Here is a 288,358-nt window from a genome sequence, read left to right as displayed (position 1 = left end):
CGGGATATAGGGTGGGGGGAGGATCTACTTGAAGTAGGCCTCCTCTATCCTCTCAGCCCACTCCAGGATGGCCTACTGAAGGTCGGGCCTCAAGCTGTGCAGGGAAGCCTGCCACTGCTCCTCACTAGATATCAATTGCTTGAGGAATGGGGCAAAGGGGTGCTTAGGGCACCTCCACGTTTGGTGGTTTAAGTCTGCTTTGGTAGAGGCGCAGAATTCACAAGAGGGATAAAGGTAAAGGGAGCGATGAATGCGGTGGAGGAGGTAAGGAGACGATGGAGTCACCTCGGTCATGTTAAAATTTTTTATGATGAGTCGCAAGACGATCTACTAAACATAATAAACTATTCTGTTGTCAGAGGAGCGTGGATTCCACTAGAATGGAAGATTGCAAAGATTATGCCACTACCAAAACTGGGAGAAGGTTACACCCTAGAAAACGTTAGACCAATCGAACTTGCATCAAATTTTGTAAAGATTATAGAAAGAGACTTGCATGTTCGCGTTATGAACATTATCAATAGAAGAAAGCTTCTTAGTGCATGTCAAATTGAATTCAGGGCGCTGTACTCCATATGGCAGGCGCATATTGATCTTGAAAGGGATACATAACTTGAAATCGAGGGTTCGACGGAAGCCCGTCTGGTCGGGATGAAGCATTGAAGAAATAAAACGAAGGACACCGACCAACAGAAGTGCTAAAATATGAATGAATCTAAAATACGTTTCGGCTTCGCTACGGAAGCCTTGTTCACAATGGGATGACGGAAGGTTCATGGAAGCTTATGTATGCTACAGAACGTGACGTAAGCAGCGCGTGTATGACGGTCCATTTTTTAGCACTTCTGTTGGTCGGTGTCCTTCGTTTTATTTCTTCAATGATACATAACTAGCACGGCGCCAAGGTCAGTATGCGGCATTGGTAACACTTGATATCACCAAAACATACGATGGCGTCGAACACGAGATATTGGTAAGCCGTCTGCGAGATATTAAGCTCCCCGAATGCTGGCTAACATGGATTACGCAATCTTTAAGCGGAAGAAAATTTTATTGCTTCCAGAGAGGCTTTTCATCGAGTACGCATAGACAGGCAAAAGAAGTTCCACAGGGGCTCAGTGCTATCTCCGGTGTTATTCAATATTTTACTGAGCTCATCGGCAAATGATATTCAAACACTTTACGAAAATCTACAACGCTATTTATCAGTTCTAGAAGCTTGGCTAAATTCCATTCTTCTGGCTCTAAACGTGAACAAGTGCTCATTGCTCGTACTTCCTCTGAAGGACCCATCACGTATATGTCTGTCGTACCAGCTCGATCTCATTCCACAAGTAGATGCTGTTAGGTATCTTGGTGTTACATACGATAGCATTCATTCATGGCATGCGCACATGGATTATATTGCAGCTAAGGGCGTTCGAGCGGTGGGTCTGTTACGTAGACTGAGCAATTGTCGATCAGGGATGCCCAGGGCCACTTTGTTATTAATCTACCCTGCGTTTGTACGCCCTGTACTGGAATTCGGCTATGTAATACACCATGGGGCGCCTGCATATATATAAGCTTCGCCCCTTTGCTCTTATAGAAAAGCAGTCATTAAGGCTACGTTTAGGGCTGCCTAAATTTGTAGCAAATACTGTTTTGTATCTAGATGCAATAATTCTTTCTCTTCTAACTCTGTTTCGTGTGCTCTCGGTACAAGCATTTTTAAGGGCATACCGATCAGCAATAAGACGCTGTAAAACAGTGTTGATTTCTCAGCCTACTATGTTTTTCGATGCACAATGGTTTGATTCCACATTCCTCAAGTTAATTTTGTGCAAGCTCCGTTCGATCCGTTGAACGTTAGGATCAGAGAGGCAAAGCCGATTTGTCACGGGGAGAATTCTCTTAACATACGATTTGACGATGTTTTTCCAAGTGATACAAAACACCTACGTTTCCGAATGTCAAGTGCTATTTTACAGGATTATTTGTTAACATCACAAACAAATGAAGTTATGGCGACAGATGCCACGCAGAACCAAGAAAAATGTGGTATTGGTATATTCAGCCCTACTCTCGAATGGTCATCTTCCCTGCTGCTTCCACATTTTGTGCCAATTTTTCTTGCAGAATTTTTAGCAGTAGTACTGGCCCTTCGTAAATTAAGCCGAACAATAGATTATGCACTTATTGTTACTCATTCTTTGTCCTTGTGTACTTCACTCACAGCACCTAATGAATCCTGGGTTCTGCGAGTCTTTAAATCCTTAGTACCTCCACATTTAAGTAATATCCATTTAGTCTAGGTACCTGGGACTACAGGCTTAGTTCTAAATGAAACGGATGATTCATTGGCGAAAGCGTTGCTAGCTGACCCAGCCATTCAAATTCTCCCTACATCAGCCTTGATCGCAGCTGCAAGATTTTGGAGTCAAATGATGATGCAAGAATTCTCTGGGCCATCTGGAACAAATCCCTCGGATTTTAAACGCTTTTGAACCACTGCAATAACATTTTCGCTAATCTAGAGAAATTGAACTAACTGTTATTAGGCATCGCTGTCGCATACCACCCTTAAATTTTTACTTATACAGGGTTGGTCTGGCGCCCTCACTGATTTGTCACGTGTGTAGGGAAGATGACAACATATAACATCCTTTAACTTCTTGTCGACAATTTATTAGCTTAGAAAGACCACTCCGCCTTCTTGGAATAGATGCAACTGTTCGAAATGTGCCTTCTTTGGGTGCCTCTACACTTGGGCATAGCGACGGGAAGGTTGGCGCTGCCATTCAAGATTTTCTTTTAGGCTCAATGATATCTAAACTCACAATACAAAATTTGTTAGCCTCTTTTTCTGTCACCAAAATTTAACTTGAAATTTTTTTACTCAGTGATCGCGGTAGAATTCTCAGTTTCATAAAACATGCAGGCTGTACAACCTCTATCTTTCGATCGTACCTTACCTATCATATAATTTTTACTTATTTTACACTTTGCTGTAACCTTCCCGATTCTTGGCCCATCCGTCAGAGTGTGGTTACGTGCCAGTAGATCTGATGTGTCTGATGTGTCAGTAAGCGAACAGGGTATATTCCACATGCTTTTAAAGCTTTATGAAAGGAAAAGTTCAGGCCCAGACGATATACCCAACACTTTCCCAAAAGGTATGCTGAATGGGTTTCGAAATACTTGTACATTGTGTATTCACGTTCCTTAGAAGATGGTCAACTCCCGAATGACTGGAGAACAGCCCGAGTAATACCACTTCATAAACACGGTGCCAAACAGTGTATAAAGAATTACCGTCCGGTCTCTTTAACCTCTAACACTTCCAAATTATTAGAGCACATAGTACATAAACATATCGTGGATTTCTTAGATACACATAGCATCTGAACAGAATGCCAGCATGGATTTCGGAAAGCGTACTCAACTTGTACACAGGTAGCTGCTAGCATCCATCATTTTGCCGTATCTGTAAATAACGTAAAACAAATTGAAGAATTTTTATGGACTTTTAGAAAGCTTTCGACAAGGTGTCACACAGTAAATTGTTAAGTTACATAGTCTGCTTAGAAACTCTCAACTTGTTAATTGGATTTCAGCCTACTTTAACAATCACCACCAGTTTGTTGCAATTGAAGGCCATCAATCTAACCAATTACCAGTGAAATCAGGTGTCCCGCAGGCCTCGGTCCTAGGGACAGTCCTTTTTCTCATGTATATAAACGACACGATAAAAGGCATCTCTGCCAAAATAAAATTGTACGTGGACGACTGTGTTTTATAAACGGATGTTATTGATCAATCGAATCAGGCATTGTTAAACAATGATTTTGGGCGTGTTGTTTCATGGTGTAACTGGTGTCAGATGTGTATAAACTTCAACAATTCTGTTTTTATGAGGATCACTCGAAAGAAGAGGCCCTTAACGTTTCCATGCAATTGTAACAATGTGCTTCTGTCTGAGATGTCTGAAAACTAATATCTTAAGCTATAAATTTCAAACAATCTTAGGTGGAATAAGCATATTCATTACGTTACAGTTAACTCTGGCTACACCTGCTGTACGAAGATTAGCATAGCAATTCATTGTCCTCCCAGTCTTAGACTATGCTGCTATAATATGGGACTCCTATACAAAAGGCAGTATTCTGAAACTAGAGAATGTCCAAAAATGAGCCGTACAGTTCATTTATAACAAGTTTCGGTACAGCTCAGTGACTGAACTACAAGCTCGCGCTAACCTAACCCCGTTATCTGATAGAAACCGCTCATCACGTCTAAAATTTTTATATCAGTTAGTTGAGAGGCACTATAACGTCGACGTTAGCGAATGGATTATATTTTCTTCCGGTTATTCAACACGCCAAAGACATGAACTAACAATAACACCTTTTCGTTCTCATAATGACTATTTGAAGTATTAATTTTTTCCATGAACTGAGACTGGAATAACCTCAGTAGCTGCATCGTTCAAGCAGACTCTTTGTCAGCTTACGCATCCATTCGTGAAGCTGAAACATAATTGGTTATTTTTGAAGTGACTGTCTATATGATATCTGCGTTGATTGCTCCTTTAATTGTTTCATTGGCACATTTGACAAATTCATGGTTTAATTTTTTTTGTTCTTTCTTCACTGTGACCTATGCATGTACATACATTTTGTTTGCCATTATGTTGTATTTTCTTTCATGTTTGATTCCGCCTGGTTACATAGCTAGTATTAATTAAATTAATTAAATAATCAACTTCTGAAATATTATATTAGATCAAAAGTGACAATGAGAAAATTGTAGATCAACATAAAAAACTCCCGATAAAGGTTTCTCTTATTCAATACTTGCTACATACATTACAAGCGCGTGCGTATCCTAACCTTGAGGTTCTTCATGCAATATACCCTGAGAGGTATCCCAGTGCGGACTGTGGACTAACAGCAACATTGGATCATGTGTTGTGGGAGTGTGAAGCCGTCGGCTCCTCCTTCAGCGCGGATAGGTGGGCTGCGCTTTTGGGCAGCCCCGAACTCAACGACCAAACCCTGGCCGTCCAGAATGCCCGCGATCGGACCTTGAAGCTCGGCTTGGCGGTCCCTACGTGGGGCTAACCGGGTGGCGCGGGGTCTCCCCTGCGTCTTCTCTGGACCTATTAAAGTTATTTCACTCACTCACTCCGAGCGTAAAAGAAGGCCGCGAATACACGCAAAGTGCCTCGAGCGGTCAGTCGAGCGGCAATTTTGCGTATATTCGCGGGCTTCTTTCCGGCTCGTAAAAACAGTTTTATGTAGCACCTATTGTGGTTGTGAGATGTGGCACTGGCTGACACTCCCAGGTTTAGTTGTAGAAGTTAAACATAAATACCCCAGAAGGTTGAGAAGGTTGATGGAAAAACGGCGCCACCGTAGCTCAACTAGAAAAAGCATCGCACGCGTGACGCGAAGACGTGAGTTTGTGCCCCACCTGCGGCCAGTCGTTTTTTTATTCACTTTCATTTCAATTACTTGATCATTTCTTTAAGTCAATAGAAAGTATACATTTAATTTCCCCTATGCTGTCCTTGGTGTCTTGTTTATTTGCTTCTTATGACATGACCAATAAAAATCGGGCCCTCGGTTTCTTTTCTTCTCGTACTGGTGTCTGTGTGTGTGTTATTATTTGGCGTATCTATGTTAGTGCGTGCGTGTTTGTGTGCGTATGTGTGATGTATGCGAGTGCGTCTCACTACACTCGTATCTTCACTCCTGCGCCGAAGCCCAGTGCCTATGGCGTTGCTCTGCTACGCACCAGGTCGCGGGTTCGAATCCAACCGCGGCGGCTGCGTTTCCACAGGAGGTCAAATGACAAAAGATGTGCCGTTTTTTTTTTTATTTAGGTACACGGTAAGTAACCCCGGGTAGTCAAAATAATCTGGAGCCCCGGACTACGGCGTGCCTCATTGTCATATCTTGCAATGGGCACTCAGGACGCCAGATCTTTCTTTTAAAAAAACCACGGAAGTCACTTCCACCGTCAACACTTGTTTATCGGCACAAACACGGAGGGTCACGAAAATAAACAGAGAAACACTTTGGTAGAAATATTTATTTATTTATTTTACACTCAGGGTTTGCACATTACACAGGGGAGGGGCATATTACAGACCAAAATTGGAAGAACAGTTGATGCAATAACAATAGGCTGTTTTAGCAGAACGTTTTTGACGGTCCGCTCCGCTCAGCGGGCTAGCGGAAGCGCAAGTGCGCATGCGCGACCCGTTCAGCCGTGAGCGGACGAGCGGACGGGAGCCCCCTCTCCGCTAGAAAGCTTTCTCAGCGGAGCGCGGCGAGCGGGTTAAGCGGGTCTAGCGAAGCAAAATGGCTGCCCCCAGTTCTGCTGGCCCGTCAACGAGGTCGTTTGAATCGGGATTTGTGAAGCGCAAACCTAGAGTACACTTTAGGAGACACGAAGATCTACTTCGGGAGGTTGTGGCCATGAACCCGTTCCAGAGCCCTGCCATGTGCGCACGTTTGTTTATGCGGACCACGTTTTAGGTGTACTGAAATAGCAATAAGCCTTGCCTTGGCTACAACACAGCATAACGGCTTTGTTGATGTAAGGATTATATATATATATATATATATATATATATATATATATATATATATATATATATATATATATATATATATAAGAAATAAAAATGCAATGTATTGCATGAAATGCCTTCAGACATTTGAGTAATTCCAGATATATTATTTTATTGCGGCAATTCTTGCAACTTGAGTATTATGTTCATAGCGGTTTTACCTTCTGCGGCAAGGTGGCGCGTCAGGCGAGCACATGTCTTTCGGACGCAGCCGGGCGCTCAGCTAAAACTGATTCTTCGTTCGCCGCTCCGCTAGCTGTGAGCGGGTACGCGAGAGCGGAGCGGACCGTCAAAAACGTTCTGCTAAAACACTCTAATAAGAAGCACGAACAATAACCAGATTAATACAAAAATGAAATAAAACAGCCGCAACTAAGATAAAGCAACTTGAACGTCTCAAACTAAAACAACAACAAGCTAAAAACAGAAGAACAAATTCAATACAAATAATTGCGCAATGTTAAGCATGTTATTCAAGAAAACCATAAAGCGGGATGTGTCCGTGATAGCTGTAGCTGCTTCTGGCAGCTGATTCCATTCGGAGGTGGTTCTAGGTAAAAATGCATGCGAATAGGTCACAGTTCTACAAAGAGGAACATCAACATTTGTGGAGGTGGTCAATTCTAGATGAAATGAAAGGAGGACATTTAATGAACTAATTGCGGAGATGATGGGATAGTAAATTTTATGAAAAAAGACCAAGCCGGGCTATTTTACGCTGAATTGTTTAAGTAGTGAGTTGATCATGGGAACACTGGTTGTGCGGTCATAATTAGATAAGATGACGCGAACGAAACCATTCTGCACTCTTTCAAGTTCGCTTATCGGTGTAGTACCACCGGGATCCCAGATAGATGATGCGTATTCAAGTGACGGACGAAAGTAAGTCGTGCAGAGAAGCTTTTTAAGTGACGGGGGCGCCATATAGAAGTATCTTCGAAAGTACCCGAGTGATCGGTTAGTTTTGGTGATGATGTACCTAATGGGATGGTTCCATGATAGGTTACTACAAATGTTAACACCGAGATATTTGTAAGATGAAACAGACTCAAGAGACGTATTATCAAGATGATAGTGTGGCGATGCTAATAAGGTGCGAGATACGCGCATTTATTTGCATTTCGAAATGTTCAGTTCCATGTTCCACGTTTGACAACAGGAATGTATGGTATTTAAGTCGGTCTGAAGTAACGTAACATCGTCTTGCTTAGTCATTTTCTGATAAATTACACAGTCATCCGCAAATAGGCAAACCTTTGAAGGAATGTTATCGGGTAGGTCATTCATGAAAGTTAAAGAAAGTAAGGGTCCCAATACAGCCCCTGGAGAACACCCGATAGCTCTGGTTGGACTGGGTAATCAACAGTATTTGCGGAAACAAACTCAGTACGGTTAAAAAGGAAAGCTCGAATCCAGTTAAGAACATTCGGATCTAGATTTAACTGGCCGAGCTTAAGAAGTAGTATATGATGACTAACCTTGTCGAATGCTTGAGAGTAATCTAAAAAAAAAAGACAGTCTATTGTGATTCCAGAATCAAGTATATAATTCAGGTCGTTAGTAAAGACCAGAAGCTGTGTTTCGCAAGAAAAATTCTTGCGGAAGCCATGTTGTGAGGGTGTAAAAAACTGGTTCGACTCAAGAAAATTAACAAGTCGCGTGAAAATAATATGTTCAAAAACTTTACGTGGAACAGATGTGAGTGAAATTGGACGGAAATTTGATGGATTGTGTGTTACTCCAGACTCGCGAACTGGCACAACGTTACCTCTCAGCCACTCTTCCGGATGTTACGTACTCCAGGGTAGCCTATCGTACTGCTCCCGAGTTGTAGCGACGCCTGCCTATTGAAGCTGGACCGACGTTACTTATTGGGTAGCGTGGCGTTGTCGGCGGGCTGCAGGCATCCGGTAGATCACGGCGACCAAGCAAGGGCGAGAGGATTTCTAGTGCGAAACTTACACGGTTTATTCAAAGGTAGACGAAAGAAAATGAGAAGAGCATGAAGGGATCAAAAGTACATTTCGGAGTCCCTTAAATAGGCTCTCTACAATCGTGGGCGGGATCTTGCTTCCGTCGGCGTCACGTGACCAGCACAGAAAAAGAGCCCCTCCTCCTCTGGTTATAGCGAGCCTGCTGAAAGAAAGAGGTCGTCCCGCCTCCTGAATTTGTAGACGCCTGTCCGCCTCTTCTGAGCGTTGCGGGTTCGTGGAAGTTCTACATTAGGTCCAATTCGAGAAAAGGGTCGCTCTAAACTCGCACACCCACACACACATACACACACAAAAGAGGCCTGTACACTGCGGGGCTTCCGGCAGACACTCGAAATAGTCATGGCGAATTAGAAGGTCACGCTTCATTTCGACGGGGCCTGGTGGAAGAAGGTAGGGTGAGAGAAAGTTCTTTCTGCACGTGGGGCAGGACGCCAACAATAGCAGGCGAAGTCGCGCCTCATGTCGACGAGGCAGGGTGAGATGGTCGGTTGAAATTCCTTTCAGCACGTGGTGCCAGACGCCAACCCTAACACGGAAGGCTAAACAAGTGCAGGGACTGTGAAAAAATGCATGCCAGAATGATAGAAGAGTATTCAATAGTATTTTTCAAGAATTTCGTACTGATCCTGTCGACGCCACATGATCATGAGTTTTTCAGTTTTTTAATGACTGCACGAATCATGTCGCTTCCGCCGTCAACATTTGTTTCTCGGCACAAACAAGCAGGGTCACGATAATAATAAACGGAGAAACACTTCGGTAGCAATAAGGTTTGAAAAAATGAAAGGTGGGCGGGGGAAGGAGGTAGTGAGGGGGATTCAGTTCCTCTTAAGTGATTTGTACAAATGCTTAATATCTGGTGTGCGTACGCTTGAGAAGTGAGGCACACAATCCTAGCAAAAGAAACATCGGGGTTATAGTTCACTGGCAGGAGAAACATTGGGCTAGAAGCCCAAACTACGAAGAGAAAGCAAAGCGGCAAGATGAGCGAATAAAGAAGGGAAATAGATGAAAAGAATGTGTGCCATGTGTGTGTGTGTGCGTGTGCGTGTGCGTGTGCGTGTGTGTGTGTGTCTGTGCGTGTGTGTGTGTGTGTGTGTGTGTGTGTGTGTGTGTGTGTGCGTGTGTGTGTGTGTGTGTGTGTGTGTGTGTGTGTGTGTGTGTGTGTGTGTGTGTGTGTGTGTGTGTGTGTGTGTGTGTGTGTGTGTGTGTGTGTGTGTGTGTGCGTGTGCGTGTGTGTGTGTGTGTTGTGAAGCAGAGAGAGAGCACAAGATGGACAGATGCAAAGAGAGTGGCTACAGCCACTGCTGCCTGCCCTCAGCCCGACTGAGTGCCTCTCCAGGGACGCGCGCGGGAGAAAGCGCCGCCACTGCAGCCGTAGCAGCAGCAGCACCGATGCTCGAGCAATAGCGGCAGTCAGTCAAGCTAACTCTAACTCAATTTCGCCTCTAACTCAATTTGGAGGACGGGCAAACCTTCCCCTCCTTCCCTTAGCGCTGACGCCTTTCTTTCCCCGCAAGTGTTTTCTTTCTACTTTGTTTTCCCTCGTTCCCTCTTGCTGTTCCCTCACTCCTCCATTTCACTTCCCCATCGTCGTCTCGCGGCTGCCTTCCCTTCCATCACTCCTGCCCTCCCTGCCTTTCCGCTTTTCAATCTCCATCGCTCGTTGTCTTCTGCGCCTCGCTCGCTCCTCTTTCCCCTTACGCGCGGCGTACGCGCTCTTCGTTTCTTTCCCCATTTTCCCGACACTATCTTCCAGCATTTTTTTATTCTCCTCCTTGCCAACGAAAGTTGTCCGTCGACGCTGTCATTGCTCTCCCCCAGTGCAGGTATTTCTTTCACTAGTTTCCCTTTACCATAATGCAGCGGCCCGTCCCATCTCTTATTCCATCGTTCCTCTCATCTTTTCCTTGCGCTTCGTATTCCTCCCTCTTGGCATTTTTTTTGAGGAGGGTGGGGAGGGGGGCTCGCGCTTATCTCTTACGCCCGATGGCGGCCCGTGACGTATGCGCGCCCGGACGCACAGGCGCGCTCACCTGAGCTGCCCGGCGCTTTGTCCAAGGCCACGCGCAGCGCTTTTCTCGCCTTTAGCTCAATATCTGCGAGCTGCAGCGTGCTTCAGTTTTCTTTTTTTCCCTCTCTTTCGCGTCCGCAATCCATCTTTGTTGCTGTGGCGCCCTACACGAACGAATGATAGCATTGTTAAAAAAAGAACGGCGAATGTTTTCTGAAGTTAATCGTCTTCAATTTAACAGTCGAGTATCCGGAAAACTGATCTCTGAACGAACCTAGTTTATTTGGCTGAGCCATCGCTTTCGAGTATAAGCTGAGAGAAGGAACGAAATGGAATTATTATAAATAATATGTCTTCCATGCCAAGACACAACGAACATGTCCGCGACCCAATGATATGACCATCGGATAGGCTTAAGTAGAGGCGTGGTTTTGACTAGCACATACAATGCAAAATAAAATAAAATCCGGTGTTCTCCCTCAGTTCTGAAACCACAATCTTGTGTCGAGGCACAATGTAGCGTAGGACACCGGATTAGTTCTGATCACCTGGGCTTTTTTAACGTGCACCAAAATCTAAATACACGAACCTTTTTTTTTTTTGCATTTCGCCCCTATCGGAGTGTTACGGTAATCGCACCAGCTACCTACGGCTCTGCAACGCAGCGCCATAGCCCATTGACTACCGCGCAGGGCACAGCGATTCCTCTAGCACAAAATGTTATAACTGACGAATGCAAATAACATAAGCAGCCTGAAATCGGTAGACTTGAAAGCGTTATTTTAGGAGATGTGAGAGTGTTTGTATCCAACAGTGTGAGGAAGCAGGTCGCGATCAATATACGTTCTTTACAAGGGCAGTTACAAACAAGGGCAAGAAAACAAACAAAAAAAAACAAGGTACTACAAAAGTTAGGTGTGACAAGAAAAAGGTAAATACCAGGTGCACAAAAGAGGGTCGTAATTCGTATAGGCGCTCCCACGGGTCACGTTCTGGTTCGATGGAATGCGAGCGCAGAGCCGCAAAGATCGTGCACAGAAAGTTCTGCGTGTATGTGGCTGCAGCGAAGGCGTTCACGTCGCCTGGCAATCTGTGGTCCTCACATAAGCGCTGGGGCTTTCAGTCTTGCGTGCCGGTTAAGATGTCTCGACAGGCATTTCCGATGGTGCACACGGTCCTCTTGGCTCCTTTCTTCTTCCGTGTTTTCTGCGCGAATGAGAGAAATTGACATTAGCGGGTATAACCTTCCTACAAGCCAGTTGATGTTGACGTTACTCAGTACCGTGGCGTGCAGAGCTGGTTTGCGACGATTCCATTCAATGGGGAGAACTTTACTTTTCAATTAGGCCCGTGCTTCAGTACTCAGTAGAATATTGATTTCCGACATCTCTTATTCCTGCACCTGTGTTTTTTTTTTTTTAGTCTGTATACACCAGGACCTCAAGCCTCCTGTTTTCTACCGAAGCAACTCCTGGAAGGAGGAAGAACAGGACGAGGGACAAACTTTAGGCACTCACTGCGGTGGGAGCGCCCGTCATAATAGTCTACAGGCTATTTTGGCGGGTCGCCTTATCCTATACTAAAGAAATTGAGTGGTCCATCTTATATTCCAACGCATGTCATGTGCCCAGAGTTTTGCAAGTTGGTGAATGGGAGTGGGGAGGAGGTGATAAGTCTCACTGGAGCGCACGTTAGCAATCTAACAACGGTTCATTCATTATTCATTGGTCTGCGGCGGCTAAAGCGGCACCTACCTGAGGCCCCCACCACCTGGGCTACGCAATGGGTCGCGTCGCGTCCCTTGGAATGAGCCCTCCGGTTCAGGCGGCAATGCAGTAAGCTAAAAAAAAAGAAAATTAGGAGGACGCTCAAGCTTCACATTTATGAATAGAACGCGATAGCATTCAAAGATTCCTGCGTGTTTCTCACGCTTCCCGGCAACTGCAGCTTATGTAACCGTAATGTTTACGGGGGAGCGCTGGCGCTGAAAGCTATGCGCGAAGGTGAGCTTTGTGTGTGTGTGTGTTTTTTTTTTTATTTGATGGTGTGTAAGGAACCGAGGTGGGCCGCGCCGCTCCTGCTAAGACCTCAAACGACAGCTGGAAAACGCTATCGCGTTAAAAGGGGCTTATGTTTGAGCTTCCGCGAAGCAGAATTATGTTCTCTGGCATATTCAAATTACAATCCGACGCTATCATGTCTGTAGGTTGTGTGCAAGTCATACTTTACGATTTTTCTGCGTATCTCACCTTGAGAAATCATTTAGTTCAGTAATTTCCTTGCGTCACAAGGAAGGGCTGTGTCGTTGGCTACGCGTGGTTTGCAGTTCTTTTTCTTTCGGCGACAGGGGGCCCTTAACCGCATCGCATTAAAAATTCCAGAACGCGATTTCGAACTCGGGAACCCGACGCTTTTTCGTGGTGCCGCGAAACCATACGGGAATAGTCGCCACTACACAGGTTCTGCATCGGCCGCTGTTATACTCGTTAATAGAGTTATGACTATAGTGAAAGGCCCCTCACTATAGTCATTTCCTAAACTTTATTCAAAGAGCAGGTGAAGATGGTCGTCCCCTGGTTGAAAAAAATGTGTTTGTCGTGTGTTGTTCTACTGGCGGATTGCGTGGGCATGGAGCAAGAAAACAGACGGACACTTGGCCCAGTTCATGTGTAGGCTTAAAAACTTGTGTTAGCAATGAGATGTCGAAGACCTGAGCACAACAAAAGGTAATTATCAAAATCTGTTGTAAGGCCGGAGCGCCCGAACGTAAAACACGTACAACCACATTCTCAAGCGATGTGGCATATAAATCTCGTAAAAGTTTTTTTTTGTTTTGTTTTAGAGCTAACACGATTTTTTAGTGACCTGTGGCAGAATTCTACTCGTTAGCTGGACTACTTTAAGACGTGAACGTTATTTGCACAAACAGTCGATATGCATATTCGATTAATTACCAAAGTTTTTGCTAAACACCAACTAAGCCAATCTCAAGTTCCTCTGAACTTTTAATCATAAGAAGCCAACAAACACTGACACCAAGGACAACAAAGGGGAAATTACTTGTGCTTAATACATAACGAGGGTCTCGAATCCGGCAACATTGATGCCTTCAGGTAGCATATGTGGGTTTATTGAACAGTTTCCTTCGCCCAAAAAGATCACGTTCTCGTGACATTTGCGGCAAAAAGGACGTTCCGCGTCCGCCGCCAAGGTCTGTGAGTGGTGGCGCTGGCTAACACTCCCAATTAAGCACAAGTCATTTCCCCTATGTTGTCCTTGGTGTCAGTGTTTGTGGGCTTCTTATGATATGATTAATAAAAATCGGGCCCCTCAGTTAACCCCCTTTCTTCTCGTTCTGAACTTTTAAGTTATTTACGTTAGGGCCCATATTGCAATATGGGAATTAAAGCCAGCGAGTTCGCAAGGCGTATTCACATTAAACGTATTCTCGTGATGACACCAGTTTCGAGAATATACGATAAAGCACATTGGCGTTCCAGTGATTTTCGAGCTGGCATGAATAAAAAGGTGTTTTCTGAAGAAAATCAGTGGAACGCAAATACGTTTTACCAAATATTTGAACGCACATATCTCCACACTGGTGCTAGTTTCAACATTTGTTGCAAGGGGATGTGTCTCTAAAACTCACGGGCTTCAACCCGTAAATTCCGATATGCCTCTCTAAGCACCAAGATGTCCGCCTCATCGAGTAGTCAAACTCAATACGTATATTTGTACTACGTGCCAAAAGTAATGTTTGAAGATCTCCGAGGACATCTAACCAGTTCTTATGAATTGTAAATACGAAAAACAATATTGTCCGTTCGGACACCGCCGAGCGGTCCTTCGATGTAACAAGTCCTCGCGGTCAAACGAGCGCGCTGAGGTGCTTGGCACGTTTTGACGCGGCCTTACCGAGGCGCAGTTGGAACGCTGGCGAGAGCTAGCGCGGGCAATCAATGTGCGGATAACACTGTCTTCCGAGAGCGAGAGCGACGTTTCACGTGGCGTTGCAACGATGCCCTCTCGCGTCACGCAACACCCGGCGCGATATCGCAGCAGCTGGTGTTCCCAATAGCCTGCTCTGCTGCATCGAGTCGCAGCTCGTGACGTGGCGTCGCAGCCAATGGTAATGCGAGTTGATGTGTCGTTTCGCTGCTACAGAAGACAGATGCCGGCTTTTTTTTCTACAGTTTCAGTTTCGGATTGTTTCGACCGCTAGCGCCACGTCGCTCGCAACATTGTAAGTGCGCTGCCCCGTGTTCCCTTCCCCCTCTGCCGAATAAACTCAGTCTTTGTTTGATCCTCGTTAAAGAAAGTCCTCATTCTTCTGCGGCACTCCGCGACCCGGACATTATGCCCGCTACGTGGGCATCAGCCGACATCGGTCTTACGCAACTTCACTACATGAATACAAACAGTATATAGACGAATAATCCACAAATATCATAAAATATGATCGTCCTTCCATACCCCAAATGAAATGCTGCAGAGTATACGTAGCATTTGAGCCGTTCGAATTCCTGTTTAGCTTTATAATCGATGGGCTCCAGCCAGCTAAAAGAGCTAATACAAGTTGCGCTTACATACTTCATTGTGGCTGCTTGCGGCATTCTTTAAAGACGGTACGAAATAGGTACATTTATGACTTCACTTAAACTTTTTAAGTACTCGTAGATAGTCTGCAACCATTGACAAAAACGAAAGAGAGAGAGAGAGAGACAGAAGAAATTGGAAATACAGGCGGTTTAACCAGAAAAGGAAATACGATTTGCTGCCCTACAATGAGGAGAGAGGGGAAGGGGCGCAACAAGATAGGAAAGCAAAGAGAGGGAGAGGGGGAGCACACAGACACACCCTGATAGCCGGTTAATATCCTTGCAGCAACCCAATAGCACTTGCAGCAACACAAATTCAGGCTACAAGCACTTCTACATTTCTGTTGACCTTAAAAACTGCAAATGTGCCCTCGTCGCCCTGAGCTGCGAGGTCCTGTGTGGTCGGCTTTCTAAAACGATTTCCTCCGATAACGATCTTAAGCAAGCAATCGGAGTTGCAAATGATCGTCTCAGTAAATTGTAGCCAAGACTGCCACACAGAACGTGTTCAAGAGTATCATCGCTATCACAGTCATCACTGGAGGCAAAAGTGAGTGAATGCATATTGGCAAAAGCGAAAAGCGCTATGTCGTCAGCGTATACACACGTGCGCGTGCGTCATGATGGCAGGATAGGAACGTGTGCAAGATATGAAATATTAAAGTAAAGAAAAATCTTCTTGAGAAACACCGTGTCTCTGTCCTTGTATATATAGTAAAGAAACAACGCACCGTATATAATAGTAAAAATTAATCTTGACCATATACAAGTTAGTACAAAACTAACCAGCAGAAAGAAAGTAACTGGGTAGAGTAGAAATTGTTCTATTTCAGAAAATCCTCGAATGGAAGACTAATTATGGTAAGAAAGTAAGCAATTGCAAGTTACCTTGGAGTTATTCACGAGTGACATATTTCCGGAGGACAATATATAATAAAGTGCAGCATTACCAAAATGGCATGCTTTCCCTCAAAAGTGTTGCTTATCGCAATTCGAGAAGCGTAGCTTCTTTTGTTCCTCATGGTTAAACTGTCACGGGTTAAAGAAAAAAACAAGGGCAATCGAAGTGGATAGTGCGTTTCTCGATGTGCATAATCAAGGCCTAAAAGTTATCGCTGTGGTTTCGCAGATGCCATAAGGGCTTTTAATGTAACCATTCAATAATTCGCTGCAGCAAGTGTGGTACCTATTAGAAATAGTTGGGCTGTCAAATCTGGCGGTCTCCGGCACACCACCGCCACACGTTTTGCATTTCATAAAGCATTACTTAATCGTCTCGAATAATAACTACCGTACATAAAGCATACCGATTACTTCTCTGATGGTGCAGCAGCACAATTAAAGATGGTAATTTTGTGAAGCTCCATCACAAAGCGAGATACGACAACATACCAGCTGTGCGGAGATTTTTATTTTATTTTTTTTTTTGCGTAAAGCTCTGCAAATGTTGTTGTAATTTTGTAGGCGGTACGCCGAAAATACTGGGAGCTAGGGCAAGTCTACAGAGGCCCTGTAATATCCAGATATTGATATCATATTATTATTCAGATTGAAATTGTCGATTACAATCAACTTGGGTGCCGGAAGTCATCCTTACACAAGGTGAAGCACAGCTGGGACCTTATAGATTCCAGACAGCATAGCGAATCCACTAGTCGATGTCACGTCATTTTTTAGGGCCATCATGGTTCAACGAACTCAAAGCTGGAATCGCATTACTCTCAAAAGTGATGCGTGTCTCCGTTGATAGGCCACCTGCAACTGGCAGCAACACTTGTTTAAGCGCTGTACAGAACCTTTGCGAACAAGGAACTTCTGTGTGTAGTTGATGTGTTTCGCAGAGCTGAACTTCCCAAATACGAGTAGAAGTAATATTCCTACGAATAAAAGTTAATTCCATGTTGTAACTTATATAATACGTTGCACTTGTGTTGAAGTAAGGAACAGCTTTTTCTGCTCATTTATGGCTCGACCATCAAGGTCCATTTTTAGTCATTAGAACTTGAGCTTTCGCAAACGCTGACATATTTATTATTTGTTTCGCTAGCTTTGTTGTATATGTTTTGGCTTAAATCGATTTAATATATATGTACCTTATATAGACGGACTTCAGCTCCTTTAAACTTTATGTCTCATAGCCTTACCAATGCATCAGAGAAAAATTCCACACCCTCTCATTTTGACTGCACTTTGCCTTGCCAGTATTACTTACAATATTCGCGACTATTACAGTGTTACTAGTATAACTATAGTAGTTTTTGATGTAGAAAGGATTTTTCTAAACTGGTGCGTTGTTTCCGCCGTGCTTTTTACGTCATTAATGTTATTTTTCTTTTATTACGAAGGGTTACGTTAACTCTACTTGAATTTTTGCTAATGTTTGTTATATTGGAGTGAAAATATTAGTTGCAATATAGAAACGTTTTTTTTTCCTTTTTCCGTGGGACTTGCGCATTGTTTGCACTGTTTGAATGACGATCATTTATTTTTATTGTATGCCTTTCAGCTCAACGTCGTCCGAGCAAATTACATTACTGCATATTAATTACCGATTGACCTTGGGATTGTACAGGCATGCATTGTTCTTTTCTTTCTGTCATTGTTGCTGTTGTTTCCTTCCCAATGTGTGCGTTCACGTCTGATTGCCCCCAGCTGCCTTGTAGAGGTGCATGGGCCAAGTCAAGCGGGACTGTTGAATTAGCTTGTAGCCCACATTCCTTTCCAAGATGTTTTGTGGAAGAAAAGTCAGTTGAACTGAATTGAATTTAAATCGTGAAATAAATTTTATTTTCACCATCAAGTCAACTCGCTTACTTGCTGAAGCCAACGTTGTAGCCAGTGAACCATCTGAAACGCTTCTAAAATAATATGTCTCCGGATACACCTCAGACCGATCTATAATGAATATGTAAGCATAGCAATTTAACGAGGGATCTTTTTTAAGGATGAAATAAAGTGCAAGACACAGTTTCGCGTAGGTGCCAGCACATCATATTTGTTTTTGTTTTCCAGTTAAGTCCATGATCGTCGCAAAAAGTAAAGTTAGTTGTTTCGGCATGGATTAACACAGCTACCAGGTTGCTGTTTCATCTTTGCCGTAGCAGTTGTCTTGCTTGCTGTGTCGCGCGAAGGTGTCGGCCCGACCTATTATTGGGACAGCGACCGAAAAGCGTCGGCCCAGCGTTAAGCCTTGTTGTTGCTTGTAAAGCCTCGCCGTTCGAGTGAAACGGTCCAATCCCTTTAATCGCTTCAATTTCTTTGACAACGATGTTGTTAGCACACTCGAAAGCGTTAGCATATGCATGTTTCCGCGGTGTCCTGCGGCAATACAGTGTTCACCTAGCTCATATTTGGAGGGAATGTGCGGTGTGTTACGGGTGATGGGCAGAGAAATTTTGAAGTGGGCAGGGCATTTAGGTCTAATTATGAGCTTCGCAAATAATTACTGACTGCTCATTTCTTCCCAGGCACCTCACCGAAAAAAACCACTGGAGTTGTCTTTTAATATATTTATATATTTCAATAATTAAACGTCTTGCTCTCTTTTCCTCTCTCATATCCTCCCCATTTTTATGCTGCATATACGAGTGTATACGCTTTACGGGCACCTCGTATAACGGATTTTCCGCATGTCCAAAATGTATTAAATACGTTCTTTTATATATCAGTGCGTGAAGTGGACACGTTGCAGGTAATTCACGGTTATAGCTTAAGCTGTGTAGATTACTTGCAGCATTTGTGGAAAATTACTTTCACAACCGTTGTAAAGCATCAAAAGAACATCGTACGAATCGCGCAGGGTGGTTGGCCAATGATCGGGATGAACTCAACCTGCCACGAAATTGAAATTTCCAAAATATAGGGGACCATCTCATGAGTGATGTGCGGGCAAAGTTTCAGTAGCGATCTTTAATCATGGGCTGTCTAAAAATTATCCGAGAAAGGGCTGGAAGGCGTTATAGGACAAAGATCACCACGTTATGAAGAATTTCAGGTTAAAGGCTAGTGCAGCAAATCTTTACTTTCGTCAAAATCGTTATAAGTGAGCAGAACATAACATATAAGGCGATCTTAGCAAAACGCATTTCGTGGTTAGCTGATATTACATAAATTCCGAGCACGTTGCCTCCGAGATGTTTTTCAGATCATTGAGGACAGCCACCGTCATCTCCTTATCTCGGAGGTCGTGCCAAGGAACCGCGGTGGTTTCTCAACGTTCGAGGGTATTGAGTTGCTTCCGGTGAGCGTAAATGGCTGCGTTTTTTTCCAGTTTCCGAGGTTCTCGGGACGGATTCACTAGCACTAGTAACGTTAAATTTTGCACAAAGGCCTTGCTATACTACTAGACGATCTAACACGGTTTTCCTTCTTTTTTTTTTTTAGGCGGTACGAAATTTTGTTGCTGCTCGCGCCTAAGGTGCGGCGAAAGTTTGATGTTCCTGGTATAATTATGCGCTTCGGGAAACGAACCGCTGAATGCTCGCTCTATTTTCAGGTGTTGTACGAAGTACGTAGATCGTCCGAGGTCCTCGATGAACTGAGAGTTTAACCGTGTACATAATAGGGAGTGGGGGGAGGGACACGTCAAGGTCTGACTTTCCGCAAGCGTTACACACGCACACGTTTACCCGATATCATGCAAGAACGAAGCGTGACACCAAGTTTAAATTTGCACGAAATGGAGCACGCTTTATCAGTCCTATGTGGGCAGCGTTTGAAAGTGCGGGGTGAATACAACCGGTAACAAGAAACAGCTTTGCTCAAAATTTAGCTGTGATTTTGCGAGATCACCCATGCCCGTTGCTTTTCTTTCTTCTTATTTCCCCCTCTACCCGACCCCTCCCATTTTTTACTTTTGTCCTCAACATTATTTCTTTCTTCTTTCCTTCATTTCCCCCATTTCTTTCTTTTCCTTTCTTCTTTTGAACTCTGCTCGATCGCTGGTTAGGAAAGAGACATTATTGCCAGGCCTCACGACGAGGCGCACAGTGTCGGCATGCGTGCAGCACGGTTATATACAGCCATCGGAGACCAGTCCCTCGCCGTCACCCCCCCCCCCCCCCCTGAGTTTACTTACGCTGCCCCAAACGCGGCCGCAACGCGATGGCACGCCCGCGGTGACCGCCGGTGTGCGGTACGGTGTCCCAATAGCAAGCTTTGCCCCGAAAAGAAAGAGCGCCGACGCATGGCACCACGGCATGCCAGCTCGCGTGCCATTCGCCCGCCCGACGACAAGGGGCACGCGTCGCAGCGGAAATCGGTAGCTCACGCTGCGTGCGATTCCGACCCTGCGGGCACCGTGCAACGCACACGTTTCGCGCACGCGACTGCGGCCGGTTACTGTGACAAGGATGAGTTGACCGAGGCCTGAAATGTTAGCATACATAGGTTGCGCACGGTGGAGTTGCTAGATCTGGCAGTCGCTATAAGTACGCTTACGTGATTTCAATGCGAAAGGGTTACGTGTTCTCCAATTAATTGGTTACGTCCACGGTGCGTGACGTCATACATTGTCCCATGTCCTTCACAAGTTTACCTTAATACACCTTGCTTTTATTTGTACCAACCTTAATCCTCTTCGATACACCTTAATCCACCTTGCTCTAATTTGCACCAACCTTAATACACCCTAATTCACTTTAATCCCCTCGGGTCCACTTCAGTTCTCCTTCATTCACTTCACTCCAACTTAAGTCACCTTACTCTAACTTCTTCTAACTTTAATTCTGTGTTACTACTGACGTCATACAAGACGCTGCCAACGTCGTCGATGACGAGGATTTTTGTTGCCAGTGTTAGACACCGGACTTGATTGAGTAAAATGAAGCGTCCAGGTTATGAGTGAGAGGGCTATGGTAACGCGCGTGAGTATCAGTTAACCTTCTTCTTTTAATAAGTGTTTTCGAATTTTTTAAGGTTAAGCGCGTAGGTTTGCAGAGGGCATAATTTGCACTGAGAAGCGTTCTTATTTCTATTAGCGCGTGTCCTGTGCGGACAGAAAGAAGCAGAATGTTTATGACTGGGTCGCTAGTGTGTGTTGAGGACGGCCGCGTTCTGACTTCTCTAATTAGCGTGCTTGGAACTAGTTATTAGAAGACGGATACTTTTAAGTGTTCTGCGCAGTGCGTAAGTCTAGTTGCCGTTTAAGTTACGTGTCCTGTATGGATAAGAGGAAGAAACGTGAGTAAGCGCAATGAAACGTTTGCCTACGACGCAAATCAGCGTTCTGAATAGTGACCACAAAGCTAGAGCGCTTGTGATTACGTACCTGTGGAGTTGGCCAGACTGTTCAGTGGCAACAGTACGTGAGATAAGTACGCCACTGCCCTAGGGTGAGAACAGGCTGTTCGCCAAATTAGGCCACTTAAGTTATGTTCGGCTGTTTTCATTATTTGTTTGCAACGACAACGGCCCTTTGTTTTGCAACGACAATATCACTCTGGCCTTGTCGGCATTCGAGGAGAAATGGATAACACTTTAGAAAGGGGGTTGGAACTGCTTTATCGAAATTGGGAAAAGAAAAGATCAGGGTTCATTCTGACTTAGTAATAGCCTGACAAGTCAGTGGTGAAGAGCCTGCGCGTGCACGTGGTGCAGCGCTATGTTGTTTTGTTTGACGTACGTTCTCCAGGGCCCAGGATCCCGAAGTTCGTCACACGAGGCTCGTCACCAGTACCCTACATGTTCTTTCAGCGTTCCTCATGGCCAGCGAATTGATTTCACCGGCCATTCCGAACTTCCGGGGCGAGGAGGAGCTGTTAGATACGGGATCTTCGCCTGAGCCTCCTTCGAGTTCACCACACCACATCGAATCGTGTCACACCTAATTAAGGAGCGCAGAAGCACATCTACCACGTACCCGAGGAGCAGCACGTCCAAACAAGTTGGCGTCCCCCACCTCGTGCGCCTTTATGTGGAGCTATTGTACCAGTGCTTGACTCTTCCTGAACATGTAGCGAGAGCCTGGCACGGTTCTAGGTAACCTGAGTCCCCAGGATAGCTGCTTTGCAGCTCTGAAAGGGCGCTCGAAGACAACCCGTCTCCCCCCATCCGCCTGTTGCGACGGCGCTTGCAAGCCGCGAGGCAACGACGGCCGTAATGCACCGTGAATCCCTGGGAGCAATCGCCCCGTCCGCCATTGTGACGGCAGTTGCAGACCAGGAAGGCAATACCGCAGACAAGTGATCCCTCGGACAATTGGAGCCCAAGGAGCGACCCTCTGCGCCGGGTGTGACTTACATTGGCACGGGCGCCTACCATTGGCCGAAAATGACACCACCTGAGTGGCCGAAAATGACGCCACCTGAGCGGGCTCGCCGAATGGCCGAACGTGACGCGACTTCGAGACACCGAAAGGGTTAAAAGCCAGAGACCGGAAGCAGCAAGGGAGGATTCCTTCATTCATCTCTTTCGAGCTTCTTGCCACGGGCCGCAGCGTCCGAGTTGCTGCCGGCCCGTAATGACTTTATGACTGTTAATTTCTTTGTGCTCTCACTGTAAATAATGCAAAAAAAACCTCCAGTTTTCATATCAAAGTCCTCCTCAACCTCGGCCAACTCCCGCACCCAATGGCAAGGTCCAAAATCTGGGGGACAGCAATTGCGATTGTCCTCCAGATCCAACACCAGCCGTTGCGGACAACGCCGGCTTTTCTGCGTCACGTGACATGTAATGCACGCGGATACGGGCGCACTCGAGTGCGCGATTCAGTAAATATGAAGGAGCGCAACGTGGAACACGGACGAAGAAAGAGTACGGCACGAGCTCTGTACAGTCAACAAAGTTTATATGGGGATGGACGCCTATATACGTGCGTCTTTACTCATGGGCAAAGGCACCCACTGAAGTCGACACGTGCTTAAAGGCAAGAATTTCACTCCCGCGTAGAACCACCGATGTGTCATTGATGTGCATTTCTCCCACTACTTTTTTTTTCTGGATATAACTTGGCCGACAACTTAGTACATACTTACCTCCCCCTCGCTAAAGACGCGGGTCGCCCGGTAGGGTGTGTGAACTACATGGGATTCTCGGCACCTGACCTAGACGAACCTTTCACAGTATCAGAGATCAGACACATTCTCTTCAATCTAAACGGCAGGTCAGCCCCGGGACCTGATGGAATCACGAACAAACTCCTCAGGAACCTAGATGATAGGGCAATCGAGATAGTCACGGCCAAAATAAATGTGGTATGGAAAAGTGGACAGGTCCCGATAGAATGGCGTACAGCAAAAGTGGTACTCATACCCAAACCAGGAAAACCCCCACATATAAATAATCTGCGACCTATTTACCTTACATCATGCATCGCCAAGGTTGCGGAGCACTCGATACATAACAGGATAACTGAACATATTGAAAACAAGGAGCTCTTTAGACACAACCTAATCGGCTTTAGACAGGCGCTGTCCACACAGGACGCTATGCTTTTGCTTAAGAAAGCAATCTTTGATAACCCTACTCGCGACGTGAGGGGGATCCTCGCACTGGACCTCTCCAAGGCCTTCGACAGGGTCGCACATAAACACATACTGACCGAGATTTTGTTTCTCAACCTGGGCCAGTGGTTTCATGATTACACCAGATCTTTCCTCGTGGATCGCAAGGCACACCTCCGATTAGGCATGGTCACAGGAGGACCCTACGAACTAGGCACCTGCGGCACCCCGCAGGGCTCGGTCCTCTCCCCACTCTTATTTAATATACCCATGCACAATCTCTCCACTCGCCTCGCAGCAATCTCAAACATTGGTCACGCCATTTATGCGGATGATATCCCGATCTGGGCGCCGGGCGGATCGCTTGCCATGCTCGAACACTCGTTACAAAGCGCGTTGCAGGCTACTGAAGACTTTCTTTCAAACACGGGCCTTGAACTCCCCCGCTAAATGTAAGCTACTGTTATACCGCCAGTCTAGACAGTTGGTCATAAACCTTGCGCCTCTGGAAACTCTTCCGATAAAAATACGAGCTAAAAATGGGCATTCCATACCGAGGATGGACTCGGTCAAGATTCTAGGTCTCCTCACTGATGCCAAGGGCTGTAACTCGACGGCCCTCAACAAGCTCACTGGACAGGCTAGTAATGTCCTAAGACTTGTAGCCCGCGTCTCAAATCGGAGAGGCGGTCTCAAAGAGGACAATTTGCTGAGAGCTTATCAAGCATTCTTCCTGAGTCATGTAATCTACATCGCGCCGCACCTTATTTGGGGTAAAGCGGAAAAGGCCAAGTTCGACTCCCTAATAAGAACCGGCCTCAAGCGCGTGCTACGCCTTCCGCAGTCCACAAGCACTGAGAAGCTGCTGGAGCTAGGACTCCATAACACCGTCGATGAGCTAATGGAAGCTCACACAGCGGGTCAAATAATGAGACTTTCATCCACTAAGCCAGAGATCAAGAGTTTAGAAGCGGGAATCCAGCCCAGACATGAACCGGCGACCAAAGTTAGCTTGACCCGGGAAACCAGAACTCGCATCATGGTTGACCCCATTCCGCGAAACATCCACCCAGTGCATAACGAGGGTAGGAGATTCGCGAGAGCCAAGTCTATCCTTAAAAAGATAAATCAGCAAAAACTAGATGCCCTCTTTGTCGATGCTTCCAGATATGACAGTGGGAATAAGTTCGCTGTCTCGGTGGTAGACGCGGCAGGCAACCTGGTGAATGCAGCCTCTCTTTATACGAAGTTTGCCCATGTGGCGGAGGAAGCGGCGATCCCTCTGGCTTTTCACAGCTTAAAGGTTCCCGCTATCGTCTTCTCGGACTCGCGCACGGCGGTTAGATCCTTCTCGTCCGCTCTCTTATCTGAACAGGTGAACAGTATTTTGACTAAAGCCCTTCAAAGGACTAGGGAGAGCAGCGAAGGAGGATGCCACATCTCGTGGTTCCCAGCCCATCTGGATAGCTCAATTAACCCGCTTGGATGTAATCCGAACGAGTAGGCCCACCGGAGAGCGCGCGATTTCACGTACCGCGCTGTCGCGGGTAGCCAGGCTTGTAACGAGATCAACATCCACAAACATCCATTGTGTACTTTCCATGAAATTGTTTCCCGTTATCGACTGGGCAGGAGGACATTTCCACCCCCTCACCCCAAATTGAACAAACCTCAGGCTAGCACACTCAGACTTCTGCAAACCCGTTCGTATCCCACTCCTCGGTCTCTTAACAAAAGAGATCCTGCCCACTCACAGTCGTGCCCCAAATCTGGTCATGACTCATGCTCTTTTGAACACATGCTCTGGCGGTGCCCAGCCCTTAACGCCTCTCCACCCATAACGAAAGAACAATGGCAGGAATCTCTCAAGAGCAGCAATCTCCACATTCAACTCCAGGCTGTCCAGAGGGCCCACGACATTGCGGCGGAACTCCATCTCCCGGTCCCATCGTGGGATGCGCCACCGACTTGATCTTCGGGAGCCTTCGGTTTTAGCTCCCCAAGATCACAGTCCCTCAGGACTCAAATAAAGTTCTTGTCATGTCACGTCATAAATTGCTTCTACCAGTTGTCGAGCTGTTTCATCGACTCTTCGGTAGCACTTTGCATTCGTTCAATCTTGGCTCGAGTGTAAGAGTAGGAGAATGAGGCGCGCATGCCGATATCAAAGATGTGAAGAAGTCAATGTTTCTGTTATAAAGCATACTTTGTTATTAAAAATAGGTTTTCTATAGTTATGTAAATGGAGGTGGACGTTACAGGACGAATGGGACGTTGTAATTATCGCGATTATTAATTACTATCGCATAGCTCTGGGCACATGTAGCCGAAACTCGGAGGAACGAGAGCAGGAGAGGCCACGCCTTTGAGCAAACATCAGTGAGACCCTGTCAAACCGTTGTCAGAGGTCCGCCACCACTGACGTTATAGATGGATAGAATAAACTTTATTGTCCAACGGATAAGGTGATCTACCCACCCCCCGACACGCAGGTCAGGGGGCGGGTACCACCGCCTCAGATGCAGACTGGGGGGTCTTGGCTCCCAGCAGCCTCTTCAGCCAGTTGGACGAGCCGGAGCTGTAGCTCAGAGTCCGACTTGTGCAGCAAGGTGTCCCAGCTGTCCCTATCACCTATGTTGTGCGTCCCCCCCCCCGGGAGAGTACAGGCATTCCCATATTATGTGGTCGAGGGTCCCTCTCGCCCCACACAGATTGCACTTATCGCTCCTGGCCTCGGGGAACATGTGGTTCGCCATAACCGGGTGCGGATACGTATAAGCTTTCAGTCGTCTCCATGCGACTGCTTGTCTGTTGCTTAATTTCGGGTCTGGCGGGAATAACAGTCTACGAGCCAACCATAACTTCGAATAAAGAATCTGTGCGCTATGGGGATCGTGTTATAAAAATACACAGCGTCAGTTTTACTGGTCATGAGAGACGCCACCGCAGACAAAGCAAGTAACGTGACCTCCTCTCTTTCATCCAAGAAATACCCTCTGGCTCAAGTTCGTGTGACCGGGAGGTCAGTGAGGAAAAGAAAAAAAAACGAAGAAAGAAACATCACACTTCTTTTTTTTGCGTGTGTGAGTGGTTTTAAAGGGGAAAAGGAAGATATAAGTACAGCGCTGTTGCTGCCTCTCGTGCGAGGGCAGCTCCATGGCGCTGTACGGGTGAGGGAAAAGGATATAAAGAGTAGCGAAGAAAATAGGGTATAGAAGGGAGAAAAGCCTACGTTTAAAGCGTTCTTTGGCTCGCTCGTTCGTTTTCGTGATGTGGTTGTCAGGCCCACCACCGTTATGAAAATGCGCCAATGCAAAGAGCACCCGCTTTCGCGTGAGAGCTTCAGGGCCTCTGAAGGTTTAGATGGCTGTGGTGGAGCGCTCGGGCAGAAGAGCCCCCCTCTCATCTCGCCCCCCTCTACCACTTTGATGGCTGCGGGAGAGGAGGACGGCAATAGCCTTCCACGTCGTCGCAGAGTCACCAAAGGCAAACCATGCATTACGAATCGGCTTCTACGCCAACACTAGAGGTTGCTGGTTGCGTGGTGTCCTTTACAGAATTACGCAGTGAAACAAGAATTGGTTAACTAAATATTCGCACAACAAATATACGCTACAAGCGCACAATTCGCTTTTTTTTTAATTGAGTAGATTTCTAGAAATGTTCAGTTATTCATTCACATTGACAATCATCGTTGACGGTTTCGGCACTGTTCATTCTTTTTCTGCCATTGTTTTCTCAGCCGTAAGAAAAGAAAATTTCTAGAAATATAGTTTCAACATCTTGGATCCAGTTTTCGAGTTCCTGACCTTCCTTCTCTGGGGGCCTTTTCTTTTGAACAATGGCTTAGGAACGCTTGCTCAACCATGAACCGTTGAAGAATTTCTAACTGTGTCGAGAAACTTTTCTTGGTAATTTTTTAGAGCGTAGTTATTTTCAATCTTTGACTACTCTGAAAGTGTTTTTGTTGTTTTTAGATCGGAACTAAATATTCTATAATTCTGCCTGAATCTTTACCAATGCCCTCATAGTGCGTATTAGTCAGTAGAAAAGAAAAACCAAAACAAACTAATTGGCACCAACGTAACCACATGAGTTCTGCATGCAAAGTAGATGTTAATGTAGTAATAAAAAGTTTGCGTGGAATGCAATCTGTGATGAAATTGGCAGAGTAAAAACATCAGATTTACTGTAACTTGAGGTTCACAGTCGCGAAATTTATCCAAGACCAGGAACGAAGCCACGAACAGTCAGTCACTCTGATCGGAACACTTCCTTTACCAACTGCGCTGGGAAGCTAGCTAGCATTTGGCAGATCACAGCTTTCTGGCGCGTTCATTTCGACAGGATTAGTGGTCCTGGGTTCAAACTGTTACTAGGACGAATTTTTCTTCCAATGCGAAGCGGTTTCGCCCCTATGATTTCGTATATACGCTAGATACCAAAGTTAACTTCTAAACGGAATGGACGGACATGCGACAGCAGCGGCAACCCGTGGAGCGGGTCGCAAACACAACACAGAGTGTATGGTGTGAATGCGAGTAGGCATACTTGACCACATTACTATATTCGCGATCTTCGCTGCAAGGCGAAAGGTTTTGTTGTGCGGAAAGGAAATTTTCATTCTTCCGGGGGGGGGGAGGTGCTTTCCGACCCCCCACAGGCGCGCGCGTATATATATATATATATATATATATATAGCTCTATTACCAGTTGCACTTCTTCGAGTGACCTCAAAGACTTGTTCACTGAAGTGGCCGCCTCATATGAGTATCTACAAGACCTCATAGTAGGAGAAAGTTCAGTTTCACAGCCTGAGTCTTCTCGCACCACCAAGCATCTGGCGTCTCTCGGTGACGTAATCTTCATTCGTGGAATTGTCGTATACTTAGCAATCACAAATACTGCTTCGCCTTTCCGGAGAAACTACAATCTCTCTCTCTCTCTCTCTCACTCTATCTGCTGTTGTTTTAATGTGAGTCCGAGTATAAGCCCTGCTGCGCATGACTGCTGTTGATTATGATTTAGAGTAAATTCGGCTTGGCCTCATTTCGGTTCTTGAGCGAATTGTACAGGGTTTCCCAAATGTAATGCACTGTGTCTTTCAAAAAGAGCAATGGCATTACTCGAAGAAAACTATTGCATATGGTTTCCGGTACAGTGGAGTAGCCGCCAGTAATTTTTTCGTTAATGAGATTTAATTAGGTATTGTAATTAATTACCTAACTCGAGAACTACTGTCCTAATCATGATAGTGTCACTGAGACATTTGCAGGCACAGCCAAGGGGCATATAACTGCGGTGTTTTCAGCGACGTACTAATTGCGTACCAATTTTTTCTACTGATAAACTACACGAAATATGGAAAATACCACGTGACTGCGCTGCCACCTACATCATAAAGCAGCGCTCTCAAATAAGCTGATTGAAAGCAACTCCCTTGCCTGTCCCAAACCCGAAGAAACAGACAGCGCATCACCTTCATAATCATACGGAAGGAACACCAACAGCAGGTTTCGCGTCTTCACAGTTACTCCTTCCTCTCATTTCTACGTCACACTTATTGTCAGTCTCTCAAAGCCGTCTGATCACATTGATAACAAAACGCCCTTGATAATGCGACCGAAACGCCGCTCTGACCCCGCCCAAAACGCAAGAAGCAATGGAATAGGCACAGACTGTTTCGAAATCCTGGCTCTGCTCGTACCGCATCGAAAGAGTGCGCGCGCAGTTTTATTTCGAGCCAGAAACTTGCTTCGGAGCAAAGCCAAATTAAAGTGACAGTTTTCTTTTTCATGAGAGTGTATACCTGCTGCAAAAACAAGCTCGTGACAAAAAATCAAAGCCAAATAAAGAGACAGGGAAGAGACCGACGTGTAGAGAAATAGTAAAACCGATGGGTTCATGTAATTAAACGTACCATTTCTACGTGAGCCGAATTGGGAATCGGTACATCTGCACAAAAAACAACAGAAAAAGAAAACCGTCACATTTCAGTGGCTCTTACAATATTTGAATTTGTAAGCGCCGTTGACAACCAGCTGCTGCCTAGAGGGCGTGTTCGAATAGATGTCCTTCTGCAGCTACGTTTTACTGAGTCCGCTTTATCAAACGTTCACTGGTGTTCTTGATGACCCACGCTGGAATTCCACGGCAGGTATCCGTTATACTTGCCTTGAGCTCATCTCACGTCGCTGTCTAGACAATGCAAACACGATCTTTCACATAATCCCACAGAAAAAAATCGAGTGGAGAGAGGTGAGGTGACCTAGCCGGCCAATATATAGGTCGGTGCCTTCCATCCGCGCATGAGCAGTCGCATCCAGCCGGTTTCGGGCTCGGCTGGTGCTGTGTCCTGGTGCCCCATCTTGCTGATACCACAGAAGTGGAAGACATGACCGCTGGACTTCGCTGAGAAGCTCATCTACCACTTCTTCATGGATTCCGTCCACCTAACGCTTTCCAGTTCAGTGTGTGATCGAGGAAGATGGGACCGAATATAGCACCGGTGTAACTTTCGCACCACACATTGAACGTGCGCTTTACCCAGTGTGGATTGGAGTCCCCAATAGTGTGCATTATGCAAATTTACCTGGGCGTTCTTCCAAAGATTGGCTTCATCTTTGCACATTAGGTTGCTCAAAGAGTCCGGTGGCTCATCGGCTTTTGTGAGGACCCAGTTCGAGAAATCTAGACGATTCTGCAGGTCCCTATCTTCTAAGCATTGGTGCTGGTTAGGGTGGTACGAGTGAAAGGCCGAGTGATTTAGAATCCTCCAAACTGATGACTTGGAAATTGGTACCTGGGCGGCCACGTTCCACGCGTTAGCATGAGGGTTTGCTGTCGTAAATGCTGGAACATCCGTGCCTAGGCTATGACTCAAAGATGAAGTCCTGAGCCACTGTTTCTTGAAGCTGCCGGTTTGTCTCAGGTTGCCATAATTTCTGATGATAATCGATGCCTTTGGTATACCGCCGCTCGCCCATGTCAGATATATATATATATATATATATATATATATATATATATATATATATATATATATATATATATATATATATATGCATTTGCGGCTACTTCACTGTACTGGAAACAGTATGCACTAGGTTTTCCTCGAGTAATGCAATGGCACTTTTTTTAAATCTTGGTACATCATAACTATTTGGGACGCCCTGTATATATTCATGACCTCTGCGTGAAAGTGACGATGCTTCCATCCCTAATAATTGTAACTTCTTGGAAGAGTTTCTCCTCTTCTTTCTTTTTCATGTGTCATTAGCATTGCTTACTGGAAAGAGAAGCGATACTGAAACACATAAAATTCACGTGCATTTCACACGTCGTTGATAAAAGACTCTGCCGAAGGGGTCGCTGAAGTCTCCAGGTTTTTTTTCAGGGCCAAGAAAGCAGGCAAAGCAATTTGAAACGAGGTGAACATACAGCAACACATTTATTCTGATGGCGTAGACTATCCATGCCTTTAGAAATAATTTTTATTGGCTAACTTGTTCTCTTTCAAAAATATAACAAACTTGGTCCTGTGTATATATTTAAATATATTGTATATGAGCATGGGTGTTCACAGTGAAGATTTCAAAAAAATATTGAAGTGACAAAATACGGATGAGGCAGCCACCGCTGGAACTTCCAATGCGCCTGCTGTCCTATTGTCAGAATTTGTTCAAATAAAGCAAAGTCTGAATTAAAATCTATGCACGTCCGCGTCAACAATGATGCAGTAGGCTATTAGCCACAATAAAATTTTATGTGAAAAGGTCGAGGCAAGCGAAAAGAAACCTCAGGTCAGTGGTTAAATTAATTTTTGTTTGTTCGTTTATCATATTACTGTCTAGTTCATGGTCTATCGGCCATAGTGGGCTTATGCCATTGCTCAAGAAAGCACCGTGAACATGTGCCGTTTTAATGCGTAGTATTATTTCGCTAGGTGCCCTGGGCCATTTTCTGCTTCGTTTGGTTCGTCTATTCTAGAGTGTCTAGTACACTCTAGTCTATTCTGTTACGTGCCCCCCTCCCCTCCCCCAAGAAAAAAAGAAACCGTAGCTTCATCTAGGCTTGAATAGGTGAATTTCGGTCAATAACTTCTGTATACAGCCAGCCTCAGGGAAAAGCACACCAGAACCCTAAGTACAGCGTCGTACGACAACTGGGTCGTGCCGCAAGCACTCGCCACCACAAGAATTAACGCTCTGCTGTTCTTCGCTAAGGAGGCAGGCATCCTTCCTTTCACCTCACCTCTTACCCCCATTTTAGGCCACAGGTCATCCTTTCGAATAAAGCAGGACCAGGAAACAACGTAATTAAACATAGGAGAAGGGGAAACGGGACGCCAGACCGGGGAGGGAGCTAGGTTGGGACCCATGGGATCGCTACCTTTGCCACCCATTCCGCCAGCCTGACTTGTTCTAAAAAGTTTCAAATCAAACTGTGCTTCCCGCCACCTACTAGTCGACGGACAAACCTGTGACGCGCTGTCTTCTCAGGAAGTCGCCAGGTGCCGACACAGGTCTGCCCAGGGCCGCACGCAGAGCCCAAGCTATTAGAATCTTCTCGACACGCGACCGGTGCACACGACATCGGGGAGCGAGAAGCAGCCCTTACGCTGGCGCACTTAGAACGCAAGCAAGAGTGTGCGGGGCAGGGTACGCGCCGAAAACGCAGGCAGCGAGAGAATTGCGGCTGCAACAAGTTGCGCTGGAACGCAGGCGAGCACATTGGCGGGCCAAAAAGAAAGAAAAAGGAACCACTACAAAGCGAGATAGAAAAAGAAAAACACTACAACGATAGCTAGGGACCCCTTTACGAAAGAGGGGAAATTGTCATAGTGTGTGTAATATTCTTAGGAGTTGAATATCTCTTAAAATACGGCTGTCCTATTGTTTCAAGCGTACGTACATGTAGAATATTATATTCGTAAGTGATTCCAAACAATCGGAAGGTTTTCATTCTCCTGGGGAGGGGCGCTTGTGCCCGAGCAGCTTTCCTAACGCCATATATATATATATCAGTGGAGCATAGACTCACAGGATCCAGGACGGAAATAGTTCAAGTAAAAGAATAGAAGCACCTGGAAAAATAACATGACTTTATAGACGTTTCGGGCGAGGTCCGGCCTTCATGAATATATATGTATATAACCTTTGCCATAGCACTTGAAGAAACTTGATGTGATCTCGAAGAATTGTTCACTGAAATGACGGCTTTATATGATTATTTACAGGGCCTCATAGTGGGAGACACAACCTGATTCCTCTCGCACCACCAAGAACCTGGCGTCTCTCGGTAGCATAATCTTCGTTCGTGTAATTGTCTTATACTTCGCTATCACTACTCATTCGCAGCTCTGGCGAAACTGCAGCCTCTTTTTTTTTTAATCTCTGCTTTTTTTTTACCGTATGTCCGAGTGTAAGGGCAGCTGTGCATTACTGCTATTCATTCTGATTTCGAGTGAATCTGGTTTGGCCTGATTTCGGTTACTGAGTGAATTATATATGTGACCTCCGCATGCAACTGGCGATGTTTCAATCCTATTATCAAGAGTCTTTCTTTTCGTGAGTCGTTAGCATTACTTACTGAAAAGCGAAGCAAGGAATTGGAGGATGCCTAATGCCCCAACCGCTGGTACGCGTTGGAAAGCTTCGGCACGCGCCGAAGCGTCAAAAGTGTCGGTCGGGAACACGGCAAAGCGTGACCACGCGCAGTGGTTATGTCTACCGCCGATGCTAGAAGTTTGCCTGCCGACGCGAGGCGAAGCTGCGCGGGCGTGCACCAATGATAGGCTGCGACGCGTCGTAGGCGTCAACCAATCGGAGGCTGCGAAGCCTCCGGCGGCTATGCCTAAAATGGCCGCCCATGCGAAGGCGCCGGCAGCAACGATCGTCCGAGTTCTTTGGACGCACGACGCACGCGACAGTGTTCCTGAAAGACAGTGTTGTAATAGTAGGCCGACAACGACACGACCGACCCACCGACCGAAAACCGTGGGTTGTGGCAGTGCGACGTGGATCCGGAGCGACTTCGAACGACGCCGACTAATCCAACCTGCTCACTGGGTTCCGCCGGGCTCAGTGCGATCGTCTGCTAAAACAGCCAACTGAATCACGATTGCCGCAACGTCTGTGCTTGTTGTATGTGTATTTTGTTGTGTTCAAACCGAATGGAAACATGTTTACGAGCTCCGAAGTCTGGATAATCAGCACTCGCCTGTCGCCGATGTTAACGTTACGCCTAGGCCAGCCCGTCCATCGAGTTCGTAACTGGCGAGTGAACGAACCCAGCTGAGAAACTCTGTCGAAGGAAATAAATTTTCAGGCCCGTTTAGTGCTGCAGTGATTTAAAATATGGCACTCCTGACTTCGTGTCATGTGTGATGTGGTGAATGAACCATGTGGAACTTGCGGTGGTCAACCGCGGCGTCTTTCGTGTGATGTCGGGTGACTCAAGTTTAACGGGCAAGCTCTGCGCTGTTTCCAGTGGCAAAGATAACTTCCGAAAGCGAAAGACACTAGTAGCCGAACTATGGGAAGTACTTACATAATCAGCCGTGCCACCCGGATAGCAGGACCTGCATCATGCAAGACCTATGTATGTAGCAGCGTATACCAGGATTGTTTCGATGCCTGCTTCAGAAGCAGCAAGTACTGAGTCAATGAAACTGTAATTGATTTTTTATCTCACTTTTTGTTTATGGAAAGTGTAGATGGTGTGAGTGCATTGTGGGGAAGGTGAAAAGGTGTCATCAGTGTTTTGTGCAGTTGGTATGTTTCAACTGCTGGAATCCCTCCAGCTTCTACTAAAATGTTTCTTGCTGCGATACTATAAATTGTAGTTAGGAGAAAGATATACTCAAACCTAAGTTACTAATTCATCTGCGCAAAATGAGTTTGATTAACAAGTTAACACTTCCAAAACAACAATATGCCGATGCACATGTGCTTGCGATAAATACATTCCGTAAAGGCGAATGACTGGGCCTACAATAACAAACTTTGTAGTAGCACTGCGAAAAGTACTGCCATGCGTATCAGCCACAACAAAACTGCTGCACGTCCAACCTACTTCCCTGGAGGCACCTCCATAAAGACGGTTCGGGCCCTTCCCATTCTCGGTGTAACATTTAGCTCTTATCTCAACTTTTCCGCATATGTCATCAGCACAGTATCTAAGCATCGGCCCATTCTTGGGTTTATGTCCCGTGTGTCCCTTCCCTGATGACGTAAGATTTTCCGAGTACTCTACGCTTCTATCATCCTGTCACGACTTGGGTACTGCTCATCAGTATAGTTCCCGTACCAAACTCGCGACGCTAACAAACTTAAGCTTGTTCAGCGCCGGACAACACGCACCCTCTACTCCCGTCTTTTCGGTTGTCGCAAGCTCATGCCAGCCTACGAGGATTGTCTCAAACCCCTCAAGTAGCACACCCAGCAATACCAGCGCAACATTGCACTATTCTATACTGCAGGGTGCTTGACGCCTCTCTGAACAGCACTAATCTTTCTTCAGTTCGTCTGAACAAGTGGCCAGCACAGCCTGAGCCCTCATTGCGCCTAGCTCTATGGGCCGACACCACAACTCCATGATTATATCTGGCATACAGAGCTTTCTCTCCACCCCCCTTGGCCATTTGGATTCTCCTTCCTTGGTACCAGACTGAATTGGCCCTCCTGTTGTTGTGCACCCGTCGAATCTGTGCGGGCGTGCCGGGCTGTGTTACTGAGCAAGTGTGTGTGTGTGCACGTGGAGGGGAAGGAGGTGTCTTCTGCATCCTGCAAATTCCTTTTCTAGATGGCTGGTTATCAGACGCTCTAACATACAGGCATCAGCCTTTTCTTTAGTCTAGAGTGCCAAGTTACTACTGAGATTATTATTATTATTATTATTATTATTATTATTATTATTACGACCACATTGATTGTTTTGAAGCCAGCGTGACACATAATTCAAAATATTTTTGGAGCTTTGTGCGCTCTGACTCTTCTAAAAAGAGTGCCAAAGATGTACGTCGTCTTCATGGAAATATTGGTGTTGTCTCGAACACTGATGATGCCTCTGCAGAACATTTCCGTTTGCTATACGGTGTGAAATATGCTTCAAGTAACCTTCCTTCTCAGTATGGCACAGTGCGAACGCTATCAGTCAATGAAAACCTTGTTTTCAAGTGTATGAAGTGGCTTAAATCTTCCCTTTCTTGTGGTGTTGATGGTACTTCTTCCGCAGAGCTTAACCCTTTGAGACGCTGTCTACACAATTGTGCACAGCAGGAGAGTGCATCAATAGCAAAAGCACTGTTGAAAGTAATGATATTTAAACTGTATTTCATACATCTTGAAACACTTATTATTGGAACTGTGCTGCAATCTTGAATAACGTGCAGAATGTTTTAGCAAAATGAGTGGGAAGGTAGACAGCTGGGTGTTTCTACTCTGTGTCAGTATGTTGTATGTAGCGGGTTCACTTCTTTCATTGTTTTTTACAATGTCATGCACCAGGCAAAATTTCAAGTGGGTGGATAAGTGCTTTTCAAGCTTTTCAAAACACGATATAGTACATGTTCTCATATTTTGTGTTCCTGTAGCGAGTTTTCGCATGGAGCCGAAATTTTGTAAACTGGACAAAACTAGCTAAACAATCGAAAATTCTTAATATCTTTTGCAGCTGTACACTTTCTACGATTGTGAAGATGCAAGAGATGTGGTGAAAGCAACTTTTCAATCAATGGGATAAAGACAAGCTACGAATAACATTAATTTTAGCTATTCTAGATTTTTTTTTGTGAGTGCTACAGGTGTTTCAATTCCTTTTTGCTGATTTTCTGAAAACCCATTTTTTTCACGTTTCTTTCATGCACGAACAAATATAATTATATTAACACGGATGCTTTATCTGTATCCGGTTACCGTAATTCACCGGCTAAAAAAAACGTTAAACGTTATCGCTCGGTGCAGGATGCGTTTGAACGTATCGGAAGTTTCGCGAATGCTATCGATGGTTCTGTTTGTTGTCGACGGACCTTGTTAATCTGATTGCATACGCGACACGAATTGTGTAGTAGTTTCTGGAAGGCGCGCGGGCACAAGCGAATAGGCTGTAGCTTTCGACGACTGATGTATGCAAACCCGACGCGCTTGAGGTTTTCGACGATTGCCGACATTGCTCGCCGCTATCGTTGCGATTGAGTCGGCACTATTTATTTACCGTCACTACTACGTGACAATATTTCCAACACAGATTTTTTCAGTGATACTTTGCACGCCTAATTCTTACTTAGTTTGCTGTGCAATGAGCTACCAAAAATGAAATAGTACAACAGTTTTGATGTGATACGGCATCGTCGTGCAAATGTTTGCAAAGCGATCTTGCAGACAGCCGACGCGCGAGCGCAGATGTCGATATTTTGTGCACTATTGTTACTTCAAAAATAAAAACAAACTGTTGCGGCAGGCGTATATTCATTATTCAAACGTGTTTTTTATATCTAAAAGCGCATACAGATTACCAAATTATTGTTTCAAGCTTAGTTTAGAGCAGGCTGTTTAAGCCGAACTTTGACGGATGAAGACAAAATAGTCCAGCAATAGTGCGCCGCAGCCGAGGAGCGAGCTTCGGAGCGCATCAGAGCTTCTGTCCAGTGGTTGCGTGCCCTCATCCTCCGACCAACGCGAAGCGAAGCGTTCGCTTGTCGGCGCGCGCCGAAGCTTGCCGACGCGTGCCAGTGGTAGGGGCAGGGGGGGGACACTCCCCGGTTCCGGTGGCACAGGAAATTGGCGCCATCTCTGTAATGGGCGACGCAAAAATCCGTTTCCCTTGCACGGCCTCGTAGATCGTCGCGCGCACGCGCGCCGATCCAGGTGGCCAAGCCCTTCCCCCCGCTCAACTCCTCTCTCTACGCCCTCTCTCGTAATCCCTCTCAACTCCCTCTCCTTCGACTGTCTACGCGTCCGCGCCGCCGTGCCATCCCCGCCGGCCCGGCTGCTGCTTAGTCCGCTACGTAAAGCTTTATTTTTGTTATCTACTGTCATCGAGATGCGTGCGCTGCTGTGCGTTGACCGACGTGGCTAGTTTCGTCAGTTCTGTGGTCCTCGGTAGCTGTGTGCTTGTGCTCCGCGATGTTTCACCCGTTTCACGACTCGTACCGCTCGTGCATCGTGCAGTGGTGCACAAATACCTCAACAACAAGTCCTGCAAGGTTGTTCCGGGTGCCTAAAGACAACAGGTGAGCGCTCAGACCCAAGGACATCAGAAGGCACATGTACACGAATACAGCCCTGTCCATTTCTGTACTCCATGAGGCTCCGGACGTCGTTGCGCCTTGATTGTGCTACACTTGCCTCTTTCCGGTAGAGAAAGCTGACAAATAGATGTTCCTCCTCATTTTCACCTGGTCTGTGACTTGCGTTTTTCTGTGCCAAGTCTCATTCTGCAACTTCAGTAACTTGCCCAGCCTTCCATACCGCCCTCAATGCTTTTTCTGTGTATCACGTTCTACAAACCGACTAACAGCTGAAAAATTACTGTTAGTGTTTGTGTACTATCTCAGTAACCCCCGATGGGAAAACCGCGCGAACAACCTTCATGTGTAGGCATGATACGCTCTTTTTTCCTCTGGAAAGCATGAGCATTGCAAGTGTCCTGCATGCAGATTTTTGCAGTGCGTGTTTATTATACAAGGGAGAGCCCAGTAGGTACGACTTAGTGCCTTAAGTGACGTAATTTTATTGCTAAGCATTGCATTCGGGTAGAAAGAAAAGTCGTGTTGGCCTGTTTTACCTTGTCTTTGATTGAGGAATAAGCCTTTCTGCGAATGTGTTCTATGTGCTGCTGCAAAAGCCGACTACCTTCTGTTCCCTTGCCACCGTTACTCAAGTTGTGGCCAAGTGCAAAATAATGTGATAATGTGTGTTTCAGTTTTTAGTACAATGTTATTTTTTTCTGCCATGTTTTTTTTTTCAATTTGTTCAGCAGTAATGAACATGTCAAGCATTTCATATACTTCCGTGCAGATTTATAAGTAAGCTTTCTTTTGGTATGGCTCTCAATCAAACAATGTTAGCATTTTATTCTATCTTTCAGGTATTTTGCGTGTCATTGTTTTTGTCATTACTAGTGAGTTTTCCCTTTTTATAGTTGTCATGACTATGTCATACACGTCGTCCAATTTTCTGCAATATCTTAGTGCACATATCAGGAGCTCGTCTACATTTAGGTCTTGAGGACGTTATATAAAAATCTTGTTTTATATGTGTTTACATGAAATGGGCTTCGCGTTTTCTAGCACTTTCTTTTGTTATTTCACCATCTGTGAACTCTTGTCTTTAGTACTCTTGTATATGTCATGCACCTCTCACATTTGCTCATTTTTTGAGCGTGTATCACACCACGTTGTAAGAAAAATCTCTTTTCGGAAACGAAGTCAATAAAGCGAGACTAAACATCTGTTGTGTTGAAAGTGGAATTTTTTTTATGTCCCGGCACATGCTGGTATAATATAAGTATGGGCAAGACTGCGTGCGTGCCAACGCATAGCCCACGGCGCACCACGCGCCAGCTCGCAAGCAATGCCAATGCGCGGCGTAGCGCGCGCATTGCTTGCGAGCTTGCGCGTGGCGCGCGGTAAGAAGCGCGCGATAAAAAAGAAAGAACGCGCCGCTTGCGGGTAAAAACAAAAAAAAGTGAGCGGCGCGCGCGGCATGGGGGAAAGGGGGAAAGGGAGTGGAGCGGGTCGGCATAATAAAAACGAAAAGGAAAGAAAAACGTTTGGGAGAGGAGGTGCCGCGCGGCTGCTGTTGCTGTTGCCATGACAACGTAAACAATCATGTGCGCCGCCATTTTGCTTAATGCGTCGCCCATTGGTTAGGGCCGTAACTGAAGGGGACCTTGGCGCTAGCGTCGAAAGAGCGTCTGCTCGAAAACGACCAATGGTATGTATACGGAGTGTCCGCCCCCTGGTAGGGGCATAAGTTTCGCCTTTAAGACTGAAAGGCGATAGCAGAAAATAAGGATGATGATAAGTTGCTGGTGCCTTCAATGCAATTGTCCTCCTATTGTCAGGATTTGCAGAAATACAGCGAAGGTATGAATTAAAAGCTGTGCTTGTCCGTGCAATAATGATGCAGTAAGCTTTTAGCCACAATCACACCTTCAGTGATTGGTAGAGGCAACTCGAAAGAAACCTCAAATGATGGGGATGACAGAACTCTGGTAAAGACACTTTAGGGAGGGGGGAAGGCTCTTTAGAGGCTCTGCCCCCCTCCCCCCCCCCCACATTGGAAGACTGGATGAAGGCTCGCGCCACCCTCTCCCCTCCTTTTCCTAGTCGGCGTCTATGACGCACTACACGACAATTCCCCAGCGGGGAATTTCTGCCCCACTTTATTGGGATGATGTGGGCACGATTGGTAATTTCTGTTAATTCTGTCGATGTTCCTTTCTTTCTATCTTTGAAGCATACTATTTTTGAAGTGCAGTTTCACGGACTTCGATTATTTGTTTCCATGCCTGGCATCCTGCAAGAAATTACGCTATGTTTCATATCGGTTTCTTTGCTTTATTGTTAGCACATTATGTTAATGTCAATTACGTTAAACTTCAAAATTCCCGAAGAACGTTTTACTTGCCTTCTGGGAAGGAATAAATGCCGTTCTCTTTCATTACAATTTAACCCGATTCTTGGCTAATCCCCTGTAGTGGGCACGCCGCTATTTCTATAGGCGAAGCCAAGCCTAACCAATGATGAAGAGCCCGAAGCGCAAGGACTCGTTTCCCCCGCGGTCTACGTTCTCTGCGCCTGCTTTGGGCTCAAACGCCGCGCCGCTGCTTCCGCCGTGGGTGTCGCTCACGCACGTGCCCGACAACCCGTCGAGCCAGCACTACTCCGTGACTGCTTCGCCGACCACGTCGCTGCTGTTCGACCCGTGCTCGACGTGCATCGCTGATAGCTCCACCTATTCGCCGACCCAGACGGAACGAGGCTGCCGCGACCAGCTGACAGCCGGGACCGAGCCTCTGCGACGACTTCCCGCCTCCGCGGACGCCGGCACCGCCCACAACGCAGCGGCGCTGCTATCGGCGCTGCTCATCGCCGCCTGCCTCGTTGGAGTCCTGGTCACCTTCGGAAGGCTCTTCGCGTGGACCAAGGATGCCGAAAACGAAGGCGTCAAGCCGACGGCGAAGTTTATCGCCCAGCACGAGACAGCGACGGTCAATGCCCGAGAGACTGACGCGGAGACTGCCATCGACGGCGAACTCGACTCCATCGGCGGTGATATCGAGGCATCGGAAAGAGGCTGGGAACGAATGGCCGACGAAGACAGCCGTCCCAGCACTCCGAGAGACAGCTCGCACTCATTGAGCGCTCGACCAGGTGGTAGCAAGGAAAACCTTGTTGAGCGCGTGACGGCACGTGAACCGCGGGTCCGTGCTGATCCTGGAGGCAGTGTTCGCGGCCCGGTCATTAATAACACGGACGAAAACGCTGCTAGCGCTATTAGCCCTTGAAGGAGATAGAACTGAGAAGCACGCTCGGAAAATTGTGTGCATTGCGTGCGTAGTAAAGATGGATATGTGATTTTTCTTATTGTACACGTCGTTTGATGCTTTGAGAATGGCTGTTCGACGTCACCTGCGATGTATGATTGAAGCGAGATGAAAAATAAAGCACGGAAAAAGAAATGCTGCTATTGTTCCAAGTTTATTCCTGTCACGCTGGACGTTTTAATGTCATTCGAATAGAATGACATTCGCATCTAATGACATTATTCACCTACTACGCAACGATATTTAATGCCATTAGAATTGAATGACTTCGAAACTCATTCGCCTTCGCACTCGAACCGAATGTATACTCTCTACCCCAGAGACACTGTAAAATGTGACATTGAGCATGCGTAATTTGAGATCCGTTCGTGTGAAAACGTAAATAATTTTTGCGTGCTTTAACGTATCTATTATTTTAACGCGAGAACACTTGTACGCAGGCTCTCACAAAATGTTTTTACTCTCCACCTCAGTGGTGTCTGGCCGCCGTCGCTTTACCGGCTTTACTATTCGGCCGTATTATCAACAATCAGGCGCTTGTGTACACGTGTGTCCGTAATTGCAACAGTAGCACGTTCACGTTGGACCCAGACGGAGACATTTGTTCTCATTAGGTTATGGGAGGACAATCAACACGACTTGCGGAAAGCCAAGCGGAATGCCAAGGTGTATGCTGTGATTGTAGAAGCTCTGCGTAAGCTCGGTATAGGCCTCGGTTCTTAAGGAGTGTGTTACGTCTCGCATACGACGCGCGGTTTAGCCGGCGCGGCTGCAACAAAGCGGCAGACATTTTGGCCCGTTCGGCGTCGCCGCTACGCCTCCCCGCCAAGCGCGTCCAGGCATGTTCCGATGCCACGTGTCTTCATGTGCGTGTGTGAGTGTATGTGCATATTGGTGCCCACGCTTGTCGAAGCGCGGCAGCCGGGGAGAGGAGCTCCCAACATCTGTGAAGCGAGGGGGTCTGACAGGCGGCGACACGACAGTGTGAGCCACCTTCTCCTCCCCATTGTGCCCGACCGGCGGCGACACGACAGTGTGAGTCACCTTCTCCTCCCCATTGTGCCCGACCGGCGGCGACACGACAGTGTGAGTCACCTTCTTCTCCCCATTGTGCCCGACCGGCGGCGACACGACAGTATGCGTCACCTTATCCCATTGTGCCCGAGCGGCACAGTCACGTGCTCATCTATAGAGGGGTTCCTTCTTGCCCTCAACTGCGAGAGTATAAAAGCAGCTGCCCCCGGACGCCAAAGGAGGGCTCCGATTTCTTCTGTTGAGTAAAGTGCTCTCCCGTCTCTCTACTTCGGTCAACCTGACCGCCAACTCTTTGCGATGTTAGAATAAACAAGTTGTTTTGTTGTTACCAGTCGACTCATGCTTTGCCGGGACCTTCGGATGCTTCCAGTTGTACCCCAGGCCGCCAGGCCAACGCTACCCTTGGGGCTTGCGACCCAGGTGCAACAACGGGCGTCAGCGCCGAGTTCCCAACAACTCGTACCAGCAGTCCGACCACAACAACTGTCTGCCAGCGGTGAGATCGCGACAACGGAGGCCAGCAGCGAAGAGATGCAGTTGACTGTATGCTGAGCAGCTCAACGACGATCCGGGAGCAGTGCAACGAGCCCTGTGTGATGACTGGTTGCCTGCAGCGGAACGACTGCGCTGAACTCTTGGCTGCGAGGTTTGGTGAGTGCGGGACTTTCTTCTTCTGAGCTTTGCCAGGCTTTTGTTAGTGTCAGAAACAGAGCTGGTAATTGTGGTTGTCGTTGCTGCCGGGTTAGTTTGCGGCAAGACAATAGTAAGCAGTAGAGAAAGCAGCATTCAGAGCAGCCATGGATTTGAAGTCGTTGAGCAAACCGAAATTGCTGGAGCTTGCAAGAGAGTTGGGTCTGGATGTCTCAGACAAACTCAGAAAACCTGAACTGCTAAAGGCTATTCTTGAGTTAGAAGCTGAGGATGACGAGCTGTCGGAATGCCTTGAGACCATTGAGGAGAGGGAGACTGCAAAAAGACAGGAGCGCGAACTTAAAGAGCAAAAAGAAAAAGATGAGCGTGAACGAAAAGAACAGAAAGAAAAAGAAGAGCGTGAACGTAAAGAACAGAAAGAGCGAGAGCAACAAGAGCGCGACCGTCAACACGCTTTGGAAATGAAGCGTCTTGAGGTAGAGATGGAACGCGCTCGTAATGGAAGTCAGGCACACGGTGCAGGAGAACGCGTATTGTTCAAAATGACTGACCTGATGCGGCCGTTTAAGCTTGGAGAGGACATTGGTTTGTTCCTGGTTAACTTTGAGCGAACGTGCGAGAAGCAGGGGTTCTCTCGGGAAACGTGGCCACAGCGCTTGCTCACTTTGTTACCCGGCGAGGCGGCCGACGTAGTCGCTCGCTTGGATAGAGAGGAGGCAGAGGATTTCGACAAAGTGAAATCGAGTCTGCTAAAAAAGTACAGGCTGTCAGCGGAGGCGTTCCGTCGGAAGTTTCGGGAAAGTGAGAAAGGCAAGAATGAGTCATATACAGAGTTTGCCTACAAGCTTATGTCAAACATGCAAGAGTGGCTCAAAGAAGAGAAAGCGTTCGGTGACCACGATAAAGTTCTGCAGTGTTTTGGGCTAGAACAGTTTTATAGTCGGTTACCTGAGAACGTGCGGTACTGGGTCTTGGATAGGCCAGACGTTTGTACGGTGGCTAGAGCCGCTGAGCTAGCCGAGGAGTTTGTGACGCGTCGGGCTCGCGGAGCTAAGGACGGTCAAAAGGGTGAATTTGGCTCGAAGTTTGAGAGGCCGAAGTTCACACCCATGAGAGCAAAGGGGAACACACGTAGTGCGGATGCGAGTGAAAGCAGTGCGACCGAACCTAAGGAGACGGCGGCAGCCGAAGCCGAACGCAGAAAGCGGTTCGAGATGAGGCAAGCGCGCGTTTGTTATACGTGCCAGAAGCCGGGTCACTTTTCGGCGCAGTGTCCGGAAACAACACCAAAAGTTGTGTTTTTTTCATTATGCAGCACTGACGAGAACATGAAGCTTCTCGAGCCTTACATGCGAGACCTCCTCGTGAACGGGAAAGAGTGCCGAGTGCTTCGCGATTCCGCAGCTACAATGGATGTAGTTCACCCGTCTTACGTAGAACCCCATATGTTCACGGGCGAGTGCGCATGGATCAAGCAAGCCGTGGAAGCTCATAGCGTGTGTCTGCCAGTAGCAAGGGTGCTTATTGAAGGACCTTTCGGAGCGCTTGAGACGGAGGCGGCAGTGTCATCTATGCTGCCCCCCCAGTACCCGTACCTATTTTCAAACAGGTCCGATCACCTCCTGCGCGAGAAGGGGCTTTTGTTTGGTGAGGCTAGCGTTCAGGCCTTAACCAGGTCGAAGGTTCGGGAGCTCGCTGCAAAGGCGGTAGTTGCGGGGCCGACGTTATCGAACAATGAGAAAGGGTCAGAGGCGCAGCAAGCTGATATTCAGAGCACGCCCGAACTGAATAAAATTGAGTCTGTAGCGTTGAAGGCGCCAGATACTGGAGAGGAAATGCCCGACACGGGAAAGTTAGAAGAGCTATCTACTGATTTGCTCATCGCGCCTACGTCAGACGGACTTAATAGGTTGCTAAAAGTCAGCCGGTCGGCTTTGATAGCCGAGCAAAAGAAGGAGGGCAGCCTAGAAAACGTGCGCTGCAATGTCAAGGAAGGTATCGCCAGGAAAAATGCGCGTTTTGTGGAAAGAGGTGGAGTCCTGTACCGGAAGTATCTAGACCGCAGAGGAGTGGAGTTCGATCAGCTGATCGTGCCTCAATGCTATCGTCAGGATCTGTTGCGCTTGTCGCACGGGGGTTCGTGGTCCGGACACCTAGGAGTTAAGAAAACTAAGGACCGTCTCTTGCAAGAGTACTATTGGCTAGGGTGTTTTCGGGACGCAGACCATTTCGTGAGGACATGTGACACCTGTCAGCGGGTGGGCAAACCAGGGGACAAATCGAGGGCGCCGTTGAAGTTGGTACCTATCATTACGGAGCCTTTTAGACGGCTCGTTATTGATACAGTGGGACCTCTGCCGGTAACAGCCACGGGGTACAGACATATTTTGACTGTGATCTGCCCAGCGACAAAGTTCCCTGAAGCAGTGCCGCTTAAAGAACTCAGCTCAGTTGAGATAGTCAATGCACTACTGTCCATATTTGCGCGAGTTGGTTTTCCTGCGGAAATCCAATCAGATCAGGGCACAGTGTTTACTAGCGCTTTGACGACAACTTTTCTCGAAAGGTGTGGGGTAAAGCTGTTACACAGCTCAGTGTACCACCCACAGTCGAATTCCGTTGAGAAGCTCCACTCCGTCATGAAGCGCGTGTTGAGAGCGTTGTGTTTTGAACATCAAACTGACTGGGAGCTGTGTCTGCCTGGGGTGATGTTTGCATTAAGGACCGCGCCGCATGCGGCTACGGGGTTTTCGCCAGCTGAGCTGGTGTACGGTCGCTCGCTTCGGTCTCCGCTTCGCATGCTTCGAGAATCGTGGGAAGGCAGGGGCGACGACCCAGTCGTGGTGGAGTACGTGCTTAAGGTCCTCGAACGCTTAAGAAGGGCACAGGAGTTGTCAGGTGAAGCAATGACAAAGGCCCAGCAGAGGGCCAAGGTTTATTATGATCGGACCGCCAGGGCCCGTCGTTTTGAGGTGGGCGATGAGGTCATGATATTGCGCACATCGCTAAACAACAAACTAGACGTGCAGTGGGAGGGCCCAGCACGAATTGTTCAGAAACTGTCGGACGTTAACTACGTGGTGAGTCTGCCAGGAAAGCGGAAAGCACAGCAAGTTTACCACTGTAATCTGCTCAAACCCTATAAACAACGGGAAGCAGTAGTGTGCATGATGGTAAACGTTCCTGAAGAGCTTCCGGTCGAGCTTCCGGGACTAAACTCAGTGACGAACAGGGAAGACACCGGTCAAGTCATTAGTGACCTTATCAGTAAAGCACCGCTGTCGCCTGAGCAGAAAACCGAACTACACTGTTCTCTGAGAGGCCTGGTAGGACTTCTGTACTTACTCATGATATAGAACTTACCTCCCCAGAGCCAGTACGATCCAAGGCGTATCGGGTGTCACCCCGCCAGAGCGATATTATGGAGGCTGAGGTAAAGAAAATGCTACAGCTCGGTGTTATTGAGGCAGGTGAGAGTGATTATACCTCCCCTTTGATTTTAGTTGAGGTACCGGGCAAGGAACCTCGTCCTTGCGTCGACTACCGCAGGCTTAATTCCATCACTAAGGATCAAATTTATCCGATCCCTAACATCGAGGAGCGCCTTGAGAAAGTTAGCAGCGCTCAGTTTATTTCCACCCTAGATCTTGTCAGGGGTTATTGGCAGGTTCCACTTACGGAAGAGGCTAGTAGGTATGCGGCGTTCATTTCACCAATGGGAACATTCCGTCCTAAAGTGTTGAGTTTTGGTTTGAAGAACGCGCCATACTGTTTTTCAAGCCTCATGGATAAAGTGTTGCGGGGACAGCAAGAATTCGCTTTACCGTATCTAGACGACGTAGCGATATTCTCCGCATCCTGGTCTGAGCATATGGCACACTTGCGGGCAGTGCTAACCCGCCTGCGCGAAGCGGGCTTGACAGTAAAGGCTCCTAAGTGCCAGTTAGCACAGGCCGAGGTTGTCTACCTCGGTCACGTGATTGGTCAGGGTCGTCGCCGCCCCTCTGAAATAAAGGTGGCCGCTGTGCGAGACTTCCCGCAACCGCGCACGAAGACCGATATTCGGTCGTTCTTAGGTGTCGCCGGCTACTATCAGAGGTACATCCCCAGGTACTCTGATATCGCGGCTCCCCTGACGGATGCTCTAAGAAAGACAGAGCCTCAAACAGTCGTCTGGGACGAGACAAAGGAAAGAGCTTTTAGCGCCCTAAAGAGTGCGCCCTTTGCACTAATTTGCTATCACAATTGACGCTTCGCCTTTCGAGTGAAACTGCGACATTTTAAATACGAAGCATTTGTTGGCGAACATTTGCCACTTTGACAGTATCTATATATCCTACCACCTACATTTTGGTGCTATCATGGTCGTTTCGTTAACTTGGTATGTACCAAAATTGGCATAGTATGTCAAGAGTGGATGATGAAAAAAAATAGGTCATGAGATAAATATCATGACATGGGTGCTACGTAGGTGATGAAACAGCCGCCTACGTTTTGATGCTCTCATGGTCGTTTGGTTAACTTGGTACATACCACGATTGGCATAGTATGACACGAGTGTATGGCGAACATAAATGCTAGGTCATGATATGCGTGTCGTTTTGGTCATGAAACAGCTGCCTGCGTCTTGGTGCTCTCATGGTAGTTTCATTAACTTGGTATGCTCCCTGCACACACTGCTTCGCATAACACCGATTCCCACTTGGCGTGGGATTTTCTTGGTTCATGTTGGGAATTGACAACCATCATTCCGCAGAAAAGCTGCCCCCTTGCAACAAATGCTTCGAATAAAACCCACAACGGCGGCTTCCCCGCTTTCCGTACGACATGATCCTCGCTGTGGGGGGCAGGAGCACGGGGCGTTCCGTAGGTGCAATGCAAGCCTTCGATGCCCGGGCCAATTGCTGGGTCTACCACGAGAACGAGCCTGCCTTAAAGCCAGGTAATCGCGGTGCGCTTAGCGAATGCTGCCTTTCCAGTGAAGGCCACACTGAACCAGAACTACAAGAATAGTAAATCGCTGGGCGACAGATTGGGGCGACATATTGGGTAAAGGTGAGAGCTAAAGCAGCGCACAAGGCAGCTAGAGAAGTTCTTTGCACGGCGGTTCCTACCACACGCGTGTTTCCAGTCAACTGCTCTACTGCCTTCCCGTACTACGTTAGCGCTGCCCATACTCGAAACTTTAAGGCTGAGCCGATAAAAGCAGCCGTGCAATTTTAGAAGAAACGAGATTTTACTTTGTTGTTTTCTTCGTAGCATAAATGCTCAAGTTTCCTTTGTTGAGTAGATATATGTTTACTTTTGATGCGAAATGGTCCATTGAACGAAAAAGCCGGATTCTGAAGCAGCGAAACGGCTCCTAAACTCCCATTGGCTGCGACGCCACGGATGGTTGTCCGCGAGGCAGTAGCGTGATGCGCGCGCGCGGTTGCTCTGTTTCGCTCTCGGAAGCCAGAGCATGGTCCATATCTCTCTCCCTCACCCCTACTGGGCTTAGCTGCTTCGTGCGCCTGCTGGCTATGATGGTCGCTGCTGCTTCCTGGGTCTCTAGCCGCGCAGCACGCCGGTGGCATATGGCGTCCTCGATTTCTCTGTAGTATAATCCAAATGATCCCGGTATACAGTCAGCATGCTAACGTAAGAAGAGTACAAGAAAAGTTAAACCGCACCAATTTCATCGTAAAACAGGATAACATACTCCGCAGGAAAATTCGTAAACCTTACTCGCAGCGCCAATGTTGAAGGACTGTTCGGGGACGTTCCATTGGACATGAATGCTTTAGCATTCACAACTAGTAGGAAGTGCATAGGTGTTCTCGAATTTTTTGTTTCTAATACAGAAAAAAAAATTACCATTTTCTGTGGCAAAATATTTATTAGTGTTATAGTTGATATTTGATCTGCAATGAAATCCAACTATCTGGCGAGAAGCTTTGTGTTGTGCACATATTTTTCTCTTGGTATACGTAACGCTTCTTGTCGAGTGAGTGAGATAGTGAGAAAACATCATTTCGAAACAGAACGATTCGCGTCCGGCGAGTTAGTGGGCTGGGGCACCCGCCGAGGTTACGGCCAAGAGTTCGTGCCTCTCGGCGGCTTCCTTGGCCCGCTGGACTGCCCAGAGTTGGTCTTCCCGGCTCGAGCTGAGCAGCGAGGATTGCCATCGCGCGCGGAGGCTGTCGATGGAGGCTGCGCTCGCATCGTCCTGTTCCTGGCATTCCCATAGCATGTGTTATAGCGTGGCTCCGGTGCCACACACTTAGCACTTATCTGTTGCGTATTGTCTGGATAAATAGCATGCATTATTATCAGGCTCTTGTATGATTTCGTTTGTAATTGTCGCCACTGGACAGCTTGCGATCTAGTGAGTTGAGGATGGGGTGGTGGATAAGTGCATCTTTACGTCTTGTAATGGTTGGTGATGTCGTTGAACGTGCTCATTCTGTCTTCCCATTCCCACACGTCGGAGAGCCCTGTCAAGGGGTCTACATTCGTCGTAGCTCAGAAAGCCAGTCCTCGAGCTACGTTGTGTGCCGCCACGTTGGGGTTATCCTCTCCCGTTGAGTCGGTGGTGTGGGCTAGTATGCGTAGGATTTGGATGCATTTGTCCTCCCTTGTTGGTTTGCCTTTTCTGATTATGTTTAGCGCCTCAGCTGAGATCTGGCCGTTCGCAAAGTTGCGTACTGCCGTATGGGAATCACTGATTGTATAGTATGCGTTGGTTTGTGCTATGGCTAACGCTATAGCCTCTTCCTCCACCGTTTCGATGCGTGTCGTGTTTATAGTCAAACTTGTGCAGCATTCTCTGTTGTGGCTAAGTACTGCTGCGACAAAGCTGCGTTTGTGTTTGTAACGTGCAGCGTCTACAAAGATCACGTCCTTGTTCCTTCCGTAGTTCTTCGACATGTTCTTTGCCCTGCTTTTTCTACTGCCCCCGTGGTGCACAGGATGCATATTCTTGGGTAAGGGGGCGGGGGGGGGGGGGTACCGTGAGTTTGGCCCTTATTTCCTTGGGTAAGTCCCGTTTGTCTCCGTGTTGTGTGTGGTAGCGGATCCCTAATTTATCTAGGATGTGTCTGGCCGCCGTCGTCTTGGAGAGGCGTTCGTATTGCACTATATGTTGCGCTTCTATTAGCTCCTCTAGCGTGATGGCAGTCCCAGCTCTAGGAGTTTCGCCGTGCTCGTGCTTAGCATGAGTCCAATTGCTTGTTTATATATCTTCCTAATCAGGCCGTCTAGCTTCTTTTCTGCGGCGCCCCATCTGTGGTATGCCGCCACATATGTGATCTGACTTATGAAGGACGCCTGGATGATTCTCATGACGCTTGCTTGTTTCATTCCATCGTGCCTGTTGGTGATTATCTTGATCAATCGCATCGTCTGAGAAAATTTGGCTTTGATTTTGCGAATAGTTTCTCCGTTGGTGCCCTTGGCTTCTATGATCATTCCCAACATCCTTATCTTCTCGACTTTGGGTATGGGTTGTCCATCTTGGGTCATGAGTCCTTGTGGCTTTGTGTGATGTAGTTCTTGGGAGGTTTCCCCTTTAGCGTTGGTCTGTACAGCAATAGCTCAGATTTTTCGGCCGAGCATGTTAGACCGGTGCCTTCTAGGTATTTCTCGACTGTTTCAACAGTTTCTTGTAGTCTTTGTTCAATCGATCCATCACTGCCATCATTTATCCATAGCGTGATGTCGTCTGCATAGATTGTGTGGTTAAGTCCTTCGATTCTTTGTAATTTCCTAGGAATACCAATCAGAGCCATGTTAAAGAGCATAGGCGACATAACCGATCCCTGCGGTGTGTCTGCACTGCCATTAGGCGCTTTCTTGGGCGTCAGATCTCCTACCGTGATTTTTGCTTCTCTATCCGTTAAGAAGTTTCGTATGTAGTTGTACGTCCACTCGCCCAAGCCAAGGTTCCTGATTTGGTGCAGTATGGTTTGGTGTGCCACATTGTCGAATGCCTTCTTGAGATCTAGCCCGAGGATGGCTCGAGTCGATCTCCCAGGTTCGTCTATTACTTGGTGCTTCAGTTGCAGCATCGCGTCTTCTGTAGACAGGTTTCTTCGGAATCCTATCATTGTGTTTGGGAGTAAGTCATTGTCTTCTATGTAGTTGGGGAGCCTCGCGAGGAAGGCATGCTCCATTAGTTTGCCCACACAGGAAATTAACGATATGGGTCTTAGATTCCCAAGTTGTAGTTGTTTGCCAGGCTTTGGCATTAGGATGACTTGTGCCGTCTTTCACTGCTGCGGTCTCTTTCCTTGTTTCCAGCACTCGTTGATATATTCTGTTAGTTTGCCAATGGACGTATCGTCCAGGTTTCTGAGTGTCTTGTTTGTAACGGCGTCTGGGCACGGTACCGATTTGGTGTTGAGTTTGTGCAGGACTGCTGCTATTTCTGCTTCGGTAAGCTCTTCGAGGTCGGAGTTCTGTTCACCCTCGTATTCGGAATGGATGCACGGCGATACCTGTGATATGTACCTGAGTTCGACCTCTTTCAAAAATTCTTGCTCTGTTCCTTTATACGTGCATAGAATTTTGTGCATGTGCTGCCTGTGCACCGTTTTTGTTTCCTCTGCGTTAAGGAGATATATGAGTAACCTCCGCGTCTTGCTCGTGCTAAGTTGCTGGTCCATCTCCGGGCATAGTTCCTCCCATTGTCGTCCTTGGAGCTGTTGTGCATATTGTTCTATTTCTTTGTTTAGCAAGGCTATCTTCTTTTTTAATCTCTTGTTAAGTTTCTGCGCTTTCCATCGTTTGTGCAGCCATTGTTTGACCTCCCACATGTGCGAGAGCCTGCTGTCTATCGCTTCTAGCTGAGCCTCTTGTGGGATCACCTTCGTCGATTTCGAGATGCCTTCCTTTAGGTTGACTGTCCACTGGTCAAGGTCTGTAATGGTTTCTATGTTTCTCTCTTCCCTTGTTTTTTCTGAATTTCACCCAATCAACTAATTGGAGTTGATTACCCGTGCGTTTGTCGGGGCCTCCATTGAGCTGAATTTCGATTATGGAGTGGTCACTCCCCAGGCCTTCCTGTGTATTTAGCCATCTTATGGATCGTATATTATTAGCGAAGGTGAGGTCTGGTGTGGAGTCGTCACAGACGCTGTTGCTTTGCCTTGTGGGCATTGCTGGGTCCGTGACAAGTGTTAGACCATCCTGTTGGGAGTCCAGCCATAGATTTTTGCCTTTGGTGTGGATGTACTTGTACCCCCACGTGGTGTGGGCGGCGTTAAAGCCTCCACCTATTAACACCTTCCGGTCACCTGCTATGTTGAGTGTGCGTTTGAATAGTGTTAAGAATTTGTGCCACCTGAATTTTGGACTGCTGTATACGTTTAGAATGAATATACTATTATTTGTCTTCCTTGATGGTATAATTTCAATTAGTACGTTGTCTATGTCTGTGACTCGTGTATCATGTTGTACAACCGTATGGTCTCTTCTGACTAGGGTGGTAAGGACCTTGGTTTCTCCTACGGCATTGCCTATAGATTGGTACCCTGACAGTCTGGCGAGACCATTCGTTTCTCGTAGAATTATTACGTCTGGCTTGGCTTTCGTTTTTAGGTATTAATACAGATTCGATTTTTTATTTCGGTAACTTCTGCAATTCCATTGCCATATGGTATATCTGCTTTTTCTTTGCCTGGCCATGATTGTGCTGTAATATTAGAGGCTGTCGGGTCTAGTATCGACGGCCTGAGCAGTAAGGAAGACTTGGGAGTTGCCTGGACTGTTTCTATTTCCTTTGGAGGAGCTACAGCGTTCATTCTTTCTTCTTGTCGACGCTGCCAAAATTAACGTGCAGACAATTAATCTTTTAAGGAACAGTTAATTAATGTGAGGGCTTCCTTTGTTGCTATACTTCATGAAAGTGCACATGAGCAAAGGTATTCGTCTTCTTTTAATGAAACTAAGTTACGAGAGTGCAAGGTGGAGGTTTGGCTGGTCCATTATTTTAGTGACGTTGCCGTGCTGTTAAACACCGCCTATGGCGGTGCCTCGAGATCATTAGTAGACCACTGCACTTGACACGCATGACTCAGCTGCGTACGGCGGCCTCCTCAAAACGCAGAGAAGCCCGATGGCCAAAGGGACGCTCCAGACGCCATGTCCCCATTCTCAATACAAGAAGTGACGCGATGTCTACTTACGGCGAAACCTCGTCATAGTGTAGACAGTTGTCGGATTGTCGGTCAGAGAGTCGTGCGCAAGTTATAGTTGTCGAAATGTGCCTCCAGATCTATGACATCTTTCGGGAGCGGTACGAAACTTTACAATTCCGAAAAGCTGCGCTTGCAGATTCGAGAGTCCTCACATAGATTCCGGACTAGCGTTGTTCTTCATCTTACGGGCCAGTGTTACTTAAAAGCAATTGTGAACCAAAGCTCGCACCCGTTCTATGATTGAGACCACATGAACGGCGCGTCAGTAAGTGCGGCGATGTTAAATGCATGGACAGTTAAGGAATGCGGCAGCACTAAAGTTGTCAGTATAAAACAGGTCACTAGACCTGCCGCGCGCATTGAGTGCCTGGGAAGGCAGTGAACACCGCTGATGTGTAAGACTTCCATTTTCTCTTTAATCACTGAGGCCGACGCTTGCGTAGGTAGAGCAGTAGTGACTATCGCACGGTAACATACCTGTCAGCGCAAGGTGAGCGGCGCGGGGCCTGCGAAGCTATCTGGGTTAGCGAACGCTGCATTATGTTGCCAACGCACCGGCTACTATGATTGATGAATGTAGTCATAATTCTGCAACATAAATCCTGTATCTTATTCGTAACGGCTCGCTTAAGCACTGCAATAGTTTTTCAGGAGATGTTTGGCTTGATATGGACACCACCGCGCATGCGCTCTTCATGAATCAATAACCATGGATTATATGTCGCAACGGCGATATTATCAGACAGTACCCAACAAGATAGCGCATACTCTGTGGATAGACAGCTATTGTTCAGTCACACACTCCAAGTTACCTTTCCGGGTATCATATGAGTGGATTACAGTGAAGAGTATGTACAGAAGTTATGAGACAAGCAACGCTGATAAAGCAAGCAGGCATACAAATTAACTTACGCGCGTACAAATCCTGAGCTAGTAAACAAGGATACCACATGAGTTGGAGCATGGTTGTGAAATAATCTTAGAGACTACTCAACCAGTGTGCAAATGTGCCATGACATTATGGAGACGACATCATGTGGCAGATTATTGCAATGACAGGTGGCAAAAAGTAGGGGTGAGTGATTGAGAGGGCTAAGCCGCGCGAATGTAGCTTGAACTTTAAAAAGGTGAGAAAGAAAGAACGGCATCACGTGTGCTCATATAGAACGTCGTGAGTTATGTGAACCAAACTTTGGAAAGTTAGACAACAGAGACAACACTTTTTCGCCTCATAAGTGACGGAAGGTTAAGCGATTTTTTGATATCAGTGTTGATGGAATGGCGTAACTAATGTCTTGTTATAAATCGGGCAGGCTTTATTCTGAATGTACTCTTGTTTAATATTTAGGCACACTTTATGTGGGTTCCACATGAGGGACGCACACTTTATTTTAAAGCGAACCTGAGGGGTGCATGCGAAAACTTTACAGTTTCAGTTAGCCTGACATAAGTGACGTCTGGTGAATCCGAGTTGGATACTTTAGTATTTATTGTGCCAGTGTGGGTTCTCTATGTTATATATGCAGATAGGTGCCGCCAAAGTATTTTATGAAGAACCGCACTCAATGGGCGTAGTGTCGATCATGCAAAAATTGTGTGGCGGGTTAGCAGGCTTGAATGTGACTGTGAAAATTCAGGTTTAGAAGCTATAATTCACATTTGCCTTTGATCACAGCAAGCGGCAATATTGTCAACGTCTCTTTGTAAAGCGGGGCAAGCTGTCGTCGCTGTTAGTAGTTTGTCTATAAATATCAAAGTCGTCAGCAACGAGAAACAATATCAGTTCAAGGAATGAGCTTTGTGGTACCTAGAGCTGAAATTGTGTTACTAAAATTTTAATTTTCCATCAGTGGTATGGAAAGGTGAATTTCCCCAGCCCGGTGCACAAATCGCTGAACCCTTTGTTGATCTTATAATGTATCATGACCAAACGCAATTAGTAAAAGAACAACAACCGCATACATAATGACTCAGAATCTATCTTTGATCTTTTTTTAGCTAGCAGAAGTATGCTTCCTCAGGTTTCGGGAATTAGCGTCGTCAACGGCATATCAGATCACAGAATGGTATGTCTTTCGATGTGTTTGGACCATGTCGCCAGGGTTGAGCATGAAGAGCGTTCAGTGCTTGTTTTCTCACTAGCAGATGATGTGCATATATTAGACGCTCTGGACTTACCTTTTTCCAACTTTGTTTCTCTATCCCAGTCTGCTTTATGCTCAGTAGAGGATCTCTGGCAATAGCTTAAAAATCTTATGTGGCAATGCGTGAATAACTCTGTACCGACCAAAGTAATCATATTCCGCAAAACCCGCCCATGGATAACAAAAGAAATTGTATGCTTGGAACGAAAGCCGAAGAAGACTAGAAAAGAACATCAGAAGCACCCCTCTCAAAGTAACATGCGCAAACTTTCAGCGCTGCGCACTCATTTAAGCCAAAGCATTAAAAAAAAGCAAACGACTACTACCACATTGTCACTATGAAGCAATTTCTCCTTTTGTCCCCTACAAAATTCTGGCGGCATTTTTCTTCAAGATCAACAACCGTACCCAGCCTCTGCATTAATGTTGAAACAGTATCGGCGAAATTACTAGTTGCAGGATCCTTCAACAACTTTTTCTGTTCCCTGTTTACAGTTGACAACGGTGAAAAGCCCATATTTTCGACATTGCAAAGCGTTCCACCTATTAGTGATGTTATAATAACGGAAGAAGGTGCTCTAAAGCTTTTACTTAACATTGATACGAAAGAATCTTCTCGCTTCGATGCGATACCCAACACATTCCTTTTCCGGTATGCCGAGTGGTGCTCTAAATTCTTATGTGTGATTTTTAATAAGTCGTTATATCTATCCGAGTTGCCTCATGACTGGAAGTTTGGAAAGATTGTTCCCGTACCAAAAGGAGCAGACTCATCATTGCTCTTTTCCTATCGACCCATTCCTAAACTTTGCACATGTTCCAAACTTCTTGAGCACATTATCTTTAAACATCTAACAGTTTTTCCTGAGCTTCATGGTTTTCTCGACCACAGGCGGCATGGATGTCGTAGAGGGGTTTCAAGCACTACTCAGCTTTTAGAAACCATTCATGATTTCTCAGCTATTCTGGATGAGCAAGGGCAAATTGATATTTTTCTTAGATTTCGAGAATGCATTTGACCGGGTATCACACACCAAAATCATTGTAAGATTGAAACCTATACTGAAAAATGACTTCCTTCTAACTTGGATGCAAGCATACCTTACTTCGATACGGCAAACTGCAGGCATAGACGGAACACATTCACGTTCAAGACCTGTGCTATCCGGAATCCCACAGGGATCAGTGCTTGGGCCCTGCACAGGAACAGGAATTGCCAGTTAAGATAAAATTGTTTGCTGACGGTTGCCTTTTATATAAAGAAATCTGTAGTCCCGCTGACCAATCCATATGAAATACCTCGCTGTCTACAGTGCAATCATGGTGTAGCGCATGGCAAATGAAAATCTATGCGAAAAAAAAAATGTAGCGATGACCGTGACGCGGAAATGACACCCTTTAAACAATCAGTATTCGATCAATGGGCAAATTTAGACCACGTGACAAGCTCTAAATATTTGGGCGTAGTTATCAGCTCGGACTTAAAGTGGAATGAGCACGTGTCGTACATTGAAAAGAAAGCCACGCAGAAGCTTGGTTACTTGAGGCGCTGCTTAAAAAATTCACCCCCTGAGATAAAGCTACTAGCTTACAAAACTTTCATCCACCCGATTCTTGAGTATGGGGTTGTCGTCTGTAATCCACATAGCGATATCAACATAAAAAAAGGTGGAAAAAATTCAGAGAAAGGCGATAAGATTTGTATTCAATTCTTTTAGTCGGTATGCATCACCAAGTGCGATGCTCGAAACAGCAGAATTAGTTACCCTACAAAAACCGCAATATAAAGAACGATTAAAGTACATGTATCTGCTCTATCATGGAAAATTAGGCATAGACAAGGACACGTATATCGAGCTTCTCGCTCGTCGATCAACTCGGTCTAGCCGCGCTAAGCAGCTTAAGGATTACTACTGCAAAACAGAAGCGTTTACAAATTCATATTTTCCACGAACCATTAGGGTATGGAATGTACTTCCTACTGCGGTGATTGCCTGCAACCCCATTGAATCATTCTTAAAACTGCTTAAAGAAATTGTATATATGAGCGGAGTACATCGACTGCCTTCCTTTATTTTTGTGCCTGCTCTTCCACGTATTTGAATGCACGTGTTTTCTGATGGGTCTGCCACTGCTACATATTTTTACACACACTATTTTATTATGTTTGTCTGATAGGATGTGTGTTCTGAAATTGTTTGCCACGCTTTGTATGCATATATTCTTCTAGTTTTCTGTTTTTCTGTCTCTTAAGTGTTCGTCAACTCAGCACTAAGAGCAGTTTGCATTTTGTTTTCTGGAATGGTTTCACATTGTTCGCGCTAATAGCTACGTTTTCGCAAATGGCGCGCTGTTCATATTTCCGCTATTTCAGTTTGCTCACGCTTCGTGCCTTGTTTTCAATGTATTGTTCGTCATGTATGTAACCACTCCTGCTTAAGGCTTCTAATCAGAGGCTGGCAGTGCTAATGAAATAAATATCCATTTACAAAGAAAACGTGATAGCGGTTACACAAGAAACTAGTTATATAAGTGGTAATGGCTTCGATTCATGTTGACCCGGTCTTATTTCATTTCATTTCTCATTTCATTGTCATGAGTGTCCGGTGTTTTATCATATGCTTGAGTAAAGTCGATAAAGATGGCATAATTTCTACGGACGCATGAAGAATATGATGGATGTCAGTTATTAATTCTAATAATTGTCTAACATGGAACAGCTTCTCTTGAAACCGTAATAGTTGACAAGAAAAAAGTTGTGCTAAATAAGTACTTCAGTACTGTACATTGCATCCTGTGTTCTAGTAATATGCGAGGTTTACTGCTTAAAAAAATGGGCCTGTATTGAAATAGCAATCGGAGGTACCATCGGATTTCAACGGAGTCACGCAAGCATTTTTCCAACACTCGTAAACAAGTTTACACCCTGTGGGGCTTATATTGTCCCACAACGATAATCGTCATCTGTTTTGCTTGCGTTTCCTTTCATGAAAACTCAGCGCTCGGTATACTTTCCTGGCGAGAAAATGCCCTGTCACGCTGATAACGCGCAAGGCGTTAGTAGTGGCTTGGAAGGATCAATCAATCAATCAATCAAAAAGTGAGCTTTATTTATACAAGTCAAGTAATGTGTACAAAACAGTTGGACCAATAGCCTATGTGGCTAGTAGCTGGTCCAATACACAAAAGTACATGTACAGGTCAACCAAATACATATCAGCTCAATGAGTAAGAACATTTTTTTACATGAACAAGTACTTTTTTTTTAGGAAGAGCTATTACATTTGGCTAGACAAGAAGAAGTGTTTACATACAAGATAAAAATTTCTGGTTACTTCTATTTCCACAGGCACAGTGTTCCAAGTTATAGCGCCAGAGTACTCTATTAATCGTTCACCGTATACATTGCTGCAATAAGGAAGGTTTAAGTTAAAGTTAGTTGCTTGCCTGGTGTTTGCACCTGGGAAGTTAAATATGGTTTTGGGTAAGGGAAAGTTGGTGTTGAGTATTTTGTGAACTAAACAAGTGACCTTATAATTTCTTAACGCCGTGAAAGAAAGAATACGAAGGTCAGTAAACGGAACGCTACTTGGGTGATGAACAGAGGAAAATGTTATTATTCTTAGGGCGCGTTTTTGCAACTGCACTACAGGTGTTAAGTAAGTTTTATATGTTTGGCCCCATATTTCACAACCATAGCTCATGTGGGTATGAAACAAAGAAAAGTATATGCAACGAAGCAAAGCACGAGGAAAATATTGCCGGGCACGGGCCAGTGTGTAACAGCTGAAAGCGAGTTTTCTACAGACAACGCTAATTTGTTCTCTCCAGTGCAAGTGACTGTCTAAAGTAACACCTAAATATTTAAATGAATCAACACAATCCAGAGTTCGGTTCGCTAGAGTCAAAGTGAACTCACTGTAGTCTAGTATTTTCCTGTTAGAGTGAAATATGATATATTTAGTTTTATCAGTATTTAGGGCTAGTCTATTTTCTGAAAACCATTTAGCTACTTTTAGCAGTTCACCAGATATAGTGTCTTGTAATGACGAGAGGGAGTCCCCTGAGTAAACTAAGGCGGTATCATCAGCGTACATCAAAACTTTTGACAGGTACTTATAAGTGCGCCCGGTAAATCATTTATATATAACGAAAACAGAATAGGGCATGAAACCGAGCCTTGCGGTACACCGCATACGATATCTGTGAAAGCAGAATGATGTTTGTTAATTACCACTTGTTGCCTTCGTGCCTTAAAGTAGCTGTTAATGAATTGAAGCGCGTTTCCAACGATACCATAAGATTCCAGTTTTACTAACAGTATGGAGTGACAGATCGTATCGAACGCCTTTCTTATATCAAGAAAGATTGACACAGCAATGTTATTCTTGTTAGGAGCAGAGTTAAGCGATTGCGAAAGTGTTAAGACTGCGGTTGATGTAGATCTACCTGCAACAAAGCCATGCTGCTGCGGACAGATAACGTTATTGCTTACAAGAAATGCATTTAACTGCAGCACAATGAGCTTTTCAAATAGTGTGTTAACTACACTAAGAATTGAAATAGGTCTATAACTACTCGGATGGTTTGGATCACCAGTTTTGTATACAGGGATAACCTTTGACACTTTCAGTGTATTTGGGTAAACATTACTACTTATCACATGGTTAAATACGTGACAAAGGGGCACACATAAGACATCAATATTGTTTTTCAATATCTTAACTTGAATGCCGTCAAGTCCGGATGCCTTATTAACCGGTAATTTGCCTACGATACTTTTTATTTCCTCAACAGTTATTTCATCGAACGAAAAATCACTGTCGACGGTTCTCTGGAGCCTGGTTGTGGGAATTGAAAGTACAGAGTGCTTAGATATATTATCACCAATTTTTGAGAAATAATCATTGAAGTCATTAGCAATCTGAGGGGACGGATTTTCGGGAGTAATATACTGTTTATCCTGTAATCCCACTACATCTCTTACTGTTTTCCATATTTGCCTTCCATTGCCATTTAGTCGTTTAATCAAGTTCGTATAATAGACCTTCTTTGATTTGCGAATTAGCATAACTGATTTGTTCCGAAAAAATTTAAACTGGCTTTTGTAGTAGTTGTTAGTTTTGTTATGTTTTAATTTATTATAATAGTAGTCTTTCCTTTTCAGTAGGCTCGCAGCGTTAAAGAAAGGAAATGCAGGCAAGACAGATGAAGATTATTGTTTGGGGGCAAGATACAACCCAAAGGGTGTAAAACTGTTAAGAGAGAAGGGTCTGTAACGCACCCTGCGCCAATAAATTGGTACAAGGTAGCCACCAAGATGCGTGATGTGAGCGGTTTCCTTATTTTATGTAATGTAGGGCGTACACCGTCTGCACTAGGTGATTAGTTATTTCTGAAGTAGCCGACAGCTAATTCAATTCGTTCATAAGTGATCGCAACGTCGTTCGTCGTGGCGCTAAAAGGCTGGAATTTTAAGTCAGCTGGGATAGGCTTCTGGTCAGAGAAAACGGAACTAAATAGCCAGTTTTGCTGCCTCTGACGGCAACATAATCTTGGTGTTCTCATTTAAAGGGATAATATTTCTAGAAGAAGCCCTAGGGTTAATCGTGTTCCAAAAAACATTTTCCATAATTGGTTAACAGCGCAGGTAAATCTTCATCAAATGTCGTCTTTAGCTGTTTATTTTTCTCCATTGGAAATACTTATTTGTTTTCGGTACTGACCGCAGACATCACAAGAGTCCGACATCTCCACTTTTGAATACACACGTTTCTGCTTGTTAACGCGTCGTTTGCGGGGCATAGTAAACCGCGTGTTATCGGTTCATCAGTTCATCTTGATTTTTGGAATGTCCTTATTCTTTTGTTGTATAAGCTTCCCGTGAACCACGCGCTAGCATCTTTTTAGTGTTACGATAACCGGAGCTGAGAGAAGGACAGAAGTCGGAAAAAAGCTGCTCAATGTGGCGCATTATTTGGCTTTTCTGGCCTTTAGCGTAACTTGGCAGTGCAAGCGGTTGTAACCGCCAATACATACCAGCTTATAAACGCACCTATCTTCAGATCCGATACTAAAAACCAGATGTAGAATATAACTTCCATTTGTTCAGAGAGAACTCATTTGAGTGGCGAATCCTATGACAGGGTTTTACGCAAATGAAGTGCTTGTTTACCGCCCACCTGTATGTTTTTGGCCTGTCTATTTCTTGAGAATTACAATGACCGGCTAATACAATTCGCAATGTTGTGTGCTCGTATTGTTAGACGACTTCGTGATCCGTTGAAATCGTCGATAAATGCAGCAGATGCATCTAGCGGACGACAATACACCCCGACGGTACAAGTATCAGCTGGTTACAATGGCAATACAATCCACACATTTCTTAGTGCGTACTTGGTGTCTAAGATCTGAGCTTGAAAATAAATTCTTACGTTAATCATGGCACCGCTGCCGCAATAAATAATTCGGTCCTTTACAAAATGCCCCACGTGCGTATCAGGATAAATTCTGGATTATCGAGATCTTCCTGTGCCGTTCAGCATGCTCATCACAGAAAGTGCGGTTTATATTCGTCACACCTCACAATTGTTCGTGGTCGCTTAATACATGCACACCTCTAACGAATTATTCAGACGTCGCAGAGCCCCCTAAATAACGCAAGGCATTGCTGCGGTGCCAAGACGGTGAAGAAGTAGAAACACCACAAAAAATTGTAAACACAGTATATATCTTTTTCATATATAGCGGACTAGTGTACAAAAAGCAAAAGAGTGCCTAAAGAACAACAACAGTGGTGAGCACGGTCGGTGCGGTCGGATGTGATTTCACTGGACAAGCCCGTCGGCTATTGTACATGGATCATGGCACAACCGGAGCAGTCGCTTGTGCTTGCATAGGTTCGGCGGTGTACAGCGACCGCCATCGCGAGTGCACGACAACGCGAATACAGTACAATTTGGCATGTCTCGCTAGCGAATTGGAGGGAATGTTAACAAAATGCATAATATCTAAAAATAAAACAGATCGCCGATGAAAGCTGTGTGGAAACAAGGGCTGGGCGGTTGCTCATTGATGAGATTATGTTGCTCTCCTGCATGCATAAATAAGCCTGCATTCAGCTTACTTATCGAATAAGGCTTTTCGGGCGGCAGGCAAACCATCTATCTCCTTCGAACTTAGATCAGTGCTCTATTTTTTATTTTGGTAAGATGAATTTACTTCTCAACCTGACGAAATGTGCAATCGTCAATTTCAGCACTCGCGAAATTTCAGCCACAGTAAGCACGTCGTTCATCGATCGATAACGCGATAGTAACGGTGACTTGTATAATGCGGTCAGCAACTTTATTTTAAACGACGCATGCGTGGCAATATTTAATATCGACATGCCACTATACATATTATATATATATATATATATTGTGCGGCCGATAATCGCCAGAACTTTGCGCTCACGACAGTGGCGTGGCCAACTATTATCTCAGTGATAATGAAAACACGGGACAGAAGACGACACGCGGTGCAAGCATGTTGCCACGAAGGAGGCGTAAAGCATGGGCAGCCTTTCTTTTTTCTCCTTTTTTTTGTAGCCATAATGCTCAAATGCGCGTTTCTCTTGATTGTTTTGTATGCTACCACGTTAATCGCAAGCTTTCGAATCGGTTCTTATCTCTTATATGATGTTACAATCAGACATGCCCATTGATAGTTCTTGTCAATCGGACCTGTGTCTGAAGCACCATGATTTCTAAAAGTACTTCGCCAGTGTAATGTTAACAAAAGGCATGGCAGAACTTTCCCTGCAGGGCACTACTGCACCTATGTTTGAAAATAGAGCTCTAGCGGGACTGCGTGAGTGTTGTTGTTAGATTATGTATCGACATCGGTTCGGGAACAGCAGGATGGACGGATGGATGGATGGATTCTTGGAGTGTCCCCTTTGAAACGAAGCGGGGGGTTGCACCACGAAGATGTTGAAGCTTGCCTAGCAATATCAGATCTAGTAGTGACATCTTGCGGCAGTTTCCTCTATTACAAAGCGCAATAAACTGCTTCGTTTTTTTTTCATGCTCTTATCGCAATAAATTAAGTGTCACTACACATTCATGAAATACAGTGGCGCTGGCTTTACATTCTCAACTGCATGAATAGCACTTAGCCCGTAATTGCAGTAGTTACGTATGTTCCGCATGATGTTGCTGCGGCTTCCTTCTCGGGCCACACCATCAGCAATAGAGCAGAGCCACTTGGGAGCGTGTGGCCTAAAAGCGGCTACGTTCGATGCGATGTGGAAATAAGCACAGCTCTCCGTGTCTATTGCCTCATATAATATGTTCGGTGCTTTAAATTCGCCGCCCGAGTTTCTTCAAATGCATAGACAAACGTTGGCGCCACCAGCGCGAATGTTGACGTCTGCTGCTCCGGTATGCCGGTTTTCGGTAAACGATATATACACGGAGCAGCTGAAACTACCGAAGAATAAGTTAGCATTTTTGCATTGACGTGAATATGCATCAAGCAATAAATGATCTTGACCGCAAGCAATGGCCTTCTTGGTTGTTTTGAATTCCATTATTCGTGTGCATCGAAAGCATTTTGACAGGTTCCGTAGTCGTAGTCCCATCACACGAATGCGAACAATACGTTTTCCCGCACCTGCGCACTTTCTCCAATCGAAGCGTACGGTTATGGTCTAAATACAGTCCGGTGCAGGGCCTACCACGCAGTGGCCGTTTACAACAGGCGCAATTTCCGTGGTGCGCGGTATGCAAGACCGGAACTACTTGCGCCCCGCCATGAGCTATGCCATGGACAAATGTGAATGAAAGCAGGAGGCTTCCATGAACATTCAACGCACCTACGTGGCAGCTAGCTGTTTCCCTGTTCGAGTATATCTACGCAATATGAGGACACACTGGTAAGCAACATAGAAATCTAGACTGTAAAGAAATTGTGAGCATATGAAGCAAGGGGTAAAGAAATAAGACACACTTTGGTGCTATGTAACAACTGATTGACTTAGAACATGCAGTCTTCCATCACAGAGTTAGTCCTGTGAAGTTAGGACGCTTGCGGTTATATGCTCGGAAAGTGGAAATAATAATATTTGGGGTTTTACGTGCCAAAACCACTTTCTGATTATGAGGCACAAAGTGGAAATGACGCTGAAGTTCTTACTTAGATATATCGGTTAAAACAATTTGTTGCTCAGTGAGTTAGTGCTGTGTACTATGCATTCTTTGTAACGGCAGGAAAAGTGGACCACAAAGAGAAACGACACGCACAAGCGCCAACGCGAACTGTTTACTTACCGGTAGGCCTCAGAAGAGCCAATATTATTTCACGCATGTGCAATGCACGGATAGTACAAACATTGTGAGGTGTTTTTCTTTGCTATGCTTATCAGGCGTACATCTGGCGCACGCTTGAAGAGCACTGCAAAGAAGAAAGTATTGCAGTTCCGCCCTTTGGTAGTGATACAAAATGATTAAACTACATGATGTAATATTCGTAATTTGTTGGAAATAGAAATGGCAATAGACATTCGTTTACTAATTAAATTAGCTAGCACAGTGGACGTGCGCACAGGAAAATATGATTAGACCTCACTCGATGACCGTCAGCATGCGCTGTCACAATGCTGGTGCGATGAAGAACGGTGGCAGCCGATTGTGAAAGCTTCGTGATGCCGCTCGCTTCACCGCGCTTCCAAAACGAGATTATGCGACCTCAAACACTACTTTAGCGGGAAGGCAGGGCACATAGCTCCACCACTCATTTCGGCTCACCCTTAGCCTTTGCGCCTGCTGCAAAATACCTCCAAGATACGGTGCGCCGGCCGCCTATGCGCTCACTCAGGCGTACACCCACGCACAGCCACGGCCGGGCCAGATGAGGAGACGCGCACTATCCTCCACTATGATGGCTATGGGGAACCAGCGCTGGAGTTTTCACGGCGCCTGCAGCGCCGCCCTGGCGGTCAGAACGTGCACAATGCAGCCTCCCCCGCGGACGAAAATTGCGTTGCGTGCCCTTAAAGTCGAAGGAAAACAAAAGGGCGCCGACGATACTATTGCGTATACAAGTGCCACAACTAAGTCGGGATGAGGGAGGATGTATCCTTCTGCGTCTTTCCATCTAAACCCTACGAACAAGAACGGAGGCGGCGTTGGATCCAAGCAGTCAGGCGAGCGGAGTAAGCTCCCGTCTTGTCGCCCTGTCAAGCGGTGTCGGGCTGGTTTCTAAATCAAATTTTGCGTGTATCCTTGGTTTATTCGATAGTGAAGACGGTCAGCCATGGCAGACAGTACCAAACAGCAGAATCTGCTGTCGGTATTTCGTCGGAAACAAAATGAGCAATAGCATGCACCATCCGGCATATGTACCATTTTTCCTTCGCAATGCCACCGCCAAGCCCCTTCCAACGCCACCGCACCAAGTGAACGATACGAAAGGTAAAAATTATCCATTCATTGCCAAGAATTATGTAGGAGGGAAGCTGCCTTGTAATACGATTTGTATGCGCATAGTGCCGGCGCACGCGCGACTAAGCCACCTATGTGTTTATAAATATGCGCATGCGGATGAGGACTCGGCGCTGAGATGCATCCGGCAAATTAATGTAATTAGTGCTAAATGTAGCCAGAATTCTTACGGATCAAGCAGCCGAGCACTCAAACCTTTGCTTGCGCGAGTCAGCTGATGCGATAAAGCTTTCTTCTCCATTGACTGCTGTGGCGAAGTAACATCAGAATTTTTTATGTCTAGCCAGAGAAATATGGAATATCTTCAGGCCAACAAATACTTCCGAAACCATAGCGCAGCACGACCGGAGCCATAACTGCTAGATTTGCGAGGCAGGCAGCCACGCAAGCATGGCATCGATACACGACGCAACCGTTAAAGAAACACACGTGCTCGCCGCGACGCACTGTGAAAAATGTATAAAGCTTAAAAAGCTTCTTTCGTCATTTCTTCACTTGATGGCGCTAGCTTCTTTACAAAAACTCCACTTGAAGCGGCGCGAAAACGGAAACATACGAACTATAATACGGCTGCGTATGCGTGTGTCGTCTGGTTGTGTGGCTGGAATATGCCGCGTTTCGCCGCCAGGGCGGCGTGCAACGCACTCTTTTCGACGCGCCGCCTATCCAGCGCTGGTTCCCCATAGAGGGCGAGGTGTCGGCCTCGACTGGGCTTCGCCGCGTACGACGGCGCACCACATTTATTTAACTAACAATTATAGAGGCACTCCAGGCGGATTTCCACCATCGTCGTCGGCGTCACCATGTGGTTCCATATAGAGTGTAAGCGGGATAAGTCCGCGTGCCCACCCGTGCTAGGCTGTAGGCGCGAGGGGAAGCATGCGAGGGTGAGCCGTGAAAGATGGCGGCTAGATGGGGCGTCGTCTCCTCTCACGCGCACAAGGGAGGTAGGCGGGGAGGGTGCGCGCCCACTTTCGGGCGCACTAAAGGAAAGCGGAGAGATAGGCGCACGCTTAGAGGGGGGAAGTATTTATGGAAATAAAAATGTTGTATTGTGACAATGTGTTGCGCCCTTGAGAGTAATGCTACAAGTGTCGTCTGCTACGATGACCGTGAGCATGCGCTGTCACAATGCTGGTGCGATGAAGAACGGTGGCAGCCGTTTGTGAAAGCTTCATGATGCCGCTCGCTTCACCGCGTTTCCAAAACGAGATCATGCGACCTCAAACACTACTTTAGCGGGTAAGGGAGTGTTATTTTCGTGCCGGACCGTACCCACATCCGCAACAGGTCTCCAAGGTGAACAGCCACTAGTTGATAGACCAATGTAGGTAAGGGAAGTCGGCAAAACGGATCCGTAACCTTGGGAAAAGGATTGGCTCTGAAGGCTGAGCCGGTCGGGCTGGGGTCCAGAAGCAGGAACGGCACTGCACCGGGACTGGTTGAGGCTCGCCGCCGTAAAAAGCGGTGCGGCCGAGCGCGGACCAGCGTCGGGACCTTCCTGTGGAAAGCCACAGATGTGCATTTTCCGTGGGCTTCGCGCCTGAGGTTCTTGCTTCGGCCGGCAGAAAACAGCCAACTCAGAACTGGCACGTACCGGGGTAATTCGTCTGTCTAATTAAAAACAAAGCATTGCGTTCACTCGCTGCAAACGCAAGACTTTTCTCGTAGACGACAGCCACTTGCGAACTTTCTCGCTCTTTCGAAAGGCTGCGTCAGCTGTCACGATTGCTGAACATCTTCAAGTACTTTTAAGCAGATCTGCTGCAGTGCTAGCTAAGACGCTTCTGGCCTCCTACGAGTGTGCTTCATCATATTTTATATTGACGTACCGCTTCCGAAGCGTTATGGCGTGGCTTTGCACTTGCACATTTTGCGACACTAGACTACAGCCAGGAAGCAGCAACCTTTCCTACCACAAGTAAGTTTGTGTTCTCAAAGTCCTAAAACACACATTTCAATGAGCACATAAACGCGATGCATTTTAAAGCCCTCAATAAAATTTGATTGTCGAGCTACTAGAAGTACAACTGTCTATGTCTTGTATCAGTAGTGCCTTCTTTTTCCTATTCTGAAGTTTCATGAAGCACGTAACGCTACAGCACCAACCTAACGCACTTAGCAAACCAAGGTCCAAACGGTCAAAACATGTTCTTTCAACGTTTACGATGCCGTCGCTTTCTTGTCAGGGCTTCGACACCACACCGCGACACAAATATCGTCCCAGCCGCTGGCCCAGCGCGCTATCGCCACTTCGAGCAACATAACAAAGGCAGAGAGCTTTGCGTTGCACTGTCCCACTGCAAGTTATAGCAAATGCGCTTGGAGCGAAACCAAAACTGCCAAAAAATACTTCTAGACTAGTTCGCCAGTCAATAGAATTTCACTCCGAAGCCTGTACTTCCCATCATTCCCATGATGGTTGAACGATCGCAGCGCCAGATTTCCCTCTAGTTATACTAATATGAAACTCTATGGGCGTTTCGTTCGCGTTGAAACGAGAGGTGCATGAAGGTGAATTCGCTTGTTGCTACCGCAATTCCTCACTCCAGAATTTATACAGCGAGTTTCCGCACTCATCGAGCGAGATGTGTTCATGTTTACATGTGCGTGCGTGAGACCGCGGGCTGGTTAATTTAGTTAAAACACGTTGACAGGGCAGTTGGTTTGAATTCATGGTAGCATGTGGAAGCGCGACTAAACAAGGACGTAGAAAGAAGCAGACACACAAAGAGAGCACTGTGTCTGTGTGTATGTTTCTTTCTACTTCCTCATTGAGTCACGATTACACATTCCATAATTGGTAATTTATTCAGGAAGCGGATGTTTATAAGCTTATAGGCCGATAAAACTACTATCCTTACTTCATACAGCTATCTACTAATTTGCTACCGTAATCGGTGCTTCGCCTTTCGGGCGGAACTGCGAATTTTTTTAAAGTATAGAACTACGTGCCAGATAGTGCGCTAACAATATATTTATGCCAGATGCTTCCTGGCTGAAGGACAAATTAATGGACAGTAGCACCCAGTCTGCGTTGTTATTATTTTTATCTTACCAGCGCTAATAAGTTTACATATGCAAAAGCAAATAACCAGACGTGCTGCTAGTATCTATACAGTTACATGTTTGCTGATGCTGCTCAGCACTAACTTTCACATTACAGTAAAGCAGTAAAGGTACGGCGTTTGCTGAACGACTGTTACATTGAGATATCTTTTGTACCACTAGTTTGAGCCTACGGTTCATCATCTAAATTTCTTGCACAGTCTTGTGAATATACAGGTATCAAGTTGCTTTTTTTACTTTTTCAGCAGGAACAACGTGCACACGCGTGTCCCCAGAAAGATTAGGTCCAGCTCGATAGACCATTCCTATTTTTTACGGCGCGAAGGAAAATCGAGGACAAGGCAGGAAACACACAACGCATGCGCAGACTCGAAACTATTTCATAGGGAAAGTTGCTACAAAGAAATAGTTGGCCAAGTTACATGCGTCATCATATCTAATGCGGAAGGAACGGGCAAACAAAAATTTACTGTACGTCACAAAACTGCATTTTCCATGTATCGTCATACAACATACCCTGCTATATACAGAGACAAGAAAACTCCTGATCCTACGAGGGCTATTGATAGTTGGCCTATGCATCATCGTCAGTCCTTTAAAACACTTCCGATATCTGGCGGTTCAGTTATTCTCTTATCCTATTGAGGGCCTATGCTCTCGAAAACATTGGCTATCATGCGCACTTTTGGTAAATTTACAGCCAGGTGGGACAGAGATGCGTTTTTCAAGGGCAGTTGAGGTACTCGGAGGCGTTTGTTGACGCGCGTAATAATTTTGGCTCGACTAGGTTATCCGGTAAACTATGCCTGCATTACAAGGAACATAGGAACAAGTGTATGCAATTCCAAGATGAAAGAGACACTCTCCTGAAAAATCTGCAAAACAAGGACCTTCCGCATGCGCGCCTGCAAGACCTTATATTTCCCGAGGGATCAGTTCTAGCCCGCAAAGAAACTTCACGTCTCCTCATCGATTTCTTAAGAGAGACCGGTTTGATGGACATATGGTGAAATCCTTCAGCGGTATTGTGCGAGACGCTCGGGCGGAGCAATTGCCGGCCTTGTTCGCCAGGCTAAACCCGCCTGTTGCTACACTTCACCCCCACCACCACCACCTACTTGGCATACACCTTGACGTCCAGAAGAGGCAGTTTCGCTCGTTTTCACACCTGTGTGCAGGCTTTTGAAAGTTTTTCCGGGGCCAAGGATACAGTTTGCACTCCGTACCGCAAGGCTATATGCTTTAGCCCGTGTTTCGATAGGTGCACGTGCGCAATGACATCGAGATTTTTCTTGTGTCTTTCGGTGGTTTGTGTAACTTATTGCCCTTAATTGACGGTTGCTCTTAGTCTGTTAGATGCGCTGATAACGGCATGGCTATAGGGGACGTTCTTTGAGCAGATTATCAGGCTGTGGAAAAGCAACTTTCCAGATGGGCAACCATTATCGCACGGGCTAAAGAATGTAGGCTAGCGGTACGGAGTGCAAACTGCCATTCTCGTCCCCGAAAAGCTTTCAAAAGCCTTCACCCAGGTAGGAAAATGGAGTGAAACTACCTCTTCCGCACGTCAAAGAGTATGCCAAGTGAAGCGCACTTATCCCTACGTTTCCTGTAATGCAGATACCCTGGCCGCTATCGTTACCGTATCTGCTATCGTTTACTCGGTACCCTTGTACCGAAAATCTTACATAGGGTGATCTGTAGGGTCCGTCAAGACATGCCTTCGATAACATGAACCGCTCCTGAAAAGCGCAGCTCTGTCACACCTGGCTGGACATTAGAGAGAGTGCGGATGCACCCCAAACTTTTCCAGCGCACGGACCCTCGCAAGGGTAAGGGAACAGGTGAAGCGTGAGATAGTGGGAACAGTTCGCATTAGAATACTAAAAGAACAGTGCAGAAGCAAACTGTCGATAGCACTCGCAGATCAGCTCTTGTATCTCTGTAGGACGATACATTGATTGCCAACGTATGTGAAATATTTTGTGACACAGTAATCTTTTTGTCGGCGCGTTCGTTGTGCCTTACATAATTGTAATAATGCATGTACCTCAGTCAAATACTTATTTTTAGAACCCAGAATAAAGCCGTTGTGAGTCTGTGCATGTGTTGTGTACTTCGATCCTTCCTTGTACCTGTTGATATTCTTCGCTCAGTAATAACATGAATTCGTACCAATTCGCCCGACTTTTAGTCCTTCTAATCCACTTGACCATGTTTTAGGACTGTGCTACAGTGACTGCAATGATTGCAAGATTAGTGTTACGGCCGCTGTGTCTCATTCTGTAGCTTTCCACGAAATTTGTTTTCGTGTTACGATGACCGCAGGTCTCTGTTAGATGTTGTACAACTGTCTACATTGTTGTGAATATTATTTACTAAACTACACACATTTACCTGCAACTGTGGTGTTGCTAGTTGTTATATGAGGCGGTAAGAAATTAATTCTAAAGACTTTTGTGTGCTCAATCTTTTCTGATTCAGAGAAATCATATGTAACTAGAAATTTACTTCCAGATGAGAAACCGAGGGGCCAAATTTTCGGTAATCAAAAGCATATCAAGGAAATTAAAGAATGTTTCGCACGTACATACCTTCAGGTTTGAAGGATGAATTATACAAGTTCAGTGTTGTTAGTGCTGCTCGCAGAGGCAATCTTTTATTACAAGTGGGGAGTCGGTTTTTCTAGCCGTCAGTTGCTTTCAACTAGTCATGTATTCTGTGCTCGGTTGCTGGTTTTCTTCTGGTGCTGCAGTTTTTCTCTATTTACCTTATTTTCGTGCATCAGTAACAGGCAACGACGTTTGTGCTGAACCCTGAAGTCTTTTACTCTGCTGGGAGATCTTCCCCGCGGAGCTTGCCATGGAAGATATGGTCTTGGACACGTCCGGCGGTCAGCATAGACCGCCCGCGGCACGGAAGCGGCTCAGTTCGGCAGTAGGATCCGACGCTACTGATTCCGAGCTTTCTGACTCAAGATCTGAAGATTCGGATGCTTTCATACCTGTCAAGCACCGCCGCCCACGACGGACGTCACCGGCATCGTCCTCAAGTGAAGGGACTGTCATATACAACACCATCAAGACTACAACAGTAGCTTTCATTCCCGTCGACGCGATGGTAAGCCTGAATGCTATCTCTCGACAGAAACTTAATGATTTCTTCTTCAAACTTGCCCCTGGACTAATCCAAGAGGTTCGCGTGAACCCCTGGAAAAATGTCATTGCTGTTGACACTACCGATGACAAGATGGTGCAAACTCTACTTGGTTTGTCTGAAATCTGTGGGGTCCGCACGCGTCCCTACGTACCACAGGGTACAAATATAGCAGCTGGTGTCGTATCTGATGTGGACTTGGATCTCAAAGACGACGTTTTTAAGAACATGATCGTTTGCACGCCACCATGCAAAATAATTAGCGTTCGAAGGCTAGGCTCGTCAAAGTGTATGAAGATACTTTTCGCCTCTGGAAAGCTGCCTAGTCATATAAAGGCTGGACTTGTGCGCTATCCTGTTCGACCTTTCGTACCACGGCCTTTGCAATGCCATAAATGTTTTAAGATTGGTCATGTTCAGGGCTTTTGCACCAGAGATTTCGTCTGTGCCAAATGCGGTGGGAATCACCATGTAGATTCCTGTGAAAGTCAGGCATATCGGTGCCCTAACTGTAATGGTGAACATTTGGCAACAGATAAAGGATGTCCTTCATTGAAGAATGAACAAAAGGCACTAAAAGAGAAAGCCAAAAAGAAGGCAGCAGGAGATGAAAGCGCCCGTCACCGTAGTGCTGCCCCAGCGACTGGAAAGGCAGCGCGTTCAAAGAGTGACAAAGACACAACGCATCGGAAAGTAGGGGGGCGGAACTTCTGCCTCTCAGACACATCGTGGCCAGCGCTTCCATCGAAACCGTCGGAACAAGTATCTACAAAGACTTCGACCACGGTGGAAAGCACCGCAAACACATTACCTAAACCGGTATCAGCCAACGACGATGTGCAACTTGTCAATCTTCTAAAGATGCTTGTCAACGTCATCAGATCTCTAATCGCCGGTCGCCAGACACCAGCAGCGTCAGCAGCAGAGCAACTTTTGGAGGCACTCGTTCCTGTCCTCGACGGCCTTCGCTAGACGTTTTACCGGAAACAATTCCAACAGTTGTCAGCAGCCTCGCCCCTTTGTGCTGCAATGGAATGTCAGGTCGATGCGACCGCGGCACGCGGATTTAGTCCTTCGACTCATCGCTATGAAGACTCCACCAGACGTTATAGCGCTTCAGGAAACTAACGTAAGGAAAGACGAATATCGATTGCCAGGCTTCGTGGGTGTCCACAGTAACACTCGATGCGCGGAACCAGCTTGTGGCTCTTTCCAGTGCGTGGAGGAGGCGCATACGCGCAATGCTTCAAAAGCATCAGTGTACGTTCGTGCTGACTTGGACTTCGCGGTTATTGACACAGACGGCATCTGTGACGATGAGTTTGAGTGTGTAGCTGTTACTGTGAGCCTCAGAGGTGTGTGTACGACGGTGGCTAGCATATACAACAGGCCTACACGTTCTTCCGATACCTCGCTACTTGAGAGCTTATTGTCTCGGTGTGGGGCATCGTTTGTGTTATGCGGAGATTTTAATGCCCACCATCCACGATGGTGTAGCCGTCCCCAAGACAATCGTGGGACAGAGATTAACGAGATCATTATCAAGAATGATCTCCAATTACTGAATGACGGTTCACCTACATTTATAGGTAGAGGAAAGGAGCATTCCACTATAGACCTTGCGATATCAACGAGAGATGTGTGCTTAGCCTGGTCATGTGAACCCGACCCGTGGGGCTCAGATCACCTACCCATTTGGTTAACACCAACACATACTGTGGGTCGCCAGGATGTCGTTTATACAGTGACTAACTGGGACAAGTTCCGACAGCTGATCTCAGAGGCACCATCTCAAGACAGCCTATTTAAACTTATGAGTGAGTGCTTACGAAAAGCTACAGTACAACGACGACGGCGTATCGGCAAACCAAATCCCGATCTAAAGCTTTTGCGGCTGCGCGCATGTCGACGGCGCGCTTATAGACGGGCACAGCGCTCTAAACGACGCACCGACTGGACTATATACAATCGCATTGATGCAGCCATACGGCGGCATACAAAACAGCTTCGTCGAAAGAGCTGGGAAGCTTCGTGTAGTTCGTTGCACACTGGAAGTGGTTTTGGAAATGTATGGCGCATACTGAAGGCTCTCCGCACTCCTCAAATCTGCAAGAATCCTACGGCTGCATTGAGCATAGCGACTGACCAGTCACCAAAGTAATAGCGGAGGCATTCGCAGACATTTTCGTCTCTTCTGCATCCAGTGACACCACAATTAGCGACCTTCGTTCTTTGACAAGTCACAGCACCATAACCGCTTTATGGTCCAGCCTGCCAGATGGATGAGGCAGATTTCACTCTTGAGGAGCTGCGACACGCGCTGAGCCTCTCCAAACGCCGCACTGCTCCAGGCGAAGATGGTGTGACGTACCAAGCATTGCGGAACGTTGATAAGAGTTTCCATGACCGTATATTGGACGAGTATAATGAAGTATGGAGAGCCGGTGTAATCCCTGCTGAATGGAAATCGTCCGTGGTAATACCAATTTTAAAGCCCGGGCGTCCTGCAAGGCACCTAAAGTCCTACCGACCAATATCCCTAACTTCAAATGTCATCAAGTTAATGGAGCGAATGGTCTTGTTTCGTTTAGATGTCAGGCTAGAGGAGCTGAATTTTTTCCCTGATGTCATGAGTGGCTTTCGGCGCCGCCGTTCGGCTCTGGACAGCATATCAGACCTTGTCTCAGCACTCGAATTTGCTAAAGAAAACAAGCACTCTGCCTACATGCTCTTCCTAGACATACAGCAAGCTTTCGATTCAGTTCCGCATAAGGCGATTATTTTCGCTCTTGCAACCGCGGGAATTTCGGGTCGTCTGCTACAATTTGTGCATAATTTTCTATCGGAGCGCCGTATGAAAGTGCGTGTCGGAGGAGTAACTAGTGAATACCGAAATGTGAAGTGCGGTGTGCCACAGGGCAGCGTATTATCGCCGCTTTTGTTTAACACCGTACTCGCCGCACTTCCAAGTCGTTTGCCTCGGGACACTGCTTTCCCTGTGAACATAGCTGTCTACGCAGATGACATTGCTCTGTGGATAAGCGGCCCTTCGCACCTTGGTCCGCGGCTTCGTGCAAGCTTGCAAAGAGCTCTCAACGCTACTTCGGAGTATTTGGGTGAAGTTGGACTGCTCATATCACCTGCTAAGTCGGCTGCAATAGCATATCACCCTAAACAACGCGCTCGTCGAACGATGAGCCGACTGTATCTTGACGAAACGCCTATAAACTGGGTGCGACAACACCGTTATTTGGGGTTAATTGTGGATGATCGCATCTCTTGGCGTCCTGCCGTTAAATCTGTACGACGCAAATCGCACTCCCTCCTTAAGTATGTGGCCGCCTTGACTGCTCGAGGTGCTGGCTGCGACCAAACAACGGCTCTTCAGGTGTACCAGTCATCTGTACTGTCAGGCATGCTGTACGCATTACCAATTTTGAACATACCACATAGTTTGATGTCCCAACTGGAGCGAGATCATCGCGTTGCCCTTCGACTAATGCTTGGATTACCTCGTGAGGCGCAATCTATTGCATTACTCACTGAAGCGCATCAGTTACCCCTGAGGCTGCAAGCAGATCAGAGAGCTCTGTATCATATTGCGCGTCTGCACCGCGCATCGAATGGTCAATCGCTCCTTGATCGTCTCATTAACCGCCCGTTATCTCGAATGGGAAAAATGGCGGCTTTATTTATGAATATCACTACCTTTTCTGAACATGCTGCTTCAGATACGTCTCCGCCTCCAAAAGGTATCACGAAACACGTACTTCCCATTTACCTCACAATCCCTGACATGCAGAAAAAGTCTGATATGGCTGTTTCGGCAATATTCCAATTGGCTCAGTCTCACATGTTCGAAAAGTTTCCAGATTATCTTCAAGTTTTCACAGATGCATCTGTACACAACGACGGTCAAGGCGCCTCTGCAGCTTTTTTCTGCCCTTCAACTAAAGTACGACGTATATTTCAAATACCTCATCCAGCTTCGTCAACAACTGCAGAACTAGCAGCGATTAATGTTGCATTGAAATACGTGCAAGAGGAGTTAACTACATCGAAAGTTGTCATCTTTACGGACTCCCGTGCTGCCCTTAGCAGGTTACAACGCAGTGAGCTTGATTGCCCACTTGTGCGCAGCATTACTGACTCTGCGAGCAAAATTACATCACGTGAGGTATCTGTCGTCGCTCAATGGATACCTTCACACGTAGGAATCGCCGGAAATGAAGAAGCTGATCGGCTCGCTTCAAGTTGCGCTCATAACAACTGTGACTGTCCAGAAATTCTGTGCAAGCTTGATGACGCTCGTCTCCTGATACGTCGCCACCTACTTAAGCAGCATCCAGATCAGCGTGTCGCAAATGGAACGTTCCCGCCCCGTGTTCGTGGTCGAGGCTTGCCTCGTCGCGCTAGAGCACAACTGCTCAAGCTGAGGGTTGGTTGCGTGAACGTGCACGAACGTTTGTACAGACAAGGGCGTGTGGCAAGTCCATTCTGTGCGTCTTGTGGCTGCTACGAGACACTTCAGCACCTTATATTTGAGTGTCCCGCTTTCAGTGCGCAGCGCATGTCGCTAGTGAGAAACTATCACCTCCTTGGCCTGCGGTGTGCGACACTCGAGGAATGCTTATACCCCAGTGGTTGTGCATCTAAACGTGATCAGGCCCATCGCGCCCTACTAACCTTTCTAGAGCTAACTAACTTAAGTTCACGTTTGTAGCGTGAACGTTCAACATTCTGTAGTAGCGTGACCTTCAGTGACCGGCCCTACTGTGTGTGATCTGTACTGTGTCCTAACGCTTCTTCCTTCGAAGATGGGAAGTGGCGGGTTCAAACACCTTGTAGTGTATATTGTGAACCGACTACCAGTGAAACGGTGATTGCGTGCAGCTATACTTGGCGTCTCATCGTGGAGCGCACAATTAGCCGCGTAGCAAACTAGCCATGGATGTGATAGATAATTGTGGAGGCTGTTCGATGCGGCGTCACTTTAATTCCGGCTGCAGAGTCGAAACTCGGCGGAACAACGTGCTAGTGTACTGTGTTCTACTTTAGTCTTTAGATTTGTCCTGTTGCTCTTCCTTTTCTCTTTCCTCCCTTCCTTCCTATCTTCCATTTCTGTGTTGCTGTCACCTCCCTTCAGAAGAGTAGGCAGGCGTTGTGCCCCTTCCGGTGGCAGTTGCCAGCCTGCTCCTCGCCTTCCCTTTCCTGTTAACTGTATATATGTGTATATGTGTTCAAAACAAATAATAATAATAATAATAATTCATGTATGTATGTTATTCATTTTTGGAAAATCTATACTTCTAAGTAACCTCTGTTTTGCGACTGATGACAGGTTGCTACGCGTTATGTACTAGTAGTGATAAATTCGATTGGAAAGCTGAAGGTCTCTGTTAATGACAAACCTTTCAGGTGTTCCGTGAAAACACGAAGGATTTTTTCCTTTGCTTGGTTGCAGTTTACCACACCATATTACTGTAAGTTTCTGCTATTATGGTTATCTTGGAGCCTTTTTACTTTGGTTCTACATTTCCTATCTGCTGTGTTAGAGAACGACGGTATTCATTTTTACGGTGTCGGCGGTGTAATATTTATTAAACTAGTGTGCTGTAACTGTTGGGAATTTAAAAATAACGTCATACTGCATCACTACCGGTTTCGGGATCTACTTATTACGGTGCAAGAACTTGTTTTCGCAAGTGCTGTAGCAAAGGTTAGCAAAGTGACCATATACTTTAGCAGCGAAATTACTATAAGTGACGCTGTTGTGCAGGCGTATGCAGATAGCGAGAGTGCTGGGCTCTATCTCAGGTTTGTTATGTGGCGAAGTCAGATTTTATCGACAAAGGCGGCCTCGCGGTTACGGATTGGTATCACAGTCTGCTTAGCTTTGGTTCGTACGTTGACCCGCCATCAAACTAAATAGTTACTTCGAAACCGCAATAGATCGAACTACCTTCGAGCGTGAAGAGTGGGAACGGCTGGGTACTCTTGCTGCCTAGTCACCTTGCGTAATTTCGCCTCTCCAATCGCCAATAACCCGTGCTATCTTTTTCCGTTGCCACTGTACAAAATAAAAGTAAAGCTAAGCTGCAAAACAAGAGCAATACACTGAACCGAATTCTTCACGACGGTTTCGAAACGTCTTAAGACAGATTTTGATAACGGTTTCGGTGAGGTTCTTTAGGTAATGCCAAACCCCTTTTCTAGACGGAGTTCTTGCGATGTTTATAAAACGATGTTTAGAAAGTCTATAAAATGGATTCAAGTTGGACATTAGCTATACGACGTTTTCTAGACTATGAGCTTCTATTCTGCGTCTTCTTTGGACGTTTTCATTGTCTTGGATAAACGGTGAAAAAAAAAAGTGTAATGTATCCCTTTTGTGCTACATGGATCACGTGCTCATTCGCTTGGTTACGAGATACGACACCGACACTCGCCGCAGGTACGGGCGCCCAAGAGCTGCGCTCTAAAAACGTAACGTATCCCTTTCGTGCTACCTGGGTATAGCGACACAACGTATTGCCACCATCGAAACGAGTTATGCGTGAGGCGTGTCCTGCAGCGAGACTCTATCCTCTTTAGCGCTTCCCTAAGAACCCTCGGCGCCATCTGGCGACCCCGCAGCGAAGCCTGGGGTGGCATCCGAAAAGCAAGGCGCAACGGTACGTGCGAAAGCTGGGAAACGCGTCATGCGGCCACCGGCCTCCTCTCTTGCGCATGACTAGAAGGGGGCAGTGTGATGGGCGGCGTATCTGCGCCGGGCAACAGAAAGGTGCGATGAGTGATGAAATATCCCGGCGCTACTGGGGCGCTGAAGCGCGCTGGTGTGCGCGCAAGACTCGATGCGCGCAGGACTCTATGGGAACTAAAGGTCAGTGGGATGCCTCGCATTGGGCGCTCACGGGAAGTCTACAAATGAAGCTGTGCAGGTGAAGCTGTGGGCAAACAACTTGCCGCAGGTGGGAACCGAACCCACAACCTTCGCATGTCGCGTGCGATGCTCTACCAATTGAGCTACCGCTCCCACAACTACCGGTTGTGGGTTCGGTTGCCACCTGCGGCAAGTTGTTTTTTCATCCACTTTAATTTCCATTAATTTATCGTTTCTTCATTACATTTATTAAGCACAAGTAATTTCCCTTATGTTGTCCTTGGTGTCAGTGTTTGTTGGCTTCTCATGATATGACTAATAATAATCGGGCCCCTCCGTTAACCCCCTTTCTTCTCGTTTCTGGCATCTATAGGTTACAAATACGTACTAACGTCTCGGCTAAGTCAGGACAAGTTCGAAAATTTGTTCGGTATTATCCGACAGTACTCAGGGACAAATTACCACCCAAGCCCAGCACAGTTTCTCGCAACTATCAATTGCCTCAGCCTCTATAACCTTGCCCGTCCGCCCAAGTCGGGAGACAGTCCATCCCAACTTGTTAATGCCCTGCTTAGCTGTCCAACAGCTGAAAATAACTATACTTTCAGCATGCAGGACATAATTGAAGACATGCTAAACGTTGGTAGCATTGATGATGCTAGCTCTGTCATTCAGCAACGCCTCAGTTCAGACCACAACAGTTATGTGGTTGAGACAAGCGATAGGCGGCTTCTCTTTTACATGGCAAGATATGTGGCCAGAAAGTTTAGCGGCAAAATTTCTTGCCAACATTGGGCTTTTGGCCTGACAGTCACCAGAGAAGCAACTGAATGCAATGCAGACAGCGTGTTTACATTTGACAGAGGAAGCCTATTGTACACTGGAGTTAAATTAGCCACGCTCATTAAAGTGCTAGAGGATGCATTCACGTTTCTTTTTTCAACAGAGAAGCTTCATGCTTTCAATGTGCATGCTTTTATGCAGTTCATGAGCACTTTAACACTCTGTTAAGTGGGATGTGAGCTACATCGCAAAGAGCTTACTGCAAAAATTATCCATCTGGTGGGGTTAACTAGGCTACACTTTTTCACAATATCTTTGAACAAGGACAAGGCTCTTCAACGGGAGCGCCAGAAACATTTGAAGTTAAGGACAGTGATGTAGAGCCTACTGCTTAGCTCGGCCTGATGGGTGCATGTGGATTTCTGTATGTAATGAAGTGTTTCCTCTCGTCTTGCAGACCTGCACAACAAAAGTAGTGATGGAAAATATTTAGAGCACCCGGCGCGGTTGCTTAGTGGCTATGATATTGGACTGCTAAGCACGAGGTGGCGGGATGGAATCCCGGCCACGGCGGCCGCATTTCGACGGGGGCCAAATGCGATAAAACCCGTCTACTTAGTTTAGGTGCATGCTAAAGAACCTCGGGCGGTCAAAAGTTCCGGAGTTCCCCACTACGGTGTGCCTCATGATCAGATCGTGTTTTTGGCGCGCAAAACCCCATAATTTAATTTAACGTATTTACTGCATGTTGAGGTTCGCGAACGCGCCCACATATGTGCATAATTTTTGCTTTACAAAGCTAAAGCTTTTTAAAGGGCACGTTGTTGGCGCCTGTGGACGCAGAGGGTGAACTGAATGACACGGTGATGTTATTCCCCGGTTTATTGCACGCAGCCCCAGCGTTGTCTGTCTGCGTGTGCGATTTTCTCTCCACCCAAGGGCTACATTTGCGGCACATGAACTTATGAGAAAAGTTTAAAGTCGCCGTTTCAGGTTGTTTGTTTTCAGGATCAACGTTCGCTCGCACTAACACCAAGCCATTTAGTGAAAATCAATTCGTCCAGAGCGGCCTTCCAATGTGATCTTACTCATCTTTAAATCGTGTGGCTAAACATCTGATGCGTGTGCCGGTGTTGCAAACAACACATATTTCCATTCTCTGCTCTCCGAAAAAGTGTCACCCTTCTTAACAATGCATCTCTGAGCTGCAAAAGCTTCGTGATGTTTGCACCGCGCATTACATTAAAGATTCAAATGCGACGCAAGGTGAATGCGATGCGCATGCTAGCTGCCGTGCGCAGCCCCTTTAAAGAGCAGCGAAAGCTGTACGCCAACTGCAGGTAGCGCCATCTACAACTTTCATTGCTTCTCTGTGCACTCCACCGGCTCCCGCCCATTACACTACCCCTTCTAGCCACCATACCACGGGATTGATGCGAAGTACGTGGATTGGTCTAATCTTCATGCTTGCGGATGCAGACGTTATCGTGTCTTTGTTTATTACGCTTTATATGTCCTCACTGCCATGAATTTCAGAGCAATCTATACTTTTCAATGTGCAGAAAACGCTACGAACACGCACAATCGCTACTAAAGCCGGCCCATTCATGCATGCACTAGGCGCATCTTGGCGCTGAGGGCCTTAGTAGCCTGAGTCCACGTCAGCCGGTGGTCTATGGTGAGGCCAAGGTAGGTCACCATCCGCTTCCAAGGAAGGGGATCGGTGCCGATTCTCAGCTGGCGGACACTGAGGCTGGACGCGGCCTTTGGGTGTATCAGCAGGGCTTCCGTCTTCGCAGGATAGACGGTTAGGCCGATGCTCTCGAGCAATGTGGTCACCGCGTCCAGCGCCCCCTGCAGTGATGCCCGAACAGCTGGAAGGCATCGTCTTGGTCCCCGGACCCAGAGTGCCCCACCATCAGCGTGGATGAAGCACTGTGTGTGGTACCGGGAGTCTGCCTGTAGTGCGACTGGCAGACGAGCCAGGGCTGCATTGAACAGGAACGGGCTCAGCACCGATCCCTGCGGTACGCCGGTGGCGATGGCTCGAGGGGCGCTGAGCATCTGACCCACTCGTACCCGGAACGTTCTTCCCCCAGGAAGGCGGAGACAAGGCGCCTAAGGATGCCAGTGATCCCGAGGATATCGAAGGAGGCTTCGATGACCACGTGGGACAATCTGTCAAAGGCGCTCTGCACGTCAAGGAGCACGAGAAGGGCCATGTCGCCGCTGTTCTTTGCATCCTCCAGTGTGGCCACGACGTCCGTGATGGGGTCGGCAGTGCAGTGGTGGCGCCGGAAGCCAGACCGCTGCTCCGGAAAGTAGTGCACCTGCGCGGGGATCCATTCCATCCGTGCAAGTACAATCCTCTCCATTACCTTACAGGCGGCAGAGCTGAGAGACACAGGTCTGTACGAGGAGGATGCCGCTGCAGGTTTCCTTGGCTTAAGGATTGGCGCCACCACCGCGGCGAGCCAGCTGTCCGGGAGAGCCCCAGTCCTCCAGATGCTGTTGAAGTACTCCAGGAGAAGATCTTGCTCTGCATCTTGCAAGTTCCGAGGCACCTAAAAGGTGACGCAATCGGCTCCTGTAGCACTCCATCGCTTGCTTTGCCTTAGGGCGGCCTTCATTTCATGCACCCGGATGGGCTCGCGCCAAAGAGCATCAATCTGCCCGAGCAACCATTTCGGATGGTGACAAATACGGGGGAGGCGCCGAGGCCCAGTAGCTGGCGGAGGCAGTACCTGCTGTACCAGGGGCTGGGCGGTAAACCGGTCGGCTAGTAACCCCGCCAGAGTAGATGCGGAGATGCAGCTATAGGAAGTAAGGATAGTAGCTTTATCGGTCGTATGAGCTTATAAACATTATCATATTAACTAAATTAACAAGTATTGTCTCGCGCACGCACAAACAAACAAGAGCAAAGCTCACTCGAAGACCGTGTACACTCGCCGTCTAAACACTGGAGTGAGGAAGCGCGGCAGCAGCAGTGAGCGAATTCACATTCGTGCTGCGTCTGGAATCAACGTGAACCAAGCCGCGAAAACACAGCGCGTGCCGGGATCTGTCGCCGTCGCAGAGGGCTTCCAAGATATAGCGGCTTGGATTAGAATACGACACCCTCCCTACCCTTCCCTCGGGCCTTGCGTGCGATGGAAGACAACGCACTTCCTCCCTGCTTTCCTCCATTTCGTGCGATTTCGTGCCTGAGATTGAGCCACGATGGCCGGCTCACCTTCGTACGCTTTCACCTGCACATACAGCATACGGCGCGCGGTGACGATTTTATCGTCCTTGGAGTTTATGCGGAACCTCACGGCCACGTCGACGCCGACGGTATAAATGCGCTTGAAGTGTCCATATCATTGCTATCGCAATAAAATTTTAACAATTCCCGTGAGAAAACTATATAAAGACCACGAAACGATTGAGTTAGGAGTAGCCTGGAAAATCTGGAGGACGCTTAAGCTTCGAAAGGAACGCGATAGCGTTCAAAGACCAGTTACAGCTTTTGATGCTTCCCGGCAACTGCGGCTTATGTGACCGTAACGTTTACCGGGAAACGCCGGCTACGAACGCTATGCACGAAGGCGAGCTTTCTGACAGAAACGCAGGCTTTTGCGGGGCGTCGATCTCATGTTATTGTTTCGCACTTTTAATATTTCTGTCTGAGAAGAGCTAACACAAAGGACATGCACAGTCGGTGTTTTTTATTTCATTACATTTGTTTGTGGGCTGCCGTTCTCGCAATTTCGAATAATAACATTGTAAAGAGGAAAGACAAGATGTGAGCAACTTTGGTGGTAGAGAAGTGGTTGGGTATGCGTGGTTCGGAATTTCGTTCGAAATGCTGTTTGCCGATAAGACGTCCAACGCTCAGACATTCCCAGCGAAAGCTAGACATATCAGATATGCCTTGAGCAATTCAGCAATGTGCAAGAGCTGTTTAGCTGTCTATAGCCACAAGCAACAGATTCACTGCTGAATGCAACGATTTTTACCAGCACATCACCATTATTAATGAAAAAAAGAATGGATCCCATGCTTTATAAAAAGTTATGTTTGGTAACACCAACATGTTTCCACCTTGCAAAGAATATTAACATAGTATAACTACGACGCCGGATTTCCTGCGACACGGGCTGCTTAACGCTCTCGCGTTAAAATAGCCAGAGACAATACGCAGGCTGCGAACACGCCTTCAATAATAATCCTGGACAGCCTGCTGCCTCACGACCATGCCCCAGCTGCTTATTAGCAATGAAATGTTAAAATGTAGTCAAGCAATAAACAAACGCAAGACAGAAATGAAGAAGCTGCGTCAGGCACCGTAGGATCCAACAAAAAAAAAAAAGAAGGAAAAAAAGTTCTATCGACGACCCCCGCGCGTACTCATTGTTGGCAACGAAGGCACCGATGCGTTAGACACTGTGAAATACAAAATAAAATAAAGCTTTAAAAACCAGGTCCGGCTTGGATGGTAACACGGCAAAGATACAGAGGCGCTCGCCGGACGACAGGAGAGCAAGCGACAACGCGCCTTCGTCTGACAGCGGCAAGCGCTCGAAGAAAAGCTGACTCGGACAGCAGTCCAGTGTCCAAATTGAGGCAGGGTTTGGCGAGAGGGAGGAAGAGAGCGGGAGGGGCGGCCTTTGAGCAAAGTTTACCGCCTCGAAGGCTACGGCGGCTTTTGTCGCGTCACCTTTGATCACGAACAGCGACTGTCGCGTTCGGTACTCGTCCTTCGACCGCCACGATGTTGACAGCAGCGTCGAGTGCACGCTTGGAGAGAGCCGCGGCCACGTAGTGATGAGGCGCCGCTGACTTCGGCGATTCCATTTTTGCGCGTTCTGTACATCCAGCCGGTGTTGTATCTCGGCGCACCTGCCGCCGCTTGTTCGTACGGTCGTCTATTCGACCAGATTCGCTGCTTGGATTGCGACTGTCGCGTTCACTCAGCGAATGTGAATATGGGCCCGCCCGCTTGGCGGAGCCATCGGCGTCGTGCCTGATCACGCCTTGGCTGCCGGATACATTCCGGATGCGATGTAATGACCATTGAAGGCATTGCGAAGCCTGTTGTTGTTGTTGTTGTTGTTGTTGTTGTTGTTGTTGTTGTTGTTGTTGTTGTTGTTGTTGTTGTTGTTGTTGTTGTTGTTGTTGTTAATTTTTTATTGGATATTTTCTTTTCTATACTCGTGGACAACTTTCTGTGGCAATGAAGGTAAAGCTACGGGCGCGTGCCTGCGACACATGCGTTACCGCGCCAAATAGTCGGGCAGCGTTTGACAGTGCTTTTGGTTGCTCGCAACGGACGCTGAATCGACGCAGCTTCCACGTGTGACGGTTTCGCGTTTCCCGAGGCGCGGAAGGGAAAAGCCGCAAAATAAGTAAACCGAGTAACTGAGTAAACACTCAGTGGTGTGTTCTGCCTTATTTAACTGCTCCTAGTAAGGTGCTCATGTTTTGCCTTCCCCAGCCTAGACGAACGTGGATTAAAACGCGGGACTCTTTTCCGAAGCGCTGTCTCTTGCACGCGCTTTGTCTTCGTAGCTTTCCCTTCATCTGCCGCAGAAAGTTGTCCGCGAGTACAGTTCTTATAGCGGGAATTCGTTTCGAAAGTTCCATCTGCGATTTCGCGTCGTGCTTGTCCCTCTAGACTTGCAATATATATTTTGTTTCTCATCGAGTTTGCCGACACATGAGAAGAAAGCGCAATAGGCAACGACATGTCGTGCTTTGGTGCCTCCACATGGTCATCAGTTTGTCGTCTGGAAGGCAAAAAATAGTTGCGAAAATCGAGTTTAATTAAAGCAAGCTGTCGACAGCACAAACTTTCATTTCGGTGCGTTGAGAAACCAGAACATGCCTTAGGAAAATACCATGGATTACATATAGCTAAACAAGCTCTGCATATATATATATATATATATATATATATTGAGCGGCCTCCGTGCAGACTTTTCGCGTGAAATACAGGGCGCTGCGTCACTGAAAGCTCTATGGAGTCTTCACAACCGAAAATAAAAGAAAAAATTATAATTGTCATAATTATAATTGCTGGGTGAAAGTGACTCATGACCCAGAACGTTAACCAGAATCTTGAGAACTAGTGCGCCTCCTCAATATGACCTCGACTAGGCGACACGTGCGGGTAGCCGCAGCGTGCTGGAAGATGCCGTCGACAACGTGCTCGGATGTACGTCACATCCGGTAGCCACCTGTTGCACGCGTCGTCAGCTTCAGTTCTACGTCACTAATTAAAGAAAAGACAAGTACCGGCTTTAAGGCTTTTGGTAAGGTTTCTTGAACATTGTATACTATCCATTCATAATTAATTTAGCCTAAATAAAATTTATTTACAGTTCGTTTTTATTGAAACTGCCTATACTGTAAAGTTGGCTCTCTTGCGCTATCACCGTGAGCGCAGTAAAACCAGATATGCAGGGGTGAAACCGAAAACTGTGATCGAGACGTGGCTGGTTACGAAAAGAGAGGGACTTGATATTCTGAGCAGCCCCAAGAAGATACATAAACGTGATAAAAACTGCGATTACTCTGTAATAAGTGCAGCTGTGAGCTCAATGTCAATCAATTTTCTTGGAGAGGGTACTTTTATTACCAAGGCCCTCATTCTCCTTGTCATATTGCTTTAAAGGTGCCCTGGACCACTTTTTTATCGAACAGGAGAAAGGCATTTCACGTGAACATAGGCTATTTCAGAAATACTTTGCCGCAAGAAGTACTTCAGTGCGTTCAGCAGAAGCTGAGTTATTGGCAATCAAACACGGCCTCCGCTGTGCTCCCGTTCCTTCTTCAATGCCTTGCACTGCGGAGGCTACGGTGCAGTGGGACGTGCACACAACGCTCCGCCTTCTACATGTCACCGTGACGCCCAGTTAAGATTTAATTTTGAATGTTAACGTATACGCCGCGACTACAGCCTTTGGTCCCTACGACACGCTAAACATAAGCCAAACGCGATTGTCCTCAGTGAGCCGCAGTGCGCTTAGCCAGTGGACTCGTGGCGGCACCCCGCGGCGGCCGCGGTACCTACGCCATGTAGTCTAGAGAAGCTTCATGTCAGCTACCGGCCAATAGCAGCCGTCTAAGGGAATGATGAAATAGTGCGTCCGATGAGGAAATATTGCGTCTAGAAGAGAGTGAGGGCAGCGCCTTCTGTTGAAAAGAGAGCGTTTGAGAGAAAGGTAACCGCGTGATCTGTTTGCGAGGTCCACGCACCGCGTACGACAGCAAAACTTGGCTGAGATGTTCACAGCAGTATTGGCCTCGAGCTCCACCACTGGAAAAGCTGGCGCCACCGTCGGCGTGACGTGCTAGGAGGGATCACGTGGACATAGCGGCCGCGTCGGCTGCATCGGGCGCGCCAAAGGGAGCTGAAAACGAGTTTAAATTCCCTCGAACGCTGCGGTCCTCATTTAGTGGCGAAATTTTCCCGCTTCGAGTGTCTCCTTTACAACGCTTGCAAGCATCACAATAGGTAGTGGCTGCCTTTGAAGGCGCGCAACATGGTAGGCTACTGCTCGGTGCCGCAGGGCCGGACGCACGTAACGGAGGCCGGTGTCAGCCTTATTCACACGTAGCCGCAGGACAAGAAGCTGCGTGAAGCTTGGCTCGGGAAACATAAAACCAGCAAACAGTCATCGGCTGCAACTCGGGTATGCAGCAAGCACAGACGCGAGGAAGATTTCTGCTACGGCGCCCGGTCTGCGATGTTCTGAAAACGCGCACTGAGACGCTCGCCCGAGTCCGCTGCCCGACTAATGTCATGACGGTTTGGTGTATGAACTTGTCGATGCTATAGATACTGGCAAGTTCAGTGGATTCGAAAGGCAGCGGTAAGAAGCACATTTAAAAAAAGCATGGCATATGGTCATGTTTGTGTTATGAATTAATGCACTGGATTACAAAAAAGGAGCAGAGGGAAATTGCACGCTGAGAGCACCGATAAACATGCAGTGCGACGCAACTCGAGAAATAGTATTGAAAGGTCAAAGAATTTAGAAGAAAAAAAAGATTGAATCGTCGCGACGGCACATCACAGTCCCCGTAGGCGTCGAAGTCTCTACAATGAAATTATTTTTGAACAGCTCTGATAGCGCCCACGCAACAATGGTTGCTTGTATACTGTCAAATGCTCCTATTCTGCGGCCTAAAGCTCATGGCACGGTGCGAAAACGCGCGCGCGGAGAAAGCGAGACAGTGCGCGGACAAGCATGCAGACGCGCACTCGGTCGCTGCGAATCTGCGCGATCGCTGCATTGAGGCTCCGTTCTATTACACTCCATTTAGTTATACAAACACTATAAGAACATATTTCGCATAGTTTTCTCTCAGCGTTTACCTACCTTTCACGCAAGAAGCCGGTTCGGGAGACTCCATCGCGGCGACCGCGCGCAGTGGCGTTCACTGTACGTATTCGGTAAAGAGATAGCGTCTGTAAACGATTGTGTGCTTTCAGTTTGCCCAAGATTATTATTTAGACAGTAAGAAACTTCTCTCGTTTCGAAAGTACTTACAGAAATGTCCGGGAGAGCTCGCGCGTGGTGTTTTCAGTGAGCGCTGACAGCAAAACCTATGAGGAGCGCGCCACGTGATCCCTCATACTACGCCAGCGAGGCGCTTCCGATAGATGGCGACTCCGTAACTCCTCGCCGCCAATATGCTACCTGCGGACTATGTTATTTCACCAAGACCAAGCGCTGGTTCAAGGCCCTTTGAAACGCGTCGAAGGAGACTATCGCGTAGTGACACAAGAGCGCCCTATGTCTGCTGCAATGCCTACATGCATTATTAAATTTACTGTCGCGGCGCAGAAGCTTGCTATTTCGTTTCTTTTTTTTTTGTTTGTTTTGGGTAACTGTGTTTTGCCTCGCCACTGTTGCCGGAGCTCCCAAGAAGACGTATGGCCGCGTTGTAACCACGCATTACCACGTACTGACCACGTATAACGAAGTATTGAATCTTATAGAAACCGAATCAATTCAAAATCATTGTTCTTGCACATGTTCTTCAACATTCCCAGTTTTAATTTAGTTAAGCTTCTTATAGCAAGTTTACAGGTGGATACGAAAGTCATAGAATGTTACAGGACCTGAAAAGTGCATTGCGAGCGATTTTACATGCCAGTTGGAATTGTGATATCTGTGTCCGATAAGTGTATACTGTGCCTCACAAACCTGTATGTCTGCAATACTTGCACAAAAGGTACCCTTTGCGCTATTCAACTAAATAAAATACGGAATTTCTCCAGAATACTAAAAACAAGAGCTCCACCGCGTGACTTTTGTTCGGACGCTGCCGAAAACGGTGAGGTTTGCTGGAAACTGTAGGACGTGAGCGAGACTTCAAAAGAACATCGAAGATGTTAGTACTGGATAATGAACACTCATTGAACAGCAAAAAAACTGAATACCTGTTCTTTTTTTTTTGCATTTAATCACATAATCGCTGCCATTATGCTGCCGTTATGCCCACGTTCGACTACCAATGCATTACGCCTGGCGTCTTCAGCAATGAGGTGAGGGCACTTAGCGACGCCATAAGGAGACTACCATGATGACTAATACAATGCAACACATACGGGATGCCTCGGCGCTGAATTTAACGCTCTGGCCTTAATGGCCATTGAAAAGTTCTGCAGCAGATAAGTATGGGGAAGCCTAACTGTGTTTACTGGTCATAAGGTTAAAGAAAAAGGGAGGTGGTGGTAAATCAGGGAAGAAAGGAAGCCTGTATTCTTAAATGTACCTAAAGAAACGAAGATTTTAATATCTTTCATTTACAAGAGAGAGAAAGAAAGAGAACAACTTTATGTATAAGAGAAATCAACATGTGTATTGTAGATTATATTGCCGGTGCAAAGAATCGTAACCATAACTGCATATGACTCAAGATATATAGATACGGGAAACCTAGCTAATGCATAAGTTGTATGACGCAACATGGTTGGCGCAATAAGAACTTAGCTATACCACAAAGACCCATTAACTGCAGAAAGTTATCGGAGTTGCAGGTATAAATAGCCGTTATGTAGCTCTACACACCAACAATGTCCGTCCGAAGTTATTGAAGTAACTGCGTATAAAGTGCGTATGATCGGTCAAGTCAAAAACTTGCAGACATTGCTGCAGACACAGTTGATCCTCTCAAGAGGATCACAAGTACAACGTAAACTACAGTAATCGCTTATAACGTCAACGAGGCGTCGCCTGTCTGCGGTCTGTTTACCGAAAAATACGGAAGATTTCGAGCTCTTCCGAAATAAAATCAAGGCTCCCTAACGAGCGCGCGAGCGCGCGAGTGGATCGAGCAGTGACGCAGGCCGGGCTGAACCCGGGAACTTTGAAAGAGAGCGGAGCTACGGCATGTCTCCATGACGACAGAGTGACGTGACGCCGGGTCAGCGTCAAGGCTGCGGCTCTCATTGGCTGAGACGAGAGGTTGTCTCCGCCGGAAGTGGCTACGCTAGCCGCTTCCGTTGGCGACCACCGCCAACACCACCGGCACGGAAAGGTACGGCCGACGGCTACACGGCGTTGTCGCGAAACTCTTCGGTGGATCGATGGCCCCGGTGCCGAGCTTCGACAGCGACTCGCGCGGTGCCTCTCGCAAGAACGATTCGCGAAGCTTACCGCCGCTGCCGCCATCTGGTATCCGCAAAATCAATCGCGCCAAGGCACGCCACGGCTCTGCTTGCGAATTATGCGCGCTAGAAGTTGCGAAAAGTGCGGAAGGTACCCAGAACGCACGTCTTCGATTCGGGCAGGTGTTAAGTGAGCCAACTAGAACCCAAACACCAACGTAACGTGCAGATCAGAAACAGTGTAGCAGGGAAAATTAGTACAAGTCACGGTTGATTCTCGATGCCAGGTTTCGCTTTCTGAAAGTGAAGATCAGAGTGGAACGTCGTTCTATTTTTTGTACTCTCAACAGTTTTCACGTTCAATCTCAATGCTACACTAAACGCACTAAGAAGGCATCTTCTACATCTTCGAGTGGAACGAATGTAGCTCTCTCATATAGTTGCGAGTGCGGCTAAAAGGAAGACCGCATTACGTACGGCTGCCGGCGAGGCATCGAGATGGCGCTTCCGTCGTCATGCCCTAGCGTGCGATTCTGAACACCGCCAGAAGGTGTTCTGAAAAGCCGCGCAGTCGGCGGGCATTCGTCGTGCGTTCGGTATTGCGAGTTTTCTCCACTAGGTCTGGTGCTTTGGCGCGAGTCCGTCGCACGCATCAGCAGCACCAAAGCTTCGAGCAAGCGCCAACGCAGGCGCCGAGAGAGGCAAAGGCCGCTCGCGGACGGAAGGACGGACGGGCGGCATACAGTGCTAGTGGTCGTCGGCAGCACCCCAGCGGGACTAGCGGTGGTGCGTCGGCACACTGTGCAGCAGTGCGGAGTCTGAGCGGAGGGCCAGCGTTCCGAGAGGCGCCGATCGGCGGGCAACGCGGGCGCGCTAGGCGGACTCGCCACCGAGCAGTCGGTGCGGACCGGCGGCGACGGGCGGAGGATCTGTGGCTGCGAGCGCGAAGCGATGCGATCCCCAGGTCTCCTCTGCTGCCGTCGCTGCTGTTCGTTGGGACCCGGTCTCTTCATGCGCTGAAGAACAGGTGAGCAGCTCGCTGGCCGCCCTGGTCCCGTGCGACCCGCCTGCGTCCTTGTTTCTGAGTTTCGCCTAACCTTTGCTCGGAGCCCTGCGCCCCGAAAGAAGCGTTCGGTATAGACAAGCCCGTTTACCGACACCTGGACGTTCTCTCTCTTCTCGGGCGTCGTGTAGCCGGCGTGCCCGGAAGGATGGGGACGCCGCAGTGGGATATGGTTGTGCATTGGCCTTTATGGTCGCAGAGCTGCTATCGTCGATCGGTGGTGCAGCGTCTACGATCACCACATTTACTCCACGACCAATGCAGTGTGCTAAAGCGATCCCGACAGTGCGCCACACTTTTGATTCTCTCATCTCGTCACTCTTACTGCCTCGTTCAACAGTGATTCCATTACGCGCTTGGTTGGGGAAGTGGCTGAAAGAAGGTGGGCCGAAGTGAAGGAAGAGGCCGCAGACAGCGATGGGTCGTACCTTGTTTCCAAAAAAACGAGGTGATCAAACGAGGGCGCGAGTTTCTACTTTATTAGGGCGACCATTTCGACTCTCTTTCTGTAGTTGACTTGATACGTTGACCGTACTTCGTGTTACCTAACGGCGTACTTAAGGTTGCAGGTATCTATCCGAATTCGTGCCTTTCTGGCACATACTAAGGTTGCACCCGCCCAGTTATTGTGTCTCCAACTTCACTCGCATTTATGTCATCGTAAATAGCACCCATAATTTCGATATAGGAATACCGGTTAAGGTTTGCTGTCTTCCAGGGTCCATCTTCGTCGTAGTTTATATATTATATATCATTTCTCCTATGTTCACAGCTTCAATCTATTCTTTACTGAGGCTTACAATGGAAGCTAACTAAACGTGCTCACTTGCAGTCTTGAGCGTCGGTGCATCAAGGAGGGCATTTGCAGGAAGCAATTGTTCTACTGCATCATCAAGGCATTAACAGGATGAAGTTTGCGAGCATTTCTCGGGTGCTTCTATGGGGACGCAGTGGTTTCTTCCTTACTGCAGAAGGACAATTTCCACTTTAATGTCAACGTTCCGTGCTAAAATCTTTACATGCGTACTTGATCATATAGCCGTGACGCAGGCGAGCCGGGGACCTATTACAGATTTGGTGCCCCGGAACACGATTTGCATTTTTCTTTTTTGACGCGACGGCCGAATTTTTAGCTTGGTGTGCTACGAATAAGCAAGGTTGTTCACGTGCGCCGAATAAGTGCTGATCATTTGTACCCGCACCTTAGATCGCCTCGCGCGTTAGGACACTGCAAAAAAGATTTTTGTTAAGGTCACAAGGATGAATACGACAGCACTCTCTGGATGTGCCTTCACGAACAGTTCTTCTGCAAATTTTATACGAAAGATTGACGCTCGGTACAAATGTCGCATCATGTGTCAGACGTGTGGCAGACACTGCCAGGAGTGGAACTGAACGTGACGGTTTCATTTCCGTATCATCCTTATGTTTTTTTTTTTTTTTTGACAATGCACTCAGTACGCTGATCTCTCTTACTCCACCTAAAAACCTATCCCTATGTCTGTTTATTTTTGCGGTGCGAGTCGCCTTAAACTCAATTCGCCACTACAGTATAACCATTTCCTTTAATAAGCATTCTTCGACCGCGTTGCTCTTTCAATAGAGAAGCGTCGGCCTGTACGTATCCTTTGCACGGGTGATGACTTCCCAGGAAGTTCGTTCAGCATGCCTTTTGTTGTGATACAAGCGATACTCAAATGCTCCGCTTTAGCCAAACGCGAAGCGTCCTCTTGTCAGCTTTTCCTTTCTTAATATCGCAAAACTCCGCCTGGACAGCGAAGCGCAACTATGGACAACCGTCATCACGTACAGTTCGCGGCCAGTCATAACATTCCGCTATCGCCAATAGCAATAGAGCATCATGCTATTGGCGATATTGGCGTTGGATCGCATTTTCCGCGCTGTGGCTGCCCTCAAGGGAACACAAGGTTCACATTGTTCCTGGTGGACATTAACTTCGATCGAGTTAGTGCGTGCAACATGCGCACCCCTTCTTCCCACAAATAACAGTATTCCGATTCGAAACTACCGCTCTGTTCTTGCACCACATACGTCCTCGAAGAGGAGGAGGAATAAACTTTATTTGTGGAGAACAGGATTGAGCCCTAGGTCTCTCTACCTAGACGACGGCGTCGAGCCCTTGGGCCCTGGCGGCATCTTCGGCCTGCTGGATTGCGTTGAGCTGGTCTTCCCGTGCACAGCTGTGCACCGTCCTCGGAGAAGCCGCTACCAATTTGAATTAACTCTTTGTCGCTCACGTCCGCCCGAAGTAATGCACAAGGCTACGCGTAACATCGTTCCGAAACATTGCTCTTTCTCTTTTTATATAAATTTAGTGCTCAAGTTGCGTTGTTCGGTGACGGCACATACTGCAAGTTCACGACTTCCTTCTCTCTACTTTCTCTTTGTTTCCTGGCCTCTGTTCGATCGAAACGCATAGCAGCTAGGGTGAATTGAATCGGCGCTCCGTATGACCTATCTCGCAACCTTTCGTTTTCTTTTACTTACGAGAGCGGCCACTGAATTCGCGAACGGTCCGGCACATCCACTCGGGAGAGAACTTCGGCGTGAAGAGGCGCGGCGAACGGTTCGTGCGTGCCCCTCTCACCCGCGGTGACCGCTGAGCGCGCCTGATTGCGCGTGTTCTGTGCGCTTGCGCGTGGTCGGCACGCTTGTGCACGCTCCGTTGGCCCAGCGCTGTCCTTTACTCGGCCGAAACGAAACGCGAAGAAAGAGGAAAGCGCAAGGGGGGGGGGGGGGGAGGAGGCGCCTGGGCTCAAAACACAAGACCGCTGCCCGCTCTCTTTCGTTGGGCCGCACCCTTGAGAGGCCCTATCCTCACCGCCAGCCCCTCCTCCCGTCTTCCCCCTCCCCCCATCCCCCCTTGGGGCGCCGTGCTGCTCCTCCTCGGGCGACGGCTTTGCATTAAAATTGGATTCGCGGCGCGGCCGCGGCGGTTTTATGGATCCGACGCCGGCCGACGCCGCCGCTGCCGCCGCCGCCGCCGAAAGCTGCTCTGGGCAGGCCTTGGCGTTCTTGCAGTTTACGCCTGTAGCTTTTTTTTTCGCTCTTCAGCCTCCATTGTTCTTCCCGCAGCACTGTGCTGCGAAACAAATAAAAAAAAATACTCGACAGTTGAAGCGAGCGTTCTTTTTATGTGCGTCACTTTTAAAGAACAACGCGGGCAAGCGGAGCGGTGACATGACCGGCCCTGCATGACGTTGCGTGATTTTCCGGCCAGTTTGGCGGTTCTGCACGCGTGACACTTGAAACAAGCAACAAAAAACGTCCCACACCTTCGCAACTGCTTCGTTCTTGTGAATGCCATTTGCTTCTTGCGAAACAGGAGCCGAATTCACGAACGCTTTTCGTTCGTAAGTGCTTTCCACGATTGGGCGTCCGCCTTCAGTGATAACATGTGCAACATCAGGATTAGGTGGAATTTGCACGTGCGAACAATTTTATAGCGTATGAGTTTTTTTGTGAATCCAGGCTGCAGCTCCATAAGTTGTCCTTGTGTTTGTTGAGGCGTTATTGCGTTTATTACAAGACGATGAACGGCAAGAAACGCTAATGAATGTGTCAATTGAGCGGGGCATATATCCAGCTGATACACTAAAGGAGGAGTATCTTGTCGTTATACGGACACATGACGTAATGCGTCATGAGAACGGAGCCCCGTTAAACGAAAGGAAAACTATTTGTGATGAACCATGTACTTCGTTATTAAAATTTAAATTATGGGGTTTTACATGCCAAAACCACTTTCTGATTATGAAACGCGCCGTAGTGGAGGACTCCGGAAATTTTGGTCACTTGAGGTTCTCTAACGTCCACCTAAATCTAAGTGCACAGGTGTTTTCGCATTTCGCCTCCATCGAAATGCGGCCGCCGTGGGGCCGGCATTCAATCCCGCGACCTCGTGCTCAGTACTTCGTTATGAGCGTGCGTCGTTCGGCCCTGCAGTCAGGGTAAAATAATTTACACCCCTACTCCTAAAATCCTAACAAGGGTTTGAGTTACGGACCGATTTACCCCCTTATATTCAATTTTATGGGTGTAATTTATGAGTTGGTAGCCATTGCATTGTTAACTACAGTTAACAATGCAATGGTTACCAGACGCGTCAGCACAGAATCGGTGTAGAGCTGCTGACTATTTGCCGAATGTGTCAAGAAACTCCTGAGTGCCTCTTGCGCGTTCAAACCGCAGGGGACCTTCGCGACATCAAACATTAACCTCTTCGAAAAGGGGTGGGGGTGGGGGGTGGGGAACGGGCACTTGTCAAGCGTTATGCGTGAGAGCGCCAGGCTTGGTCGGGACCTGGAAACAAGCATCGATACTCTCTAATCCCCTCTTAAAATTGTGTTGCTGTTTTAGTATTTTTTTTTCCTTAATAACACCTCATTGAGTCGAACACTCGAACAATGCTGACCGCAGATTATCGAAAGTAAGGAATCGCAGAGCTAAAACGAAGGGTTGCCGGGGCAACGCTGGTGGCTATACGAAGCCTACGGAGTGCAAGGGTAGCGTCACCGTTGTGTTAACACTTTATACGTTCCAACTCCCAGTGCAGAAACCCAAGCCTGACTCCGCGCTGACTCTTTCGTGTGGTCGGTCTCCGCTTTTGTTTACCACTGAATGTGCCACCGTCATCGCAGCATCTGTAGTTTGAACACTATACAGCCAACTCGCTCGACTGACCGCTCGAAAAACTGAAGGCAACTGATTCCACCGTGAGACAATGCTGAAACCACGTGCTCTTAAGCGTGTGCGCGTTAATCTTGGCAACAAATTAACAGCGTGAGCCAAAGACCAATTCCAAGAAAAACCACAAGGTGTGCGCTCTTCTTTGTCCTTAATCTTTTTAAGAGCGCAGCGCTTTGGCGCCCGTTCCTGCGGCGACGGTAGGCGTCCTTCGTAATCCAGCGAATGTGCGTAGCGAAGGATACAAGAGCGAACGCGGAGCGAAGTGGAGTATGAAAGACTGCGAAAGCGAAAAGAACATGAGGCGGAAAGCGGAGGAGGAGCGTGCGGCAAAAAGCGTGACAAGAAAAGCGTAGTGCCGCGCCAGACGGGCTCTGCGGCGACGTTGGCTACGAGATGGCGCCAGAGTAGCACACATCGTCTGTATGGAAACAAAGTGCTGCATGAGCGGAGGTCTGTCTGCGGCGGCTGCTGTGAATCGGGCCCACGCGATCTCCCGATAAGCGAGGCACTCGCCCCACACTTCGCTCCGTTTGCAACGTGCCGCATCGGACAGATTGTTCACGCCAGCCAATATATCGCCAAATGAAAACACGTATAGAGCTGCGCTCAAATTACGCATTAGAGAGTATCGTAATCGTTGGTGAATTTCTTTCCCACTGTTACTCTGTGGCCATGAAGTTACCGGCTAGTACAAACCCATAGTCTAAAAAGAAAGAAGAGAGATCTGGGGAGGAATCGAGAAATATTTATGTTCGTTAATTACGCTCAGCATCAGTATTGCATGGACAGCATCAGCATCAAATTACACTCAGCGTCAGTACTGCATGGAATTTGCTCTTACGCATAGCTCCAGCGTGAGAGCTTTTGGGTGTGTGTGCGTCAGGTATCACTCTATGTTTCCAGGTCCCGAACAAGCCTGGCGTTCGCACACATAACGCTCCGTCAGCGCATCTTCCTCCTGCCTCCTTTCAAAGAGGTTTCAAAGGGGGGGACCCGGAATTATTTTTTGACCACCTGGGTTTTCTTTAAACGTGCACCCCATGCAATGTACACGTGCGTCTTTCCTTTCTTTTTTTCTGCATTCTGCCCCCTGTCGGAATATGGCCGGCGCGGCCGGAATCGCACCCTCGATCTCGTCCTAAAAGCAGCGCAATGCCTTAACCACTGATCTACCACGACCGGTGGAAACCCACACTTTGCGGAACAGCCTTCCTTCCGCGCAATCTTTGGCGTCGCGTATGAACTTGAGTGCCCACCGAGCCGTCAGTTTCCGGCCCCCGGGCCTTCTTCGTCGGACTCGGCTTCTTTCTTGGCCAGCCGCAGCTTCGCACCGGGGCGCTCCCTCGATTTCTCTCTGGCCCAGCTGGCACGACCGACCCCACTACATACTACAAGAGCTCTCCGGGCGCTCCGCCCGTGTGCACGGCGGTCGCTTCTTCTCGCGTTCTCTGGCCATGCTCTCGCGGCTATTTACTTTGCCCCACGCGCCAGCGGCCACATAGCGCCATGATCGCGAGAAGCGAAGCGCGAAACTAACCGGACGCCCTTTCTTTTCCTCTCTTTCTTGTATTTTTTTTTCTTTTTCCCGCGGCAGCTAGTCATGCGCTGCTGTTCAAGGTCAGGCCCGGTATTGATCCCCGGGCCCTCCTACAATCACGGACGAGGAGCAGCGCACCGACCGGCCGGCCGACGGGCCCGCCGTTTTTCCTCCCTTCGGGCAAGCAGCGTGCAGCCTCCTCGGCCGAGACGAGAAGCGCGGCACCAATGCAAGCCTACGTTTAATGGAATCCGCGCAGCCTGGTTGGATGCCGTGAGGGGCGTTTACACGAATACGACAAGTGGCACACCACATTTACTAGGTACACGTGTATACATAAAAACGATAGCAGCCAGGTAAAATGAAAGGCTAGCTGGAGCAAGTGAACTGCAACGAAAAGGGACACGACGCCTGTCAACTCCACAGAACGGAAAATGTACATAGAAAAATAATTGTCAGCGATGAACAGGAGAGCGATTCACGGGAAATTGCACATTTAGTGAGGAAGAAGAGGAGGGAATAAAAGGAGAAAAGGGAAAGACGGAGAACAACACAAGAATACGACACGCATCTTACGTCACACACTCGTCCGGCGCCACTGAACATCCGGCAGACGGCCCACAAATTAGCACAAAATTAGGCTACGTCAGCGCTCAGAGTGTTTAGACTATAATTGGGAGGGTCGAAACGCGTCGCAATGATGGACGCGTTGCGTGGGCCTGTATGCGTTTAGACGCACGGCCCGGCGGGGGAAAATACAATGTACCGTCGCATCCATGCAAACTGCGGCGATTCTCTAGGAAGCGGAACAAAATTATTAACGCGAAGTGAGACGATGGTTCCAGACGGGGGTAAGTCGTCCCACGCGGTGGGCGTAGACGCTGGGGTGCCGCACCGAGGGATCGAGACGCGGAAAACTGAGAACGCGATCTGCTGCAGTGTGCTCTCCTCCTCCTCTTGCCGGAGAAACGCACTCGCCGGAAACCGGTTCTGGCTTCGGTTCGGGCTTGGTCCAGACAAAAGCGGGACGCTCCACGCGTAAACGCATTCGCGTGGTTACCGTGATGAGCTCAGGAATGCGATAACGCTATTGTCGCCCTCGTGTAAACGCTGCAATAGACGGTAACGCGCGTGTTCGTCGTTTCTTGGCTATATAGTCCTTCGTTTTTTTGTCTGGCGCCAAATTGCAACACAGACAGCTAGTGTGGCTAATTTCGCCATCGCATTGATATATGTCCGCAGCCCATGTCTTACTTATGCGGTCATTATGCCCGATGCGGTCGGAGAGCCCAGCGAACGGAGCCTCGTTGGTTTCACTGTGGACCTCCCGAGGATGCCACCTATAGAAGCTATTGCTGGTTTGTCCGCCTTAATCTTCTGATGATGTTGATGATCACCTTAAAAACAGCGGCACCTACCCGGTCAGAGAGCTTGGTCAAGAATCGGTTGGATTTCAGAAATGTATTTGAGGTGCGAGCACGTAATTACGATAACGATAAATGAGTGAACGCAAGTATAATGGATATTCCTTTTATTAAACAGTCATCCTGAAGGAACAATAAAAAAATATCTAGAAGAAGGGAAGAGCGAAGGAACAACTGATCAGATTAAAAACGAAATAGACGGGTCTCGCTAATGAAGTTCTCATACCGTAGGATGCACTTCCAGCGTGAGAAACAGAAAATATTGAGAGAATAAAACAAAACGGGGACATCTGGGAGGACGCTACGGCGATGCACTTCATCCGGGCGCATCGTCTCGCATCACGTGTAACGCCTTCGGTTCTTGACTGATCAGCGCTTACCACGTTCTTTTACATTATCCTGGACTGCACTCCAGGCGTTGGCCGCGAGCCCTGATCGCATGTCATTAAGTGCCGCAGCTATGAACAGCACATTGTGCGTATTTAAATGCTGCTGTTGTAGCATTTGTTCCAAGCCGTTTGTTGCGCTTGCCACTTTGTAGACGCATTTTTACTTCGTTGGTTCACCTCACATGGTGATAAAAGCCGAGGAAAACGGCCGAGGATTCGTCAGTGAAAGTGAGGCGAGGAGTACGGCATACAAAAAGGCTCGGTACGTGTGAAACGATGAACGTAAGAAAACCAGTGCAAACGTTGCGCAAAATGGTACGACGAATTCGGACAACTGAGCCACTCAAGAGATAGCGCCGTCAAATACGACGAGCGTATCGTGGCAAGTCTCCTCTTCCATACGGATATGCGTTTAGTCTGTAACGTCGGAACATCCAATTTGTCCGCCACGGATGCTAGGCAACGGCGCGGAACCATTCATAACTGGGGTTGTTTCTGATGCTTCCGTTACGCGAGATGACGCAACGGGGACGAGAAACTGCACAATCATACAAATGACTCTCACTAAAAAAAAAAAAAAAAGTGCTGCTATAAACACATACCAAGATCTCGTGTGCGTGCATTGTGTGCATCGACTACCAATATTTTCTATTTATTTACGTTCTTGTTTGGATCATTTTCCTACTCTCTCTCTCTCAGAGTGTATATGAAGAGTAGGTATATTCATGATGAATATAAGGGTAGTCAACCGGACGTACTCTTGTGATAACCTCACTGTTGTTTTTTCACTCTCTTTCTCCCTGCTCTACTCGTATACTGTGTTACCCGGCTCAAAGCAAGAGCCGTAGCTCCCCCACCCTGCTGCACGGTTCTGAGGAGCGGGTAATTGCGGGCAGGCGTGCGCTCCTGGGTGTTCGACTTCGAGTTGCGCTTCAATATGCCCGCCCTTCCGTTGTATAGCCGTTGTATCGACGTCGTTGTTTCGGATCCGATGTTGTCGGTACGGGCCGCGCGGACGCAGAGATTCCCGAAGTCTGTTCTTTGCGATCGAGGGTTTTGGTGCGTTCCTCTACGTTGAAGCACGTTGGTTTTCTACCTGCTTTAATTTTTCATAAACGTCTTCTTTTTTTTTCTTAGTTAAAAAAGTTGAAACGCACTGTCTGCTACCCACCCGGGGCCGAGAAGACCGACATCTGCGAACGGGAAGCGGAATCAAAGATTACGCTGCGGAACTCGCGTGCGATAGAGGCAAGATCAAGCGGGGAAGAAAAAATATAATAAAATAAATCGGACGAAGATGTACGATACGGATGTCGTCGAACTCGACAAAAGCCTCTATGCAGCTGAATTAAAGTAGTACGTATACTGGTCGTCAGAAAACGATCCGAGATTCGCATTGCAGTGCGGTGATTCGGATAAGATTCATCGCTGTACGCGATTTTTTGATGAGCATTCAAGTAGTACATGGCTGATCCAGCGGTTAGCCGCGCGCTTCAGTCCGTAATGTAGTCTTGAATGCACATTCTTTAAACAAACCAGTCACATAGGCATATGTGATCTAAAATTTGGCCAGGTGTGTCTGCTGTCCTTCCGTATTTAGAGATGGCAGTTTACTTAGGCAATACATAACACTGCGTCGTGGTAACATACGGCCGGCGTTCGTATTTATTAGATTTTTTTTAAAGACAGCCTAATTCAGTTAAGCGCGTTCGAGAAAGCCAAGAAGCATAGCGCGATACATGTGTTGCGCCGGTTCAGCTGGAGCGCATTAGCCGTGAAATGAAGGAGATAGTAGGATTGCGAAAGCGGAGGGGAAGGGTTATGATGGCGAGAGATGCCGCGAAAGCATTTTCGAAGAGCGCCGAAGCAATACGACAGACTGTGAGTGCAATCAATGGTCTTAGTACTTCTTTATACACCTTTGTAATTATTACGAGTGTACAGGGACACTGCAGCTGCATTAGTAGTATTACCCTCCTACACTACAGAGAAAGCTGCGTTAGTAATGGTATATTGCCTTTCTGCAAAACAAAATCAACAACAAAAGAAAGCCACTTTTACCGTTAAGCCATTCTTTAGGTTCGGTAATATAAGCAAAGATGCAATGACGAAATATAAGCGCCGACACCACCTTGAAGTTCCAGCGCCAGCTTGCACTGACGCCGCAACAGAACAGTGTGACATCACCTGCTCGGCCATAGTTGATTTTCAATCCGTAAAAATGATTACACCGTATACTCTAAAAGAACCAATGACTGAACCGAACAAGTGTTAAGAACTCTTACCGAGCCACAATGGGCAAAGCACAGACGCAAAAAATTCAAGCCGCTTTGAAATCTGTGACGTCACGACGACATTCACGCGCTCAGGTTTCGGCGCGAACAAATTGATATAACTTTGACCTTCATTTTCATACTGTCACCACGAGATGAACGCACAGAATTTTAATCGACTATCTAAGCAGCCTACAGTGATTCAGCGTTTCTCCTCAGAGTGCCTTTAACGTCTCAAAGCTGATGCTACACCCGATGGATCTGTTGACGCCCTGTTGGAGGACGCGCGATTGGTCATTAATTTTTGATAGATTTCGAGCTACCGTGCACAGAGACGGGTGCACGAGACCGCCTTCTATTGTACTGGCGGAGAACCGCTTCAGAGCACATAATCCCGGAGGCTTCACTTCAGTCGTTGCAGCAGGGACTCAAATGCGTTTCCCTAAGGGCCGACCTTGATTTACCCGGTGCTGACGCATGCGCACTCGTGCGGCCGTTTCATCGCGTTCTCGATCTCTTCCTTGCGCCTTCTCTTCTTCATTTTCCAGTAAAAATTCCCAACCTGCCGTGGTTGGTTGGTGGTTTTGGCGCTGCGCTGCTTAGCACGAGATCGCTGGATCAAATCTCGCCGACGGCCACCGAATTTCGGTGGGCGGCGAAGTGCAACGTCCGTGCGTTTGAGTGCACGTTAGAGAACCTTAGGTGGTCGAAATTAATCCGGAGTCACACCCATTGCGGCGTGCCTCGTAATCAAATCGTTGTTCTTGAATAATGCCGGGCCAACCAGCGGCGGAGGTGAAGCAGGCGTTAAGGGGCCCAAATACACAGCTTCGCTGGTCATCCTTCTTCAGAGTTTCACTGAGTTTTTTTTTTTTAAGTTTCCAATGCCGTTCCTCTTCCGCTGATAGAAATAAACACAAAGTGACATCGGATTCAGATTATATTGCTCTTCCCTGGTTACTTCGTTTCCGCTAACGTCATAGCCTCAATTGTCTGCCTGTTCATATGTACAGTCAACCACAACACCTTACGGAACACGAGATCCGAGGAAAAGCTTAATATCTGCGCAGCCGCATAACGCAGCCTAATATTCGCTTTTACAGCCTCTACTAGTATATGTGAACAACATTGTTTTACTGCTAGCTACAGGCTGCCCGGAAATTGAACGTTTTCTGAGATCCCGTAGTCTATAAGCTGTTGTGGTTGACTGTACATACCTATTCCGAAAAATAAAACATGTGAAAAAAGAATACACGCAAAATGGACGTTACGGGGCCAACAGGGGCCCCTTGCTCAAAACAAAATTGAATGTACAGTGGCTCTTGCCTGAATTCGCATTGGAGGATGCAGTGTGACTCAGTAGATGTCTTCAACAGCAGCGTCGTCTGAAATTTGGAGGTGGGCGAATAGCAAATTTTTCGAACACGAATCAAACAAATACTAATAGTAAGTGTCGAACATTGGATCCAACGCAGACACATAAATTTGTCGGCAGAGTTATTTCGATATATTTAGATACCATGCTTGTGGTGACTAGTGAAAAAAAGACAGCCAACTACTCCGGACAAGTACAATTAATTTTAAACAAACGGTCACTAATTGTCAACAAAAGAACTGCGCGAACAGCATCTCAATATTTTTACAGCCTGGTCGTGCATAACCTTTCCAAGAATGAATGGTTGATGTAGGAGCAGGTTTCCAAAAAAGACTAAATAAATGCTTGTTGTCAAGAGATCAGTGATCGTGGTACAAAAAAAGAAAAAGCACTGAAAGACTGTCTGCCGCAGGCAAATATGAAAGGGCCCGTTCCGAGGAACACATCACCTGCTGCAGCGTAAGAGATAGAACTGCTACATGACTGGACTACAAGAAACACAAAATTAGAGAATACAAGCAAGAATCACAGCTTTTCGTCGAGGCTTCAAGCACGAAACCAAAAGGCAAAGATTCATTACCCATTTTGCATCTGCACTGCTTCGAAAAATGTTGTCGTTTCATTTCCTAAATGTGCGATACTTTGTTTAGGAGGCGGACAACAATTACCCGACTTTAACATTCAGTTGTTGCAAGATGTTCGTTAAGTTTCGACATTCGAAATTATCGAACAGTTTATTTTCGAATACCAAAACGAAAACGAACAGCTATTCAGTAATATTCGATTCGTACTCGAAACTTCGAACATTCACCCACCCCTACTGATAATTCAAAGGATTCCAGCAGAAATATCGTCGACAGCGGCTTCTCCATTGCGACCATGGAAGCCGACTCCCAAACCTGTAGAAAGGCCTCTCTGTCAAACATAGTGCCTTTCTAACCGACTTCCCTTTGGCTACGTGAGCCTTTGAGCATTCCCTAAGTTCCCCAGATTTGCTACCGCATGGGCAGCTGCGCGGCAGTCCTTGCATGCGACCTTGTATACGATACCTGGGTAATTCGAAGTACCTAGGACATGATTCGCGTGCGTCACTCGACTCTTACCTTACTGGAAGGAACATGTATGTATGTATGCATGCATGTATGTATGTATGTATGTATGTATGTATGTATGTATGTATGTATGTATGTATGTATGTATGTATGTATGTATGTATGTATGTATGTATGTATGTATGTATGTATGTATGTATGTATGTATAATAATAATATTTGGGGTTTTACGTGCCAAAACCACTTTCTGATTATGAGGCACGCCGTAGTGGAGGACTCCGGAAATTTTGACCTCCTGGGGTTCTTTAACGTGCGCCTAAATCTAAGCACACGGGTGTTTTCGCATTTCGCCCGCATCGAAATGCGGCCGCCGTGGCCGGGATATATGTATGTATGTATGTATGTATGTATGTATGTATGTATGTATGTATGTATGTATGTATGTATGTATGTATGTATGTATGTATGTATGTATGTATGTATGTATGTATGTATGTATGTATGTATGTATGTATGCACGTACCTATGTTCGTAGGTATACATACGCATGCGCGCACACATACACCTGCGAACGAAACGCAGAAGCAAACTACGCCGAAGGAGTACCGAACGCAAGGCGCCGTACCGGAGAATAAACACGATGGCGGCGCGCCACCGGCAGTTCCGTTCCGACTCAAGGATTCGCCGAAGCGATCAACGCGAACGGGCCGCGGCCAAGAGATCGGCGGGCACCTCTTCATCGGCACCGCGAGCGCACATTACGGGGCTGCACCTCGGCGCAGGCTCCGACGAGGACGACGACGGGGCGATCGAAATACTCCCCCAAAGCGACGCGTAAAGGGCCATCGCTTTTCACACTGGGCCGTGTTTAACGCGAACCCTCTTTCCCCAACTCCCTTCCGCTCTCGCTTTTTTTATGCCGGCGATGGTCGTGCGCAGATATGGGCCCGCGCCGCCGAATGGGCCAATAACTCTCGGCAAACGAGCCGGGGAGGGTTAAAATCGCTGCCGCCCGTATGTGCATGCGCGTCCGCCGCGTCGGCTTCGTTCTTCGCTCGCTTCCGCGTTATGTTTATTACTCGCTCTCGATCCTCTCGTTTCTCTAGGGTGCATTCACGAGCACGTAGCACTGCGCGGTCTTGCTCTCTTCTCTCCTTTATTTTTCCAATTATTATTATTTCTTTTTTTATACGCCGCTCGATTTCGCGCATCCTTTCGTGTCGTCTTGTTCTGTTTTTAGTACTTATCGTAACGCCGCATAGGCTGTCGCGGTTTTTGAGCGCGTGGCCATCTGTACGATGCGATCTGGGTCACAGTGCAGATTTGTTGTTTATTTGTTGTTTGTTTTGCTTTTATTTGCTTTAATTGCGCGTCGCTCCTTGCTTTCCTTGTAATGCACTTTGCGCGCCTTGGTGATTAGTAATAGTTCTCAGGCAATGAAATAAACATTTAATTCCGTATTTTTACGAGCCAGAACGAGGATTTGATTTCGAGGCGCGCCGTAGTGGGGGACTTCGGATTAATTTTCGACCACCTGTGGTTCTCTTAAGGTGCGCCCAAAATCTAAGTACGCGAGTGCTCTTGCGTTTCTCCCTCGTGTAAATGCGGCCCGCGCGCGGCCGGGATTCGAACCCGCAAATCTCGAGCTCAGCACGCAGTGCGACGACATAGCCACCGTGCTACGGTGGCGGGTGAATCAATTGATTCGCGCCCTGTGACAGAGAGCTGCACTCTGTTGCTAATTTTGTCAGTCAAATAAACTTACTACACCCAACCCACCCCAAGCCTATACCTAACTTACCTACGTCACTTTGTCGACTTTAGTTGACCTATAGTCATCGAACATTTTGTCGCCTTAGCTCATTTGTTCATTTGTTTGTTGACCGGTACCGCAAGTTGAAATAACAATTTTGTGCGATAATCCTTTGTGTCAAACGACGCTGTGCCCTTTGTTAGCTTAACGACAGAATATCTCCGCGAGACCTGTATCAGTAAGGAAATGAGTTTGAGCATCGGAAACTGACCCACGTGAATTCAATGGTTAATCTTGCAGTACCGCTTTACAGCCAGCTATCCCTGTTTCGGGCGTGCACTAAACAGAAAAAAATCACAGTTTCGCCACAACGGCGAAGCAACAAATGCAGTGGCAACGTGTTAGAATATTACACTAAGTGTAAGGCTCGCAGCTATAGTGGCAGCATGAATTGAAGTAAACGTAAGCTGTCCAAGTAAATAAAAACCTGCTGCTGTGCTAGGGACGCTGTGTTCGAATCCTGCCTTCGGACAATTTCATTTATGTTTGTTAATTAAAGCCAACGTCTTTCTTGGCGACTTTACCACCACGTCTCCGTATCGGGTACGTTTCAAACCTTTTTCCTTGACTGATAGCGGAGGTAGTGCACAAGCGCGCCAATAGAGGGCGCTGTAACGTAAAACTATTCCAAACTTTTCCATTCCAAGCTCTCCACGATTGCTCAAATAATTTTTTGGACCACCCCCATTTGACTTGTCTGTCAAGCGACGTCAGGAGAACCGCGATAGCTCCCCGTCTGATATGCCGTGTACACACTGATTATGCATTATTTGACCGAACAAAACAAGAACAGTTATTTATGATTCGGCGCCTTTTTGCCATTAGCCTTCCGCTATTGGTCAAAAGTTTTCGGGCTGCACCTACTTCACCTGCCTTTCACGCGACGTCACAAAACCGCAATAGCTTACCGCGTCAAAGTGACGCGTACGCGTCAAACATGCATTAATATGCTGAACAAAACTGAATGTTCTTCTGAATAGCCGCAGGCTGCGCCGTTCCTAAAGGAATAAAAGACGGCTGCCGCCGATCGCTCCTCCACTGGCTGCTCGCCCCTGCCGGAGATCATGGATTTATTGGCGTGTAATGAAACATTTCGCGAAGCCGTGTAACGTTTTCGAGAACTTTCGGCGCGTTTACGACCTCGTTCTGCCAATTCTTCTTTGCTGAGGACCCGTTTTGGCGTCATTGTTTAGCTTCCATTGCATGCAGCCGCGATTCTCGACGAGCCACCGCAAGCTGAGTAAGAGAAAGCGGACCAATCGCAGACGCCGGCCCCACCCTCTTCATCCGGTTATCGATATTCAGTGCAGTGGCTACGCCCAATCGAGTCCCTCTCCACTTGAGCATGCTCCTCGCCTCTTGTAAGCCAATTAGATAAGACAGGCCGCTCAGCGTAGGCAATGGCCTTCGTTTTTCAAGCAAACGAGGGGAGCATTTGAGTGATTTGTTCAGACAACGCTGCGGGTGACCGCCCGATGCTTGCGTCGGCGGTTACGCAAATTTGACGTCAGAAGATTGCAATAAAAACATATTGGAATAGTTTTACGTTATGCGGCCCAAAGTTACATTTCCAGGTTTGAGCTCTGTTGTTGTTTCGCACTTTTAATGTCCAAGTCTGTGAATATTTAAAAGAAAAGGCATGCGCTATCGGTGTTTTGTTTCATGACATTTGTTTGTGGGCTGCCATTCTCAAAATTCGGAGAAATAATTTTGTCAAGAATGGTTAGACCTGGCACGAGCTACTTTACTGACAGGATCGTGCGGCAATATAACCCGCATATACCGCATGTCATATGCCTAAATAAGTACGGTGCCTCACGGCAACACCGACGGCGACGAGGACGGCAAGAAAAGTGTGCTTGGAATGTCCATATAATTGCTATCGCAATAAAACGTCGAAGTGGCCCAATATTACGGCTTCCTTTCCCCGTAGAAAGTTTCAACTCATAATGAATTGAAATACCATTCCCCGTTTTTTTTTTCCTTGCATAACCAAACCCCTACCTCAGTTTCTCCTTAACGGTTGCTTCCATGTAATAAAAAGAAATAAAAAATAGAAATACACACACACACACAGAAACACGCAAAAAACGTGCGGTTCGCGAGAAATAAACGCGTCACCCTCTTCAGAGCATCTGGCGAGAATACGCACCCTTCGTCACAAACGTAACTCTATTTCTAGATAAAGAAACGGCGACGTTTCTTTTTTTTTTTTCCTCGCTTTCTCTGCTCTGTGTCCACCAGCAGTGCATGCCTGTGTGGCTCGACGTTCACGACGCGGCCCGGGAGCCACGCGGATTTATTTAAAGGGCTCGTTATCGATTGCTGCTATTCCAATTGTTCCCCTCCCCTCCCCTAACCCCCCCCCCTTTTTTCCCTTTCCAACTCTACCCGATTCTTTCGGCCTCGTCTCTTGGCTTCTCTGAAAGGGAAAAAGAAAAGTAGTAGAAAAAATATCCCCGTGTAGGCGAGCGGACAGAACAGCAGAGGAGCTTTGCGCGGATCGGCGATGTTTACATTGTCCCAGGTGGTACTAGCGGGGTCTATCGTTCATGTAGGACGCGCTTAGTTTTCCCGTGTTTCGCGAGCGCTAACTGCCCTGTATTCGCGGGTTCTGAAAGAGGCCCTACGCAGGGTTGATATGCACGCGACGTCGAAAACGCATCCACGGCTGCTCGAAGGCTTAGTCAAGCTGTCCAAGCTGTCCATGACAGCTATTAACCCAGTGAACCTCCCCAGAATATTTTCTGTCTGGGAAATATTGATTTGATTTGATTTGGTTTGAAATCGCCGTTACGGCATTCGTTCCGCTTCCGGCTGAACGAGAGAAAGGTCGAACAGTACTCAGCAACAAGGAAGGTGATTACATTTCTTCGCTTAGCTCCCGTCGAAGTTTGATCTCTTCGTAGGGCTACGTTATAGTTCTCGGGGTGCTCGAATAGTCAAAATTTCTTTTTTGTCCAATTGAATCCAATGGTATAGTCACATTCAAGAAAAGCGAGCTCCGAATGCTGAATGCAATATCCAATGTCGTACTATTTCTAAAGCAGCCTTGCGCACGAAGTTCGCCCGGAGTCCGCTTGGTAAAGAAAAGAAATCAGGATTATGTACCTGGAGACGTGCACGTATAATAGGGCCCACATTTCGGCGTCTGGAGAACTCTAGAACTCGTAATTGGAAAACAACTTTCTTGTTTTCTTTCGAGGTGTTTTTCTTTAATTATTGTTCCCTAAATGGTGCAAATGTGAAACATTTATCGAGCCCAACTTTGTGCTTTCAGAAAGAAGGCCCTATTTGCAGTGACGTAACGCAATCTAATAAAAGGGGAGAACCTTATTCTTCTATATTTAACTCCAAATTCGAACGTTATAACTTTCAGTAAAGTACGCTCAAACTGGTAGGACGCAAGTAAACTTACCTAAAAAAGAAACAACAAAGGACTCGTCAAAATGCAGTTTAAAACGGGACATGCCGCCAATTCCGAATCCTGAGTAAGGGCGTTTGCATTACTCCGTTTGTTCTTTGCGTGTGACAGATATATAATATAGGAACAGAAAGCATGAAATGTTAAATGAAAGAGAATGAGAGTGAAGAAGCAACGGTGGAAGAACTTGTTGGGCTCGTTGGAGTTCACTAAAGAGAGCGCTATAAATACGAAACAAAGTAAAGAGCAAAAAATTGGAGGCTTATCAAGGTTAAGCCCAGTGGATGCGAAGCATCCACTGGGCTTAACCTTAGCGTATCCTTAGCGTTTGGAGGCATCTTGACCGCATACACGCCCGGCGCAAAGACGCTGGCGCGGTTGCGGGCACAGAGACTGACGCGATGGCGGGCGCGCGCCGCTTCATCCCTGGCGTGAACTCACATATCACGTGATGCAGCGATGGTGGCGCCGCCGCCGCGTCGCGCGCGACGGCGCGAACCGAAGCGTGGAGGCCTCCGCCGGGCGACGTCCGACGGCGCGATATGAGGCCCCATCTGCAGCCGGTGTGACGTCATCACGTGACGTCATGTCACGTGACCTACTTGAAGGTCACTTGAAGGTCAATGGTGGCCACCGCCGGGAGGCGACCGACGGCGCGATATGAGGCCCCATCTGCAGCCTGTGTGACGTCATCACGTGACGTCATGTCACGTGACCCCACTTCAGGGTCAATGGTGGCCACCGCCGGGCGTCGCGCGAAGGCCCGAAACCTACGTTAATATGCTTCGCATAAAACGAGGACACGGCTGGTGTTTCGTTGGTTCCGTACTATTTTTCCTTTCTTGCATTAAATATGTTCTAATCCATTAGGCGTACATTTTATTGCAATAGCAGTTGTATAAACACTCCAGGCAAATTTTCGCCGTCGTCGTGGGCTTAATCTTCGCTGACGACGTTCCGTATAAAGTCCAAGTGCGATAAGATCCTATCGTTCCTTGCCCGCCGTATGCTGTGGTTGTGAAAGAAGGTGTACCAGGGTGAGCCGACACTGATGGTGGCTTGATGTGCGCCGTCCTCCCTCGCGCCTAATGTTGGAGGTCATGTGATCAAGCGTGTGCTAGGGATAAGCAGGTGAGCGTACATCTCCTCCTCTAGCCCGGTCGCGGTTGCGCATGGCTGTGCGCGTGGCGGAACGCACACGCGTACCACGCCCCGTATCCTGCAGATAATCTGCGGTGGGTGCAAAGCGTGGGCAAGCAGAGATGCTGGTGACTTATGTTGAATTCCAATGGCGGAATCGGAGCAGCGGACGGACTCCGCGAGCGAGCACTCGACTCTGGCGTAGAGCAACGCCTCCAGATCCGCAAGTGTGACACAACCTGCGCCTCCGGAGCAAGGCGGAAGCGGAAGTTCTATCACCGAGTCACCCAGGATACCTTGCGTGTAGTCATTTCCTTCCTCTGTTTGCTCCCAGCACCGCCGCACCGGTCACTTGTCTCTTCTGTGCCGTTCCTCTGTTGTTTTTTTTTTAAGTGCGGAATGGATATCTCGCCAAGCTTGCAGCAGCTTTTGCTTCCTCGCGAGTCGTGACCGGTGGCGCCTCCCAGCAGACAAACGTGGTAAAGGAAATGCGTCACGCAGAGTTCCGGTGCACTCCCCCGATTTTGGCGGAGCATCTTTTTCTGCTCCACGGAGTGACTCCCGCGCTGAATCCCCTCCGACTCTCTCATTGGAATACCTTACTCCCGCGCTCACTCTGTCATTGGAACAAACTTGCTCCGAAACGAGCAGCAAAACTTGCTCCGACTCCGCCGTAAGAATTCAACATTAGGGAGCGCTGTGCTCCCGCGCGCCTAGGGCCGGAGGTCGCGTAGTTTCAAGTTTCGGAGACACGTCGAAGCGAGAGGCAGCACGAAGCGTTCGCTCCCCGCTGCCGGCGCTCTTCATTCCGCCAGCGTTGTGACAGTGAGTGCCCGCGGTCATCGAGTGAGATTTGTTTATATCTGCCTATGCGCGCGTGACATGATTTTTCTTAATTTAATTAGCAAGCGAATGTTCACTGCATTTTACAAGGCGGATAAACTACGAAACTTACTACGCGTAGTCGTATAATACATTGGTATTGCCATCAATGCTTCGCCTCTAGGACGAAACTGCAATTCTTCTAGAAATAAAGAAATCTGGCACAAGGCAAGAGAGAAAGATAAGTCATAATCGAAAGGCAGGGAGGTTAACCAGGCGGAGCCCGGTAGGCTACCCTGCACGGGGAAGCTGGTAAGGGGATTGAAAGAGGAGAAGGAAGAAAGGTCAGTCTCCACTGTTACGCACACAAGCGTGCACCACTGAATCAGTCACAGGCGGTCATACAGGCTGGGGCATTTCAAGAAACGCACCAGCGCCTTTGTGGCCTCGCACATAGCAGACGCACGAGGCCACGGGCGCAAGACCTTCTTCTCTGTGAAAGGGCGGTCGTCTAAGTGCTCCAAAGCTGTGCGAAGGGCACTCCTCTCGTCTTCGTCTGTAGTACAGTCACACAGGATATATTTGGTCGTTTCTTCGACACCACATCTGCTGCAATTGGGACTGTCCGCCATTTAAATTAGGAATCAGTAGGCGTTTGAAAAAGAAGGTGTACAATTAGTGCATTTTACCAGTGCTGACATATGGGGCCAAGACTTGGAGACTTACAAAGAAGCTTGAGAACAAGTTAAGGACCGCAGAAAGAGCGATGGAACAAACATTGCTAGGCATAACGTTAAGGGACAGAAAGAGAGCGGTTTACATCAGAGAGAAAACGGGTATAGAAGATATTCTAATTGATATCAAGAGAAAAAAATGAAGCTGGGCAGGCCATGTAATGCGCCGGTTAGATAACCATCGGACCATTAGGGTTACAGAATGGATACCAAGAGAAAGGAAACGCAGTCGAAGACGGTAGAAGACTAGGTGGATGGATGGATGGATGGATGGATGGATGGATGGATGGATGGATGGATGGATGGATGGATGGATGGATGGATGGATGGATATGGATGGATGGATGGATGGATGGATGGATGGATGGATGGATGGATGGATGGATGGACGGACGGACGGACGGACGGACGGACGGACGGACGGACGGACGGACGCAAAACTTTAATGAAGGTCCAGAGGTACGCGACTCAGCGCGCTGCGGGCGGCTCCCACGTTGGGACAGTCAGGCCATGCCCGACCGCCGCATCGTGGGCCCTCTGGGCAGCCCATAGTTGCGCCCCGGCATCGGGGCTCTTGATAGCGGAGAGCCACTTGTCCTCATTGATTTGTTCTGTGCCTCGTAAGGAGGGGCAACGCCAGAGCATATGGTCTGGGCTAGCTAAGTCATTGCAGTGCCTGCAAGAACTAGTGGCATAGGTGTCGGGATAAAGCTTGTGGAATAACGCCGGGCTGGGATATGAGCCTCTTTGCAGTAATCTGAGGGTCAGTGCCTGCGCTCTATTTAACTTCTTATGTGGAAGGGGAAAGTCTCTCCTGCCGAGATAAAAGTGCTGCGTAATTTCGTTGTATGTGGCCAGCTGATCTCTGTTTTCCACCTCTGCGGGCCGACGTTGGAGTTCTCCATGGTCGCGGAAAGCGAGACCTCGCGCCTTGGAGCGGGCCAGCTCGTTGAGGTTTGTGGGGCCTCCCATGATGGATCCCGTGTGAGCGGGGAACCACGAGAAAGTGTGCGTGGCGATGCTTTTGCCGTCGAGGATGCTACAGGCTTCCTTACACACGGCGCCAACGCTGAAGGCGCGGATGGCTGCCCTGGAGTCGCTGAAGATATTGGCATGTTTGTCGTCCAGGAGAGCCAAGGCAATGGCCACTTGCTCGGCCGCACGCGACGACGTGCTTCATACCAAAGCGGTGTTAACGGTCGAACCCCTGTGTTTGATCGACACTACCGTGAAATTGTTGCTGTTGCCATACTGGGCCGCGTCAACGAAGCAGCTGCCACCAGGGAGTTCTGTCGCGCGGCATACGAGCGCTGAGGATGCATATTGCGCGAAGTGGAGCGATGAAATTAGGAAATTCGCGGGCACTAGTTGGAATCGCTTGCCGCAGGACAGGGGTAATTGGAGATCGCAGGGAGAGGTCTTCGTCCTGCAGTGGACATGAAATAGGCTGATGATGAAGATGATTATTATTATGAAGATTATTATGATTATGATGCGTTTGTGAAAGAAACCCCTACTCGCAAGCGGCACAGTAGCGTTTCTTCCACTCGGTTGTAACCAGGTAAAAGTTGCAATGTCATATGCGGGTCCGTGGCATATAGGCGCCGATTGGTGAACTCCGGCGTGTTCCATTTTCTTACAGTAATAATACGGGCAAGACCGCTCAGGTGCCCCACTGCATCCATTCTCGACAATGGTATCGAGCTGCTTTCACATACATCGTTTGCCTCAAGTTCTCTGTTAGAACATATGCGTTACTAAGATGGCTAGAAATGAGAAGTACGTCTACAAATACTGCGGAAAATCTAATTCAATAAAAGCAGAGATATTAGAAAGTGTGACGAAAGAGGTGGACTTGTCATAAGCAAAAAGTGACAATCCCTGATGACGAACCAAGGTCGTCGAGGTTCCACAAGCTGTTAAGGAATGACAGGAAAATACCTAGGTCACGCCCCGTCAGCTACCCTGCACTTTGGAAAAACGATTGGGTACGAGCGTACAACTTACTACTCTAGGTAGAAAAAAGGAGGGGTAGGGGTGTATTCTATCTCTTCTTTTTTGATAATAAGGAAAACAAACAACAGTACATGTCTTGTTCTGTCATTCAAGATGGTCTCCACCCGGGACATTCACAGCTGACAACGAACTGATCCCGTGTAGGTTATCTCATTAGCAGCCCTTGAAAAAAAAGTGAGAAGAAGGCTGGGATAGAGGAATGATTTTTTTCGTTGCTTTGAGTAAAAGAAAGGCCGTTTCTAATAGGACAGCATAATGCAGAATGCCCGAACATGTACAGGATATCTCACGAAGGAGGCCTTGTTCTGAATGGCTTGCATCAGCATTTCAAACCCACAACGTAGTCAGGGCCCATTGCTTGTTATGAAACGCTCTAAACTGGTTTTTGAAATGAAGCGCAGGGATTTATAACGCCTGTAAATATAGATTCTACTTTTGTTTAGAGAGGCCACCTTAAATGATTGAACGGATCGGCGCCATGTGAGAAAAATAATTACCATGTTTCTTTTTTTTTTATTAGGCTATGTGGCTTCCTAAGAATTTTGCCTAAATATAAAAGACAAGCATGCTCCGTACAAAAAATAGAGATATAAACTTTTCGAAAAGGCGGGGGGGGGGGGGGCGTTTTTTTTTCGAAATTAACTTGTGATTTGAAAAGGTAGACGAAGATATTCACATTCCCGGGTGAAAGGGTTGCGGACAACACATCGACATTACGCGCCTATCCGAAAGATTGCAACAATAAAAATGATCGAGTCTCTTTTCATGTTTACATGATTACATATTCAACTCGTGCACTTCCCGCTCTTGTCGGTGCTGCGCGTTTTGCGTGGGATGACGTCATAGTTTGCGTTGTCTTTGCCGTTCCTATACTCAGTGCCGTTTGCATTTGGATCAATTTTATCGGCGTGTCAATGCGAACAAATGCGCATCCTGCGGTCTCCAAATGTCGCGCCAAGCGAGCAAATGTCATTCGGTCCGTTTGCCTTCGCTTTTTATTTTTTTTATAGCTTAAAAATTCAGATAAAGAAAGAATAAAAAGTTCGACTTAGCCAAGCTGGCAAATCCAAACACGGCAACTCTCCTTCGCAGCTTCCGCCGAGTAAAGCACCGAGAAGTGCGAGCTTCTACCGCTCGACTACGCGTCGCTGTTGGTTCCTTCACCCCCTACACTTTCCTACGGCGTCTCCTACGGTGCGGAGACGAAGGAGTAGAAGAAGGTGGCGATGTAGCAGCACGCAAACCAACTAACTCGCCGCGCCCCTAGAAAGCGTAAGAAGGCGATATGTACAGACTTACGAGAGCAAACAGGGGGCGTTTTTTGTGTAAACACGCCAAGACGACGGGATCGCACTGCGGCGGAGGAGCGTTGTCAAAACAAACACTAGTCGTCGAAGGCTTGTTTCGTCAGACGAGGGAAGGAGAGTGGGAAAAAAGAAGAAGCGTATCGAAAAGAAAACAACAAAAAGCGAAAGGGATGGAAGAGTAGAGTATACTCCAACTGGCTGTCTCAGATTGCGTTTTTCGGATTTAACTCGCCGCGAAGCAGACGACCAAGCAGACGATCTGTGCGCGCGGGCTTAGAGACCGGCGGATTAGTTGATAATCGGGTCTGAAGACGTCGACCGAACGAAAACAATTATGGGGACGGGCCCTCGTATTTATGCCGTACGGGGAGAATGTCGAATCGCTTGTTTGGCGGCAGCAAGTGGTACGTGCGAATGGCCCATTTGTTCTTGGTTTCTTCGTTCCTTTTCGTTTTCTTTTTTTTTCACGCTGAAGTTAAGAGAGAACTAAAAGAAACAAGAAAATGATGGGGTTAAATATCGAAGGCAATGTCTCCACTGAAATATTCTATGCCTATTGTGGCCTGTTGAAACAAAAAAACATTTTTGAAGCCTCTGGTGCATTTTTGTAGTACCTAATACTAGCTTTGATGGATAGAAGTAAGTACACTTTTGTAGAACTCTTTTTCTTGCTCTGAAAATTGTTCAGTCATGTATTTGTGTTGATTTTCTTTATATTTAAGCAAAACTTCTTTAAAATAGCCACAAGCTCTCTCTGTATAAGTATAACTTGTCACGCTGCCATACAAGGCGGCTGAGCCGCTTTGAAAACACTAACAGCGACTTTCAGTTTGGGCCTCCACGTTATTTCTGAGACACAGTGAATGAACCAAACAGTGAATGAGAGAAGGAACAAACAAACAAACAAACAAACGAATGAATGAATGAATGAATGAATGAATGAATGAATGAATGAATGAATGAATGAATGAATGAATGAATGAATGAATGAATATGCGTAACAGGATGCCAGTAATTCCTTCCTTTTCTACCAAAGCCATGATTTCCCTGTCGCTTACACTGAAAGAACCATCAAAAATGAATTCATCTTTTCTTTTCTAAAAGCACGCCTTTTCTGTCATTGTTTGCTTTCCCGTCATATTGTTTGATAAAATTAAGTAAATCGTAATGAGCCGACAATAACACCGAAGTAGCGTGTAGTCGCTGAATAGAAGTTCACTCTGCAGTTGCTACAATTCGCAGTGTTTCAACTCACGTCAGTTTCCTTTCCCTCACAAAGTTTTGCCAGAAAGACAGAGTTTGATAAGAATCTGCGTTCGCTTCGTTAGTGTGAAGCAACAAACTTTCGTTATTTTACTTTTGCTCACTCGAATATGACGACTTCGATTCCTCTTTCATACGCTGAGTTTGTTGCGCATGTTTGATGGCTCGCCCAAAATTTGTGTAACGTAGGCACAACAGTCACATCATTGACGTAATTTGGCTATATTCTAATAATATTTTTAAATTTATGCACGCCACGGCCGATACAGTGCTATCTTTACTTTGTCGTACAGTGCCAAAAAAATTTTTTTTGGCCGATGCGTTGCCTTGCAGTCTTCTTACACTAGGCGGCCAAAAAACACAACACTCGCTGAGAACGAAATCTTACAGTGCAGCACGTACGCTGCGACTACATGTAAGCGAGACACGGTAACAGTAGTGGCGTGTACTCCTTGGTTGCGGACTCTCAAGAGCATTCAGGTGTGCCTTGGTATAGAGTTAAAGCAATTAGAAAACACCGGTTTAATTACGCGGTGTTCAGTATTTGGTTCAATGTTTCAAAGTAAATGCACAGCTGTAGAACGTTGGTTTTCTGAAAATTTGGCGCAGTTGTGTGTTTGCGTTGGGTCTTTTATACTTAAATACAAGATAGTAATTTGGCTGTTGTGCAAGTACTCAAGGTTCTAGGCTCGAATCCCTGTACGAACAACTTCGTCTTTCAGTCGTGAAGTGGCGCCTGATGCCGGTACAGCCCAACCACCCGACTGAGACCCACTGAGCGAAAAACCGACACTGCAACACCAGCAAATGGTTCGGTCACACGGGCGCGGCAAGGGGCCTTTACTTCAAACAGGAATCTCGAGGTTCAACGATGGCCGTCTGTAGACTGCTCCATCGGAGCGCCTGATCAAGGCGGCGGTTAGATTTGCTGCATTGTGCAAGTTTTCCCCGTGGTTGACTTCGCTGACGCAGCAAAGAGACGTTAGGAGATCGCTGGGAGAGAGTTTCTTTTTTACAGTGAAGCTCTTAGCCTCTCGGTGGTCGGCATTTTTCGTGGGCGCTACCGTTAGCAAAATTGCGGGCCGATCCAGCCGGCAGTGTAAGAGCAGTGGCTCGTATCCCCGTAAGGCAGAGGCTTCAAGCACTGAGCAGAAAGAAGCGAAAAGTGCATACATTCTTTGGGATCACGCATACTGAATACAGAACAGCATTCGTTTCTATAAAACACAAGCACAAAACAAGCATCCGAACCAAATAATCGATGATAAGGCGCTCCTGATAACAATGATAAGCACGTAACGCTCTGCGCATACACATGCCGGTAAAAATTACTAGAGAGTTATAGCTAAGCGAGCCAGTGGGCCAGCCAGCGGGCCAGTGGGCCCGCTGGCTCGCTGAGCTACCTCTCTCTACTGCTGCGCTAGCTGCCGCGGCGACGGCAGCTTGCGACGAGGGGGGTGACGTTTCTAGCCTTTCGTGAGTAAAAGAACCAGCCTAGAAGCTGATTTCATTGTTGTTGTGGCACCGCTATAGGTACGCAACGCATAGTTTTGAATCCCAAGGAGCAGCGTGAATACGGGGAGTGGCAAAGGGTTAAATAAACGGCATTACGACCAGCGGCGGCTTGCTGTGAAAATTACCGTTACTCCTATCACTACCGTTACTCTATATTATCATATCACCATTACTCTCAAGGAGCAAAGCTTTGCGCACCCACCTCAGCAGTTGTAGCGGTGGTTTTCAAAAGTTTCGCTTGACGTCCACTTTCGCAGGGCCGGGATGGCGAGTCAATTTTTTTTTCTTCCATCGGACAGAAAATAAAAGGATTGTGTCTGCAATAATTACGATGGTTCATGACAGAGCAAATTAATTTCAGCTGTGAAATTCACGTCAACGCTGCCTCTGCAATGCATACGCATAAGTTATTTCTTGCACCGAGTTCGCCGGCCGATTCCGGGCGCCTCCCATGTCAGATGTCTTAAAGAACTTTGGTGTGCTTTAGCAGAGACAATGTGCAGCCATGCTATTCCAATAAGTGGCCAACGAAGCGTGCGTATACCACCCGCGAAAAAATGCCCGTCCTCCTACTACACCTTCGGGAACGAGCTCTATAAAAGATTGCTGATCTTGTTGGCTTCTCCGCACACATACCCCCTTGACAGTGAAGTAAGCTTGACAGGGGCCGCACACGACTGCTTGGCTTTTATGACCAGGAGTCACCGTGTCGGATAAACCGAATTTGGCGGAAGCCAGGATCTTAGTGACACCCATAAAAAAATAAAATTTGGACGACTACATAAGAGCGCGTGCGGTTTTTGGTTTAATTTACTGTAATGTGCCACGCGTTGCTCAAAAGGCAGTGTCGGCAGTGGATGCGTTGTTCAAAAGGCAGATAGGCGTCTCCACATCTTTCCCTGACTCTCCCCGACGATCCTTCGTTACACCAGATAGTTCAGGCACTTCAGGCAAGAAAGCTTGCTTCCCCAGAAATTTTGTTTAAACGCACAGTGCAAGATTTTGCGCAGCATTACGGATTCTTTTCCTGTCATTTGATCTCCTACAAAAGCACTGGGCGCAAACATGGCGAAGTTCGCATCAAATGGCCGATTTCTGCAAAAGGACTGATTGTTGGACAAAGAAAGGTGTAGAAATATGAAGCGCCATTTTTCCTAGTTCTATAAGTACTTATATGTAAAGCGTAGCGAGATCGTGTGTCTCAGGGCTTGCACACGAGCCGGATGAAATGATTTTTCTTTGAAAAGCAATGTCTGTACCTTATTTGGCATTACGATATCAAATGGCATTACAATACATATCATGCACGCGACCCGATTCTCATGCCTTTGCCTGTCCTTTGGGGTGCCGGACACCCTTTGTCGTATGGTGACGGGGTGTCCTAATCTTGCTGAACCCAACAATCAAGAAACTCAATCAAGAAGCTCAATCAAGAAGAACCGAAAACAAAAGCACAAAGGAAGACCGCCAAGACTCGTGGGAGGTCATGCACGTGGGCCCGTACTTGAAAGGCCAGCGATAGTTGGAGAACCAGGCCAGGGAAGTAGCAAAGGCCAATGGCTACCTGGACTGAGGAGGTGAGGTGAACAAAGAACTTTTGCTCACTGATTCAGATTATTAAACGTTTGTTTCCTCTCTCTCTCTCTCTCTCTCTCTCTCTCTCTCTCTCTCTGAATCTTGTTTCGCAATGGTTGAACAAGAGATATTCCGAAAAGACCGAATGTGGCTTTAAATGACCGGGCACACGGTTTCCGTGCGGGTCTGCCGATCAATGGCGAGTTAGCCGCGTTCCTATGCTGCCTCGCTAGCTTTATCAGCAGCGCTGACGCTCTGGAACAATTTGCCGATTGTCGAATAAAAATCGTCTATTGGGGCGTGCCCGGTGCATTTGGTTTGGCATGGGTGACTCGTTCTAAAATATTAACGAAGCGTGGATTACGCCAAGTACGCACTGGCGAAATCATTGGTTGCCTACAGGCGCACGACAAACTCCGTCCTCCTAGCATGGCCTACATGCTTTAGGGAATTTAGATGAGTCTGCGCGTAGCGAGGTGAACGTGATTGATTGATTGATTGATTGATTGATTGATTGATTGATTGATTGATTGATTGATTGATTGATTGATTGATTGATTGATTGATTGATTGATTGATTGATTGATTGTGAAAAGGCTCTCGTAGAGGATTCGGTGTTAACTTTAGCCACCTGGCTCCCTTTGACGCAATCTAATGCTGAGTATACGATCGTTCTTGGATTCCGTCACCAGCGTAATGGGGCCAGCGAGACAGGTAATCACACCCGCAACCTCGTGGCGAGCTGAAGAACGCTCTAACCATGTAGCTACCGCGGTGCGCCCCCTTCAAAGGCGAAACTGTGAAGTTTTGGAACGCTAAACCCCAAAATTAATTTTGTATCCTCTTTCCGCGGTTGACGCGTGGACCAGAGCGCACATACCAACACCGCGTCGAGTGCAGATGGAGTTGGAAAATTCTTACGACACCGCAAGCTTCAATCCTTCTTCCCCACGTCGCAGTAGGGTGTACCATCGCCTGAGACTGGGAGGACAGAATGCTTTATTGATCAGTCTCGGTGTTTGTTCCCCCAGTTTGGCCGCTGTCGCAGCAGCACTCGACCCGCGTTCACCGTAGTCTCTCTCTCGCTCTCTCTCTTTCTCTCGCTCTCGCTCTCAGGGTGGCAGTGCTGCGTCGTGAGCCGCCAAACTGAGGCGAGGCCCCTGGGCAAACACGGAGCGCCGTGTGCTCGAAATAACAAGTCCTGCTCCCGCCGGAGAACGTGCCGCGCCGAGACGGAGGCAGTAGACGGGTATGTGCCCCGGTAGAGCTTGGCGCGAGTACAGTGTTGCAGCTCGGAGCTGCCTTTTTACTCAGAGTGCATGCAGGCAATGTGCGCGCGCCGGCACGGACATTCTACTCGAGGTGCGCGGCCGGTGCTACGAGAGTTCAAGCAATCCTCGTTGACAAAAAAAAAAAGCTAAGCAAAACAAAAACGCTTGTCGCGTGCGCTCTAGAGATAGATGCGCGTCGTCATCATCATCATCATAATCATCTTCTTCTTCGTCTTCTTCTTCTTCTTCTACTACTACTACTACTACTACTACTACTACTACTACTACTACTACTACTACTACTACTACTATTACTACTACTGCTGCTGCCGCTGCTGCTGCTGCTGCTAATACTACTACTATAACTACTACTACTAGCAGTAACTTCTGCTTCTTCTACTGCTACTGTTTCTTTTTCTTCATAGATAACGACAGCCCTCTAAATATGAAAGTTTAGGCTTCGTGCAACCAAAATTAGGCAGTGCAAATCAACGGGCGTACATAAGAACGCAAAAGTGTTAACAAAAGAACGCGAGAGGAGCACAAAATAACGCAAGCCGAGCGTGGGGCGCTTTGTACGCAAAGACGCTTAGGCAAGCTTTTTTCTAAAACTCCCTACCACGTTAGCTCTCGTCGAAGCGCTCTCTCTCTCTTTCTCTCTCTTTGCGTACGTTCAGAAGGGAGAGTAGGAAGACCTGGAGAAGGTCGTTCGAAAGGTCGCACCCCCTCGACTGAGGTGAACGGGAAGGATTCTACAAGGAAATACAGGCGAACACAAGGGTGATGATAATGTCCTAAAGTGAACTAATCACTTACACTGCCGTGATTTTTTGAAAGCTACCGGATTGAGCGACCGTCTGCGATCCGGAGTGAGTGACCGTCAGTGATACAGAGCAGAAAACTGTTACCACGTTGGCGATATCCTCAGTGGACTTAAGATATATCTCTTTCCCTAAATCGTTCCCTCCCGCTTTCTCTTCCCCCAGTGTAGGGTAGCCAAATTGGCTCAGTCCTGGTTAACCTCCTTGCCTTTCATTTCTCATTTTCTCTCTCTCTCCCTCTCTCTCTACACTCCGCTTCGGAATATGCCAAGTGTTTTAGATAGATTAATTTGCTCAAAATGTGCGTACACGAGCACTTTGCAGTGCCAAGATGCCCAGTGCTCTAGAATATTGAGCTTCGATCACAAGTTTCGGTTGCGTAACATGTTTCGGTTTCGTAGCAGAATCGGTCAGTGTTCGTGACCTGCCCATTTAGTTTGGATGAGGAAACTATAGCCTCGACTTCACTATATCCGTCCCCGAACTTGCGACGCGTTGCACCTGGTTTGAATTTACCGTTCTCCCGCGAGTTCTTACTTTTAAGCAACGTACGATAAAACTGCGCATACCGCTATTGCTTCGGAGGCATGTAGTTTGAAACTGATTCTCTCCACGGGATTTTCGCTGAGCGGACATGCCTTGACCACTGGCGTACTTCAGTTTCGCAGCTTTCATCTGCATGTGCTGACGTTGCTAATCATTAGTCAAATAATCAAATATACCTTCACAGTTCTTCCAGTGCAAAATTATCATTTTTGTCTCGAGTGCCGCACGTTTATATGTACCAGATTTACAGACGGAGATAGCCATCGCCATTGCCATCCGGTATGCCGTATGTTTATAAGCACGTGCGCTGCAATATAGCTACAATGAAGCCGTTACACTTAATCGCGCTTATTTACAGATGGTTATCTAACGAGAGATTGTTTGGCGTAGGGTCGCTCGAAATGCGTTGGAATGATTTCGCCACCTTTTCCCCGCATTCTTGATCGCCGTATTTTGATAATACTATAGCTACAGGTAGCCTAGCGTAATCGAAATTTCAAGAACCGAGGAAACTTTACAGGCACACACACACAGCACAAGGACGAAAGTAAATGAGAGCAGACACTTGGACCAGCTGGTACAGACGCGCGACGGAAATAAACAGCGCAACTTTTAGGCAGACCGCAGGAAAGGAAGACACACACAAACGCTTGTGTGTCACTCGTGTGTTTTCCTTTCCTGCGGGGGTCTGCGCAAAAGCTGCGCTGCTTATTTCCATCAGACAAAAGCAAAGCACGTGGGGCGCCACTATGTGATTTATGTGCGCGTTCGGGCTCTTTACTCTTCCGCTCATCTTGTTTGGCGCCGCTCACGTAATGTGGTGTACATTATTTTTCAATATCAACGTAGTTTACCAGCACTCTATGCAGCATGTGTTGTCTGCTCTGTAACCGCACTGTCAGCGCTAACAGCGTCCGAGTACTTCCCGTTTTTCGGGGGAATGACCCCCAGAGTGTAAGAATCCGCTCATTATAACCGGATTATGGCCCGTTGTTTTCTTCGATTCGCTTCAAAGAAGTCTCGCTTGCTTGTCGTAACAATTGGGGCCTCGACCTGTTTGTGTGTTTGCTTTGTTTTGTTGCTTGTCCTGCTAATGTATGGCTCATCTTCAATAGCCAGGTCTCCAATATCACACCAATGTCGACGGGTAGTATCGTTGAAAACTTACAAAGCGATTTAAAGCACACCATAATCAGACCTTTGAGCAAAGTCGAACCGTCTTGAAAAGAAATAGATACATATTTTAACTACAAAATCTACCTGCAGTCAAATAAAAAAAGTAGGCTTTAAGTAATATGTCTACAAAAAAATCGCACTTGTTCTTGGGAATTTCTTTTTCTTTTTTTATGACAACTCATGTCACTTCATCCCGTCATCCATTCATTTGTTTCGTTTCCTCTGACCGATCAAATCACCAAAGAACAAAATTTTGTTCATGCACTTATGCATAATGCAGCTGGAATACCGGAGGAGCCGGCAGTATAGTTCCCAGAGCACTCCGAAGCTCTGTCTGAACGTTCTCCTCAACCGAGGTGTAGTCTGTTGGCGCGCAAAAGGATTTCACTGGGGGCATAGTCATACAGTGAGGCACGTCTTAGTATTCTGCCTTCGACAATCGCTGAAATATGTCACGAAAGCGAGGCCCGCCAGTATGTTTTGCATTTAACTGCACGTTTAACGAATCATACTGGTGACTTCTTTCTGATAGAGATGCAAAAGAGTTCCATTTATATAGGCGTTGCTATTGATTAGTTGTTCCATTTATCACTGCATCAGTGGACTGTATAATCCTGCACAGCTCTCACTTTAACAGGGTTTGCGAACTGCAAGCCATATACCGCCTTTTTTGTAATTCACTGTGCACACCCGGCGTTTTCGAGCCTTCGTATGTGCGATAAAATTCCCAAGAGCGACAAAGAGGGCTCATTTTAAGCTGTTCTCACTGTGAGAGCGCTTTGTCCTCGTTTGTTATACGGTCCCTGTGCATTTTTGTGCGCTAAAGGACTGGCTGAAATACCGACGTGACGAAACTGAAATTCTGTGGAGGGAAGCTTCGCCAGAAAGTGAAAGGGCAAGCGTAACATTAGGCGATAGAACAGGGCCAGCACTGGTTGTGAGCAAATACGTATCAGCTAGGCCATCAGCTTATTATCTAAGGCAAGTCTCTGGTGATCGACCACTGCGTGGTATACGGAGAGAAAGGGGCGTCGATAACGAAGTGGCTTAATGAGCGGAAAAATTGGTCACGTATATTGCGGCTAGAACGTTGGCGCACAGAAAAGGTAATTAGAGAGCGTTAGCAAGTGGCGCTACTTAGAAGAGTATTCCAACCTACACCGCATTATGCTGACAGTGATTAAGATGTTAGTGATGGCAGCTAATGAGACCTCTGTGACCTCTTTTTATCATATTCTATGCCTGCGTTACACCGTGTCTCAGCGCAAGAACTGAGAGCGTTACTGTCTCACTAACAGCGCTGTTTTCAAATGAGAACGATGTCCCCAATATCCCCCAGCAGCAGGAGGCTCAAACAACTGAACCACCGAAAGCTGAGCAAGTTGGTAAGGGTTCACGGTGCCCTACCAGCGTCCCTGTCTGGACGCCCGCCTTTCAACACCACGAAACACACCCGACGATCCATTCGGTGGCTATAACGTGCTCCACATTAAAGCGAAGCTTTCATTGCTTCTTCTCCCGACTTTCCGGGCGCTGTAATGGTCTTGTCGCACGTGCGGCTGGGTTTCTCGCAACACAACCAGATGGCGCTCGCCTCCGCGCACCCGGCCGGCACCGCCGCGGGCCGGGGCGCGTAGTTTGTGCACATGGCACGTGCTGTGTTTGTTTTCCTATGCGACAGCAATGCAGGTGCTGGGCTGTGGAGGTCACGAGCTGGGCTGTGATGGCGTAAACATTGCAATCGTCCGTAGCCGGGAGAGAGCGCTTGGAGCTGGCGCGTCTCGACAGCGTGCTGGTCACGTGTGCAGAAGGAGCACGTAAACACGCGCCAGAAAAAAAGAATGACTCCAAAGCGTGCACTCAGCGTCGAGGACACCCAGTCCCGAAAGAAGCGTCGCGCAGAACAGCGACGTCTTCGCTACGCAGAGAAGCGGGGTGCAGAATGCGCGCATACAATGTATGCGTACAATTTTATAATTACTAACTGAATTACGTACAGCCCCATAATTCAATCAAAGCTTAACACCTCTGCCACGATACAATGCGCCATGTGAGCCAATCATAATGCTCAACTCTCAGAGATTATGAACGGTGACGCACGACAACGCCTCAAGGAAACACTTCTCCCTGTAGGTTCCGTGGACTACGTAGACAAACAGCGGTGGTGCACGCAAGGCAGCGTTTCAAATAAACTCGCCACTTTCGTGTTGAACTAAACGTTGAAGAAATTACACACTCGTCGCCAAAATCACCGCAAATTATCGTCAGTCAACGCAATCGACATACAAAGCTTCGCTTACATCGATTCCCACAGTGCGCAGGATCCGCCATATTTCACCCCGGAGTTCCTCCAGAGTCGCTCGCAATAAAAGAAAAGAAAGAAAAAGGAGGACACGGCGCTAAAAACAAGATCCCGCGTTCGCAACCTTGGCTTAACACGATCGAGAGCGAGCTCCACACGCCCGCCGTACAATATGTCGAGGAAGGATGAGACAAGAGGAGCTGTGAAGGGCAGGAAAAAAAAAAAAAGAAAAACACTTCTTTTTAGGGTCGCGCTGGCGCTAAACGAGGAACATCCGCTGTCTCTAATTAGAGGCCTGCCGCATTCCGGGCGTCGCCCCGGGGAGCAGGCACGCCCGCACCGTGACGTCCGAGAGAAAAAAAGAAAAAAAAAACAAAAGATAAAGAAAAGGAACGAAACAAGGGCTGCAGCTGAGACGATCGCTGCAGCCAGCGCGCGCCTCTTCGCCGTATAGCGCGAAAGTGGGGACACGGACAGAGCCGGCGCCTTTCATCTAACGCGGTTATGATGCCGACGCGACGGCCGTTGTACGTAAGGAACATTCAGCCCAAAAACACCGGCGGGCCCCCTGGCCGACCTTGCCGTTAACTAGCTTACTCAGCGGCCCAGTATATCGGCCGTGTTCCCTCTTTGTGTTCTTTGCTCGCATATTGGCGCTTCGTCGCGCCTTGCCGCGGCCCCACCTTCGCTATTCTTTACCGCTGCCCGCAGGTGCACTAGCGCAAGAGAAAGCAGCTGTTTTTTTTTTTTCTATACTGCTACAATGGCACAGGGGCACCTCTCGGGACTACACGTGCCAACGCTGTAAGGTATAATATAGTTTTGGAGCCCGTGGCTCCCTTCATTATTTCTTTGTTCTTTTTTTTTCAGAGCTGTGCGATGTTGCTTACTACTCTTTTCAGGCGTTATACTGTGGATGATACTCCCGTTTCATTGCTCTATCGCTGTGAAGCGAGGTGTGCAAATTGCTTAGTTTTCTCGTTGTGCCCGTGACAGAGAAATGTGCATTATGGTACCCTCTTCAAGAGGACCCCAGGGCACGTATTCACAGAAAGCTTCTACATATGTGCTACTATTACTCGTAATGAAAGAAAATTTCGGCCAATCGTACTGCTGTACTTGTAGTTAGCAAAGGTGGCCGACTAATCACAAGCGGCTCTTACGAGCGGAAAACTTCGTGTATTGAGTGGTAATAAAATATTTATAAGTTACAACTGCAAAAGCTACGAAAGAATAGCTGACACAATACATCAGGCAGAAATTTCTGCATAAAATGTAATGTATAGGCATTCATCGCATATACCAGCTACACTCACCGGCTGAATGCTTAAAATTGATTTTTAAGCGTGGATCCTACTGTACGTTCTGTTAATGCATTTACCCTTAACTCATACCATTCATCGTCCATTCTCGGAGATGCTTAGCAATGAAGATGCACTCACAGAGTTCGTTACCGAAATTCAATTGTCTTCCTGATAACTTTCTGTTCACTTCATTTCTATGTTTAGGTGCAATTCTATATACGAGCCCGCACCCTCGTTCTCAGCGTGATATTCAGCATGGCTGTGCTCCCTCTCGGAATGTCTCGGTTGCGATGCGTACCTCTCTGAAGGTAGCGCAGGAAAATTTCGACACAACAGAACGCACCAGGGTCCATATTCGCGGGCAACAAATGATAATAATAATCAAATTATGCGCTACCATTGCTCGTAAATGTATATAGGTGTCAGCAAAACGTAATGTCGCACACAGTATTTGCAAAGGCGGCTGGCCGACCGCAAATTAACAGCTCTTGCGAACAAGAAGCGTCGCGAATTCGGCCCCCGATCTTTCAAGCGATGTTGTCGGCAGTGTTGACAAACGAACAGGTCGGCGACTAGTTCACGGCGATAAATTGTTGTGTGAAAGTGTGGCGCGCTTATCGCGGATTTCGTCGAGAATGCTGAGCATACACTAAGTGTATTTCATGCGAGTTCTTCGAGCGTCACATGAAGGACGACAGACTGCATCGGCGCCAAACGAGGCTCGCGCTGACAAAAAAAAAAAAAGAAAAAGCGCTTATACGCTAAACTTATTCGTAAGAGAGAAAATTCAATCCAATCCTGCTACTGGACATATTATTAGAGAATGCTAATAAATCTACTGGCTTTTTCGCAGCGATATTTGCCGCATGGCAAAGATCCCTGCGAACGAAAAGCTTTGTGCATGGGCGCCCCTATAGAGCCGACTCTGCAGGCCCTGATTATAGGAACATCGCAAATGTCACGCAGCTGCCTTCGTCATTTTAATCGTGTCCATCTTTAGATTACATACTTTCGTTCAAAACAGTTTGGAATTTCCCCCGAAGAACCTTTCACAAAACGAAACTTCGTCGCAGTCATTGCATCACACCAGAGGATTGTGAGCTTCTGCGCATATTTTCTCATGCGACTTACACACGCTGCACTCCTGCATATTGCAGCCGGACTTGTGTATGCGCGAGATCAAAAAAAAAAAAAAGAATGAAATCGCGAGTCTCATGCGTCAAGAAAAAAATGCAATTTCTTTGTCTTTTCTTTATTACAATAGGTGTAGTATGTCTGGTTATAGCGTAAACACCTCGATGGTTCCCGAGTGCGAGATACACTATATATTCACCTTTTGTTCACTTTGGACACACTCAAAGGGTCTGTGTCACAGATGAAAATCTAGGAGTGTCCGTTTGTTTTCACATTCCTAATTTAACGCGATAACTTGCAAGACGACGCGTGCGTGTATACAGTGGCCGTCATGAAGTTACCGCTTAAAAAGAAAAGCTAGCAGTATACGGCCAGCTGGCAATATCCATTCAAAGTCGCGGTTAATTTACCCTATGTGTTTATGATTTTCTATTAACCCTCTCAGTGTTGTTATTTTTTTAGGAGGTGACGCACCTCCGGCGTCAATATTTTTCTATAGGATGCCATAAAACGAACACAACCGTTTAGTTTTTGTTACGCAAAAATTTAAAAAAAAAGTGGCACGGATAATGGCAAATGCTCTCTTGGTATGGTCCTGACATTCCTATCTGACGTCAGTGACACGGCAGGTCAGAAACGCGAGAACGTACTGGTACGGAGGTGACACTGAAAGGGTTGATAAGCAGTGGAAAGTATACGTGCGCTGCAGAATGCACGGCTCGCCGGTAGGAAGTGCCTATCACGAAAAGTGCTATCACGAACTGTCCGCGCAAAGAACTGCGGGTCTCGAGAAACCAGTCTACGAAGGCAGCAAAGACGCGATGACTTTTGAAAAGCGCACGCGAGGTGAAGAGACAATTCAAGAGCGAAGCCGGGGTCAAACATGACACGGAGAATCAATCGGAGCGATATGTATTTCCGAATTTACTAAATGTGGGCGAAGTCTTCAACTACAGTTGACGACTACGCCTCGACAGTGCAAGCGAGAAATGCGACAGGAAAAAAATAAATTCTAACGCCGAGTTGCGTTTAGAGGCTCGTCATGGAGTTTATAGCACTGAAACGAATTCGGGCGCTAAGTCCCACGCATTTTTTTATGCCCTAAATTTATCGCATTGTCGCATTGCGCTTTCGTCTAACCATGCCGAGAGAAGCCGCAACGTCAAGCATACTTCAGCGTACTTTTTGGCGTGCAATCAACTCTCGCGAATCCACCAACGGCGACCGCGTTTAGCTTCTCTCTCTCTCGCTCTTTTTTCTAATTACGCCTCCGAAAACGGCGTCCGAAACGTAAGATGCCTCCGAGCTGAAGACCGCCTGGCCGCGCGCTCAGACTCCCCTTCATCCTCCGGCGCTGCGGCATCGACGCCGGTGCGCCCCGGCGCATCCTCCTCCATCTACCGCGCTCCCCAACCAACGTCCGTCCGCCCGCCGACGCCGAACAACTCGTCTCCTCGGCTGCCGCGTTTGCCCGCCGGCGGTGTGGTGTGCGGCGGCTTACCTGTGCGGAAAGGAGGTGTTCGCTTTCCTCCCTCGCGCCGGCGTTCTCCCCCCCCCCCCTCCGCTCGCCCTTCTCTCCACATCTTTCTCCGCCAACTCGCACTCTCTCGCTCACTTCCCTCGCACCGGTGCCGTGCTGCGCGTCCCGCTTCCGCGGCTGCTCCCGCGGCCGTCCAGCTCGCCAAATCGATTCGGGACGGATGCCTCCCCCTATTCCCTCCCTTCCCCAACGCGGCGGCACGTTCCTTCCCCGAGGGACAATTCTTTCCCACTCCTCCTCCGGCCCTCGTCTCTATCCACTACCTCACCGTTTCTTCGTGGTGCCCGCGCGCCTTCCTTTGCTTCTTGCTTTCTTCCTTTCTTTCTTTTTCTTATTCTGTTCCCGTCGTTCCTTTTCGTTAGTTTCGTCGAGCAACGGTTTTCCTTTTGACCTGCCTTTATTTTTCTGCCCTTGTCTTCTTTTTGGTTTCGTTAGATAGCGTTTACGGCCATCGTTTTTATTTACTGGCTATATATTACGTCTTGACGCTGCCGCGGGTCTCTCCTCTCTTTTGTACTCGAATTCTTTTTTCGTCAATATTCGTTGTGCTGAACGGGTTCACTGCGTTTTACGACATCTACTTTTTCTTTTGTTGCTGTTGTTTCTTCTACGTGTATTAGGTTTTCCACTTTTTCATCTCCTAACAGCCTCGACCACTGTCTTCTACCGCAGCACGTTTACCACTTTATGGCATATAGGCAGTTATGGCTGCTTTGTGCTTCTTGATTTAAAGGGGCCCTAGCGCATCGCTGGTTTCCCTTGCACTCTTCTGGCCGCGTTTGCTTCTTCACTTTAGGAAAGAGCCGTTTTTACTCTGCACTCCAGCAGCACTTCGTGTAAGCCTTCTTTTTCCCTTCTTTTTTTTTCTTTGCCTTTTCGCTGTTATCACACTGGCATGTAGTCATCAATTTTTCCCGGCTTTCTCTTTACCTCCTACTAAATTCGCACCCCTATTTTCTCTTCCTGCCCGGAATTTATTAATACTTTCGGCTCGCACCTGCCACGTAAAACTCTGACCTGCTAGCTGGGCTTTTTCCGAAACCCTCGGCGAACTTCCTCTGGAACGAAACGCGGATAAAGGCACAAGCGACCACATGGGACGCATTTCCGACGTACTTTAGGCGCCTTGGCGTACGGCTTCATATGACCTCTGGTATGACGTTCAGCGTGCGCTCCACGATTAGTTTACTCGATAGTGGCGTGCTTGTTATGCTTGCCTTTTTTTATTACATCTCATCTTCAGTGCGCGCTTGACAACAGAACGTCGTGGATGTGTGCGACAGCGGACATCTATCTATACATGAAGCGAACCCGCCATGGTTGCTTAGTGGCTCCGGCGTTACGCTGCTATGCGCGAGGTAACGGGATCGAAACCCGGCCGTGGTGGCCGCATTTCGATGAGGGTGAAGTACAGGAACGCCCGTGTACCGTGCATTGGGTGCACGTTGAAAAACTCCACGTGGTAAAAATTAATCTGAGTCGTGCCTCTACGGCGTGCCTCATAATCAGACCGTGCTTCTGCCACGTAAAACGCCTGGATTTCTTAACGTAAAGCGTGGTCCAGGTGAATCTCGAGCGTTGCGTCCCCCGCTGTCACATCGTTCACTTCGCGCAGCGCGATTGGACACACCATAATGCAACCGAAATGTGTTCTGCGAGGTCACCGATTTAAGATGGCACCATCTTCTGGTGCACTCGTTAACGTTCCGCTTAAGTGTATGCACCAGCGCCGATAAGTACGATACAAAACAATACGTCGGTAAATATGCGACCCCCCGCTTAATTTCGATTACGTGTCACGATGCACGCTCACCTTCGAATGCACTCACATTCGATGCAAAAGCACTGTCTGGGCTCCTCTGGGCTCGTCTTGTATGCACTCCTTCCATACCTTGCCCAACTTTGCTCGAGCCGGTGCGGATTTTAAAGCGAAGCTTCCTGTGCCTCTTCCACCCTCCCCCTCCCACCTTTCGGAAGCTGGCTGCTGGTTGCTGCCTTGCACGATTCGCGGGTACTAGTCATGGGGCAAACAAACACTAAGTGATGCTTTCTTACCATGATGAAATGGAAACAACAGGTGATGCATTTAAGTGTGGCGACAGATGGCGCCAGCGTTCCGTTCCAGAAAAATCGCTATCTTTTGAGCCGACACGCAGTTGCCATTGCTTTGAATTGGCGTTCAGTCAGAATATGCCATCAGAGTATATCCTGCCTTCGCTTCTGCATCAACAATTGGACGTGTCAGGTCGGTTTTATAAATATCTCATCAGACCTTCAATGCCTTCAATCTCATCACTTTCAAAACTTTACGCTTCAATGACGCGTGGGGCAACCCAGCAAGCCACCGTCGGCATCGATGGCTGCATCGATAGTAAGGATTTCAGTGGGTCGCTCTAAGTTGTGAGAAAGTAAGTGGCTGACAATCCAGTAAAACGTTCCAAACGGACAAGGAACGCTTGGATCAGAATATGGTGGCTCAGAGCTCAAACAATCCTGATCGGCCACGACGCGCTAATAGTGACAGTGACTAGAACTTTATTAGAGTGTCCTGAGGAACTTGATTGGGGGGAACCGAGGGCTCCCCAATCAAGTTGGTGGCTCCACCCACGACGGGACAGGGAGGTGGTGACTCTCCGCGACGTCGCGAGCCCTCTGGAAGGCCTGTAGTTGGTTCGAGAAATCCGAGCTATTCAGCAAGGCGTCCCACTTGGACTTGTATTGAAGGTCGAAGCCCGCGTTGTACGGGCACAGCCAGAGCATTTGGTCGAAGGAGCAGCATGTGTGACCGCATTTGGAGCACGACTGCGGGATGTTGGTGTCTATCCAACTAACGTTCTGGGAGTCAGGTAGGATCTCGTCTGTAGGAGACTGAAAGTAATGTCCTCAGCCCTGTTCAATTTTGGGCTGGGGGGAGGGGATTTGCTCCTGCTGTGTATGTAATGCGGCGTAATTTCGTTAAAGGTGATAAGATGATATTTGAAGGGCAATCCTGTGGGAGAGCCGTACTGTTAGCTATAGGGCGCGGTTCGTGAATTCACGCGCCAGGCAGTTGGCCCGCTCGTTGGGGTTGCAACCCGGTTGGTTAGTTACATCGTTCATGTTGGCCGGGCACCACGCTATGGTATGACCTCCAGATTCTTCTCCCGTAATAATACGAAATGATCTGTTGACGATCCCGGCTGCGTGTTTAGAAACTAGAGCGGACGAGAAAGCCCTGACCGCCGTGCACGAGTCGGAGAAAATGGTCGCCGGTCCTTTTGCGCCTTGAAGAGCCAAGGCTATCGCGGGTTCCTCCGCCTCGTTCACGTGTTTAGTGTAGGTTGATGCGGCGCTGATAAGTGTTCCGCGCGCGTCGACGACCGAGACTGCAAACCCGTCTTCACTGCCATATTTAACGGCGTTGACGAAGAATGCATCTGCCCCGTAAGGATCGATTAGTCGAAGGATAGTTCTAGCCCGCGCTCTTCTGCGACCTTCGTTATATATTGGGTGGACGTTCCTCGGTAGGGGCTCAACCTTTATACCTTCCCGGGCTAACTTAGACAGGGGGTGTCTGTCGAGTGGTGCCCGTATAGGGGGCATACCAGCTTCATCAAGAATCTTAATTCCCGGCTTAGTTGACGAAAGCCTGGAAATCTGTGCAATAAATTGTGCTTCAGTTAATTAGTCTGTGGTATTGTGAATTAAAAGTTGAAGTAGTTTTACGTGCTAGCGGATTGTGCAATACAGAGTATTCTTTTGACGCTGGACCTGATGGTGGTGGTGGTGGTGGTGGTGGTGGTGGTGGTGGTGGTGAATTGTAGCAACAGGCATGTTCAGCCTGGCGATCAAGGCCGGCAATTGCTCCGCCCGAGTGTCTCTTACAATACCACTGAAGGGCTTCACCATATGTCCATCAAACCAGTCTCTCTTAATAATTCGTTAAGGAGATGTGAAGTTTCTTTGCGGGCTATGACTGATCCCTCGGAAAATATAAGGTCGTGCATGCACGCATGCGGAAGGTCCCCTTTTTTTTTTCTTTTTCTTTTTTGCAGATTCTTCAGGAGAGCGTCCCTCCCATCTTGGAATTTCTGGCAGGACCACAAGAAGTGCTCAATGTCTCCTATTTCATTGCATGCTGTACAGTTCGGTGAAATGATTCGCTGGACCTTATGAGCGTGTCGAGTTTGTTCTTTTCAATTTTGCTCCATTTGATCAAGGTATGGTGCCGTGTAATATGACTGATAAAGAAAGCTTGGAAGACCCTGAGTAGGTTCTCCTCCTTGAGTCCCCCCTCTTGCTTGCAATTCTAGGGTTGAGTCTTAGTGTATTTTTCGCCTGCGTGCCTAGCTTGTTTAGAGCATCTGCATTACAATCTTTGGCGGTGATTAAAAGTCCTAAAATTTTGATGGAGTTCATCCTCGGAATGGTGTCTCCCCTCTTGTGTTGCAATTTCGACTGGCAGTGTTTCCAGAGGCTTGAGGTTCTTAACGCCCTGCCTCGACTGTCTGTAGGGGCAGTCGCGCTAATAGGCCTACACATTTCGATGCCATATATTTGCACATATATTTTTTACAACTTTCGTCGTTCCTATGGCCACTCAGAGACCGCAGCTTCAGTAGTAACCTACTTTGGTTCAAAAATCAAATAGTCATATCCTTTTAAAAGGGATTAATTCGCGACTAGGTCAAATTTCTCATTTGTGAAGATAAAGAAAAACGTAGAGATGTGAACTCTAAGAAAGCAAAACGCGGAACTCAATGACGTCAAGTGTAAGATAAAAATTGTGCGCAATGTGTCGGGCGCGCGAGCGCACACACACACGCACAGCGACGCACATAAAGATGGTAACGCCCATGTTCGTGTGCTTCTTGAACTGTTCGTACTGATCGATCAAACCTTTCAACCTCGTTCAGGCGGGTTGTATTATTACTATGTTAACGGCTACGAATACGTCCACTACGCCGCATTCTTTAAGCTTCCAAGAATCCGTTATTGTTCACAAGAGACAGAGAGAATAAACTTTATTGAAAACTAGTCCGGCAGTTTTCCTTCGCGGCGAGACGGGGGAAAAATGGGTTAACCTCTGTCCCGTTCCCCCCTCCGTCGATGATGATGGCGGTGGTGGTGCCTCAGGTGACGGCTCGAAGTCCTTGGACACGTTTTTGTTTACAAAACTCTGAAAGAACACGGGCGTTGCGAAGACGCGCGTAAGTTGAGCAATAAGCGCATAAATTCTTTGTGGGTTGTGACTCCGAAAGAGCGAACGAAAGTGCTGCAGTATAGTTTATTACGTTAGTCTTTCGGGCAGCGCTACTTCACCCCTGCTCACTGGAAGGTCTTTTCTCTGGCGAGAGGCGAGGAAGTATAAACTTGGCACGTTTCCAACTACAGACACAATTTATTTTCCTGACTGCCTTCTTTTTTTTTCTCTCTCTTAATTGGAGAAGCAAGTTTTGATGGCGCAGGGCTGGTTACAAAAAAAAAGTAATAATAGGCACTCTCGGGCGACCATAAGCTGCGTTTAACTGCCACTGTTAACTAAGTAGCTTCCCTCGGCTAGCATCTGCACTTCTCCTCTGAGGCTCGTCTCGCCGACGGCTAAATGTGCTATGGTGGTCTGCCTCTCGCACGCTTATCGCTGCGTGTCCGGTGTTAATAAAGTTGAGCATTTGTTTCTCTCCCACTTCTTGCTTTCTTCCCGCATTGTACTGTTCTCTTCGTTTACGACACAGTCATCTACTTTATGGAGCAGGAACGCAACATTCGGCTGTCACCGTTCGCTGGACTGGCGCCGGCGAGTTCCACCAGGCGGCGTGACTGTTCTTAATGCAGAAAAATTAAAAAAAAAAAAAGGCAAAGAAGCCACTGAACGAGAGCTGGCAAAACGTCGCAGTGTTCGCTGTGCCTCCGTCAAGAGATAAATGTGCACAAACAGTTTGCCCGGTCAGTGCTTCCGGTCTTAAGAACAATAGGAGCAAGGTAAAGGAAGCTTCGTGACATAAATTATATACGAAGGGAGCAAACACTGACACCAAGGGCAACGTAGGGGAAATCACTTGCGCTTAATAAATGAGAGAAAGAAACTATAAATTAATGGAACTGAAAGTGGATGCAAAAACAACTTGCCGCAGGTGGGGACCGAACCCACAACCTTCGAATTCATGTCCATTAATTTATCGTTTCTTTGTTTCATTTATTAAGCGCGAGTAATTTCCCCTATGTTGTCCTTGGTGTCAGTGTTTGCTGGCTTCTTATGATATGACTAATAAAAAAATCGGGCCCCTCAGTTAATCCGCTTCCTTCTCGTTTATAAGCTATATACGGAGTAATAAATGTTCAAGCTTTCCGAAATTTTTTTAAAAATCGCCTGTGATAGAAAACTTCATTATTTGTCTTTGAGCTGGACAACTTGAAGAGGCGGACATTGCTAGCACGAGAAATCGAAGCACATATTTCGCAAATTAGCAGACATTCACTAATTAATAAAAATCCACCAATTAACTTCCTAATGATTTGCTTCACGGTACATGTTGCAATTTACGAATTGTAGCCGGTGAGTTGGCACGACGTATCCACTTGAAGTTCATCTCCAGGGTGACACCAGTTTCGAGATATTCTTTGCCAATGTGTAAAAAAAAAACTATGAAGTTTTACGTGCCAAAACCACGTTCGGATTTTGAGACACGCCGTAGTGGAGGACTCCGGAGATTTCGACCACCTGAGTTTGTTTAACGTGCACCTAAATCTAAGCACACGGGTGTTTTCGCATTTCGCCCCCATCGAAATGCGGCCGCCGCGGCCGGGATTCGATCCCGCGACCTCGTGCTCAGCAGCCTAACACCATAGCCACTCAGCAACCACGGCGGGTATTGCCTATGTGTAGGGCAAAATACATAGGCGTTCCAGCTATTTTCGTGCCTCAGTGCATCAAAGAGCATCTTGTGAGAATAGCAAACGGAGCAACAGTTCATTTTTACGGCGGGTTCGATGGAGCACATCTCAAAACTGGTCTTTCTGGAAATTCATTTCAAGTAGATGCGCCTTACAAACTGAACAACTACAATTCGGCTAATTGCAGTATGTGCGTAAAGTAATTAAGAAAGAATTCAATTATCTTTCTTAAATTAGTTTAATATGTGGTTCGATTTCATGTGCAAGCAAGATCCGCCTCTCTGAATAATTGAGCAGGACTACAATTATGTTATCTCTGCAACAGCCTATTTTAAAACATTGCAGAAAACTTCAGAACCATCATCAAGGATAGTAAGAAATGACTGGAATATTGCTAGCGCAAAATAAGATGAAACAAGCAGTAAAGCAAATATTCTAGTTTCAATAGTGTAGCTTATTGATTCGAGATGTCTTAAACATTTACACACGTACATCGGGTGTGTAGAATGAATGAGCGTGATACATTTCAAATAAATGTTCATTGCATCGCCATCAGTTAAATTTTGGGCTATTTAAAGTAGCACGGGTGCGAGAGAGCCGACGATGGCGACTAAATCTCGCGCGCGCAAGGGAGCAAAGTGGGGAGGAAGAGCGCCGTCTTCCGTCGCCCGCATGGCACCGGGGGGAGGGGAGGGAAGGGGGGCGTGCTCTACTTCGGCGGCTACTGCGTATCGCGCGGCGCGCGGGCCCCACCTTGAACGCAAACTGAGTACGTAATCTAGGTGCACGGAGGGCTCAAAGCTTCGCGTGTGCTGTATTCTCGACGCTTAGTTCGCGTCAAAGCGAGCGGCAGCACGAAGGTCAATTCGCTCGCTGCTGCTGCAACTCTTCCTTACTTCAGCATTTTGGCAACTAGTTTACTCGGTCACCGATTGAGATATTCATGTTTGACTGGGCGCGCGTAACAACGTGCTCGTTGTCAGAGGGTTGTATGTCACCTCAAATTAGACTAATTTAGATGTCTCAGGGGCACGGTTTAAATTGCGCTGCTTTATTTTTATTCCTTATTCATAGAGTTGTAACCTGGATGCTTTATGTTCTCTTTAGTTCCTGATAATTTTACCAATATAGAAAAAAAAATGATAGCCTAAATAAGAGATCTCCCTAGAATCGGTGTGTTTTAGATTTTTCCTTCAGATATAAAAATTTATGTTGTGAATGCCGAGCAAAAGGGATTCTCCGATCAGATGTATTCAGATAAGTCAATACAAAAGTCTTTATAGAAATTATATTGTGTTTCGACTATAGCTTGTTGCTTCCTGTGAAATTCCTATTGAGATTCAACAGAATTTCATGCATTACTTCTTGCAACGGTAGGAGTTTCTGAGGCAAACCCTCTCCTTAGACGCACTATGAAGGGATGCGCATGCTCGGACAGTCTGAGTCGCTATAGTGGCATGTGCGGTGGCACTATGTGTTTGTCTTTCTCACTTTATTTATTCAGTTGACCAGTCAGGAGCACGAACATCAAATGACTCGCCGGACGTCGCTCGTGAATTGAGGCACCGATCAGTCGAGCGCGACTCGATAGGGCTAGTCAAACGTAGTGCGTTGCCTTCATTTACAGTGCTCAATAACCGCGCATTTCGCCGCGCAAATGCGCACGCTCCAGACTGCGTCGTATGCGTCCAGCTGTCAACCGCACGCGCTCGTTGTCTCGAATTAATTTTACATTCGGCCTCTCTCGGGTCGCGCGCGCATGTCAGCGACTTAATTCAATCAGGTCCGGGCGCGGCTTCCCTCGTTACGCAGCGCCAGCGATTCCAGGCTCATTTGCAATCGCACACCCAATTTGCTGGGCCGTCCCGTTTTTTTCACTCTTTCACTCCGAGTCGCTATCATCCCCGGCGCACACTATACAGACTCGCACGCACCTTCTTTTTATAGGAGTGCATGGACCAGCGTTTGCGGTTGCATGGCGCGTTTCCCGTCGTCGAAGGGCGTCGGCGGAGCTGCGTCACGCTCCAGGGCAATGCTGGAATTTTGTTTTATTGTTTTACTTTTTTTTCTTCAAATTAAACTCGCCCTTTTACGTTCTTTTCGCGAGGCGCGCAGTTTGAACTTGATGACCCTGCAGCCGCGGGGGCATTTAAGCCTGTAAACGCGAAGTGCGCCGTACGGAAGCGCCCTTATGGCGCGCCTTACGTTCCGTCGTCTCTCGCTTTCTTTTCTTTTATGTTTTTTTTTGTTGTTCTTGTGCACTTTGTCCGCCGCAGTAAACGGAGCGAAAATTCAAATCCCAGCGCGAGGCGCGCTCCTGACGCAATTAGCAAGTCGCGAAGGAAAGCTTGATCTCTCTAGAGAAAAGAGGAAAGGGTGGGTGAGGAGTGGTAGTAGGGGGGGGGGGGAGGTGAGTCAATGCAGAAAAAACGAAGTATAATCAATGAATGCGCGCAAAGGAAGCACAATCAGAACGCATGGTATAAGACTATATAGAGCAGAAGAGAGAGGCAGAAGGTGCTGGACGGAATGTGTAAGGGTGAATGCAGGCGTGGGGAGAGAGTAGGGGAGAGCGGGGAAAGAAGCCAGCAAAATGGGAGGCATGCAAACGGGAGCGCAGCATTAGAGACCCGTATAGGGGAAAAAGAAAAAAAAAGGTGGCCGGGTCGGAGAGAAGAGAAAGGGCTGCGGGTTTTGCCTCGAGCGAATTAGAACGACCACGGACGACGAAGCCGGGGTCCACCGCGATCTCCTTAGAGACCACCAGCGCGGCAGGACCGAAGGGAAATAAAAGGCAGACCGGGGGATGCTGATTCATCAGGACAGGACGACGAAGTAGTCGTGGACGTAAGGCGGACGGGAAGCGGAGGAATCCGTACGACGGGTAAAGTAAGGAAGGGGACGAAGCTTGCGGCTGTGTTTCCATTAACCCTTGCCAGTCGGAGCCCGGGCTGAGTAGGCGGTCTAGAGCTCGCTGTTACGCAATCACCGCGGTGGACTCTCTCTCTCTCTCTCTCTCTCTCTCTCTCTCTCTCTATCTATCTATCTATCTATCTATCTATCTATCTATCTATCTATCTATCTATCTATCTATCTATCTATCTATCTATCTATCTATCTATCTCTTATTTAGGGCGAAGCCGAAGAAGCGTGAAATTCCGCGCTTCTAGCTTTCACCAACTCTCACATCATGTGGTAGCTGTGACAGCGCATGTAACTTTGGCGTGTCTACGGTGACATAACTCATCAGAAACCCTTTGTGAGCCAATATAAAATTGCGTGTGACATTTGCGTGTCCGCTGCTTTGAAGGGAAAATTTCTTGCTACTGCGTCAGGTAATAGGTATCAGTCAATATGCAGTATGTAGCGGCTGGAATACACCGACCTGCGCTTTACTAGGAATGTTCCAATCAACACGACATAATAAACATTGTTCTGCCAACCCGGACCTTCACTACTGTTCGCCATACATTGGGAGAAATCGGCACCATCTTCGGAGAGGGCGAACAGTTTTCGGCCGGTCCTTTCCCAGCGGTCGTCGCCTGCCGAAATCGCTCTCAGCCTCACTATCGCCCTGGGTGCCAGAGAGGCCGATAGCGATTGGTTACGGGCGCACCTTCCCATTGGGTTTCGCGTGCCAGTGCCGAATCCACTGCGATGCAGTCCTTAATGCGAAGCATTAATTCCTTGATTTACCAGGCCCATTGCGGTAAGCAGGTAGGTTCCTGTCTGACTTCGTTCGGAGCCTTTTCAATAAAACACGACATCGTCCGATAGTGGGAGTTGAACCGGTATCCCCCAGCGCAGCAACCCAATACTGCTAGCCATTAGGCCACAGACGCCCGCATGCAAGATACCAAAGACGAACAGCTTCGCCGCGCTCATTTCCAGGCACGAGCTATGCAACTTTGACACGGTTGGCTTCTTTGTCCCATCGCGCAGCCAACCGTTCGCTTCAATTCTCTCGTGCACAATCGCGCCAGACTTCCCCCATGGTTCCATGGAGAAAGCTATAGCGCTTTCAGACGTCGCGTGACATTGCACTGCTCGCGTTGTAATAGACAGGTTGTAATGGTTCATCTCGTGAGTGCAATAAATCAGACGTCGTGTAATCGTCGTCGCCATATATAGCCCTTGTTGTGCTGTCGCGACACACAATTGCTCGCATTTCTCGCGTGTGCTGCGACATCCGGTAACACTCTGCGGGGCCACAAGCAGCGCTAGCTATAGCCAGGTATATACCTGCAAAATGTTTCGCATGAAATTAATCCCGAGTGTGTTGAATGTGCACCGTTTGCTTTAACTGAGTTGTTTTGGGCTCAATGCATATTTTTTTTGTTCACGCGGAAATTTCTCGCAATGTCTTTTATAAACTTACTCTCTTCCACTTGCTATTGTGCATGTGTGCTGTCCTCACGATCATGACGAACATGAGTGGCCTGCTAGTAGCGCGAACGCCGTTTCTGCTCCCGCCAGCCGCGTCCGCAATTGAACGCTGAAAGACTCGTAATTTCTCAGAGGCAGCTTTGCTTCTTGCCTGTATAAAAAATAAATAATGCAAAAGTATGCAAAAAAGCCGTTAACTCGCTTTGCGGTTATTCGTTTATAGACTTCTTAGCCCGTTTGTGGACAGCAGTCTAAAAATATTGTACTATCCTGCACGCACACGCGGTCTTTATAGTTCGTAATTATCTCTGAAAGTGTTCCAAAAAGAAATCTTCCCAAAACCCGCGTATATAACTTTTGATTGATTGATTGATTGATTGATTGATTGATTGATTGATTGATTGATTGATTGATTGATTGATTGATTGATTGATTGATTGATTGATTGGGTTTAACGTCCCAAAACAACTCCGCAACTGTGGCAATTTTAAACGCCGTAATGGTGGGCTCCACATTAATTTTCGACCCCCTGGGGCTTTTCTACGCGCACCTAATGTTAGTACACGACTGTTTTTTCTCTTGTTTTTTTGCATTTCGCCCTCATCGAGATGCGTCCACCGCAACCGGCAATCACGCCGCTGACCTCGTATCCAGCAATAGAGCGTCATAGCCCCTGAGCATTGAGGCGAGCACCCAATTTTTGTAAGTCAGGGCAAATTCTTGTTCAGCCGTACAGAAAATCGGAAACTGAAATACACGCGCGCTTCATAGACAACTCATGGGAAGAAGTTTAAAGTCTTTATGTAGATCAGGTCAGTATGGGAACTCTGCAATGAAGTTTGCCTGCACATGTCGCGCCACCTAGCAGCGGCGGTGAGCACCCGCGGGTAGGCCCTCACCGTCAGTTCACCACTGTCCGTGGTGCGGTCAGGCCCGCCTGAAAGCCTGCTTTTCCAATTTTCCAGTGGATTCATCGCGGCCTCTTGGCAGCTCCTTCGTGAGAAGTATGAACAAAAAGAACAAGCGCAGATACAAGTGCGTTAAGGATTGTTACAACCGCGAAGGGGATGTCGGTATCAAATTGTACCGCTTCCCTTCAAAACCGGGGCAAGCAACCCGGCGGCTTAAGTGGATCAACGCGGTTCCTGTCGGTCTTGCGAATTTCCGTTAAACTAACTAAGACGTAAATGCAAAAAGAAGAAAGAATAAACAACCAGCAGCGGCATCCGTAAAAACACACAATAAAGCGTCAACTGCATAAAAACGCGTGAACTGATTCCCGCTCTTGTAAATTAATTTGGGTAGTTGTTTACCTCACCTTACTCCAAAACAAACGCGCAGTGGTTGTTACGTGTCAAATCTAGCTTCGTGAGCGATCCGTGCTGGAGCTTTGTACGCACTGTGTTTCTTCCTGCGCCAAGATCCAGACGCGAATTCTGGAACCGAGCTCATTCGTGCCGATACTTTCTCGCGCTTAGAACAACAGAGCTAAGGTTGGAGTACACGGCAGCACACGTCGAGTATACGAAAATTTGTATTTCTCTCGCGCAAGCTAACGCATATTTATTCAGTCTTCCCGTTGTTTAGTCTCAGTTGATTGCTCTCTATGATGCTTCAACGGTAATGCCCTCTCACATTCGAGCCCGAACGACAATACCAGAATATGCTCGAGGCACTTTGTCAACGGAGAAAAAAGCACTTACCTGCCAATCCGCCAAAACCTCTACAATTGTGAGGTGCAAGGCACGCTCCAAGTAATGAAGCGACAATTGACAGTTCAGAGACGTCCACGGCCGTATTTGCTCACTTAAGTGGCATAAAATAATTATTTGTTAACTAACTTTGAGTTCGACGTCGTAAGCATGCTTGCTATGTTGTGACAAATACTTCGCGACCTGCGGTGGTTACTTAGTGGCTATGGTGTTGGGCTGCTAAGCACGAGGTCGTGGGATTAAATCCCGGCCAGGGCGGCCGAATTTCGATGGGGTCGAAATACCAAAACACCTGTGTAATTAGATTTAGGTAAACGTTAAAGAACCCCAGGTGGTCCAAATTATTCCGGAGTCCGCCCCCCCCCCCCACCGTCTGCGTCCTAATCACACCGTGGTTTTGGCACCTAAAGCACTATCATTTAATTTAAGCACCTCGCTATGATGTCCATGATGTTTACTTCTTTGACACGATATACATGGTGGTAGTCGTAAATCTGGCGTCCTTTCTCAAGCGTCGGTGGTCCAAAATGGGCCTCGATGTTTTGATTGCCCTAAAACCGCAATTTAGAACGTCCGACAGGTTTCGAACGAGCGCCGCAGAAGCATGCCTCGGTAGCAGTGGCCGCCTCGTTGTTTCGCGCAACTGACACGGTGGCGCTGACGGCTGAGCCGATCGCTGCGCCGCCTGACCATTGCAGGGAGCCCGTAGGGCTCCCTGCAACTGAGTCCAAACTTGGCATTGCGAATTTCCCAGTGCGGTCGTCAATTTCAGTTTGTGCTCCTAAATTCTGAAGTTTTTCCTTCCTTATTTTATTCTGGGGGGGGGGGGGGGAGGAGTCTGCAGTCTGTATATACTTTTACCCACGGGTATACATTGCGAAGGTACGGGGCTGCCAATACCCTAGAAATCTGTGTTGTAGGAAACAAAAAATACCTGGTCGCATTATGGAAACCTTACAAAAATTAAAAAAAAAACATAAGACAAGTCCGCAGACTTCCTTTTTTTATATAAGCCGTCTGCGCAAATGCACTGTAAGGGGAGGTCGCGCGAATGTCCTTGAGGTTCAGTATAGAGGAGAAAGGGAAATACGTGCAAGCCGAAGCAAAAACCACTGCACGACAATGACGACGAAGGCTCGCGCGCGCTGGTGGTGCTGGGCAAAGCTGGCCGCTTTCCCACGCCCTGTCCTCTCCAAGCGGCAGTGGCCGCGCAGCGAGAGCATCATACGACGGCCGCGCAGCAGTTTCCAGTGTAGACCGGAAAGGGAGGGCGGCCGATCGGGTGGGAGGCGTCCTTCCGGACCTACACACCGCCTTTTGTTTTCCTACGCCCGCCGTCTTCTTCTCTCGGGCGTGTTCATTGCGATTTCTTTTGCCTCTGTCTTTCCTTGCATCGCGGACACCGAGTGGCGGCATTTGTCGATTCCGTGCCACGCCTGGCCCATAAATCTGCCGCCCGGGTGTGTGTGTGTGTGTGTGTGTGTGTGTGTGTGTGTGTGTGTGTGTGTGTGTGTGTGTGTGTGTGTGTGTGTGTGTGTGTGTGTGTGTGTGTGTGTGTGCGTGCGTGCGTGCGTGCGTGCGTGCGTGCGTGCAGCTCGCGGATCTGGAGAGAACCCACCGGCGCTGACCAACTCGAGATGTATCGCTCGCCGCTACCTCGCCGCCGTCCGTTTCGTTGGTTCGCGTGCGCTCCCCTCCCGAAAAAAACCGGTCGCGGCCTCCATCCGGCGGTCGTCGTTGCCTCCCGTGCCCACCGCGCCGCTGTTCCTGTTCGGAGACAGCGGAAACCGCGGTGCGCCGGACACGCGCCGCGGCGAAGTACGCCCGCTCTGTTTTCTGCTCGGCGCATCTCCTTTGTTTTGCGGCGAGGAAGGAGTATACAAAGCAGGCTAAAGGGAATCCGCATGGGGACATCGGATTCGGCGTGTTGGTTAGGCTTGGCGTCGAAGCCCTTGGCGGTCGGCGCAAGGTTGCGATATTGTTTCGCGAGTCGATAAACAGATGCTGTGGGAGCAGGTTGTCCCTCTCTTGGGCTCCGTGCACTCGACCGTGTTGGCAGCAAATGCAATAAGACGCTGTTGGGGACACTGCGAACGGCCGCGGTCGCCGATACCGATGGTAGAGAGACAAAGACAGGGACCAGCGAAGCAACGCTGTTGGCAAGCGTAGAACGTGATAATTTTACTGTTGTAAATATAGTGACTGCCAAGATTAGTCCTTTCCCCTTTACCATGCAGAAGGGACGAGCTTTTGTCTTTACATGTATAGATGTTGTTCTACGTTTTCCTATTCCTTCTTGCTTGAGTATTTTCAGTTTAACCATATGTATCTTACTTAAACTTGACATGCATTCGCACATGTGATATTATTTACGTGATTTACGCATTTATACATAGCAAGTTATCTGAAAGCGATAAAGTCGCTTCGAGCGCAGGTAGATCGAGCGGAAAATGTACGCAACCCATTATTCAAGAAATCAATCGATTATCAAGCTCTCGCCTTGACAGAAAGCAGAGAGAAATAAGACTCGCGCTAAAATGCAACTCGTCCGTGGCAAGCGCGCAGTTGACATTCGCCTCGATTTCAGTGAGGAAAACTTGAAGGTGTTGAGGATCTCGCGAAGTCACATTACACTATACGCAAGGCTGTGACGCTTGTTGCAAGAAGTTAACCGTCTGCTAATATAAAATAGGCAAGCGATGGAATGGAAATTCCTTACACAGACATCCAAGGACTACGAGTCAGAAGTTGCAATGTTACAACTTTATCTTCTTCTTCTTAGCCGAATCTCCACCAAGTAACCCTCCAATGGCCCTCCTGCACGTACCTAAAAGCACTCCCGACGTCACTCTCGCACCGTCGTTCGTCCAATCACAATGCGCTGCGCGCAGTGTGCACACAAAGGGGCTCCAGTGTGACACCATCCGGAGTTCCACTGTCTTGAGGCTGTTGCCATAAATATTTTGCAGCGCAATGGGTCTCTTGTCTCACACCCTCGCGAGACACATTCCACCAAAGAAAACACTTCCACGCACGTTGGGGCATCTGGTCCGTTCGCGGAATGTCTCGGCAAGGATGCGGTCAAACTGCGATGGGTTGACCTCAAAGCCATATATGGCACTGCTTCTGCGAACCGAACGTCGAAAGCCCCGACTCACATGATGCAGTCAACCAGTTTACGTGCTCACCGCAATCCGTGGCTACCCCCCCCCCCCCCGCCTCCCTCCGGCGGCTTTAACTATGTGTGTCACGATGTAACAACATAATATTGTAACCCGCGTGCTCCCAGCTCTTTCCTCTTCGTGATTACTATCCTGATCGACTAAAACGCGCCGGAAGATGTCCGAATTCATTACTTTATTACACTAAATTATGAGACACATAGGTAGGCACAGTCATTAATGAGTGGCTTGTCACCCCCTTACTTTCGGTCACGTCCAAGTTATTGGCTGGGTCACAATGACACAACAAGGCTTTTGATTCTGAAGCGTGCGCAACAAATTTATTTGCGAACACAAGAAGGCATCTCGTGTGTTGAAAGTCAGTTCTTCGCTATATGACAACGTAGAACCTTTACGCAATGCTTGACATTGATACCTTACGTCTTCCTTGGCATATGAAGCGACTGCTATCCTCTGCATACGTCTTGCCGTTAATTCGCGAGTGCCCAGCTTGACGAAATCACTTTGTGTCTTTGCTTAACATGCTCAATGGGCCAATGCGATTGGAAGGTATCCTAAAGGTCATGCCAGCGGCAATCACTTTGAGTCTATGCTTAACATGCTCAATGTGTCAATTTGATTGGAAGGTATCCTAAAGGTCATGCCATCGGCAATGGTACTCTAAGACGATGCATTCGCTTTTATTTTTCTCTTGCGTTTTGTTTTATACAAAACTAGACATCATGAGATCGCTTGTGACCTAGTCAAGTTCGCCGAACTTTGACAGCATTACATCAGGAAAAATACATAACCTCCCTGCCTTTCCTTTCTTCCCTCTCTCGTTAACTAGACTTTGTCAAGTTTGTCCAGAAAGCCAATGGATCTCTTCTACAGTATGTGAAGGCGACAGACTTGAGCCCCCGACTGTAGATATAACGCTGCACGTGCCTTAGTACATGTGAATGATCTAGAACTCATTTTTGTCTCTCTCTCTTTCCTTCACGCCCCCTTCCGGTTCAAGAATACATAAATTAATGATACCTCATGAGACATGAATGAGACTAAGTGGAGTGACACTTCGAAGAGCCTCTGGTCCGTGAATATTATTTGACCATATTACATATACATATACGAACTGACATTTTCAATATTACTTCTTCAAGACGAATTGCCTCTGTTTCCTGTTTGCACACTGCAATTTCGCAATGACTAATTTTAAGCGTAATTCACACAACAGGCCACGTGCTAGATCCTACTCCCCACACAACTATTCTGCGATAAAATTTATAATTTGAAAGGTGGATGAGCAGCATGCATGCGATTGTTCACCGATGTCCGAACGACTCGTACTTGCACTGGCAAGTGTAAATTGCCGTTAACAGTGTCAGAAAATGAAGCGGGTCACTGACCGAGGTCAAAATAAAAATAATATGACGTTTCGGGATCCGTACGGACCCCTTGTTCACAATGGAATGTCGGCTAGGCACAAGAATCTTAAATAGCGTTCAGCACATGACGCAAAGCTCGGGAGTACACGTGCTTTAGAGTGCCAGATGATCTGTTGATTGCGTTATTTGTCGCTCGGATTATTAGCGATTCGAGATTGAGCCTCGTTGTAAAGTTTTTCTCTGCGGCCACGATACGCTCCTTATCCCGGTTTATCTCGTGACCCGTCTTCTCGGCATGCTCTGCGAGGGCATTTGTCACTGTGTGGCTTTTGGAGACATCATTCTTGTGCTCTTTGAGACGCCTGCGGAAATTTCCGCTTTCGCCGATATGCACAGATTCGCAATCGGCTTCACGTTCATCAAGTCACATTTAAGCTTGCTTGCTGGCACATGCGCGATTTGTACACCGCGTTTCTTAAAAACACGAGCTGGGGCTTCGCTAACACCTCGAATATACGGGACAGCAGCTCACTTCTGTCTCGAGGATGAAGCGTCCATGGCTTGTCTGTCAGTCTGCTGATTACTCATCAGGAATTTCGTTGTCCTCCGAATAAAATGCTTGGGATACCCGTTCCTCGTTAGGTCCTCTTTAATGATCCGAAGCTCCTCTTGCAGGCTACTTGAGTCAGAACAGGTGCGGATGACTTGTTCAACTAACGAACGAACCACTGAGCGTTTGTCGGCTGCCGGATGAACAGAGACGAAACCGAGGTGTTTACCCGAGTGCGTTGGCTTCCGGTACTCGCTGAATGTGAGGCCGTTGAGAGCATGCTTGACCAGTGCGTCCAAGAAAGGGGGGGGGAGAGAAAGAGAGAGAGAGAAACGTTTATTAAACGAAACAACGTCCCGAGCGAGGCCGGGTATCACCCTAAGGTGGAAAGGCTCCTTAGTCCAGGAACCCTCTGGCTTCGACTGCCCGCTTGGCCCTGGCGACGAGTTGTTGTTGGTCTTCCAGGCCCCCGAGGGTTAGCTTGGCCTCCCACGTTTCGAATAGGTCGTTTGCTTGTATTGCTCGTTTTGCGTGCGTTTCTGGTTGCATTTCGCTGCCTTCCTGCCACGGGCATTCCAGGAGCAAATGTGCCAAATGTCGGGTACGTTGCAAACTGGGCAGAGGTAGCCGTCGAGCGTCGTGTAGAGGCGACGCATTATCGCTCCGTGCGTGTACGTATTACTTTGCAGGCGTCTGAGGATCAGGCTTTCTTCCCTGTCAACCGTTTTTTTCTTCTTCCACAGTAGACTTGACGGAAGGCTCGACGCCATTTAGGCAGTCGAGGAAACGTTGCACGTTCTTTTTGTCTATGACACAGAAGCAGTCGTACACGCACCTCAAGTATACCTTGGGTCTAGGCTGAAATGACTCCAAGGCCTTGGCTTCAAGTGCTTCCATCGTTGGGTTTGCAGTCGTGACTGAAATAGATGCTCCCATTGTGGTACCGATAACTTGCCTGTAGAATGTGCCATTCCATACGAGAAGTACGTGTTGGACAAGCAAAGCTGTAATAAGGCGCACAGTGCAGTGACGTCCAGCCTCGTGCGATACTGCATGCAGTGTTGGGTCGCTGGGAAGCAAGCGTCTGGATGTTTCGACGGCAAGTTCAGCCAGCTTCATTTTCTAACAACGCTTTTACCTGACCATGCAGACGGTATTCCGTCGAGCTCTTGACTGCCACTAACAATGTTGCTGGCGCATTTGTTCGCTTCATCGCTGAGCCGTTGTATTACAGCGAGCGATATTTGCAAATGTCGCACCCTGTGTCGTGTCTCCCGGAACGGCCTTCCCGCGAGTGACTGCAATGTGGCAGCGATGAAACGTGAAAAAAAAAAAAAAGAACAAGAAAGGGGAGTTACGTAGGTGCTTCGAAGCGGCGCTAAATGAGCAAGCTTTTACTTTTGTGAACTGGATTCGGATCTCGACATTCGTAACAGCTGTCCGAGCGCGGACGCTTCCACAGCTGCACAATTATGCCACGGCCGTGTGATGACTTCAGTCACGGCGGAAGTGTTTGTCTTGATTATATTGAACTTTTTTTTTTTTGCTCGACACTTACACTGTATACCTTCTCGTGTATTCTAGTCGTTTCCGTGACTGATTTTCTAACATATAAACAGCTATGTTAAGTCCCGAAACTGTAAAGTATAGGTTTACAAGAGTGTCACTGCGGTAGAGGGCGCCGAGTCAACGTCTTTACCATGCAATTAAGGCACGGTGCGAGGTGTGTTCTCTTTTTTTTTTTTTTATTCCCTTCTCCTCTTGGAACGCCGCCGTCGCGGTACCGCGGGAACCGCTTAGCTGCGCAACACCATATGGGCCACTGCCGTTGCTCGCCTTTCTATTTTCGTCATATGTCCCTACGCCACCGCTCTCTCTCTCTCTCTGGGGCCCACTTCTGTCTAGCGCTCGTTGCGCAAGGAGGGCATTTGACACTCATAAAGTTTACGTTGTAAACACGTCGTTACGACACTGGCCTATACCCGCGCAGCTGGTTCAGTGCTCTCGTTCAACAGGCACGCATGCAGCGTGCGCTGAGGGCGCCGTGCGAGTCGTCGTCCTCCGCTCAAGGGCACTTCGCGGCTAGTGAAAGTGACGGGGGAGGTGCACCTAACACTACGGCACGTCCTTCACGCGCCTTATTCACGACGAAACAATGTCTAGCGTACGCGCGGACAATCAATTAGTTTCCCGAGTCAGGCTCGCATCGGCCTTGTCCCGGTGTGTGACGTGTCCCGCCGTCGTCGGCCTGCTATTATGCGTACAGCACATCCCCCCCCCACCCTCCGCCCTCCGAGGCGTAACATCGCAAGGAGGCGTGCGCGCCCACAGCGCCGCAACTTCGCGAGGCGGCCGCAAACCGCTCCGCGGCTCGAAGCCAGCCGCATCCTGTGTGCCGGAAACACTCGCCGCTGTAGTTCGCCAACCTCGCGGGGTTCCGGCGCCAATTTTACCCGTGTGTCAGAGAGCCAAGCGGCGGGTGTGCGGAGAACAACCACGTGTTTGCTTGGGTTTGTGTGCGTGCTACATGCCCACGCAGAAGCGAAGGTGATCACCGAAGTGTGGCGGCAAGAGTCGGCGCACGCTCGGATGCGCGGAGCTGTCGGCGGGTCTTTTTTGTTGTTCTTTTCGCTTGAGTCGGGACCTCCTTCTAGCGACTGACATCGTCCCGGCGTGGCCGTGCAACGGTGCGTGCTTGTGCGCGAGTGCTCCTCGAGAGAGAGAGAGCCCGGTTGCATCACGGGGCTGCCTCCTGTCGGGGAGGACGAAGACGCCGCGATGACCTCGGGTGTTCCGGCGCCACCCGTTCCTCCTTCTCCTCCTCGTCGGCTCGGCTGATATATGCAGTAAGCGTCTTCGTCAAATTTCACTTTCTCGGTAATGCTCGGAGCGGCCCCTGACCGGTCCGTTGCAGAAACACGCTCCCCGCTCAACTTACTCGTCCGTTCCCTCGCTCGCTCTCTTGTCGACGCCCGGGGAGCGAGTCCCAGGAATCTCGTCGCTCAGCGTGACGTGGCGAGATTCGCTCAGGGGGGCCCCGTACCCTTTGTGCGTACACAAATCTTGCCATGGCTGGAAGCGTGCGACACATCGGTTTGGGATATATGCGCGAGCGGGATGTGTGGAGAGTGGTCACGGCGTTTAATTAAATGTCGCCGGCTGTTGTGCAGTGCCGCATTTGTGAGCAGTCCGTTCGCAACTATGGTTATTGGCGCTGTGAGCTGCTACGTCGTATTCTGGTGGCTTCGCTTTGTTCCGTTAATGTCGCCCGATCTTTGCTCACTCAGAGCAGCAGAATATATGCAGTAAAATCGGGCTGTACCGCGATAAATATGGATGAAGGAGCTGACACTCAGAATCCTCAGCACCAACAGCAGACTCTCAATCTGAGCATTCACAGCCTGAAGTTAGGCGCTATTTTCGCATGTGCCACGGACTGACTTTTATAGATGAAGCTGGATTCCAAATTGAACTTAACAAAATCCTAACGTACCTTTTTCTTTTCTTTTTTTTTTCTTTCTTTTTGCGCACGACAACCATTATACCATCATCACCATCGTCAGCCTATTTTCATGTCCACTGGAGGACGAAGGCCCCTCCCAGCGATCTCCATCTACTCTTCTCTTACCGTTACTTGCCCCCACTTTAATTCCTCATGCAGAGACACGCGCCATAATGTAGGCGGTCTAGTAGACAACGATTTAATTGTGTTTACCATCAGTTTGCACTGTCCATTCTCTATCGTAAGAGTAGCAATAGAAAGATATCCCATGCCAAGTTCACGTTATCACTTGAAGAAACCGTACGACTGCATGGAAATGACGTTACATGTTGGGCGTAAATATAGGTCACTGCACAACGTACCACTGAGATTCTCTGCAAAGCGCACCAATTACAAATATATGTTGTGTGTGCACGTCGCTGGTGTACAGATAGCATTTCGTGTCTTTCAGACTGCACTACCTTTGATTGAAAAGTATACATAAATGTAAGAGGAAAACATGCTTTATAATAACATGAATGGTTCGCCGTTCACGCCGCCACTAGAGTAAATTCTGTCTTTCCAGATTTTACATGACCTTAGCGTCAACACACGAACACACGCACGCGCAGGCGCGCATGCACGCACATTGCGGTCAGTGGCGTGGCGAGGAGACGGGCGTGCCCCCACACCCCCCTATCTAGAGAGAGAAAAGAAGGTTGTGTAGAAAGGCAGGGAGGTTAACCAGAGGTAGTTCCGGCTGGCTACCCTGCACGGGGGAAGAAGTAGGGGAACAAAAAGAGAAAGGGGGAGAGAGAGCAAATGGTAAATGAAAGGCAGAGATGTTAACCGGGACTGAGCCCGGTTGGCTACTCTACACTGGGGAAAGGGAAAAGAGAGGGAAAGATTAAAAGAAGAAGAGAAAGTCCACGGGGGATATTGAACTGTCACCCAGTCCGGATCACTGGCGGTGACTGAATGCGGTATATTTCAAATATCGCAGCAGCGCTTTTGTGGCCTTTTGTAGCTGCGATATGCGAGGCTATGGTCGCAAGATCTTGTTCAAGGTGAACGGTTTTCTATCTAACTGATTTAGAGCTGTGCAGAGGTCATGTATTTCATGTTCAGAAGATGGGCGGTTGCACAGTAGATGTTCCACAGTCTCATCGACACCGCAGGCGTTACACTCGGCGCTATCAGCCATTCCAGTCAAACACGTATATGCATTGGTGAATGCGACGCCCAAGCGTTAGTGGCACAGCATTGTTTCCTCATTTCGCGGAAGCCCAGGTAACAGCCGCAGTTGCATAGATGGGTCGAGGGAATTCAATCAATGTTGGGTGAATTCAGGTCTGTGCCACTTCTCCAATGTCATACGGTGCGCTAGCTTGCTTGAGTGTTGTGCTGCATCATCATCATCATCATCATCATCATCATCATCATCATCATCATCATCATCAGCCTGGTTACGCCCACTGCAGGGCAAAGGCCTCTCCCATACTTCTCCAACAACCCCGGTCATGTACTAATTGTGGCCATGCCGTCCCTGCAAACTTCTTAATCTCATCCGCCCACCTAACTTTCTGCCGCCCCCTGCTACGCTTCCCTTCCCTTGGGATCCAGTCCGTAACCCTTAATGACCATCGGTTATCTTCCCTCCTCATTACATGTCCTGCCCATGCCCATTTCTTTTTCTTGATTTCAACTAAGATGTCATTAACTCGCGTTTGTTCCCTCACCCAATCTGCTCTTTTCTTATCCCTTAACGTTACATCTATCATTCTTCTTTCCATAGCTCGTTGTGTCGTCCTGAATTTGAGTAGAACCCTTTTAGTAAGCCTCCAGGTTTCTGCCCCGTAGGTGAGTACTGGTAAGACACAGCTATTATATACTTTTCTCTTGAGGGATAATGGCAACCTGCTGTTCATGATTTGGGAATGCCTGCCAAACGCACCCCAGCCCATTCTTATTCTTCTGATTATTTCCGTCTCATGATCCGGATCTGCCGTCACTACCTGCCCTAAGTAGATGTATTCCCTTACGACTTCCAGTGCCTCGCTTCCTATTGTAAATTGCTGTTCTCTCCCGAGACTGTTAAGCATTACTTTAGTTTTCTGCAGATTAATTTTTAGACCCACTCTTCTGCTTTGCCTCTCCAGGTCAGTGAGCAGGCATTGCAATTGGTCCCCTGAGTTACTAAGCAAGGCAATATCATCAGCGAATCGCAAGTTACTAAGGTACTCTCCATTAACTATTATCCCCAATTCTTCCCAATCCAGGTCTCTGAATACCTCCTGTAAACACGCTGTGAATAGCATTGGAGATATCGTATCTCCCTGCCTGACGCCTTTCTTTATTGGGATTTTGTTGCTTGCTTTATGGAGGACTACGGTGGCTGTGGAGCCGCTATAGATATCTTCCAGTATTTTTACATATGACTCATCTACACCCTGATTCCGTAATGCCTCCATGACTGCTGAGGTTTCGACTGAATCAAACGCTTTCTCGTAATCAATGAAAGCTATATATAAGGGTTGGTTATATTCCTATTACCTCCTATGCTGCATCAGTCCACGATAAAGGTACAGAAAAGAGGGAGGAATTTTATTCAACCTGCCCAGCCCTCCTCCCCTATGCCGTCCCTCGGGGGACGGCATAAGGGAGGAGGGCTGGGAACGTTATTCGTTTCATCGCGTGATGAAACGAGTAAGCAAATCGCGCAACTTCAACAGATGTGTTCCGCGACGTCTAGGAGGTGCTCAGACATTGACACTCGCCATAGTGACACTCGCCATAGTGACACTCGCCATAGTGACAGTGCTGTGTCTGCTTGCTCGGGGCAGTTTGCCAGCGCCTAAATTCGCCCAGAAGTTAACAGCTTCGTGCGAGGGATAGTTATTTACCGCACAGGATCTATATTTACTTAGCCGAGTGACAAACTAGAAACGTTCGGAGATACGCTTTTTACACTTGTCGTTGGGCAACAAACATATTCCACGCGACAACTTTCTTCCCGTTGTCGCATAGTTTATACCAGCGCTTAAATCCTGCAGCTGGTAGTGGTGGTGGTGATGGCGATGATGATGATAATATGAACATCTCCTTAGAAATGGGGAAGAAACACAAGCCACCGAGCTCTCCGTTTTACAAATTTGTGATCCATATAAATCTTCAAGTATCTTTTACTGTAATCTAAAATGTTTACTATAGAAAGTTCGCTTCATTGCACGTTATCGCTTTATTTGTGCCACCAGTCTCTGGCCGTTTTTTTTTTTTAATAGTCCAAAGCCAATTTCATTTACGTTTTTTTTCCCCTACTGTCCTTAAAACCGAACGCCTCAGTCAAGCCTACTGCTTCCATGCTCGTCGCTGCATGGACACTGACATTCTAACGGAATATGCTCGGTGGTTTCTGTGCCATTTCTACACGCTCTGTACGAGTCGTCTTCATCGGTCAATTTTCTCCTACAGCTACGCGTTATCATATAACTACTGACCTGGCTTCGAACTGTAGGGCCCTGACCTTTGAATTTATCACGAAGCTTTCTGCAAAAAACAAAATGCATAGTTAAAACGGCCCCTGCATGTTGATCATGCATGCTCGTTTATTATTACCTCTTTCAGGCGATGTTCTACAGACAGTCGAATGCAGCAATTAGAGACTGAATGGGACTAGAAGTTGCCGCATCGCGAACTTGTTATGAAGCGTTAGCTTCATTAAGACAATCTTGAGAAACACCTACAACTTCAAAAGCCAGAAAACCGGAGTTTAACCCTGTAATGCCCAAACACCGTTCCACATCAACGAAAATTAGAACGAGTAGTTAACATGTACTTCTGGTCATGGAGAATACGTTTGTACAAGTAATTCAAAGAAAATTTATTTTTCAGTTATGACATAATTACTGCGCTAAGTATTTCATTATTAATTATCTTTCTAAACTATTAACAACTGAAACTTCACTCCAGCATATTCACAACGCAAGTATTAGCTTTGCTCTATGCTTGCCACGCTTAAATCCGCATTTTGGGGCATCGAACTTAGCGTAGCATATATGGTATTTTGGGCATCACAAGCTTAAAGTGATATTCACGCACTCACGGTCGCTCCCATATAGTTTTTCTTAACCGCAATCTGGAGGCGATATAGCAGACGCTAGCGTTTTCCGTCGAGTAACTCTGTGGTCCGCGCTACGTGCGATCTCAACTCGTGACGAGGCTTCTCGCCAGCAGGAAGGGCATTGGAGGCGACTAATTGGCCCACATCGAGTGCCCGCTCCTCAAGTACGCTTTCTTTTTTTCCCCCGGAAGGCTGAGAGGACCGTTGAATCAAAGCCAAAAGGAAAGAAGCGCACCAAGAAGGCGGGACTGTTACTACCAGGATGTATGCACGATTCCGCTTGAGGCGAGATAAAGCGACGATATATGAGGCCCGTGTTTCCCATTAAGTAAGCGATCGCACGCACGTCTTCTGACGCCGGCCGAAGATTGCGCTCGAACCACTGACCGGGATAGAGAGAGACATTCTTTCATGGGTGCCGATGATGTTTTCCTGGCCACACGCCTAGAATGCTATACTCCTGATACAGTACGCACGCACGCACGCACGCACGCACGCACGGAACATACACGCGTAACAGGCATTATAGCATAGACGGTAACGAGCCTGTACATTCGTTAGACAGACGTTTCTCCCCTCTTCCCGTAGACTATGTCAAAACACGGACGTTCTTCTATCAAAAGAATCATAAATTTGGCTATATACTTATGGAACGCCACAGGTACAGCCTTTATTAAATGTTATGAGGCCGCACAACGAAAAAACAAAAAAACTATAGCCAGCCCCAATAGCAGGGCTTCTTGATGGACGCTTGGCCTATATAGCTGTGGTTACAGACAGCGCAATATTGGACAATACAGCGGAGGAAAAAAAAAAAAGCGACACGAGTGCTTACATCTGGCCCATTCGAACCATATGTTTGTGGCAGTTAGCCTGATCGCAATTTTGATTTAGAGCTCTGCGGCTAAAGCAAGCGAGGAGCATTGTTTCAGTAAAACTTTCGGGGGTTGCGGGGTGCCTTAGAAAACGAACATATTGTACAATGCGACGCTCCACTTCTCCCACCTGCTGCTGTGACCCCGGAGGACAGAATGCTTGCAGCGTGTCCTTCTTGAGTGCCCTGAATACTCCGCGGAAAGCAGGACATTGGCGAATAAACTATCGAAAGGCTGGAACCAGCGCCCCTTTCATGTGCGCAATGCTGGAACTGTAGTCGATGAGTCCTCTGCAGTAAAATGCGAACATCTTAACTAACTTCTCTTTTAGTGGATACCGAGGTAGATCAGCGTTTGCGATAAGTAGGACTCTGTAGTGATTTGCGTAATGATGTGGCCTGCACTGTGGACTGGCAGCTCGATGTAACGCGTGTGTTTATAAATTCCACCTACCCTGTTAGTACATGGAGGACCCCTCGCCGCAGATTAAGAACAGCGAAGTGTGTGCCGCGTCGGGTGCAGAGGTGCAAACAACAGTTAGAGGTTGATTGAACGCCCCGTCGCGGCAACGTTATTGTCGTTAGCTTTATTATGACATTCTTATTTTTATTGACTAGCTTTTACTCTATAGCACGAAGAAATGGAGCAAGTATTTTCTACTTCAGTCTCTGCACAGCAACTCATGCATCACAGGAAAAAAGAAATCCATCCACTGAGGTAGCATCATATTACCCATCTGAACCCAGGCGCTTTGTGCGCCTGGGTTCAGAACTTTTTACAAAAAAACTGTGCATGCGAACGAAATGTTCAGATACAGGTGCAATGACTAGGAAGAAAAATATACGCTTCACGCCTCTATATGAAAAAAAAGAAAAAGACCCACAACGACATTCACAGCATGACGAATGTGTTTGTGAAGGAAATGCGCATAATTTGAGCATCTAGCACCTGCACTTCCCAGCAAAACAGAAAGAAAAATACAAAGAAAGAAAGCCCGGCAACGTTCGTACCGAGAGCGAAAAAAATATGGAACGTGAGCCACCCGCAATGCCGTGTCACGCACGTGCGGGCTCCAGGCAACGCTGGCACAAAAACAAGCGGGCGTCCAAACACGCGGTCGCGTCGACTGCGAAGCCCTCGGTTTTTGAGACCACGCCAGGCTGTGTTCAAAAACAGATTTGAAACACGATCGAATAGCTATTTCTGGCCAGCACCAGTGCGCTGGTATCTCGCTTATCTCTTTATTTTTTTTTTTTCGAAATGTTACTGAAGAGCATGGTCGAATATTTCGAACGCGTATGTAATATCTGTCGGAACACTGACTTTCTTTTTTTCTCTCTGATATTGTGCGCAATAGATGCCTTCGAATTTCCAACAACAGCCTTTAAGCTCTAAGAAATGAGCAACAGTTACTTCGAGAACCGCGATGTATATAGGGCGCAGCTATATTTCTTGCTGCTAAGAAGACTGCGCGATCATCCGCTTCTCGATCCCTTTCCGCAATCTCTTTTATAAAATAATCGGTCGAAAAATTCCACAACCTTTTCTACTTTGAAATTTCTGCTGGGGAATTCCTGTTGTGCAACGAAACGAAAGATAACTGCGGGCATACGGTGCGAAAGATAATATAGCGGTCTGCACTGAATCGATTTCTTCGAAGTCGTGATAGATTTGTTCGAAAGAGAGGTCGACTTTCTGTGAGCGTCCTTTCTTCGCATTTTTAAAAGCACTCTTGCGGTCTGTTAATAGGGCACTTTACAGTGCACAACATTAAAAACTGATTAAAGTGTGACGTTGCAGCGGCGTCCCAACGATTACTGGAGGGGGGCAAATCGCGAACGATCTACCCCACCCCCTCCCCCCTCTCTCTTCCTCTATTTCTCTCTCTCTCTTTATATATATATATATATATATATATATATATATATATATATGTTGCTAATTACTATTACAAGTAGCCTCGAAATGCATCTCTCAGTTCTTTTTACAGGTCTATTTAACAGATACTGACCACCTATTAATCACACAAGGTCAGCCGTGGGGGCCCGAAAACTTCTTTGAATTTGCATTTATTTCTTGTGACTATATGTGTTCTCGAGATGATGCAGGTGTCAAACGAGATTTCATTTTTGCCAAATATGAACAAAGTACCTTGTTTCGTTCACCGAGGACATCGCTGAAACCAAGCAGGAACGTCTTACGACGCATGTAAATAGCGGCGAAACGACGACGGCTCAGTGATTATTTGGAGCGCTTCTAACTGGACCAGCAACGTAAAAGGTTTGCGGCACATTGCACGTACCGTGACCCCCCTCTCCTTTCCGCGATATACAGGGTGTCGGAACTATCATGCACCAAGATTTAAAAATATTCCAAATGCCACGTATAGGTGGACGCAACAAGGTAATGTTGTTTGCTGCCGCTTAGAGACACTCACATTATAGTTTGCATTCCGACTAATTGCATAATTAGTCTTAATTCAAAGAGCAACCTCTTAAATTTTATAATTAATTGAAAAGTGTCAACGAGAAAATTGTACAGCAACATGAAAAAACTCCCGATACTGCTTTCTGTTCCTGGAAACGTGCTACATAAAAGTGTTTTTTTTCCGAGTGTGAAAGAAGCCTGCGAATGCACACAAAGTGCCGCAAGCGGCCAGTTGCGAGGCAGTTTTGCGTGTATTCGCCCCCCACCCCCTCCCCATTTTGACACTGTGGCCGCTCGCTCGCCTTTGCTACCCTTCCCCCACGGGCGCTCTTTCCTTCTCGGTGCGTACTGTACTAAAGGGCCGGCGGACACTGCGTCATGGACTGATTATTCGATGGATTTGATTGATTTCTCTTCTGTTTAATTACAGAATGTGGCGTTTTGTTGCTGTCTTTTACTATTATATATTGACACGTGTACTTGTCTTTATTGGGCGACACGTTTTGCCGCCTAAGAAATGTTATCGCACAGCGCGGGACGCGCCTGCATGTATCCGAAGTTTCTGGAAAGTTATCGATGCTTCTATCCGCTGTCTGTTGTCGCCGAACCTTGTGTTATCTGATTTCATCGCTTGACACGAATGGTGTAGAACTTTGTAGAAGGCATTCGGGTCCCCACGATCAGTCTGGAACATTCGATGACTGCTGTATAAAAGCCGATGCGCTTGACCCGCTGAGCAGAGTTTCGACGATCGCCGAGCGTGTACGCCGCTATCGTTGTGCTATAAGTGTAGCCTGTTTTGTGGGCACAGGTTCGCCCAATAAAAGTTAGTTTTGTCGTTCACAGTATTGCTACTGTGTTATTCAACGTCACCACCACGTGAAAATATATTGGCTGTTTGAGCACATTGAAGACATGCGCCTTATTACCTGGACGTCCTTTCTTTTCTTTCTTTTCGTATCACCTCATGTCATTATCCTTTGATCATTGGACAACTTATCGTTTACGGTGAAGCCGGCGACGTAATAGCGACCAACATTTCCCATTTCAACAAAATCAATCAGTCACGCACGCACCCAACGTCACGATCGCCGCTCTTAGTTTGAAAACACTTTTCCGTTGCGACGACTCCGCTCTTTTCGGTTACACGCTGTTCCCGCTGTAGGCGAAGTGAAGGCAGTTGGTTAAACACGTCGTGAAAGCGCGACGGCGACTTAGAACGGGCGTGCCACCCACGGCACATGCACTCTATGGCAGACGAATTTTTACCGACGAACCGGAAGTGACGTTTCTTCTGGGTAAACCAATTGACAGCATTTACGCTGTTTACGTCAGGTGCACGACCCTGTTGTCGTCACGACGTGTGAAGAAGGTTCTGAAAACGCACGGTGAGGCACACGCGTTTTCTTTTTTTCCTCGTTTCTTTTTCTTTCTTTTTTTTTGTATTTGGTGCCTTCCCGCAGTGGCGTAGCGCTGCCACATTAGCAAAATATGATTCGTCATCATTCGTACACAATGCGCGCGTCTATTTTAAGGTGCTTTCAAAATGTCAGTGGCGGTTTCGAAGCCCTTTGTAAGACTCACAGCACGACTTTTTGGGCGTCAAATGTGCTTTCCGACTGGGCTGGCAACGTCTCAATGACGCCAACGTATGCGCTCGGCGGTATACCGTGTAGGTTCTCATGAATGGCAGAGGTTTACGAGAGACGTACAGGTTCGCCTGCGTTGGGCGCTGGCAGGCGTGAGCAAAACGACGAGCGAACAAACATTGAGCTCGCGTGTTCAGCAGGCGGAAAAATAAAGCGGGGCACGTGATCGAACGCTATTTAGTTAGACACGACCCGCTGAGTCTGTCAAGCGATTGCCGCACACACGTCCACCCGGCCGTGAAGATCAAGGCCGCTGCGGAAAAAAAAAAAAAAGCACGGCTTTACGTGCTCGCAAGCTTTATTACTTGGTTTTTGCCTTTCTGTCGGTTGTTGACAGGATTGTCACGACGCCGTTGTTTTCGGTTCCGTTGAGAAAACTTGGCGCAGAGACCACTTTGGCGGGCGACCAGCTTAAGCGTCGAGCTGCGGCTGAGTGATGGCCGCTGAGAACAAACGCAAAAAGGAAAACCAAAACACACCGCAGTTTACTTTTGCGAAAGTTTGCGAAAGTTTGCGAAAGTGGATATCTCTGCGCTATAGACTACCGAGGCCCTTGCTGTGCTATACATGCTTCGGTGTGTGATGCGAATTGTCAGAGGCCGTTTTCTGGAGAACGAGACCCGAATTTCACTGATCTATTATGCAAATCCCGTTGCGCAATGTCTCCTTCTCGCGGTTAGTCTGGTTGCTTGTCATCGTGGCCCACAGCATCACGTGGTTTAAGTAGAGTTCGTACGCCTGCAGGAGCTACCTATGCCCAATCGTATAACATTGGGGAATGCGACCCCGGATTTATCATCCCCTACGGTCTGAACACATTTGTTTAGATGATCGCCAGTGCCAAGTTCACAAAGTTCTCGTTTCCCAAGAAAGTTCCGCTTTTGACCAACCGCATTTCCTACTGTGTTTTCTCGTAATCAATGAAAGCTATATATAGAGGTTGGTTATATTCCGCACATTTTTCTATCACCTGATTGATAGTATGAATATGGTCTATTCTTGAGTAGCCTTTACGGAATCCTGCCTGGTCCTTTGGTTGACGGAAGTCTAAGGTGTTCCTGATTCTATTTGCAATTGCCTTATTAAATACTTTGTAGGCAACGGACAGGAAGCTGATCGGTCTATAATTTTTCAAGTCTTTGGCGTCCCCTTTCTTATGGATTAGAATTATGTTAGCGTTTTTCCAAGATTCCGGTACGCTCGAAGTCATGAGGCATTGCGTATACAGGGTGGCCAGTTTCTCTAGAACAATCTGCCCACCATCCTTCAACAAATCTGCTGTTATCTGATCCTCCCCAGCTGCCTTCCCCTTTGCATAGCTCCCAAGGCTTTCTTTACTTCTTCCGGTGTTACCTGTGGGATTTCGGATTCCTCTAGATTATTCTCTCTTCCATTATCGTCGTGGGTGCTTGGCTACTAACTTGTTTCACCGGTGAATAATACGAAAGCATTGTCGTTAAGAGCGATGGAACGATGAACAAATGCAAGGAGGTTAAGTACATTTTGTCCTGTTTGCTAGCCGCCACGTGAGAACTAAAGGGGAGGCGGGAAGGCTGAAAGAGGAAGAGAATACAACGAGCTAAGGTCCTATGACATAGTTACTAGCACGAACAAGACAAACGGAAGAAATTCAAGAGAAAAACGAAAACAGCAACGGTCTTTATTATTTGGTTTCTTTTTCTAATATTTTTGACTTGTTTACTGGTTTCTATTTAGTCCCGATTTCGGTATCGCGGGATGTTTAACCGCCTAATTTTCCCTCAGTGAGCAACACCATCAACAACTATAGGGCATTAGCACATTCCGCTGACTCATTCTGGTGGCTGTGATTGCTCATTACGGGTCATCGATTATTGGAAGGAAACGAAAAAGAAGACGAAAGTAAGTCCAATCTCGGTAGGGATAGTAGGTCAAGGCACGAACCGCGTTCGCGGTATCGGTTCACCTCATTTTCTGCTGAGATGGCGCCATAAATCTCCCTTTCCGGGCCGATGTGGCTGAACCACCCATAGCTTCGCTCTCCGGAGTGGTCCCGGCGGAAAGAAAGCCGGCGTGTGGCGGGCCTTACGTAATATCCGATAATTGCCTTCATCAGTTTCTCGGGGATACGCCGCACATAAAACGCGCGCGTGGCTTGCACCGGCCCGCCGGCACGATGAATCACTCTGTATCAACTACGTAATCGCCTAGGTACAATTTATATTTGTAACGTCTGTATGCTTGCTGAGACATTAAGGAGTTGCATAGTTGCCGTATTAAGATATTAAACTTTTGCGATCAATATGGCGTTCTTGGAGATGGCATCAGAGGACCAAAGGGGAAAAAAAATAATCCGCAGATATGTTAGGAAAGGAGTGCGGGTGACGAGAAACAGCTGTCATAAGCAAATAGCAATGTGACTTCGGCCTCTGAATATCGTCCCTCCCCCACCCCGACCCCCAGCCATTTTTTTTTTTCTTCTAACGCAGCAAGCTGTGCTAGAACCGAACCAGCGCGTGTCATTCCAGCGGGCTTCGTCATCGCCGTGTCGCGCGGCCAAAATCACCTGCTTCAGCTCGCCGTAAATGTAGTGCCTGTGGCTTGGCGTGGCCTTCACATAACACCTGTATTCCCTCCGCATCGAAACAACCGACAGCCCTACATACGATAACGGTGGCTGTTGAGGAGGCGATTGGGCACCTCATGCGTGTGTCGCCCTCGACTCAATACGAGACTGGAGGCTCGACCACCTTGTAGGCAGACTGTCCCAGTACCGTCCTCAGCACAGAAGGCGTCGACCGCGTTGAACCGCCTTCTCGAAGACATGGAGACTGGGCGACACAATGAGAATTGTCGGAAGGAGGAATAAACTTTATTTCAGGACAGACCTAGGCCCCTCTCTAACTAGATGACGGCCTCGAGACCTTGGGCCCTGGCGGCATCTTCGGCCTGCTGCATTGCCTTAAGTTAGTCTTACGGTGCACAGCTGAGCAACGCGGTCTCCCATTACTCTCTGGTCTTGTGTATTTTATTCTGCGTGGGTGTGCGAGGACAAGGCCAAACCTTATGTTGTAGGTCCGCTCTTTCTTGACAGAATCTAGATCTATCCGTGCAAAGGCCCGAGTAGTAGCGGTGATAGGCCACCGGGTTCGGATATGCATCTGTCTGTAAGAGGCGCCATGCCGCCGCTTGCCGTCTACTCAGCGAGGAGTGTGCCGGGGGCACGTGGGCCATTCCCAGTTTATTGTGTTTGGTGACCTCGTTAAAGCTGGTCATCCGGTCTCTGTCCGTTCCCAGTATTTGTTGCGTGTCACCTGCTCGGCCCGTCAGTTCTCGAGCCAGGTTGTGCGCTATTTCGTTCCCGGGAAGGGAGGAGTGTGCGGGTGCCCATATAATGTGAACGTCACGATCTTCACGAAAGTTGGTTAATATTATCAGCTCTTCCGGCGAGGTTCTTCCTTTGGCATAATTCTTGACGGCTATCTTGGAGTCGCTGACTATGATGTTAGCCTCCGTGGAGGCTATTGCCAGTGCTAAGGCGGCCTCCTCAGCCACCTCCGTCTTTCATATTTTATATTTTTTAATATATCTTTAAGGAAATATTTCTTTGCCTATAGGTGTTAGTAGCCGTTCCCTAGTAGCACACTCTAAGAACAGTTTACACCATTTGGCTTGCCCCTTCTGCCACAAAACAATAATCGTATCTGCCTTGATGCGTTTCCTTTCTTTATCGCTGCGAGCCCAGAACTTTCCAGTAACGAATGGCACGCGCGTTATCAGCATAGAACAGTTTACACCCTTTGGAGTGCCCCTTCTGATAACGCGCGTGCCGTTCGTCACTGGAAAGTTCCGGGCTTGCAGCGATAAAGAAAGGAAACGCATCAAGGCAGATGACGATTATTTTTGTGTGGCAGAAGGGGCAAGCCAAAGGGTGTAAACTGTTCTTAGAGTGCATAGCATCTTTGTTATTTGCATCGCATTTAATTGACTGCTTCACTTAAGCTTCGCGTCACAAAGATTCCAGCTCGTGAGTTGGAGCTGCGTGTGTTTTCTTTCTCTTCTGTTTTATTTTAACGCGTCTCACCTCTCGTTACTTGTAACTAGCACTGCGCCCTTGTTCCAGCACAGAGTGGTCAACACGTCTGTACATTGGCTACCGTCCCCGTCTTCTGTGTTTCGTCACTCTAGCCTTTCTATAAACTGCCTATAACTAAACTTTTGAACGGCTGCCTGCTTACTCGCAGACTGCGGTAAGAGCTGATTTTTTTTTTTCACTTTTTCTCAGTAACGCAAGCGTACACACACGTTTATGCGGAGGGGTCAGAGCAGACGCGAATTCCAAATATAGAGGCGCCGTATCGAACCCGGTGTTTGCAAATGGACGAGTGCCCAGAGAGGAGGAGCCGTGGCTTCTCGATCCGTGTGGCGTCTGTGATGCCGTCTCTCTTCCCCTCCGCATGTCCCCCCCCTCCCCACCTCACAGCCAGCGAGCCGTCGTGGGGGCACCGGACGCGCGCGCTCGAGTGGAAAGTTCAAAGGCGCGCGCGCCTAGTAATTGCGCTCGGATGACGTGCCCGCGCATGGAGCTCGCCCTCCGGTGGCCGGCGTTAAGCGCTGCTGCTGCTGCTGCTGTCGGGTGTCGCGAAGCCTTTATTTTGTTTTATATGTCTTCATTTTTATTTATTTTTTTTTAATTTGTACTATAGTTCGACATTGGGTCAACTCCCACCGCCGATCGTGTTCTTGTTCTTTTTTTTTCACTTTTAATTTTTTCTTTCGTGCTTTCCATTCTTTCTTTCTTTATTTATTTCTTTCTTCTTTTTACTTTCAACATGCGTTCAGCTGCGCGTGAACTGTACACAAAGCATCGGCGTTCTTCAAATTTCCCAGCCTTGTGTTCCTCTCTCCTCTCAGTCCACTGCGCTAATTAGAAGAGGTGCCCTCGGGCGGCACATACTAATTGCGGTCTTGAGGCATTTTTTTTTTTTGCCTCTTCTATGAGTGTATTATACCGGGTGTTTAGTTTCTTCGAAAGCTATCGAATCCACGCTAATGTCAACATTCTCTCTTTCTTTCCCTGTGCGTGTGTGTGTGCGCGCGCACGCGTTTCTTTTTCGATTTCCAAGCCAGGTGTTACGGATATAAGATACAGCGACATAACAAGGGGTTGTTTCTGGGACTTCCATAAGCGTTGGGCTTGGCCGGCCTTGTTTGTTTCTTGCTTACGTACAGCTTCGCCCCGTTTAATCACTCGGGGCTTACTTTGGGTGATATGTCAGCGACTAAACCGTGCCATTCAGCATGGCTCGACCGCTCAGATACTGATACCGCATGTAGTTACAAGTGCGCCGAAGCGAGAGTTTCATGTTCTTTTTTTTTATTTTGGTGAAAAGACGTAAGTTCGCCCGTTCCTGAATTACATCATGTACCGCTTCTTTTTCGCTTCTTTCGTGGCGCTGTAGGCGCGCCGTTATCGCGACCTTCTCGTGTGCAGCTCAGTTTTTTGTTAAATTTACACGTATCTATACGGTAAATGTTCCCGCTCACCGTAATAAAAGTGGTCTTTCTTTAATACGTCTTTATTTCTGCGTTTAATAGGCCAAGCCTTGCGGCAGTAAAGGGGTGCTCTATGGGGGAGGGGGACCGGTGCTCTCTTCTTCCTCGAGGTAGAGTGGTCGCGAGGTCGGCTCTGCAAAGAGGCGGCCAGGCCCTTCCTTGTCCCTGAAAAAGTCCAAAAAAGCACTCCAAAGCTGGACTGAGTCCTTGAGCCCGATGTGCGATGGCGGGTCGAGCCACTCCTGCAGGGTGCCAGGTCGGTTCCCGCCCAGGGAGCGTAGTGTCCTTTCTCAGACCGTGTCAAAGGCAGAGCAGCTCGACAGAAGATGTTCGGCCATTACGCAACTTCTGCGCTCACCTCTCGGACCGATGTCTTCTCGGACCCTTTTCCTCTAGCCCCCTCAATCCTGACAGACGCCAGTGGCGGTTGTGTGTCAAGACTAATATGCACGAATGATAACTGCACCTTAGGATTCAGAACTGACAAACGAACAACCTCGGAAAACTACTGGGACAGACAGACAGATAGACAAGAAACTTTATTTAGTCCTAAGGGACTACGTGGTCGTAGGCGCGGGCTGCAACCGCGCCGGGGGCGGAAGATAGTGATCTTCAGCCCTGTCGCAGGCCCTTTGGACAGTACGAAGCTGGACTTGAAGGTCGTCACTCTTGACGGCTTCTTCCCAGTTTTCTTGCCAGTTGAAAGGCGAGTGATGCAACGCAGAACATTGCCACAGCATGTGGATCAAGGTAGGCCGTTCCTCGCCGCAGTCGGCGCATAGGGGATCCACACCCAGAGTGTAGTGGCTCAGCGTGGATCGTGACGGAAAGGAGCCCGTCTGCAGCATTCCCAGCACCGAGGGGTCGGCCTGGCTTCGGGTGAGGAGCCGGAAACTGCTTGCGTCCCAGCTGATAGTGAGCAGTGATCTCGTGGAAAGTAAGCAGCGGGTCCGTGGTTCAGTCGATCCCCTGCAAAGCCGGGCCCCTCGGACCGGCGTGGTTGACGAGACCTCGCGCCTGGTCATGGGCCAGGCGCGATCGAGCCGGGGGAGACGTTCCGGCCCATGTGAGCCGGGAACCAAGTAATGACGTGACGGGCCGTGCCTGGCTTGCGGGTCCTCAGCACCGTGGCAGCCTCGGCCGAGACCGAGCCAGCGAGAAAGGCCATCGCCGCCGACCTGGAGTCCGTGAAGATCTGCGTGCGGCCGGGTTCGCACAGAGCCAACGCCACTGCAACTTGCTGTGCGACGGACGCCGTCGAGTGTTGGATAGACGCTGCATTTAGGATCTTGCCCTGGGGGTCAACCACTGTGCCCGCCTACGAGTTTGTTCCGGGATACTGCGCCGCGTCGACAAAGGACGCGAGCTCTGGTTTCTGCAGGACCGTCTTGATGAGTGCTCGGGCTCTGGCTGCGCGCCGGGCCTCGTTGTGTTGTGGGTAAACGTTCCTCGGGAAGTGGGAGACTCGAGAGGCGTCCCTTTCACCTTGGCAGAGCGGGACGACACACGACTCCTCGGCCATGGCTGCCAGACCCGCCATCTCGAGTATTCGGCGGTCGGCCTTGGTGGTAGAGAGGCGAACGATCTGTGCTGTTTTCTGTGCTTTGACGACTTCGCTCGGGTGTTGTGGACCCCGAGTTGCATCAGCTTCTCCGTGCGTGTCGTCGCGGGGATGCCGAGTACTCGTTTAATGCTCTTCCTGATGAGTGCGTCGATCTTGTTCTCCTCCGACCGCGACCAGTTCAGCGCGGAAGCTACGTAGTTGATGTGGTTCATGAGGAACGCGTGGTAGATCTTTAGGAAGTTGGCTTCGCTGATTCGCTGAGAGTTGATTCGCTGAGAGTTGGCTTCCCCCGGTTCGGTTGAGTCGGACTCATAGGTCTCTCATGGCGATGTTGAAGAGTAGTGGGGATAATACCGCACCCTACGGCGTGCTGCGGGCTCCCAGCGCGTATCAGTCCGACTTTATCTGGCCCAAGTTGATCGTGGCCTTGCGATCACTGAGGAAAGAGCTCACGTACGCGTGAAAGCGTTCGCCGAGGTTCAATCTCGTCACAAAGTCGAGGACGTACTTGTGTTGGACCGTGTCGAAGGCCTTGGCGATGTCCAGCGCCAAGATACATCGGACATCTGGTGACCACGTCGACTATGTGCCTCTTTATCAGTAGTATGGCCTCTTGAGCGGACAGCGAGGGTCTGAAGCCCACCATATTCGGTGGGAGGAGGTGTCGTTCGTCGACATGCCTCGATATTCTGTTGTGGATGACATGCTCCGCGACCTTCCCCACGCAAGACGTGAGCTAAATGGGTCGCAGACTGTCTATGGCTGGTGTCTTGCCCGACTTCGGAATTAGGAGCACCATGGCTTCCTTCCAGGCATCCGGTACGTTGCCGGCCTCCCAGATCTCGTTGATTTCTTTGGTGAGCAGTTCGATCGAGCCGTCGTCCAAAAATCGGAGTCTGTTCGAGATTCCATCCGGCCCGGGCGCCAATCTTCCGTTGAGGCCTTGAAGGGCCGCTCTGACTTCCAAGACGGAGAAGTGGGCGTCGAGCTCCTCTTCCGCCTTGCCGCCGTAGGCCGGGTAATCTTCTGGCCATGACTGCCCGATGGGCAGGTAGCGACGCGCGGTTTCGTCCATCACTTCGTTTGTAGATGCGCCTTCGCTATTGAGCTTGTGGACCAGCCTATCGATGGCCAGAGTGTGGTTTCTCTTGGACTGCGCGTCGTCCGATAACTCCTTGAGGAGGTTCCACGTGCCTCCGGCGCGCATTTGGCCGTCCACCGACGCGCACACTTCGTTCCACTGCTGCTGGCCGAGCTTTTTGCAGTGCGATTCGATCTCGCGGTTGAGGGCCGCGATCCTCCTCCGGAGGTTACGATTCAGCTTCTGCGTCTTCCATCTGGGCTTGAGGGAATTCTTGGCTTCGAGCAGGTGCGCCAATCGAGCGTCCATGCGATCGAGCTTGAGGTCCATTTTGACGGTCTTGGTGACCGCAGCTGCGTCCTTCTTGAGCTCCGCTACGAGGTCTGTAAACGACTCGTATTCTTCGTGGTCGTCCTTCCTTCTCTTGCGGAAAGCATCCCAGTCGACTATTTCAAAGGCCCTCTGCGGGGCCGCGCTGACCGGCAGGGAGATTTCCACGATGTAGTGGCCACTGCCCAGGTTCTCTTGCAAGTTGTGACACTCCGCTCCCCGCGTGTTCTTGATGAAGGCCAGGTCTGGGGTGGTGTCTCTCGAGACCGAGTTTCCCATGCGCGTGGGATAATGGGGGTCGGTGATCAGTTCTAGGGAGCTGTCACTCGCTTCCTGTAGGAGTCTGCAGCCTTTGGGAATGCTTCTCAGGTAGCCCCAGGCTTCCGCGGCGCGTTGAAATATCCGGTCATAACGAGCGGCGTCTCTCTCGCCTTCGACGATGCATTGGTCGTTAGGCTGTAGAAGCTGTGCCGGTTGTCCCTAGGAGAGCAGTACGCATTGATAACGTAGACGCTGTTCTTGAGCCAACTGTTGGGTAAGATTTCGACGAGCAACGCTTCCATCTGGTGTTGCCAAGACGGAGATCGTGCTCCTGGAAGGCACACTTCTTTGCAATGAGTATCGCGATGCCGAGCCCGTGCTCCGCCACCGAGGAGAAAGCTCGGTTCTCGTGGAGGCAAAGTGTTTCCATTCCCGTTTCCTGTAGCAAAATGACGTGAGGCCTCTCTTGCGGCTCCCGGGCCTTGATGAACTGCACCAGTTGAGGCCTGCGCCTCCGGAAACTGGCTCAGTTCCACTGCCACACGATGGGCTTACTATCCGGTCCGGAGGTGGGCTGGAATGCCATCTTGCTCGTCAGCCCACGACTGCTGTTTTTCTTGTGGTATTTCACTGGACACCGCCTCCGGCCTGGCGGCGTCGCCGTAGTGTACGTCACATCGCTTAGCAAGCTCGTTCTCAAGCAATTGCACTATGAGTAGAATGGTCTGGTTATTCTGTACCAGCTCGGCAAAGGATTTCTGCATGCGGTCCAAGGACCTCTGCATGGCAGCTTCCGCCGTGCTCACGTCCTCATCCGTACCCTGGGAGGAGGTGGTTCTGCGCTTGACCGCCCTTGCTGTGGCCCCTTCTTCTGTAGACGTTTGCCTTGCCGCGGCCGCTTGGACGGCGCTGGCGTTTGGGAAGGTCTCAAAGTAGGCCTTCATTCTCTGGATTTCCTCCTTGAGGCTGGCGTATTTGTTCATCAACTGCGCGATCCTGGGATCATGCGCCCGCTCGCTCTCCTGTGCGGCGGCGTGTTGCGTCCAGCCCGTCGGCTTCGCCTGTTTCACTTTGTTGGCCCAGGTGGGACCTCTTGGAATGCGCACCTGGGACTTGGAGCGGCTCCTAGATTGAGAGCGTCCTCTTTGCACGGAGTGCCCGCGTGAGCGGAGCGCGTTCTGGAGCGGGAAAGCCCGCGCGAGCAGGAGCGCCCTCTCGAAGAACTCCGCTTCCGTAACGCTGACGTCAGTGCCTGGCTCACCTCGTGTGCCGCGTTGGCGCCCTTCTTGACGTCGCCAGTTTTCTTCCGCCGGCGCCCTCGTCGTCTCTGCCTGACGACGCTGCTCGCACTTACGATCAGCGGTAGGGTGAGGGCCCCCGCATATCCCGCATTTCGCATCGCACTGGTGGCCTTCAGTGGGGGACGCGGCTCCGCATCCCCTGCACTTCTTCACACTCGGAGTCAGACATACATCGACCCTGTGGGCCAGTTCCCCACAACAGTAGCACACATCAACTTGCCTTCTGTATAGAGAGCAGGGCAGCATGCCCGCTCCACACATGACAAACTTCGGCAGCCTCAGTCCGTCGAACAGGACGATAACGGTGGTGGTGGTCTTGATGCGACGCACCTCCAACGCGGTGGGGTTCCGTTGGTGTACGATCATTGCGGGGAGCTGAGCGTCGTTGAGCTCGACGTCGACTCCCCTCACAACACCCTTACATGTATTGTCCGAGGCGGCCATGTACGCGGCCACTTCAAAGACCCCTTCGCGAAGGTGGATCTGTTGAACCATCGCGTAAGCACTCGCGTTCCTTTCTTCGGGTGATGAGACGACGTAGATGTTTTGCACGTTATTAGGGTAGACGATGTCTTCGCCAACCTCGTCGGATGAAAGCGCCGCCGCCATATCCAGCGCTTGTGCCACCCTAATAGTGATGATCTTTTTCACGTCGAGGCCACCCCGTGGCCTAACGATGACTCGAATATGGTCCCGTGGCAGTCTCGGGAGCCTTGAGGCTGCGGCCAGCTTCTTCAGCGCTGTCAGAGTTGTCGGACGATCCCACCGCTGGCATACAGTTGTAGGAGTTGTCGGACGATCTCGCCGCTGCCACCATTTGTAAGGGTTGAAGGTCGTAGAGAGAAACTTGGGAGGAACTAGGCGTACAGGGTTTATTTACAGTATCTACATTTTAAAAAAGAGATACATCAACAGTCTAGCTTGGCTCCCAAATGGGGCACGCAAGATGAAGCATTCAGCAAACGAGCACACAGCTCACGAACACGAGCACAGAACACGACGACGAGCACACAATGGCAGCGACAAACAGCCGCTTAGAAACACTCCGTGCTCCCTGGATCCCTATAGGTGAGGGGAAAACGGCAGTTCACCGCCGATTCGCAGCGTCAAACGTCAACGCAGTCGACCCGCCGGTTGTCCATTATCTTGAGTCTTGAAAGGCGCGTCCGTTTCCCGAGCTGACCCCCGCGGCGCGGCCGCCGGTTGCCCATTGTCTTGCGCCTCTAAATTCCAGAGCTGCCTTTCTCCTGTAGTCGCCACGAGTGTCAGCAGACTGTGACGAATCCTGGGGCCCACGTACCGCAAAGCACCCTTTTCTTAGGGAAGCTCTTCTTGCTACCGAGAGAAACCATGAAGACCCGGCAAATCAACCAACAATACGTTGGGCGCCAAACGTGGCCCGCCCTGCTGCCGTCACCGATTCTCCGAACGAGGCGCATGGTGGATTAACGCTGCCGTAGTCCGCAGTTCTCTGTAGTTCATGGTCAGTGTCGTCCTCGCTTGTTCTCTGAAGGGCGCCACCATCGTTTTGCAGATAGTTTTGCAGAGCAATACCCCTGCAGGCCGATCCTAAGAGCGCGTTCCGCGGGGCTACCGTGCGGCGGCCGCCCCTGCCGCCTCCCTGCTTTACCGGGCTCGGCGTCGAGTTGGAAGTTTCTTGCCTTTTTAGTCTTGCCCGTTGCCGTGATCCAGCCGGGGCACCTTGCTTCTTCGGGGGTGATTTGTACCCCCCTCCACCATCTCGACTTCGGGCATGATGCCCCGCCAACCCGGAGTTAGGCCCAGGAGTTAGGCCCGTGCTCCTCACCGGCGTTATCCCGTTAGGGTTACCTCCGCCCGGCGTGGCGAAAAGTTCAAGATCGTACAAAAGTTCCAGAAAAGCACCTACCGTTATAAATCCACTGAGTCGAATGATGCACAATGTTCAAGGGTTTTCGCGGACTCTACCACCGAAAACATTTGAGGAAACAGGAGCCGATGTTTGCGCGTCCACACTCCTCAGCGCCCCCTGGTGAACCTCCAACTAAGGATAGTTCTCAACGACAATACCGCTTTCCAAAGCACCGACATGCGGTCTAGCGCAACCCCGGTTGCTTCTCTGGTCACTTGCGTCACATTTGACAAAACTTTCTTCCTACGTAAAGTATATACACGCGAAGAAGAAAGGCTGATCTGAACCACTGCCACGCCCCCTTAGGTTTCTTATTATAATGTGAAAAAGAAACGATTACTTGACGCTCTTCTCGCTAAAGATTCGCGCTCAACGTTTTACGCTGGTGCAGTTGGAAATCTATTTGTTGTCGGCCACGCTGTTGGCCTGCTGGTGAGAATGCATTTGTACCCTTACCCCCGTATTCAGAAATGCGTCTTAACTTGAAGCCCAAGCTTGACTTGATTTAAAGGACGCCTGTCGTGGACGCACCAAAGGAGACGCAACGAGCGTCTTGAGCACGTTCGCGCGAGGCGTCATTTTTTATATCAAGTCAAGCATGGGCTTCAAGTTAACATGCATTTCTGAATACGGGGTATAGCCTGCATACGTGTGAAGCTTCAACTTTGGCACATCTGTTATCCTTTCGTCCATTCTCCGCCTTCCACGCACTGCTGACCGATGTTCAGGTGTCAGTTGCGAGCTAGACACTTACGGTGCTGTCAGAAGGCTTTCCTTCTCCTTCTCTCAACCAATCTCTCTCTCTTTATCACCTCCAGAGGATACGTATGTATGCATGCGAAACGCAGACATGATGTAGCTTATGTCAGTGCAGGTTTTTGCGCAATCAAATTGCGGTAACTAAGAGCGCCAGAATTCTTATTTGTTGCGGTGGGGATAATTAATTGGGTAGCGTTTGTTGTCCCAGTGTGCGACATCACGATACTACCTGATGCAATAATTAAACGCCTAACTAATCGCAACGGTGGTACAAACGTCACTAAATTAAAAACGAATGATAATCTAAGCAAAGTCATGTGTCGGAGTAGCTATGCTTGGGAGAACGAAGTTCCTCATATAAAACACAACGCCTCAGTAATTATACTCAACAAAATATAAATTAGTGATACAGAAAGAACACTGCGAGAAATCTGAGTAGAGGTGATTGTTTTATGAGAACCTTTATATCCAATGTTTCAATCCAATGTAGCAACATCCAATGTTTGCTACAGCAAACTATACCGCCCTTTCAAGTGCGGCAGCAAATGGATTCCACTGACAGATAGTGATGTGCAGATAGATCGCACGTCAAGTCTGTAACGCGAATTACAGGCTCGGAAGGGCCAACGAAGTGTGTTACCCCGCGCGATAACCCAGTACGCGAGACTCTGTTCATATATCAAGGACCGCATGCATGAAACTTGTCTTACCTAAGTGTCGATTAACCGTAGCGACAGCAATCGTCTCCTTAGTGCACCAAATGCTATAGTGAGTGGCAATCGGTTCAACGCGAGACCATGAGGAAATGGTCTTTTTGTAAAAGAAGTTTTATGAATATTGACCCAAAACACTCCGCAACAAATGTTCGCTCACCCGTTCTTGTCAGCATTTTTTAAGAGTTTAATACGCTAGCACAAGGTCGCGGGATCGAATCCCGGCCATGGCGGCCGCATTTCGATGGGGGCGAAATGCGAAAACACCCGTGTACTTAGATTTAGGTGCACGTTAAAGAACCCCAGGTGGTCGAAATTTCCGGAGCCCTCCACTGCGGCGTGCCTCATAATCAGAAAGTGGTTTTGGCACGTAAAACCCCATAATATAATTCTTTTAGAGTTTAATACGCTACTTTCTTTAAAAGTAATTGACTCAGCCTTACGCATGAATTATTTATCACGCTTTGTCGCACAGTTTCAAAAATGCAGGCGTTCAGAGTTGATAATAATAAGTAAGAATTCAACGAACGGTGCTTCAGCATATTGCTTACAGTTCGCGTTGATACGATGCCAACGAGGTTTTGTACAGTCTCAGCTTCGTCGTCTTCCAACTCCGCGGGTATCTCAAATTGCGGCGGGTACATGGAATTAAATTATCTTATGGTCTAACAACAAACGTTTTCCTTCACGTTTTTTTTTTTAAATACGTTGTTTCTGAAATGCGCCTCACCAGCTGGATGTACTCGGAACTCCACACATGCGCTACATTCCCACAAAAACGGCAACGGGTAGCCCCGTCCTCTGCAAAAAGAAAATAATGCATCACAATCATTTGTATGCTTCACCAGAAAGTCTATCGAATGCTACGTAAATTCTGTTCAAAAAAAAGAACCGCAACGAAATTTTCCTAGAATCATTTGTGCCGTACGAGTAAGCTTGTAACAGAAGGTGTCTCCGGGCTTGCTGGTGCGTGATGCTCACGGAAAAGTGCGCACCGCAGTTACGCTGCCAGCTTTTCGAAGACCCGCCGTGGTTGCTCAGTGGCTATGGTGTTGGGCTGCTGAGCACGAGGTCGCGGGATCGAATCCCGGCCACGGCGGCCGCATTTCGATGGGGGCGAAATGCGAAAACACCCGTGTGCTTATATTTAGGTGCACGTTAAAGAACCCCAGGTGGTCAAAATTTCCGGAGTCCTCCACTACGGCGTGCCTCATAATCAGAAAGTGGTTTTGGCACGTAAAACCCCAAATATTATTATTATTAGCTTTTCGAAGACGCCTCATGCACTCACGTAATATAGTTTGCACCTTGAAAAGTGAATGAGAGTGTAAACCTGTCTATAACTCTACACCCTTACCCCCTCAAAAAGACGTAAGGTGTGAATCATACATTGATTTACACCTTTATTCATTTTTGAAGGGCGTAAATTATTTCACAGTGTATACCGTGCGTCTGTACTTGACGCGGCATGCATTGCACGTGTTCTCCCCGGCGACCTTGCAATGTTGCACCAAACCCCTGCGTCCTTGCGGAGCAGCGCTATACATTTTCCCACTTTTTCTTATGAGAGTCTTGTTTTTCTTTCTCATTATCTTCGTCTCACTGTCGCAATGCGCCGCCTGAAATTACGATGCGCCGCAGCACCGCAGCCCGCGGCTTTTACCGTGTATGCTCGCTGTACGTGCCGTGGCTCGACACCGCCGAGGCGACGGGGTCGCGTTTCCCGCAGACCGTCTGTTCAGCTGCACTGCGGAGTCAGTAATTAGCGCCGGGCTCTCCTTATACCTCGGCTCGCGTGGCTCCCCAGAGTCTCGTATAGAGATACGACGTATGCGAACGACCCCGGGGTCAGCCGATAACTGGACCTCCCCCGCCGCGGCCTGGCCCGCATTCGCGTGTGCGCGTCACGTATACGTGGCTGTCGGACCGCCGTTCCTTCCGCCGCTGCCCATACACCTGGTCGTTCGTTCGGGCCACGGTGAGCTGGCACTCTGTCAAATGGCCACTTGGGAATCGGGCCTCCGTATTACGCAGCGGCGATATATATGTATAAGAAGCGAGCGTGAACGCAAACGGGCGCGCACTGCCCGCTACGACGGGATCGTGCGCATTCGAAGCTTGTACAAGCGTACAGAGTTAGCTACAGCCACGTGGAAAGTGGCTTTCTCTCTCTCTGTCTATGGGGAGTGAAGTTGTTAATTTGGGCCTTTCTTTCGTAGTCTCGATGACAACTTAGGCAACGGCCACGCCGGAAATGCGCCCAAAGTATGTTCCACGACGGACATTAAGGCATCGACTTCACAAGGCGCTCGCGATTGTCCTTTATTAACAGCCTCATCCGTGAACTTCTAAGTAACATGCATTTTTTTTTGTTAGTCAGCAGGATCTGTTAGCCAATAGCAGCCTTTCTGCGCTAAAATGAAATGGCCCCTTATCGACTTCGTCACGCTAACTTTCCACGCTTTTTAGGTGGCTTTGCGAGGTTTTCAACGTTGGATAATTGAAAGAGATACAACGAGGCTGAGATAACAATTTTATTTGGCAATTTGTGCTACCAGTTGCGCTAAATACAAACCGCGATCCGACGTATACGCCAAAGCGGTTTGCTTCGCGTAAGCAAACCCCCTCACGTGCAGAAAAAAAAAGCGCTGTGCGCGCGAAACAAAATAAAGTTTAGTAATGTTGACGCAAACTCAGGAACATGCGATCACACAGTCAAACGTGCCAAATGCACTGAAGAACATATAAACAACGTGGCATACAGGGGCGGCGCCGGCTCACGAGATGTACCCCTGGCTGCGGTGGGGGTTCCAGCAGCGCGCATGCGCAGGTCCGACAGCATTCCGCAGCAGTATCGTCTCCCGCCATGCACCCTTAAGCTGTTCCACTGCTCGCTCATAAAGCACCGAGCAACGTGCTACCGCTGCAGCGTAACGTCTCGCGAGCGTTCTCTTAATAAATTTCTACCCGCTAAACGGCGCGTCCTCGCCTTTTCGTCGTACACGCTTTCCCAGGCTTCACTTCTCTCTTTTAAAGCGAAAGCTTTACTGGCCGCGAACTTGCGATTTCGCCGTGGCCGTGCTACGAGGAGGCACATGACGTCACTCCGCGTTCCTCGTCGTTGCGTTCGCCTCCGCTCGCTTCGCCAGCTGCGTCTCATGCCTGATAACATGCCGGAGGATTGAAAAGGAGAGCTCGCGTGCGCCGCAACCACAGTTGAGACGGCAGTATGGACGGCGACAATTATGATAAGCAGGAGGAGGCCTGGAATCGACATCGGAACGAGATGAAGAGGAAACGAATCGCCCAGGACATAGACGAACAGCGCGCCGAACAACTGCCTAAACGGCGCAACATAGCGAGACAACCAGACTAACCTGGACTTGCAATCAAGATTAACCAAGGCTAACCAACCATGCTATGCCTTAGCTTTCGCTACGTATATCCTGGCATAGCCGAGGTAAGCCACTGCCAATTTCTTTTCTAAATTTCGCATGGTGGCGTTATACTGAATACGAGATTTACAACGTGTGCTGTAAGGCTTTCTTTCCCATAGCACGGAGTACTTAAAGAAAAAAAAACAAGGAAGAAACGCGCGACGGACGACTGGGACAATTTCGCAAGATGCACGCGTCGAGAACGAGACACGCGAAGGTTGAGTTTATAATCGGCCTAACCTCGGTTAATCTGGCTCGTTTTTTCCGGTACATCACGCTCTCCGCGTGTTCAACTTTCAGCCGCGCGCAAACGCTCCCACTGCGCGTACGCGACGACCGACCAACCGCTACCTTTCCGGCCGCTTTCCGCGGGATGTGCGGCTTCCCAGCACGCACCCGAGTCTTGCGTATGTAGTCTTGAGTGCGCGGAGACGGAGCCTGCATGGGCGTGGCCGCGGAAGGCCTCGCGAAGTATAACGTGCGCGGAATCGAAGGAAGCAATCAGCCTGATTGCCGGTCGGACAGACGCCCGCCGTTGTGTAGGTCCCCCGCCGCGACGACCAGGTCACCCAACAATGGCCGAAACGACAAAAAGAAAAGAAAAAAAAAGAATACGAGAAGAAAAAGCAAGGGGTTGGGGGGGAGGGAAGGTACAGAAAGAAACGAAGGCACAGGCTGCCGAAAAAACTTCCGACATGTCCCTCGATCGCGGTCCACATATCGGCCCTTCAAGCATCGTGAACGTATGCACTGTCATCGCCGCGGACTGTTACGCGCGTAGAAAGACGAAAAGTGTGTATAGATACATACGGGGAAACGACAGCAGCACGGCTGTACATATATATATATATATATATATATATATATATATATATATATATTGCGGCACGACGTGACAGAGGCTGTTCCGCGGCATTTTCGGCGGAATAACAAACGAAATGCGCGGGGTCTACACACGCACTGCGAATCGTGGCAGAAATCGAAGGCGCCCACACGCGTGCGATTCCCGCGGCAGCAGCGCGCCCGGGGTTCGGCCCGCGCGTTCCACATTTTTCGCCGACGAGCGCGCCGTCGAGCCGGAAACGATCGACGCGAAAGGGCGCGCTTCCGGCGGCGAGTTTTGCGTCACCCAAGAGACAGCACGCATACTGTATAGTGCATACCTTCGCCAGACGGCGAGACGCGGAAGGGATGCCGAAACCGCTGGCAAGCGAGCTCAGCTACACCGTGCACGTATATGTGTGTACAGCTATCCAGCTATCCCAGCTATCGTGCACCGAGATCTAAAAATATTGCAAATGCCACGCAGCGCGACAGAACCAACGTAATGTTGTTTGCCGTCGCTTGGAGATACCCAGGTTATTCTTTTCATTCCACCTAATTGCATAAGTAGTCTTAATTAATTAATAGAGTTATCTTGTAATAATTATATGAAAAGCGTTAATGAGAAAATTGTAGAGTAGCGTGACAAACTCCCGATACACCTTCCTGTTGCTCAATACGTGCTACATAAAAGTGTTTTCTTCCGAGCATGAAAGAAGCCCTCGAATACACATAAAATTGCAGTGCGACTGGCCGCTCGACGCACCTTGCGTGTATTCGCGGGGTTTTGCGCACGTAGCATTTGCATATATTTAAGTCTTGGTGCGCGATAGTTGGGACACCCTTTATACGACGGCTCCCACGTACAACACAACATAGCCATCGCGTTCTAATTATTTTTTTTTTTTCGTTGCGCCGCTTACAGTTCGTAAACCTTGCCCGCCGCGACGGTACCGTGGTTGCAGCGTTCTGCTAAGGTCGAGTTTGAGGGTTCGATTCGTACCGCGGCGGTCGCATTTCGGTGTAGCAGCAATGCAAGAAAACGATCGTGCGCACGCGCGCTTCGAGGCCAGGTTAAAGAACAAACGGTCGTCGAAATTTAGCCTGAGACCGACAAGCTGAGACGAGCCTTTCGCTCCGCATTTGACCGCATTAATAATTAATGAAGTAATCAATTAACGACGTTCTGGTTTCACAAGACAGAACTGAAGGTCGCCTCAGTATACACGCAAAAGACCTGCCAGTCATGGGCAACGTTATAGCTCGGTAACCTTTGTTATCGTGTCTGCGGTATGCGTTTGAAAAACTCTATGCCGAGCCACACGCCACGGAGTTGTTGTCAATTTTGTAAATCAATAAGGACACATTAGGAGCTATCCGTGAACTCTGTGAGGCATTTATCTGAACTTAGATAACGCTTATTTGGTTCTTGAAAAGTGCGCTTTACCTCGGATCGTACTCTTACAGCAATCGTTCGCTGCAATAGTACACAGGCAGGAGAGACACGTACACGTACATCGACAGGTACAGGAGAGAGAAGTGAAAGCAAGGAAAAAGAAAAGGGGGAGGGGGTTAGCAATAGCGGAAGATTTGGTTTGCTACTCTACACTGGAACGGGAAAGATGGAAATATAAAAGAATATAGAGAGCGAGAGACAGACAGGGAGGAACGGCACATTGTAAACACAAACACGAGCAGGAAAGAGGTGAACAAGAATGGAAGCCGCGCGAAGGAGTGTGTATGAGTCGTTGACGCGGTGAAACTGGCCATAGAACGGTTACTAAAATATCTATGCTAACTTGTCCTTCATTCACGATTATTTAGCACAAGCCAACGCCAAAGTAACACTCGGCGATCGGCTCTTGCGACGAATTCGATTGGGTGAACATCAAGCGTTGAACATTAAACTTTGGGACGTACCATCGCGAGGATATTTCCTCCTTGCGCATTACTCACGCGGAAGGATCAGCTTTGTTGATGCCACCGTGTGCTGCCCTTAGAGGACTGTCGAGAACTTCTTCAAATGTACGGAGAGCACTGTTTCCACTAAGCGAATAAGATCAGCGAAAAACGATGCAGGCGCTTCATGTATAGACTGTCCGACGTTTCTTTGGGTGAAGCTATCCACACTTTTTCGTATTTTTGCTCCTACATCTTCACTTCGTGCTCAGGGAAATCACACTTTTAAGATGTTGAGGTACTTGTCGGCAAGCGCGAACATGTGCACACCCACCCACCCTCCTTCACACGCGCGCGCGCAGGTACATCCATTATGCAATCAACCGCCATTTTTGAGGCAGCAGGAATTTGAAATTCATATTCGTGAACAAGAGTATTGCACAGAAAAAGTCACGAGTTTGTTTTTAAGCTGGGCAAGTGAAACTTTATCATGGCTCCACTATACTTCCACGAGCGCTGAAAAACGGTTGCAGCTCCAAGCTGACTTGTGCTAATGTTTGCTTGAAAGTGTGCACAGCCATAGTCGACTGATGTGGCCCGGCCTCCACCCGACCTACATCTCTGTTTGAATTCGATTGAAACAGTGACGAGGGCTGGGAGGAGGTCTGACTCAGTGCATTCCAACGTAGTATGCAACGGATAACGTATGTACAGCGTTCTTTAAAAGTTAGAAGCCGCCATGCGAACGACGTTAGCAAGACCTAGAGCAAGTGAAACACGTCTGGCGGTCGAAAGCTCACGGCAGTCAGAAGCATTGGCTCTGCGTGTTTCTATGAATCTTAAGCGAAAAAAAAGAAAGAAAACGTTTTGCACGTACTTCGCATTGAACGCGTCCCGACCAGAGGCTTGACGTGTGCCAGTGCAACAACGCGCACTGGCTGTGATACTTTTTTGAGGCGAATAATGTGAACACGCTGCTTCGATTTCCGAACCACCGTAAGCGCGGAAAAAAATAAGTTTACTCGAGGTCATCGCGATGAAGTCATAGTCTCGACATAGACTTGAAGGCTACTTGTTCTCTCGCTCAATCACCGCGTACGGCGACGAACAAAGCGTCCGTACAGGCCCTTCCTCGTAATATGCCGAGAAATAACTCTCGAAGATCAACATCTTCCATTGTGCTCGAAGCGTCATCGAGGGGGAGGGGTACTGCTACGTCGGCTGCAGAAGAATAGAAAGTTCTATACCGACCGCAAGCCGCTGTTTTCTGTCCGCTTCGCACGCCATGTGTCAGAGCTACGCGCGCGCGGCGTCCATGACGCGGAAGTGTCCAATTCAAACTCATGAGTGGGCGCCGTGCGCCTCGCCTCTGCGGCGGCTTCCATAGAAGCGTGGCCGCGCCAGCGGCGGGCGAGGGGGGAGACGGGGGCCCGACCGCCGTCGTCGCGTTCGTTGTTTGGGCCAACCCCGCGACGCGCGTCGTCGTGACAGCGGGCGATCGCGATCGCTCTCCTGCAGCGCACTTTCTCTTTTCGCCCGCGGGCGAGGAATCGCGTGGCTAGTGGCGTCTGCGACCGCGCACGGGTGGCGAGGGAGAGCGTACGACGACGACGTCTCGAAGGGAAACCGCGCAGCTCCGAATCGAGCGTAATCTTTGGCGAGCGAGCGAAGAGGGGCTTCCGGAAGGCCTCGCGTGTGTATGTGGTGAGAGCGGCCGTCACGCGGCGTTCCGTTGCCGTGGCGCACGTGGTTACGCTATGGACTTTCTGTGATGGGAAGCTCTCTTAAAAGGTGAGCGCATCGACGTCCTCGCGACCTGATCAGGTACACGCTGTTTCGATTACGCTTCACTGCTTTGCAACTGTTGGTTATCCTCGTAACTTGGAGATAAGTTACAAGTGCGGTTAGGACATTGCTTTCTTTTTTCTTTTCTTTTTCGAAAAGCTGGTATTGCTGCGAAACGCCGGAGGTACACTTGGTATTTGTACACGTTGTTGGTGGAATCGCTCGCGTTCGTGGCTTTTTTCTTTATTTTTATCAATCACTTGCTGGTGAAACACTCCGTGGATAATAGTGATGGACGAACCGGTTTTGTTTGTTTGTTTGTTTGTGTGTTTCGAAGATAATGTAGTGGCCTTTATAGCGCAGAATAACAGGGAACAAATGGGGACTCGATGGCACAGTGCCCGTTTTCGCCCCTTCCTTTCCTAGAGCCATTTTTCTCGCAAAGTGAACGCAATTCGCTTTATGATATATGGAGAATTCATATCTACGCAGCACCGGTTTCATAGACATTTGGCAGCAGCTTCGTGAACAGTGAAAGTGACAAACAGATGGATCAATTGCTGGCCCGGACCGCGAGGCTGACACCGCCTATAGCAAACATCTTAACCAAATAGCCAACCACATACAGTGCCGGAAGCAAGTGAGTGGACCTTGTGTGAGCCCCTCCAACTCTTTGTAGTGCAACTGAGAACATTGCTGCTTTTCGCGGCCGTGCTTTTTAGTGCGGGACGACCGTGCGCCACTAGGTGCCTATACACTGCACGTGGCGCCCGCTCGCAGGCTGGCAGCAGGCGCCATGGTGTGTGCCCCGACGTCACTGGCGATGCTGCTGCTGCTCGTGGCCGGGGTGCCCGTGCGGCCGGTCGCGGCGCGCAAGGGCCACCAGCACCAACAGCAACAGCACCACCGGCCCGACCCGCTGCTGGTGCACACGGCCAAGGGCCCCGTCCGCGGACTGGCCACCGAGGCGCCCACGGGCAAGCCGGTCGACGTGTTCTACGGCATACCGTACGCCAAGCCGCCCGTGGGCCGCTACCGGTTCCGGCACCCAAAGCCCAACGACCCGTGGAAGGGCGTCCTGGACGCCACCGTCAAGCCCAAGTCGTGCTTCCAGACGGTGGACACCTTCTTCGGCGACTTTCGCGGCAGCCTCATGTGGAACGCCAACACCAACATGAGCGAGGACTGCCTGACGCTGAACGTGTGGGTGCCCCGGCCCCGGCCCAACGCCAGCCACCCGGCCGCCGTGCTGGTGTGGATCTACGGGGGCGGCTTCTACAGCGGCACCTCGACGCTGGACGTGTACGACGGTCGCACGCTGGTGGCCGAGGAGCGCGTGGTGCTCGTGTCCATGAACTACCGCGTCGCCTCGCTGGGCTTCCTCTGCCTCGACCACCCGGAGGTGCCGGGCAACGCGGGCCTGTTCGACCAGCTCATGGCGCTGCAGTGGGTGCAGGAGAACATCGCCGCGTTCGGCGGCAACCCGCGCAACGTCACCCTGTTCGGCGAGAGCGCCGGCGCCGTCAGCGCCAGCATGCACCTGCTCTCGCCGCTCTCCAGGGACCTCTTCTCGCAGGTAAGTACGCGGAAGGACTTGCTTGCTTGCTTGCGGCCGCCTTTTGGGTCGGTGAAGAACAGTTCTTGACTAAAGACGCTTATGTCTTAGCGCTAATGACGCGAAGATGTCATGTCATCTGCCAGAACGACGGCTCTGACAAGTTGAAGCCGTGTACTTCAGTGCGAGATGAACTGCTAGCACTTGCTCACTGAACAGCCAATGTTTTGATGATTACTCTGCCAGGCGTCCTTAATTCTAAATGTAGAAAACACTAATCGTCAAGTTAAATGCAATTCATTCGAGTCGGCGCCTGTGGCCGTGTGAAAACGCGTTGATACGGAGAATGCAGTCTCGATGCGGTGTCGCACCGATCGGTGTCTGTGCGAGCTTCGCTGCTTCCTGCGCAGGCGATCCTCCAAAGTGGCACGGCCATCGCCCCGTGGGGGGTGCACGACCGCCACACGGCGCTGCAGTCGGCTCTCCGGCTGGCCGAGACGCTGCACTGCCCGCACGACGAGCGCCACCTGGAAGCCATGCTGGCGTGCCTGCGCGAGCAGGACCCCGAGATGATCGTGAACAGCGAGACTGGCAACTTCGGCGTGGTCGAGTTCCCTTTCGTGCCCATCGTGGACGGCGCCTTCCTCGACGAGTCTCCGCAGGAGTCGCTGGCGGCGCGCAACTTCAAGAAGACCAACCTGCTGCTGGGCTCGAACCGCGACGAGGGCACCTACTTCCTCATCTACTACCTGACCGAGCTGTTCCGACGCGACGAGTCGGTCTACCTGGGCCGCGAGGACTTTGTGCGCGCCGTGCGCGAGCTGAACCCGCTGGTGGGAGAGCTCGCGCAGCAGGCGATTGTGTTTCAATACACGGACTGGCTGAACCCGGAGGACCCGATCAAGAACCGGGACGCCGTGGACAAGATAGTGGGCGACTACCACTTCACGTGCTCGGTGGTGGAGTGGGCGCACCAGTATGCGCTCGCGGGCTCGCAGGTGTACGCCTACTACTTCACGCACCGGTCGTCGGTGAGCGCCTGGCCGCAGTGGATGGGCGTCATACACGGCGAGGAGATCGCCTTCCTGTTCGGCGAGCCGCTCAACAAGTCGCTCGGCTACCGGGCGGACGAGCAAGCGCTCAGCCGACGCATGATGCGCTACTGGGCCAACTTCGCAAAGACAGGGTGAGTGCCCCGCGAACATCCACTTCTCACCTTCCTTGTTTCTCGTTACGCACAGTCTTTGTCAAAAGTATTCGGGCTATTCACGTGCCTTCACCACTTGAGTCGTTCGTCCGGGTGCTGCGGTTCCCACGGTGCTCACGAAACTCCAGGCCTCTGGATAGTAATTCTACGAGAGTTATTTTCATTAAGCAGGGCGTACGTTGAAACTCCTTTGCACGCCACGGGAACTCTTTTAAGCAGCCTGTAGTAAGCATGAAGCTCAGGCAACGTAGCCCGTATACATCTGACGAAGAGCACATTCTTGCCGTACATGCAGACGATATTTCATGCCAGCCTTTTGCTTAATCCCTTCCTAGTTGGGCGCGCTTCCCGTTTCTCGCAATGGCAAACGAGTTATGCTTCAAATGGAAAGAGGTTGTAAATGTTCCACTAATGAACGCGTCTGTTAGTTTCTGTTTATAAAGAGGTGGGTTCCACAGAGCAGCATACTTGAGCGATCATGCATCGCCGCACGCGTAATGTGTCTCTTTTCGCACTTTGTGGCGGTCGCTGTGCAATACTGGCCAGTGTAGCATATGTGCAAACAATCTACTACCGCGGTACTCTCAGAATTAGTTGGAAGTAATCGTCGTCCTTGACAAAAACAACCGCATAGTTTGCAAGTATCGATTCGCCGATCGTATTTGCACGCAAACCCACTGAGGTAAGGAATATGCTGCGTGTACAGAACCTGAAACTTTTCACAGCGCGCGAATGTGAATTCCGACGTGAATTACCAAGCGTCAACGACCGGCAAAACCTGGTGACAACGCTCCGAAAACGAAAGAAATAAAGAAGGAAGCGCTGCAAGAAAATCGTAGCACTGCGCCGCCTCAGCTTCGCATCCCATTACTCCACGTGTACTCTCTCTCTCTCCCTTCTCCATCTTTCATCTCCCCCATCCCGCTCCCATGTGTAGGGTAGCAAACCGGTTAAGCTAAACTGATTAAACTCCCTGCCTTTCCTTCTCCACTTTTTCCTTCCTTCCTTCCTTCCTTCCTTCCTTCCTTCCTTCCTTCCTACTCCTCACGGCTCACCGCACTCGTGCGTAATACACTTGGGAGTGTATTGACGGAGTGCTTCACTAAAAAAAAAAAGGGGGGGGGCGTCATTGCGTTATCATCTCGCGCCCTGCCACAAATGTAAGTGCCCGTATTCGCTGTCACTTCTGCACCTGACAATTGTCACTATAAGCGAGATATTAGCCAAGGCGCAGACTATACTAGGGAACACTTACTCTCTCTACACTTCCTTATCTTTCTATCTTCCCCTCCCCCGTTCCCGTGTGTATAGGGTAGCAAACCGGATTTCCCCTTCTGGTTAACCTCCCTGCCTTTCTCTTTTCTATTTACTATAGAGGGTACGCACTGATATGAGCGAGGCCACCTTATTGTTGTACATCGAACGCGGGAAAAAAAAACTAAGCGGTATTTCAATTTCCTGTTTAAGATGGGAATAGGACTTAGGACAACAATATGGTGACCCTCCCCACCTCCTCCCAAGTGAAGTGACGTGAATGCTCCCTATACTAAAGCAGCATTTTATGAAGCCTACCAATCGTTCTGAAGAATCCGGGCTAGGAACGTATATATGCTTCAACAATAAACGCACTCACGAACACGCAATAGTCCGTACACTGAAAATCTGTTGGTAAGAACAGTCTCCAAAGGGTCGTTCTAACGCAATAATTCGCGAATGCGACAGGCTCATGACAAACGATTGAAAAGTGTTAAAAAAGCATTGTTGATACTTCCCGTGAAACTGTATTCGCGAGGAAGTTCGCACGTTAAAGAAGTGCGTCAGAAGGGACTTCGGGCAATTGTGCTGGGTGTTTTAATTCTTTAGAACATACAGAATTCTTAAAGATCCCCTATGGTAGATGGCGTAATTCTAGTCGTTGAGCTTGATTACTCAAGGAGGTGAACATCGCTTTCACGAGACATCGAATGCGTAATCAACTAATTAACGAAAAATCACTCATTAGCTTTCTTGCTAATTGACTTATGGCACATATTGCAATTTACGAATGAGCTGGTGAGTTAGTAAGGTGCAGCCACTTGGAGCGAATTTTCAGGACCGCGCCACCCGTGACTGTGCATTCTTTGTTTATTTTCCAGGACCTTTAATGGGGGAAAGAGTGGCCGTAAAAGATAACCCTCCACGCATAAACGCGCACTGTGCTTAACATATCCATGGTTGATTAGTGAGTCGTAAGGCATGAATTGCTGAACAGGCAGTTGTACATAGCTCGAAAGAGTGGCCTATACGTATACATGAAATCGAAAGCATTATCAACTAATCAACGAGATTTCGCTCATTAGCTTTCTTCTTAATTGACTTATGGCACATCTTGCAATTTGAGAACTGTAGCCGGTGAGTTAGCTAGGCGTGTCCACTTGCAGCGAGTTTTCAGGATGGCACCAGTTTCGAGATATTCGTTCCCAAAAATGTGCGACAATATGCATGGGCGTTCCAGTTACGTTTGTGCTTTAAAGCATAAAACGGCGGTTGTTGAAAAAAAATAAGTGGAACTGTAATGCGATTTTACTGCAAGTTTCACGACGCAGATATCTCGAAACCCATGTGATCTTTATAGAAGCAGTTCCAAGAGGGCATGCCTCGCAAACATACCGGCTACATTTCGCGAATTGCAAAACGTACCGTACGGTTGTTAACTAACATTTTAATAGTGTTTTTTTTGTTTATTCTATTATGCATCCCGATTTCCTGTGCGAGCATAATGTCCGCCGCTTCGAGCAATCCAGCTCTAGGATTACAAGTACGCTATGCGGCAAACGTGATTTTTGAAAATTCCGCAAGGTATAAAAAAAAAATAAGAAAAACTCCCCCTTACAATATCGGCCAATAAAAACAGAGTTCGTACCATTTCTAAGCATTTGTAATGTGCATACAAAGTGATCGTTTCGCTAGTTAAGCCTCTGGATGCTTGCGAGAACAGCCGCCACGAACGCGCCACAAGTGAACCAGATGGCCTCCATGTGCGGCCCATGGGGTTAGATAAATCAGTGACGGGGTGTGTTTATTGTGGAGCGGCCGCATAATCCGTGCAACGACCTCCCCGTCTCGTCTTTCCTGGAAGCGGATGCACGCAAGAGCTTTTGTCAGCGGTTAGAAGTCAGCGATATAGGCCGCCGACTGCTCATCGGGACCGCGCCGCCCGTGATCGCGCTTTCTTTGTTTATATCCGGCACAATTGATAGGGAGAAGAGCGGCCGTAAACGATAATCCTCTGCGCGTAAACGCGGACTATGCCTAACATATCCGCGGTTGGTTAGTCAGCCATAAAGCGTGCATTGCTCAACAGGCAGTTGAGCATCGCTCGAAAGACTGGCATCTTGTTTACGTACATGGTTATTAAGTATGTACAGTCTTCTTTGTCCTCAGATTATTTTTCTTATTGAACACTGCGGACACGTGGTCGAAGTAGGGAGATCAACGTATACATATAATGGCAACTAGCCAGACAATAAAGGAAAGTACAATGATAGAATAGAAAATTATTCGCGCAAGCTTAGCACCCGGGTTCAGTTAGACAATTACGTATACTGTTATAGCACGGAAGAGAAAAAAAGTAAATTTGTATGGGTTCGGTACGTCCAAAATACCATGTGAACGCGTCCCGTCTGCGGTGGCATGGGAGTCTAGTACAAAGTGTCATGTGCGTGGAGATTGATCGAGCGATATATTGATAGTATTAAATAGGCTTATAAGGGAATTCCATGTCTGTATTTTCTCTTTCTTCTAAGCGCAAGTGGTTGGATGTTCTTAATTTTCGTTAGTACGGTGGGGAACTAAAATTTTTAATATTTTGGGAATATCAATCTAACATTTCTTGTCTACATTCTTTCAAGGTTATATATGTTAGTTTTAGTGCAGGAACCACATACTATACGCTCGCATATGGCAGCGTGGGTCTAACCAATAATGAGTATAGCATAACGTTCTTGCTTTGGTAGCGACTTGTGATTGTGTCTCGGAAGACGCAATTCCCCGAAGGCTGATAAACAAATTATGTTTATTCGAATATTCCACAATAAATAGTTGTAACGTGTTATTATTGCGATGCCATAAATGAAGTTATTTCTTTGTGGGAGCACTATAGGAGCTCAAAAAGGTCTGCGCTGTCCGTTCGTTCCGCAAAGTCGTGTCTTCGTCATGCTACACCTCCTCACCGTGGATGAATGACAAAACATTCCTTCCGGTGGCCGCAGGGGATTGAACGCTTTGTTAGGGAACGCTCGGGACTGAATGCTTTGTTGGGAAACGCTTAGCATTGAACTCTTTGGTGGGAAACAATAGGGATTGAACGCTTTGTTGGGGAACGCTGGGCATGGCACGCTGGGGATCGAACGCTTTGTTTGAAAACGCTGGGGATTGAAAACTTTGCTGGGGAACGCTGAGTAACGAGCGCTGGGGATTTAACGCTTTGTTAGGGGGGATTAAACGCTTTGTTGGGGGACGTTGGGGATTGAACGCTTTGTTGGGGAATACTGGGCATTGAACGCTTTTGGGGGGAAGGTTGGAGATTGAACGTTGTGATCGGGAAGGCTAGGGATTGAATGCTTCGTTAAAAAAATACTGCGGTATGAACGCTGGGGATTAAACGCTTTTTGGGCGGAAGGCTGGGAACTGAACGCTTCGTTGGAGAATGCTGGGCATTGAACGCTTTTGGGGGAAGGTTGGAGATAGAACGTCTTGATGGGGAAGGCTCGTTACTGAACGCCTTGCTGAGAAATACTCGGCTATGAAGGCTGGGGCTTAAACGCTCTTGGGGGGAACGCTGGGGATTGAACGCTTCGTGACTGTGGCAAAGCGCTGTTGGGAGCCGCGGATGCGCTAATCATTTATCGCGCATCTTCCGCAGTTTCCAGTTTATATTGGTTTTTGAAACGTGCGCGATGCCGACTCGATGCGTAATTAAATAATTAATATAATTGCACTAATTATCCTTTTTGATAACTACTTTACGGCACACACTTTACAAATTTTAGCCCTTGAGTTCGAAAGGCGTATCCACTTGAAACGAATTCTCAGAACTGCAAGGATTTCGAGACATTTATTTTCAATGGTTTCAACGAAATGCGTTGGCGTTCCTGTTACTTCCGTGCTTCAATGCATAAAATGGCGTTTTCCTTAAAAAAAAACAACAGAGAGTCTAACAGCAGTGCATTTTACCGAACGTTCGACGCCGCATATCTCGAAGCTGCTGCCGTCCTCAGAATTCTTTCAAAGTGTATGTGCCTTGCGAACTCACTAGCTACAATTCGCATATGGAAATATGTTTCATGAAGCAATTAATTAAAAAGTTAACTTCTGTAAGTATGTTAATTAATCAGTTGTAAAAAAGACCTATTCGTGTTGTTTACAGAGTACCATTTGATTTTCCGACTAATTGATTATTTAAAAACCTAAAAATATTTAAAGCTCCTGATCTCTTCAATTTTCGCTTAGCGTTAACATACGGTAAGGAGTGCCAGAAAAACATTAACCACGCCAGGTCTATAGCCAACTTGACAGGAAATAGATGCTATTATGCTACAAGATTTCCGGAATATTGGTTTGTGCCATACCCACGTACCAGCTATGCGAAACAAAAGCTTTCATACACTTTACCGCAATTATTAAAGAAGTTAAGGAACGATGGTATTGATGTTTTTTCTTGCAGTAAAAACAAGTTAATACGTTACTTTGGTGCCTATTAGCTTTTAATATCTGTATAAGTAGGCTTTCGTTTTATTGAGTTATGTGTTTTTTCTATTGCTATCTGCTCTATGAACACTTGTATGAGAATGTTTATTGTTTTTGTTTTGTTTTGTTCTTTCTCTCTTACCCTCCTTTTTTGCCATGTGTTGGTTTCTGCTGCTGCTGTCACGAGAAGGTTTAAGGACTAGTCAAGTTGCTCTTTTGCAACTTTTTTTTCCTTATATCCTCCATAAACTTGCACATTTTTTTTATGGAAATAAATTCATTCATTCATTCAAGTATTATGGTTACAAGTTATGGCCACGTGATCAAGTAATTAAACTCAAGGGTTGGTATTGTGCCACCTGCCACAGGTAGGTTTCCTTTTAATGGGGTGAAGTTTGGAGAACCACCATATATACGCTACCGCAAGTGTTCGCATCACCGTGCTTGCTCTTCTCACGGTTATGCGGGCGAGTTCTAGGAAAACTGTCGAGTATAAAAGAAGGAAGCGTATCTAGCCTCGCTTGACCCTTTCCTCCGCTTGCTCAGGCCGAACACCGGCCTCTCCGTGAGCATCACAAAGCTAAACGGTATAGCCCCGGCGTCTTTCAGAGCGTCACTGTTCGGAAGCTTAGCGCGAGAGAGGAAAACAAGACAGCGCGCACTATGAACCATGGAGTCAAATTCACGAAGCTTTTCGTCAGTGAGTGGTCTTTCCCGTTGGCTATATGCCCCTGCTATTGATGCGTGCAGCGTCAGGTATGGCTATAAATTGCTCTTACGAACAATTCTAACGTAATAATTTTTTTTGTCTGTGAAAACGGACAGAAAGGCGGAATCCACAGTTGGAAGCACGCGCTGCTTGCCGTTGGCCGGCCGCGTTCCCTAACGACATGTCCAACACCACGATTCGTTGACACGTGCTCTGACGGCCAGTTCCAGATTATAAGTGCATTGTCTGTACGGATACATAACACTACAACTCCGGCAGCTTGCGGGCCATCCAACGCAATCTTCAGTTTTATGTCTTCAGATTTCTCGCTGTATACGAGTCCGCATATGCTCCTAAACTTTTTCCTAAACAAGCTACCACGCTCAGCTTTCCCGCTATATACATCGATGAGTATATTCCACGGATTCACCGATTACTGTTTAAGTGACCGTTCTCTATTCACATTCGCCCTTTGCGCCGAACTCCAACAAGGACGTTGCGACACAAGCAACGAAACGAACGATCACGAATGGCCACGGCGGACAGCAGGCACCGCGCGCTACGTATCGCCGCCATCACTCATAAATGTTTACCGGTATAAGGACGCGAGCCCTGGACGACGGCGTATATACGCTTAGGACGCGCATCCGGCGAGCCTATTGTGAGCGCAGATGCATCCCCCCCCCCCCCCCCGACGCCTCCTTTTCATTAAAGATTTCAGAGACCGGATTCGCGTGTTTACAACAACGCCGCTTCGTTCCTTCTAGGGCGAGCGAGGTCCCGTCCAGAAATTGAGCACCCTCCGGCCGGTCTTCCAACACACACAACGTCCGCCAAATACCGCTCGCGTAATGAAGCGCCCCGCCATCCTTGCTGGCAGCAGCATCGTTTTCGCGTTCGCCGGCCCTTCTCGGAAGACGCAGTTTGCGTGAGGACGCGCGGGCGGCAGAGCGTGGAGAAATTGCATCCGCGGCGTCCACCCTTCGTGCGCGAAAAACTTCACATCGCCGTCGACCATGAGTTCGGGGGGGGTGGGGGGGGGCGGGTGGCCTGTGTGTTTACTCAGCCTGGCCGCGCAGCCCGGGTCTCGTCGCCTGTGCTAGCGACGGCGATGGTGGTATATCAAAGCCTCGAACTCTCGCGGCAGCGCTGAAAATCGCCCCACTGCTCCCCCCTCCCCCCCACGCCCGCCGCTATACTAAATGACTGCGATCGCAAAGACTTGTGCTGCGCCATTTCAAACGCTCCGCGTCGCCCCGCCGAGGACCGGCCGTATCGTAATTCACAACTGCCGTGCGCGCGCGCTTGCAGGCGCGTTTAGGCGGCCATATACGGGGGACCCGACCGCTGCGGGAGCCAATTAACCTAATCGGGAACGCGCGGTTGGGATGGACTCTGAAAGAGCCTGTGAAACTGCTCGCGATCTTACTACTTGTGGAAGCGCCCAGAGAGAAATGATGAACAAGCATCGAAGGAATTAGCGTTCGTGCACATTTAAACGCGAGATAACAGCGATGTCTTGCACAGAAACTACGCACGCAGAAAAGTGCTGAGCAAAGCCCTGTTCAGGACCAGGCCTCAACAGAAGCCGAACCGGTTTATTGTTTCGAGCTATATTTTCGTTAGCTATAGTCCTTCTTCGGTGAAACGGAACAAGCACTGTGGTTCACCTGGCTATGCCTTCGCGAAAATAGGAGAGGGGGAGACGGTGACTAACTTCAATTGCGTTGTCTTTCTATTTTTCATTTCATTTCATTTAATCATTTTTTACTCGGTACCTTTCGGTACCCGCGAGTTAGGACAAAAGGAGGCCTGGTCGCGGCCAGCAGCAGTGTTCATTTTACAAAATGCACAATTTTTTTTTCAAATTAAAAGATATGTAGTTAGTTCTGTTAGACAACAATTTCATATTACACAATATTTTTTCTATTTGCACAAGAACAAGACGTAGTTAGTAGATAGTAACATTTCTCACATTTAGTAAGCATAGGGGCCGCACAGTGTGTAGACAAAATAAAATAAAGAACGAAAGGGGTAAAAGACACAATAATTTAATATGCGTGAGACTGCTCTACACTTCATTAACCATAACTAAGCTGGGTGGTATATTTTACTGGATTCTGTACAGATTGAGAAGTCAACGAGTTTGGAATTTGAAATTTCGAGGAGTGGCGCTTTTTTTTTCCTTTTCCTTTTTTTTTCGTCTTTGCAAATAATATTTCGTCCGGTGGGCTCCGTCAGCTATAACATGTGCAAACAAACAAACCAACAAACAGACAAACAAAAAGTAAGTGGCGACAAAATTGCGAAGAAAAATTGAGAAAAGGAGAGAAAGCGGGCAACATGAAAGTAAAACAAGAAAAAAAGAAAAGAAAGTTCGACGCAATTTACCGTCTCGTTCAGTCATCTCGCGTTACTCGAGCGATGATCGTCGTTATCATCGTCTAGCTTTGTGCGGCAATCAGTGAATCTAGCAATTACCTCGCTGTTCCTTCGTGTTCTGTTAATCTGGTCATCAGGTCACTTTTAAGCCATGTCATTTTGTTGTCTAATTCTGTAAGATAGATAGAGAGAGGGAAAGGGAGAAAGAAGAACGAACGGCAAGAAGCTCAATGACGACCCGTGCCTGGTCGACTGCCCATAACGCGCCGGGGAGCCAAGCGGGTCACACAGGTTGGGACAAAACTAGGCCAGAACTTTGCACCACCAAGAGTGCGATATAATATATACTTAGATTGGGATGCCCCCTCCCTCCCCTCACCCATCTGCACGCGCGCGCGTCTCACGGGCCACATTACACACACTCATTTTTCAAAGTTTCTGTACCACCTGTCGGTTTCGCGATTTCGCGCTCACAGTGACCGATGGTGATTGTGTGTCTATGCTCCTTTCTTTCCTTATCTCTACTTTGTTACCGCTTTACCTCTCCCTCCCCTCTCTCCCCAGGGTAGCAAACCGGATCTTTTTCTCTGGTTAACCTCCCTGCCTTTCCCCTTTCCCTCCCTCCCTCCCTCCCTCTCTCTCTCTCTCTCTCTCTCTCTCTCATGCACACTGTGACGTTGCTCGCGTACGCTCAACACACCTCGAGTTTTCTGTTAGATGCATCCAACACGGGTGAAGCCCGCCTATGACACCACACAGAAATGCGTGACCGAACCTCTGTCGTCCAGCACAGCAGCCCAAGGATCTAACCATTGGGCCATCCTCCACACTTCCATTCTGCACGATCTTCCAAAGAGTGTTTTATGCGCAAGTCATGCTCGCGTGGATATTTTTTTGCCAGTGTGTGCTTGCTTCCGCGTTCACAGGTATAAACTGCATCCCCGCCCCTACCTTTGGTTCGTTGGAAAAGTTTGAAAATATCTCTCGTTGAACGCACTTGTATTTTCACGACACTTCTATTGACTGCGCATTATAGCCCTGCCTGCTGTTACCTTCCATCCTGCTACGCGCTTCACCCTCGTTCTATTTAGGTGACAGTCAGAAACGAAAGATTTTTGCAAATAATTTCTGCTTCCTTAAACGAGATGGCCCTAATTCATAAAATCAAAATATGAATGCGATGGCATTTCATATATTTGATGTTTTTTGACGTTACATGCCTTTAATATCGGTCGGAGTGGCCGTCGCTTGCCAAAACCGCGTGTCACAAACACACGTTATAGCATTATCACATATCGCGGAATCAAATCCTCGGCCACGGCGGCCGCATTTCGATGGAGGCGAAAAAAAAAAAACTATGTACTTAGAGTTAGGTGCAGGTTAAAAAACCCCAGATGGTCAAAATTAATTCGGAGTCCCCCACTACGCCGTGCCTCATAATCAGATTGTAGTTTTGGCATGCAAAACCTCATAATTAAATTCTTCTTTTATTTTTCATTATCGCATATATCTTTGCAACCGTTGCACGCACCTTGCTTTCGTCTCATTGTGCAGAGCAAAGAAGCGAATCCGCAACCATGCATGTATCGCGTGAGCAGATGGCGCTGTTGTCGCGCCACGCAAGACGCAAACGAAGGTGAATTTAGCCTCGCGCGCGGCGTCCAGAGAGGTGTATCTGGGCAGTACTTTTCTCAATTCGGACAGGATTGGTCACGATTGAAAGAACGCTCGCTAGGCCACGGTAGGTATCATTTATCAAACTCATACAGGCGCCTATCGGGAGTTCCAAGGCCTATACAAGCGTGCAACTTGTCGAAGAAGTTTCACTCTTGCTCGGCTACGGCCTCCCTGCGTTCCACACCTACGTACGATCCAGAAACGGGCGTCGCAGAGACTCGGGTAGCAAGCAAGCCGAAGCGATATCCAGCCCCACTGACAACGGCGGATTGTGTCCGTCTCCGTATACAGGGAGCGCAAGCGCACGAGATCAACGCAGGCGCGGGAGCCCAAATCATCTGCGAGTGTGGTATGCTCGAGCGGCGAATGGCTCTCTCGGGCACTATGGGCATTTTTTTTTTTTACCCTATAGTGCCCAAGCACACTCTGCAGAACAAGCGGACCCACTGCGAATGTGGAGCGAGCACGATTGCAGAATTAGACCGCAAGGCCCCCGCTAGCCGTACATAGGTTAGGCACGTAAGCTTTCTCTGATGAGTGAGTAAGTGTAACTTGTGCATTTGGTTACGTCATTTCTGCGCCCTAGTGTCCATGCATCGCCTACGGCACGAACAAGACGTTTCATGCACGCCACTGCGTCGTCGTCCCTGATACCAGCCTGCCCGATCTTCCTTTCTTACGTTTTAAGTTCACCTATAACACTTTATATATACAGAACTCTGAAGCAGCCACTCTTATGCGGTATTCCACGTGCCGGCAGCTGTTACGTGAACGATTCTTTACAGTCATGTAACTGGAGCCATGTTTATGCACGTGGGGCGTCCCACACATTTGAAGATGGTTCCCGAATGCGCAGCAAGTTTCCGCCTATAGGTGCATCTTTAGTGGAACGAAATTAAGAGGAGTTGCAGCCAGTGCCCTAAGAAAACAAATACTTCTCGGTTGGCTAAGCTCGCTGTATTGAGAGGAAGGGGTCCTTGCTGAATGCTTCGACAGGTCAGCACTGTCAAGAATCGTCAAGCAAGAGTTGCTCGAGCTTTTATTTCCAGAAACTAATCGCTAGAAGAAGGATCTTTGCGAAACCCGTCGAAGAAATTTTGTGCGAATTATCACGAAACTTCGCCGACGCAGCTTGAGAAAATATTTCGTGCTTTTAATTACAAAATTATTTACGCGTAGCCGATACGTCCAACGTGCTTAAAACACATGCTTAAGCGACAATATTTCACAGCTGCGTCGTAATCATTTATGCAGTGCAGGGCAATCTTCAGCATAGCTTTAGTGCGAGACAATTCTACAAAAGAAAGGAAAGAGAGAGTTAGTGTAAGGTATTTGCTCTTAATTTGGGAACAAGGGTCCATTTGCGACCGATGGCTTAATCAATCACACTTATTTCCACGTGCGCGCAACCCCGAAATTGCAGGACTGCATTTAAACATACGCTAGTAATCTCTCTCGGAAAGTACGTATTCACATTTATAGGTATTTAGCGAAAAGATACGAGAGAGGTGTAAGTGGACATTGTTATGCAAACAGCTCATTGTCCGAACCGTTTGAATTGCGTGTGATAATTATGTGCTCTGAAAACAGTTGCTGAATACTCGTCTTCGCCCAAATTTCGAGCATTTTACAAGGCATGTATTTGCTTTTTTTCCTCTGTCTCCTCGGTTAACTATGGCATGACATGGTGCTTGTATATATATTTGTATTCTGTAACATTAATACGCCTCCTATGTCAAATACCAATTCCGGTTCAGAGCACGAGATCGGGTTTCAACGCTACTTGTGATGAGGCTATTCTGGTGCACTTTTTCTCATGCCGAGAGTTTCAGCTAACACTTTCAAAATTTGACATTTTAACGGTTGCCTGTGGTAGATAGGCTAATTCTAGTTCATGAGGTGGCCTACTCGAAGTACGCTTGTCCTGTCTAGTCTTTGTCGATCGTATTTCCGGCGCTATGCTTCTAATATGACTATGTATTATCAACCAGCCCAAGCCTATACTCTTCTACTCGAAGAGGCGGAAACCACTCGCAAAAAAAAAAAAAGACTTAATGCTTAATCGACTAATTAAAAACTAACAAATTACATTTTAAACTAATTTTCTTATGATCCATGTTGCAATTTACAAATTCTAGCCGTGGAGTTCGCGAGGCGGATTCACTTGGAATGAATTATCAGGATGGCAGCAGTTTCGAGATATTAATTCCCGAACTTCGCGGAGAAATGCATTGGCGTTCCAGTTACTTCTGTGGCCCCTTGCGAACTCCCTGGCTGGAATTTGTAAACTGCAACGTGGATCATAAGTTAGTTAGTTAAACACTTAATTAGTGAATTTTTGTTAATTATTCAATCATGCATTTCAATTTTCTGTGCGCCGGTTCGAGTAGACCACCTCATGAAGCATAATTGCGCTGTATGTCAGAGGTAACCCTTAAGGATTTTTGAAAGTGTTCGCTGAAACACCCTGTATTTAGCAAGTGAGCTCGTCTGCGCAAAGTTTTATACACTCTTAAGAACCTTGTCGCTGTCTCTCTCTCTCTCTCTCTCTGTCCTAAATAAAGGAATAGAAGCTGGAACACGCCATTTGCAGGCGGCCTATTGTGCTTGGGTGCCGCCACAGGCCCATATATGGGCGGCTTCAAACGTACCGCGTGGAGCAGCGGCGTTCTTGCGGAACGCACGCAAAGGACAGGTGCGCGTCGTCACAAAAGCCTCCGAGCCCGCTCGCGTGATTCTTGACTGTTCTAACAGTGCGTCAGCCATCGTTCTTTTTTTTATTCGGTGCGAAAACGCATGGAAAGTGAGAAGGTGACAGTGAAATTCGTTCAGAGATAAAAAGGTTTTGAGGAAGGCAGCGAGGTCGGCAAACGTGGAGGAGGTCGGGGCGCCCCGAGGCGTCGCCAGGCGCTTGCGACACGGCGGCAGTCATGCGGACTTCCTGTTGACATGGCCGGTCGGTCCCGAGCAATTATGCCGAGATGCTCGTCACAGCCACCCACCCGATGAGCGCGCGAGGGGGGAAGAAATAATGGGGCTGAGCGCGTGGACTGGCTGCGCGACACGAAACAGAGTTATAGAGCGAGCGCGAGAGGGCGCAGGAGAAAGGGAGAGTACGAAGCCAAGTTACAAGCAAGTCATTAGACGGAAGTCAACTCGTTTACACCGCGCGGGTAATGCAATTAAACGTCGAATGAGAGCGTGCCTCGGGCGGGATGGTGTCTACGCTGCGGTCTTAATTGCGTGTTAGCGCTGCTGTTCTCTTGTCTCCGATGGTGCCATGTAAAGTGTGGGTTGTTTTCGTTTCTTTTGGGGGGGCTGCGCCGAAATCTTAAAACGGTCACTAATAAAGAGAACATGAGAGATCCACCCAATCGTAGCAAATTGCTACAAAGGAAACCCATACGGTTTCCTCGAAAGAAAAGCCTCGCAGTTGAAGAAAAATTCGTCCTGGTATGGTTGGGTGGATGTCTCTATTTTCCCTTTATTAATTACTTATCTCCACCCTGCGGGCTTCCGCAGGACTATTACGTCAAACTCTTGCCTTTGTTTCAAGTTGTTGAGGAATTCGACTTCGCCCTGCCATCCGCTAGCCGCCTGATTAGCTCAGATGGTAGAGTGGCTACCCCGGAAAGGTGGTGGTCCCGGGTTCGAGTCCCGGACCAGGACGGATTTTTCTACAACTGCGAGGCTTTTCTTTCAAGGAACCGGTATAGGTTTCCTTTGTAGCAATTTGCTACATTAGGGTAGATGGCTCATTTTCCCTTTATTAATTACTTCTCTCCACCTTGCGGGCTTCCGTAGAACTATTACGCTAAAAAGTTCACCTGTGGCGGATTGCACATTTGTAACCCTTGAACTAAATTACTTGTTGAGGCGGATATTATACTTCTATTACGAATCAAATTCGCAAGTATATAAACAAATTTCTAATTGCTTGTTGAGGCGGATATTATACTTCTATTACCAATCAAATTCGCAAGTATATAAACAAATCTCTAATTACGTTTTCACTAATTAGCTTACAGCAAGTTTTCCAATTTACTGTTTGTAGTTAGTGATATTACAAGACATATCGACATGGAACGAATTACGAGAATAACACTGGTTTCGAGATATACACCGTGGAACTTGCGGTAAAGGTTCACTGTTCCACTTACCTTTTAAACAGAACGCTGTTTTATTAATTGAAACACAAAAGTAACTGGAAAGCCAATGCATTTCGTCGCACAATTCGAAAATAATTATCTCAAAACTGTCGTCATCCCGACAACTCGTTCGAAGTGGATACGTCTTGCGAACTCACCGGCTACAACTCGTAAATTGCAATACGTGCCGAAGTAAATAATTATTAAGATAACTAGTGCAATTATGTTAATCCTCCGATTAGGTGCTGTGGTTTATCGTAGAAGTAATGACCACCTCATCGAGTAATTTAGTTTTAGGGTTAGAATCGTGCTGTCTACCACGGTCGATATTTTTTCTTTAAATGTGGTCTAGCTAAAAAGTAACAAGTGGTATTCAGGTGTCGAGCAAAAGCCGCGTTCCTGGTAGGAAGAAGAATAGTGTAGCAACAATGCCTCGATTTGGGAAAGTTGATTCATCAACGAAGGCCAGAGGAACTCGCACGAAAGGAACACATGAGCGCCGGCCCGCCCTGTCGTATGTGTTCATTGCGTCTTCGTCTTTGGCGCGTTTTGTGAACACTGTCAAGAAGAATGTTCATTGCATAGCAGACGTACAATATTACTGAGAGACCGTTCGACAGCGGCATGGCGGCATCCTATAGCTAAGAACAAAAAGAACGGAATTTGGACATAATATGACCCCTCTCAGGAATGTCTGCTTATTACAGAAGCGTAATACTACGCACGCATAACTGTTCCCAGAAACAGCCGACTCTGCCATCGTGAAGTCCCAGATGGGACAGGACGTGCAGAATGAAACACGCTGGGTGATTCAGCGGTGCCGCCGCGAAATCCACGCGTGGCGCTTGTCCCAGTGTACATTCAAAGAAGTCTGTCTGAATACATATGACGCCGGTTCGATTGCGCCCAAGCACCAGGTAAACCCTAATATATTATATATATATATATATATATATATATATATATATATATATATATATATATATATATATATATATATATATATATATATATATATATATATATATATATATATATATATATATATATATATGCCATTGATGAGCGGCACATGCCCAGTGACGCAATATCTTCCGGCTGTTAGTTTCCAACCCGGTTCCGCCAGTACACCAGCCTGATGCTTTAGCCGTTAGGCCGCATACTTGCCAGTGAAGCAAGTTGGCGGGAAAACGGTCACAGACAGACAGACAGACAGACAGGCATATATATATATATATATATATATATATATATATATATATATATATATATATATATATATATATATATATATATATATATATATATATATATATATATATATATATGCCATTGATGAGCGGCACATGCCCAGTGACGCAATATCTTCCGGCTGTTAGTTTCCAACCCGGTTCCGCCAGTACACCAGCCTGATGCTTTAGCCGTTAGGCCGCATACTTGCCAGTGAAGCAAGTTGGCGGGAAAACGGTCACAGACAGACAGACAGACAGACAGGCATATATATATATATATATATATATATATATATATATATATATATATATATATATATATATATATAGAGAGAGAGAGAGAGAGAGAGAGAGAGAGAGACAGACAGACAGACAGACAGACAGACAGACAGACAGACAGACAGACAGACAGACAGACAGACAGACAGATAGATAGATAGATAGATAGATAGATAGATAGATAGATAGATAGATAGATAGATAGATAGATAGATAGATAGATAGATAGATAGATAGATAGATAGATAGATAGATGCCGAAAAGTGGGTGATGTACTCTAAGAATGCTTATCGCAGTAAAGACTGCATGTGTGATGTCGGTGATCACCGCAACACGGTGCGTCCACCTCTAAATGTTTGGTGAACTCGCACGTATATTCGTCGTGCACGCATTTCCTTTCTGTTGTCTTTCCTTTCGATCTCCTTTACGAGTCATCGCCTAATTTTCCGTAGTAACGTGTGCATGTGTGTCTCCAACTGAACTGAACCGGCTCACCTCCCCAAGGGCAGCAAATCGGTTGCAATCCGTCTCCGTTGCTTCTTATTTCCCAGTCACGCTGCTGCGAAACTTGGTGAAAGCGCAAAATCGCTCCGAGTCGTCCTCGGTGCAGGAAACCGAGTACATCCTGACACGTCATCCACGGCCTCCCTATTATACGAAGTGCCGAGCCTTCACGCTCCGCCGCGTTTTGAAAGCTCGTCATCCTGATGATGCGCGCTCGCCGTTTCCGAATATAGCGCACCCATATTAGCCGGGGCTCCTATAATAGGTCAGTCCCTCTGTTGTGCCGGTGTGCTTTGCGGGGAAACGCGTGTACGAAAGGATTCGCAATGTATTCGGTAGAAGGTCTTCCTCGCTCCTTCTCCCCCCCCCCCTTTCTTTTTTAAAATTCTGACGTGGCGAGTACGTGTTCGCGGACAGGGTCGCATGTTGATTCGCGCGTAACAAAGAAGGGGCGGTGCTTCGATACCCTCGCGTACGCGCTTGCTCGCATAGCTGCGCGTGGCCCAGCGTGAAAGGCGAAGCCCTTTGCTGCCGTCGGGACGTACCGAACAGAGACCCCGCCTGCCCGTCCGTCCGTCCCTGAATGCAGCCGACATATAGACTGAAGTCACAATAACGATAAACGCTAAATCACTTTAGGAAGAAGGTAGATAAAGCCATGTTTTACCACTACGGCATCGCGCCCGCCATGTGGAGGTAATGGGTTCGGCTCCTATCAGTGGCCTTTTTCGCCAACTTTCATTTCCTTTTTCAGTGTTTCTACGTTCTGATTTTTTTTTTCGATGCAGATCTAACGTACACATTCGAATCCATGTGAAGCGAAGCTTTCGTAAAGCAATTTATTTAATGCTTTAAACTAAATATGATGCGAACAGCTGTCTTTACCGTTATGATATGCAATCTGTAATGGCGTGCAATGTTTTTGTTCACGGCCCACACTGTTCACAAGCTGCGCCGAAATGCAAACAGCAGTTTATGCGATTGAACACTGTAGACGTTGACGCAGTCATGTCACAAGGAGGAAGGCAATGTTCGTCAAGGAATGAACTGTGAGCTGAGGTGTACGCAGAGAGAAGTACGAGGCGAAAGGCAGAGGTATAAGGAGGTATATTCGCTTGTTTCGTGTACCAGTGTCTGTCGCTAATGGAAATTGCAGCGAGCGCATGTGCTCTTGCGTGGCGGTACCAGACACCAGTGCAAACAGAGGCGGCCCGGGGTGGCAAGCGATGTAGGTAAGCGCGGATGCTGAACTTCAACACAAACACGCCGTCACACTTAAACTGCCGTAATTCCATCGCCTTCATTCCGTTGTGGTCGTTCTTCCATCGTTGTCACACCGTCGCAATCGTTCCGCCGTCTTCAGTCTATCACCGTCAGTGCTCGCATTTCGTCGTTATCACGCCGCTCTCGTCACGCCATCGTCATCATTCCGTGGTCGTCGTTCCGTCATTGCCATGTTGTCGTCGCCGTCTTCGTGCATTCGTGGTGCACACCGTCGTCGCCATTCCAGTATTGTCGTCCCATCGTTGTCGCGCCGTTGTTGACCGTCGTCGTTATACCATCGTCGTCACTCGAACGTTCGTTGTCCCATTTTTCGTCATTGCCGTCGTCACGCCGTTGTCACCATATCCGTCGTCGTTGTCGCAGCGTTGTCGTTCGATTGAAGCGATGCTGTCGTCCTCATATCGTCGTCGTCGTTCCATCGTCATCGTGCCATCGACGTCATTGTGTCGTCGTCAAGCTGTCGTCGCCGTGATCGTATTCGGAGGTTCTGGAGCCACAAACTAATCTTGAGCCAGGCGTTTCCCGGTTAGGAGGTGTCCAATTTGGTCTGTTCTATATTTGCACATTATGTAAGGTAAAGAGATAACTTTAAAAATAACTATTGCTAAACAAGAACAACGTAGGTATAGATAGGGTTAGATGAGCTATACAAGGAGAGTTTGAAAGCAGTACTGCCGCCGGATACTGCACTTAATGAACACTTCCGTGAAAAGCATAAATTTGCCTTAAAATAAATAAATAAATAAATAAATAAATAAATATAAGACGGACACTTTTGCACACAGACAACGAACTGCTCTCTTCACAGACACCAACGAAACCTCCGCTTAAACCTATTCCTATAGTGCGTTTGAGGTCCGCGAGCTTTTATACCTTATTTTTGTGTGCACGGAGCCCATCGTTTAGGCATCTACCTGTCTGGTCGATCTAGCTCCGCATGTCATCGGCATGCCGCAAATGACACCTCGTTGTAATACACCCTATACATACTTTTTTTTTTCTGTGTTTAATTCCACAGCTCGTCTTTTTTTATTTTTTTTTTTTTTTTTTGTACGCCCTGGTCTGGTCATCTTGCGAAGACTCCTTAACTTGTTTGGGGCTTAAAATGTGACACTGATATTACCGCGTTCCGCAATAGTTCTTAATTTTTTTTTTGGGGGGGGGGAGGGTTGGGGGGGGTTGTGCGAAAGATGGAGAGTGTGATAAATCACAGATAAACATTGGTTATCTGCATTGTAACATGCTGACAGAGTGCATGCCTATTTTCTAACAGCGGAGCTGTTATACGCTAGTTTCTGGCGGTTTGTGTGCGTAGGCAAAAAGAAAGATGGCGGCCTCCCCAGAGCTAAAAGAGCTAAAGCATAAGGCAAAAGAATATCGCCGCGTATGCCCAAGTTGCATTTAGTCGCGAGAAGTATGAAAACTTATTGCGATAAAAAATGCACCAAAAACAAAGTAAAGCCGGAATGGACACTGTTTAGTATGGATTGCGGTTTGACGTCATGGGCTCTATAGGCAAACTGCGTAACCTTATCTCAGTTCCCTTCCACTCGTGCAATGGGGTAGGCCGCGTTCGGTGAGGACAGCGGAAGAAGTGCGCGCCTACTAACGCCGTCGTGAACAGAAGCGGGAATGGGCGCGGCGACGGCGGGTGGCACCTAATACGACCGAACATCGTGCCGCAAATGCCAAGCGTATGCACCTTTTGTTGGATCACCCTTATCGACTACACTCCCATCGTAACTGTGGGCGATTTCAACATAGACGTGTCTCGGCGAGACGGAAAGTGGTTCGCGGCGTTTCTCGTGGAACGGTTTCGCATTCAGTGTTACACAAACATCAGTCTGCCCACGAGGCATCATCGGTCGGGTATAGACCTCATATTGGCCTAGAACCCTTTCAGTGTCGCCACAGAGCCACTGGCCGTATATCATAGGGGTCATAAAGCGACAGTCACCTTAATTGATGACCAAATAATAAATAAAAAAGCAAACAAAAGAAGGTTAAGAAATAACAAACCATTGAGTGTGCAATTTAATAAAACAACACAAAAAGTCCTGAGAAAACAAAATTCCATTGTGGCGTGTCTTTTATTTTCAATCAACATATTTATTATCAACATATTTATCACCATATACACAGCTCCGCTGGTCACACACCTTCACAGAGTGGTATGGCTCTGAATTTTTTTTTTTTATTGAATCTGCTTAAGCAGTCCTTCCACCACCGACACCAAGATAATATTTGGGTACCCGGAACCACAAAGGCGTTTCGCTTGTTGCCTAAAACTTAGGTTTACCAGATGTTGGCACGATTTCTTCGAAGCATTAGCAAGGCATACTCTATTATAATGTTCTTCTTGACGTGTCTACAGAGTGTGCTGAGCGGAATGGGAGCGAAGTAGGATGCTACAACCGCTATGTCTGGTGGTCATGTAAAAGAAACTGCAAGTCTAAAAATCAGAGGTCGTCGTCATAGGGCATTTCAAAAGTAATGTCGAGCCCGCCTCAGACTCTCTGTCACTACCCGTAGGGCCTCAGCGCGTCCCTGCTGAAAACACTTGAGCGTGCAGCCAGGAAAAGTCAACGAGTCATTGGCTCTTTAATTGGTAAACTCACCGATCAACTGACGGCAACTTCAGTTGCTGCACCTTCGTCGCGAAAGACCACAAGACAGCTGCCACTAATCGTCCAAGAGCGTTGGCTTTGGGGCAGGCACTCGCTCACTCTCTCATCCAAGCAAACTCAACTCCAGTTGACATCTAAGCCTCACGTAGATGTCCCTACGTATACTACGTCTCATAAGCTGCGTTGAGCAGAACTAGGGCTGCGAGGCATGCGAACGCAGGCGCTTGCGCGAGGAAAAGAAACTCACAGTCGACACCAACGTAAAACGAAGCATTCTTTGCGTGATTGACTCGTGAACTGTGTGTGTGTGTGTGTGTGTGTGTGTGTGTGTGTGTGTGTGTGTGTGTGTGTGTGTGTGTGTGTGTGTGTGTGTGTGCGTGCGTGCGTGCGTGCGTGCGTGCGTGCGTGCGTGCGTGCGTGTGTGCGTGTGTGCGTGTGTGTGTGTGTGCTTGTGTGTGTGTGTGCGTGCGTGCGTGCGTGTGTGTGTGTGTGTGTGTGTGTGCGTGCGTGCGTGCGTGCGTGTGCGTGCGTGTGTGTGTGTGTGTGTGTGTGTGTGTGTGTGTGTGTGTGTGTGTGTGTGTGTGTGTGTGTGTGTGTGTGTGTGTGTGTGTGTGTGTGTGTGTGTGTGTGTGTGTGTGTGTGTGTGTGTGTGTGTGTGAGCGCGCGCGTGCGCGTGGTTTTCGAGGTATAAAAATCAGTATTAATTAAAGAGCAGCATGTTATACGAAGAAATTATTTTGTTTGCAGTGAACTACAGAGAGGCTGGATATTACATACACATAGTTACATGCAGTGCATCACGCATATATTCATTTGTTTAAGTTTTCAGTGGTGTCCACAGTGTCGTTTTGCACTCGCTTCGTTTTCGATGCGTCGGTTTCGTCTAGTGCAACAGCTTATCGAAACACGCCACGCGCCTCTAAGCGCTGGCTTACCCGCGAGAAAGGATGCTCTACGCTGCTTGTCGAAGCACGCGTTCGTGGCGTTGACAATATCAGGCGTGTGTGCTAGAGTGTTCGAATACTGCCGTCGGACATTCTTAATAATGGTTATTTAATTACCTATATTACCTATAGTTTGTAAGAGTAGAATTAAAATTGTGTTCGCAAAAAGCTGTATTTTAGCTTAGGTAGATTTCAGCTCCGGTCGAAGCAGCCCAGTTCGACCTCGCTACCTTTCCTGTAAATAAAATTTGGAGGACGCTTAAGTTAGGCTTCCCCTTTAAGAGTGGAACGCGATAGCATCGAAAGAATCCCGACTGCTTCTCATGCTTGCCGGCAACGGCAGCTTGTGTAACCGTATTGTTTACCGGGAAACGCTGACGGAGAATGCTATGCACGAATGCGAGCTTTCTGGTAGAAACGCGGCCTCTTGAGTTGGCCGATCTCGCAGGTAGTGCGCAGCCGCGCCAAAAATTATTACACTATTTTCACGTCTTCTTTATTGGTTCGCACTTTTAACATTTAAGTACGAGAAGAATTAACATAAAAGGCACGCGCTGATGGTGTTTTGTTTCATGACATTTGTTTCTGGGCTGTCATTCTCAAAATTCCGAACAAGAAATTTGTTAAGAATGTAAGGCAGGGTAGGAGCAACATTAGTGATAGAGTGGTGGGGCAATATAACCCGCATATACCGCATGTCACATAGCAAGGCGTGGCATATACATATACCTAAATATATGCGGCAATTTTCGCCCACGGGACGCCGACGCCGGCTCCGACGCCGGATTTTCTGCGAAACGGGGTCCTTGAAGCTATTGCGTCAAAATGTGCCCTTTCACATACTCCGCCGATGCTGTAGGAAAGAGTAAAACTGCGCCTGGGGGGGGGGGGGGCAGTTACGATTGGCTTACGCGTCCCCTCGGCTTACCCTCCTCTCTACAAAGTTGTACACGTCACAGAAAAAAAGTAACTGATTATAATTACAATGTAAGTGACTACGGTTACCAATTACTGCCCCACGAAACTAATTATTGAAGTACCCAAAAGTAATCTAGTATACTCTTACATTACTTTCCTTCGAACACTTATTAACATTGCACAGATACAATGAACTGAACTTGATGGTCCAGCGCTTTCAGAAAGTGCGCCCTCTTCAGAATTTCACACATTGCTTATCTTCACTAACAAGGTGCATTTCGATGATTTCGACTGTCTTCTTCTCTCGTTTTTTGTTGCGAAAACTTCAGCAACCGCATTGAAAACTGGCTCGATCTTCGAGCTATAGGGGGGCAGGATCTGTGTGGTAACGTGCGCGCATATTAAACACAGTGCTGTCGTTCCTCAGCACCTGGGTCCTCCAAGAAGCGCAGCCCTTCATTGACACTGGGACTTGTAGAAGGCGCTCCCTGCTGGGAGCCAATCGAAAGATAAAAAATATCGCCCGTAGCTGATTTCCTGACATTAACATCGTAAGTGGTCGTCGCTATCGGGACATACCAGCACTGGTTCAGTCCGTTTTTCGACATGTGCTGAAGTGTTAGGGCGTGGAGAAAAATACTGGGCTACCTGAAGGACCTGTCTGAACGTTCGTACCCGCGAGGCTGCTGCGTGGCACGATCTCCAGCATTCCACTGTAGTTCCCGCCAAATTCACGTTCTCAGAGCTGCGTCACCAGTTACAGCTTGTCCCGCCATTAGAGTAACTGGGACGCTATAACGTAAAACTATTCCAAACTTTTCTATTCCAATTCTGGTATCAGCCCTCCGCGATTGGTCAAAAACTTTTTTCCACCACCCCCACTTCACCTGTCTGTCACGCGACGTCACAAAAACCGCGATACCTCCCCATCTGATATGATGTGTACACACTGATTATGCATGATTTGACAGAAAAAAGAAAAACAGTTATTTCTGATTCGACCGCTTTTCACCCTTAGCCCTCGGCTATTGGTAAAAAGTTTTCGGGCTGCACCCACTTCACCTGCCTGTCACGCGACGTCACAAAACCGCACAAACTCACCGCGTCAAAGTGACGTGTACGCGATAAAGATGCATTAATATGCCGAACAAAACTGAATTTTTTTCGGAATAGCCGCAGGCTGCCCCGTTCCGAAAGGAATAAAAGATGGCTGCCGCCGATCGCTGAGACGCTGACTACTCACACCTGCCGGAGAGCGTGGGTGCATTTGCGTATAATGAAACTTCTTGCGTGACCGTGTAACGTTTTCAAGCGCCTTCGGCACGTTTGCTACCTCATTCTGCCAACTCTTTGCTGAGGGTCAGTTTTAGCGTCATCCTTAAGCTTCCGTTGCATGCCGCCGTGATTTTCGACCGGCCACCGCAAGCTAAGTAAGGGAAAGCTGACCAATCGCAGACGCCGGCACCACCCTCTTCATCCGGTTATCGATTTTCAGTGCACTGGCTCTGCCCTTTGAATCCCTCTCCACTTGAACGTTCTCCTCGCCTCTTGTCAGCCAATTAGATACGACAAGCGGCTCAGTGTAGGCAATGTTATTCGTTTTTCAAGCAAACAAAAGTGACCTCCTATGAACGAGAAGAGCGTTTGATTGGTCTGTTCAGACAACCCTGCGGGTGACCGCCCGGTGCTTGCGTCGGTGGTTACGTAAATTTGACGTCAGGAAATTGGAATAGAAACATATTGGAATAGTTTTACGTTATAGGGCCCCTGGTTACATGTAATTGGTTACCGAAAAAAGCATATCGAATTACGGCTCGCGTTAGCGAGTATTAAATTACAAAATTACGAAATAATGTTATTGATTAACAATAACTAATTGCATGTAATTCGTTATGTAATACGTTTTGCTGTCCACTGTCCAGCAAAACTGTATTTAATATTTTGTTTTGTTTTAGAGTTCATGCGTTCCGAACAGCTTCCAATGACAGGTTTGTGTGGCCAATATGCTCTCCTACTTCAATACCACTGTTCCGCGGCTTCCTGCAGTCCTTCCGCGTTTCTCCATTTCGCCTTCGACACCCAGCAGCTTCTGTTAGCAAGAACAGAACGTAGGCGTCCATTCAAGGCCCTAGCACTCTTCCAAATCCGACAAGACCTCGATGCAGCGGAATATTTCCGTGTTATGATTTCAGGTCAACGTAAACGGGCACAAGTTCACTTACATTTAACTGCGTTGCGGACACGCGGGATTCACGCATGGATCTGCCGTTCACCACTCAATAGCTCGATGCGTCACTTGCCTTGTGGAATCTGTCGTCGTCACCTGGCCGTACCATCGTTCCGTACATTGTGCCACCTCGGTGAACAGGCGCAAAGTGCACTGCTGTGCATCTTCAATGAGCCCTGGCCTTATTACTATTATTTGATTTGAGACCATATATACACTTGACAGGAAAGGGAAAGCGAGGAGCAGGCTGGTAACTGCTACCGGAAGGGGCACAACGCCTGCTTGCTCTTCAGAAAGGAGCGGACAGAAACATAGAAATGGAAGATAAGAAGTAGGTAAGGAAAAATGAAAAATAGGGCTAAATGACAAATGTCAAAGAATAAAGCAGAACACACAGGATGGAAACGTTCCTCAAGAATGGAAGACCAGCCGCCTGGTATCGTTCCTCAAAAGCTGGCAAGTCTCCTCTAGACATAATTATACCGCCAAATAGCGCTGGCTCGTTTTGTTATGGAGTTGATGGAACGAATTATCCTCGACAGACTTGAATGCTGCCGGAAACGCTGTAAAGTTTACCCAGACGTCGTGGCGGGCTTTCGACGTCACCGATGCTCCATCGACGACGTCATTAACCTGCTTACATGCGTTCAACATCAAAAGTAGTGTAAGCGACTATCTATCGCCATGTTCCTCGATAAAAAAGGCGTGCATAACAATGTTCTCCATCAGGCTATATTTGAGGCTTTGGAAATGGTTGGCCTCGGCGGTCGACTCTATCGTTCTACGCGCAGTTATCTGCATATGTACTCTCTCTTTGTTGTTACTGAAAATGACCCAACTTTTCAACACTACATGCACCGCGGTGTTCCGCAGGGTGATGTCTTGAGCCACACACTATTCAACCTTGTACTCATCGGTCTCGTAGAACGCCTACCAAACAAGGCTAAGTTGTCAATTACGCCGATGACACCTGCCTCTGGGCATCTGACGTGACACGTCCTCAGGTTCGTGCAAGACTCCGAAAATATGCGAAGTTGATCTCGACATATTCTAGCGAACAAGGCCTGTAATCCCTCCAGAAAAAGGCGCATTGGTCGCGTATAGCCGGAAACCAGTGACTTCGTAGGCCATATCCATTGACAGACAAGAGAGAGAGACAAAAGGGGAGGAAAGACAGGGAGGTTAGCCAGTGTAAGTACCGGCTGGCTACCCTGTGCTGAGGAAAGGGGTAAAGGGAATAAAAGGAGAAAGAAGAAAAAAACTGAGAAAAATTCACACAGAAACGCGATGCTATGCGCTACAACATTCAAAGGCGGTAGCACAATTCGTACGCCCTTAAAACCCGCAGCAAAGCCCTTAAGGCCTTGAGTGCCGAAACCAGTCTTTTATGTCTCCTATGCCAGGGCGCACAGATTCTTAGGGGTAATCATCGACCTTGACCTACCTTGGTGTTCCCACGTGGCCTACCTAAAAAAGCTCCAGGCAGCCGTCACTCGCCTGTTCAAGTTTCTTGTAGGGAAAATTCGCTGACGATTACGATACTCCCTAATGCTAAATTTGAGCGCACTTGTATACGCTTTTTCATTTCGCGATATATTGGCTGGCGTGGATAATGTCTCATGTGGCACGTTGGAAAGGGAGCGATGTGTAGCGCGACTGCCTTGCTAAACGGGAGATCGCAAGAGGCGGCGCGTGGGTGACGCGTGGGCGCGATTCACGGCAGCCGCCGCAGACAGATAGCGCCGCTCATGCAGCGCTTTGTTTCCATACAGACGACGCGCGCTACTCTGGCGCCAGATCGTAGCCATCGTCAACGCAAAGCCCGTCTTGTGCGGCACTGCGCTTTTCTCCTCACGCTTTCGCTATGCATACTCACCTTCTTCGCTTTCCGCCTCATGGTTCCGCTGCACCCTCTCTTCCTCCGCTTTCCTCCTCGCGCTCTCTTCCCTATCGCAGTCTTTCATCTCCCGCTGCGCTCCGCGTTCGCTTTCATCATTCGCTGTGTTCGCTCGGTTACGAGGTTCAACGCCGACGCTCACCGTAGGAATGGGTGCCTAAAAGTTGCGCTCCAAAACCTGGTGTACTTCAGTATACGTGATGATGGAACTGTACAGGACGGTCTTTCTCTGGTATCTGCGATATAGCTTGCCAGTGTTGGCCATTACTTGCAGAACTAACATCAGTACAATCGGAAGTGCCCAGGCACAGGCGCATAGGGTTTGCCTAAGGTTGCCGCGCTGTATATCAACAGCTGAAACGATTGCACTTGCGTATGGCTACCCAGCCGCGATTCACTGTATTATGGAAGTGCTCAGAGCACACGTCAGGCACTTTGCTCGCGCCCCTTTCCAATATCTTACCTCACTGCCAGAAAACCGACTACGCGCCTGCTTTTGTCAGACGACACTAGCCTTATTCTGTATACCTTCCATCAGATTACACAGCTGCAGCGAGAGTTTTGTTGCCCTCTTGGTGCTTGGCTTACCCGCAAGTACGACTGACAGTACCAGGAATTCGAATGAAAGCACAACTCTCACCATCAGCTGTCCAGCAGCTTTCGCTGTTCTTACTGTACGAAAAAAACAACGATCATACCCGCCTGTACACTGACGGCTCAAGCACCGTCAACAGCTAGGTCTGCGGGATCAGTGATTTTCTGTGTGAGAGTCACCACCGTGAAGTTCAAGACATCTCACCAAAGGGCGTCAAACGCAGCGGAACTTACTGCTTTTCGTAGCGCACTTCGCATAATTTGTGAAGAACCACCTCAATATAAAGCGTATTTAGTGACTCCAATGCAGCTCTACATTGCTTGCTTTCCGACTTACGCCGTGAGCCCTACTGACAACTAGTTCTAGAAATCCGAGAGCTCCTTCATCGCCTCGTCGAACAAGGACACGACGTCACATTTCAGTGGCTCCCTAACCACTGCGGCGTAATTTTCCTGTCTGCTTTCCTGTTTTCCATTCCGGTTACTCGTTCGACCCCCCTACAATACTGCCCGATTGGGCGCTGTAAGTTCCTGAATGAATAACTAACTAACCGAAACCCGCAGAGGTTGCTTAATGGCTATAGTGTTGGACTGCTAAGCACGAGGTCGAGGGATCGAATCCCGGCCACAGCAGCCGCATTTCGATGGGAGCTAAATGCGAAAACACCGGTGTATTTAGATTTAGGGGCACGTTAAAGAACCCCAGGTGGTCAAAATTTCCAGATTCCCCCACTATGGCGTGTCTCATAATCAGATCGTGGTTTTCGTACGTAAAACCACATAATTTCTAAATAAATAAGTAAACATGCCGATGAAACTGCTCGATCTGCTCATTAAGACAGTGTGAAGGAACCAATCCAGCTATCAAAAACAGATGCGGCAGCGAAACTTACAGTACTTGCGAATGGTGCTGCACAATTTAGTAAAGCAATGAAGAGGGCTAGTCGGTGAACGTTCATGGTTATATTGCGCTCAGTTTTACAAACACGATAGTTGCACAATAGTTGTGGAACGCACCCTAGTTTCCAGCACACACATCTGCATCGACTGGACCCTCGTCTTCAACTTCGCCCTCCACCTGAACTATACAAACCCGAGATAACAGTACTTTGCCGAATGTGGTTTGGCATCGCCTTCACGAAATTATTTTCTTTCCGCACCAAAAGTGAAGGTAGTGCTGGGTGTGACGACTGCGGCAGCGAGAAACTTACAGAACACGCAGACGGTCCCCGGGGGGACGCTCACCTACACAGGCGTCACACCACAAATCGGTCAAGGGGTTCGTGAAGTTTGAGCGTTTGAGCGACCTATTATAGAGAGTATGTATAGATCTCACGGATGTTCTCTACCTCCTCTATCTTTCTTCGTGGATTTGCTTTATCTCGGCGCTATTCTCTCCGTCTTTCATATCCCCTTCCCCTTCCTCCAGTGCATGGTACAAAACCAGAATCTCTTTCGCTTAACCTTCCCGCCTTTTCAATCCCATTTCTCTCTCGCGCGCTTTCTCTCTCTCTCTCTCTCTCCCTTGTACTGGAATCTGCCTCCGCAGCACCAGCAGCAGCCGCACCCTCGCCCAGCATGTTATAATTTATTCTAAGCTAAACGAGGTCTGCCGCCCCTTGATACCCTCCGTTATCATACCCCTTCCCGCCCATCGTCTGTCCATTTTCTCCGTTCGCGATAGCTGAATAATTTAACATCCGTCTGTCGCTTCCGTCGGCGCGCCTTGTTTGCATCAGTGGTTTACATCGTTGTCGGTGTCAGCGACTGCTCGCTGACACTGCAGTGACCTCGGGGAAATCTGCGTCGGCAGGATTAGTGTTCTTGTGCGGGGCCACCCTCTTCTATTAGCGGGTACACACCACTAAAACGTAGAACAAATACAGAAAAGCGACGACTGGTGACCGCTGAAAAAAATTGATGTGTTTCTTTCCACGCATAATTGCGTCGCATTAACTTATGTAAACGAACAAATTTTGACTTAAGCTCTTGGTGTATACCTGGTATACAAAAGTTTCCGCACTCGCCGTATCTAACGGTATTGAATCTGCATTGGCTTTTTGAAGCGAGGAGATTAGAGTGAAAAGTATCTTGGCAAAGCCTACTTTCGTAAGCCCACGCTGTTCGTGTAATTACCGGTGATCCATGGAGACGGACGGACGGACAGACAGACAGACAGACAGACAAATAGATAGATAGATAGATAGATAGATAGATAGATAGATAGATAGATAGATAGATAGATAGATAGATAGATAGATAGATAGATAGATAGATAGATAGATAGATAGATAGATAGATAGTGTTACGTTTCGCCTACGACGCGCGGTATAGCCGGCGCGGATGCAACGGACGCCGGGGCTTCGTTCAAAGCGGCGGACATTTTGGCCCGTTCAGCGCCGCCGATACGCCTCCCCGCCAAGCGCGTCCAGGCATGTTTCAATGCCACGTGTCTTCAAGTGTAAGTGTGTGTGTGTGTGCATGTTGGTGCCCACGCTTGTCAAAGCGCGGCAGCCGGGGAGAGGAGCTCCCCCAACTGTGAAGCGAGGAGGTCTGACCGACGCCGGCCCGGCGGATGCGTCACCTTCTAGTCTCAACGTGCCCGAGCGGCGCCGTCACGTGCACCCCATCCAGAGCCGTTCCTTCTTGCCCTCAACTCCGAGAGTATAAAAGCAACTGCCCCCGGACGCCGAGAGAGAGGCTCCGATTTCTTCAGTCGAGTAACGTGCTCTCCCGTCTCTCCACTTCGGTCGACCTGACCGGCCGCTCTTTTGCGATGCTAGAATAAACAAGTTGTTCTGTTAGCAGTCGACTCATGCTTTGCCAAGACCTTCGGATGCTACCAGCTGTGCCCCAGGCCGCCAGGCCAACGCTGCCCTTGGGGCTTGCAACCCGATTGCAACAATAGATAGATAGATAGATAGATAGATAGATAGATAGATAGATAGATAGATAGATAGATAGATAGATAGATAGATAGATAGATAGATAGATAGATAGATAGATAGATAGATAGATAGATAGATAGATAGATAGATAGATAGATAGATAGATAGATAGATAGATAGATAGATAGATAGATAGATAGATAGATAGATAGATAGATAGATAGATAGATAGATAGATAGATAGATAGATAGATAGATAGATAGATAGATAGATTCGCTGAAGGGTGGATTGGGGACATACATCTATTCGTTCTCTGGACCATTAACTGTGAGGCTATATACACACACACACAAATGGGAAACTTTCGAACGTTTATTCAGTGGCTTTTGGGGACCGGTATTCTACTTACATATCACACTGTCAGAATGGATATACATAAAACATTGTACTGAATTCTGTTTTTACCAGTTGAAAAGCCCAGTGCTATCCTACGCGACGTGACCTTAGTCCTTAAGTTCAATGGCGTGAGGAAAGTGAGATTGTCGGTTCATCATACTTCACGCTTCTTCTCTGTTACCGCGCGTATATTTTCTCCATTTAATGCAGTTTTCTATGCCGCACATTCCAGGGTGCGTGGTATAATGTTGAAGTCAGATCCCGCCATGCTCTTCTACCTAGGGCGCGCATGAAATTCGAGTGTAGGAGGAAATGGCTGCAATGAGAGTGGGGCAGGATTCATTAAGTTCGTCAGAGCTGTATACCAATGGCCGGCTGTCTTGACTGATAACAGGTGCAGCATGACGATCGGTCATCTAACTCTTACGAACGGTTCTTGCGTAAGACCTATCTTGCGAACGGTGACCATGACTGATAAATACTTGCTTCGATTTCTTCGTTGGATTTAAAATATATGTCTGTCATGTGCAGTCACCTTCTCGCAACATCTCCATCAAGGCGAAGATGAAATAATTCTGACATTTGTCGCTACTTTTATATATATTTTATTGGCTGCTGAGATACAAGGAGTGTCATACGTACATGTATGTGAACATGCAAGCATTACACATATGTATATACATACACTTACGTGCGAATCACAGACACGACCACGCCTCCAACCCATCAAGGATTTCATTACTACAGCCACAACATTCCAAACATATGCGCGAGAGGATGTTTTGTTTCTCGAACAATTGCTTGGTGCCTACGCGCGGACTACGATCTGAAACTGTCTTAAAAAAAAAAAAAGCTAAGCGATGAGCATCAGAGGCTGGAGATGCAGCGCTTACCTGCGAGCCTTGTGTTTACATGTCAACAGTCTAACTAGAGTTACACCGTATGTGAGGGCAAATTTGCGCGCTCGCAGCGTTTCCAAGAACTGCTACCTTATTACCCTCATTCTACTTCTTTATCTACCCGCCACTTCTCAGAAAAATAAGAAAACTTTCGACCGTCTACATGCACCCTGCACCTTGTCAAAAGAGATTCGTGCCGATGTCGATTTTTCTTTTTTTCGGTCGACACAAGAATATACACCGGGCACGCGCGGACAGCGAAGCGAAAGCAAAGCAAAGAAGAACTCTCCGCGTCGAAGAACGTGCTAATACTCCGCGACGTGTGTCTGGCCACACTTGGCTTCCCGCTGTATTGGCGAACACTCAAACAGCAACAGTTACAACCGCAAATGACGGAGGCCGCGGTGCCGGGCAGGAGCAAGAGCTACGATGTATCTAAAGCACGTCTGGGCTTCCCGCAGGAGAGTTCGGGAAGGGAATGGGTCGGAAGATGTGGGGGGAGGTGTATTCGCCGCCCGGCCGACCGCATTCATTCGACCGCGTAATAAACAAGCAGGCGCGGGATCACCGGCCTGCTGACGAATGGCGCTGGCTCTTTCCACGCCGGTGAAGCGTGAGCTGCCGCGCGCCGCGACAAATGGCTGCCACGGGGAGGTCGGGTGCCGCTCAGCAGTTGCTCTTTTCTTGGCTCCGTGCTCGGAACAACGCTCTTTCGTTCACGACATCGCGTCCGAAGCCGCGTGTCCCCCACCTCCTCCTCCTCCTCTGTCAGTGTTCTCCCCCCCCCCCCACCTCACTCCAGCCTCTCGTGTGCGTCCTATTAGCGAGCACCCCGCGGTCGCGGCGAAACTGTCGCCGTTTGGCAACGGACCAATCGAGGCGAGCTCGTCATTCGTCACAACGGCAACCGCGACACCGCTATGCTTCAAGTCGGCCTGCTTTCGGCACTGCTTAGTTGTCTTTCTCTGTCGTTTCGTTTTTTTCTTTTTTTCGCCCCTCATCTGCCTCTTTTCGTAGCGTGCTGTTTTTGCGTCGTGCGGACTCCATTGCGTACGTCACGTTCGCGGCGTTTGCACTGTTTCATTTACGGCAATGTGAAAGAGTGTACGCAACGTTCCATTACTGGTTCCCTGATACCCTGGTCCTTCTGTCTTACACCATTCACTGCCAACGCTGCATTCCCTTTTTGTCCCGGCAGAACGGGAGGCATGCTTCCTGCATACCAATGGCCTGTCGCAGGCTTGTATTTCTCACTTTCTCTGCTTCGGCTTTAATGTTTATAGAATGACACTACTACTACTACTACTACTACTACTACTACTACTACTACTACTACTACTACGACTACTACTACTACTGCTGTTTCTATTATTATTATTATTATTATTATTATTATTATTATTATTATTATTATTATTATTATTATTATTATTACCGCTACGCATTATAATAAATACTGAGAAGAAGAATGAGGAGGAAGACGGGCGGCGTTACTGCTACGTGTGTACGGAGTAACTGCCCTTTGCCCGTGAGGCGTCTGTACGCCACTCCACTGGAGAAAAGAAGCACCGGGTCTTACACTAAAATTTTTAGTAAGACTAAATTCCAGCCAATCCCGATGCTGCACATATTGTTAATAAATGTTGCCGGCCAATGGCGAGAAGCAATCTCGAAGAAACCGTTTCGTGAATTCGATCCCAATTTTTTTTTTTTGGGGGGGGGGCGGTGTGTGAGCGGGACGGGTGTTTTCGATCACGGCCGCACGCACGTCGTCCACTTGAAGCAATGCGTGAGGTGATTAGGACGCAGCCGCCTAAAGGAAAAGTGCACGTCGTGCTGCTCAAGTTCGTGGATACGAGGAGCAATTCATGCGCGCTCGTTTTTCGCGTTCATTGTTTCTCTCGTTCACAGCTGCATGGATTGATTGACTCGACTATAAGCACAGGTGTCCCTCCCCTGTTTGTATGTATGTATGTATGTGTGTATGCATGCATGCATGCATGCATGTATGTATGTATGTATGTATGTATGTATGTATGTATGTATGTATGTATGTATGTATGCAAAAAAAAATTGGAGGACGCTTAAGCTTCGCCTTCAAGAGTGGAACGCGACAGCGTTCCCGTCGACCCGCCAAGGGGTGTAAGACAATGGGCTACGGCGCAGCGACTACGCGCCCCGCATCGGACGCGGTGAGCGTCGAGCAACGCAGCGTTCGGCGCGACAACGAAATGTGCGCCTGAGCAAGCGACGCACGCCTGAGCCTTAGAAACAGCTCGTTTCTAAGGCAACACCGCGTTCACTAGAGGCGCTTTTGTACCGCTTTGAAGCATCGAACTCGTGGCTCAGTGGTAACGTCTCCGTCTCACACTCCGGAGACCCTGGTTCGATTCCCACCCAGCCCATCTTGGAAGTTGCTTTTTATTTATGAAGTGCCTGCCGCGATTTATCGCTCACGGCCAACGCCGCGGACGCCGACGCCGACACCGACACCGACGCCGACGACACCGGCTTTTCTGCGACACGAGCTCCTTAACGCTATCGCGTTAAAATTGAGCGTTCTCAGCCATGCTTCGAGCGAAAAAATCGTTCGCGCGGACTGTGGTGAAGTTAGCGGCCTCGGCTCTAGGCATCGACTTCGCAGTGCGTCAGCATCTTTGACGGCGGCACACGGAAAGAAAGAGCCGTCGTCGCTGAAGCACGGTTGAGAGCGCTGCAATGTGACAGCGCATAAACGCAGTCAAGTGGGTTTATATCATATTTTGAGGGCTTTCTTCAAACGGAGAAAGAAAATCACCACGCGCAGCATGTACAGTACGTTGCCACACACACACACACACGCAAAATGGATTGCTCGTTTCTGAACCCCCTCTACAACGTAACCAAACGCACTTGGCCCTAAAGTGGATATTAAACATTTTGAATAATTTATCTCAGTTAACTAATTAAGCGGAATATGAAAATATTGTGAGGAGTTCCACGTGACGGCACGCCATATGTCGTTGGTTTCACCCAGCTGCAGTTAGCTATACTTTATTTAATTACTCGGCTCAAGTTATGTGAAGCACCCTGTGTGTGGAACAATACGATGACGGGGATCGCTAAAATTCTCAAGGAGTTTCCGTATACTTGTTATCGTAATAAAAAGATAGAAACGAAGTGCTATAGGAAGTAATAAAATCAGAGAACTGCCGGAGGCGAGAGGGGCGGGGGGTTGCTCGGCGTACTGCAGAGCCACTGCACAAGGACGCAGCGCGAGGGAGGTGACGAGGCGGGGTGGTATATAGCGTGCGTCGTTAGAGCAAGTGTTTTTAAAGCGCCCCGTTCGTTAGCCCCGGGGGCCGCCGAAATCAATATGCGGTTCATCGGCTCGGTCTGCGCGCGTGTGTGTTGGTCTGTGTGCGCTTCCCATAAAGCGGCGGGAAGTCTTGGCACCGCTCAAGGCGCCTTTGATGGAACGACGTCGTGCAAGGGAGAACGTGGTATATAAGGAGCGATGTCGACCATTCCAGGGAAAGGGTTGAGAAAAGGAGAAGGATGAACGCAAACCTTTGGCCCAGCCTGTTAGCTTTGCCTCCGTCGTTTCGGTTGAAAACAACTCGATAAGCTGGTGGTACAAATACTAATGGCGCGCAAGCACGCGGTTACTTCACAGTCCTCGTTTTGTTGCTCTCAGGGGCCAAATAAAGCGGCAGCAGGTAAACAGGTAAGGGAAGACGAAAGAAACGCTGAACACTCGAAAGAGAGAGAGAGCTGAAAGAGGAATGCTGGGCAGGTTGCGGCTATACATTGGTGCATCCGCTCAGGCGCGTCGAAAACAAGGTGCGGCGCCAGCGATGCGTGCAACGGCCGCTTGTATGCGCGCAGTCTAGGCAGGCAACTCTTCGCCGAAGTTCAGAGCGAATCGCGAACACCCGCGAATGCAGGAGGGAAATGGGGAAGCGCAAAAACCAGAGCGGATTTCGGGAAGGTGGGGGAGGGAACTTATTGGGGGATTGAAACAGACGGGGAAGAGCCAGCGCTCGCGTCGGGTTCGCAATATGCTCGGCGGCGTTCTCCGTGCGTATCGTAAGTATACAACACCGCGTGTTCGCGGCGGTTCTCGGAATTGCGATTAAATGGCACACTGCGTTTTTCGCGACCTCTCCCCTGAGGCGATGCGCTGTGCCGCAGTATGTACGGCGTTGCTCTCGCCGATGCCGGCGTACGCGTCAACCTCGCGCTTGCTTGTGTACGTGCGTGTACGCAAGCGCGTGGTTACCGTTTGCTGTCTGGCTCGATGTGACTGAGCTCTACGTCTTCGTGACGAGCTTTGTGCGCGCGTCTCTTGCGGCGCACACGAACGGCTTAGCGCGGCAGTGTGGCCGGTATCACTCCTCCCTCCATCTCCTTTCTACTTCTTTTTTTTAACGCGACAGAGTTCAGGAGCTCGTGTCGAAGAAAAGCCGTTGTTGTCGGCTTCGGCGGCGTTGACCGTGAGCGAAAAATTACGGAAGGCAATTCATAAATAAAAACAACTTGCAAGATGGGCTGGGTCGGAATCGAACCATGGTCTCCGGAGTGTGAGACGGAGACGCTTCCACACAGCCATGAGTTCGATGCTTCAAATCGGGACAAAAGCACCTCTAGTGAATGCGGTGCTGCCTTAGAAACGTGCCGTAGAAATTTATACTGCGGTGTATATGGGTAATTATGAGCATGTAAATTAGAGAAGTCGCAGTAAAACGAGTAGCAAAGTACGTTTCCGCTACATTTCTTCTGCGCTTGGCGCACACGCAGAGCCATCTTGCGGCAAGCACAGAAGACTTCCTCCTCGCAATGTACGGCGCTGCCCCGACAGGTGGCGCGCCACTCGCCCGCTTCTCCTCTTCGTCTCGTCAAGAGCATGCCGAGCGAATGAGTGGGCGGTGCGAACGGGGTGCGATAACGCTATCGCGTTCCACTCTTGAAGGCGAAGCTTAAGCGTCCTCCAATTTTCATTTTACTTTCGTATATTTACTAGGGGTGTGCGAATAGCTTTTGAGATCGAATTGAGCAGTACACCGGAAGCGAATAGAAGCGAACGCCGAATATTTTTCGAGTAAATTTAGAATAATGTGCACTATTCTCACCATTAACATCAAACGATTTTCAAATCTTTGTAGTCACAACCTTAGAAAACTTTCTTTGTGTATATAAAGAAAGCTTTAGCGGTGAATACAAAGATTTGAAAATCGTTTGATGTTAATGGTGCGAATACTGCACATTAGTGTAAAAAAATTATGGAGTTTTACGTGCCAAAACCACCATCTGATTATGAAGCACGCCATAATGGGGGACTCCGCAAATTTTGACCACCTGGGGTTCTTTAACGTGCACCTAAATCTAAGTACATGGGTGACTTCGCATTTCGCCCCCATCGAAATGCGGCCGCATGGCCGGGATTTGGTTCCGCGACTTCGTACTTAGCAGCCCAACACCATATATCCACTAATCAAGCGTGGCTGCTTGCACATTATTCTAAAATTACTCGAAAAATATTCGACACACGCAAAAACACACATACACACACACACACACACACACACACACACACACACACACACACACTGTAAGATTCGTCGGACGATCTCGCCGCTGCCCCCATTTGTTAGAGTTGTCGGACAATCTACGAGCTGTAGGCCGATCTCGCCGCAGCCATTCAGATGTAAGATTTGGCAGTCGTAGCTGTAGGAAGGAGCTTGACTCTTCGTCGAGACTTGGGAGAGCAGGATCTATTTACATGTTATTTACAGTTGAACATGAGATACATCGACAGTCTAGCGTGACTCCCAAATGGCACCCGCAAGACGAGCATACAGCAAACAGCTTACGAGCACACAGCTCACGAGTACATTGACGAGCACGACAACGAGCACCCCCTAGCAGCCGACAATCGCTGCTTATATGCACTCCGCTCGACGTCATAGCTCGACGTCATTGTAGATGACCCGCCATTTTGGAGGAGGCGGGCTCTCGACTTGGAGGAGCATGAGGGCTCACACACACGCACGCACACACATGTTCACGGTCCGAAATCGACACCACACGAATTTCGTAGAACTCGGAGCCGTTCCGGGTAGCATAATGTCTTGCGTCTAGGTCGGCGCGTGGGAAGGAGCCTTCGTCAGCTTTCCCGCGGCAACTCCCCCACCCGTAGCAGATCAGGTCCGCGTTGTCGTGTTGCGCACAAAGCCTGCTTTGTCGAACTCCTTCAGTCACAACGGCGACGAGGCCAGAGCGTAACGGTGGCGGTTTCAGCACAAAGCCTGCTTCGTCAAACGCATCCTAGCTGAAGCAACGGAGAGTGGAGGATGCGCGAATTGTTCCCGACACAAAGTCGACTTAGTCACGCCGTGGCTAGAGGTTGGCGGCGGCGTTCTGTTGTAATCGCACCGCTGGTACGAGTTGTTGGGAACTCGGCGCTGACGCCCGTTGTTGCACCTGGGTCGCAAGCCCCAAGGGTAGCGTTGGCCTGGCGGCCTGGGGTACAACTGGAAGCATCCGAAGGTCCCGGCAAAGCATGAGTCGACTGGTAACAACAAAACAACTTGTTTATTTTAACATCGCAAAGAGTTGGCGGTCAGGTTGACCGAAGTAGAGAGACGGGAGTGCACTTTACTCAACAGAAGAAATCGGAGCCCTCCTTTGGCGTCCGGGGGCAGCTGCTTTTATACTCTCGCAGTTGAGGGCAAGAAGGAACCCCTCTATAGACGAGCACGTGACGGTGCCGCTCGGGCACAATGGGATAAGGTGGCGCAGCCGTCGTGCCGGCGCCGTTCGGGCACAATGGGGAGGAGAAGGTGGCTCACACGTCGTGTCGGCGCCTGTCGGACCCCCTCGCTTCACAGTTGTTGGGAGCTCCTCTCCCCGGCTGCCGCGCTTCGACAAGCGTGGGCACCAATATGCACATACACTCACACACGCACATGAAGACACGTGGCATCGGAACATGCCTGGACGCGCTTGGCGGGGAGGCGTAGCGGCGGCGCCGAACGGGCCAAAATGTCTGCCGCTTTGAACGAAGCCCCGGCGTCCGTTGCATCCGCGCCGGCTAAACCGCGCGTCGTAGGCGAAACGTAACAGACCGCCCCGCCGGGGGAAGGAGATCCCGATGGTCAGGGGACTGCATCCGCTGTCCGGAGGGATGTCGCTCGATGATGCTCATAACCGAAGTCGGGCGTCCCTCGAAGTTTCTTGAGCGCAGCGCACAGAGAAGGCCTCGTTCTCTCGTTCAGGTTCGCACAGGACACTGCAAAGTGACTTCGGGAGAGTTCACATTTTTGTTCTCGTTCCCGGCCAGCGTTAGAACTACGCTGAAACTCAACCGCTCAGTCAGCAAGCACGGCACAACCCTCACTAAGCCCTGCCAGGCTCTTTCCCCTTTTATACCACTGCCTAGTTCCTTACAGTAGTCTAGCAGCACTCAGAACGCGTCCACAAATTGGAAAATTGCACTAGAAAGCATGTCATCACTTTGAAACACTAAACAAAAGCAATATGTTAAAAATCCTGCCTCAGGAAGAAAAACATCAGTAACAAACAATTTTGAGGCTGATTCCTACGTTAGGGGCTTCGACTCAAGCCATCGGCGTTACCGTTGAGACTCCCCTTTTTGTAACGCACCTCAAAGGAATATTGTTGCAAAGCGAGGCTCCAGCGCAGGAGGCGGCCATTTTTGGGAGAGATGGTCTGCAGCCATTGGAGAGGGCAGTGATCCCTCTCAATGATAAACCTCGAGCCGGCTAGATAGCATGACAATTTCTGAACGGCCCACACGAGACATGCACTCTCTTTCTCGGTGGCGCTATACGCCTGCTCACGACTGGTCAGCTTACGACTAGCATACAGGACGGGGTGTTCTACTTCTCCAATTTCTCGTTGGCACAGTACAACGCCCATGCCTCGCTCACTAGCATCGCACTGAACTACGAACCCTTTCGTGTAGTCTGGCGATCGTAGCACAGGCTGGCTTGTTAGGGCGCTCTTTAGGGCGCTAAAAGCTCTTTCCTTTGTCTATAAGGTTTGAGCAGATTACAGTGGTAAACTTGCTGTGCTTTCCGCTTTCCTGGCAGACTCACCACGTAGTTAACGTCCGACAGTTTCTGAACAATTCGTGCTGGGCCCTCCCACTGCACGTCTAGTTTGTTGTTTAGCGATGTGCGCAATATCATGACCTCATCGCCCACCTCAAAACGACGGGCCCTGGCGGTCCGATCATAATAAACCTTGGCCCTCTGCTGGGCCTTTGCCATTGCTTCACCTGACAACTCCTGTGCCCTTCTTAAGCGTTCGAGGAGCTTAAGCACGTACTCCACCACGACTGGGTCGTCGCCCCTGCCTTCCCACGATTCTCGAAGCATGCGAAGCGGAGATCGCAGCGAGCGACCGTACACCAGCTCAGCTGGCGAAAATGCCGTAGCCGCATGCGGAGCGGTCCGTAAAGCAAACATCACCCCAGGCAGACACAGCTCCCAGTCAGTTTGATGTTCAAAACACAAGGCTCTCAACACGCGCTTCATGACGGAGTGGAGCTTCTCAACGGTATTCGACTGTGGGTGGTACACTGAGCTGTGTAACAGCTTTACCCCACACCTTTCGAGAAAAGTTGTCGTCAAAGCGCTAGTAAACACTGTGCCCTGATCTGATTGGATTTCCGCAGGAAAACCAACTCGCGCAAATATGGACAGTAGTGCATTGACTATCTCAACTGAGCTGAGTTCTTTAAGCGGCACTGCTTCCGGGAACTTTGTCGCTGGGCAGATCACAGTCAAAATGTGTCTGTACCCCGTGGCTGTTACCGGCAGAGGTCCCACTGTATCAATAACGAGCCGTCTAAAAGGCTCCGTAATGATAGGAACCAATCTCAACGGCGCCCTCGATTTGTCCCCTGGTTTGCCCACCCGCTGACAGGTGTCACATGACCTCACGAAGTGGTCTGCGTCCCGAAAACACCCTGGCCAATAGTACTCTTGCAAGAGACGGTCCTTAGTTTTCTTAACTCCTAGGTGTCCGGACCACGAACCCCCATGCGACAAGCGCAACAGATCCTGACGGTAGCATTGAGGCACGATCAGCTGATCGAACTCCACTCCCCTGCGGTCTAGATACTTCCGGTACAGGACTCCACCTCTTTCCACAAAACGAGCATTTTTCTTGGCGATACCTTCCTTGACAATGCAACGTATGTTTTCTAGGCTGCCATCCTTCTTTTGCTCGGCTATCAAAGCCGACCGGCTGACTTTTAGCAACCTATCAAGTCCGTCTGACGTAGGCGCGATGACCAAATCTGTAGATAGCTCTTCTAACTTTCCCGCATCGGGATTTTCCTCTCCAGTATCTGGTGCCTTTAACGTTACAGACTCAATTTTATTCAGTTCGGGCGTGCTCTGAATATCAACTTGCTGCGCCTCTGACCCTTTCTCATTGTTCGATAACGTCGGCCCCGCAACTACCGCCTTTTCAGCGAGCTCCCGAACCTTCGATCTGGTTAAGGCCTGAACACTAGCCTCACCAAACAAAAGCCCCTTCTCGCGCAGGAGGTGATCGGACCTGTTCGAAAATAGGTACGGGTACTGGGGAGGCAGCATAGATGACACTGCGGCCTCCGTCTCAAGCGCTCCGAAAGGTCCTTCAATAAGCACTTTTGCTACGGGCAGACACACGCTATGAGCTTCCACGGCTTGCTTGATCCATGCGCACTCGCCCGTGAACATATCGGGTTCTACGTAAGACGGGTGAACTACATCCATCGTAGCTGCGGAATCGCGAAGCACTCGGCACTCTTTCCCGTTCACGAGGAGGTCTCGCATGTAAGGCTCGAGAAGCTTCATGTTCTCGTCAGTGCTGCATATTGACAAAAACACAACTTTTGGTTTTGTTTCCGGACACTGCGCCGAAAAGTGACCCGGCTTCTGGCACGTATAACAAACGCGCGCTTGCCTCGTCTCGAACCGCTTTCTCGTTGTACTGTGCCAACGGGAAAATGGAGAAGTAGAACACCCCGTCCTGTATGCTAGTCGTAAGCTGACCAGTCGTGAGCAGGCGTATAGCGCCACCGAGAAAGAGTGTGCATGCCTCGTGTGGGCCGTTCAGAAATTGTCATGCTATCTAGCCGGCTCGAGGTTTATCATTGAGAGGGATCACTGCCCTCTCCAATGGCTGCAGACCATCTCTCCCAAAAATGGCCGCCTCCTGCGCTGGAGCCTCGCTTTGCAACAATATTCCTTTGAGGTGCGTTACAAAAAGGGGAGTCTCAACGGTAACGCCGATGGCTTGAGTCGAAGCCCCTAACGTAGGAATCAGCCTCAAAATTGTTTGTTACTGATGTTTTTCTTCCTGAGGCAGGATTTTTAACATATTGCTTTTGTTTAGTGTTTCAAAGTGATGACATGCTTTCTAGTGCAATTTTCCAATTTGTGGACGCGTTCTGAGTGCTGCTAGACTACTGTAAGGAACTAGGCAGTGGTATAAAAGGGGAAAGAGCCTGGCAGGGCTTAGTGAGGGTTGTGCCGTGCTTGCTGACTGAGCGGTTGAGTTTCAGCGTAGTTCTAACGCTTGCCGGGAACGAGAACAAAAATGTGAACTCTCCCGAAGTCACTTTGCAGTGTCCCGTGCGAACCTGAACGAGAGAACGAGGCCTTCTCTGTGCGCTGCGCTCAAGAAACTTCGAGGGACGCCCGACTTCGGTTATGAGCATCATCGAGCGACATCCCTCCGGACAGCGGATGCAGTCCCCTGACCATCGGGATCTCCTTCCCCCGGCGGGGCGGTCTCTTACGTTTCGCCTACGACGCGCGGTTTAGCCGGCGCGGATGCAACGGACGCCGGGGCTTCGTTCAAAGCGGCAGACATTTTGGCCCGTTCGGCTTCGGCTGCCGCCGTCTCCTTAGGTTCGGTCGCACTGCTTTCACTCGCATCCGCACTACGTGTGTTCCCCTTGGCTCTCATGGGTGTGAACTTTGGCCTCTCAAACTTGGAGCCAAATTCACCCTTTTGACCGTCCTTAGCTCCGCGAGCCCGACGCGTCACAAACTCCTCGGCTAGCTCGGCGGCTTTAGCCACTGTACTAACGTCTGGCCTATCCAAGACCCAGTACCGCACGTTCTCCGGTAACCGACTATAAAACTGTTCTAGCCCGAAACACTGCAGAACTTTCTCGTGGTCACCAAACGCTTTCTCTTCTTTGAGCCACTCCTGCATGTTTGACATAAGCCTGTACGCAAACTCTGTATATGACTCACTTTTGCCTTTCTCATTTTCCCGAAACTTCCGACGGAACGCCTCCGCTGACAGCCTGTACTTTTTTAGCAGACTCGATTTCACTTTGTCGAAATCCTCTGCCTCCTCTCTATCGAAGCGAGCGACTACGTCGGCCGCCTCGCCGGGTAACAAAGTGAGCAAGCGCTGTGGCCACGTTTCCCGAGAGAACCCCTGCTTCTCGCACGTTCGCTCAAAGTTAACCAGGAACAAACCAATGTCCTCTGCAAGCTTAAACGGCCGCATCAGGTCAGTCATTTTGAACAACACGCGTTCTCCTGCACCGTGTGCCTGACTTCCATTACGAGCGCGTTCGATCTCTATCTCGAGACGCTTCATTTCCAAAGCGTGTTGACGGTCGCGCTCTTGTTGCTCTCGCTCTTTCTGTTCTTTACGTTCACGCTCTTCTTTTTCTTTCTGTTCTTTAATTTCGCGCTCCTGTCTTTTTGCCGTCTCCCTCTCCTCAATTGTCTCAAGGCATTCCGACAGCTCGTCATCCTCAGCTTCTAACTCAAGAATAGCCCTTAGCAGTTCTGGTTTTCTGAGTTTGTCCGAGACATCCAGACCCAACTCTCTTGCAAGCTCCAGCAATTTCGGTTTGCGCAACGACTTCAAATCCATGGCTGCTCTGAATGCTGCTTTCTCTACTGTCTAATATTGTCTTGCCGCAAGCTAACCCGGCAGCAACGACAACCACAATTACCAGCTCCGTTTCTGACACTAACAAAAGCCTGGCAAAGCTCAGAAGAAGAAAGTCCCGCACTCACCAATCCTCGTAGCCAAGAATTCAGCGCAGTCGTTCCGCTGCAGGCAACCAGTCATCACACAGGGCTCGTTGCACTGCTCCCGGATGGTCGTTGAGCTGCTCAGCATATAGTCAACTGCATATCTTCGCTGCTGGCCTCCGTTGTCGCGATCTCACCGCTGGCAGACAGTTGTTGTAATCGCACCGCTGGTACGAGTTGTTGGGAACTCGGCGCTGACGCCCGTTGTTGCACCTGGGTCGCAAGCCCCAAGGGTAGCGTTGGCCTGGCGGCCTGGGGTACAACTGGAAGCATCCGAAGGTCCCGGCAAAGCATGAGTCGACTGGTAACAACAAAACAACTTGTTTATTTTAACATCGCAAAGAGTTGGCGGTCAGGTTGACCGAAGTAGAGAGACGGGAGTGCACTTTACTCAACAGAAGAAATCGGAGCCCTCCTTTGGCGTCCGGGGGCAGCTGCTTTTATACTCTCGCAGTTGAGGGCAAGAAGGAACCCCTCTATAGACGAGCACGTGACGGTGCCGCTCGGGCACAATGGGATAAGGTGGCGCAGCCGTCGTGCCGGCGCCGTTCGGGCACAATGGGGAGGAGAAGGTGGCTCACACGTCGTGTCGGCGCCTGTCGGACCCCCTCGCTTCACAGTTGTTGGGAGCTCCTCTCCCCGGCTGCCGCGCTTCGACAAGCGTGGGCACCAATATGCACATACACTCACACACGCACATGAAGACACGTGGCATCGGAACATGCCTGGACGCGCTTGGCGGGGAGGCGTAGCGGCGGCGCCGAACGGGCCAAAATGTCTGCCGCTTTGAACGAAGCCCCGGCGTCCGTTGCAACCGCGCCGGCTAAACCGCGCGTTGTAGGCGAAACGTAACAGTTCCAAGATGAGGTTGCCACCGCTGGCGTAAATGGCTGGCAAACTTTCACTGCAGCTGGCCGTTCTTAATAACACACACACAAACATATATATATATATATATATATATATATATATATATATATATATATATAGGACCTTTGTAGCACTTAGCTACGTTTGGGTGGATGTCTCGTTTTCCCTTTGTCAATTACGTCTCTGCACCTTGCGGGTTTCCGAAGAACTATTACGTCAAACTCTGGTCTTTGCTTGCATGCAGGCGCGCCCTGCGCTGTGCGATAACATTTGTTACGCTGTGAAACGCGGTCGCCCGATAAGGATAAACAAGTACACGTGTCAATGTGTCAATATATATATATATATATATATGTATATATATATATATATATATATATATATATATATATATATATATATATATATATATATATATATACTTCACCACACATTATTCAAAGTACAAAGCGAGCATTACGAATAACTCGCAGCACTTCAGAGCGCACGCGGTCATGAATTATCATATAAAGCTTGAAAAGGCAGCGTCGTTTGCCCATAGCTAATATATGCGTATGCCTCCGCGACCAAATTGGAAATGCTTGCCGTCTACTGCATTTATAGATAGTACCGAACAGTGCCCACTGCCTCACGCCGTGTTTAAAACCGCATCTTATTGCGAGCGATCGTGTTTAGTCGGGAAAAACCTGGCTGTCTTTGAGCAAGGCAGTGGGTTAGCTCGTGCGTATTTATGCAGGCGGCGATGCGTTCTACACTTATTCTGTTCTTTACTTACTCGAAAAATTTGTTTTTCTTTCTTTCTTTCTTTCTTCTCATGCCGAAGAAACTTCCTCTCACCATAGAAAAAAGGACCATATATAACGCACTTGGCTCACACCAGTCCACACTCACTAAAATTATTCACTACCGCCGGACAAGCGTTATTTCGTTCGTCTATCGATCCCTCCTACATCGAGCGCAGGCAAGCTTGATTTGTCACCTTTGCAGAAACGCCGCCGGCGCGAGGCATGAATAACACGCAGTGAATGCCGCCTCCTGTTTCTCGACGCAACCGTTGAAAAATTCATGAGTCAATCTATGTGCTGACAACAACGGCGCATAAGTAGACGGAGCTATTCGTATTGCCATGCCTGAATTGGAGAGTGTGTGTTTGCACGTAATCCGCGTGCTTCGTTTCCTTCTTGTTTTTTTTTTCTAGTCTTTCATTATTATTTTTTCCCGACATGCAGACATCGCGCCACACATCGCGAGTTCCTGTTCCCATCCACCATTTGTCTCTCCTGCGCGTGATGGCATAAAATCAACCGTAACATTCGCGCATCGGACGATAAAAGAGCGGATGCCTAAATTGTATCACAAGCTTTACTGTTCCAACTCGTGTTTTTGTTTTTTGTTTTCCTGGTGATCTTCCCGTTAAGCTGGAGGCTGCGTCCACTGTTTGACGTGGTTGAAATGATTTCAGCGTTCGGCCCAGCTTTCATTCAGATACGCAACGTTTCGCTTACGTCCGCAGATTATCCCGCTGTCCTACAGTATTTTCCTTGTGGGTTGTTTCCTTGAAGGCAACTGTGCAACACTGTCCTCAATGTCCAGCCGGCAACGAAATTCGGTTTCGTCGTTCGTTCTAGTTTGAGGCAGCGTCGTCCCGCGCGCGATTTTGTCACGTATTGCCTCGATGAGCGTTGACGTTCGGCCTTGTTGCTAAGACATACTTTGTATTGCTTACGGGTGCGCTGACAACGTGGGCAAGCGAGTGGAGCCAAACGAGCGCGAACTTCAACAAACGCTTTATGAGAATCAGGTGCACCGCATTTATGCACTACATTTACGCAGGTGTCCGCATGGGTGTGATATGCATGCGTGTAAATGTGTGTGACTGTTTCTGAAAAAAACCTTTGTTGAAGCTCAGGCACGTGTGTGTCCACGTGCTTGTCCCCGTTGCCAATGCGCTTAATAAACAATTCTAAGTTAGATGCCTCGATGTTTCGCTTGAGTTGCCAATGCATTCCGTGAGATCATAGAATAGGCTTTAACGACCGCGATAGATGGAATGCAACATGAACCTTTGACAAAGAGCAGCTTTCTCGTCGCAATGACGAGATAATGACATTTCATTCGTGATTTGCAATCCTTCCTAAGGAGTGATGACTATTGTGGTCTCAACGCCTTCAGGATTGATGGTGAATTGCGCCTCGATGAAAACATCCAACCCCACTCACGCAGAGGAAGCAGCTATTGCATTAGCTATAGCATCTAACCCCAATGCCGATGTGCTCACTGACTCCCAGAACGCCTGTCGCAACTTCAATAATGGATTAATTCACAGGTCAGGGTTGTCATTGCTGACTAAGCATCCACCCAGCCAAGCCTCAGTCATCTGGTTTCCCGGTCACCTGGAACTACCAGGAGGAAACGAAGCCGCTCACAGGCATGCCCGAGCTCTTCTATACCGGGCGTCTCCCCCTGATGACCGTGAAGAGTGCTGGGACCTAACTGCTTTAGCAGTGTATGCTGACCATCTCGCACCATACAGAACAGCCAGGAAGGAGTACCCAACACCACATAAATCCCTCGATAAGTTGGAAGAGAACACTCTTAGGAGACTCCAAACTAATACATACCCAACGCCAGCTAAGTTACACCAGTGGTACCCTACACTGTACTCCCCGCAATGCCCACACTGTGGAGAGGTAGCTAACCTCTACCACATGGTGTGGGCTTGCCAATTTAATCCCATAGTTGACCCCATTCCAAAACCCTCAAAAGAGCAGTGGGAGGCTATTCTGCTCAGCGATGATCCTGACCGTCAGCACTGGCTGGTGGGGAGGGCCAGCGCAGCAGTAGTAACCAGTGGGCTACCGGAATAGGCGGCCCACCCACGAGTTCTACGAATATCCTACAAATAAAGATGTTTTCAATCAATCCTACGACAGTGGTAATGTGGTGTGCAGATGTGCGTGGATCGTTGCGACACTCAAGACGCTGCATCGAGAGAGAGAGAGAGGAGAGAGAGAGGCGGACACGATTTTTAATTATCAAGGTAAAGGAAGACTACGGGGAGTGCCTATGCAAAACAACCATTTGGGTCCGAAGTGCATGCATTCTGGAAATCCCTCTTAATTGGAAGGCGCGAAGCCTGTGCGGCTATGTCCGTCCTTGAAGGGCTCAGCGCGTTATCACGCTGGCTGGCGTTGCCGGGGAAGACCGCCTGGCGTCCTTCGACGACGGGGTAATTCCCGGGTGCTGGTGAGCCAATTAATTCGTCTTTGACACAGTTGGTAGGCTTCCTCCTTGCAGGTGACTTTCCCCGCAGACTTTTGCGACTGAGAGAAACGAAAGGCTATTGTAGATCGTATGCCGGCTGTGAAGGCGACGTTGAAAATGCGCGAAACAATGTAGCTCTTTCAGAACAAATAGGTTATTCTGTTAAAAAGTGGATGCAGGCGTAACCATGGCGGTTCAAGTACACACAATATAACATCAACGATGTTAAATGGTACTGAAGGGATTGAATAGAAATAATCTGATCTAATTTTTTATTTCTTTAGTTTAGGTGTTTCGAAAGTCCTTCCGGCAACCAAGAAACTCCTTCTTTCTTTCTTTTTCCTTTTCTGTCAATGACACGGTTTCAGGGTTGTCATACAAGAGGAAGTTATAAGAGAAATTTTATTTCAGCCCGATTTTTATTAGTCATATCATGAGAAGCCAACAAACACTGACACCAATGACAACATAGGGGAAATTACTTGTGCTTAATAAATGAAATAACGAAACTATAAATTAATGGAAATTAAAGTGGATGAAAAAACAACTTGCCGCAGGTGGGAACCGAACCCACAACCTTGCGGCACCCACCTGCGGCAAGTTGTTTATTCGTCCACTTTAATTTATGATTTTATTAATTAATTAACTATTTATTTATTTATTTATTTATTTATTTATTTATTTATTTATTTATTTATTTATTATACCGATCCAGCTTTCTTGTCTCTATCTGTTCTTTTCTTTAACAGCTCTACTAACGTCAGTTCAGTCGCCCTGTTTGCCATTTCACCGCTTCAGTGGCTGTACGCCTCATTTCGTTTCACGATTGTGATTTCGACCCTGAAAGTCCGACGGCAGATGCCTCCGCGTGCTCGAGTTTCATATCCACATAAATATGCCGAAGCCGTACAGGGCGATGCGACGCATCAAGCCCGATGGTGTGCGTGTGTGTGTGTGTGTGTGTGTGTGTGTGTGTGTGTGTGTGTGTGTGTGTGTGTGTGTGTGTGTGTGTGTGTGTGTGTGTGTGTGTGTGTGTGTGTGTGTGTGTGTGTGTGTGTGTGTGTGTGTGTGTGTGTGTGTGTGTGTGTGTGTGTGTGTGTGTGTGTGTGTTTGCGCGTGTGTGTGTGTGCGCGCGCGCGCGCACGGAGTGACCGTCTCCTTCTCGGCGTCCTCCTTTCCAATATATTTTCCTTCCTTCCCTCTCTCTCTCGCCTATCGGAAATCAATGGGCGCGCGCGTCCGGGTGACACAGCTGGTCGCACGCGCGTATTTATGGGAGTGGCAAAACATAGGGCCGCATTATACTTCGCCGCATTCAGCCGCCGCGCTTGATTCCCTCTAGCATCCCCCCATCTCCTGCCCTCCGTTTTCTTCTTTTCTTTAAATTTTTTTTGTGGTGTAATACTTCTTTTTTTTTTCTTTCGCCTTGCCCTCGACCACGCGAAGAGACCGTGCAGCCTTCCCGCTTTGTTCGAAGCGGCGCCCATCGCGAGACTGATTCGTTTTTCCATACGCATACTCGGCCATCGCAGTAATAGGAAATCGACGGTGGCGTGGCCGGACATTTAAATAGAAAGAGGAGAGGAGGGGGGGGGGGCACTCCCGCTTCTCGTAGCGTTTTCGTGAATAGCGATTGAAACATTGTTGCAGTGACTTCTTTTTAAGATGAATGCCTTCCGGGTTTGTTCAATGTGCAGCGCCTAATTGCATTAGTACGAATGTGATGGTTTTACCGCAGCTTTTTTTTTCCTTGTGCTGTTCCTTGGTGTCTGTTGTTATGCTTGCTTTCAAAACTCGCTCCCTTTTTGGACCTCCCTTTTGTTCGAGTTTTGCCTACTTCTTTTAAGCGATCTTGTAGCTGCTGTGTATGTGTACGTTCTTGTGCGTGTACGTGCGTGCTTTGAGTTTGTTGTTTATGCACTGTTAGCAGTGCTTGCGCATTTTTTACAGTATTGCAGCTTCTCTGCGAAAACTGTTTCGGTAACTGAGCGATGACACATTCAAGCACGGTTATTTTACCGCGATATTGTTCTGCACCGCTTAATTCAATGCGATAACAACGCTCAGGCTGAACTGAGCGACAGCTTAAACAGCGTATATCTGTGTTGCGAGTCGCGGGGAATGGTTAAACAAAACGAACGGATCGTCATCCTCCACGTAATGCGCGAAAGCTTACTTTACACCTGTACTTAAGGTCGTTACTTTTACATGGAGTTGCTGGCTAGGAAAACTTGGGAGTAACTGTGTGACTCCTTATCAGTGTTTACTACCTTATCATTGAACAAGTACATTGATAAGATTCGCCCGGGCGGTTTCGCAGGCTCTGCTTGTCGATACACTACCTTTATAACGGTCCTCCGTGCGATAAGCTTCTTATTCTGGCAGACTTATAATTAGTCCCGTACTTGAACATGGTTTCTTTGTCGGAATCGATGGGCTCACAACAAATTTCATACCTTGCGAGTCATACCATGCGAACGAAACAAAAGCTGCAGATATACGACGCGCAAGTTGGTATTCCTCTCAAGCGAATCTATAGGGAAGCGGTTAATTAACTGCTATTACAGGTAAATTCAGTGGCGCAACTGTCTTTATTTTCATCTCACGCAACGTGTGATCTCATGCCATGTTCATGCGTCGCACGAGTGGCAAGTTTAACGTCAGAGATTATCTATGTTTATGCGTTGCGATCTTTGAATCCCATCGGTGGGGTTTCAAAGAAACCGTTCGTGATATCACGCGCTATTACATTAAGGCGTCTGCGTACGTTAAAGATACCTACGAAGGCGACATTCCTTGGCGGCTCATGAAGCAGGTTGTGCCGTTCCACGTGCTTTCATGTCCTTGCAAAGTCGTCTTTGCTGTATAACACTGACCCTCAGCTGCGCTTCAGTGTAAACCTCGAGACGCACTACTACGCCGCTTACGCTTTGCTTTTTACAGCGCATAAAGGAAAAGGAACACCATCTGAGTGTCATAACAATCCAGCGCAATACCGAGACACGGGCAGAGAAGGTGAGACTCACAAGGCACACAAACACGCAGCGCTCGTGTGTTTTGTTCAAACTTATACAATTATGCATCGACAAGCCTAAACTACTCTCGTCCTCTGCGCGCCGGCACTGTAGCACAGTGGAAGCTTCCATTGAAAATTGTGTCGCTGAGCGACCGCCACATGCCAACCAGCGAGGTATATATCTCGCACTTTATATATATATATATATATACATATATATATATATATATATATATATACATATATATACACGCGCGTGTGTGTGTGTGTGCGCGCGCCCGCGTGTGTGCGTGCGTGCGTGCGTGCGTGCGTGTGTGTGTGTGTGTGTGCGTGTGCGTGTGCGTGTGCGTGTGTGTGTGTGTGTGTGTGTGTGTGTGTGTGTGTGTGTGTGTGTGTGTGTGTGTGTGTGTGTGTGTGTGTGTGTGTGTGTGTGTGTGTGTGTGTGTGTGTGTGTGTGTGTGTGTGTGTGTGTGTGTGTGTGTGTGTGTGTGTGTGTGTGTGTGTGTGTGTGTGTGTGTGTGTGTGTGTGTGTGTGTGTGTGTGTGTGTGTGACAGCAGCTTAATGGAATTCTCAGTATGTTAGTATTGTTCATTAGTGTCATCTTTCCTTTTACTGCCCATCCATGAACCCGCAAGGAGTTTCCACTGCGTAATAAGCGGGTAAGTGATTGCGACTGCGTAAATCGAATGAGTCGGTGCGCGTAGGAGAGAAAACGTAAAGTATGTAAATTAAGTAGGTTAATAATGTAAGTAATTAAATGAGAAAGACCGTTACTTTACTGTAACTTTCATTCGTTTTCCTTATGTACTCACTACATTTGCTTAAACTAATGCTAGATAGTACCTTAATTTAGGCTGCATCGGTAAATCAGACTTCTCTACCAGCAAACCTTAATAATAATTAATACAAGCAAACTGTTAATGCCTTAACGTGAGTGTATGCCTCGGCAAGTCATAAGAGACGCAAAAACGAAAGACATGCTTCAAGTTTCCGCGCTTAGTTGAAGTTCCTCGCGACGTCACGAGATTTAGCCAGCGTCAGCTCAGGGCTGGTTGAATTTGTCATCGAGAGACGAGGCAGTTGCGTTCTAGAGGAGCCAAATAGTGAGCCTACTAGTTTCGATAACTTGTTTTTTTTTCTGAACAAAGACGGACCGAAACGTGCGAGATCGCTTTCAGATCCATGACGCCATGCATCAACGTTGATATAGAGCTAAAGTAAACATTTGGTGCGCTATAACGTAAAGCTGTGCCGAACATTTCTATTCCATTTCTGCAATCAGTCCTCCACAATTGGTCAAACGTTCTTTTCGGGCCGCCCACACTTCGCCTGTCTGTCAGGCGACATCGCAAAAACCGCGAAAACTTCTCACCTGATACCACGTGTATACACACTGGTTGTACATGATTTGACCGAACAAAAGGAAAATAATTTTTAAGGCGCATCTTAAAAGTTCGGCAGCGTGTTACACTCCTGTAACACGTGAATGTGAAAGCCTGCTGCACACTTGGTAACACATTAAGTTACACGATCGCAGGGGTTAGACTTCTTGCAAGACATAACGAGCCGCAGTGTGAAGTAAACGTGTGTCAAGCCGCTGTCTGCGAGCTCGGCCTCCTCTCTACGTTGCCAATCGCATCGTCGCGTTGCTGCTTTCGCAGTTCGGCATCTCCGGCTCGTTTTCGACGCTTAGCTGTGGCTTCGCGCGCTCGTATAACGGGGTCAGACTCGCGCCGAGTACGTTTCTCTTCGACTTTACGTTACATCCTCTCAGCAGGGGAAAGCGGCGCTCGCGGTCGAACGCCCTGCTCCCGCCTTGCTTCGCCCGTCGCATCTCGTTTCTCTCTTGGTTAGCATCCTCTGCCCTAGCGTAGTTCCGAGGAGTATTGCAGCTTAGGGTGGCGTTAGGGCAAATAACCCACCAAGCCTGTCGACTGATACGTCAAGTTGTAGAAATGAAGGAAAAAGGGTTCATTAGTTACACGGCTCCAGTACAGAAGCCCACTTCAAGCAGGAGCAAGTGAAACGACCAAGTTCACATCAGGATCCTCTGTCCCCACTCTCGAAAAGTCTCCGCTTTTGATCCCGTCGTGTTCCCTAGGCGAGTCGACTAGGGAATCTGAAGACTGTCCAGCAGCAAATCACACTTCTCGACTTCGAGGCGATGCCACGCCCGTGCTCGCAACAACCCGCAGTAACTCCGCCTCCGAAAAGACTGGTTTGAAATATCTGGCAAGAAAGCAACCTGCGCCTCTCAAATTGTCGACGTTGTTCCCCTCCTATTCATCCTTCGCTCAGGCTGCCAGGTAAAGGGCGGGGTGAGGGCCTTTTGTGGGACCAGTCAAGAATTGGTGGCCACACTGCGTTGACCTCTGGATAGGCGCTGATGGATGGCTGGTGGTTTGACTCGTGGCAAATGTATAATTAACGCCTTTGTGGTGTTGAGACGTGACAGGATGCTATGCAACGCTTTATTGGTAGTTTGGATGCTTGTTTTCAGCTTGCTCTTTATTGAAACGTATGCTGTTCTGTGTGCTGTATGGGTGATTTCAATGAATATATGTGCCATTGCATTTTTGCTTGCTTACGGCCATTGCTGATGATAATTTTTGCACCACTCGACGAGACGCCGCCTTAAGGGAGTATGAGCGATAGCAACGAGCCACCTAACGCTTTCGCCTTAATAAAATAAATGAATAGACAACTACTGTTTGCTGACCGGAAAGCCATCTACGACAGCGTGCTCATCATTCCTGATTTGAATCCTGTACCAGGACAAATTTCTATTGAGGCTCGAAGCTATCTTTCTGAGAAACTTGTGCGCGTCTCGTTTGTAACATCGTGCTGCGCTCGAGTGAATTACAACTTTTTTCGCTCTCTTTCACAGTTTGCTCTTATACTTAAGTAAGACAACAGAGCGAAATAGAGCAGTAGTTACAAATTGTAAGTGCACAACGCAAAGGCGGATAAAGAAGTAAGCGTGTGTTGGTCATGTTTACGTTCTCGACCGCCTTTGCACTGTCCGCTCACTAAGGTGAATCACCCGCTAGTCCAATCAGCCATACTGCCAAAGGTAGAGTGGCTTCTTTGCTCTATCGAGCAGCGAGCTATCGTAAGGCCAATGGCTGCTTTCATTAGGAATGTTAATGTTTTCATTCTGTACGTAAACCGGTTTCGTATTGCTGGGTCAGCGTGCCTGTGCGTTCAGGCAAAAAACCGTCGGTCTTGTAAATAGATGGGGAAATGCGGTAAGTTGCCAAGTCTTACCGAGCGGGAAAATTAGCTCTGCTCGATACGTTTTTGTCCAGACAAGAAACACGGCTCCTCTCGCAAAGCTTGTCAGGTTGAAACTCAACAGCTCTACACGTACGTGAACCAACTGCATGACTAAATTAGCACTGCTGGAACGAATCAGACACCGCAAATTAGTCCCGGCCACGTGTTCAAACTATGATAAGAATAAGCTACATTTACAAACTATAGTAAGGACTGATCACCGGGAAACGATACATCTGTCGTCATGCCATTGGTGTCGCCGTCATACTGTCGTCGTCGCCATTATCTGTAACCGTCATTTTTACGCGTTATCTATAATGACTTGCCTTACAGAAACACGTTGGTCCATCTGGCATCGCCTCGCGGAACCTCAAACGATGCTAGACAGCCACCTAGCAGTCTGCAAAATGCATCTCAAAGATTGATCTCGCGGGGCACGTGATCTGCATTTTAAGTTCGTAAGCATTTTTATGCCTACGCAACGAGGAAACATGTCCGATCGTGCGTCACGCAAGATTAATCGCTATGAAGAAAATAATGTATAAAACAAAATAAATTCCAAAGGAGAGAGAGAGAGAGAGAAAGGTTTAACGATGTGAACTGCAGAGAGGTCGGCCTGAGGTACATTCCTCTAGCCAGCTACTCTGCGTTGGGGGATGGCGAAGAGGGAAGGCGCATGATGGGTGACGATGATGAGGAAAGATGTAAAGCAAAAACGTTAACGGTGGTGAGTTTCGAACGCTACGACCCCACGCTCAGAAGCCAAGTGTCTTACCCACTGGGCTAAACACGCACTTTTTTTTTCCTTTAAACACTTACGCTTGCAGAATGTGAATATATGTGAACCATATAGATGCGTTGTACCTGGACTACAAAACAAATGTAAATGGAAAACAGTTTCTCTGCAAGCTTTGTTTAAAGATTTGGTGATTGTTGAATAAAAGCCCTCTTTGGGACCACATGTAGAGTCGTCTTGGAGCACTGTAGACATCAGGAAAAACGTGATTTTGTGAAAATTTAATTCGAAACACACCACAACCCCCATTCGGTGGTCGTGGGATGCGCCTTCCGTTGGGATGTTCCTTCACGGACCGCAATGACGCTGATCTCCGAGGGTTCATATGCTTCAGGTCGTGCAACACAGATAAGCAGTCAATGAGTTGATAAGGAATAACGACAGGTTATATAGGTTTCATCACCGTTGATAATGGCTCTACGCAGACGGATAAGGTGCTGAAGAGCGACAATCTGTATATTGGTCGGACCAATTATGATAAGGTTAATAAGCACCGATAAGGGCATATAAGGGTCGGGTAAAGTTCGATAGGATTGATAAGGACGGATAAGAGTTTATAAGTGTCGTATCATGTCCGATAAGGTTGATAAGGACAGATAAGAGTTCATAAGAATCGAATCGATTGCGATAATGTTGATACCGACGGATAAGGGTTGGTAAGGCTCGGATTTAGTTGGATAAAGTTGATAACGACTGATAAGGGTTTATAAGGGTTCATACTGGTCGGATCAAGTTTCATAATAGTGATAATGACACCTGGCTACGTGGAGATGAGCAAGCGGTACAATGATGTCCCGTACTTCGACAATTCGCAGATGAATTTCTGCGTGAATTTTTTTTTTGTTTTTGTTTTTGGATACCAAGAATACTGGTAAACATCTCTTTGTTGGCAGCGATTTTAGGCGGCCGATGTTCTACCAGTTTTTTGCGTTTTGCTTGTTTTTCATACATCGAGGTTATTTGGTGGAAAGACGGGAGTTGAAATATGCAACGTGTGACTTGTCGTTTGTTGAGATACTTGTCGTTTGGTAAGTATTCCCTTTTCCTCCTCTCCCACACAATACTTGTTCTGCCTTCCTGATAATGCGAAACTTACGCCACCGGCCTCTCCTTCACCCGATATATCACGCGTACAACAGCTGCCTCCAACAAGAGGGCTTAATTAAGGATTGCCGCTGCAATGCTTCTTCTTTCGTCTGTGGCACATCATTGTACAGCCCATTCTACATCTCATTCGTTCTGCTTTGTGCATCTTGCAAATATTTATGCAAATGGTTTCCGCCCAATATGCAACGCAAACAGGGACGCGTGTACAGCTTCCCTGCCATTCGATAATGCTCAGCTCTCACACACTTTTCGAAGCGTTGTTATAATTCTTCACTGATTGGCCGAATGTGATTGTTCTTAAGACCTTGTATACGGACTTTGCGTACCAAAAAATAAAAATACGATATCGGAGTGGCCGTCGCCATCGAAACCTATTCAGATATCCATTGTCGTGTACTAAACACAATAACTTCCAGAAACTTCGCGGTGCTGTCATGTTTATTAATGGGATTTCTTTTGTCGCTAGGCGTGCTGAAATACCACCGAATGACATCGAAGAACAGTGGCTACGAAGTAATGTAAAGACTTGACCCCAAAACGAAAGTAAACAAAGCGTCTCCAGCGGCCCTGTGCACAGTGACGACGGCTTCATTTTCCCAACTAATGTCGCTCGCGCAGTTTCATTGTTTCGACGGGAAACAAAGGCCCGTCCGAGATTCTGAACATAACGCGTCTTCCAGTGAAATCGGCGGCCAGTCGTCGCCTCTTTTGTTTCCTCTTAATTGCTTCGCCGTACCGCGCACCGAAATTTACGCAGTGAACGCGAACGAAGCCGGAGATAACGAAACTATACGCTGTCTTTCACAAAAGAAAGGACGGCTTTGTGTCGTAGATGAGTATACTTATTGACGTTACTATACGCAGCCAGCAAAGACGACGGACCGCCCGTGCATATCTTGTGTCTTCTGCCGTCGCTCTTTGCCAAAATCGAAAGCGAAACAATGGCGCTGCGTTCCCACCTTCTTTTAAGCAGCCTGAATACGCAGGGGCGCGCACGAATGCTCCCGAACGTTCTTCTTCTTGGCAAGCGCGCAAGCGCGGTTTTGTGTCTAGTGCGTGTGTGTATTGCGCGCGTTTACGTTGTTTAGTTCGAGCGCGCTTCACTGTGCTTTTGCGTGAGCCCAGGCACGCTGTCCACGCTCTAGGCGCACGCATACCGGTTGGGCGCGCCTACGCTAGCGTTTTCCCGCGTGCTCGTACACGTCAGTTTTCGCCAGGCGCTCGTTCGGGAGAACACGTCGTTCGTTTCTTTCTTTCTCTCGCGCCTTTCTCGTCGTCCTCCCCAAATTCTTTCATTCGCGATTTTTTTTTTTTGTTCGGCTCCCCATACGCACGCGAACGCGGCGCGAACGTTCGCACCGCGTGCCTCCCCGCCCCCTTCCTCCCGAATGAGGAGCAGCGAGCGAATTTCAATCACCCGTGGTCCGGAGCGAGGCGTGACGCGAGAGCCGCAAGAACGCTACACACGGGCCGTGGGCGTGTCGTATTGCGTACGTGTCCTCTCCTTCCCGTTCGCAGCGCCTAAATGCGGGCGAGGCAGGCACCCTCTGCTCTCTCTTCCCCGGCCCCGTTACCAACACCGTTGCTCTTTGTCGCGTCCCGGCGGGGGCCTTCCTCCGCAGCCTTTCCAAAAACAGCAACTGCGACGCTGGCAAGAATGGCGAGGGCTGCAGGTAAATAATAATGACCGACTGAGGGCAGGCACAGCGCAACATTGGCGCTGGAATCTCGCGCAATGCCTCCTTCTGTACCTGTGCTATGGTATTTAGCGCTGCTATTTCCTGCCGCCTGCATCAAAGGCGCCTACGCTGTGCGCCGTCATACCATATGGTCATTACAGTGAACGCCGGAAGGGTGCGCGAATTTCCATTAGAAACGCGGAGCGATTGAGACTCATAAGTTCGTGCTCGTATTCCGTAACGGCCGAACGACAGAGTAGTTGTGCGCTGAAGGCGTTTCGGAACACCAGCGTGATGAGAAGCGTGGCAGACGGCGTTGGTGGCATCGCACCTCGACGGTGCACGGGATGCGACCGAAGGCAAAACCGGCGGCGTTTTGCACCGTCCCAGTGAAGGATTGCATAACAAGTTTAACTCGACGTTCGCCGCGTTGTTGATGCGCGCAGAGCTGCTCGGGAGGAACGCTGGGCGCACGACGCTCGTGGCAGCAGCGGACGCTGCCCTTTCTCTGCCACTGAGGCGAGCGGAGCGTGAAGGTGCATCCACTTTAGCTTGACTTCGCTCTCTTTGGGAGCTTCTCAGAGCGATAGTTCTATTACTCCAAGTGCAAATCCATAAAACGTCTGGTTTCCTTAATCTGACCTTCATGCTCAGCCAATGTCAAACTGCGACTAACCCTGCCTAATGCACTGTGCAGTGAAAACGAACAGCGACTCAAGGCTACTCTTTCGTGTCGCCACCGCCAGGGGCGCCGGCTGCATCCAAGTTCACTGCGCGTTCGCGCCGAGAGCGCCGATGGCGCCGAGCAGCGTCTGTGTGTTGTCTTGCGGTGCAATTGTAAATGCGGAAGTTGTTGCTACAAAAAGTTAAATTTCTGCGGACTAATGGTCTCGTCCTTTCCCAAAGCAAGCAAAACCGAGCTATCGCTCGACAAACTTGGTTTAACCGCGTTCAACCATGGCAGTATTTTTATAATGATCCACGCGCGGGCCCACTCGTGCGCCATCAATAGCAGGATAGCACGATAACGCCGACGGCGCGTATGCACCTCGAGCGCCCATGTAATTCATGTATGTCGCAATAAAAAAAAAACTATGTATAATTGATGTCGGAATAAAAATAATAGTACGTTTGCTTTTTCTCTTTTCTTTCTTTCTTTTTGTGTTTGTGTGTTCTACGGCGTATGCGTAGGCCATAACCGATCAAGACAGAGAACACGCAGAAGCATGCTTCTTGGCGTTGAACATCCTGTAACGGAGAAGCCAGCTTTACAGCATGGGTAGCCTTTTTTTTTTTTTTTTCGTGAGCTTGTTCTTCTGTTTTTTTCTTTCGCCGCCATTGTTGTGCGGAATAATGACGGAGCTAAATAACGGCACAGCAAAGCGGGGGTAATCGGATAAGAATGTTTGTTACCCATAAATGTTACTTACCCCATAAATGACTGCTGAGATGCGCTATCCATTACCAATTGCCTGGAGTAGTGAAGCTGTTCATTTCGTGATCTAACAACTCCAAGTGCCTCCTCACAGACAGCCTATACAACATGGCATATCCAAAGCGGCTGACTGTCATCCGTTGGATACACAGGAACAGAACACGTCGAGCATCGGACAGACACCAGATCCAAGTGATAGCAGAGATAAGGGTTGCCCCGCCCCGAAGTCTCTCGAGACACAAGACATATTAATAATAATAATATTTGGGGTTTTACGTGCCAAAACCACTTTCTGATTATGAGGCACGCCGTAGTGGAGGACTCCGGAAATTTTGACCACCTGGGGTTCTTTAACGTGCACCTAAATCTAAGCACACGGGTGTTTTCGCATTTCGCCCCCATCGAAATGCGGCCGCCGTGGCCGGGATTCGATCCCGCGACCTCGTGCTCAGCAGCCCAACACCATAGCCACTGAGCAACCACGGCGGGTCCACAAGACATATTGGTAGATACTGCTAGAGCCTAAGTATAGCGCAAACAACACAAGGACGCAAGATTGACACAGAAGCGAATACACGTATGACGCTACTGTCAGCATTCTCGTCATTTCCGTGAGCATGCAGAAACCAGAACAGTACATGTATGTCCCTCATTCAGCGTGCTCAAGAGGTATTAACGACAACAAAAAATCACTAAAATCACTAAACCCATTCGGTGCCATCGTCCATATTGTTACCTGAAGTAATTAAAGGCGCAACACTTCTAATTATTTAGTTAATGATACTAAAAAAACATGAATAGTTGGATGACGAATGAATCCCGATACGCATGTGATGTGTTTTGCCTGAACGATTAACCGAGTCTATTAGCTCGTGCTCTTGCTGAATATAATTATGTCGTCGAAGAGCCTTTCGCAGGCACCATTCATACAGTGAAGTTCAAGAAACGCACTTGGTTATGGGCTGTAATTTAGGCATTTTCTATTCCGACCTATGTAGCTGGCTCTCAACATAATGCGGTAAATGACACCCACGCTGCAGCTAACTTAATTTGCTGTGTGCGTTTTCTTTCGAAACTTATTAATTATAGTCCTCGCTGCCTGGTCTTAAAGAAAACATCCAGAACAGACTGCAGTTTCGCTGAAACGCACAATATCAAGGCACTTCGGGCGCAGAGCTTTAACAACTTAAACCGATTCCCACAGAGTGCGGGATCCTCGTGTTGTTTTCTTAAACCTTGGTTAAAATTAACTGTGGCACAAGCGGCCACAGCCGATTTGAACGGCGCGGCACCTTGCTGCGGAAGAAAACTTCGTCCGCTTCTGACGCTTCGCTCTCTCCTGCTCATCGGATCCGAAAGTAGCCTGCCGCAGGTAAAGATCCCCCACATGTGCTGAGGTATAATAGCAACATCGAAAGCACGTACGAGTTCGAGACGAACGCATCGCGTTCACGTTGTGTTGGCTAGTTTGCCCGAGCAACATGCTGGGGGCTCGCACACCGGCCGGGGCTCACACTCCGATCGCTCTGCGCAGGAACCCGAGCCTGTCCGAGGAGGGCCACTGGGAGCGCATCTACTGGCCCGTGCACACGGCGCACGGCAAGGAGTACCTGACGCTGGCCGTCAACTCCAGCCTGGTGGGATACGGCCACCGGGCAAAGTATTGTGCCTTCTGGCAACAGTTTCTACCTCGCCTCGTCAACCTCTCCGGTGGGTACACGTGCTTTGCGGTTCTCTCTCTCGATCCGCTCCTTTTAAAACGACATCATTCTTTTGCGGTACCCAGAGGCACTCTCCTGAATCATGCTAATGGCTGCCTGTCTAGCCTCGTTGCGGCGACTTCGCCGGGGTCCGATAAATGCGTGGAAATGCACCACCGCGTAGTGTATGAAAACTCGCCGTCATGATGTTTTGTGTGATGCGCAAACGTTGCGTGTCAGCAGACTTGATGTACTCGTTTACGTCGTCGTATTTGCTGTATGAGTGAATGACTGAATAAATGATTGAATGAAGTGTTTATTAACATAAAGCTTGCTTTATGACCTAAGTGAAGAAAGGCGGGTGAGAGAGCAAAGGAGAGAGGCGGAACACCCAGTGTGAGTCAGCGGCCGATCCCAAGGATATCACCCTGAGCTCCTTTAAAGGAGGCGAATGACGCCTGTTTCGCAGGCGAATGCGCAGGGCGCCTGGAGAGCGCCCCGTTCGTTCAGTCGCAGTCGGACCCAATCGCGGAAGTCGGTCGCGAAGCAATGCTGCTTGGAACGCTGGTCGGTGAATGCGCTGCGCTCCCATAGCAGACTGGCGGGGTTGCGCTAGCGTCCGTTTTAAAGCGAAAACTTTACTAACTGCCGGGTGCCGAGTTTCGCAGTCACGAGCAATTTGACCTTCGTTTGACCGCAGCTGCGCCGTAGCTTAGCAACGCATCACGTGACTCGCCGCGCCGAGCTCCGCCGCCGGTTTGGCGCATGCGCTGTCCGCAGCTGTGTCGCCGCCTAACCACGTGACTAGCCACGCGCGTGGCTAATGCCGAGACCACACGTACGCTTGCGGACGCGCGCTAGCTCGCGTCCGCGCGCCTAGCGCCTGCCGCGCCTCGCGAGTAATGGTGGTTTGCATCCACAAAGACGCGCGACAGCGCGCGTTCACTGGGCTCACTCACAGACGCCTCGGCAGGCGCCGCTTCGTACTTTGTTACTGACAGCGTTTCAAGATGCTTCAATATTTATAAACGTAATTGTTATATTTTTATAGCTGTTGGATCAGTGCAAAAAGGAAGGAAGAACCACATTCTTGCACGATATAAATCTGCTTCACTGAGAGTTGAACGCTCCGCGCCGTAGCTGCGTAGCCAGGCGCGCCGACGCGAGGCAACCCAAGCGCGCGATAACAGAGAGGAGCTGTTCCCGGAGATTACGCCGCGTTTCGACGCGTACGAGCCATGCCGCACCGTGTGCGCATGCGTAGGCGCGTGAACGCGAGCTTGCGCGCGTCCGCAAGCGTACGTGTGGTCTGGGCTTAAGAGGGGCGGCGCGCTCGCCTAGTCAGTGCGAGCTTGGCTATGGATGAGAGCGAGGTCGGGCCGGGCAGTCTTCTCTGAGCGTTGCACGGAAGCGGGAGACTTTGAACCGTCGTCGCCAAGCAGCGTCTGACCACCCCGCTGATATCGCCCGGCCAGCTGCTTCACTGGAGAGGGTCCGGAATGCAACAGGCGTCGCACCTTCGAGATCAATGTAGCGACCGCGTTCGCGCCCTGTCCGTTTGTGCTTCGACGCTGCGCATGTTCGCGGCTTCTCTTTGCACGTCTAGCACTTGCGCTTTCGCTGTGGCACAACAAGCGTCGCACCGTCGAATGATGCGTGTCTACCCAAGCCTAATCACAGTTATGTCTAGCCACCGACCTAGGCACAGCCGTCATACCTGGCTTAAGGATGATTGTATGGTGGTGATTATTATTATTATTATTATTATTATTATTATTATTATTATTATTATTATTATTATTATTATTATTATTATTATTATTATTATTATTATTCGTTTATGCTCAGGCGACACTCCGAACTCGTTGTAAGTCGGATCTTATACCAAAACCCGCTGTTGTCACCACCGGGAAGCCAATTCCAGCGCTCGGAAGTTATTACTGGTTCTTTACCCACCCCAGTGTTAATGACTCATCTATACCCTAAATTATATGTGAGTGATGTGTGCCGCGTGTGCCAGCGGGAGAGGGCCACTCTGACGCACATCCTATGGGATTGCACCAAGTTCCCCAATGAGGCTTCGACAAGTACAACGATTCCGCCGCGACTCGCGGCTGCGGCGGAATGCTACGACCACGACAGTCAAACCTGGGCCGTCCAGCAGGTCTCGGCGGCTCTTGAAAGACAAAGGCCGAGCGAAACCGACGGAACGTTGCCCCACAGGGCGACCGACCGCGGGAGTAACACGCGCTGGAGTTGAGTAGAGACCACCCGCTGAGAAGACGTCAGGGCCCGCGTCACGGCGCCATTTAGTCATGGTGTCGTTCTGCAGGCGACTACATGAAGTTGTCTCTCTCTCTCACGCAGGAGAGGTTTCCGCTTATCTCTAGGTGTTCGGAAATCAGCATCATTTCAGGCATTACTGACTTAGCTCCTTCGGTTCAGTGAGCCCACGACGGGAACAGCCTTGGTTCGAAGAATCCGTAGCCACCCTCGCTCCCATTTCTGATGAGACCCGAACACAGTCCGTGTCCTTGGATTTAGTTCAACTTAATATGAGGCAGCGAGTCCACCCAACCTGCTAGCTTGAAGACATTACGTGTAACCTCACTGTCCATCGGCTACTTTCTAAACAGTCTGCTCTCTTTGAAAGGGTGGCACATGTGGAAACAACTTGCAAGAACCACCAGCAAGTTTACGCGAACGCAGAGATGCAAATAGCTCTGCTGCTTTATTCTGGATTCCGTCCGTCCGTGTTAGCTGGGGATGGACAACTATATAGGGATATTAGTTTCATCATAGGATGCAGAGGGGGCCGGTATAACTGGTGCATTGCGAAAACGAGAGATGCATGTCCTGTCCAGAAACGTAGTCATTATAGCCGACTCATGGTGCGCATATTGTCGAAATGTCTGCTGTGAAGAACAATTCTGTCGACAACCGCACTAACTACCGAAAGACCGCCCCCCCCCCCCCCGAAATCTAGGAACTTACGATCAACTTTCTGTGAACGCCTTCGTGTATTGATCTTTCCTGAAACAAAAACAAAAATTTAACTCCATTGCGCGCGTTCAGCCAAGCCCCCTACAAGTGAAACAGCAACAAAACAATTGTCAAATCGCAAAAAGAGCTGGGCTATTCGCTTGCCATTGTCGGTAGCTTTGGATGCCGCCGCGTGAACCCCGCGCGATGAAGAGGCTAACCCTTGAAGAAGGTACACTACTCTTCCGAATCGAAACACCATGGGCGTGTACGCCACTTTGGTCGATTTGAGTACACGGGAGCACACTTTCTCCGCTCTGTGCAGACATACATATATGGCCCTGCCGGCGTTAGACTGCGGAGCGAGGCGTATGACTTGGTGCCAATCGGACGAAGGGATTTTCGCCCAATTGTGCACAACGTCTGGTGCATCCTGAAGACGACCAGATCGATCGAAGGGAAATATTGCGCCTTCTGCTGGTGTTTCTTCGCCACAGTTGACTCTCAGACGTGTGTTAACAAACCACAGCGTGTCCCTGCAGCTAAAGTTGTAGCCTAGCTGTTCAACGAAGAAAAAAAGATTAAGCAAACATGGTGCAAGATTATAATTACGGTGTTTGATCGTCAGAAAAGATTAAGCAAACATGGTGCAAGATTATAATTACGGTGTTTGATCGTCAGAGGTCTGACGACTGAACACCATAGGTCTTAAAATCTTATCTTGCACCGCATTTTCTTTATTTATTTTTTCGTTGAATAGCTTGGCTAACGAGCTGGGACACCTTATATGTAGGGTGCCTGCTAAAAAAATGCCTGTGGCAGATTTACGCAATTGTAACCCCTGATCTAAATAACTCTATGAGGAGGCCGGTATTTCTACGGGAGATCAAAATTACTAGTTAGATAATTACCATATTTACGCTAATTAACTTATTTTTCTTTTTACATTATGACACATGTTTTAATCTACGAATTGTAGCTAGTGAGTATGCAAGGCATGTCGACTTAGAAAGAATTCTGAGGATGGCACCGGTTTCTAGAGAGAGAGAGAAAAGGATGCATAGAAAGGCAGGGAGGTTAACCAGAGGCAGTTCCGACAGGTTTCTAGATTTGTGCCATCAAACTTGCGGTAAAAATTCACCGTTGTTCCACCCACTTTTTTTTTACAAAACGCTGTTTTATGCATCGAAGCACGAAAAGTAACTGGAAAGCCAATGCATTTCGCCGGATATTTTGAAAATTAGTATATCAAAACTGATGCAGTCCTCAGAATTCGTTTAAAGTGGGTATGCTTCGCGTACTGGCTAGCTACAATTTGTATATTGAAATATGTGAATAATTACAGAGTTAACTAGCGTAATTATGTAATTATGTAGCGTAATTACCTATTCTGATTTCTCGTAGAAGTAATGTCCGCCTCCTCGAGTAACGTAGATCAAGGGTTAGAATCAAGGGCGCTATCTGTCACAGGCAATACTTAAAGATTGGGTGCAGCTAAAAAGGAAAAGAAATAGAGGCACCCTGTATACACCCTGAAACAGGCGCTACAGGAGGAGCAGGTGCTGTCCCCGACTACCAGTCTAACGCGTGTTCTCAACATCATCGTTATACGACCCGCCGTCTCCACCACCACCATTAGAAATATCAAGGACGGCTGCCGACCAATGGCACACGGCGTTTACTATCGAACAAGTTGATAGAAATTCGGACCATGGTCGCCGTGGTCCACGGCTACTAACAAGGGAGTTACTTTTCTCTCCTTCCGAGCAGTCACCCTCGCCATTTCCCTGGCCTCACTTTCCCCCGGCGCTCCACATCCGATGCGTCATGACGAAGGAAACGCAAAGTCCACCCGAGCATCCTGTGTCAGAATGATGTAGCTGCCGCTTCCTACGGGCGCCCACGACGTACGTAAGTTTACCTTGCGCCACGGCGCTGTAAGTCTTGACCTCCCAGATAGAGAGTACCGATTCTGAGAGCCTATAAATACGCACAAGCTCACCTCACCCCCCCCCCCCCCACCCCACACACACACACACACCACACACATCTGCGGCGTTAGCGGAGACCCTAGTAGATCTTCAAAAGGGCAAAGGCCCGGTGAACGTTCTCCTTGCTTATTTTCCTTCCTCCGTCGGTTCAGTGGCCCTCTGGCGGACCTCGACTTTGGGCCGCGCCTTTAGTGCGGTCTTCCTCTCGAACAGTTCTGTCCTGGCTTACGGTCGAGCTAAAACATTTTACTATTCTCGCTCGTATTTGTTTTTCACATTTATTGTGGTATCGTTTGAGGAACCTTTGTGACCTTCCTTTCTTGTTTTTCGTTGTTATTATTCGTCTTTCTGGTTCTCGTTTCCGCACGAGCAATTTTTTTTAGCCTTTCTTCTAGCCCTCTTTGACAGCTCCCTGTAACCGCACTTCCCACGTCGTTTCCTTCGTTTTTTTCCAAGTCCTAATAGGGATGGCGACCTTTATCCGCTTCTGTATCTACGGTTCTCGGGTGCCCACAATGGCTATTCGTGAGGTCTGCCGGAAGCTTCCATTGGCCGCGTTTTTTTTCTTCCCGAGATTGAGGAACCTTTGACCCATCGTCCTGAGGATATTTCTTGAACGTTGCAGACACCTGCTGACGTTTATATTTATTCTATTTATTCCTTGTTCGGGAGGAAACATCCTTTACTTATTAATTTTTGTCAGGCATCTTTCTCTCTATATTTTCTCTCTGTTAGTTTCGATGATGAAAATAATTCGCTAGTGCCACGGGTACAACGTACAAGATCGCACGCCCCGACGACGAGTGTGTCGTTCCGATACACAGCAGAATGACGCAGCAGGCTATTAAGTTGCCAAATTTTCCATATCGTCGCAGCTACGAAAGAAAAATGGCACACACCCATCACGACTGGCCGAGTGCTCTTTATTCGTCTTTCTTTTTTTTGGCATACGGCGACGACCGCAAACAGAGCCAAGAGATCAAATGCCCTTGTTTTATATTCCAGACCGCGCGCGACCTTTTATTATATGTTGTTTTGTTTCCGAACAGCACTGACATAATGCTTCTAATGCGAGCGCTGCGGCTTCCGGGCTTTCGGTGGAGGAAACACAGAGACCAGATGGGTGGGAGGGAGAGAGAAAACGGTCCGGTGTGGGATATCGACGTTGGGACCATCTTCTCTCTCTGCGTGATCAAAATCTCGTTAGGGAGTCTCCTCGTCGCTACTCTTTATACGGCTTCGCGTGCTCTTTTGTTCTGTTCGTGGATCCTCCATTAATAGGTTCCATATATATATATATATATATATATATATATATATATATATATATATATATATATATATATATATATATATATATCACGTTTCGTGGACAGAAGAAACCCATCAGAATACATTGGCGCTCCGCTGCGATGATTTCACTTTCGGTGATGAACGCTGGCACCGTATGTGCGTGTGTTCGTGCTGTGTGCTCCGAGCACTGCGGGTGCCTCCCGCTACCGAACGGTGGAAAGAAACAGCCGCACTATCGACGAGATTTCTCCATTTCAACCATATTAGCCTGTGACTTACGCGGGAACCATTCCCAAATTAGCGCCGTTTTGACTTTGAAGTGAGGGAAGCTGCTCTTGGATGTTGTGAGTACCGGATTAGCACGCCCTGGTCGTGTCGCTGTTTGAGAATTTAATTAGGATGCGCAGTAAAATTGCGGAAATTAATGGGACCCACCAAGGTGCACCGTGAGAGCCTAAAGGAACTCTGTTCTGTTCCATTTCTTTATTTATTTTTCAGTCGCATCTCGTAGCTACAGCAACGGGTTACGTAACTCATCGTCACAAGTTTTTATAGCTGCGTCTTATTAGCGATCCATTTCAGCTGTTGAAAAGACCGAACGCCTCTGAATTACGTCCATCGTCATGACTTTGCGGAGTAACCGGCTGTTTACTCGCCGTAAAGAACCGCGATCTATGCCGCAGCTCAAGATCTTGCTCTTAGTAAAAGGTATTCCATCTAAGCGGTGATCTTCAAAGGTAGGACTGTCAAATAGTCGGCATTCTGTTGTTTCTCAGCCACCACAGGTGTTGAAATGAGTGTTGTCAGTCATTCCCAATAAATGATGAATTCGTGAATCCAACGCCCAAGCGCTAGCGAAAGATTATGGGTTGCTTCCCATCGGGGAAGTCCAGGTAGCAAGTGCGGTTACATCGGGGACTCGAGTGAGCGCAAATGATGATGGATGAAATCAGGATAACGCCATTTAGGGACATATTACGGACATATTTGCTGAGATAACCATGCTGCGTCGTTTACGGACAAAGTGATCAGAAGACCGTGCTTTAAGCGCCCTGCGAGCAGCACGTGGAGTACTATAGTAGAAGAAAATTCCACGGTGTGCAAGAACTCGACAATCTGTTAGAAAAACATAAATAAAAATAGAAAATAGAATTCCCCTTTGGTAGGATGGCTTCTTGCCAAACGCACCTCCCTCCCCCCTCCCACCTAGCTCTCCATTTCGGTCAAAATCAGCGGCGCGAAAGTGAACGCTCTTTCGACGTCACACCCTCCGTCAAGCTCTCGCCATTCCTGTCATCAGGCCGTCGACGCTGCTAGAAATATTACGACCTGGCGACTCGTTAGCGGTGTTCACTCCTTCACGATCGGCTACGCCTTCTTGCAGAGCAATTCGCCTCCTCCCTCGCCACCCCCCCCCCCTTCCCCGAGATTGATGACGGTGTCGCATGTCGGCCGTCGGGCGACGCGATCTCTGCGTCGGGTAGCAGCCATGCGCGTCCGTCGATGAACCCGCCGCGGAACCCCCTTCCACCCACGCCGTTCTCCCTGTTCCTCCTGTAGCTTTGCCGTTCTCGTCAAAAGTTCGCAGCGGCGTTTCTCCATGGGCGTGTGCCCCACCGCCATCTAAAAAGAAGCGGGCGGCTTCGGCGAACTTTTTTTCAACAGAAAAGGCGAACCCAGCTGCGAAAACAAAACAAAAGTACAGCTGAGCAAAAATAAATTGGTCGTTTGCTCAGGGCCCAGAGTCTTGTGAGATGATGAGGAGAGAGAGAGAGAGGAGGGGGAGAAGAAGAGTAGTACGTGTGCTCGTTGGTCCGTCGTGCACGCACGCGTACAGCGTGCTAACGGAGCGAACTTTCTCGAAGCGTTCGGGCGAAACGCCTTAGCCCGGCTAGTAGTGGGGGCCGTGGCTCGATAGCTTTTCTCAACGTACACTCCTCCTCCGCGGAAACCTTCGTCCCCGCTAGTCATCCCCTTTCTCCCCGTTTTTCCCTCTCCGCCCCTCTCCCTTGTACCCTCGCTGTCGTGCCTCCTCCAAAACCACACCCTGTCGTCAATCTGGTCATCATCGTCGGCACTGACCCCGCCACATCGTGAAGCTCTCGTAGTCTTTTCTTGTTTCTTGCGAGGTTTCTTTTTTTATCATCTTTGCTATCATTTCCTTAGCTGCCGGTGTTGTAATTGCGTGACTCACTCTTTCTTACGCGCCGGCCTTTTGTAGGAAAAAGTATTGACTTCAGGATGAGCGATGACATCGATTCCCAGTGAGATGGCAGCGATAACGCACGCCTATGTGCGCACGCGTAGACCGAGAGGAGAAGGAGTGCAGTTGTTGAGGGGGCCGCGTTCATCGTGTCGGCCGACGGGGATAGCGATAGCGTTCGAACCGGTAACCCGGTCGGCAGCACCTCGGCCTTTCGCGACCTTTAACACTCCGCCTTGCGACAGCTCCAGCGCGTGCGTGCAAAAATAAAAGCATATCTACGTCGGTCCACATTGTTGTCATTATTGTTTTTGCGCACTTGCTCGGCCCAGTGTAGCCAGTCAGGCTCTCTCCTGGTTAACCTCCTTACATGCATTTTCATGGCTCTTTTGACATACTATACCAGATACTTATGATAGTGATGTATTCGACTCGCTTTCGATATGTATCGCTTTCCATTCGATAACCTCTGGAGCGCTTTCCGCGTCGCTGCGGCTTCTCTATAATAGCATACCTCCGTCAAACATCACTATTGGGCGTCGTTTTCATTGCCGCCATTTTCTATGTCATCACAGCACTAAGGAATTTCTGTGGCACGCATACCGGAAAAATATTATGCCCTAAAGAAAGCGAAAAACAAGATAATTAAAGCTGACTTCAGCTACTTCTTTGTACTTAATTGACTCACTGCGGCTGCCACATGCTCTCGCAGCGGATAGTGCCATTTTCTGCGCGAGCAACTTTTTGCTATTGATTCCTTTTCAAACATGGCCCATACCCACGAGGGCAATTGGCGACACAAATAAGAAATAGGTTAACTAAATGAGAAATTCAATGAAATAAAGGTATTTTTTCTAGAAAAGCTAGTTAATAAACCAATTTAATGAGAAGATGTAGCAAACTTTAAAAAAAAATATAGGGATTGAAAGAACATGCGACAATCTCAGCAGAGAAATAGATCCCCCTAGCAACGTCTTCGTTGCCAAGCAGAAAACGTCGTCCTCATCCCCAACGGTAAACTGCATGGTCGCCGTGGCATCCGAAATACGCGCACGCCCGGACACAGCACCACTACCACAGTCTGCGCGGCGCAGAAAATTCCGCGAAAACTTCCAAGCGCACCCGTCGCGTTGGCTCAGTGGCGGTGGCGTTGTACCGCTGAACACGAGGTCGCCGGCGCAATTCCCTGTCGCAGCCGCCGAATCCTGATGCAAATGAAATGAAAAGAAAAAAACACTCGTGTATACTTCGATTTATGCGCGCTCGAAATAACCCCGGCAGATGGTATTTTATCAATCAGGACGCTCCACTGTATACGGCGTCCAATGTACGGCGTCCCTCATAGACCAAGCCACAATTTCCAACTACCAAACGCGAAAGCTTCAATATACGGCGTCCTTCATAGACCAACCCACAATTCGCAACTACTAAACGCGAGAACTTCAATATACGGCATCCCTCATGGACCAACCAACAGTTTCCAACGACTAAGTGTGAAAGCTTCAATATACGGCGTCCCTCATAGACCAACCCACAATTTCCAACTGCCAAACGCGAAAGCTTCAATTAGGCGTCCCTCATAGACCAACCCACAATTTCCAACTGCCAAACGTGAAAGCTTCAATATACTGCGTCCCTCATAGACCAACCCACAATTTCCAACTGCCAAACGTGAAAGCTTCAATATACGGCGTCCCTCATAGACCAACCCACAATTTCCAACTGCCAAACGCGAAAGTTTCAATTAGGCGTCCCTCACAGACCAAACCACAATTTCCAATTACCAAACGCGAAAGTTTCACAATGGTCAGGTTAGTAGTGCGTCTGGTTATAACTTCGTGTTGCTACAGCGCCGCCAGTTCGACCTTCGCTGGTGGAGGTGGATAAAGTGTGGTTTTCTTCGTCCTCTGGCAAAAATGAACCTGACGACGAAGGCGCATCCTGGTGATACAAACAAAAAAACGTCACTCTTACCACCACAGAAAGAGCTGAGTGATCCAGAAAAGATGCACAAATGAAGAAGGGATGTTGCGACTCCACCTTGTGAAGTTTTTGCACCCTCTCGCCATGGTGTCATGACAATGTCTGCACGTGCTCGGTTACCTCGTTTTTGGTTTGTCGCTATAGAGATTGCACTATACACCACACTCCGAAAGGAGCCAAAGCAGCGATCTTGGCGTGTTTCGGCAGCTTTCACTGCGCTGTACGACGATACAAATCCGCGAAGACACAGTGATATCTGCGACGACACATTCACGGGCCTGCGCTGGAGTTTCGGGGCGAAATTCAAAGAAAAATACCGGAATCTTGGGTCTTGTTTCAAATGAACAACCCTGAAGGTTGTTGACTGTAACATTCCCCGCAACCTCGTACCGCGAAATTAGTAACATTCAAATTCTGGAAGAATAACTTATCAAGCTTTATTTATTTCGTGCTTCTTTCTCATATCGCTTTATTTGCTGTGGCAGTAAAAGACATACATCGAGGCAGGCGTCGGCTCTGTTTACTAGACCCTGACATACATTTGCGTTCTTCGTGTGAAGTGCGGTCGTGTTTTCCATTGATGGTAGAGTCGGAGTGAAGCGCAAGTCTTCTGAGCTGTAGCCAACTAACTAAAATATGAATTTTGTTGTTACGTACAATCCCTGGAACTTCTCGCTCCTTGCTCGTACTTATGTAAAATGAGCGTATTCAACGAAATTCCTAAATTTCCCTGTCTCCTATACTTTATATACTTTCTATTTTCTTCTATATTATTCTATGTAATAATTTCTGTTTTTATATAATGTACTTTCTTTTTCGCGCGCTTTCTACCATAGGAAGTTTCTCGTTTATCTCTCTTTCCCTCACGGTGGAATGTCATAATATTTATAGAATAGTCACTTATCACACTTGTACATTGTAGCAGTTATGAAACGTGCATTTTGTTCACAGCTTAGTTTAAATTAAAGCTTAGTTTAAACTACCTGTAATGCACTGTTCAGCAAAAAGCAAAAGCAATCATCGAAGGCGTTCACGGGATATGGACCTAACGACTGTGCATTAAATTTGCGCCATGACCCCCCTCCCTCATTTACCTCTAAGCAGGCGAAGGAAAGGGGGGAAATGCCCCTCTTGCCTCATCTTAGCGCAGATCTATGGTTACGCGCTGTCAGTGTGGTCGAATGAAAAAGAAATGACATACATATTGAAGAGCAACCCTTGTTCAGCCTATAGAGAACAGATATTCTTGTTACGGCGAATCCAGATTATTCTGTTAAAATTGTCTTGCTCACAAACAACTCCGCCTGTTCTGTGACGAGGCCTATCAGGAAGAGGTAGCAGTAATTTCTAACAATTCAGTTGTTGAAACTGACAGTAATACCATCATTTGCTGAAAGATTCGAGGAAAAATTAAAACGCCATGAGAGTGTGGTGGAGCGACGAAGGTATTGAAAGAAAGAGCCATCTCGCCTGACTGATAGACGCATGGTTCCTGACCTCGATTTAACGGCGGCCTGTTCCACGCATGCGTGGAACGCTTCTCCGTGCGTCGGAATAATAAAGAAATCTGAATAAGCGGAAAATATTTCGTAAACTATGCGACATCACCCACAAACTTCCAGGCTGTCCGAATGAATAAACCGTGCATAATTCCGTACCACTTTCGTTCCAGTTGTTTGCGTCGCTACAACACAAAACATTGCATCTAGCTGTACCACACTCGAGTACAATGCAGGTGCGAGAACCGTTCCATTCGAGGAGAACAGAGGGCGTGTCATCTTGTTCTAGCCACGCTATCTTTGCTGTGCCGTGCAAGGAGGAAGATGCACAGTAAAACTGCATACGCGGTGGCCTCTTTGCAAAGCGCTCCATGGAGCTCACGATCAAGAACCGTGACATGCATGTGCATCCGTAACATCCAAGCCGAGTACGCCTCCTTTAAATAAAAAAAAACTGCAAGGACGAAGAAGCCGTTGTATCGAGTTTCGGATTTGCCACACGGCGCGGTCCGGGCGCGTCACGCTCCATCTGCCGCAGAAGAATCCCACTGAGCCTGGCGTGGTCCCGCGTCCGGAACGTCCTTGTACTGCGATTCCTCCCCCCCCCCCCTTCACTCCGCCGAGCCTTCCGGGATCCATCGAGGCCGGATCGATCGTCATGCATTTCTGTTGTTGCTTTTTCTTTTTCTCGAAAACTTCGCTTCAGTCATCGGCGCAGCGCCAGATGGCCGCGTATGAGACAATTGCCATGGTGGCCTCTCTATGCAACTGTTAAACTCCTATAGGAGAGAACGCTGTGTACCTTGCACACGTGCTGTGAAAACACGTTTGTAAAAAGAAAGCAGTCGAGAATGAGGTAAATGATTATGGTATGCGGAGTTTTCCATAATCGGGTGCGCCCCGATTCTTACTTCAGCACGCTAAGGTTGAAGATTGGGCGGCTAGACACAAAAGAGAACACTAGGCACAAAAGAAGCTAAGGAGAGTATGTGGGCGCAAGCACGTTTTTGTTTGTTTGTTTGTTTGTTTTTGTCAAGTTGCATTGTCCACGAGTATGTGGTGCAATACGTCGGTACGCATCTGAGTAATTTTTTAATTAATTTTTTTTGTCTTCGTCATCAGGCGGGAGACTATAAGGGGGGAGGGTGGGCTACGTCGTGTGGACTCACTCGTGCGTGTGCAATTTACCGCAAACGCTGACGCTTCGGTTGGGCTTATCAAAAACAGTACGCCCAGTTCAACCTGTCTGTAATATTGCATTCCGGTCACATATCGAAACAGTACTAATCGAATAAAGATTGCTCCTTTTTTGTGCGTGTGTGCATTTGAAATGTGGTGTCAGTAAAACGAGGTTCTATACAGTGCTACAGCCGCCCACTCTTACCACTTCCCCTGATCCCAGTACGCCCACTTCCTTCGTCTCTAACTCTGCGAGGGTTCGCTCCAGTAAAGCTCTTGTCTTCGCGTTTTCCTTCGCTCATACGTATATATATATGACGCGTGCTTATATATAGTGCGCCCCGCTGCATAACTTACAGAGTAGGGCCATTTGCCTTTCGATTACCCTCGTCCTCTTTCTCTCTCTCGTTCTCTCTCTCCCCTCCACCCTCCCTCCTCTCTCTCTCTCTCTCTCTCTCTCTCTCTCTTTCGCTGTCTGTATATTTTCTTTCCGTCACTGCCTGGATGATCGATGCCCAAACGAGATTGAAATGCCCGTGACGTCGGCGCTTGGCACGGTCCCTCCTGCGAGGAAAGGCTTCATAGATTAATGGCACCACCTGTACGCAGATCGCCAAGCCGTCTGCTTCTCGTCCTTCGTGCATAGATGCTTCCGTTTTTCTTTTTTGCCTTCGTTAGTGCAGCACTTAGCTTTTACTTCGCTGCATACACAAACTCGTCTCTTAATATTATTCACGCGATTATACTCTGAATGTGTCCCCAACGAGCGCGGATGATGGAACGCTGTTGCGGAAATTTTTTGGTTGTCGCTTCTTTTTTGCTTAAACCTGGCCGTTGACAAACGAGTAAGGTCGAAAATTAACCAGAGCAACATTATGACGTTGGACTTCATATCTCTTAGCGTCTAAAGTTATCAATTCGCTGGCAGCCAGTGTAAACGTGAAACCACAGCGAAAAAAAGAAGAAGAAACGCAGTCGGCTGCTTCGCGGTTTCGCTGGTTGCCTGCCGTGGAGCCATTTTAACTCGCCCAAATCAATATCACTTAAAAAGAGCAGGAGAAGGAGCGAACATCGGTCACGCGTTCTCAGAGCACTTTTTCTATGCGGTAAATAAATGGATTGATGGGCGGATTGGCTCGTCAGTGCCACTCGCCTCGCACCGTACCGCTAACGGGGAAATACTTTAGAACGGACACGCACGGAGTTCCAGCCTGAACTAGCTGCCACTTCCGAGTTGCTAGCTCGTTCTGACCAAACGACCGAGTTTTCGAAAGGCGAAGGAAAATAGTCAATACTGCCGTGCAAGGGCGTCTAGATTCACCCGAGGTACTGTAAGAAAGTAGCACTCATCGCAGAGGTAAGTATGCATCCGTCTGGGGACGCTATAGCATGCCAAGAAGGTCGCTATCACTTTGGTTTGTCAACCGGGGTATCTAAACGGAAAATTTATTGTGTGTGTGTGTGTGTGTGTGTGTGTGCGTGTGTGTGTGTGTGTGTGTGTGTGTGTGTGTGTGTGTGTGTGTGTGTGTGTGTGTGTGTGTGTGTGTGTGTGTGTGTGTGTGTGTGTGTGTGTGTGTGTGTGTGTGTGTGTGTGTGTGTGTGTGCGCGTGCGTGCGTGCGTGCGTGCGTGCGTGTAACATACCAGTAAGTATAGTAAGGACCGGCCTGCCAGTGACCTGCCTGAGGGTCTCAGGAGGGCATGGCAGCTCGTACCATGTGAAGGGCACTGGTGATTCAATGGATGGTGTGCTATCGCAGTTGTGTGGTTTTCCATGCACAAATCGTGCATCACGGGTTTGAAGTTCAGTTAAGGAGATTCCCCACGTGACCGCAAATTCGTGTACAACTGAATGCGACATGTGTGTATATATATATATATATATATATATATATATATATATATATATATATATATATATATATATACAGAGAATTAGCGCACGTGTAGACAAGATATTTTGTCAAGGAAGCAACACGGTAGAAAAAAAAAGAATGGAAGCGTTCTTCTTTCTTTGTCCATTATGTCATTCCATGCAGCATTGGGCGCGTTCCGCCATTGCAAACAATGGCGGAGTTAAATTTTGGTACATTTATTCCCACTTGAGTGCAGCTACCTATTGAAAATTCCCAGGTGTCCTTGGTTATCACTTATGAGACGCGAAGTCGAAAGCTTTGTAAAGTCTACTGTAATCCACCTTAATCCTCATTCGTTCACCTTAATTGACCCTAATCTGCCTTAATCCACGCAAATCCATTTTATTCACGCTAATTCACCCTATTACACATTAATCCACCCTAATCAGCCTTAATCCTCCTTAATACACATTAATCCACTTTGATCAACTTTATTACACCTTAATCCACCATATTCACCTTAATTAACCCTAATTCACCTTAATCCTCATTCATCCACTTCTATCGGCCTTAGTCTATCTTAATCCACCTTAATCCTATCACTAAACAATCATTAATTAACTTTGCCAATCATTAACCACCTCTTATACACGGCTAACAAGCTTTGGTGCGCTTTTGGCCTTCCTTGGGTCACGAGATATTTTCTGTACCTCACAACGCGACCTTGAAACAAGAGATCTAAACCTTTCGCCTTAATAAATTGATAGAACAACGAGCCCCTCAGCGGCAGTGTATACTTCTCTTGGCAGGAACTAGGGACGCAATTTAATGTGCACCTATTTGGCGGTACAAGTAGGCCTTTTACATACCGCTCATGGCGGAGCGCGGCCGCCGAAGCCGGGCATCGAACCCTCCTACCTTGTGATTAGCAGTAAAAACGCCAAGTCAATAATGAGCCAACGCGGCACTTGTTATTTGCGCATGAGCGACTACATCGTGCAGTTCGCGTTTTACAAAATCGCGTTATGACAAATTCCTCTGAAACAATTGTAAAATGTGCGCCTGTCTTTTTTTTTTGCGTTTCTTTCTCTCGGATTCTCGCTCTCTCATTCTGCAGCTTTTTACCCGCTGCGGTAGCTCAGTGGGTACGGCGTTGCGGCGCTGCTGAGTACGAGGTCGCGGGTTCGATTCATGACCGCAACAGCGACATTCCATGTGGATGGAATGAAAGAACGCTCGTGTGCCGTGCTTTGGGCGTACGTTATTCATTAGCTAATCCGGAGCTCTCCACCACGGCGTCTCTCATAAGCCACTACACACAGTTCCGGGATTGTAAACCCCACTAATTTGTTATGTTGCATTTTTTGTTCAATTCTTTTCTTGCAAATCAGTTTTGCGGAGGCCCGCACAGTGGAGGAAGAAGCTGCGTGGAAGGGAAATGTCATCCGCCCGACTATATCTTTTGTTGCGCTTATGTTTCGTCATACGACGTCATACGGTGCGATCCCGGCTCACGACCTTTTCCCGCCTTCCTCGTCTGCGCAGAGAACCAGCCCAACATGTCGGCCACCTGCACGGCCGGCGCCTCCCCAGCGCGGGGCCCCGTCTCCGGCTGGGCGCTCCTGCTGCTGCTGCTGCTGACACTGCCCACGACGCTGCACCAGCTCCCGCCGCTGCTGCTGTCCCTGCTGCCCCTGCCGTTGGCGGCGGCAGACGCGAGCCCGGCGGTGGCGGCGGCGGCGACGTCGACCCTGTTCCCTCGCCGTAGGATATGGTGCTAACTGTATACTCGCGGGGAGGGCGTGACGCCCCCACGGACATCTGCTCGCCGCCGCGCGTGGTGCCACGGCGGACAAAACAACCCCCGGGGTGTCGTCGGTGTCGCGGTCCTTCCGGGACACGTCGGCGCCGCTTTGGAGGCGCGCCCACCGACACGGTGTGGGAAAGAAGAAGCGAAGTGCAGAGGTGGTGTGTTATACCGTGTGGCGGTGGCCGAGCGTCTCCCGGCAATGCGTGGACCTTTCCTTCTTCTCCTTCTTCTTCCTCCTATCTTACTTTTTTTGTTTTTTTGTTTACTTTTCCGGCAGAAGGTCAGTTTGCGAGATCCTTGCGCGGGGTTTGGGCGCAGGTAACCTCGCTACGGCCCAGCCAGCGTTCACTTCGCTGCCCTTGATGACCAGCACGGCGCACGACGGAGCCACGTACACGCAGAGGAGTCGACTGACCGTCAGATGGGTCGCAGTCGGCTTCGCTTTGGGCTAGCTCTAAATGCGTGTGGCTTACGCCGCTGAACGTTCTCTACCCTACGTGCTTGTTTTTTTTTTCTAATTATGGTTATCTGAGCCGCAAAGCGTATTCACAACTCGTGGCTGAGGAACGCCTTGACAGACGCGGACAAGGTACTTTTCTTTTTCACCGTGGGTTCGCGTAAACCTATATCGGTCTGTCGACAGATCGTTCGTCTAGTCTCCCGAAAACTATTGGAGTCAGACTCCCCGTCGCCTCATCGCGAACAACATGCTTAGCTAAGTTCCGAGAAGCTTTCGTTCAGGCTGCATCGCGTATTGAACCTCGTCGTTTGTTTGTTTATGTCAAACGTGTTCCTGGATTCTCGTTGCTTTTAGGGTAAGCTTTGTAGCGACATGCAACCAAGAACGCATATTTTAGGCTCCGCCAACTTTAGTATACATATACATTAAGAATGTAGATTAGGCGATTCTACACCAATGTACTGGTATAATCCAAAACTGACCCAAGCGCTGTCGCCGTGCTGGGTCTGTCGAGGCATGCTTCAGCTGTAGTTGCCTGAAAAGTGGTCCTGCCGGAACCAAGTATCAGTGACTAACTCGACCTATAGTATAGGCGTTGTTACCGCTGCAGCAACTACCGCCGCATTGGATTTACGAAGACAAACTGCGTCAGAGTTTGCTGTGTTTGGCGATTATGCCTCCAACTTGCGGCTATACTGGCAGTGAAAAGCTCTCCCAAGTTGATGCAACGCCCCCGGTATCTACGCATGGCCGATGGCATTGAGTTTACCGAGGTTTTCTGTTGACATTGTTATTTGCTAACGGCACGCCGCACGTGCGTCACGCCCATCTGCAAGAGCAGGCGCTACAATGTGACGCTCGCAGCTTGCGGAGACTTCTGGTCATGTTCCGATCGCCCCTGCATTTGTGGAAACCCCACCCTCGCCCGCATCTTACCGTGACCATCAGTCCATGGTTTTTTTTTAAACAGCCACGCCGCATGTTTACCGACTGCTCTCATTCTGTGGTGCCCGGCGGTGTTAGTGTGCGCACCGTAACATTCCGCCATAGTGTTGAAGTCTGCAATGGCCGTGCATTGAGCCAATCAGAGAGGGTGTAGCGGCCCTCTATGCCAATCGGAGCAGACAGGACTGCGAATTCAACAATATGGCGGAACTATATGGGGGTTTTACGTGCCAAAACCACGATCCGATTAGGAGGCACGCCGTAGTGGGGGACTTCGGAAATTTGGACCACCTGGGGTTCTTAAACGTGCACCTAAATCTAAGTACACGGGTGCTTTCGCCCCCATCGAAGTGCGACCGCCGTGGCCGGGATTCGATCCCGCGACCTCGACCTCGTGCTTAGCAGCCCGACACCATAGCCACAAAGCAACCACGGCGGGTAGGGAGGAATTTGACCCCAAGTTTTCGTACCATTCTGAAGAGATCCGCAAAACAGGCGACATGGGAAGGAACGTCGCTGAGGAAACAAGTACGGCGGTTCGCTAATGGTGACAACGGGGTGCAAGCGAGAGAGAAGTTTCCACAACAGTCGTCTCGCACGCTTGGCTGTTTGCGAAGCAGTTGGCGAGAGAACTTGTCGATTTAAGCAAGCAGTGCTCAGCTTGCTTCTTTAGGGTGTTCGTGTGCTGCTGTTTACACTGAGATGTGACGCACGTGCGCCCCCAAGTTTCTCTCTCTCTCTCTCTCTCTCTCTCTCTCTCTCTCTCTCTCTCTCTCTCTCTCTCTCTCTCTCTCTCTCTCTCTCTCTCGTTGGTTTCCGTTTCGTGTTCTCCAAGGTCCGACGCTTCCGTCGGCGTTCCCGCGGTGTCTATGCATGCTCCCAAGCTCGCCGTAAAACTCGCTCGGTGGCCTGCGTTGAGCGCTCACCGCGAGTTGTTCAAACTTCTTCCACTGTTCGCCGGACGGGTTCTCTCCTATGCCATTCACTCAAGAAGCGAGGCGGGAAAAGAAGTAAAAGTCGCCGAAATGGAGGCGGCAGGGAGAGGCGAGCCTTTAAGCTGGGACCTGGGCACGCGTTCGCTTCGACGTACTCCAATTTTATGGCCTCGTGGTATACCGTTGGTTTCGTTGTAAACTAATCCCTTGGCAACTGGCACGCGCACACATGGAAGAGTAACGTCGCCCGGTCTATAGTGTCTCGACATCTGGAAGCCATTGCAAATCATTACGGGCTTAGCTCGTTGCCAATGAAGCCTCTAGTCCCGTCTTGTGCACCGTGGCACTGGAAACGCCGAAGGCATGAAACCGAAACGACATCTGAACTCTTTTGTCACACGTACATTCACGTGTTCACTTCCACGTTTGCGCAGCGAGCGTTTGAAAGATATTTCCTGATTTATTTATGTAACCTAAAGGCTCATTCGAGCATTCCATATGGGAGGAGTCAGTTACAATAATAAAGGTGAAAAAAAAACCAGCATTAGTAAGGTACAGTGACATAATTATATACTGCAAGAAAATAGATGCGCACTATGCACTGAACATAGAAATAATCACAAATTTAGGAAAAGTCAACTAGTTAATAAAAACATCATGATCAATGACTGATACAATGCCCTTAGGTAGGTTATTCCAGTGGTATATTGTCAAAAGTAGTGGTGAAAAACGATGCAGATTAATGCGTGCAAAAGAAAAAGAAAGGGGGGTGTATATTAAAGGGGTGATCTAAGCGCTGAAAAACACAATGAAAATTGGTAACCATGAAAACTGGAATGTCCTGAAAACTGGAATGCCACTGGACAACGGCGTCGGCTCTCAGTTTCCTCAAATTCATCGACAACTGCGCTGCTCCCGTTTCTCCCGAGGTGACCGGCCCACTGATATTTCACAGCGCATCGCCTTCAAAAAACGCCATCTAAACACGATCGCCACATCCTCGCCTCGGCTCGTCAGTGGACGCCTCCTGGACTGTCCGGTCTAAACACGCCTCTCCTGTGCACTGAGCTTACTGGAAGTTATATAACAATACGTCTCGCAGGAGCCACCGTTGAAGGAAGCCTTTGTTGCTTATAGTTTCCTTTTTTTTTCATTAATTTCCTCAGGCGAAGCCCCTCGTTACTCCCGGTTCCCCTATAGTCTTCAACTTCAGTTCAGTTGCTGGCATGTAATCAAGCAAGAAAGTAAGGGAAAAGGCGAAGAGTTGATCTCTCCTGCTCCCTTAGGTCTTCGCTCCTCAACAGCGTTGGAAATAGGAGCCAGATAAAGTCTGCAGTCAACAAAAGCGGGTAAAGCCCGTGTCGACAACAGATGTGCCTCCCGTTCACGTGTGCTGAGAAGCCAACGCGGCGTGCGATTGCGGAAATGAACCGCAGTGCGGCATTTCTGGTGCGAAAACTATCCGCGCGAAAATAAAAATGAAATAGAAAAAAAAAGGACACTTAGCAACTCACCGGATTTTCAGTGGTCTTGCAGCCTAGGTTTATACATACTGCGCTCCATAAGGGATTTCCTCGGCCCGAAATATATTCGTTTGGCCGTACCTTCCTGTGGTATACATTTCCGGCAAATATATTACTTGGTGTATTAGTTTTCCGCTTACGTTAGAGCAAAAAGAGAAAAAAAAAGAAAGAAAAAGTGGAGTCGTTGTCACCGTCCGGATCCTTTCTTGTTCTAAGTGAACGTGGAAGGAGGCACTTCGTTTTCCAGTGCCCTGCGCGACACGCGGAAATACCAACGACATCAACAAGTACCATCCCACTCGCTATGCTCGCAACCAATGCTTGGACAATTGCATCCCTTCACAGTCGTGTTCCTATATTTCGCGGACTTCCACTCAAAGCAGGCGTCCGCTGTTCCCTCGTTCAAGGCCTTAGTTGGGCGGCTTTCGCAAACGGCGTCTTGGAAATCTATGGAAGTTCCGCACTGAACAAAAAGCGGAGGAGTGATCTGTCTTTTCAAGGAAGCGCGCAAGTAGCTCTGAAGGTTCTTACCAGCGTTCTGGCTGCTTTTACGTTCCCAGGTGAGAGGCAAAGCAAGAATAAAGGACGCGCACAGATACGGACGAGATGGTGAACAATGTACAAAAAGAAGGTATAAGAGATGCCAAAGCATACGACGAGAGAAATATTCGAATTTCGCGCGTATACAAAGGCACGAAAAACAACGCACTAAGAAGAGGACAATGCAACCTAAAGTATTAGACTTCAGGCTAAACCCACGTGCAACTTTTAAGTACTACGCTAAGGGCTCTAGATTTGTTCAAACAGGTACTAGGAGTAAGCTTCGGTCGGCAGTTGATGCTTTCACGTCGCGCTGGGACATTCGTTAAGAAACCTGCGACAGCGTTGGTCGCATATATGTTGGAAGCTGGTTCTTATACTCGAGGGGAAAAGCAGTCGCTGACGCCACAATCAGCGCCACGGTGATCCGCTGTTATCGTTCGATCTCGCTTCGCCGTCAAAGGCGTGAAACTAGGCTCTTCAGCCTTTCACTTCGAAACAAAGAAAATCAAAAATATAAAAATAAACAAGTTACAGTAGGAACGAAGTGACCAATTATTCGTTCCAGCGTGCATTCGCAAGTTCTGGAAGACGTAACGAGGTGCCGGGTAAAAACTTTTTTTTTTCATTTATAAGTGTGGAAGACTTCGCGAGAGCAGACACCTGCCGACAGCCCGAACAGATTCGCTGAGCACGCCTAATTTACAAGAGAGCGACGAGAGAAAGACGGAACACGATTTTTCATCGTCTGCAAACAGTCCGAGCTCGAGAAAAAAAAAAATCTCATTTGGACGTGCAACGGAGCGAAGGATACCCGCCGGCGGAGGATAAATGGCTGCACTGTCGTGCTTGCGACCGCGCTATTCCTTCTTTCTCGAGAAAAAGGCAGCGTGCACCTTTCTTCTGATAATCCTAAGCGATTCCTGACGTTCATTCTTTGCGCACTTTCTGGTCCTCGTCGTCGACATTGTTCATATTAAAGTTTGTTAAGGAAGGTCCTCAAACGCCTTCGCTGGAACACAGAAGGAGCCTTCTCGGTGTTTTATTTCTCTCTCTTCCTTGCATGCGAGCCCATTAGTCGACTGTCCCAGAAAAGTTTCACGCGATTTTTTACCCACTCTGACTGAGAAAGAGACCGCCGTTGCCAAGGGAGGATCAATTTTCCGCGACGGTTCTTCAACAGGCGGTATGGCGTAGTAAATTTAACGTGATGCTGCAGTGCTGAACGAATGAGATGGAATTCAGAAAGAGGGAAAAGCAACAAAGGCATTTCTTTTAATTAACCCCCCTATTTTGCGAACGTCATCACAACGCGTCAGCGTTGTAATTCTGTACACCGCATAGGGTATACAAGCTCCTAAAATAGGTTTCGGCTAATTGTGTTCTTGATGGTTCAAGGAAGCAACAGCGTACGAATGTTTTCTCTAATTGCGGTGCGCTAAAACCCGCTATCACCTTGATATCACTCGTGTTTAGGCCTAGTCAGTTCGCAGTTCTTCATCAACGTGGCTTGAAACAGACAAACAGAAGAGAAGCGACAGCAAGTTGGCAACGTTGTACGTTGACTACGTCGACCGCAAGCTCTTACGTAGAAGTCAACGCTTACTGTAGCTACGCATTTATCATCAAACAATCGACACCGTAGAGTGAGAGAAGCAGTTAGAAATTTCCTTTAGGGTATTTCGCCTAGGCCTTAACTGACTGCCGATTTCTATTGGACGGGTTTTACGAGCCTGAAGGAGCTTACCGGTGATGCGAAGAGCGAAGACATATGCAAAGCAACGCGCGCTCAAGGTCCCCGCTTATCTGCGCAGCCACACACGGCTCGCAGAAAGGTTCCACCAAACGCATTTCTACACGATTCCAAAGTCTCCCGCGTATGCATATACGTACACATACCAAGTAGACCATAGGCCTTGACGCGAGTCCTCTTCGGCCCCGCCTAAAGCGCTGCCAGTGCAGTAAGGGTGATTCCCCCTTCCTGCGGCAGCCAGGGGTTTTCCACGTACCGTACTTACCGAGTCGATCCCCCCAAGTGACATGCGCCGCCGCATGTCCTCCCTGTATCTCTCGTCGTGGAAGCGTTATTACCTGCCAGCCTTACGAGGAGAAGGAAGCACCTTATATAAAGACGGGCAGTTGTCGGTAGGACTATACCTTCGTATCTCGTACAGGGCAACGTGCTTGTTCCCCACAGTGGCACTGGCCTCCAAGCCCTGTCAATCTTCTCTCTCTCTCTCTCTTTCTCTCTCTGGCGCCCGAGCGCAAAGTTCTTTTCGTCTTCGCGTTCCTGCCTCGTGTGCGCATGCGCAGTGTGCTTGTGTAGGAAGCCTAGTGTGTGCATGTATTGGCGTAGAAAGAAATGCGGCCAAGTCGAGGCCTGCTTCTTTCGTAGTTATGTTTCTGGCCACTGTCTGGGGGTTCGATGCTCCGCTTACGCGATCTCTCCCCCTCGACTTCACGCGAGTCGGACAAAGTCCTTATGCGAAGTTCTCGCGGTTCCCGCTAGGGGGAAATGCTGTTGAGTAGCGCGCAGTAGCGCGCGGTGAAAAGACGAGAGAAAGAAAGGAATATGCACACACATGTGCCGCGTGTCGTGTCAGGGTTGTTTCTCCCCGGGCGTGTAATGGGTTTTTGGAAAGTAGTCGCCGACACAGCGGTTACGCGGCCATTCTCGAATCGTTCGTTTGGCTACTCGCAGAAGCGTCGGTGCACCATATGTAGGTAGTTTGTGGGTCATAGTGTTACACGCTCGGAAAGTGTGTCGCATACCTTAATCGTGGAGACTCACAACAGTTTGTGAGGTGCTCCCTGGTGATCTCAGATGTCATTTTCATTACGTGGTAGCGCGCCAAGCAGCTGCAAAGATTTTGTTTTCATGATTTTTTTGTTTCCTTCTTAGTCTCAAACCTTGACAAAGCATGTGCTTCTATAAAGAATGGTCCTCACTCTGTTGACCGAGGCAAATTTTCAATTGGTGCAAAGGTGAAAGCGCTAAATTGAGCATCACCCTTCGTTTTAACTCGACCGCTAAAAAAAGGAATTGGTGTTTTTTTTTTCTATGTATATATACATAAAAGAATCGCAACAGGAGCCCACACTTCGTGAAGCTCTGGATCCGATGACTTGTTTCTACGGTGACGCGAATTTCGCTATTACTTGACGGATATTGTTCTTTATTTTAGTCAACAAGCCTTCTGTGTGTTCTTTTTCAATATATGGAGTTTTTCTTTTGCCGAACGCTTAGCTGACGTCACAGTGACGTCAGTTAAGTCGATGAATGCCAAGTGACATCACAGAAAATCGCTTAAGAAGTCAACGTAGCGTTCCCACATTCGAACAGAGCGTCATGAACATTTTGCTTTAGTCTCCATTCAACAAAGTTTACTTGCATTATGACTTTTCTTATTAACTTTATGATACGAAGAGAAACATGCCGGTGCGCCACTAAACACGACATATCAATCAATCAAACATGCTGTCGAGGCCCCAAGCCGTTCATTTAGCGAGTCAATCCGGAAATTTCACGAAGGGTGAGCTTATCAGGCTTACGAGGAACGTGCAGCGCCTGCCTGAGGCTGCGACAAGTTGATATTGTAGATAAGTGGAATGCGAACAGGTCAATTCAAACATCAAAACGCCTAAGTACTGAACTTATTCAGTGAATTTCATATATAAGCGCGCTATCGGTGTTTCTCTACAAAGAACTGTGTGGCACGTGACGCGAGCGAAATTTCTCATCAGGCACAAGATTTTCAATTTTGCTGCTTTGCTTTTCTTTTCAGTTTTGGCATCATGCGTCCCTAGTTGCACGTGAGAGGTGTTGTTAGTAATACAGTTTCCATTGTCGGAGTTATGTGGGGAGGCAACAGAAAACAGAAAGAACAAACTCCGGGGCATTCCCGGAGGAAGGAGTGAAAGTCCAATGGAAGGAACACTAAAGTAGCTTTGCTGTTGTACACTATAGACGTTGTCGCATCCGTATAATTTTTCTTTTTTTTTTTTGCTTACTTATGGGTGGAGGGGGAAGGGGGCAAGCACACGGTGCATTTCGAGGGACATATCTTACTCGTTGTACATAGAAGTATATATATATAAATATATATTATATATAAATATAAATACTATATGAAAGTATAAATAAACACGTACGAGCTATTATAGCAACGCTACTATTTACGCACACTTGTGGATCTATATAGTTGCTCCGAGACAATCGCATTAACTCTGTACCAAGCGTCGCCCTTTCTTTCAAAGGGTTCAGGGTTCTCCTCCCAAACCAAACAGGTTCCCAGTCGTCACACAGATGGCTAAGCTTGAGGCTCTCCAAAAGAAAAAAAAAATAGAAAGGCAGCAGCACGACTAAACCGCGGCCGCGCCCGCTCTGGCTTCACAGCCGACCAAAAAACCACTGCCGGCTCGACTGAGGTATGACTTGCCGCTGAAACCTGCGACGTCCAGAGGCCCTTCGTCAAAGTTTAAGAAGCAAAGTCTCGTCGCTGCTTTATTATTACTTTCTTTTCTGCCACAGCGATAGCATTTCTCCACTGATGGTTAGTTTCGTGTTTGCGAAGCTTACTTGAAACGGTACACCCAAGTAAGGAACGAGCAAAGCGATCTTTGATCTTCGAGTATGTCGTGGACACGTGCGAACAGCGCCAGCAGAACCCTGCTCGTACCGGCGCGCCCACCTCCTATCTAGAGCGCTCAAAAGCTAAGCGCAGCAAGACTTTCGCATCGTGCACGAGTCGTTTGTGGTGATACGGATAACGGCATGGGCTTAATGAGCACCCCGAAGCTGGTCAGAGACAAAGATCCTTAGACCGTCATCTTTCAACATCGCTTTAACGGGAAACCTTGCAAAAGAAAAAACTGAAAAGCAAGCAAGAGGCAGGACGTCTCTTAAGTAAACCCAGGTCACTGTTGGCGTGGGATATGACGTCACACATAATGGCCAGGCTAACGCTCTCCCCTTGCCGTTGCCATGTGCGCATGCGCACCTTTCACGACTCGACGCGTCGTCTAAGTAACTTTAATCAGCCAGATCAGGGTGCTCGCTTGCTGTTGTCTGCTGCTATCCATGAAGCGATCATCGTTTTTTTTTCTTTTTCGCCCTTGGTTGCACGTATGCCTTTTCGTGTGACAGATCGTCGCTCAACAGTCCCCTCTGCGCTTGGAGCACCTCGTCTTATTTCTCGCGACGTTTGAATGCAGTGGTTCCGCGTTCAGAATCTTGACAACGCGTCTTAACAAAAGGCGTGTGCTCTGTGACCATGACGTCACGCGCGCAGGCGATGAGCCCCCTAAGAAACCTGCGCTTTGGAAAAAAAAAAGAGAGAGAGAGCGTAAAAATGTCACTGAAAGAACTTGCAAAAGCAGCCTTTGCTCTCTCGCCATATTGTGCGCGTGCCCTCGCTCATCAATCGCCGCGGTTCAGGTACACGGTAACCAACTCGCACTAACAACGTGCAGGTAATACGCGTGTGAAGCTTCCGTTTTTAGCTCCGACCGGTGTTGTGGCTTGGAAAATTACGGTTTCGTTGCCTCCGAGATTTCTGGCGCACACTTTTGCATGTTTTCCCAACTTTTTTTTTATTTCTTTATCCGCGGTTAGAGATATTACACACAAAAGGTATCGGGCAAAAATGACGCGAACCAAATATACTGAGCGCCACATTGCTATCGCTTATAATACTTTCTGTGACTAGACATCTCGGAGGCACAAATGAGACAGAAGAGGGTTTCATACAAGCAGCTTCACGGACCAGTACAGACATTAAGCATAACTCAACATCGCAAATGAAAGACGATCGCTTGAGCATCATCCACCTCTCCCTTTTTGATGGGCTCCCTGCCTTCGCATGTGACGTCAGTGCTCAGTTCGCGCACGCCTCGCGCTATCTAGCATGTGTTGATCTGAGGTGTCACGAACATGTTGCCGAGCGCTAACAATAGCGGTACATAGCATGCACTAATGCCACAACGTGTTCCATCAAAAATGCTTGCAAAATGTTGTTTTGCACTTTGTCGTCGTGCGTCGCTGCGCGTGAAAGATTCGCCTCGGCGAATGGAAGGTGCATTTTTTCAGCGATCCCGTCAGTGGCCTCGTAGTCTGTTTGCGTGTGTAGGCGCCATGTGACTTATTGCACAGAGGCACCATAACAAGACAATGTCACTCGCCTAACTCGACTCTCGCGGCACTTAGCGCCGACATCTGTCGTGTCGCGTCGTACAGGCGACGCGAGGCTGTTTGGCAAGCGCCTCCTCTCGTCGGCGTACCAACAAGCTCGCAGTGTAGACTGTGCGTCGGCTTTCTTGCTCCGTACAGTGCGTACAGTGACGCGTCACTTTGGTCGCGTTGAAAAGAAAGCGGCGATTCGAGCAGAGCTGGCGCTGGATTGAGGAATTAAACGGCACGCGTTCATACCTGACCTTCTCCTGCTATCTACACGGTGAGCGTGTTCGAAAAGAACAGCGTAAAGCAAAAAAAAAAAAAGCGAAGACAATCGTTGAATTCACTCTCTCTATCTTTTGTACACACCGATTCATCAGCGTGCTCTTTTACGGCCGTCTCCGTCATCGCTATGCGAGACGAGTAGAGCGAGCGGCGGACGGCAGGCGCACCCTTCTTGCCTTTTATTACTCTTTCGAAACGTATACGGATCTTTATTTTCTTCGCTCTTTTTCTCTTCGCGATGTTCGTGAAAGCTTTTACTCGACTATATGCAGTTTACACGGCCACGTACGAAGACGCGGCACCGGTGTTGCAAGGTATACGACACGGCCGGAGCTCCCCTCCACTCACACACACACAGGACGAGTCCACAAGTGTATATGTATATATATATACTGGCGCCCACACTTCCAGACCGTATAGTTCCTGAAACGAAGTAAACCTTTGTAAATTAAAGCGCCCTACCGCCCGACCCCCTTTCCCCGTCGATCTGCCGACTTGGCCTGAGGGTAGTAAGCACTTGAAATGTGGTGTCGGGTGTGTAAGTGGGTCGAACTCGCAAACTTGCGCGGCGGGGACGAGGGGCGCAGTGCTTCCCGCGTTTTGCCTCGAAACTATAGCCCTGCCCAAGGAAAACACACATTTTCAAAGCGGTGCCGGAACTAAGAACAATAATGGGCGGGTGGGACACTTCTAAATGCGGCGGTATGACCAAGTGACGTCGATGGCGATGACCATCGGGTCCAGCTGAGTCCGCCGCCTGCAGAAATTGACAGTTGGCGTTCGAAAATGTTTCGCGAAGGGCGCGTGCTGACCTCACGTGACGGTCTCTCTTGCGAGGATTCGCTTTTGTCATCGTCCCGTCGTTTTTGCCGTTTGTGAAAGCCTTTGCATAATGCGTCCCTCGTCACCGTAGTGCGTGTTTGCACAGCGCACCCTTACTGAAACGGCAGCGCTTCGTTTCCGATATTAAAGTGTGTAAAAGAGAGCGTTCGCGGCGCAGCAATCAGCGATGCACGTAGAACATTACAACGCCACGCGACGACCCAGTGGCACGCACCTATTAGCGAGTCGCACATGTATGTATCTGTACTCCTGGCCGCCGGGTCCCCACCTCGAGAAATAAAAAAAAAAAGTTATTACTGGTTGTCGCGCCCGTCGAAAAGTCATGTTAGAATCCTCCCTCTGAGCAGTAAAGCCTTCGCGTTTGCTTCGGAGAGGATTGCTGCTAATATAGTCTACTGTAGACTAAGGTCGATCGTGCGCACTTGTTGACTGCGATATGCACTGTAGCTTCTGCACACGTAGACCTCCCGGAGAGGAGTGTTGCCGTATAGGGCTAGCAACGTATGCCGATTCTGCGTGCTGCGACTAGAACGCCGTGCCAGGCCGTACTTCGGTCGGTGTCGTCCGGTGAGCAACCACCGCGCATAACGGTGCCCCCTTTGGGAACGCGCGGTTCCTGCCTGACGGAACTGGGCTCCTGGGTTCCGCCCTGTTGGGGTCGCAGAAACAACCGCTGCCAGACGTGAGTCTATCGCTGGAACATGTTAGAACGCTCTCGGACAATTATATGCACCTGCAGCCTTCGGAGGCGGAGGAACGGGGACGGCTGCAGCGACCCTGAAGCTTATAGCGAAACAACTCAACCGTGCGTACAAGCAGTCGGGACGGAGAGCTCCGCAGCTACACGAGGGTTTTCGGAAGGCTGCGGCGCGAAATAATGCCTTGTTTTTAGAGCATGCGACAAAACACCCGTTCTCGTTCTTCCCGTGTCTCCTTCGAGTTTCCCGTGTATTCCGCGCATGTCGTTGCTTCCCGACAAAGACGGACCACCTGCGTGTATGTAGTAGATGTGTGCGTATCTTTTTGCCTGCGCGGGTGAAACTTGTTGCCGGTTTGTGCGCGTGTCTTGTATAAACGTGAGCACCTGTGCCTGGACCTCCTTTCACGCACATTCTTTATTTTCCTTATTTTTTGCGTGTGCGTTTCACATATCGCGTTTCTCCTTCCCCACGACGTAGCAGATACGTACGTTGCATTTCTTAGGCGCCGTTTTCACGGCGACGTTCAGACGTCTGGTGCAAACGGATCCGCGGAATAAAAGCGAGAACGGTGCTCGTAGAGCACCAAGATCCTTCGTCGCAGACTACGGGAGCAGAGGCACAAAGACAGGATCGCAAGAAAGAGTTGCGTCGACATTTTGCTCGACTTGTTTGCTTGACGCGTTCGGCGCGTCTAACATTGGCGGGCTTCAGTGGTGGACGCACCACCAGTCCATCTGATGACGCTGGTCAATGACGCTGGTCAGTGACGCTGGTGCACGTGAGGCGTCGATGGGTATTTGTGTAGCGCGCAGGCCTGCCTGCCTGCCTTCCCCGCACCATCCCGCCCCGATCCCACTTCGCTCCATTCTCCAAAGTAATCAAGACTGCGTGGTACAATTACTGTTTGGTCCAATGACTGAGTCCTTGAGCAAGATGTCCGTGGAAAGCAAGGGCCCGTTTGCGGTCGTCCTCGTATGCTGACGATGCGGTTGCATAATGTCTCCGACGGGATTCCACGCTATCTGCATGGGCCAAGCGCCGAAATTTTCGCTCCTCATATCTTCGCGCGAGTCTTTTCTGCCGGCAAAGTGGTGCACTTCAGTGTGTAACTCCTGCACAGTTCGTCGCCCGCGCCTTCTAGAAGCAGTTGTTATTCTAACCCTGTTCACTGTCGAAAAAAAGCCCTGAAACTGAGTTATGTTTTGCGTGAGTGCAGATGTGCTTGTCTGTGTCAATAGTCACTCGTTTGATGTTTGCGCCCTCGAATACGACGAAAGGGGGCTCTTGAAATACAGTTGAAAGGCAGATACCGAAGGAGAAAAAAAAAACGCTCGCCACGGGGAATTTCTGAGCAAAGGTTGTCTGTTGTCCAACGCTGAAACAAAGTAACATTAGCCTGAACATGCACAACGGGACCGGTGTTCCTCAAAGAAGTGTGTGAGTGTGCGCTTCCTGTTCCAACAAATGTCAGCGTCCCTGAAGGCGACGTCGAGGCGAAGACTATGTCGCCATGGACTCTTTCCTTGAATTACTAATATTTTTCATTACCTGATCTTTTCTTTTCTCTGCACAATAGTCCTTCATCGCTCTGCCCTTTCCTCGGAAATAAAGGAAACAAGTACACTTGTGTTGTTCCTTTCTGTCGCAGCATCAGTCCATACGACGACGATGCTGCGGCCGAGTCAACTTTTGCCGCATGCGCGCCTTTTAAACCCAAGGTTAATGAATGTGCAAGCAAGCGCGTGCGTTTGTGCGTCCGTGCGCGCGCGTTTCCTTACTGTGTTAAGAGTGCGTCAAGTGGGCCCACAGCAAGTTATTTTTTTATCACCAAGATCACTCGAGATACTTTTTTTTCACTAAGAATGCTCATCTACTTGCACCTCGCTTAAGAGAAAGCATCAACCACCTTTCTGGAATGATGCCTACTTGCACACCCTTTAAACAGCGCATCGAAGAGTTGGCTTTGGTTCCTGACCCTAACTAGCGCACCTTCGGAGTGATAAGCCCACGGTTTCTTTTTCAGGCTGTCCCTGGCTCCCCAGAGCATGAAGCTACTGGGCACGAAAACCCAGGTCAATAGACCAACACTCCACGCCTCACCCAACATCGCTTAAGGAACTGGAGTGTGTCTTTAAGCCCTCGAGTTTCACTGTCACTCCTAACAGCTCCTGCTGGCCACGAGGAAAGTCGCAATTGCTCTACTCGAATGCAACCGCAGCGCAACGTCTGCCTTCGCGGAAGCGAATAGCCTAGCCGACACTGCCCTCACATATTCATTCCGTTCTTCGCGCAGCCTTTCATCTCGTTGTCGAAGCTTTCGCCATGGCCAAGGGCGCATTTCTTCAACGAGTCATCTTTACATGTGATCGTCTTGGTTTCTTAGGGGCTTCAGTCGCCTGAGGTAAATGGCACAACTCGGCGGTAGTTCGCGTTATCATACACAGCCAGCACTTTCCCGAACGAAGCGTATTCAGTGCCCTCATCGGTCAGATTTAGTGTACGACCTTCACATTGGCTAAATATCACGATACACCGCGCCTGGTATCCCACACCCCCTCTGCAATATACTTCCACGCTGTGTGCATTTTGCCTTATATCACAGGACTAATAGGCAGCCGGTAAACGAGATAAAAGAGAGCCACCATCGGGCTATCGATAAAAGGCATGAAATTATACTTCAGTGGCTGCCTGAACATACCGACATTGCTCGTAATGAGCTTACTGACGAGGCCGCCCAATAAGCCCATGTAGCAGCAGTTCCTACCAGTTCCGATCTCCTTATCCAAAACCGACGCTGCAAAAAAACGTCATTTCGTGACTAAGGCTATGACACGCAATTATCGGACTCCTCACAACCTCCAGAAATTTTATCTTCATGTACTTGGTCCATCCCTAAAGCTACAAGTGCCATCAAAAGTTTTCTGCACTGAAGCGACATCGTTGTGGCCCCTCTGGGTCGGGCTGGCATTTACAAAGGCCTACTCGTTCCGCATCGGAATGACGGATACGCCTGTGTGCGACTTTTGTGGAACAGAAACTATTGAACACATCTTGTGTTTCTGTCCCTGGTACGACGTCGAGCGCGAAGCTCTCCGGACAGCATTGAACCGACTGGACACTGGACCCTTTTCGGAAATTAATGTCGTCGGACCATGCCCGTGCGCGTCGATGGCACAGAAAGCCACGAAAGCGTTATTGCGGTACCTCAAGTAAGCAGGTCTTTGTGACCCTTTATAGAATCGGTTCGTATCTTCAAATGTGCGCAAGATTCTGCTACCTCTCTCTTCTTGCACTTATCCCCTTTCCGGAATTCAGGATAGCAAACTTGACGTGCGTCTGGTTAACCTTCCCGCCTTTCCTCGCCTCTCTCTTGCCTTCTCTCTCTCTCGCCCACTTTGGAACGGTCAAGAATAAAACACTGCCAAAGGCGCGAGGTAAGAAGTTCACTCTTTATTGGGCGAACTTACTATCATGAGAAGAAGTAACATTGTAAGCACAACCATAGCAGCAAGCCCATACGTAGGTCGTTGAAATGTGATCTACAGGTCAAATGCGTCAGCTTTTTACACATGACTCGTCGTACATTGCATCGCAATCGCTGGTATACTCGCGTCCATTCCAGAACGTACACACCACTATTCGCTTCGCGCACGCCGCTCGGATTAGATTTGTTCGCTATAGAATCGACAACATTCGAGAAAGTTGCGATTGTTCAACTACGCTGACCATGCTGCGATGACAAAGTCGCACATGAACGCGGCAGAACCAGCAACTCCAAGCCTGGCCTTCCAGCTCGGTAAAGCTCGGCGTGTAGCACTCAGACGAGTGATTAAGCATGGCCGCGCCTTTTTGCTTTTGAAGTGTTTTATTTTCATAGCGGCCCCAGCGGCTGGTGTCGCCGACACTGTTGTGATAAATGAAAGAGTAACAGCGCCATCTTGGTAACGCAGGCCGCCTATAAAATCGGCGGCAACATGCGAGAAAATGTCGATACACGAAAGCGCGTCTTGCGCGGAGCGATAATCTTGTAACAGTAGTTAAACAGTGACGGTCACCGGAAGAACATAAACGTGAAGCGTGTCAACGTCTGCATCCACCGACAACATCAGTCAAGTCAGTCGTCACGGCTAATAGACTCGCTGTCCAGTTCCGGGGCGGCTTTCTCGATTCAACAACCAGTGAAATTGTAAGAGGTAGTTGTAGCATAACACAACGCTCCCTAGCTGCGTTACCGCGCCTCGCCTAAGTATGGCACACCCGCTCTTATTAGCATCGTCAGAACATCAGGTTTTCAAAGTACCGGGCACACCGTCGCGTTTCGCTCCCTAAAGGCCTTTCACCGCGAGCAGTGTGTACACCACGCACCAGGGGACGCCACCGACGCATCGCCATTGAACGCCTTCTGAACCGGGAGCAAGCAGGCATCAGCCGCCAGGCGGCCGCTCCTGCAACGTTCCGCCGAGAGTCCGGGAGTCACTTGGCGTACTATTTACTCAAGATGCGGGAAGTGCAGAAGAAAGACGCGCGCTGTCTTGAATTGCAAGAACGGCGACAGGGACACGAAGGTGTGGGATGAGACTGTGCGCGAGCTTCATCCGCCTCCGCTGCACAAGGAGTGTCCGCGATTGAGACCGTTCGTCACGCATACCTTTCCGCAAGGCAAACACGACATGCTCAGCTGTGTTAACCTCCAGCGCTTGACAGCCAATAGCCGGCAACGACTGCCAGGCTAACGCCAGCTGCAGCAACCACACAGCGTTACCGCCACCCTTGGTACGAAATATCACAGAATGTTGAACTTCGATAAGCATGGCAGTCAAGCGCTACGTTCTCCCCACGCAAGCGCGACTGACTTACTTCACCAAAGTCGCTTTCCATAGCAGCGAAGTCAAACGTGGAATAATAGGCGGCCACAGCGAGCTTTCTTGATTCTCAGCCGGGAGTCAAACAGCAGGCGAGCGATCGCTCCGCAACTTGGAAGATTTTTTGCCCACGCGTACGCGAATACATTTCAATCGGCGCAATAAGTAATCAGAAAGCCGCTCCTAGTTTATCTGATCGTAGTTGGGGACGAGAATACCGTGGTCTAAACCGACCAACGCGCGGTCGCAGGCTCGTTAGGCGGGGATTCCCGAACGAAGTTGTTGAACAGACAGTTAGAGACGACAACAGGCGTACGGCCGTACCAGCCTTTCAAATCTACCGTGGTAAAGACTACAATTCGATGTATAAAAAGCAAATATCAGGCTGCTACACTCAGCGATCGCCTTAAAGGGAAGCTGAAACGGTTTTCAATTTCCATGAATTGCTGGGATTGGGAAGAACAGACCTAATAATTTACGGTTCCGAAATTTTTTTCTTCGTTTTGTTAATATAAGAGGCGGAAATCGCTTTCTAAATCACCCCCGCGGACACGCCCCCATCGCTTCCCGGAGCGCCGGGTGAGGTGGTTGCCAGAGGAGAGAACCGGCTAGAGTGACGTCACGCGCGGGGACCGAGCTGCCGGACCGGCGTGCTGGCATGTGTTGGCATGCCTCTTTCTGTCCTGCGCTTTTACCCGCCGCGGTTGCTCAGTGGCTATGGTGTTGGGCTGCTGAGCACGAGGTCGCGGGATCGAATCCCGGCCACGGCGGCCGCATTTCGATGGGGGCGAAATGCGAAAACACCCGTGTGCTTAGATTTAGGTGCACGTTAAAGAACCCCAGGTGGTCAAAATTTCCGGAGTCCTCCACTACGGCGTGCCTCATAATCAGAAAGTGGTTTTGGCACGTAAAACCCCAAATATTATTATTATTATCCTGCGCTTTACTGAACGACGCTACGAGAGATTTGCCGCCGCCGCTCACGTTTGTTTTCTTTTGCTATTTTTGTAAACTGTTCTTTCCTTCGGTGCTGCGTGAGTGCCTACAGCCAAGGGCGCCCAACATGCCCTCGTTCTGTGCAGCATTCGGCTGCGCAAACACAAGCGGGCGAGACGATGTGGTGTTTCACAGGTTCCCGAAGGACAAGAAGCTTGCAGCGCAGTGCAGTGAGGAGAGATAAATTCGTGCCGACGAAATCAACTGTGCTGTGCTCGGACCATTTCCGCGATAGCCGGATAGCCTTACGACAAATGCGGAAACGCGTTGTTGCTAGCGTTGCTACACTCCGTTTCATACATCAGGTGCAACGCTGTGGAGACTTGAGATACTTCTTGCAGTGGCTGCGTTCGCACTTAGTAAAAGTTCGGTGTTTCTTGATCCGATTTTTGAGAAAAGTTTTCATATATAAGCTCAGTTTCGAATGAAAAAAAAAGAATTTATCCATAGAAACAATACGGTTGCTAACACGTTCTTTTAAATCAATTTTCTTTTCGGCATTTTTTAATTGCAGCCCGTCACGGCAGCTTCACGTGCATGCTCGCGCGAGCAAACGCCGCTGGCACGCTGCGAGGCATAGATGGAAGCGCGCGCAGTAATAAATTTTGGTGACCGGACTTCGTGCGTAGCTTCCACAGCGTTGCACCTGAGGTATGAAATGGAGTATAGGCTTGCCCAGTGACATTCGACGTACGCTTGCAGTTATCGTGTTTACCACACAGCGGTGCTAAAACTGCCTAATATTTTTATGCCAACACTAGCATGGAGCACGCATACCGATTCTTGATTGAGCCACAATCGCAAAGTCGTCGAACCATAGTATGAATATTGCACATATAATACCTCTGGCCATCTCTGGATGTGTATGATAAGCAACTTCCATGACTGTACCTCGCAGCACTGCATGTGCGCGCTTTGAAACGCGGCACTTATGTTCGCGATCGTGTATCAACACTCAAAAAACCACGGGACTTTAGACAAGCAGCGGCAAGGTGCTTGACATCGCGGAATTGCACCCGTGTTTACAATCTAATGAGAAGTTAGTGCTTCGGCATTCTTCCAGCAGCAAGTTCCCAGTGACACATTAGCGCATTTTTTCTGCCGTCATTGGAACGTGCAGTTACATGAAGAAAAAAAAACATACGTACCAGCTAAGATTTCCAACGCGCGAGAAGGTGCACACATCGCTCTCGCTTTTGGCACACTCAACATCGTCGTTGCCGCCGTTGCCGCCATCGTTTTTCGTATCGGCTGTCGGTTCGAACATGTACGGCGAAAATACAAGCTGTCCGAGACATACGTTAAAGTGGGGCAAATATAAAGGAAGAAAAGCTGTCCGAGACAGCGAGAACGTTCCATAATGCTTACAACTCAGCTATGAAGCCAGAACAGAACAGCGTGCTTACGCTCTGAAACGGCGGCGCCGACCGCCGACTGCCGCGAGTGACGTCACAGCGGCCCCAACCAATCACGGGCAACAGCGGCGTTCGCGCGATACCCTGAGGCGCTGGTGCGCGTTTTCATGAAAAAACAGCCACTTGCGCTTGTTTCCGCCCTTTTTGAACCAGATATTCGTGTTCAGGGGACTCAAAACTGTAGAATGCCGTAGAGAACTCATTCTTTTTCGAAAAGTGTTTCAGCTTCCCTTTAAGCCAGTAAGCTTGCACATCTATTAAGATTGCAGAGCACGCAGAACGAATAAATGAAAAGTATTCACTGTCCCTCCACCTTCGGCCAAAGTCTTGTGTCGTCTACCCACTCACTGCTCACCGTGGTGGCCGAAATAGCGGCTGTCTGAGCCGCTCCTGGGGCCGCCGTGGCCATCGTCAACAAGCGAGTAAGGGTCGTTCACAAAGCTCGCAATGGCGGGAGCTGTCACGCGACCAAACATGGCGGCGCCCATGGTTATGGTGCTGTAAACGATCCATACGGTGGCCGTCGGCGCTCGCGAGAATGAATTTACCGTAGCGACCGCCTTCTCTGGTCATGCGGTTGCCTGCTGTAGAGCACTGGTGTCGTGGGCGCAGTAGATAGTTAACTGAGGTGACTAGTAAATTCATTCGAAGGCCGCTTACGCACGCACCTAAATCCCGCACTTCTGCCAACCGTCCTTCTTTCTTCCGCGCGCATCTCCAAGGGATGGAAGGCCTCCTACCTGACGTCATCCTATAATCACCCGTCCCGCCAACTTCAGGCACATGACTGAAGAAATTGTACGACACATGCCCACCCCTTCACGTAATAACCCCTAATGAGGCCTAACGAAGCTACCGAACTAATTAATTATAAAGTACCAGCGCTTTACGAGGTTTGCCAATACTGTGTGCGGTCTTCGCGCACTCGGAGCCCGTCCAGGACACGAACGTGGCGTTACGTCTGACCCATCTACGCCTGGTTGGCCAGTGTTCTAAACCTCGAGGCGCATGCTGCATCGTTACCTGCGTAGTCCCACCCAGGAGACAGCAGCAGCAACTTTCGCGGGTACTCTCGACACTGGGCGTGCAGCGGCCAGTTTTCGGTTGTTCTACAGGTGGTTGTGTCAGAGAAGGACAGTCTGAAAGAGATCCCGGCTACTTCTTTTTTTTTTCTTAGCTGCACGAAATTTTTATACGGCATAGCAAGATCCCTCCACACGACGCAATTAACTTATTTTCCCAGTGCAAACCTTCGTTTCGACATGAAAAAAAAATGTGAACTGAGACGCGGTGGGAAATGAGGCGTACGCAATTGCACGACGTTACGAGTTCGAGAGAATTAACCAAAAAAAAAATCGAAATTTTATATGCAGTCATAATTGTTGAAACTACTTTTGACAAGCTCTTTAATGAAAAAAAAAACAGTTGTCTGCCCAAGCCTACAACCCGTACATGAAAGGCAAACTTTGCTTTTCAATAAGAGATTAAAGAAAAATGGATATATTTTGTCAATCTTTAAATGCGGCCTTTTACCGCAAGTTGTTCCTGGATCTTCTTTTGCGCGTATTTTGCTATATGCTAAACGTACAGCAAGGTGTATTTAGTGTCTCTTACGTATTATTATTATTATTATTATTATTACTATTATTATTATTATTATTATTATTATTATTATTATTGCGTCAATTTTTGAAAGTCACAAAACATCAGTTACTGCGCGCGAAGGAAAAAAAAAAGAAACAGCAATCTCCGATCGCGTCGCGCTCAAATTTTCCTTGGATTAGTCATCTGTTATTTGTTACACGCCCCAAAAAAAGAACAGGTTTATTATTTCGTTTTGAATATTAAAAAAAAACTGTGAATGGTGATGTACAGGCTGCGGTGTTCGGCGCCCGAGGCCTGTCTTCTAGAATGTTGTGTCGCTCAAGCGTCAGGTTTAACGATGAATTCCGTTTGTGCAACGAAGAAATAAGACGCCTAAAGTGCTACAGAGGGAACGCACGTGATTTCTATAAGAAATACAAAGGCGTGAGTGGCCCTAATTACGGTGGCTCATTGGACGCGGCGTTCTCCTGCTGAACACGATGTCGCGGGCAGAACTTCCCACCACGGCGGCCTCGTTGCAGACGAACGCAAACTCCGACGCTTACATTTAGGTAAACGTAAATCAGAACAGGTAGTTACACATAGTTAGGGCCCATCGTTTTCTGGTAAAACCCGATTTCTCCCTGAAGTTTGGCCTTTCGTAAAAGATAATAATAAATGCAGGTGTTCAAAACTAATGAATGCTGCCGACCTCGTGTGAGTAAGTGGTCCAGTGTTTCACATTACTCTTAATACTTCTACATGAATACGGTTACAGCGGCGCCTTCTTTTAAATTTTTTTCAGACTATACACAATTTTTTTTAAAATATCGCCTGTGGCAGATAGCATAATTCTAGTCCTTGAGCTGGATTACTCAAAGAGGCGGATATTACTTGCTCAAGAAATTGAATTGCATAATCGATGAATTAGAAATATAATTAATACACTTTCTAAATTGCTTGACGGCATTTATTGCAATTTACAAACTGTACAGCTGATGAGTTCGCAGGGCGTATCCACTTGTAACGAATGTTCAGCATGACACCAATTATGAGATATTCATGGCCAAAGAGTGCGATGAGATAGGTGGGCGTTACACTTACTTTTGTGCTTCAGTGTATAAAACCACATCATCTTAAAAAAGTAAGTGGAACAGAAGATTAGAACCCTGGGCCAGTTGGTAATGCATATTTGACTAAGTTGAACAGCAACAGACCGGACCAAAGGAATGGGAGACAAACGGGACAGCCCCGACTGTCTCGCCTGCCTTTATGCCCGTCTATTGCACTTCACCCAAGCAAAAAAAAAATTGAAACAAAAATGCATATTTACCGCAACTTTGATGGCACTTATCTCGAAATCCGTACAAAAAGAAAATGTATGGTGTTTTACGTGCCAAAACCACCATCTGATTATGAAGCACGCCGTAGTGGGGTACTCCGGACTAATTTTGACCACCTGGTGCTTTTGAACGTGAACCTAAATCTATGTACACGCGTGCTTTCGCATTTCGTCCCCATCGAAATGCGGCCGCCGTGGCCGGTATTTCAATTCGCGACTTCATGCTCAGCAGTGATACGCCAAAGCCAATAAGCAATCACGACGGGTGAAACCCGTGCGATTCTCAGAATTCACTCAAAGTGGATATACCTGGCAAACTCACCGACTAATTTATAAATTGCAATATGCGCCGTAAAATAACTAGCTAAATATAGCTAAAAACGGTATTAGTCCATTTGCATCTCAATCACTCTAATATATATATATATATATATATATATATATATATATATATATATATATATATATATATATATATATATATATATATATATATATATTCGTAGTTTCACCCAAAAGTAGAAGCGCTGATAGAGATAGCGATATATCACAAGACTGCGTGTAGTAATTCCTTCCTAGTTTTATCGGTCTTACAAACTGCAGTAGACATTCGGTTACTGCGTAAATTATCAAACGTGGCATCACGCGCGCACGGACAAACATGAACAGATTTCACTCGATACCGCGTAAACTCGCTGCCTCAATGCTGGCGTGGTGAATAGCGCAAACATAGGGGAGCGAATCCTCCTGCTGCCTCTCCCTCAAACGCGTATCCAAAACTTTGTATTTCGCGAACACCAGCCCCAGCCGCGCGCGAAGACAGCGCACATATGCTGCCATCAGCCATCTTAGCTCGCCCCAACTTTGCACCCGGCGGCGATTACCTCCAAGACAAGGCGCGGGCGTCACACGGCCGGGCTAGAGGAAGAGACGCGCACTCACCTACCCCCGCCTTGCGCGCGCTTTATCACGTGACCTCGAATAATAAGCGCGCATCAAGCCACTATCCTTCTCGGCGCATCCTCGCAAACTTGCCCTCGCACCCACAGCATACGGCCCGCGGGACGCGATAGGATCTTATCGCACTTGGACTTTATACGAAACATAACGGCGACGCCAACGACGACGGCGAAAATTTGACTGAAGTTGCTATATCATTGCTATCGCAATAAAATAACCAGCCCGTATATACACCTTCTTTTCGCTTAACACTCAAGCAAAACGACGCATAAATATATTCAAAGCTGGCCAGCCTTGAGTGAACGAAAGCCCGTGTCATTTTTAGTAGCCACGTTTACGGGAATGCGGCAACAGCCCATCGCATTTAACGCATGTCGCATTCATGTAAACGGCGGTAAACAGCGGTAATTCGTTATAGGAAGCAAACGCAGCGCTTACGTCGCTCTTCATTGTGAACGGTAACTGCGGCACTGAGAAAACGTTTACCCATCTAAGTTACGTTCATGGAAGGGTTGCTAATTCGGCTAATTCGTATTTAACTAATTGTGTAGCGAGAGCGTATAGCGGGAACCAGTAAAACAGGACAACAGACAAGGACAAAAGGCCCAGCAGGTCTAGGATGAGCACAGAAATGCTCAAAATGCCTGCAATCCTCAACAAGGGCTAGCAAGATAATAAAAAGCATCATAGCTCTTCCGAAGCATGCTTGTGCGCATTACTATTGGTACTTTTTGAAGACAAGGTCTTAGCTGACTCCACACGATTTTTGCATATGTGGAATCTGTGCGTGTTGTAGCTATTTCCAGAAAAAAAAACGGCCCCTTCGCCCTTCCAGAGCGTCGTAGCGAGTCTTAAAATTTATCAAAATAGAACTACCAACGAAGCAAACGATAATTAGTCAAAGAACAGATAATATCAACGGCATGCGCGCAACCAGAGCCAATGTACTCGAAAATTTACCACAATGCACTATACCCCTGTGAAGCGTGCATCACCGCAGAGATACACATGTTGAGGCAAAGCCGCCGTATGGCATACTTTAGAGAAATTCAGCGAGTTCGCTTATGGGCACGTATGGACTCGCGTAAGATAATGGTGTCCGGAAGGTGGTTTCCGCGGTGCCAACACGGCGACACAATTAGGCGCAGGGTATGTAAAGTTACCAGTACGGGCGTAATTAGCGCCAATATAGGTGAAAATAAGCTTGTTTTACCATAGACTATTGTGGTAGAGTATGAGTAGTCTCCGGGATCGGCCCACCTAGCCTCCTGGTCAAAAAGAAAGGATCAACCAAGTGTCGACCCTAAAGAAGACAAGGCCGGCGTAATTGCGCGTTAATACCATATGTATGAGGTACGCAATAGGTGAATAATGAACATGAAAAAATAAAGACCAAAATAGGCAGAATAGAGATGTAACCAACATGGCTTCATCGAATCATTTCAACCACTAAATACGTTGATCTTGACTTAACTGATCACCCAGCATTACAGACTAGCTCGTAAAACGTACCCATCTGCATCCAACTCGTTCGCCAAAAAAGCAGGAGGCGATCATGAGACAGCTTCAGAGCAATGCTTTTCCACGCCCACTCGCCTGTATGCGCCATGTTCCCTAACCTCTACTTTTCCTCGTGCCCTCACTGTGGAGATCCCGCCACGCTCTAGCACGCGGTAGGAACCTGTCAGCGAAATCCCACCCTAGACGTACTTCCTAATCTAACTTACGAGCAGTGGGAAATATAGCTCTCGCCCTGAGGACCAACTCCGGCTGGTAGACCGGGCGACGACGGCAGCAATATCGATGGATGGATCGGAGCAAGAACGTGTGGTTTACAGTGGACACCACCCATCACGCGAAATTCCTGGGTTTCAATAAAAGTTCATTCATCCTTCCCCTTGTCTACTTTAGCGTCGGCATTTCGATGGCTCCTTTTTTTTAATGCGTTAGCACTGTTAGGCTACTTCACGAACTTACCGGGGCTGTGTATGACGAGTATATATCTATGATTGCATCTATGTACGTTTGTATCTAACCGTTTTCCCGCCTACCTGGGTCACTGGGTGGTCCGTGGTTGAATGGGTAGCGCATCGTGCTGCTGTGCTGAGGTGGCAGGATCCGAACCCAAGCATCGGATCAACTTGGATCCCTGAGTATGTGGCAATGTGAACACACATACCGATCTTCAAGGTACCTCTTTCACACCGACATTGGTCACTGTAGATGCGGAACTACGTAGCACTGCATTTCGAAGAAACTATTTGATGCCAACTTGGATCACTGTGTATGAGCCAGTAGGTTTGTGCCACTCTTCAATGAACGACATTGATGCCAATTTAGGTAACTAGGTATGTTCCACTGAGGATGTGCCGCTCTACAATAACGCAAGACATCGGAATCGAGCCCACGTCCCAAGGGTTCCTCAAGGACAGTAACCAGGCGCATTAGCACGCTTCGCCACAAATGCACTGGGTGTGATGCTTTTCAGTGAACGCCTTTCACGCCAACGCTTTAGCAAGCTGTGCCATGAATACACTGAGTATGTGCCGCTCTTCAATGAGCCTCTCGCCAACTTGAGTTACTATGTGCCACTGAGTGTGCGGCAAGCGAGGGAACAATTTTCAGCGTTCGCAGGCACCGGCGTGCGAGGCTTCTCGTCTCGGAGGCCATGCGCGGACTTCTCGGCACTTCCACTAGACGGCACAGCGTGTCCAGAAAGAAGCGCGAGAGTCCTGTTGCCGCAACACGCGTTTCTCAGCGTTCGCACGCATTTCGCAGGCCACGCGCAGGCTTCGCGGCGGCGGCGGCGCTAGATGGCGCCGAGTGTTCTTAGGGAAGCATAAAAGAGGTGTCCCGCTGCAGTAGACGCCTCATCCATAACTCGTTTCGACGGTAGCAATACGTTGTGTCAGTATATTGATTCAATGCTAACGCATTACCGCCGACAGTCATCGTGAGATGGG

The 288,358-nt window shown here is 48.2% G+C and overlaps 1 protein-coding gene across 3 annotated transcripts; it reads left to right on the top strand.

Moving 5' to 3' along the window:
• Positions 1-90,906: 90,906 nt before the first annotated feature.
• Positions 90,907-275,859, top strand: LOC142572796 (acetylcholinesterase-like). 3 transcript variants are annotated; one of them, XM_075682156.1, is made up of 5 exons: positions 90,907-91,238; positions 182,518-183,313; positions 183,703-184,478; positions 244,873-245,048; positions 261,568-275,859. In XM_075682156.1, exons 2-5 carry the CDS (start codon positions 182,534-182,536, stop codon positions 261,801-261,803), a joined length of 1,968 nt encoding a protein of 655 aa, XP_075538271.1. In that variant the 5' UTR covers positions 90,907-91,238; positions 182,518-182,533; the 3' UTR covers positions 261,804-275,859. The 3 variants fall into 3 exon arrangements, with proteins under 3 accessions (XP_075538271.1, XP_075538270.1, XP_075538269.1); XM_075682155.1 differs by lacking the exon at positions 90,907-91,238 and adding an exon at positions 150,167-150,653; XM_075682154.1 differs by lacking the exon at positions 90,907-91,238 and adding an exon at positions 181,463-181,743.
• Positions 275,860-288,358: the final 12,499 nt, after the last annotated feature.

The sequence above is a fragment of the Dermacentor variabilis genome, chromosome 2, assembly GCF_050947875.1.
Source record: "Dermacentor variabilis isolate Ectoservices chromosome 2, ASM5094787v1, whole genome shotgun sequence".
Lineage (NCBI taxonomy): Eukaryota > Metazoa > Arthropoda > Arachnida > Ixodida > Ixodidae > Dermacentor > Dermacentor variabilis.
The sequence above is the reverse complement of the archived record's forward strand: the minus strand, read 5'-3'. Positions and strand labels throughout refer to the sequence as shown.

Bases quoted from the DNA above. Each gene is read 5' to 3' on its own strand.
- LOC142572796 (XM_075682154.1), top strand. From the start codon at position 181,724: ATGGGAAGCTCTCTTAAAAG. The intron at 181,744-182,517 runs GTGAGCGCATCG...GCCCGCTCGCAG, and splicing joins ATGGGAAGCTCTCTTAAAAG to GCTGGCAGCAGGCGCCATGG. The intron at 183,314-183,702 runs GTAAGTACGCGG...CTTCCTGCGCAG, and splicing joins CCAGGGACCTCTTCTCGCAG to GCGATCCTCCAAAGTGGCAC.